We start from the raw sequence: 225,051 nt of genomic DNA, 5'->3' as shown, positions 1-225,051 counted from the left end.
CAGAAAAAAAACCAACAAACCAGCTTGCTTTAAACTGCTATTAATCATGCTTCGTGCTACTGTGTCAGGTACACTTTGTGCTAAAACCAAAAACCTGCAACATTCCCCACATGTCTCTCTGCTTCCCCAAACCCTGCCTCTGAGAGAGGAGACAAAGTAGAAGCATGGTGATGGCAGGACCTCATGACTTGCCTCCAATTGTAGGGGAGTCCTGATCTGAATGAACAGGAAAACACCCTGCCCCCCACTACACGCCCACATTCACACTCACTTTCTCAAATACTATCATTCAAATGCCAATTTCAGGTGCTGGTTCCTTCAGGGAACACAATACAAATATACAAAAATAGCCTCAATTAATTATTTTTTTCTTCAATTTATCCATTGTATTATTTTCATAGCTGATTCTTAAGGTCAATTCTGTGATGTGAAACCCAATACTTAGGTCCCCTGTCCTAAACCAAGGTACCCATACTCAGTATCTGTCAGCATCAATGAGTGCTCCAAGCACAAAGGGTGGGCAAGGAAGCAGTAGATAGTTTTTCAGATTGACCCACTATACTTTTGATGTGAGAAGGAAAACCCTGTCACAATCTAATTGCTCCATTTCTTGCAGAAATGTCACTTGTCACTTGTGCTCACAGTGAGATAAGACACACACATTTTGTGTTCAGAGTAACGCTGTTTGAGGCTTTGAGGAGGTGGTGTGCAGTCAAGATCTGTAAGTCCTCCTGAGGCGTTTTGCTTTACCTATGGCACATACTCTAAATGAAGTCAGGGGATTATCTCTGTAGGAGCTGGAGCACCCAGGCCTATATTCCTATATACATATATGAATATTTAGTGTATATGTGCACTAAAGAGAAAATAACATTCAAATTCTACTCTGGACATTTTGTAAAATTTCTCAAGGAAGGGCATCCCAATGTCTCTGCAAAATTCTAGTTTTGGAAAATGTGATTTAGCTTTTCTACATCACAGGTGAACAGAGTCCTTTGGTTTCAGGACTCAACCACTTTGCTTCAAGTGACATGGTTCAAGGGCAGAATGAAATATGTTGTTTACCTAATATGAAAAGAAGCAGTCTTTCATTTTTTCACTTGCACATCTGCCTGGTGAGGATTTGCATAGTCTGCGAATCAGCAGGCTGAGGTATGAAGACCACCCAGATCACACCATGGTTAATACCCTCTCTATGATCCAAGCCATATACCTTGTGGCTGAGGAGATGGCTCACTGGTCTCTGAGTGTCCTCAGCTCAAATATACCACATCTTTCCTTGGCAGGATAGTGGCATGAGATTGGTTTGTTCTTTGCTGAACTCCAAATCCAAATCTGCAGTCTTCATGGCAAGCCATGGTTTACTGAAGTGCAGTCTAACAAGGTCATATGCTTTTTTGGACATATAACAAAAAATATATAGTTGGAAAATCAAAGAAAATTATTAACAGCTCATTACACTCAAATATTCATCAAATACATGTGAGTCCTCCATAATACACAGTTAATAAAATAGGAGAGGGCAGGCAGAAACTCCAAGGAAATGTAAATCACAGGGAAAATACAGGGGAGGATGGCAAGACTCTGGAAGAGATTTCAAGAAGCCATCCACTCTTTTTCCTAGGACAAAATCACTATCTCTTTCATTCTCTACAAATGCTTTTTTTATTTCAGACAAGATAAGACAAACATCAAACACCAGTAGTGGGGATTCCTCAGCCTCTCCAGGCAATCTGTCCCAGCACTTCACTATCTCTGCTTCAATGCCTTGCCCAAGTCTTTCAACATTTACTTTGATTCTGTTCCTTCATGTCATAACCAACAGGGACAAGAAAATGAGTAGAAATCAATTTAGAGAAATTACACTGTGTTTTGAACAAGGGACAGCAAACGGTTTTCCTTTACAGGTTCATTGTAAGTAGTTCTGGTTTACAGCTATGATTTTTTCCCTTTTCTTTCTCTTTTAGGGCCAAATTCATTTCCATCTGCTGGCAAAATTATCTGCTTCAGAAAACCCATCAGTAACAGTGAATCTATATACAGATGTGAAGATGAGTACTGAAATCTTTCCTGAACCTATTTAATACTGTTCCTGTTAGAGGTCTGAATCAGTAAGACCCAGAGGCATGCCGGGGTCTTCAATGCCAAAACCTTTAAATGTGATTTCATATTCTTATCTGTAAGGATATATGCTGAAGTTTTTAGATGTATTCTGGTTTGGCCAGATAGTTCCTTTCAGGCAATAGGAGTTTTACCACTGATGTAACTTGAGAGCTTTTAAGAAAAAACTGGTAAGAGACAGAGTCTAAATGCGGGCTGTGGCATCATTGTATTGCATTGCCAAAAAGAAACCAGTTCCTATGCAGCACACAGTAACTTTGCAAAAGTTATGGTTTCGACAGTGGTGTTCTATTCCCATGGGAGGACATTAGTCACTATGGATGGCCACATCCAGCTTGTGCCACATTATCCATACAAAGACACATTTGCAGAAGCCAAAAAGTGGATCTGCTGCAGGGAATGAGCTGTCATAGCTTCACCAACATCCACTGGGCAGCAGTGAGTCCCATAACAAGAAATTTGTTCCTAAACATCTGCATGCTTCATTTCCTTCTCTGTATACAGAAATACCTCTACTAAATATGCAGGCTGGTGTCAGCTCTTTTTGTACATGTTCCTGAGAATCTTATGGCTGTTCAGCTTGGCATGATTATAAACATTTCATTACTGCTAGTAGGTACAGAACAGCCAGATCTTTAGCAACTGAATTAGAAAAAAAACCCTAAGCCTTACAGTCATGTTAGTTCTGCATTGAAAAGAATATATTTAAAGTGCAATTACTACAGTTTGTATGGAACAGTTACAGCAAGTAAACAGTGTGATGTAAGTTTTGGGTTTGATACTTTGAAGTGGGTAGAATATCTTCAGACTTTAATATATACATTACATACCCAATACGAATAATGCTTATAAAAATACTTGACATTTGTCTTTTATTGAGATCCTACCCAAAGATTTAAACTATGGCATAAAGGTAGGACTGCAAGATAAGACTGCCAGTCTGTGTGCAAACCTGAGCACTTCAAATTTTGTAGACCAAAATTCTGCATGCCACAAACACTCAGGTTGATGCTGCAAGGCTCAGAGCAGTTGGAGACTCGGCTTGCCAAAGCTTCCTGCCAGAAATTGTCTCACATCACCTAACTCTACTAACTTCATGAAAGTTTGATGGGGCAGAATACAATCTGCTACTAATCCCTGATCTATAGAAACATGGAAGTACATGTACAGCTTACCACTCATGATCAGATCATGTGCAATGTCAAGTCTGTTCTCTTACACAACCCAACCTGAGTCTGAGTTTTGTAAGAGCTGGCTTTTCATAATTTGATTTTGTAAATGCAACATATCCATTACCTGTATTGCACAATATTTCCCTGGACTTAGATAAAAAATACCAGACACTAAATAGGCCATTTTTCAGAAGCATATCCTTTCTCTTCTCCATGACTTAATGCTATTACTTTCCAAAAGTCTAGGGGAACATATCCAAAATACCACAGCCCTGAGAGACCCTTCTAAGCAAACTGCTCCACTTTATTGTTCTTCAGCATATTGTCTCTGCACAGCTGGAGCAGAATGTGGCCTTGAGTCTCTTACCTCCCATCTGTGTGTGTGATTCCTCATCACACACAGAGAACGCGTTGAAAGGTACAGTCAAGGCAGCTTTGATTTCTTTTTCATTCCCTGCCTGACACATTTACAATGGCAAAACCTCTAGATGCAAGATCAGTTTGACAAAAAGCCAATAATTGCCAACACGGTCAAAAGAAAATACTTTATACAAAAAAAAAACTTCACTGTTGTATTAAGCAGAGGCCCTAGAAGAGGTTTCATTTTTCTTTCGTTTCACTACAGAACCCCTGTTTGACCACTCAAAGCAGCCAGATGCTCACATACAACCTCCCAGCTCCATGGAGAATCCCTTGTGCCCATGCCCTACTGCATGTTGCAGTGGCATGGGACAGCACATACCCAGGAGGCCCTGCTCCCCCAGCCTGTGGTGCCAGAACCCAGTCTGGGCTTGGCAACTAAGGGAAGGAATGCCCCAAAAACCTCAGCGGAACTTCCCAGCATGTGTGAGCCCATGGGAAGTTCTGCCAGCCTCCCAGGCATTCATAGCAACAGGCAATAGAAAGCCAGATCTAACAGCTTATTTATTACATTAAAGTGCAAGGTTTAGTAAATGTGTTATAAGGAAGGAGATGCTGCAAAATAAAAGTATGAGTTTAGCTCAGTTTAGTTCGAGAGGGCTTCTCTTTAAATTCAGACAGTAGTTCCAAAACCAGACTAATCTTTAGGACGACTACCACAGCTCTGAGCAATATTAAAGACTTTCTTTATATTACTTTTTTTCTTTGGTAGTTTCACCAATTTGCCTGTTCACACATCCCTAAGATTTTCTGCAACTCCCACCTTCAATAACTAATTCAACCAAGGCATCAGTTTGTATCTATTTGCCTTATTAATGACATCCAATATGTCACTAGCTCAACCACTGGCAGGAAAATGGCTTTTGAAATACTTCTTCACAAAGGACAAGTGTAGAAGAGTGGCACATGTAGAAAGTCATAGAAACTTAGAGATCATGTAAGTTTATGTGCGTAACATATCTGAGAAAATCTAGTTATTTATAAATCCACAGACAGAATTAAGAAAGAACCTTATTAATACTGTGTAATTAAGTTTAGACATAGGGCAAGTAGCTAAGGTTTGAAGACTAGTATCATTGGAAAGGTGATTTCCAAACATAATTTGCTTAATAGGGAACAACAACTAGTAATAAGCAACGTTCTCTTTTATTCCCTGAAATCATCAGAAAACCAGAACAAGGCCATTTCTGACCCATGGATATTCTGCGCTGCTCCCTCTGCTCAGGTCTTAGTCTCTACTCTCACTCAAAAGGCAGCAAAACATGCAGTTGCCATGTAACCATAAACTTGAGTGGTCTTGTATTAAATTACCCATAATTTGCTATTGGGCTTTTCTTTTCTAGGTATAATCAGGACTCTCTTCTAAAGTAATTAAATTAATTAGGATTGCCAATAATGTGAGAAGTTTTCTAATTTACCTTCTCCACAGCAAAAACAAAACATCTTTCTCCTTCTGTCCCCATAATCCCTGCCCAAGAGGACTTAAGCAGCATCTTGAGCAGCTACACCTGGGGAGAGACACTGAGCCTTATTATAATTAATATTTTACAACACTTTAAATGGAGGTCTCTGACTAATGGCATTAACTGCCATGATGCCATGAGCTAAGTTTTATGGAGAGCTAGAGGAAAGCTACATTTTGTCCCAGGGAATATTGTTTACTTCTGCTGAGCAGCAGGGGGTATCCTGTTGCAGTTTGTTTGAGTTTTATGGTTACTGGACTGTTCTGTACTCCCTTGTTTTGTCTGAGTTCATGATTTTGTCCCAAAAGTTGCTTTCTCCACAGGAGCTGTCAGTTATACAGACCCCAGACCTTTCTCCTGGATGTTCTAAGTCAGTCTTTCACCGGATCAATCTCTGTTAAAACCTGTTTCAGGGTTCCCCTAATCCCCAACGCATCATTCACCTGTATAATTTGTTTTCCTTCCACTGGTTTCCTATTAGCTCCCAAAGTATGAGCCTCTCCCGTGTTCTCCTCCCACCCTCCTCCCTATTGGTCGAAAGTCGCTGCTTGCCCCTTGAATCCCCTCCGTTTATAACCTGCTGTGCCTGGCCCCTGGGTCTGTCTGTCACTGGCAATTTGGGGGAATAAATCTCTCTGGATCACAGACAGAAGACCTCCCTCTCGTACCTTGTTCCCAACCTGCACCAATCAAAAGACCTCCGAACCATAGAGCAGAGAGTTCCAAGCCTTGCTTCCCGTCACCTGCTTGGGAGGCACTTCCCACTCAAATCATTCTGCTGCAGTGGCTGAGCTAGCTCAAAGGTTCCGGCAGTGGTGATAATATCCCATGGGAATCCTTGCCTATAAGGAAGAGAAATCAGAAGAGCAGCCACACAACCTCTTGTCATTTCACCATTAACAAATCATACTTGGATGTTGTCCCTTAAGTCAGAAACAAATTAGAAATGTGCAAGACAGTTTGGGAAAAGGCAGCTGGGAGTGCATCTCTCCCTGTCCATCATCCTCTCTCCCAAGTGACACATTGCCCTTTTATGATCTCTCCTCTGGTTTGGAAATCTTTGCATCAATTCTCTTCAAGAAGGAGGGTCCAGAATGGGAAGGGAAGTACAGGCATATCACTTTTGCTGTGAAGGTGTTTCAAGACATAAAGGAACTGCTAGGCCTTGTCTCTTAGTTTTAAATCTGGGAGAGGTTAAGAGTCTGGCAAATGCCCAAGTGTGGCTGCTACACAGTTGCTCCAGGTACATCTGCCATGTACCAGCTTTATCCAGTCATTGGCACACAGATGCATGGATTCCAGTTAACATTTCCACACTTGGCAGTACAGGAAAAAAAAATTATTTTACTTCTTTCCTCATTGTTCTTCACATTCAGCTGGGTGTGTCTGTGGAATAGATTCCTTTCTAGTCCATTGCAGAAGACCCTGTCTACCTGAGTCCTGATAGAAAGAGCTGTAAGTCCAGTCATATCCCAGGTACCAACTCTCCTTCTATTGCAAGTAAAACTGACTTCAACACCATAACCCCATTAGGCTAAGTTTGCCCAAGCTTAAAGCATCTCCAATCTTTAAGCAGGGGCAACACCTGGAACCTTTGATCTAACAGCTGTGTAAATTCCCATGTTAACATGACAATGAAGGCAAGGGAGTTTTCTCCAACACAGGTATTCTACACAAGATTTCAATGCCATGAGTCATTAGCACTGTAAACTGTAACCGTAACTATGAAATAAATTCACCTGCTGAATTATTTTAAGAGCATGCTTCCCCCACACGGACCTTACATGTAAGGCCAAAGTAAACCAGCTTTTAAGAAATACTGTTAATACTTCACAGTAAAGAGAGGTACAATTTTTCAAGGAAGTAATGGCAGCTTTCCCTGTGGCCAAATGAAAAAATGATGTTACTTTTCTAGGGAGCAACCTTGAAAGAACCAGTGTCTTATATGCAAAGATGAAAAAATAGGGTGTAAGATGCAGCTGTTCATTCACAGCCTTGTAAAATTTAATGATATCATGTAGAATGTGGTTGCTAATAAAAACTATAAATAATTAATTGGAAGAAATTTATGTGAAAGGACCTTCCAAAAATCTCATGTGTTCTTTTCCCCCTAGTCAGTGACACTGACTTAGACCAGAACAGCTGAGCACAGGCTTGGGGTTTACTGGGCTGAGGAAGACAGGCCCAAAAGGAACACTGAGCTACAGATTTTCAGGAGTTTTAAGGATGGGGCTATTGGTACACTGCAATACCTCTCTGTGTCAGTAAGTCTATTTGATTTGGGGTTTTTTTCCACTTCTCTTCTAGTAGGGAGAAAAGTGCTGGAAGTCCTGCCAATTGGCCAGCTGCTTCATGCACACACACGCAGCAGTGTCATCTCCTATTTATCCACCCATTTGCCATGGCAGACAAAGCCAAGCCCTGGCCATGCTGGCAGCACTGATAGCCCCATGGCTTCACTGTGGTCACCATAGAGTTACTGCACTTTAGAATTCCTCCTTGCTCTTAATTACAAATAACTCTTTCTCTCACAAATCTTCAGTCTGTGGCTATACTTGCCCTCCATCACCATCAAAAGAAGCTGCATGCTGGTTTTAGTTCTCCTTCCTGCTGTGGTATTTGTTTGTAACTGATGGCAATAAATGCCCCTCTGGAGCACGCTTTATTCATATTTCTGTAGCTGTAAATACAACCCAGCATGCAGGCAGGGCAGCTCTCACCTCACCATTGCCTACAAACCTCTTACGGTTTACATTTTGTGGTCAGAGGAGAAACAGAACATGGGATTAGTTGTCTGTGCTACCATGGTTAGCCTAAACCTTTCTTGTGCTGACCATTAAAGCCCTGTTCCTAAAACTGGAGGTTTTAACAGGAAAAAGAGGCATATTTCAAACAGAGGTGGTTATTTTAACTTCCTCTCTCCTCCAGAGCAATACAGCCTTAAGACATACCTTCCCCCCACACCTCCCCCCCTCCCCCACCCCCCAGCTTCTTAACCAACAGAACAAGTACAGAGGAGAAGTCAGCATCCCAGTATTATTTATCTCTGGGACCATCTTTGCCTTGTGGGGAGACACCTCATTTTTCCTCTGTGCCTCAGCCTCCCCATAATGGCTGTTCAGGTTTCTCAAAGATTTCCTGAGAAAGTGCTCTCTGTGTGTTAAATATTATGGTAAAGGCTCTCCGTTCACATTCACTGGAGAGCAAGCTGAGCAACCTCATCTTGCAGATGGTGCTGTTGATCTGCCTTGACCTTGGACACCCTCCTTCAGCTTCAGTCCTAGGCCTTGAGTCCTTTTGTTTTCCCAAGAGGCTTCATTTCATATGCAGCCTTTATTTCTTCAGGGATGTCACAACCAAAGTCTCAAGCATACCAAGGTTAAAAATGACATTTTGAAAGCAAAAATAATTCTTTTCTTGCTACGGTTTAGCCCCAGTAGGCTACTAAGTACCACACTGCCACTCACCTACTGCATCCTAAACATCAGTGGGGGAGTGGAGGTGGGTTTACATAAGAACAGTTTAATAATTGAAATAAAATATAATACTTACATAAATATAACACTAACTGTATTTAAAAGGGAATCAACAGAAACAGAAAGAGAAATAAAACCCAAGAAAGACAAAGTATGTACAACTCAGTTGCTCGTCACCTGCTAACTGATGCCCAGCCTATGTCCCAGCAGAGATCAGCAGATCCCAGCCAACTCCCCCAGTTAACACTGGGCATGACATTCTACCAGTTCAGGCCAGCTATCCTTGACTTAGGGTTAGCAGTACTTAGCAACAACCAAAACATATGTGTATTATCAACATTAATATTGTAATGAATTCAAACCACAGCCACTAAGAAGAAAATTTACTGTATCCCAGGTGAAACCAAAACATTCACTCATCATTTTAAGCCTCCTGTCTGTGAATAATGCATAGATTTACATTTTTCTCCTTTCAAAAGGATAGCAAATGGATATTTCATCCATTTTCAACTGGTGAAACTTTATCACATAAACCTTAAAAGCCCCTTTTCACCCCAATCTAAGGTTCATCAATCAGATCTAATCTGACAATTTTGGCAGGTCCCAGATGTTCTCAAAAGGATGAACTGCCACATCCCACCTGCCCCTGAACTGACTTGTTCACATGATGAAAGTCTCTCCCTGAATTCCTCTCCTTCCTTCCATGTTACATCCTCCCCTGATGTTCTTCTCTGCCTCGGTCTGGAAAGTGGCTACTCAGATCCCTTGGGCTGTGGCCTCAGCCAGGATTTCCATCTGCCCAGGCAGTGCCTGCACCTCTGTAGTAAGAGCGCAGGAGGCAACTGTGGGGTAACCTAATTTACTTGACATATAGGGTCAATCAGGAACTGGGGAGAAATTTTAAAATTATGTTTATGTATATTTATATCTACTGAAAGCAACATAAGAAAGATTCTGGCTGGAGGATTAGGTATGTAGAAGCAGGATGGGAGCTGGCAGGAGGAAATAGAGGGAACCTATAGAGAGGCAGGAGAGTAAAGACTTTTCCATTCACTGTAATGAGCACCCTCAGTGCTTTTCTGTTTGTGTATGTCTTAATTTCTAAAGCTAAAATTTTGGAAGAAACAGTAATAAACTGTTAATGTTGGTTTACATGTAAGTGTTTAAACTTAATCTATGCAAGAGATATGTAAAAACAAGGTGTAAGTGTATAAATGTAATTTCATTTGATAAGACTTAAATCATCACATCATCCTCAAAATTTAACTATTTTTCACCTCAACAACACTGCTGAGCTACGTCACAGACTGAACACTTACACCAGCAAAATTTAATTCTTTTAATTAGTTAGGAAGCATATCAAGAGAGCTTCAACTACAAATTCCTGGCATCTCAGACTATGTGAAACCTTTATTCCCAAGGGGACCCAGAGAAAAAAAAAAAACCACAGTAATAATTTGAACTGATATTATCCTGCTATATTATAACTCTTGAACCTACTGCATGTGGTACTGACATTATGGGCAGAAAATGTCCAGTTCAAGCCTGGATGTTGCAGTCCTCACCACGTACCCTTTCTTTGATTTTCAGCAGTTTTAAAGGCCATAACTAAGCTTACATGAAGTGCTAAAGAAGCTCAGCGCAACAGATCAGATTACATTTTGCATTAAATTAACTACTGAACCCAATGGTGAGGAGAGGAAGAAAACAAAGAGCAGGAGAAGAAGGGACAGTTACAGCCTTTCAGACAATGAGTTTGCAAGGAGAAACAAATGCTCTCCATATGCCTGTTCAGAAAGCTGCCAGACTTCCTGCAACATGGCATTGATGTGAGGATGGTAAACAACAGCCAAGTACCAAGAAGGGATCTAGAATGGGGAGTCTGTCCTGGTGTATTGCTCATAAACCACCAGATACATCAGCCTTACTGGGGTTAGACAATACATTGGAGAACCAGTACCCAGCACTGCCCTTATTCTGTTCCCTCCGCACACCTGACAGTCTTTGCTCTAGTGTGGGGTTATTTCATTGCCAGCATGGCTATGTCCTGAAATGCTGGTGCTCACCAGGGCAGGAAGCCTGGTGCAGAATAGCAAAACTATTCTGGGAGGCAGAGGCGGCAGCAGAAATCAGAGCACCAGCTGACTGGTACAGCACCTATGAAAAAAAAGGTCTATTACAAGCTTAGACAAGGGAATAATTACAAAAGTGAAACAATTTAACATGCATAACTTAATGCTTAATTCATAACATTGGTGACTATGTTTAGAAATGCCAGTAAGAACTAAATATGTAGAAATAGGCTTGTAGTCACACAATAAAAAAAATCTTTCTGCATGGGCAGCCCAATTATTAACAATGTAACTGGGTCACTAGTTGTGATTTTAGTCCAATGGCCATTGACTGACACTCATTGCCGTGTAGGCTGAATGTCAGTTGCAGATAGCCATGCACCAAACTGTTGTAAAAAGCCCAAAGACTCTAGCAGACCCAGAAATAAAGGGAAAAGAGGACGTGCTTTTCACACAAATGCAGGGATCTTGTTTCCACTTTAGAAGGTCACCCTGTGTGCCTCCAGAATGAAGCCCAGCAGGGCTTCCCTTCCAGGAGACCATGCAGTGGAGGAGGAGGTGGATGTGGGGTTTGAGTTACTTGGCCATTAGCTGAACCCTTGCTGTCATATTGGCCACACAGAGTTCTGAGCTCCACGAGCTGCCTTTGATTTTAGTGCTGTTTCCAACCAGGTGTAATGCAGCACCTACAAAGCCTGAGTGAGGCCCAGTGCTGTCCTTACTCACAACCTTGCACTGCCCTTCTCCTTGCACTTCCATGAGCAATATAAGAAACATGAGCAACTTCCATGAGCAAAATGAGCAACATCTATGGGCATTGCATACAAACCTGCCTACAGCGCATGTGGAGACATTCACACTCCCCAGGCTGATTATCTACACTGTTTAAAAAACACACACACATATTCACAAAATCCTTATTTTTCCCAAGTACAGTATTCAAATTAAATATTCATCTCCCTTAAAAACCAATTAAATTTTAGTCTCTAGCAAATTGCAAATCTAAACAGCAAATGTAGAAAAATAATTAGCATAGTAAGAAATAAGTTATTTCTCTGATAAGCTCATAAACCCTTTTAATTAAAGTCGCAATATTTTTAATTGCTAAAGGGAATATTTTGTTTATAATAGCAAACATTTCTAAGTTTTAATTTATGTTTCAATCTAATGTTTTGATAACTGAGAAGTGGCCTCCAGGGGGCAACAGTATCCACCAAACAAAATAATGTGCATTTCAACTTTATCAAAGGATTTCCTTGCACGTAATTCTTGGGATACAGGAAAGTTAAGCTAGCCTTTGCAAACTCTGCCTAGCCTCCTGTGAGAAGACACTGATGAAAACAATCACTACTCCTTCAAAATTCTACTTATTTAAAAATACATTCTTAATACTACAAGAGCATACTTCCAGTAACTTTATGCATACAATCTAAAATTCATAATAAAATACATAAACAGGCATTATTTGTTTTTTAAGCTTTTAGACATGCAATTTTGAAGTTATCTGAAATATCTTGGAATTGCTGTATTATGTCACTTTCCCTGCTGACAGCAACTTATTGACGTGCAAAGGATTTACGAAACTTTGGGGCTGACAGAGCTGATGACCAGATAGAGGTCAGGGTGACACCACCCTGTGTGCCCCAGCACAGCCTGTTTGAGGCCAGGGCCAACCACACACGCAGGCTTGCTCAGCCCTCACACAAACATAAGTGCTGTAGGTAACCCTGTCTTGTTCCATTGCTGGCTAGTTGGGATGACTGTCCCTTAGTGAGAAATAAATCCCTATACACACACAGTATGGATTCTTCTGGCAGGTGGCTCCTGGAGCAGCCATGGGGAGCTGGAGCAAGGTCCCTCACAGAGTTCTTGGGGTTCTCCACTACTCCAGCAGCACACTGGCCTGCCCAGTCAGGCTGAGGAGTCACACATAATCACATAATTAATCACATAATCTAACAATGAGCTCATCCAAGTTGTACATGTTGGATGACAAGAAGCACGTGTGTCAGTGTTAGGCCACCAACATTCATCAGCCAGATGGAGGATTCTAAAAAATGGCACTGAGATTCGGCCAGGGGTACCTTTGAAACTGCCACTCCTGGGGAATTGATGACAAGGTGTGGCTATCAGGCCACTACTTACTGGCAACTTCCAGACAGTAACTTCATAAAATGTTGTCATCCTTATTTCAAGTAACAGTCACATTAAAGTCCAACTTTTCTATTACAGATATAAAATAAAAAAGCTGTTCATTATTCATTATTTACTGTGCTGTTATGTTTAAGCACCTAGTCAAGATCATGCTGCCCAGCTTTTTGGGAAAGGAATTATCCCAGAAAGTCCGTAGACTAAAACTTCAAGAACACACATAGGACTGAAAGTAAATGCAGGTGTCAGCTTGCAAAGCAGTATGAGCCATGAAGTTAGAAGCTGGGAAAAAAAGAAAGCCATCTAATGGAAGAAGAATATTGTGATATATCCAGATGCCATTTCTTTAAAAAGTTAAGAAAAATGTAATTAAACCAGAAGACTGAATATACAAGGAAATCAAAGTAATCAAAACCCTCACATTCAAGGAGGGAGAACTCCCATCTTCCTTCCAGACACTATCCACAGAGATCTGGACTAGAGGCACATGATAGGAGGAGAAGCAGAAAATACACTTTAGTCCAGGAATGTGGTCAAATACCGTCACTTTTTTTTGACTTTTCAAGATGCTTGAGCAATGATGAGATCCAAAGGTAACATTGCTTAGTCCACTTTTTGATCTGTCTTGCTCTGTTTGATTTTTCTCTTTAATGTCCACATGGCAGTCAGAACACAATCTTAAATTAACTTTGTCATGTTTAACTTGGCGGTTTTATTTTGGATCCGAGGTGCTGGTGGAATATTTTCTTTCATTTTGATCATAAAGAAGGAACTCTATTTTGAATCACATTTTAAATTCCATTCATCATGTTGCTTTTGTAGTTTACCATGTCCAGGCTTGACAAAGTGTTGATCAATCACCCATTGAGAACATGACTCAGATAGGAGAAAGCACAATGAAAGCTGTGTTTCTCTGACTGCAGATTTTAATAAAAGGAAATTGCTCTTTGAAGAATGCCAACTTTTTTCACCCTACAGCTGAAGGGACGTCCAATAAACCTTAGGAAAAAAAAAGTCTAAATAACTATCTTCCTCCATTAGAACCAGTATTTCAGAGTCCATTCCAAATGCCTTCACCGGAAATAACTCAAATGAAGTTGGATTAAGCACCTATTAGCATGGTGTTAGTAAAGCTGTCCTCAACAAAATAAAGAGTCTTATATTGTTGCTGTTAGCTAGAAACTGAAGTATTTTCATTGTTAAAAGAGGGAAATTCTGTGTCTTGTAATTATTTTAAATAATTTTTACATTTTAACATAATTCTGTGTAACAAAATACATACACTATTTGTCTTGGGGGAAAAAAAGGCTCTACAAAGACATCTAAGGGTATAATTGGATTAAGAGAAACACGGGAGAATAGAGTCACAAAATCAATATATTCCTATGTTATTTTATCAAATAAAACCTAAGGTAACCATAGTTTCTTCCAAGACCAAAAACATACTGGCCATTTCATTTTGAGAGGTATTCCATTGCCTTCTACTCTGGTAAACTGTGCCCAGTGATCTATACTTTGGCCATTTACTTGTTCACAGATAATGTTTTTTTCTAGCAAGTTTTGATGAGCACAAGATTTCACACTGAAAAAACAAAATTAGGACTTATTTGGCCATCAGCTATTCCTGAACTGTTTTGCATAATTTCTGACTTTTCGTAGCCAGATATTAAGATACATTAACATAGTCCTTCCTACATGCAATGAGAAAACCCACAGTTAGAAGACTAAGAATCAAAAGAAAACCAAGCCTCATCAGCCAGCTAAGCTCAGTAGAAACATGAAGAAATGTTAATAAGCAACACAGAAAACCAAACACCTGAAGCTGTGTGTATTAAGGAAGAACTTATCTGGTAATAGCTACAGCTGTGAGGTCATTCTCCTACAACTGTTGAAGAGCTGGAAAGTGGAAGCTGAGAACATCTTTTGCTATGGGTAAGTGGCTGGGAGTGTGGGACAGCCTCACAGGGCATGTCTGCACATATCACACATTAGCTGTCATGACAACACGAACTTTCCTTGTGTCAAAGTGCACCATTACTGTGGGTTTTCCACCTGATTCTCGCCAACACAACACGTCCAATCAACTGTGCAACTTGTTTAAGTGATTTTCCACAGAGGTTATTTAAGTAGAATGTTTATTATAAATTCAGATCCTGTGCAAATCTTTTCCTCTGGTGAGTGTCCTCATTCATGTTTATTAATTACACTGGCTCTCAAAGCTCTTATTTTCTTACTATGTTCTTATTTAGCAAACTAGCATTGTTGGAAAATAGAAGAATATCTATCTGATAGTTTCCTTTTGGAAGTCATTAGTCCAATTTAGCGGGTTTGTCCTTGTGTCCTTTTTTTTTTTTTTTTTTTTTTTCATAAATTCTGGAAGCATCTGGATTTGTTCCTTAGCAACACTTTTTAGTTTGCCATTTGCTTTTATTCAGCTCCCCAAAGAGTGCTTTTAAGGCTGTAGTAAGGTTGGCCATTTCAGGGAATATTTTATTTTTCCTCTTGAATGAATGGTGAGATCACGCCCAGATATCACTGCCTGACAGGAACATTCTCCAGTATATTAAAAACCATCCTTGAAACAATGAAATACTTTTAAACTGACATAATAGGTGAATGAATTACTGGCAAGAATACTGATAACTTTGTCTATTGTGCTTGGGAAGGGCACAAGGGGAAAAGGACAGCTAATTACTTAATGATCTGTATAGAAAGTTAATTTTGACCAAATGAAAGCGTAGAAATTTATCTCAGCTTCCAAAGATACTTCTCACCTTGTTCACATACATCTAGCACCTAGCTTTGCATAGCCACACACAGAGGACAGTCTAGTTATGCAGCATACCACAGAGGTGCTGAGATACTCCTGCACACTGTTAAATACCAAGTCAACAGCACAAATTTTGCATGAAGTGAGAGGAAATCACTTGAGAGTTGCCCCCTTTGGGCACGACAGGTACCACAAAATATACATCACCAATACAAATAGTGGAAGTCCTTCCAAATAATTCAAGGTCAGTATGTTGATGGCTGTCTCTGTATTTGCAGTTCCGCCCTTCACCACACAAAGAAGAGTTATACACTGTTTCAAAGGTGAGTTTTTTCACAGCACGCTCAGACAATGGTAAACCTGACTCTTCTAAGTTAATTTATAGTAAAATAGTAAAACAGAGCAGAACAAAGAGTGCTACAATGGAAAATTGTGCCAGCAGAAGTCTTTTCACCCATTAACTTCTGTGGAAGGGCCCTGAGATATCCAATGGGCTGCTGGTTAAACAGAGACTCGTGCCTGCTCACTTACTGCCCAGAGTCCCCAAAAGGTATAGTGCTCTCTTTGCTCCCTGGCACTCCTCCAGGTTTAATCAATACTACAGACTGATCAGTTTATCTATCAATTGATATATTTCAGGAAAAAAAAATGTTCCATTTCTGTATGCAGGCTTCAGCACATTTTGTGACCTAAACTATTTCTGTCCAAAATAAGTGCATTACCAAAACCCTGCAATAAACAGTCTCTTTGGCTAGACCCTTGTCCTACTCTACTCCCCTTCTGCTGTTTAACCAGAACAAAAGGCACTTCACATCTCTGAGGAGAGATAATAAGTTTGCTACCCACTACAACTCTTTGTGTAGCTGCTTTGGAAGTGGTTTCTGGCAGCAGTGTGGAAATTCAGGCAATGAACTCCAGCATGACAATGAGTAGCTATTATTGTGTGCAGTGTAAAATGGCTTTTTGGCATCACTCTTTTGCCCCAACATACAGCATAGAGAAATGCAACTGAAGTTTCAACACACTTGAGTACTTATTTCTTGAATCAAACTGCAATTCAGAAAGTTGTAAGACTGATATAAATCTTCGTTCTTTAGACACACTCGTGTGTATGAACAGAAAATCTAAAAATCTGTCAGGAACTTTTAATCTACAGGGAAGCCAGGATGAAACCCTTTTAGAGGACATTTGACAACACCTAGCTTGCTTCTTCTGTTGAATCTCTGATGTTCACACACATCTCAGCTTTGCCCCCAAGGCAGCTATTAATGTGGTCAGCACTGGTATTAATACTAGCAGAAGAAGGGCCAAAATGGAGTTGTTAACAGCCAGATCTGTAACATATCTTACCTGTTAGGAGGTCGTGTGACATGTACCAGCCCTGCTAAAGAGAGATAAGGTGTATCGTACAATTATCTGACACAGCACAGCACAGAGATAGCCCAGTGTCAAATCTGAGCACTCAGAAGATAAGCAAAACAGAACAGAGAGACAAACTGGATGGATACCCAGCATTATGTCTTTTTTTCTGCCCCACCACAGATATTCACCTTTATCAGCTTTTCAGAGTTTGCTCTTGCACTTCAGTGGAATAATAATTATACCTCCTCTCACTCTAACAGAATTCACTTCCTCTGAGATGTCTCACTTAAAATTACAGAACTTAACAGTGCAGTCTTGTTTTTGCTCCCATTCAAGGCTTTCATATTCTGCAGGAAGACACTTGGTGGCACTCATCCAACATCATTTTTACTTCCCATACCACAGATTCTCTGGGTTAACCTAAAAACATGGAAAAAAAATCCCCTTAGTAAGTGTATCCTATGAACTCTGTAACTAAGACCAACTTTTGCAGTCATTACTCACTTTTTGACTTAATCATTAATGATGTAAAGAAATACTTTAATTTTTGTTATAAAAAAACCACTAAAGATCACTTTGTGATAGTAAACTGATCACTAAATATGAGCGGAGATGTTTTTTGCCTACCAATTACTTTGCAGAACCTTCATGTTTCTGTACTGCTGGGTATGTAAAATTTACTCCCTGTGTAAAGTGCAAATTCTTTGCCCCTTAACATCACTGTTCACTGCAGATTGCATACAGCTCTTTGAAAACAAACAAGACAAACAAACTCTAACTGAACCATCTGGTAACCAGGATAGTTACTCAAAGACAACTGCAAAGGTGGTAGAGAGTTTCACTGGCAGTACCCTGTAGTCCTTCTAATTTACACTTCTGAGTGACAGCCATTTGCAATCCAGTATTCATACTGTGTTTTGAGAAAGACATAGGGGAACCAGCAGCACCCTGACCCATTTAAATGAACAAATACATACAATCCTATAAAATCCAGCTTTTCCAGGAACTACCCCAGTTCCTCATGGAGAGTACCCTAAAGTGCTGCCAAGGACCACAGCCTTATCACAGACACCTGGCAGTTATTCTTATCAAGGCTGCTGAAATATCTGACAGTCAGAAGGGGATTTATTTATTTATTACCCTTAACAGCAGGACAGTATGACATTAGCTAAGGATAATCTAACACTGTTAGATAGCCCGAAGCTTGACTGAAGATGCCTCCTTTGTGGAGGGAGAAGATCATGCCCAGATGTCCCTGCAACTCTCCACTTACCACACTCAAAATAAAACTTCTGCGAAACAGATTACAAATAGGTCAGTGGCCACTCAGTGGAAATGTGTTAAAGCAATGAAGCACAGCTAAGCACATTCTCAAAACACAGATAATGCTCTCACCAACAGTTTAAGTGGCCTTCCCCTAGAACAGAAACAAGGTTCATTGCCCATCCCCACCATCCTTCAACAACAGCCAAAAGAGTGACCCACAGCTGTTACTCCACGGTCACAGTGACCACAGAGCCTGATTACTCCATGGATATCCATTGGTCCTGAACCTATGAAATCCATGCTGCTAGGAAACTCCTTTCCCAGCAGTTTTACTTTTGTTCCAAGTTTTACTAGCTGCACCAGGGAAAATTTAACTTTTTTGGACAAAGTGACCATACCATTATCTTCATGTATTTGAAGGCAATTTGTTTGTATACTCAGTAGTGTTTACATCCTTGAGGAAATGCTTTGCTGACAAGTTCCATAGTTGTCTAATCATCTTAAAAACCTCAGGAGGCACTTTCCAATGCAAGCAAAGATTTTTGCATGTGAAAAGGTGTCCACCCAATGCAAATTTTTTATTTCAGAACATTTTACTTCTGGCTTTTCTAGAAAGAGTATTATATTTTAAAATGTGAGAGTATTATCTTCCCCCTTTCCAGACTTATGTGCAGCTATAGGGCTTTTCTTCTACTACTCTTCTAAAAAGAGCAAAAGACAATCCATTGTTTTAGCAAAAACACAGTGAGGCAAAGCATAATCCAAAAGTGAGTTACAATTAATCATCTGAATATAATACTGAGCACTATTTGACCACATTAAGCACATCAAATACAAAGCACTTACATGTGCTCTTCACACCAGTATTCAGCGTATGCTCTGTCAGACGTGTTTTGTCACCATAATCACACAGCCTTTTCCCACACCAGGTGCCAGAGCATGAGCCACAAAGGGCAGAGCCTCTCAAAACCGCTTTGATGACCTCTCCCTTGCAGGAAGGTGGGGCTGCATTGTACAGAAATACAAACAGCGCCATTTCTGTGAATTCTAGGTACTTCGTATTTCGTTACGCTTATTATTTGTTTTCCTGAAGGTTCGTTAATGGATGAAATAGGGGAAAATCACGGGGAGCCGAGTCGACACCGGTCCCGGGGAAGCTTAGGGCGATAGGAGAGCAGACAGAAGCGATGGTTCAGTCCGGTGCAGCCGGTCCGTGTCCGCACACTGCCCAGAGGGTGGTGCTGCGGGCACAGGTCGGTTGGAGACCGCATGCCACCGCATGCCCGCGTCCCCGGCACCCAGCCCCGGGGCCGGCCGGGATCGGGGAGCTGCGGCTGCGGCGCCTGCGCTCCCAAGGGTTAGAAGCCTTCGATCCCCATGCGTGGGAGGGGTCGGGGCAGTGTGGGGAGAAAGGCAGAAAAAGTAGGTCAGCTGCGCCCAGCGGCGCAGCGGGACGGGACGGACAGGGGGCTCTCACTTGTCGGGGGCTGCAGGCGCTCCCGCCCTGACTCCCAAGCTCCTGCAGACGATTTGCTCCCTGCCCATTAGCTGGTACTCACAGTATTTACAACCCGACAGCTCTGCCACTCGGTGCACATTTGTATTTTGGTAAATACACAGACACATTCAAGGAATTTCGAAGGGGGAAGGGGAAAAAGAGGGGGAGGGCGGGGGAGGAGGGGAAGGAACGGCGCTGGAAATTAAAAGTGAAGCACAATTTGAAACTCTGCCTACACCACAACTTTTATAATCAGCTTGTGACATGCTTGGCACTAAACACTGTTTACGTCCACAATTAATGCAGTTAATACTAGGTTCGTAACTGTGGCAGCCAGCCACGTGCATCGCCTGGCACATGGGTGCCTGCTCCCAGCCGAAGAGGCAGGCTTTGCTCTTCGGTGCACACAGCCAGGCCAGTTCAAGCACATCTGGAGCCAGTTTAACTGGGGCCTCCCTCCAATGCAGTACTCAGCACTGCCATTGTATTCTTTCACACAAAACGCTAAAAAAGGGGAGAAGGAATTAGCACAAAAATGGGAGTGAGAGGGGATTAAAAAGAAAAAACAAAACAAAACCCAAAACCCCACAAAAAAACCAAACACCCCCCCCCCAAAAAAAAAAAAAAACCGAAAAAAAAAAACCACCACCACAAAAACGGGACTGCAAGGCTCTTTCCAGTGGAAGACACCCTGTCACACCGAGCTTCATAGCCTGCCTGAGCAAGACCCAGCATGAGGGAGCCCCTAACGGGGCCTCCAGAACCAGTTTGACCAGTTCCTGTTATTCCTATCTCTCCATGCAGTTGGACATCTCAGCGAGCATTACACACCTGCAGCTGCTGCTAGGCATCTGGTGAGGGTAAGCGGCAAGGCTGTTCTTGATAATAGGTGGTTCACATAAGGTCTGTACACCTACCAATCATAAGTATGCAATCCCAAGTAAAGTCTTCCAAAAAAGTCTTTCTCAAGACAGTCACCATGTTGCAATGGGAAGATTTTATGAGCTGGTTGCAAAAATTCATTTGTACTTTTTGGGTGGGAGGTGAATTTTGAAACTGAATTTTTACAAAGCTCTAAAGCTCTAGCAAGACTCCTACATCAAGTTCAGGGCTTCCTCGGGAAATCCAGTAACTTCAAACATTCCATCTATGTCAAGGCATTCGCCTACGGACTAATACACCAGGCACAAAGTGTTACACCAGTAGGTAACATGACCTGTTTTTCTTATGTGGCCATTTACAACTCCAGTGAGGGCAGAATATACGTGCAAATCGGTCACACATTAAGTAACGTCACTATCACCTGTCACGTGTTTGTTCACTTACCTGTTCCCCAAGGAGAGGAGTGTTTGTTTTGAGATTTTACATGCCTCTAAACATTTATTCCAGTAATGTCAAGGTCAAAGAAAGGTGTTCTTCACTTGCAGTAGGAACTGGTGTAATCTGAGATAAGGTCCCAGAGGAAAGGAATCCTACTTCACAGTCACAACTTGGCCATCGAAAACAAATGCATTCTGCACAGACACACATCACCCTGTATCTGGAGGGCTACCTCATGCTAGAAGAACATCCCTGTCAATCCTCATGCTTTAACCCAGTTCTTCATATAGTCTGAAATGATCTGTCTTATCAATTCCTGTCTTCCTTGGCATGGTAGCATTAGAGGCAAACTCTGTATCTCATTTCTGTTCAAAACAAGTCCACAAGTACTAGAGTCATAGCTTCTTCAGTAATATTTTAATCAAAATTATTAGTATTCTCCTACTTTTTGCTGAGCAAAAGGGAAAATTCAGCTTGTTTCTTGTTTTGGTTTTGTTTGGTTTTGATTTTGGTGTTTTTGGGGGTTTTTTTGGGGTTTTGGGGGGTTTTTTGGGATTTTTTGGGGTTTTTTGTGTGGTTTGTTTGTTTTAATTAAGCTAAAAATTCACTAAAGGAAATTAATACTTCCCAGGATACAAAGGAATACAAAAACCACATGTGTTTGCTCTTACTGTTCTCCAGACTTCTTTTCTTTATTGCATTCTTCGTCACCATTACTGCTTTTTCACCTGCTGCAAGCTAAAACCAAGAGGGTGACAAATACATAGCAACACATGCTTTTAAGTATGCTATTCTCTCCTGCTTCAAGGTTTTAGAAGCAACTTTAATGCACATGCCTCCAAAATGCACCAAGAAACACAAAATAACTGTCTTCTTACCAGAAAAACCCCTCTGAAAATGATCTTCAGCTCAGACACTTTTCATCTAGCCATGCTTGAATATCACAGAATTAACACTGCATATAGACAACAAAAGGGTCACACACTCATCAGCAATTAAAAAAATAATCATCTAGCAATGCAAGAAATGCAAATGTATGAAAAAGGATTGTGTTCAAACGATGCAAGGATTATGAGGAAAGAAACTTCTATGCCCATTGAAGGGAAATGCCATCCTATGCAGTGTGCAATCATTGGGTATACTAGAGAGATATTCTATCTCCTAAATAATTAGGAAGGGGGATTAGCTGGAGTCCCTGTTTATTGCTGAGTAAAACTATTTTCACTATTTTTTCATCAATGCAAACTTGTATTTAGAAAGACAGGATAGTGTATGACAAATATTCCCTCTCCTTGCTGTTGAGCTTCTTACTATATCAGTTCAGGTGGGGAGACTTCCCCTGTTTAAAATGTCTTTTCTATCCATTTGTCTGCTGAGGATAATCAGTGTTTAATCATAGTGCATAACCCCCACTCCTAGGGACAAGGAGGGGCTGACCAAAGCCAATGGAGCTAACATTATTTTATGGATTTATAAGTAGAATTCCCTGGCCTCACTGCTACTCATTATATATTTTAAAACTTCAAAGATGGAAAAGCACAAAGCTGAGAATGGACATGGATTACACCTGGTCTTATCACTGAAATCATTGTGTGTCAATTACTGTGTCCATACTAATTAAGTTAGTCAGATACACTCTTCTACCTGCAGCTGGAGGGCACTGATTGCTGGTGTAGCTCTCTTGGATATCTCTTTGTCGGAAGAAATGTGTGGGAAGGCCTGGTTTCAATACAGTGGACTATGGAAGTCATTGCAATCAACTGGCAGAGAGGTAATTTTAATTTAGAGCAAAATCTAAGAGTAAGTCTGAAGCATTTATGTGCTCACAGGGAGTCAGTCTTTCTCTCTGCCCAATTGGCTGCAGCATGCTTTGTTTCTTAGTAGCATATTCAGGAAGAATCAAAGACTGGAAGAGTGAGCTGAAGGACACCTAGGCAATGGCCAGTGGAAGTGAAATGTAAATATGGAAGGCAAACAATGCCACCACTCACAGGCAGGTCTCAGACCCATGAACAGCTATCAGCCCTCAGAATAAACACTGCCTGTGGTAGTCAGTGCACAGTCAAACCACATTTCACCAGCTGAAAGAGGAAGAAAGGAGAATTTTACTCACTTTCTACTTCTTCATCCTGTTTCCTCAGATATGCAGGAGTTACAAGAGAAAGGGATCATTTTAAGATAGTCTTTGACCCACAATATAGATTAATTGCCGTGTTAGTTACAGTTGCAACTGGATTCTTCTGTACACTGTGTGGGGCAGAGCGGACTAAAATGTGTGCCTTCAGTCATTTGTTGACGAAGCCAGTCTCTGTGGCCAACTAATGCACGTTCCACTGCAAATGCTTTTGATAATGCTGCTATAAAGGCTTGTGAATGTCAGTGTAGGAGGGCAAAATATTTTGAGCTGCTCAGCTTCACTTTATACATATTTTTGGAAGCCACCAGTGTGAAATGCTCCATTCACATTCAGCACTGAAAAAAATAATGGCTTCTTCTAAAACAAAGACACATCTGTCAGTGCAGTAGAGTATATGAATTTACATAATCTGCAGCACAGAAAAAGTACTTTCTCAAACAAATTAAGTCAAAGCAGGCAGAGAAAGAACAGCATGAAGCTCTCTATGCAATGTCAACAATAATTAACAGAGTACTTTATAGTCTGCCAGTGCTTCCTGTGAATAAGGTACTCTCAGACATTTGGTATGAACAGGCTGCCCTCCTGTTTCTCTGCTGCAACCCAAAGCTGCAAGTCTTCACTTTTACTGGCTAGCCTATCATTAACTTTTAAATGTTGTATGCCACCCAATATTTCCCCTTAGAAGGACAAAGGACAGAGGGCATGAAGATTCTGTTGCAACTGCTGCAGGGATTCATGGGGTTTGCCTTGCCATGCCATACTGGGAAATTCAGGGAATGTGCTTCTTTCTCAGATGCATCAAACGAAAATTAAAAAACAAACAAACCCAAACATGTTGCACCATGCACAGAACATGTTAATCCCTTTATTCCTCAGTTTCCCTGTTGCAACTTTGGGAGAAGGCAGCTTTCTTATTTCCCTCACATACGCATAAAACATTTGGAAGTTTTGTTCAACTCCTATTGATTCTCCAGGGACACAGACTGCAGACATTTTGAATCGTGGTGTCTCTTCTCCTAGGGTGCCCGTGCACAAAATGCAGAACTGATGTGAGCCTGCTTTTGTGCCCAGAATAGTATTGTATTGCTCTTGTACCTCTGATTTAATCACACTGTCTTTGCATATACTTACAGATTAAATTTCCAGACTTGCCACAGAATGGGACACTCCTGACATCTTTCTCTCTTCATAAATGGTAAAACTGCAGCCTTGCCTAGAGCAAAGGATTTCCACAAGTTTTTTCCTTATAGACTAATTTTGACTGATTTCTTCCACGTGTAAGAGTGCTCAGAATGTTGTCAGGGAGAGAACTGTTGACACAGCTTTACCCTGATATTTGAAGGGCTTGGGCAGTTGAGTGCTTCTCAGCAGATTGTGCATTCATGCAGATGCAAGCACACTGGCAGACTACAGACCTGACTTTTTCATTTGCTGGTCTGAGCTCATGAGCAAGCACTACCTACAAACTACAGCTGTAAGAGGAGGCCAGCATACCTCAGCTAGTGTTATTTGAACTGGTCTGAACAACAGAAAAAACCTGGTGACCAAAAGTCAAGTGCAGTCAGTATGAGACACAGGACTTATTTGGAAGGTTGGCCTGCACTATGTACATGCTGCTAGTAGCTCAGCTGGTTGTTTAAACTCATCCAGACCAATATAAAACACTGCAATAATGCTTCTCTGATGCCAGCCTCCTTTGTAAAGTACAGCCCTGAGCCCAGAAATTCCCATCAGCCTGCAGTCCGTGTCATTGCCTCCAGCTCCTCTGTGGATCTCAGTGGTTTCTTCCTTTCCTTCCTGCAAGCTGTGACCAAAATTAAATCAAAAGCAGCCATCACATTCCCTGAATTGGTGTAAAGGTTGAAAACAAGTATAATAAACTTTGCACTGACTGTGGCTAATTAGCATACAGGCAATCATTTATGATTAAGCCATATAAAATGTTTGTTATTAGCACAAGTGCTGAACGCTACAGTACACAGCAAAGGTCCAGGGCACAGAGAAGTTAAGTGACTTGCTCAGTTTGATGCAGCAATTCACTGACAGAGGCAGAAATAGGCCACTCGTTTTTCTCTCTCAAAACAGGTCTAATCTCTTGATCATACTTTGATCTCCCTTTAGCAGCAGAAAATAAAACCCCTCTGTTCACAGTATAAGTCTTTACAGAAATTACTTTCAAGTTACAGACTCACCATTATCACATCACTGCAAGATCAAACAAAGAAAGGGGCAGTATGAGAGGAAAAGAAGGGTTACTTTGTGTCATTTATTTCTACAGTCTGCTCAACAAAGCTGAAGAGGAAAAACAATTTTTTTTTTCAGACAGATGTCTTTTACAGCACATCAAACACTTCACATGGGTGTGTGTCAGAAACATTTTACTACAAAGGCTTTGTCCTCTGCATTCACAGTAGCCCGGATGTTTATCAGGATTTTCCATTCCCTAAATTCAAGATCACACTGGGATCTGTGTTAAGATGGCAGCGGAAGTACATCAACAGACTCTAAAATACAAAATTCTTAGTAATAAGAAAGCACTAACACAACTTGTTCCTGCTCTAAGGCTGTGGTGGGGGAGTTCCTGTCATCTCTAAAGGAATGTCTGGAGAAGCAGCCTATTTTCAATGCACTGGCTTGGAGAAAGTCAGTATGAGGGAAAAATTGTGTTTCCTAATGGATTTACTTCTAGTAAATGTGAATTTAGTAAATTTAAAAATTCAGTAAATTAATCTAAATTTAGTAAACTAAAAAAATTCTAGTAAGTAGTCCTCCATGCAAAGCATGTGGCTGCAATATCATGAAGACAACATCCCATTATTTAATACATAACATCTCATGCATATATTGTGCTCTCAGTGTGCCTGCAGTAATCCTCTGATTTGTTTACTCATAAGGGCAGTTTGTAATTCTTTAAGTTATCTACCACAACAAAGAGCATTACACACAGAACAAACTAAATTTAACATTGCTACATACTCTTCCTTTCTTAGGCCAAGACTCAACAGCATAGTGCATTTCCTCTCGCCTCACCCCATGCGTAATCTCAGTCCACAAATTATTACAGGATCCTTCAAAAAACTCTTTCTTGGTGAGGTGTTCTTCTTTCTAGGAACAAACCAGGTCCCAGAGTGTTGCTCCAAGACAGTACTCTAAACCTCCCTGCCAGCAAAACAGCACGGTAGAGGATGGCCCATGCTCCCCCAGCAAGCTGATCTGCTACACTCCCCTGGGAATGGTCATACCTGAAGGTTTTCAAATCATCAAGAAACATCAGCAACAGTAGAAGCACCTGTCCCCAAACCCAATACTTCACTCTTTTCACTAAGGATGACACTGAGCTCCCACAAGAGCTGTTCCCTGGCACCACCATAGATTTAAATGCTTCACTTGAGAGGAAATTTCATTGTAAGCCAGAAGGACAGCATGCTCCAACACTTACTGCAGAAAAAGAGGATACGCAGAAATAGCAGAGATGTCTGAGATGTCCCTTCAGTTGCTTCTCTTTGGAATAGAAAAAGATCTCACAATTCTTCTCTATGCCAATTCTCTTGTAGGTTGAAGTAACTGTTTTCCTGTTTTAGTGATCCTAGTTTCTCAAGAAGGTAGGACATCAGGTAATCCTATACTTTAGTGTCTGCCTACCACCACTGCTACTGTGTAGTCTCACACAGCATTTGTTCATTGCCCTTGCATTCATCAGCATGAACAGATCCATCCATCAGGCTCCAGCAAATGTGTATCTGCAGACAAGGGAACTCATGTCTATTACTGGTAGCAGTAACTCCTTCCCCAGTGAGTCTGAACAGCCTCTCTCTCCAGGTTAAACCAAAAGGCTTTGGTTGTCTCCCAGAGATGTGAGTGAATGGATGTGCCACCCCAAAACTCCTACCTCTCAAATCATATACTTCTTATGTGAAAACAGTGGGTAAGCTTCTGGCAGCTCTTCCTGTTTAAAATGGGCTGGGGAAAATCAGCGTGTAATTTTCTGGCAGCAACACTGGAACAGTAAAACTAATGAGTCCCCACAGCTATCCCCACCTGTTCTTAGAGTAATATATATATTGGATATATACCCACCCATGAGTCTATCTGTGATGTTAACTCAAACCATAAAAAACACCCCAAAACCACCCAACCCAGACCCCAGACTTTCCTGCATAGGAAAAAAGATGTAAAAGAGCAGGTAGAAATTTCACCTGTTTTAACATCTCGCTTAAGTTGGGTCTAAACTCCTTCCATAGGAGGGAACAAAAGCAGGATAGATGTGTCAGCAGCAGCACCAACCCAAGGGTGTTACTGACCAGAGATACTGTAATACATGAATATGGAGCAATGTGAGGGTGAGTCAGCAGAAGATGTTTGCCTTCTATGCAGAGTCCTAAAATCTGGCTGTCTTTTACAGGAAATTACACTAATACTGAATCACAGTTCTGTACGCATCATCATCCTGTACAGATGTTTTCCATGGTGAGGAAGTTGTTGTTAGGTAAGTTTTAAAATTTTATGCAATAATTCCATTTCAAAATGTGCCCTAGAGCATCCAGTTTTCCTTGTGCATGAAAGTATCTGCAGTATTTATGATTTCTATTCTCTCCAGTAAAAACTCTGACCAAGCCACTCCAAGGATAGGTGCAACAACCCTTCCATATACTACTTAGAAAAGACAATTAGTTTGCCACTATTCTCTAGCAAAACACACAAGAGAGAAGATGAAAGAACTGAAAAGGATCAGTGGAACGTTCATAAAATGGAGATTTATTTCATGACAAATGTACTAGGATTGCCTGGGATTTTTCTGAGATATTTTTAATTTTTTCCATATATTTTATTTGTTAGTGAACGTAACTTCAGAAGGAATATACTAATTTGAAAATGCTTCCATTATGATTAGAATAGGCAAGCTTTCTGTGCTCCAGAAACTTTTTAAAAAGTCTTGAGAAATAACTCTTTTAAAAGTCCCAAAGATTCTAGAGGTTGACAGGGAGTTAATTCAACTTATCTCTAGCAAAACATGTTTAAAATTTATTTCTTTTAATAGCTGTTAAATGTTGACAGTGCAGTAAAGAGATATGCTGATAATAGAAAACTCATCCCTTTTGCAAATAATAACAGAAATGAGGCATTATTGCACAAGGGGAAAAAGAAGAAAAGCATTTCATCCTGGATAGTCTTTCCCCGCAGACAATACAGCCTTTGGCAAAACCGTGATGTTATCCAGGTCTTTAAATAGTGAAGTTTCCAAACAAAAGGTTGTGTAAAAAAAGATTTGAAGAAGATATATTTATAATTAATGATGGAACTTGGAAGAAGTCCAATAATTAAAGCAATCCTTGTTTTCTAACCTGGAGAACAAGCTTTCTATAAACACACAGAGTGAAGATTACCCCAGTGAAGAAGCAAAGTGATGAAGTAAAACAGGGTACACGTATAATACTTGAAAATGTTTCAGACTTTCAGATATTCTCAACCAAGATGCAAGCTATCTATCACAGATAGATTGGGGATGCAACATCAGTGGAAGTCTATGGAGACAACTTTGCTGCTACATCAATACAGCTCCAAATAATCTTGCTTCCTTTCATAGCTACTTCTGGGTAGAAACAGTTCTACTGTCTTTTCAGTCGCCCCTAAGTCAGCATTGCATAGAGTGAAGCAGCTGAACTGCAGTTGTTCTTTTAGTGTTTAGTGGGGTTTTCTTCTCCTGGTATGTGCTGGTTTTATAACTGCTAGTTCTCTGATTGAGGTTTTAGCCTAAATACAGCAGGGAAGGGGTGGTCTGGTCTTTGCAAAAGCCAAACCAAAGCTGTTTCAGTTCCAGGTCCCATTTTTTCTGAACCCTCAAAGTTAAAGCTGGGATGGATTGGAAAAGTGCTTCTAATTCTAGCATACCCCTATTTAAAACAAGAGGGAGGATGTGTTTCTAAAAAGCTAAAACTAGTATGGCCTGGAATGAAGTCTCTGAAGACATTTAGGGAGGATTCAGATAAACAATTCCATTCATCTCCCCACCCCTTATATCTCTCATTAATTCTTATCTTGTCCCTTCCTTGCTTTCTATCTCAGATATTGTTTGCTTCCCCTCAATTTCCAACGGAGCTTGAAATTAAGGTTTTTTTACCTCCTTGCTAGTGAACAAAGCTGTGAACCGCACATCCTGGTGAAAGTTATCTCCCAGACTGAGTCACTGAGTTATCTTCCACCTGTGTACCTGAACTGGATGAAACCACACAAAAGAAATTACAGTGTAGTCCTGTGTTCATCTCACACCATCATTATTTGATTGTTGGAAGGATAACTCTGAGTTTAGTTGGACAGAAATAGAACCATCCAATTGTAATGGTTTTAGTCTCCATTTATGACAGCAGAAATTGGGCCACACTGTTACTCAAGATAGAAACAGCACTCATTGTCACAATTTATAACTTCATCAGGAGTAAACTTGGGAGCTGCAGGTTGGCAGCAATAATTCACACATTGCTGCAAACTGTATTTTCATAATTTCTGTTGATACTGGCAAAGTGCTTGTTTTGGCTTTCTGCATGTTGCAGGCATTAGTATAATATAACATAGCCACTCAGATATATTTAGGGGAAGGTCATTTTTATACAAGTTATTATGTACTGGGAAGTTAAATAAACAACCAAGTTAAAGATATCAACAATCCCGCTCCTTGATCCATGCCAAAGTGAATTTTAAACACTAGTTGGTTCAGTTGGAGGAAAAGTGAAGCAGTGATTATGTCAGCTGGAAGAGAGAGAACATTACATTCCCTTTTATTTGAGGGCTCACCTGGAATGCTACTCCTTAAAAATGGCTAAATATATCTGTAAAGCTAGAGGTGTTCAAAGACAAGCTAGAACACACGTGGTCACTATACCATTAGCAAGATTACTCATCCTGTTCATAATAAGGAAAATTCCTACTGATACTTCACTAAGCAGAAAGTACAGTATCCTGACTATTTATTAACAGCTCTTTGGAATGCGTTTCCAAGGCACAAAAGGACACTGACCTTGAAAATAGTACTTGGGTGGAAGTAAAAGTCCAGGGTTTTCATTTTGCAAGTTTGTAACCATAAAAGTTACAAAACAAGTTACTTTGAGAAGTACCCATCTTTTACGCTCATTAGATTGCAATCCAGAGATGACTGAACATGATATTTAAACAGTAGTGTTTTTGCCAATGAGTTGCATGATCAACACGAACTGCTAATGTTTTCTATTCTAAACCTTCTCAAAATGTCAAGTGTTCTTGTCAGCTGAGTTTAAGTGGCATAAAAGTAACTTTTGAAGTTGTTGTTGATGAGATACCCTTGGGAAACTCAGTATATATACTAAAATTATATTCACAATATTCTCTAATCTCCCCTGCTGCAATGAATTAGGCTCCCAACTCACATTTCCATTGCTGGTAATGTAGCACAGTCTGGGTCTTCCTTGCAAAAAAGACACTGAGCATTCTTAAACAGCACAGGTCTGGTGTCCTGAATGTTTCTCAAAACGCAAGAAAATAAAAACCTAAACTAAAGAAATTTCTTTTGAAAACCTGGACCTGATAAATAACTCCATTACAACCTTTGTAACTGCAGAACTTTTAATTTTTAAACACTTTTTTTTACACAGCAGTTCACCAGCACAGCAGAAAAATTCACAGTTGTCTGAGTCACAGTGGCTATAGCAGATTCACAGATTTCTTCAGTCCCAGTTTCTTCTGTGCCTTGAAACATCAGAGAAAGGTAAGGAAACTGGTGCATTACCTAAGGTCCTTGCCAAGGATGTGGAAGCACTATTTCCAATAACAAACTGAGGCTGAGCTTTGATGTGCCTGCCCAGAGGTCTCGCAGCCTCAGTCAGGTGCCTCCAGAGCTATTCTGGCTCTTGCAGGACCTTCTTGATTTCACCCTTCTGCAGCAGAAACGACCAGATTTTTGGCCCAAACCAGTGCTGATGATGTTTGATACACCAGTTACAGCAAAAGCCATTAATTAATTTGTTTCTAAAGTTCCAATTAAGTCAAGATCATCACCGACACTGTATTTCCAGTGCCATGGGTTTCATGTGTTGCAGATGAGGTGTTTCTTGGAGTCCCCTTTTTGACTTCCAAACAAAACTTTTACTCAAGGTATTTCCCAAAAGTTTAGTTGGGCAGGTGGAACTTCATGGACTACTAGCACAGGGACTACACACTTGTGATCAGTGTTTGGGACTTTATCACACATCAGAGTCACAGAATGGGTCAGTTTGGAAGGGACCACAGTGGGTCATCTGGTCCAATTTCCCTGCTCAAGTAGGACCATCCTAGAGCAAGTGGCACAGGATTGTGTCCAGAAGGTTCTTGGATATATGAGATCTTTTCCTCAGAAGGTGCTGAAATCCCACAAAGTCTCTTTCCCTTGTTGAAAGGCAGAGTGGTATTTTACGTTGTTGTTCCATGCACAACTGTGTGATTGCAGCAATAAATAGTATTTTGGACAGGGAAACTCAGTTTTCAGTTTTAGCACACCACAACAACTACAGTGATGCAAAGCATAAGCATTTACAGAAGATGAGCTTTTGTAAATGGCACTTCATGGGTAAAGTGAAAATAAGCATAAAAATCTAAAAGCAGGGTAGAATTTTTTATGTATATTTATTATCTGATTTTGCATCTGCATTTTCCACTTGACCTGTAGCAAGCATTAGTTAGGATATCAGTTCCATTAAATAAACATTTCAGATTTTGAGTGCTTTCAAATTGCTAACTGCTCATTTGTGATCATTTAGTAACACTCAGTGATGATGTCTCTAAAACAAGTAATTCATGTCTAAACTGGCTTTTACACTGCTGAAATGTAAAAGTTCAAGCATGTTAGTAGAACAAGTTGGCCTCCTAAGAACATTTCAGGGTCATTTCACATGTTTGATCACATCTGGTCTTTAAACTATGTTATGACACTCCTGGATGTGAAAGCCTGTTTTCACCCAGGTAATATACAGTACTGCAGCCTCATTTGCATAGTATTCACAAACTTAGCAAGTGGATTGAAAAATGCACAGGGTTATTCAGCAGATAACTGCAGGATCAGCCGGTTAACCCACATCCAGAGATATCCAGAATGTGGGTTACGTACAGGTAGAAGAGGTAGAAGAGTACAGCTGCCACATCCAGGTCAATGAGATGCATCTGGGTTCTCAGCCCATCCTTGCCTCAGCTGGCTTCCTCTGTAAACAGGCAACTGGGCCAGTTGGCAATGCTGCTTAGCAGCTCACCCTGCAAGGAAGGCACTTTCACTATTAGCCCCAACTGCTCACACAGCCCTGACAGTCGTAAAGCCCAGCACTGTGCAATATCAACTCACTGCCACAAAGTAGGAAGTTAATCTTTAAAACATCACATAAGGTAGGAGCTTTCTTTATTACTAACAAGGATCACAAACTCCTCAGCAAAATACAGAACCATAAGTACAGCAAAAAAATGGCCTACCAGTATGAATTTTTAACTGAAACATCAGAAGCCAGGGGACTGATTAGAAGCAAGAGTATACTGGTTTTTGTGTAAAGTAATAGTAACTCCAATGCTTATAATTTTCAAGAGATTTGTTTAATCCTCACACATATCCACAATGAAGGACAACAAAACAATTCTGTCTGTGCTACATGGAGATGACAAGGCAGCAAGAACACAGACTCTGCCCAAGACCAGCATGAGGAGTCTGGAATGCCTGGCTGCCAGCCCAATTCTCAAAATACATTGTTTCTTTCTAGAGACAGCAGCTGTTTGTTCTCTGACACTTACAGAGCATCTAAGATTATTTCCACTGAAGTTAATAATCTGTGCGGTCCAGTGAGAACAAAAATGGGTCACAGATATTTAAACTGGCCCAATTTCACTGAAGACTCCTGGTAAACTCATGGTTACACACAACTCTGTAATTATCAGGTTCATTTTGGGAAGCTGAGTGGCACATGCGGAAGACTGGGGCAACAACACAAAGGCTGTTCACTCAGCTTTGTTCTGCCACAAGCATGGCCAGTCTTTTGGCCAGGGAAATTCCTGTAGCCTGAAATGATGCTGAGGGTTGTATGCATTCTGTGTATCCACTTATGCCACCTCTAGAGGTGTGTACCTTCGGCAAGGAAAATCCAAGCCTTTCCCCAGCCCGCGACCAATGCAGACACCAGAGACGTGAATGCACAATACCTTGGGCAAAAAAGGCTTCCTCTAGGATATATGAATATCCATCTGCATTTCAGTTGTGTGATGGGCTTTGTCCATCCCATGACAAAGGGGGGATTGTGGGGTTCTAGGGAAAGTGGCTAGTAAGGGTGTATAGACAAGAGAATTGTCCCGGCAAAGCATGATCCAGATTTATAACCCCAGACAGGATGTCCTTGTCATGCTCTAGTCTCCTTCTGTGACCTTGGGCAAAACATAAGCATTTAAACTTTTTTCCACAACAAAGCTGAGGATGTTAATTTTTTTTTTTTAATGCCATGTTCACCAAAATTTGATCATTTTAAAGCAGCAGAATTGCATTGAAGCTGGTGGACAATACCTTGTGACTGAAAGAAAGACCTCAGTGCTTCTGACTTCCATTAAGTTCCTGCACAAGGACACAGAAGCCACGAGCCATGACCCACTGACATTTGTATATCAGTAGCATTTAAATGGATGTCAATCTCACTGCTTATTACAAACTTTCTCCTGCTTTTTGTACCAGATTTGGCCCTTACTATATGTCCAGAGGGCATACTGAGACACTACAGGCATTTTACTGGGGCAATCCTGAGTTTGCATAGTACTTTGGACATCCTTACTATCACTGAAGAAATGCAGGTACCATGAAAGGATAATTAAGCCCACACCTAAGAATCCCAAAGTGTGTCAAGCAGCTAATACTGCGTCTTGTGTAATAACCTACAATTAGCATGTAATGCCCAAGGCATTTGTACATTGACAATATGGTTTAATCCAGCAATAAAGTAGGCTAAAATGATTATTATAGCTAATAGTATTTTTAACAGAAGTGAAACTACAGAAAAGAAGCTACAGAAACATATTGATTTCAGCTGTGCCTCTCTGACAAGTCTGTATATATTTTGTTATTTATGGTCCATTTTTTCAAAAAGGACCCAAGGCAAATGTAGAAATCCCTGGTTGTATGAAATGGATGGTTGTGCATCAAAAGAGAGATTTGCATGTTTAACTGCCCATATTTGTATCCTTCTATCCAGTTTACATATGCAAAGGCAAAGATTGTTTTATTTATCAGTGCATAAATGAAAGGAGAAGAGATAAATGACCTGGTTTGCAGAGGTGCTGAGCACATGCAGTTTCCATTTATTTCAGCTGGAGTGTGAAAAACGGCCTAAGTGACTGGCTCAAGCTCACACAATACATGATTGTCAGTGCCAGGAAGAAAACCCAGAAATCCTTCCAGTCTAATCCTCCCAGTCTAAATCCTCCCCAGTCTAAACGCTAGACACAGTCTCTCCAAGAAATAAATAATAAAAATAAAAAATAAATTAAAAAAAAAACCCTGTCCAATAGCCTGACCACACTCTTATTCCTATCATTATTTGCTACAAGAATTAAAAAAATGGGTCGTGAAAAACTCCTGCATAATCTTTAATGACTAGCAAATAATGCCAAGTAGGGCAAGTAAATATGTGTGAAGCATTGCTCACACACCCATCAACTTGCATGTGTGTCACAGATGGTTTTAGTGAGGAGCCAAAAAGAGAAGGAGAGAAAGGAAAAGGAAAACAAGTCCAGATAAAGAGTAAGCTAGAAAGAGAGACAAAGACATTCTCTGTTATTAAAAAAAAAAAAAAAAACAAAAACAACAAAAAAAAAACCCCAACAAGAAAAACCCCCCAAAACCCCTAAAACAAGCCCCCCCTTAAAATGCTACAAAAACTAATAAAAAAAGAGCACCATTCCCTTTCCTTGATAACGTGTAGGCTAATCTCTACATAAATAGAAATAACAGCCCTTTGAAATGGCAATGATTTGCTTGGAAAACATTCATTAAAAACGTCCTGCAATTATTGACTCTATCATTATTTCTTGGCAGCAGCTGAGTCTCACTACATCTTGTGTTGTTTTTCCAATGAAAAGCAGAGCATTGTTTGGGAAAAAAACCCTACAAAACCCGAAACAAACAAACAAAAAAATCAGACCAAAAAAACCCCCACAAGGACATTGTATTTGAAATATGCGCTTGGTGACATGGAGCTGATTGCCCAAAGGAATCAGGATACAGATATTTGTATTATTGTACACGTGAGTAGCTTGAATCATGTACTGCTCGCTCTCTTTGTTTGGATTATGCAGCTTGGCTGGGCAGCCATCCAAAAGATTCACATTAAATTCTAGCTATATTCAGCACAAAAGTCATCTAGCATCAGAGAATCAAAGTTACATCAACCAACAAGCACTAAGGAATTGATAAGCCACTAAAATTAGGTCGTCTCCTAGCAGCTGCTTTTGATGGATGAAGTAGAATTTAGCCTCAGGTTTTCTATTTAAAGATCTGTTACAGCATCTTTTCCTGCAGCTACAATGAGAACACAACAAAGTATAATGCTCCTGATTAAATGTTTAATCATTACTCTTTACTCTTCTGATTGTTTCTGCCATGGCACAGATTTACAGCGCATACTATTTGCAGCTTTCCTAGCCCTTTTTAAACTGACATTAAAACAGTCAGGATTTTTAATTCCTTATTTGAAAAACCTAATAAATTATTTTTTAAAAAATGGATAAAAATCTTTCAAAGCTTTTTACTTGCCACACTTAAAGAGACAGACTGTAATTTGCTAGAACTGAAAATGAGTATTTAAGCAATTATCCCACCACTGTGCCCTCTGGAAGAATCAGCAAATCACTAGGAACTGTATGAATATAAAAGTACATATATGTGCATCAGTACATGGGAGGGGGCTAAGGAAATTCTTACACTTTTATGATTTTATTTGTGGCTACTTTTTGGGAAATGATCTCATTAATCTAATTAACACATACTTTAAAAGTACTAGTTAGTGCACTAGGCTATCTTTGGTCATTAGCAACCGGCATTATAATTGCTAGCGTACAACATATGCCCTACCAAGACATGCTTGTGGTATCAGGGTAATACAAATACTGCCACCATCATCATCATTAGCATCAAAACCATGACACAGCTTTAGGAGAGAGTTCAAAAGGAAAAAAAAAAAAAAAGAAACAAACAAACAAACAAACCCAACAGAAAACCTGAATTACTTTCAAATGCATAAAACCTGCCCTTGACCTGCTCAGAAGGTTGGCTGGCTGCAACTGTTGTGTCATCATTTTATAAATGAAGTTAATTCAGGACTTCATTGTCAGGGTTTTCAATATGACATCTCTCATGTCTGTTAAAATCTTATTTAAATAACCTTGAGAAACAGGAAGGGAAATGAAACTACATCCATCCAATGGAAAAAAATGAAGTAAATTGTTGTCTGCCTTTTCAAGTAAAGAAATGATAGGGGAGGAAGACTGAAAAATATAGCACATGACAATGCCACATAAGACACATAACTTTCTACAAATCACAGACACATGCAGGCTGCTCTATAGCAGTCATTCTCTGTGTTCCCTTCTGCCAGCCTTGTAAGTGGGCTGTTGCTGGGTAAAAGTTGTAAGAGGTTGAAACTCACTGTCGTTTCCATTCCAAATTTGGTGTGCCCAGTCTTTATTACTTGCAAAAGCAACATTATGCACTGTAACTCAAAGTCTAAAATCTAGCTTTTTTCAGTTACATACCTCTTATTCAACAGCCTAAACTGGGGCGGGGGGGGAGGGAGGGAGGAATGTGTAATAATATGTCTGGAGTAGACAACACATCTGAAACTTTTTCTTTTCAAGGAAGACTCTTTACAGGAAGAATGTAAATGAATTTAATTTATCAGTTCTGCTTAGTACAGTATTCTGCTTGGATCTCAAGCTAAAGAGCTTTGTCTTTTGCTTGGGGCCTCAGAGAAAAAGCCAGCCAGGAAGCCAGCTTGTAGGTGCCTATCTGGCTCACGGAGTAGGACATCTGGTGAGATGAGGATGCTTTGATGCCACATAAATTTCTGACAACCTCAGCTGAAGGCTGTCTGTCATAACATCTGCTGTCTTACTGCGCTATGACCATGCTATGCATTGAGCATATCTGATACTACACTATGCAAATCTTGGGATTTCAGTTTTGACTGGCCTAGGTGGAGGTAGGACAAAAATGCTTCTTCTGTGCTCTAGCTAGCCTCCCTGACATATCTTAGCAGTAAAATCCTTTCTGTTCATTTTTTTTTACTAACAGTTTCCTCATCACCTAATAACTGTGTGCTTAAGGCAAAACTGGCCAAAGATGTCAGAAATCAAGAAGAGTTTGCTTACTTTGTGATATTGCATCTCTGCATCGATCTAAGGAAATAAACACAAGGTCCTCTATTGTTAAACAAAATACCTAACCATTTTTCCTGAATAAAACAATGTCTTTACTCTAGGTCCACAAAATTTGTTCAACTGAGGACAGAAAGGAAGAATAACATCTTCAGGAGAAACTTTATTCTCCTGGTAACTTTCTGGCAGTGGATCTCATTTAAAGTTAAGCCAATTACTGAATATTTCCTTCTTTCAAATTATTCTTATTCCTGACAGTGACAAACACACATAAATGACAGTGGGAATTTAGTTTACATAGCATACTGAGTCTGATACTTATCTCATGGCAATGTAACATTACTTAACCCATGACCATATACTAAAACTTGATTGTTCCAAAATGGACCTGAGACACTTGAAAAATTCAATGGACCAATTTATCATTTGACAGTTTGAAAAATTAGTGGTTTTATTATTGCTTAAAGAAAATCTTTCTTTTACCTGTTTCTTTTCCTAGGGTCGCTTGCTTCAACAAATCATGATGGTTAGAATTTGGGGATAATCTAAGAAGGAAGAACAGCTGCCCTTCTCTTTTGTGCCATTACCAGCTTAATCAACTGTCAATATCCTTGAAAGGATAAATGGAGATAGAAATAAAACACCAGAAAAAAAATTTAAAAAAGAAGTCAGTGCAGTGGTTTCTCATATTTAGGGCATTTGTTTGGTACACTACAGTTCCTAGTTTTGATAAAATGCTGTGTTTTTAAATATCAGATTTGTCATTGTGATTGTGAGAAACTGCACTTCGATAAAAATAATGTGAAGAATTGAAAAGAGATCAAATCACATTATTATGAGGTGTAGTTCTATTCACCAGGTATGACAGCTCTGATAGTTGTAGCTCTTCTTGCTTGCCCACACATGGTTGCTATGCATTATGTTCCAAAACACAAATGCACAAAGCTGCTGGCAAGAGTCAGTAAGAAGAGGAACATTGTGGTTATACATCTTAGATGAGACTACCTGCTTCTTTTAGGTCTCTTTGCCTCTGATTTTGTCAGAAAGAGTTGTGCCATCCTATCTGTGTCTTTTTGGAAGGGCAATATGTCCTATTTCCACTTAAAGGTTGAGGGTTTGGCAAGGAACGTTCTGATCTTCTAAGAGTGAACAAACATTGTGCAAGATCTCATTACAGAGATCCCAAGTTGCCAGCCTAAAATGCTTTACCAGGCAATCACTATTTCCTGGGTATGCTCATGAACCACAAGGAGTTTGATATTTATGCACTTTGCAGTATGCTGCACATATAAAAATCAGCTACAAGAGGGAAAAAGTGTTTATAGAGGAAAAGGCTGGTATACACTGACATATTTTGATGGGTCACTAATCTAAACAAGCCAAAGAAAAGATTAGGCTGACAGTATGAGGTTTGGTTTGTTGTCACGTGTACTGAGGAACCAGCTGTACCAGCTGTCTTTCAGAAAGTGTTCACGTTGTTTTCCATACCCATTAACTGCACTGGAGAAGAAAACTGTGAAAAGAATAATCAGACTCACAAAATCAAGCCCTTGAACCTGGGTAAATTAAGCAATAGAATTAAGGTTTTTCTCTGCCTCTTAATTGAGCGCCCCCACAATGCTCCCCAAGCTCAGTTCCCATGGCCAAGTTCAGTTACACGTTTCATACCTATAGACAAGTAAATAATATAAAACACGGTCAAATATTCTGCTGGAACCTTTCCTTCTTTCAGTTACTCAATACTTATGTTTATCCTACTCATTCAGCATGAGATATCAGGTGTCATTTGCTGCATCCTTTTCAAACCCTACAATCAAATGAGAAATTTTCTTTTTCTCAGAATTTTATCTGGCTTCCACATCATAATATGTTCACACTGTTTCCTGTTTTGGTTTTTGTTTTCCCTTTAAATAAACTTGAATACATTTACTAAAAGTGTGGTGTCATTACTAGCATTTTTAGATGCACAAAAAAGATGAGTTTCACTGAGAAAAAAGTTAAATTTGTCTATACTGTAAGCTGATTTGTGTGGCCAGTTTTTGTTGCAAGCTGCAATTTTTGGTACTCAAGAGCACTCTATATTTGCCGAATATCATTCTTACTGCCATCAGTTTCTGCTGTGAAGGTTTAGTATTTCTGCATATCAGATCAACACCTCTAAACATGGATATTCCTAAATCAAGAACCTACTGTTCTTCCCCAAGCACCTAGGTCCTTCTCTTCACCTGCTATTTCTCACTTTTTCACTGACTGTATTGCACCAAAGCAGCCATCTTCCCCTCTTACCAGGTCAGTAAGATTTGGATTGCAGCAATGGTAGCATCTTTAGTTCTGTGTCTAGTATTTAGCTCCAGATAACTGCTGGCAGCAGCAATTTCAAGGGAAATTTGCAATGAAAAGTCTCCTCTCATTTGTGTATGTACATGAGTGTGTAGCAGAGGTGACTGAAGTAGAAAATTATCATTTCCCCTTGTCTTTATCTAGTATCTTGTTTAAAAGCCTTTGATCCCATCTCTTTTTCTATCCTGCAGCTTGTTGCTGAAGGTATAGAATGCAGTTTGGGGTGCTCTACCCCTTTAACCTTTCCCCCATTGCTTCCACAGAGGTTTAGGCTGGGGTTGCTTATTTAGGGCCAAGACCCATAAATGTGAGTGGTTTAAAAGGTATAGTGAGAATAACATGAACAAAAACAAGAAAAAATCAAAAAAAAAAAGAAGAATGCTCACTAAATAAAAAGGAAAGAAAACCACACTCAGGAATTTATTTAAATCCAGACCAGGTTTCTAAGTGCAATGGTGGAAGATCCACATCTCAGAGATGTGAAATTAAGTGGACAAAACCCATTTTATGTGTGTTTGTAGGGGATAATTAGAACACACTGAACCAGACCTTCTCCAGCTAAGATTCCTAGAATTAAAGCTTACTCTCGTGATGCTGCCAGCAGCCCGTGTAAGCTTTGCCTAGCTGAAGTGGTCAAGAAAGGTACATTCACAGCTACATCAAGGCCTTTCCAGCTTACTTGCAATAGCAGTAATGAATGTACAAACTAGTTTACTTCCATTTTCCTTGCCATATATAGCAATTATTCTGTCATTCATCAAATGTACACAAATTTCTTTTCATATGTAAATAGACCATTTGCTTCACAGCTCTAGCCAAACAGTTGTGCCGTTCTTTGTTAAGAAGATAATATATTTAATGACGGAGTGTCTTGTTTCCATTGTATAGAACAGGTGTTGTTTAATGGCACAGGCATTGTAACATTATATTCATTTATTAATGTGAGTGTAAAGAATATATTGTAGAGACATGAATGTACTGGTCTCATGGTTAGGGTTAGTGGTTTCTTATGATGTGGTTAAGTGTAAGAGAGCAACTTAGATTCAGACTGCAGAGAAGCAGGAGTTCATTAATCCAAGTGATGTGGCTGGTTTTGGCCCTTGTTCACTTTTGAAAAGCAGAGAATACATGAAAGACTTCATTGAAAATGTGCAAATTATTAGTGTGGTTAATTCTACGTTGGCTTCACTCCCACCTTCTTTCAAGACTGTGTATGTGAACATGCTTTCTGAAACAGCAAAACCAATCTGCAATGCATTTATGTTGCTTTTAGATACATGCACAATCCCTAGTATCCAATTTCATGAAGTCTTCAAATATGAGGGAAGCCATGAAAGCCATGAAACAATGTTTGCTTGGATAGTGCAGCTACAGAAAGTTGGTCCTTTGCTCTTTTTCACACATGCCGCCACACTTTCTGCTCTGAGTGTCACTTACCTGGAATTGCTGTTCAGCCAACTGGCAAGGTAGCTACAGCTGCACAGGCAAATCAGGCGAATGAGTAAAGTAACTAAAGTATCTGAGTTTCCTTATTGTGTGAAATTACTCATTTAGTGTCTGTCAGAGGGTCAGAATTGACAAATGCAGGTAAATGCTGGCAGTGTCCATTTGCTGTATGGAGCTCAAATGCCCTCTTCAGTTTGTTTGGACAAATCTAATCTTTTTTCTTAAGTGCCTCATGCTAACTTTGATGCCCTATATCACCATTATTCAGTGTTTGTTTGTTTGGTTGGTTGGTTGGTTTTTTATCTTTTTTTTTTTTTTTTTAACCTACCATTTTGGAAACATTTCCTTTAAAAATCAAGATATGTAATGCAGTGATTCTGTTAGAGAAAAGTTAACAAATGTGACTAAATCCTCACCTCTCTACTCTACCTTCTAATATATGACATATCTTAGTTTTTGTTTCATCTGGCAATTTAATAATCATGTAAATCAGTATTTCACTTCCATCCATAATGCTAATGGGTCCTTTCAGAGCACTTTGTATACGTCAGCTACAACCACTTTCCTAGTAAAGCAAATGACAGCATCCCATGAATGATTTTCATTGCTACTTTCTGAACTCCATCAGTTCCCAAAGTTTTACTTTTAATGAAGGATCAACAAGAAAGCAAGGTAGCTATGAAATAAAGTGTTAATGTTATTCAAATATTTTCTTCACTCTTCTCTTGAATCTTCTTTACATTTCTAAGAGCAACTGAGCAAATGCCCCCATGAAGTTGCCCAGCTTTTCTTATTGCTTAAACTGAAAAACATATTTGCCTTAGTTTCTTCTCACTAACACAATTTTTGCAATATTCCATCTCCAGTTGCAGCTGAATTTCTTTTCATTTACAACTCAGTAAACAAGATGACAGATTCATTATCTGCTTTCAAATTTTTTCCCATGAGTCTTGGGATCAAGACATGGAGTGTTCAATTCCAGCAAGAGAGGAAATCACTTCTGTATTCATGGTCAGTCACAAACTGGGGAGAGTGAAAAGCCCCCATGCATGATAATCCCTAAGCCCTGGAAGCTCAGCCCAGATAACTGTGCTTGAGCTTGCCATGGGTATGTAGTACAGACAAAACATTTGGGAGCTTTATTTGAGCAACTTCACAGGTTTGCTGCCATATGTTGTCAGTTGGAAACATTGTGCCTTTGCTCTCAAACCAGGCTCTGCCCCACATTCCACATCTCATCATATTTCATCCTCTTAACTTGGGCAACAGCATCAATGTTCTTGTCCATCTAATTTCACTCTCTCTTCCCTGAAGACCCAGTTTCTTCTATGAAAACTGGTTTTACTGAGCCAACTCCCAAACCTACTGCACGTTACAGTGAGCAGAGGAGTCATCATCCAAGGGCACATTGGTTCATTTTGCACTGTAATAGTGACACATGATACAGATGCTCATACGCTATAGGGGTTCCTGTCTTGGCCATGGCCTATCTGGACATTGTAAAAGCACACCCTGAAATACAGCCTCTTCCCAAAGCAATTTGTGTGCCTAGCAAGCAGGACTGGCAATGGATTTGTATTGAATGGAGGCAAGGGCTATTTGTCTACTTGTTACAAAACACAACAGAAAAATGGGAGCAAAGGCATCTATTGGCTTCCTGACACAACACTGTATCTGACAAACCATGTCAGGCTGTTTTACTTAAATAGTTTTTAACTGAATTTATTATTAACCAGAATGAATTCTATAACAAGATGGGAATAGTAGCCAGCAGCCAGCTGTGACAGAATACACAGCTTTCCTAGAAGCCTGGCTGTTGCTCATTCCTCTGAGGACACAGACCACAGCACAGGATTGATCACACAGGTTGCATTATCAGCTCCTCTCTTTATTAATACCTGTTTTGTCACCTGCTGCCAGAGATGTCAGGACAGATTTTTTAAGTACACCTGTCACGTAAATCAGATTTTTAAAACATCACCCTCTCCAGGGTGAAACTGACAGCACAGCCAGGTTTACCTAACAAATCACCCTGCACCCAGAATTAAAAAGGAGAGGCAGCCGGGACAGTTAAATCCATATATGGCTATGAATGGACATTGCTCAGACACCTTTGCTACACAGACTTCAAGGCTACAATTTGACAGCTTTGTACCTGAACTGAAACCAGTGGGCAAAGTAGTTCTCCTATCTCTTCCATGGAAAAGATAGTGTAAAACTTTCAACAGCATCCTCTGAACTAGCTGTCCTGTGAAATACAAACATAAAGCATTACATGCCAGTTAGAGACACATGAGGTATCACACTCAATATTAATTTTTCACAGAGTATGCTTCTACTCACATCAGGAGATCACACTGTTATCTGCAGAGAGGGATTTTCTTAACTGATGGAAAAATAATCTGATGTTGGCCAAGAGAAACACTATTTCTCTACATAGGAAAATGAAAAGAATATGTTCTTAAATGGACAAAAAGAAATCTCTGATTGATAGAAAAAGGCAAACAAATTCTGTTCACAGTGATATTGGCCAACTTAGCCTGAATTGTCAGCAATGTAGTTAAGATCAAATTTTGACCAGTAACTATGTTGCATTTTTTCTTCCAATAAAAAGAATTACTAGCATGCAAAGTGATACCAAATCACAGCAGCATGAAAATAGCAAAGCAAGTGGGTAGGAAAGACAGGTGATACAAGGTTTTCCAGAAAAAAATGTCCCTGAACAATAGAGGTTCTCTGTGCAGAAGCTTTCTAGTGGGAAGATCAGTATCTTTCAACAATTTTTTTGAAAATACTATTCTTCCTTAATAGAATAAACCTATTAATAGTGCCCTGGAGCACTTAAGTGACAATAAAGGCATTACAGTATTTTAAGAAGAAATCCTCTGTCTCCAAATTTCTGTTTTTCATCCTAAATGGAATAATATTAGTAAAAATAATCAGTACAGACTTCCTTTTAGGAAACTTTTAATGCTTTTTCTTTAAATGCTTTCAAAGAGTAAAGAAGACTCAAGGATCTGCATAGTGAATCTAGAACCTATACAGCTGAGGGAGATGCAGTAATCAGTGACTATAATTCCCTCCTTCTAAAAACTTGTGCCTGAAGTGATGTGATATATATGGGTACAACGCAGCTGTTGTATGGCAGAGTGCAAGGGAGAGTCAAGTCATATGGGTGCTAATAAACATAGCTATCATTAAATTATTGTTAAAGTTTTAACACAGAAACATGATACTACTAGCCAACAGTTACCGGACAGACCAGCTGGGGTCTAGCAGACTAGCAGCATAATTCAGGATGTAGACATTCAAGACATTGCACACAAGTATTAAAATAAGCAAAAAGAGGGGTAGAATTCCAGAACTATTTTTAAAAACGATTTTGTAACAAACCAGTCCCCCATGCCAGCAATTCAATGCTTCAGGACAGTCCCTGGTAACTGCTGTGGTCTTCCTATCATGATCTCATCTTGAATTGTCATTACATAATAAGCTAAAAAAATAGTATTTTGTTATCAGTGCAGAAAACCGCCTTATATTCTAATCAGAAAATGCACTCACAATTTATAGATACTAGTTGCTGTGTTTTCTTCCATCAACTTCCTAAAAAACCTACTTGCTAGTGACCTCATGTGATTTAAATTTTCTTCTTTGCCTGTTCACAGCTCCTGGATGGCCTACAGGCTAGAATGGGCCAGAATGGAGCACGTGGCACAGCAAGAATTTCTACAGCAGCACCACACATGGCACATTTAGCAAGGAAACTCAGAGCAGAGGTTGTGCTGTGCCAGCATGTAGGATGAGCATTAGTAGGTGACATGACTCCAGAGCAGAAGTGTTTCCTTGCAACATCTACCATTACCTGGAGCTACTATGATGTTGTATTGTGAGAACACTACTTAAGAAATACTGCTTTTTTTTTTTTTTTTGCTTTTTTGCCTTTTTTTTTGTGATAATAATCATGTTTATACATTCTCACACTACAGACTTCTAGTTAATGAGCTAATATATTTCTCAAGTTATGCAATGTTCCCATAAGATTTTTCAGATTACAAAAGTTTTCTAGGCACCATCTTGCCATGTAGCCCAAAATTATCAACTGACCTGCATTAATTCAGAACTTCTGAAAAGTCATTATGCAACATAGCAACAGAGGTACAGGAGCAGAGGTTAGTCATTACCACGCCCCTAATTTAAGTGACAGCACTAAAACCACATTAGGGAAGAATTTCAAAAGGCTACACCTACAGTGTCTAAGTAAAGAACGCAAATGAAGTGTTAATTGAAAGTCAGACAAGTAGCAAGTTATGAAAATAAAATAGTAAGAGTTACAGTGGAGAGACTCTGCTGATTGAAGAGAAATTATTGAAAAGGACAACTGCTGTAATTTGTATAAAATTCCTCCAGGAGCAGACAATTTGATATTACCTTATTTATGTTGAATTGAACACCATGAGAAATAATTCCTGAAGATGCTAAATCCATACACCAGAGAACTCACCAGAGAAAACTGACCATGCCTGACATTTAGGATAAAATGCCATGAGGTTGTACTGTTCTTTTCATTTGCCCTCTGTACTCCTCCATTACTGCCTGCTGCTGATATGCTCAGAAGGAAACCTGAGCTGCCCTCTACAGTAATGAAGTGCCATTGTGTTGTAACAGCATGCTTAACTTACATGTTTCAATGTTATTTTTGACAGCCATGTGATAAAACCCAAAAATTCTGTGTGTGTGCGTGCACAAGTACATTAAATGTAATTCACATGAGCAGCAGGCATAGTTCTTTCCCAGAAATGAGTGTAGTATCAAGGCTTAAGTTTTCTAAAAGTGTTTTTCCTATCTGATGCTTATTTGGGCAAAGATAAATCTGCTTGTCCTACTGGGAGACACAGCAGCAATTCACAGTAGCACATCTGCCTTCCCTCCCACCTCAACCTTTAGCATTTTCTCAGTGCTGCTGCACTCCTATATGCAAACTAAACAAAATACTGGAAGCAAATTTCAGTCCTTGTCTCATGCCTCCTCTATCCCAGGACCCAGAACAGATTACGATGGATCACTGGGCTTCAACACAGAGCTTCAGGGGTGCAGCAGGTTTGAAGCAGAGCTCTGTACATAAGGGTAATGCCATTTCAATTGCAAATATAAGGTGTTTGCCAACCCACCTGCACCAATGCTGAGAAACCCAAGCTGCTGATAAGCTTTCATCCAGGCAGGGTAGCATCTGAAGAGAAAACATGGAGCATCTCCCAGTTACTCCTCCCCTTGGTCTCTGAGCATCCTTCAGATGGGTCACTAAAGAAGAGCAGTATGAAAAGCATTAACTATCACCTGCCGTATCTAAGGCAGGTGAACAGAGCAGGATAACATGGACAATCCCAAGTTAACTTCAAACAAAGCCAATCCAGATATCGGGCTGCTTTGGTCCATACCACCTGGAGCTCTCTGCAGGCTACTTTGCAATTCTTCTTCAGCAGCATGGCCTCATTTCTGGCAAAAATAAAACAACCAGTGGCATTTGGAAGAGATCTTCCTTGTCATGGCAACCCATACAACAGCCTTTGCGGATGGCAAGAGATTGCTGGACTTGAACAGGCAAGGCTCTCTTGCAATACTAACAGATAAAGATTTAAAGGCCCCAAAGAGCAACATAAAAAGAGGAATGGGGAGCAGTAATGAGCCCCAGGGCCTTAAGGAAGGAGAATATTTAGCATGGCTAGGACATATGGTGGGTGAAAGTCTGGGTAAGCTGCTGGCCACATTAGCCATGACCAGGGCAGAGATTATCCTCTTGTACTCAGCACTGATTGAGGCCACACCTTGAATCCTGTGTTCAGTTTTGGACCACTCACTACAAGAAGGACATTGAGATGCTGAAGATTGTCCAGAGAGGGCAATGGAGCTGGTGAAGGGTCTGGAGCACAAGTCCCATGAGGAGTGGCTGAGAGAGCTTGGTTGTTTAGCCTGGAGAAAAGGAGGCTCAGGGGAGAATTCATGCTGTCTACATCTGCCTAAAAGGAGGTTGTGGCAAGCTGGAGGTCAGCCTCTTTTACAGATTATAAGTAGCAGGATGATAGGAAATAGCTTTAAGTTGCACCTCAGTTTGGGGAGGGATTGGATATGCGAAAAAATGTCTCCAGCAAGAGGGCTACCAAAGTTGGAACTGGCTGTCCAGGAAGTGGTTAAATCACCACCATCCCTGGAGGTATTTAAAAGATGTGTAGATGTGCATAGGGGCATGATCTACTGATGGGCTTAGCAGTGTTAGGAGTATGTTTGGACTTGATGATCTTAAGGGTCTTTTCCAACCTAAATGATTAAACAATTCTAAGCTATCTAAACATCTTATGCTGTACCTGGTTGCTGCTGATTTATTTGGTGCCTTTGTGCAAGTCAAAACTCTGTGAATAAAGTGCCTCAGTTTCTTCCCTTTGAAAGCAGAATGTTTACTTAGCAGAGTAAACCTCAGAAACACCAAAAGACTGCCCTGTACTTTGAAGCTTACAAATACCATTTTACAACACAGAGTAAAATTTTCTCCTGCTGCTGTTTTCTATTTGAAAATGAAATTATTCCATGAACACTGAAATTTAACCTGGTTACTAATGGAGGTCAAACCTTTGTCTCTTCAGATTTCTTTCCCCAGTCACCTGTGCCCAAGCCTTCCTCATCAGTCCCCACTGCATTCCTTTACGCACAAAACTGTGTGTCCTGTTCCAAGGAGTCCCCTGTTGCCTGCCTTCCCCTCTGCAGAGGTACTGTGTCTGCCTCTCTTCTTCTAGACCGACAGCAGTTTCTACAAATCTAGTTGAAACATAATTATTGCAAAACACTCTTCAAATCCAGATGAAGACTGAAAAACTTCAGAAGCTGCTTTTGAGGGAAAATAGCAGACAGACAGACTAATCATAAAAAAAAGATTGCATAAGCATCACTTTCTTATGAAACCAAGCTACAGTAGAATTAGGAGATGCAACATGATGTTCCACAAGGACTGTAATTCATCCATCTTATACAATTTATTATACACGAACATTTTTCATTTCACAGAGCAACACAAAATATTACACAGGAAAAAGAAGAGCTGATCCCTCATTATAGTTGTTCTAGGGGTCATGAACCTCATTATGGGTTTTGCAAGCAAATATAAAAAATTAACTACTGCATTGAAGAATTGCATTTAGAGTTAATACCTACAGAAAGGTGAATAAACAGAATCGGGATTTGGGTTTATCATCAAATCACTATAAAGCTAAGTTACACTACTTTAACTAAAATATCAATGAATCACTGACATCTACAGGAATACTAGTTACTCTTCTAAATCTCAGTAGATACAGCATAGTTTTCCTCACAAACACTCACGTCTATATACCTAAATGTAGTTCCCACAGCTGAGCTCCATTCTGTGGCTGTTTTGCAGTGGTGTACGTGCTTTACATTTTGGTATTATGCACATTTCACTTTATAATGTGTGAGCTTTCTGTTTAATTTAGGTTCCTCATTCCATTTGTGGTTGCCATCTAAGTATTTAACCTTGTTTAAAACTCACAGAACTGAAGAGTTACCTCAACAATATTGAAGCTTATGCCTTCCTGATGACCTGCATCCAGCCATTTTAAATCAACAAACATGTCTTTTCCCTGACCCTTTTGAGCTTTTGTTCAAAAGTTTGAAGGCTGCTTACTGACAAGTGATTTGTTTCCATTAGAACATGCTTCATTCCAGCCATCCGTGACCATTTTGTACTTAGGGCTTTATAACCAGCACGTCTCAACATTCCTAAAATCCCAGAGTGGATCTGAAAATAGAATAAGAAATGAGCATTTAAATTAAAAGCAACAGCACTTGCATGAAGCTGCCAGGTTTTTATGGCAGATAGTGTCTTTTTGCCCACCCCCACTCTCTCTACTCCCCCTTTTCCTCAGGGTTGTAAGCCACGTTTTCCATAATATTTTGCAATGCCACCTTGGGTTACATTTACTCTATTTATAGGGGCCTGTTTCAAAGTGAAACAGGTGTCAGATTGAATGAGGCTGTTGTCAGCATACAAGTCCTTTTGGGGAGGTTACTACTTTCTGTACTTGGGAAATTCACAGTTTGATCGCTAATCTCTCTGCAGGGCTCAGTAGGAGGAGGAGGAAAGGCAGAAGAACAGTGGAAGGAAAGGTTAAATTGCTGCTGGAGCTATGTACTGCTGCCTCTCCCCCAGATCCATGCAACTAGACCTGATCTAAGTGTTTGTAAAAGGGGCCAGACAGACAGCCAGTCCTGAGGAATGAAATCCTTCCAACAGACATGAAACAGACAGAGCTCGACTGTGAATGGGACAACTGAAGACCCGTGTCCCACCTGTATCCCATCCATCCCTTTCTGTTGATTACACCAGGGACCAGTCCCAGGGAACAAAGATCAGCATAATGCTTCCATGCCTCTCCATCTCACGCCACCTTTGCAATTATTATATCCAGAATAGCAATCCATTAACATCACAATCAGGAACGCTGCAAGGACACAAGCTACAGAACACTGTGCTAATAGTGTGTAGCTGTAAATACCAGCATAAAGAGTCCCTAGCAAATTGAGCTGAGAGTCAGCCCAAGAGAGCAATGAATATGTGAATATATGAAGGGGGTGGCATGGGAAGATGAGATAACAGTTAAAAAATAGTTTAGAGAAAAGAAGTCACAGCTCATTGCTCACCTTCACTTGGTTTGCACGATGACCATGCTTATTGCCTAGGTAGTGATTTGTAAGACTTAAACAGACACTAAGACAGCCAACACGGACCAGTAGCATTTCATGAATTGTTGCAACTATTAATCACTACCTATATCAAAACTAAGACTCCAGAACATGCCAGACATGCTACAGTGGTAAGGAAAAGAGTTGCTACTTATTCAGGAACACATCCAAACTGCAGAAGTCAACTTGACACACAGAGGGAGGACAAAGGTAACATGATGAAAGTCAGACAGCTGACATGAGGAAGGAGAATGGAACAAGAGAAAGCATGACTGACTTTTCTTGCTGAGAACATTTAATGCAGAAATGAGTGCCTTTTTGGCACAGTATAGAAAGCAGGTCTTTGGAAGCACAGGAATGAGAACCTCACAAATGGCATCAGTGTGTAGGGAGAACCCAAGAGATGTGAAGCATCAGTGCCAGAGGCATGATGTGCACCATGAAGACTGGAAGCAGAGCTGTCAGGGTGAAGATTGTGTGGAAAGACAACAACAGAGACCATTTGATAGGTAAGATGACACTGGTGACAATGATTTAGAGATATCTTGGATTTATCTGGCATCACTAGCATACCAGTCTGGCCATATGATGTACATTTTTTTTAGTATTCACAGGTATTCATCAGGAATTGGAACAACTTCCGTAATACCAGAAACTGAGAGGATCTTCAAATAATCCTCTCCTCCAGATTGTTCTTGAATGTGGGTTAAGCCACCATACTGATTTCCATTGCAAGAAAGTCATCTGTAGTTCTTGGAAAGATGTAAGTCACATAAAACTGCCATATTCATCCAAGGAACAAGGCATTAAGGCAAATGGATTTACATGTGCAAAAATTCCAGTTCAGCATGTGTTTGTGGATTTACTGTGATTCATCACTCATTCATGTTAATTGGCTACACAAATAACAACGTACATTTTAAATTTAGTATTTGCACTTGGAGTTATCACTACTGTATAACTCATCATGGTATTTGTGGTTTCTTTTGTGTACTTATTTATGAACACTTGGGGTTTAAACATAATGAAAATCATAAAAATATGAACAAATAATCACAAAAATATGAAAATCCCATTGCACAGAACTATTTAGTTTTGTTTATTAAGCAAGGAAACAAACTCCGAAAATAACAACGATGAAATATCCCATAACTTCATGGAAAATGGGATTGGGAGAAAGCACACAAATATTTAAGTACAAAAGGTTACATTTTCAGAAGAGCTCACCAGCTTGCATTCCTGAAAATGAACACCAGACTCACTGGATGCTGAGTGCTGACAAAAATCTAACCACTTCACTCAAGAGTCTAACTGGGAGCTGAACTGTCTTTGTAATCTGATCCCATTTGGGAGATGTGGCATAGCAAATTCTTTGGAAAGACCTATATCTTATCACTGCCATTCCTGAATTAATAGAACACAGTTGATAGAGCACTTTGTGCAATATAAAAAGTTTTAATAACAGATTTGCATACAGCAAAAACAAGCAAACAAACCTCTGAAGAATCTAAGGGGTTTTAGCAAGTTGTTCTTACATTTGCTAGGGAACTTCGAAACAGACAGCTGGATAAATCCCCATGTGCTCAGAAGACCCTGGGCACAACTTCACTGCACTTTGCCCTTCCCTAACCTCCAGGGCTTCTATTTTGTCTTATGCACAGGAGCAGAGGGAGAGTGCTGGAGACTATTAAAACCACCAGGGCTGTCTTGCCTGCTGCACTGTCTTCCAAAGGATGGTGCAACCCTCTCTTCCATTCCACCATCCCTGAAGCAGTTGTGCCTAACTCCTCCCTCAGAGCAGGATTCAGGTGTGCAGCATGTCCATACACATATATGTTTATTTATATATGCATATGAAAATACAAAAACTGAGACATTGCAGACAGGTTATCCAGAGGGGATTATAAAGCCATTGCTTCCACTCCCCAAAAGTGTTTGGGTCTTGAATTCAACTATAACAATGGAAATGCTTTTTAGGCAAGGTGTGCTTCCAGTCTCCTGCATCCCTTCAGCTTTTGTCAGACCTCATACTTCTAAGGAAATGTTAATACCTTGAATTACAAGAAATAGAGATGACAATCACTGTAGATTTTGTCATTCTTAGGTCCTTATCCCTAATATTCTTGGCAACTAATCACTTCAAAATGATCACTATCTCTATCAATCTCAGTAAATCTGCTACCTGCTAGCTGTAGCTCTTTGTTTTGCTCTACTCTCCAACAGACTCAGTTAATTTTGTATTCTTTTCTCAGATCACAGTTCTTTCAATTATTTCTGCAAAACGTCCTTCCTGTCTACAGCATCACACAATTCTGCATAATATTCTCATTGTGTGACAGGCCCTCATTCTTGAGGGTCACCAAATCTGCATTTGAAAATTCCTTGATGGCTAGAGCAGAAGCTTGTACACGCTCCTTGTGCTGTACAAGTAACAAAATAATAAAAGCATCACTGTGCAGCAGGAACATCACATTCACCTTTCAAAGGGTTTGCCACCCTTATGGAGTTAATTTACATTAACATAAATATTCCATTAGTAGAAATGTTTATAACATACTTCTCTCTCAAGAGGCATTCTGCAACAAGGTTCTTCAACCACTTATGTTTAACTAATATGTATCACATTTGAATAATATAAAAAGACAACTGAGTTAAGTGATTCAATGCCTGCAGAAAACCAGTGTTAATTTCCACTAAAAGCAAAGCACATTCCCTTCATTTTGCCACTTAATTACTACAGTATTTGGCCCACAAATAAAAAAAAATGGTTCAAGAAGTCTCCAATAATAGGTTGCTGAAGCTTATTTTTGCCTTCCCACATACCTCTAAAAAGGATTTTTCCATATTCATTATTTCAAGCCTATTCCTTCCGGTGACCCAGAGCAAGGCTGGTAAGGTTGAATAGCTGCTTTCCAATATGTTGCTGATGTAATCTGATAACCTTGCAGGAGCTTGGCATGGGGTGCCTTCTGCATCCCAGGCCACATTAGTGCCAGAAATCCACCCAAAGAACACAGAAAACATGGAATGTTCTTCTCCTCAATTCTGACAGGATATTCTCCATGGTTCTCTGGAAGTTTTCCAAATAAGCTTTATAAGTAAACTTGGGCAATGAACTGATCCCCATGCTATTCTGCTACAACTTGTTGGCCATGAACTTTTAAAAACAGTAGCAATGACTTGCTCAAGGTAGTTAGTTAAGATGAAAGATATACTGTTTCATTTAAATTTTAATTCACTTATATCCAAAATAAGTTGAGTTAGTTTTCCAGCCATATAAAAGGCAATCTTAAAAAAATTCCATTAAAACGAACAGAAGGCAATGGCAAGTCAGTAAGTACAGAATGTATTAAAAAGCTTAACCAGCCTTCTAGTTTATGCAGAGAAAACATACCACTGACAAAGTTCAGACAAGCTCAGAACAAACTCAGGGCCATGAGCAGGATTACTCCTTTGACTTCGGTAGGATGAGGGCAATTTACTTTATCTGGAATAAAGCAGTGTACAGATGTCTTACATCTTTGCTCAGATTTCTATTCCAGGCATCTGGAAACTTACCATAAGAGTCACTTACAGTGTAATTATTCCTACTTTATCATGGTTGTAGAAAGTTAACTTGTTTTGTATGAATTTCTGTGAAATTTCTAAAACCCAGTTGCTAAAACTTTAGTTCTAGAGATTGGTTTTCAAGCAGTCAGATGAGCATGCAAGAGAAAAACCAAGAAAGATTAATTTGAGCCTTGTAAAGCTTTAATTCTTTCCTTTAATGCTCTGGCTGTTAATTATTTCTTTCTATAAGTAATAAAATCTTTGATTCTTCACTAAAGTATGTGAAAAAATCTGCAAAATGGCATTAGCAGGAAGCAAGTGTTTAATTTCAACTCAAGGTTCAATGACTTTTAGGAAAGAGGGTATATTTGTCTGAAGAGACCATACGATCTCCTCTGTGCTCAGCCCACCTCAATTCTCTAGTCTTATCTTTGTGTATAGAGTGCACACAAGTGCACTTTACTGAGAGTCTTACAGGACCACACTTTAATGCAAGTGGACATTCATCTTCTGGCAAGAGGGAGAGGGGGAGGGGGAGGGGGAGGGGAAGGCCAGGCCAGGCCAGGCCAGGCCAGGCAAGGCAAGGCAAGGCCTTACAGCAGCCTTCAAGTACCTAAAGGGGAACTACAGCAAGGCTGGAGAGGGACTTTTCACAAAGGCATTTAGTAAAAGGACAAGGGGGAATTATAGTCTTAGGGTGAAGGAGGGTAGGCTGAGATTAGATATTAGAAGAAATTCTTTACTATGAAAGTGGCGAGGCACTGGAACAGGTTACCCAGAGAAGCTGAGGGTTATCCACCCCTAGAAATATTAAACATCTGGCTGGATTGGGATCTGAGCAATCTAGTCTAGTGGAGGGGGTCCCTACCCATGGAAGGGGGAATTGGAACTAGATTATCTTATCATCCCTTCCAACTCTAACCATTCTATGATTCTAATTAAATTTTTATTCTCATGTATAATGTTCATTTTACACTACCATAGACAATTCAAAACAGCGCCCTCCTGTTTCACAGCGCTTTTGTGGACCCCAAATACTTATCTGCTAGCTAGGTAGTAGAAGAATATTTATTTTGCAACTGCCTTATTTCGCAGCTGCAAACATCTCTGTATTGGACAGCAAAAACAGTTTTTCTGTTTTAGCGATTACCGGAGCCATTAAAATGTTGCCATAAGAAAGAACAATGCTGCTTTCATCAAATGTAGGATAGCACTGAAATCAAATAAAAACTATGATGTGTGTCAATGGAAATAAAAATTGGTTTATAAAAGAAAGAAGTCCTCAATCTGATTTGGTAAAACACAGGGCAGTAGAACAGAATGGAGGCATTTCTGAGTGCGCATGGAGGTAATCAGCATGAAGCTGCTGTGGAGAACTTCTGATGCCAGTGGGGATTTCATGGACAGAGAGGATGCACATCAGATGAGGAAACATGATGGTACAGCAGAGACCTGAGGAGAAATGTGGCAAGGCTCAGAAGAGCCATAGGGCAAAAAGACCTATGCACCCACCTCTGCACCATGAACCATATTCCTTCTTTCTGGGAAAACTAACAGTGAGTTCCATGCCACAGTCACAGCATCATCCATCAGACATCAAAGAAAAACACAACTGAAACATAAAACCACAAAACAAATAAAATAACGATTCTAGCACTTAAAGAATACTGACACTTAATACTTGTAACTGCATTCCAAACAATACACTCTCTGCAGCCAGATGTTCATGGTACATTTGATCATAAAGACCAGAGAAGCAGTGTCAAAAAAGACGAAGCCTTCCAGCTTATTTGTAAGCAAGCCTGTTGAAGGATGCCTGTCTGATAGCTATGTGAGGGATTTAAGCCTCAAATTTATTTCAGCAATACAAAGAAGCATACTGCTCTGGAAGCTCCACTCTTCCCTAGATGGTAGGAAGCAGAAGCTGCAGTTGCTGAAAGGACTATGCACTCTTGAAACTCACTTTTATATATATATATATATATATATGTATGTATGTATGTATGTATGTATGTATGTATGTATGTGTATATATATATGTATATATGTATGTATGTATGTGTGTATATATATGTATATATGTATGTATGTATGTGTATATATATATGTATGTATGTATGTATATGTATCTCCCTCTCTCTCCATATATATATATGTATCTCTCTCTACATATATATCTGTATATCTATGTACACACACATACATACATACATACATACATGTAAAACCACCATTATCATGGGGAGTTATTCACAGCTCTGCTCACAAAAAGGGAAGCATAGAGCTATCTGCCCTTCTCTTTATGCATCATAAACTTTGCCACTGGAGAACCACAGCCTTAGGAAGAATCACCGAAGTGCCCTCCTGGAGAAAAGTATCTATGAGGAGACATCACCAAGATGCAGCTCCCTTCCGAACAGGCATATTTCTTTTTTTATTTTATAGGAGAAATATATTCTTAGCATTCACAGTAGTACTTTCTTAAAGACAGGTTATATAAAGCAATACAACACACACACACAGAAGCACACAAAAATAAAATATGAATGACTCACTGCACTTATGCAAACTAAGTTGCGTAAGCCTGTTTTTCTCAACTCTTAAAAAACTCCAAAACAGCACACACACAACCCTACAAAATGAGCTGAAATGCTCAGTTATGAAAGCCAAAATTGTTGAATAAAAGCAGAACTCCCTCAGCTTCTCAGGGTCCTTCACACCCACATCTGGTATAGTGTTTACTAATGGATAAAAATAGAAAGTTGAAACTTAACAGACCCTAACATTTATCACAGTATTTAAGAATCAAAACAGAAAACATCTGAGAAGTGGCATTCACTTCTCAGGGAAAAGAAACCTAAAGAGGGAAAGATCAACAGCTGCATTTTGAAAGGAATCTAGTTAACTCTCACTGAAATACTACCCTCTAGGTATTTAGCAAGGACAAACTAGAAAGGAAATAATCAACTGTACTTCTTCATTTCAAGAGGTAGGTAATTTTAATGTAACCTGAAAAGAATTTAATATTTTTAAAAAATCTTGCAGAATTTCCTCTAAGCCATTACATTCAACCCATTGTTGGCAGATGATATCAGAAGAGTTGATTTCTTTAGATATTTACAAAATGCATTTTTTTTGCAAAGGAGAAGGTTATCTTCTTATCTGCCAGAACCAGCAGATGACAGCATGAATGGTGGAGGTGGGACATGAGCACATAGGTCACTGTTCAGGGGCTCACTAAGCATTATCTGTCCCATGTGCTAGGTATCCGTGATCAGCCCATAAAGCAATAGCAGTTCAATTCCAGATTTGGAAAAGTCTGGCACAACAACTTTGAGAGCTGCCAAATCATGCTTTTGAACTGATAGGCCACAACATTTAGATAAAAAAAGCCATGAATTAAGGAAGGTATAGCATGAAATAAACCTCCTAATGTATTCTCAGAAGTGTGATTCAAAATAATCTAAGAGAGCTTTTGCAAATAATCCTTTTAATTGCAGTAGTAGCATTACTTTGGTGAATTATTCAAATCTACTGCTGCTGAGAAGATGTCAGGCTAGAAAATTGTATGACTCAGCTAACTCACTCACAGGATTCTGTTCTCCGTCTCCCTTACACAGTACACAGATACATAGCACACAGGTAGGGCATGCCATTGATTAGCCATTGTCTCCTATGAGCACCTGAATGTCACAGAATCACCGAATGGTTTGGGTTGGAAGGGACCTTAAAGAACATCTAGTTCCAGCCTCTCTGACATGAGCAGGGATGCCTCTTATTAGACTAGGTTCCTCAGAGTCTTGTCCAGCCTGGTTGTGAACACTTCCAGGGATGGGGCATCCACAGCTTCTCTAGACAGCCTGTTCTAGAGTCTCACAACACTCACAGTAAAGAATTTCTTCCTAATATCTAATCTAAACCCACTATCCTTCAGTTAGAAGCCACTCCCCCTTGTCCTGTCACTAGAGTTCCTGAAGAAGGGTCCCTCTTTGGCTTCCCTGTAGGCCCTCTTCAGGTACTGGAATGTTGCTATGAGGTCTCCATATAACCTTCTCTTCTCCAAGGTCCCAACAGTCCCAGCCTGTCTTCATAAGGAAGGTGCCATTATCAACTTTGTGGCCTCCCCTAGACTTGCTCCAGCAGTTCCATGTCCTTCTTATCCTGGTGGCACCAGAACTGCACCGGAACAGTGTTCCAGGTGGGGTGTCACCAGGGCAGAATCCCTGGGGAGAATCACCTCACTTCACCTGCTGGTCACACTTCTTTTGATACAGTCCAGGATGTAGCTGGTTTCATCAATCAACACTCCCAAGTCCTCTCCAGGCTGCTCCCAATCACTTCACTCAACTGTACCTGTGTCTGGGACAGCCACTACCCAAGCATAGGCACTTTGCTTTGTTAAACTTCTGAGGTTCATGCAGACCCAGTTCTTAAGCATGTCCAGGTCCCTGTGGATGACATTTCTTCCCTCCCATGTGACTGCATCACACAGCTTGGTGTCCAACTAGCAAACTTGCTGAGGGAGCACCCAATGGCAAGTCTGTGTGACTGCTCATAGGCTGAAGCTCTGCTCAGAGAAAGGGACCTGGCAGACCTGAGCGTACCGGTGTCCGTGCCAACGCTCAGCAGAGCTGTAGTGCCAGGACAGGCAGACTGGGAGGACCCTGGACATGATGGGAGAGAATGCTGCACTGGTAAAGAACAGCAAAGAAGGGAACAGAGAAGGGAGACTGCAGGATGGCTCAGGAGGAACCTGAGTCAGGGCAACAAGGAATTTTAAAGGTGAGGCTGCTTTACAGAGGATACTGAGCAGGCACAACATAGTACATATTATATGTAGGAAGAAAGCTCTTGACACACCTTGTGTTGGAAGTTGCAGCTCTATCTCAAGTTCCAGCACCTCCATTCCAGCTCTGTGACTGCTGAAAAAGCCCCTGATAGCATCCTAGTCTCAAAACTGAAAGAGCTGCCTGTTTTGTTTCACATCATGCATGGGACACAAGTCCTGGTTCTGTGCCTATTGCCTGTTACTTATTCAACATGACAGACACATGTCAGAACAGAGTATATTTAGAGGAAATAAAAGCCTAGACTTTAAGGCCACAAGCCACAGCTCAATGGTTTTGTAAGATATCTTTAGAAAAATACCATTTTCTTTGTTGTGGTAAATTAAGAGTTTCTATTTGAAGAAAATATTGATTTTTTTGAACTAGAGTCGGAAATAAAAAGAAAAATCTTACTCTCTGTCACAACAGCAATCAAAGCAATCCTGATTTTCAGAGAGCTTATGGATGACCAGACTTCAATTTTAAACTGTTGCCACTACATCATCTTTGACATACAGGTTTCCAGCACACTGGTAACCCAAAAATCTGCCTGCACTACTGCCTCAGCCACAGAGACAAACAGCATTCAGGAACCAGTTCTGTCTGCTCTGAAAGACAGCCTAAGGCAGAATCAGCAATTCCCCTGCCTTCAAGTTAATCTCACTTAACAGTAGGAAGACGAAGAACTACATTCATGGACTCCATTGTTTCCAAAAAGCTTCTGGTGCAAGAGTAAAATCTCCTTCAAAACTGAAAACTAGCCTAGGTTTGGTTTCAGAGTAGACTCCCAGGTATCACACAGGGTCAGCTGCTGCATGACTCTGCCTTCCACTTCAAGAAACTTTGGGTCACTGCAGGATCAGGTTGAGCCAGAGGCAATACACCATGCTAGGCAGCAGCAACACCAAGACTGTGTCTTGCCAAAGATCTATCAGTAAAACTCTGATGAACCATATGTCAATAGCAAAACCACTGCAAAATATTTCATTCTGGGGAACCAGATGAAGGCCAGCTTGTACTGCTAACTGCTTTAACATGCTTGAAGCAAGCTGTTACAGGTATCGGAAACTTCTAGCACTGCAACATGGAGTTTTGCACGGGTCGTTTATGACACACAGTGCCACATAGACCAGGTCCAGAAATTATATCATCTTGTCAACAAACAAACAAAAAAATCTTTCTATTAATGGAACTTAAGTGCGTAATCACAGAAAAATCCAGCCTGACTGATATGAACAATACTATGGTTGAGAAAGACACAAGGAGGAGCTGAAAGAAATAAGGTGACAAATCTAAGACCGATCCTCTAATCTTACCTCTACCCATTTTGTCCTGTCAGAAGTCATATATATTAACTTTCAGATCTTAAGATGCTTTTTAATTCTGGGGAATAAAACAAAGCAGAAGAAAGTTCCAGTCCTACCAGGTGGGTGGTTAACTTTATTTCCACAGTTTGTCAAGTCACATAAAGTCAACTCATGCTTAAGTTTTTGCATAATGCAAATTTTTCAGTGTTAGCCTTTTCAGAGAAGGAAACATTTTGAATAACTAACATAAACCAGAGTACTGTGCATGTATAATTAATACTATTTCAGTACATTTGGATTTCCATTCAACTTTTGTCTTTCAGTAGTGTCACAAAAAAACCCCAACAGTTTATTTCCTGCTTTCTGTCTTTCAAACAACATGATAGAGGACAAAGACAAAATGCCCTGTCAGATGGCAAAATTCAGTTTTACAAGAATCTATTTTACTGAAATCTGCTAAAAATATCCACTTGTCAGGGTTTCATAGCTTCACCCTGACCAATGACAAGGAGTTCTGAATTCCACTGGAGACAGAGAAGATTACATGCTGGTACTACATAGTGCTTACACTGATAAATTAACTTCATTTTTAGGAAATACAGACTCTACTTTCAGAAAGTACCACCACTACTACATCCAGGCTCTATTTTTAGGGACAGGCAAGAATCTACAAATTCAAACCAGATAGTTATGGCACTGATTCAAGTCAAAGGTAGGGATTTTTTCCTGTGTTCTTCAACAGTTCTTCCCAACTTCCTGATCATCCTTCCTTCTGAGCAGGAGGAGAAAGAACAGTAGTATCATTTTATTCATTGTGAGATTATGTGAGTGCAAAGAAGCAATGATGACTGAAAAAGTAAAATGACAACAACTGAGAAATTTTGTATTCTGTATTTACATGGACAAAAGGATGCTTTCTCTGAAAATGACAGTTCAGCTTCTAGATTATACACTGAGGTTTTGCTGAGGCTGTAATTTGAGTAAAAATGAGCTGACATCATGATTACAAATGCTAAATGTTAAGCAATTGGCCCAAGTCAGAAGACAGACACCCTAGCCCTGAGAAATGTCAGTCCAAGTGAAGCCTGATAGCTGGAACTTAGTAACACATACACACAAAGTCTCTGCTGTTCCAATCCAGTCAAATTAGGTAAATCAGTCCCTGACTGAAATGCATCACTGCTGGGCACCCTTCTCAAGCAGACAAGCCCAAAAGGACAACGATAGAAATTAAATCGTTCCTCCAGCCCCAGAAGCAGGGCTGTGCCACACTGGCAGAGCTGCTCTTCAAAGCCAGAATGACTGCTATTGGCAGACTTGGTGTTGATGGAAGATATTTGCCTCAGCAATTACACTAGACAGGTCACACATAATGTCCAAATTTTCTTCCTGGTCCTAATGAGATAGCTGAAAAGTCTGACACAGAGGCTATCTTCTTTTCATAAAAAACATTTAAAGTATACTCCATACATGAGGGCATGATAAGCACACACGTATATATGTGACTACATAAATTACGTATTAATGTCTATATGTTATAAAGAAATTCTAAACATACATAAATGTAGTAGGTTTTGCACATGTATTTCGCTATACATCACTTCTTTCTATAATCATCACGTCAGTACACACTCAGTGCTCACCCAAAGAATGCTTGTGCCCATTCTTTTGAAAATTTTGGTGCTAAATTTAAGGTATCTAAGGTACCTCATTTTTAATGGTAATTAAGCGATTCCAGATATTAAAGCTAAAACTATTGAACACTATGTCCCACAGGGCATTTATACTGTTTAAACAGACCCTTTATCTAAGAAGAGGTATAAATGAGACCCATGTACCCAAGTACCAAAGTGCACTGCACAGGATACTCTTCAGAGTACTGCTGGCAGTTTAAGCAATGCCACACAGCCTAGAGCTGCTTGTTGCATTGATGAGTTGTGCAGAGACGCTGTGACCGAGGAACAATGACAACAGAGAACCCATCTATAGTTTAATAAAATCTTTCTGTGAAACAGTGTTTTCTTAGCATATAAGCACAGATGGGTCTACCTAACGCAGTTGTGCTACCCTAAGCGAGCAATAGGAGCCTAGTAACATACAGGTACAAACTGGCACAAGAACTATTTTCACCCTTTTTATAATCTGGGGAGTAAACTTTAGCTGTGAGTTCATCATAATTCCAATATAAAAGGACTTGGATAACAAAAGAACAGCAACGGTTGGTGCAAATTCTGATTTTACAGCTATTAAATCGACAAAGGTATTGCCCCATATTATTTTCTTATTTTCAAGGATGAAAACTCTGATAATATAAACAATTGTATGAAAAGGTGTCATCTATTTGATTATTGAAACAGTTGACAAGTGCAGCCCTACAAGTCAGTTCAAAGAATACTGTAAGGGAAGCCTACTCAGAGGAATGGTAAGGAAGTAGGTAGATGCTGGCATATCACATGTGCTATAGAAGCAAGACCCCTCTCAGCTGCTGCATCTCTAGCTTCCTTCAATCACTCACAAATTAAGTCCTGCTGACTACCAGCTGCAGTTGCAATTGCAAGTTCTTTATAAAGACTTCTTTGTTATTAACTCTGGGTAACTTGACCAGCCTTCTCTCGGATTTGTGCTCTCTTCTATCTGCAGAGGTATGTCTGTGTTTAGGGTAAGTGAAGAAAGAAAGATGTGACACACCAGGCTTGAAAGACAAACAGGTTACATGGTACACCAAGTTACAACTTTGATCCACCTCTATCAAGTGAAAATATGTCCTGCATGGTCAGACAGACGGAAACATCCTGTCTTCTGAGTGGACAGTCAGTCAAATATTGTCTTGCAGGTAGCTGAGATATGGGGGCACCTAGAAGAAGCTTTGGGAGGAAGGGTATATGGGAACCCACAAGGTAGCAATGGTTGTAGGATATAGATTAGAGGTGGGGGAAATATTTGGATGGTACTAGCTGCCAGAAAATCATGCAGAACTTTCAGTCGTGCACTTCTATAGTAACATCTTCTGATGTTTTTCACAAGAAGCCTGTGTTATGCAGAAACAGGTAAATGTGCATAAGCACAAACTATTTCCCAGCACAGCCCTGCTAAAGCAGTACTCACTACTTTTCCTTGAATTAGAAAGCCTCAAGACGGCACACAGGAATTAAGTCTTGTCATCATGGGGTGAAGTATTAGTCTTTTTTGCATATGCAATGCAACAGAAAGCTCACAAACATGTTGGGTATTCTGATTGCTAGTGTCACTTGTTAAGCTCTAGGCTGAATCTACATACCATAAAGGCCCTTCTCAACACACAGTTTAGCTGGAGGAGAAAGATGGCAGCAGAGCACACATTTGCTCCCAAGTCGCCTTGTAACACCTGACCAAGAAGGGACTTCCTGACCAGTGAGGGGAATTTCTCTGACTAACAGTGAAGTTTCCATTCCATCAAGCTAAGTCCCTCGTTCCAGCTCAGCAGGTGAGAATCTAAGGCAGTGGAACCATGAAAAGAAAATTGCAGACAGTGTCCTCTTGGCTGTCATCTGGAGCCTGGTTTGCCCCCTGAGAACACTCCCTTGTGCTGCTGTTTCATGAAAGGGATAGAAGGTCCCAAGAATGGCAGAGGATAAAGGGTCCCAAGAAGGATAGATGGATAGAAGATCCCAAGTATCATCTGTCGGGGTTTCTTTGTTGGTTTGGTTTTTGGGGGTTTATTTTTTAGTTTCACTGTATTAATGTAGAATTCTGGAGAGAAGAATAAAAGGTCCTAAAAGGCACTTTGAAAAATTATTTTTCAGACCAGATGGATGTTTTGACTTAAAAATCTTGAGGGTCCCTTGGCACAATGTGCTAGATCTCCCACCGGTACACCAGCCATCACTGCCATCTTTTAGCAGAGTTCCTTGCACTTTAAAGATAGTCTTTTGTATCTCATATTTCATGGCATTAGGAACATAGAATCACAAAATATGCTGAGTTGGAAGGGACCCATCAGGATCATTGGGTCCAAATCGTAGCCCTGTGTAGGACACCCCAAGAATAAATCACAACATGTACCTGAAAGCGTTGTCCAAAAACCTTTTGAACTCAGACAGACTTGATGCTGTGACCACTTCTCTACAGAGCCAGGATATGAGGAATAAGCCCTATTCTATAAAAGAATAAGGCCAAAGTGTGTATAAAACCCAGTATTTTGCAAATCCTATTTGTTCACGCAAATTCTGATTCTCAATGACAACAAAAGAACTATGTATCCATGTTACAATCTTCAGAACCAAAAACCCCAAAATGTTCAGCCCTTGTCTGTCCATGAAAACACCAGAACCCTTACAGGATTGTGCTGGATTCTGCACTCCAGAATGACAATTAAAACCATCTTGATCAAGCTGATTAAAACACCTCAGTCATGTCCAAGCCTTTATCTTAAAACATAGAAGTCAGGTGTTCTTCCTATCAACCCTGAAGAGATTGAGTCCGACACATGTCAGCGTACATCTGACATGTGTCGCGCATTGGGTCAGGCTGATATAAATAAATAATGCCACCACTTTCTTCACTTTATTTTTCAGCACAGCTGCAAGTGATATGCGTTTTACCCTGGATATGGGATAATCCTAAGTCATTACCTCTTTTCCTGAAGTGCTACAGGTCTTTATTTCACAGGAAAGCATCCTGAGTGGTGCCTCGGCCTAGAGGGCTGAATTTTCAAAACCACTGAAATTGCACTAGTGACCAGCGAATCACTGGTGTGGGTGTGGGACATGCATGGACACCTGTGGGAAAAAAATGAGCTTACATGGGTAGGAATCTGGGACACTCACCTGAAAGGTGGCGAGTTCTCCATTTTAGTCACTAAATGAAGTATGGAAGCAATCATATGAGCAGGAACAAGAACAGGTCTTCTCACCTGTCATGAAAAAAAAAAAAACTCACCAAAGTTTTATACACTGAAAAAATGACCAACAAAAAAAGGCATAGGCAGTAGCCAAGTAATTGTACTATTGCCTTACAACAAGAAACAAATATGGATTTGAACAGAGGAGACAGGTAACCGAATTAATTTGTATCAGAAGCCAGGAACCCACCTGCAGTCTAGAGAATGCAGGTTTAACACCAGTGTCTGGATTCCATTGTAGTCCTCTGACTACAACTATGACAATCTTTCACGCAGTTGCTTTCCCCTCAATCTAAATGTTCAACATAAGACCAATAAGCCCATTATAATCAACCATGCTGGTACTTCCTGCATAGCTTCTGACATTCTTGTCTGTTGAAACTCCACTGACCTTGGGGCTGTATCCCATGGATCCTGCTTTAATCCACCCCTACGTTTTTCCACAATAAGGTTCATATACCCCCAGAAACAAATAAAAGCACAAATACAGACAATGTTTTAAATAATTAATAGCTTTCCCTTAAGGATAAAAATGTTCTGTAATAGTATTTATTTTTGTTATGAAATAATGTAAATGATCTTGGTGTGGTTATATTTTGTAATATGTCTGTGTTATGCAATTAAAGCTGTAGGATTCAGATGACTTACATACACCTGGAGATACTGACAGATAGAGGAGACTTGGAGCTGTTGAAAAGCACTTACATATCCTTGTGCTTATACAGATACACACAGATAAACACACAAAACAACATACCCATCATCAATCTACATCCTTTTACTAAAAATACTAGATGCAATAAGGTCCGTGTAGTTTAATTTCTGCTCATTTCCTGTTCTCTTCAAATGATGACCCCTTTGTAAACCTTAAAACCCAATATTTGTGCCTCTTTTTTAGGGAGGTAGATTTCCTGCCTTCTTTTCTGCTAACATAGGTAAATCTTTTTGACTTCAGCTAGGCTAGGGCAACTCAAGATCCTCAACTTTGATTCTGATTCTTTTCCTCAGCTTTCATATCAGCTTTCATAAAAAAATGTAGAAACTTGCCAAATACTCATGTTTGCAAAGCAAATGGTATTACCAAGAACATAACTGTTTGTTTAGTGACTTCTTTCCTTTTTCTAAGATCATCATTGGGTTAAGGTGATCTGAATGACAATATTCACATGAAAAGCAATTTCACAATTCATCTTCCTCTTTTCACTAATTCCAGCAAAGACAGTGGCTGACTGCATAACCAAAAGTTTATCTCAAAATCATCACAGACCATGTGGTTGTGCCTAGGGAAGTTAACCCTCAGTGGAGTTAAGCACCAGTCTGCCTGTTGCCTCAGGACAACCATCACAGTTAATCACATGCCTGTCATGGCAGCATCAGGCATTTTTTCACACTTGCCATCATCCCACGATCCTCTCATCTCAGGATTGTGAGATAGCAAATCTGTGTAGGAAAGGTAGGCTTTCAATACTCATGAAAGAGTTGGTGTGAGAAAGGAATTAATTTGTTACTGCAGGGAAAGACAACAGAAATATCAGTGTTTGGAGGACAAGGAAGGTCCAGATCAGTCTTCGAATAATACTGAGACAATGATAATTGTGGTCAAAAAGTGTCAAGTGTGTGCAAGATTAAAAGGAAGAGAAGGGTTTTTTTAGAACAAAATTTTACTAGTTCACCACTCTAAAAAGAAATTAGTCTGTTTCCATATGTATGTGGCACCAACTCTCACACAGTTAAAAATCTGAAACACAGAGCAACAAACTGATACCAGGGTTTCTATATATATGTACCTTATCAGATATGACCATTCCTTGAAATGGCCTCTGATCTACAGCACTTCCACGACCCTAGCCCACTTTGCTGATGTCATGCACGTCCAACCTACCTGTCCTTGTAGCAAGCAGCATCAGGCTCCTGTGGGTAGGACCTCATACTGCACTGTACACTCAGCCCCGGGCATTGTGAGATGTATCTGAAAGTAGAAGCCATAGGTCACGGCAGAGTTCAGGGTCTTCAGCACAGCACCTACACAGGAGGTAAGTGTACTCTTCAGTGCACTATAACAGAACCTGTATAGAGGCTCTTCTTCCACCTTTCCTTTATGTGACAGCCTGCATGCTCCAGAGCTTCTCTCCAGGAGTACTTCCATCAGGAATACTGCCAACATTTCTGATAATATACCTACAGAGAGAGTTTTTCCAACTGAACATTGCAAGTGAAGTTCAGGGGTCTTGAAGAAAGGAGCATATGCTGAACTCTGACAAGAAGTACCACACTGCATGGTAACCATACTGCAAGCATGTAAGTTACTTGTGAATGAGGACCAAACTACGGGGCCTCCTCAGGAGCCAGTGGAAAGGAGTTGATGCCTTCAGCAGTGATAATGCATAATTATATCTATCTGAGCACCTCCAGATATGAAGTGAGCACTCACAGCACACAATTAGTAAGATAAAGTATTGATCTGGGGAATTATTAATATTGATAATCTCCAAAAGATAATAAGAATTCTTACTACTTCACTGGATTTGACTCTAAGGAGCTATACCTCAGATACAGATGCTGCCAGTCAAAACATTTTGCACTGAGATCATTAAAATTAAATACCTACCTTAGAGAGCTGGTTTTGGTTTTCTACATCCATCCTTTTAGAATACATTCATGTGACATAGAGGTAACACCTACCACGTTCTTTTACCTGAACCCTTATATTTAGTCCTTATGGTAAGAGTTATGCCAAAACCATCTAATACTGAAAACACTTCCGAAAATAGTGTACAGTCAGTCTTTTGTTAGGTCAAACACCTGTACGTGCACAGGGAATACAAAAGTCTTATTCCTTTCCCATTCAGTAACTTTGTCAAACCACACTTATAGTGCAAGAGATGTATTAAATTGTAAGGCAAACATAAGAGACATATTTGACTCAGATGCATTACCAGTGCTTTTTTTTTTTTCCTGCAAGAATAACTGTCACTCTCATTTTCATTTTGGTAATTACAGAAAATGGGCTGATTTTAAATGCCTGTTCCAGCAGACCTGAAGATGTTGATTTCAGACTGATTCAGACTTTAAAGTCTAATTCATGCAGTTGATCCAGAACATTAACTGGAGTGTAGGTTTCATCAATTTGGTAGAGTGTCTTTTATAACAACAGATGGTAATTTTTTGATATGTAAAGCATTAAATCGACTCTGTCACAAAACCACTTAAAATGCCTTCTTTTAAAAAAAACCCCACCAATCAACCAAACCAAAACCCACCAAAAAACGACAAAAATTTCTCCCCTCACAGTGTTCAGATACTTTAACCCAAAGAAATTGCTGACAGATTTGTTTTCAGCACAGCAGAGTAAAGAGCTGACAACGTTTTTTTTTTTTTTTGCTGGATATGATAACTTAGGTCTATTTTTAGGTCTTCTTTTCTTTTTTTAAAGTACACCAAAATAGCAGTGGGCTTAAAAATCACCATCTGCTTCTAGAAATTAAATAATTCTCTGAAGAATAGATAATAGGCAAAAAAAAGCCTACTCCCAACTCTCAAATCTTTCACAGCAAGACTGAAAGTCACATGTTACTTGTAAATATTTTTTATTTCATGAAACAATACTGCAGGCTCACAATGCCCCTGTAGGTGTTCAATACACTTATTTATCAGTTATCACCTGCATAAACTGCTAACATTCTAGTCATCAATGACTGACTAGCAAGTGTTATTGCTATTGCTTTCATGACTTAGAAAAAAACTGCTGGTATTTACAGCACAATAAAGACTCTCCCCATTTCTTTCTTTAACTTTGATTTAGTTAAGGTGGAAAAGATTCTAATAGGTAGGGACTTTTTTTCTTTTCTTTTTTTTTTTTTTTTTAATGCCCATTAGAGTTATTCTGCAATTAGCATGTTAGCATTATTTGCAAATGTATGTAAAGAAATCTGAGCTCTTTTGCATCCAGCTAGTTTGGATCCTGCTAACAGTGAATCACTATGTCAATTCAAGATGGCCCAGAACCTGGACACTTGCTCGCTGGGTGAGGCCTGTCAGAGTTTCCCCATCCTCAGCATTTGTGCCTCTGACAGTTCAGATGACTGCTCAACAAGACAAAACCTGGCCCATACCTCCTATGCTCTACTCATTCATCAGTAGCCTTAGAGAATAACATGGTTATCAGCCAGTCCTCACCCTTGTATCTTTTGAACCTTACACAAAGTAAACTGAGCTTGAAAAAGGTGGAAAAGGAGGATCCATTAGTTCTCCATGAGAAGTGGTTTGATGAAAGAAAAAGGCTCACATTAAAGTCCCTGCTCCACTTCCTTTCTGAATTAAAACTCCCACAACTTGGTCATCACACTTTCTGTGAGAACTCCAGACACAAACAGCACATATCCAAGATTGGATGGCACATATCCACTCTCCTCAGCAGGGAATATAGGGGAAGTGGGAGTAGGATTGTATAAAAGAAGGGTCAGAAGGTGGCAAAGGCCAAAGAGAGAAGAAAACTAGTTTCACTAATATGTGTGCTGGTGGGATGGTGTTCCCTAGTTTCGTGGTTTCAGTAAAGATAACAAATTCTCAATTGCAGTAATTTCAGTTTAAAACATTTCCATGTTTTGAACCACAGGAGGGCATTTATCTTTTTAGTATCATTTTCAAGAAAGGTAGTTTGGTTTGGTCTTTTTTCCTATGACAAAACAATGTCTTTTTCAGAGAATAAGACTAAATCTTCTAAAATAGAAAATGAGATAAGACATTGCAAGATAATTTAAATGATACATAGGATGAGTTATAAACAAACAAGTTTACAAAATGAAGACATTTTGTAAGTAGTAGTATTTAACAAGTACCATTTTTAACAGGTTTGTCTTATTCTAGTTATTTAAAATTTAAGTTCACAACCACAACAGTTCAAAAAAGAAGTTGTCCATTATTCATATTTATACTTGGTGAATTAGAATTTTTGTGAAATGAGTTGTCTAACATTTAAAAGGCCTGCTAGTGACCACTGTAGCAATAGTGTTTAGGCTAACATTTTGACAAAAAGAGCAGAAAAATCAGGGAGCAACATTTGCTTTGTTGGTATATCCTGCTCTGGCAGAGACAGGAATTCTTCAAAGTAATGTGCAAGAATCATCCATTTCTAGCAAACAATTAAGAAATATTTTGTGAGAGAAATTGGTTCTTATTTTTTTCTGAGCCAGTAGTCAGTAACTAAAGAAAGGTACTTTTCCAAGAGAGAGAAGAAAAAAATAATTAAGGCAAGCAGCGGGTTTGAAAACTTTAGTGTTCCTTGGAGAGTTTCAAAGGGGACCCTCTATACTGAAGAACAGTTGCAGAAAAAAAGAAAGGAAAAGAGTTATGAATAGCCAAGATTCCTAGTGATCTCACTGGGAATTACACATTTATTTGGAAAGCATTAAAGGAATAAGATTACAGAAGCAAGACATGATCCAAATTCCATTATCTAAATGAAAAATTTTGTAGTCTTAAAAGGAAACTGAATTTAGCCTGTAGTTCCAAGTTAATGAGATACTAGTAAATGTTGAGAATTGCAGGGGAAGTGATAAAGGAGAGATGCCATTTTGGGTTGGGTTAGTTTTTTTCATATTAAATACTTATGAAGGTTAAGATTTACTCAAGGTTTATCATAAGACAACGGTTTATCATAAGACAACTCTTCCACCTACTGACTACATCTACCTAAAGTGCCATTCATACAATGGAAATGGGGTATACCACAGATTCTGAATGTTTCATTACAATCTATGGGTGAGCAGAGAAAGCTATTTAACCTGCACAGGATCCATTGCTTATTCCAGACAATTTATTCCTTTCTTCAACAGCATACACTTATTGCTGGTTCTAATGGTGTGTCTTGGTTTAGATAGACAGGTATCTGCCAGGGAGGGTTGGAGTTTCCCTTAAAATGTAAGCCCCTCCCCCCCCTTTTCCAAATTATCATAAATTTGCAATTAAAAGGCTGTCAGGCAAAGATTTTGGGAATAAGTATAGCAGTTCTTTACTAGGGATATAAAAATACAGATGTTGTAGTACAGAAGAATAAGCGGACAAATAAACAAACAAGAAATCCTAGAAAACCCTGACAGAGTCAGAAATACAACCTGACACCCTGTTAGTCAGGGTGTTGGAAGTAGTCCAAAGTAAGCCCTCCTGGAGTGGCAGATGTGGTTCTGTTGGAGTAGAGATGGTCCCGTTGAAGAAAAAAGGGTCTAGTAATGGTGAGATGGGTCCGGTCTTCCTCCAGGGATCCGGTGGAAAAACTGGATCCCTAGTGGGACTGTGGCTCCTTTTTATCTAGGGTAAGATGGTTTGGCTCCTCTTCCCTGTGTGGAGCAGCTTACAATAGTGCAGTGTAATGTGTAATGTCATTGATGAGCTCTTAATGGTCCATTAGCAGAAGACATTCCCATGGAAGTAGTGAAACAATGAAGTGAGATAAGTAGCACTTCACCATCTGATAAGGGACACTGACCCATTTGAGCAAAGATAAGCAATTCTGCTGCACCCAGATGGAATAGAATAATATGCTCTTTACAAAACCCATGACATTATCCACCCCTTATTCTATTACCATCTGCATCATACCTAACACAATGAACCTTTACACTCAATTCTCACTTAGGATTAGGTTTCCTTGTGGTACACAACTGGTTTCTCCATTTTTTTGCATTACCCACCAAGTGTAACCAGGTCCCTGAGCAAAAACAATCCCACGAATGGGTTCACCTTTGCCTGAGGTAGGGTTAATCCAAACAGTCCTTCTTAAAATACCTTTCATGTGTACCACAGGGACTTTATCTCCATCCACTGTGTGCAAGGGTTCAGACGAGGCAGGACCAGCTTGATTGACAGATCCTCGATTACTGACCATCCATGTCGCCTTTGCTAAGTTCATTTCTCAATTTTTGAAGGTTCCCCCACCAAGTGCTTTCAGGGCAGTCTTTAGTAGTCCATTGCACCGTTCAACTTTCGCGGCAGCTGGTGCATGATAAGGAATGTGATATATCCATTCAATGCCATGCTCTCTAGCCCAGGTGTTGATAAGGCTGTTCTTGAAATGGGTCTCATTGTCCAACTCGATTTTCTCAGGAGTGCCATGTCTCCACAGGACTTGTTTTTCCAGGCTCAGGATGGTGTTCCGGGCAGTAGCATGAGGCACAGGGTAGGTCTCCAACCATCCAGTGGTGGCTTCCACTATGGTTAGCACATAGAGCTTGCCCTGGCGGGTTTGGGGAAGGGTGATGTAGTCAATCTGTCAGGCTTCCCCATACTTGTATTTGGACCACCGCCCACCATACCATAAGGGTTTCACCCGTTTGGCTTGCTTGATTGCAGCACACATCTCACAGTCATGAATGACCTGAGAAACACTATCCATGGTTAAATCCACCCCTCGGTCTTGTGCCCGTGGCATCTCTGCCCTGATGACTTGAGGCATCATGGGCCCATCAGGCTAGGAACAACTCTCTCTCGTGTTGCCAATCTAAATTTATCTTTGACACCTCTATCTTTGCAGCCTGATCTACCTGCTCATTGTTTTGGTGCTCTTCATTAGCTCGATTCTTGGGGACATGGGCATCTACATGGCGGACTTTCACAGGCAGCTTCTTTACCCGAGTGGCAATGTCTTTCTATTCAGCAGCAGCTCAGATTGGTTTTCCCCTATGCTGCCAGTTGGCCTTTTTCCACCTTTCTAGCCAGCCCCACAGAGCATTGGCTACCATCCACAAATCAGTGTAGAGGTAGAGCTTTGGCTACTTTTCTCTTTCAGCAATGTCCAAGGCCAATTGAACAGCTTTGAGTTCAGCAAGTTGACTTGATCCCCCTTCTCCTTCAGTGGCTTCTGCAACCTGTCGTGTGGGGCTCCATACGGCTGCTTTCCACTTGCGGTTCATCTTTACGATGTGACAGGAACCATCAGTGAAAAGAGCATAGCGTGTTTCTTCTGCTGGCAGTTGATTGTACGGAGGAGCTTCTTCAGCTCTTGTCACTTGTTCTTGCTCTTCTACTGTGAGACCAAAGCTTTCACCTTCTGGCCAGTTGGTAATTACTTCCAAAATCCCAAGGCGATTTGGGTTTCCAATGCGGGCGCGCTGTGTGATAAGGGCAATCTATTTGCTCCATGTGGCGTCAGTGGCATGGTGGGTAGAGGGAGACTTTCCTTTAAACATCCACCCCAGCACTGGTAGTTGGGGTGCCAGGAGGAGTTGTGCTTCCGTGCTAATTACCTCTGATGCAGCTTGAACGCTTTCATAGGCAGCCAAGATTTCCTTCTTTGTGGGAGTGTAGTTGGCTTTGGACTCTCTGTAACTTCTGCTCCAGAATCCCAGTGGTCAGCCTCAGGCTCTAGGACAATCTGTTGTTTCTGGCTGCGGAGTAAAGCACATTCTTCACTTCTGGTCCCGTCCTGACTGGGCCAAGGGCTACTGCATGAGCAATCTTCTGCTTGATCTGAACAAAAGCTTGTTGTTGTTCAGGGCCTCAGTGGAAATCGTTCTTCTTGCGGGTAACCAGGTAGAGAGGGCTCACAATATGGCTGTACTCTGGAATGTGCATTCTCCAAAAGCCTATGGCACTTAGGAAAGCTTGTGTTTCCTTCTTGTTGGTCGGTGGAGACATTGATGTGATCTTGTTGATGACCTCAGTGGGAATCTGCCGCCGTCCATTTTGCCACTTTATTCCCAGGAACTGGATCTCTCGAGCAGGTCCCTTGACTTTGCTTTTCTTGATGGCAAAACCGGCTTCCAGGAGAATCTGGATGATCTTTTTTCTTTTCTCAAACACTTCAGCTGCAGTCTTCCCCCACACAATGATGTCATCAATGTACTGTAGATGTTCTGGAGCCTCACCCTTCTCCAGTGCAGCCTGGATCAGCCCATGGCAGATGGTGGGGCTGTGTTTCCACCCCTGGGGCAGTCGGTTCCAGGTGTACTGCACACCCCTCCAGGTGCAAGCAAACTGAGGCCTGCATTCTGCAGCCAGAGGAATGGAGAAAAATGCATTGGCAATGTCAATAGTGGCATACCACCTTGCTGCCTTGGACTCCAGCTCGTACTGAAGTTCCAGCATGTCTGGCACAGCAGCGCTCAGCAGTGGAGTCACTTCATTCAATGCACAATAGTCCACAGTCAGTCTCCATTCTCTGTCAGACTTGCGCACAGGCCAGATGGGGCTGTTGAAGGGTGAGTGGGTTTTGCTGACCACTCTTTGGCTCTCCAGCTCACGGATCATCTTGTGGATGGGGATCATGGCATCTCGATTTGTCTGATACTGCCGACGGTGCACCGTCTAGGTGGCAACAGGTACTTGTTGTTCTTCTACCTTCAGGAGTCCCACTGCAGACGGGTTCTCTGATAGTCCCGGCAAGGTGTTCAACTGCTTAATGTTTTCTGTCCCCACAGCAGCTATTCCAAAAGCCCATCTGAGTCCTTTAGGGTCTTTATAATAGCCATTCCTGAGGAAGTCTATGCCCAGAATACACGGAGCCTCTGGGCCGGTCACAATTGGAAGTTTCTGCCACTCCTTCCCAGTCAGGCTCACCTCAGCTTCAACCAGAGTCAATTCCAGTGATCCCCCCATCACCCTGGCAATGGAAATCGGTTCTGCCCCTACATGTCCCGATGGCATTAGAGTACACTGCGACCCAGTATTTACCAAAGCTTCATATTTTTGTGGCTCTGATGTGCCAGGCCATCGAATCTACACAGTCCAAAAAACCCGATTTTCCCGTGCCTCTTCCTGGCCAGAGGCAGGGCCCCTCTAGCACTGGTTATTATTCCCTTCTTGGACATACGTGGTAGAGGTTCCTTCGAGGGAATCTGACACAGCATTCCCACCTCCGTAATACTTGGCAGTTTGCTCATGGAAGGCTGAGGCTACATTCATTCTAGTGGAACTCTTTCTGTTAGTGTTTCTCTCCTTGAGCTTACGTACCCGTGCTGCCAGGACAGAACTGGGTTTCCCATGCCACACTCCCATGTCCTCCCCATGGTCACACAGATAAAACCACAGGTCAGCTCAAGGGGTGTACCCTCTCTCTCTTGCTGGAGGATGTTGGGCTCTGATTCTGGGGCCTGTGACTTGCACCAGGGCTACATGGGAACTGTTCTTTCTCATCTCCTCTCTCATTTCCCTCATCTCCTCTTTGAGTTCCTTCACCACCACAGAGACATGAGCCTGCATTGGGCCACTGATCATACTTTAATAATTTTTGAGCTTGGTGGCAACAGAACCCACTGTCTCTCGGTTATCCTCGGCATTAATTGTTGCGATGAATGTGGCGTACTGAGATGGTCCATGAGTTGACAGGTTCCACAACATGTGCCCTGTGCATCTAACTTTGTCAGGGTCACTATCATGCTGTCCGGTCCTCCCAAAAAGTACTTCCAATACTGCCACTTCTCTCAACTGTTGGATTCCTTCCTCAAGGGTCTTCCATCGCATTCTATTGTTGTGCTCTTGCATTCTGTCTCTGTGGACAAATCTCACTCTCACACTCATTAGAAGTCGTTCCCAAAGGGAAAGGGGCCTTTGCTTTCTTACAAATACCTGATTTATACCTGAGTCCTGGGTCAAGGGTCCCAAATTCCTTGCTTCAGCACTATTCAGTTGGATGCTTGTACCCATAAGGTCCCAGACTCGAAGTAGCCAGGCTGTATAAGCCTCACGTCCTCGTCGTGCAATATCTTTTTGCAGATTACGTAGACTTTCATACGACAAGGGCTCAGTGATGATCTCAACCTGTGGCTCTTCTGTGGATTGTGAGGGCCCTCCTTTCTTATCTATAATACCAGGATCTGACGATTTCACTTTAGACTTCCTTGTTTCCACAGGGGCGACTGCTGCTGGCTGTGGCTGCCCTTGTGGTTCAGCTGGAACCTGGACAGTTGTAACATCTGTGGGTTCCACTGCTGCACCATCAGTCTCTGCCTTCTCGGGGCAGGGGGAGAGTTTTTCATGAGCTGGGGAAATGTACTCCCTCAGCATCTGGCCCATCTCTTTTACCAGAACCTCAACCTAATCCGGGTGGGTCCTTTCTGAGGCAGGCTGTGGGGCAGAGTCAGGCTCTGGGGTATCATTCCTGTTCTGTGGGGTAGGTATCAGGGTGGTTAACCAGGTCAATCTTCCCTTATCTCTGAATGCTAAATAGAATACGCCTATTAGCAGCACCAGCCATTGTATGATATCATTAGCATTCAGAGAGGATTTAAACCCTTCAAAAACTGGTGGGGCAGACCCAAAGAGATGGGTAAAGGGTTGGAAAAAAACTCCCCCGGTGTCATTTCTTCACAGTATGTACCATCGTTAAAGTAACTCCAAAAACACACAGTTAGTGTACGATAGCCCTGAATCTATGTGCCTGCCTTCCAGAGGAAATTAAAAATCCATGAGTTCTTCACCTTATTAAGCCATAAAATAAACTGGATGACGGTCACAGTAGCTTTAGTTATGGGGCCCATATTTAGATAAGGGTTTGCAAATGGCAGAAATATAGCCACAACCACGTGCCACCCAAACCAGGGAAAACTGGACCACACGATGCTGTCCAACAAGGCTTCTATACACAAGAACCTGGGTCACCAAAGAACTGCTATTCCTTTTTCCTCTCAATGCCCTCTAGCCTCACGTTGGGTGCCAAAATCTGTCTTGGTTTAGATAGACAGGTATCTGCCAGGGAGGGTTGGAGTTTCCCTTAAAATGTAAGCCCCTCCCCCCCCTTTTCCAAATTATCATAAATTTGCAATTAAAAGGCTGTCAGGCAAATATTTTGGGAATAGATATAGCAGTTCTTTACTAGGGATATAAAAACACAGATGTTGTAGTACAGAAGAATAAGCAGACAAATAAACAAACAAGAAATCCTAGAAAAACCCTGACAGAGTCAGAAATACAACCTGACACCCTGTTGGTCAGGGTGTTGGAAGTAGTCCAAAGTAAGTCCTCCTGGAGTGGCAGATGTGGTTCTGTTGGAGTAGAGATGGTCCCATTGAAGAAAAAAGGGTCTAGTAATGGTGAGATGGGTCCGGTCTTCCTCCAGGGATCCGGTGGAAAAACTGGATCCCTAGTGGGACTGTGGCTCCTTTTTATCTAGGTTAAGATGGTTTGGCTCCTCCTCCCTGTGTGGAGCAGCTTACAATAGTACAGTGTAATGTGTAATGTCATTGATGAGCTCTTAATGGTCCATTAGCAGAAGACATTCCCATGGAAGTAGTGAAACAATGAAGTGAGATAAGTAGCACTTCACCATCTGATAAGGGACACTGACCCATTTGAGCAAAGATAAGCAATTCTGCTCCACCCAGATAGAATAGAATATTATGCTCTTTACAAAACCCACGACAGGTGTTACCTGGTTTGAAACAAACATTTCACAGATTCCTTTTTTCTTTTACAGTTGGGAAAATTTGTGATTTATTCGATTCCACTAGAGTTGCTTTTGTAACTGCATGGAATCACCTAACTACATGCCAAGGTTGCAAGACAATTTCACAAACAGGTTCTCCCACCACTGCTATGTAACACTTAGGCAAACTGGACTTGTACTCTGCACACGTGTTCTAGGATCTGAATCCAACTCCACAATAAAGAACTAACTTTCTGTGCTGCAAGATTCTCAAAACTCCTGGCTTTTACTGGACCCAGAGGAGGCACTCAGCAACGGAGTCTGTACAGCAGGACTGTTCTAGCAGCATATCACAGGCACGAGACTTTGTTTCTCCTCTGAAGTTATAGGTACACATAGGGGACTACAAATTATGTGAATTTCAAGAGAGAAACAGATCCATTTTGATCCATTTTTCTTTAAAATTAATAAACTCAGGCCACGTATAAACTATGCAGCCATATCCTGTAAAAGTTTAAACAGTGAAACCACAAGGGAAAATAAACTAACATCTCTTCCCTTTTTATCTTAAAAGTGTCTGAAATGAATTGGTTGCTAAAGAAACCTGATATAATTGTGACAGAGTGTTTTGAAACCCTTAGTGGAGTTCATCTGAAACCTCAGCATAACAAGTGGCCTCTTATCTGCGTACTATTCCAGGAAGAAATGCATGGCATTTCGTCATCACAGCTGAAAGAGTAGCTGGCTCTGCACGTAGGCAAGGCGAGAATAAGAGCCCTCAGCTATAATGAGGGCATGCTGGTAGCTAATGCTTAGTCAGAGGCCATTTCCTTTACCCTTTGCTACTGCTTGCAGGAGTTGGAATGCAGGAAAAGGCAAAAACTGAAGTGAACATACTGAAGGTCAATGTTTACTTTCTGTACCTTTTCTCAATGAAGATTAATTCTGAAGACATGGCCCATATGCATTAATATGGTAACACCCTAAACCATTCCCCCTGTTACAAGGACTTTTAAGTAGCTTTATTTAATGTGGCAGTTCATGAGCAGAATTACTTAAAAGAAGAGAGAATCATAAAAAAGCAGATGTCTCTTCTTTTTTTAGTCTGACATTTAAAGGCAAATTACTAAGTAGGAGTTTAATACAGATATTTCCTTGTGAACACTGATCTTGAATTTTCAAGCAGGCAAACCGACTTTCTCCTTGATAAAGCTGTTGAAACATAAATAACTTGTAGTAATTACTTCAAAACCAGGGATGAATCTTCATATGTGAGGGAATATGGTAAGGAACATTTCTTTTTATAGGCTTTTCCTCATCTATACATCCTGAACATGATGAGTGATGTACTGTCATGATGATTTTTAACACAGGAACCTGCATAATTTGAAAATGGAATGATTAATCAATAGAATATGAAAATGTTAAATATGAGTATGTAGCAATGTTCAAGCTGTAAGTTTACAAGACACTTCATTTGGGACTACATTTTGCTTTCTTATTCTGCCTGCAGAAACATAGGCAATTATTGTGAATTTAATGAGGTATTACTATGCTGATTTAAGCATACAACTGTACATACTGTACTACTGAACACACTGGACTGAGTCATTTTACACACATGCAGTTGCTGGTCTAAGTAAGGGCTAGATTCGACTTGTTCTGTTTAACTCACTGACTGAACTGAAAATAGTTGGCACGGATTTTTCTCAGGAAGTTCAAACTTACACAAGCAGAGGAAAAACATTGCAAATGAGATGCTGCTGTGTGCAAAAATTCATCTTGGGTAAAACTTTAAACCCTAGAAATCTTGTTTTCAGTTCTCACAAATAGGCTTTTCTATTCAACTCTGAAGGTTTAAAGCAGTTGTTAACCAAATACTGTACACACTACTAAGCAGGAATGTGTTCAGTTATTTCTGAAACACGTTATTTTGAGGTTATGTTTGAATCTTCCATATTTATGTGATGAGAGTTATGTCACAAAGTTAATCATTCCCAGGATGCTAGCATTTGGGGTAATGAAAAACTTCTTGTGCAAGCAGTCATTAATCAGTGAGTCTAACATTGCATAATGCTTTCTGAAGCATGTGTTATGTGATCAGAGTACAAGGCTGCATAATACAGCAAAGTGTTTATGCCATATGCTGACCTTTTCTAAAGCAGAAACGGAGCCATGTGATGTGCCGCTCCTGCCAGCATTTGCTTATTGCCAATAATTAAGTTTGATGATATGAAGAAACACAAACTTGTATTGCTTTAGAGTTCTAAGAGGAAGAAGCTTTGAAGTTTTTGGCACTGTAAAGCACAAAGATAGCCAACTTGGCTTGGATACACTACCGTTGTCCATTATAGGCACCGCCCATCAAAACTGGAATCAAGTGCCCTGCTCAAGTGGTTACTGGCATTTGTGTAAAGGAAAACATGTGCATCGTTACACGACTGGTGTATTAACCAGAAGAGCATAAAGGTCATAGGAGCAAAGCAGCCAAAAGCATGCTTGGTACCTCAAATCTCAGAACATTATTATTACATTTGATGTTCTTGTGCAATAGTGCTAGTAAGCAGCTATTACTTAATCTCCTACCAGTATTACACAAAACTATACTTGCGAAATACTTCAGATAAATATGCTGTAATTATATGAAATATCAAAACATGTATAGGGCAAAATGTTTTTGTAACTCTAAACACACATACCTGTGGGGATGTGGTTTGAGTGAACTATTTTAAAAATTGAATCAATGCTTTAAAACCTTCTATGAATAACCTCAAAACTATGTGCTGAAAGAAGAGTGGACACATGGACATATATAATTTATATACTCTGCATACACATACACACACAGAGTGTGATCAAAAGCTCTGTCCTGTACACAGCTGCTTTTTGTCTGTTGGTAGAATCAGGCTACTGAACTGTAATAACCAGCTTCACACAACTTTTTCAGCACAGCCAACTGTAGCTGCGGCACTGTTGCTGCAACCTCACTTCTCCTCACACTTGCCAGTGTTTTCTTCTCTCTCTGACTGTCTTTTCTTCTTTGGAGGGCTGGTACAGACAGGGGTAGCCAATATCTCTGAGTATTATCACCTGTCATCAGTAACTCAATTCCATCATGTGATCTATGATATGAATAGATCATATCATAGATATGATAACATGACCAATGTTTGAAAAGTGATTTCTGATATCCCTTGCTTACACTGAGAAAGTATTTTTAAGTTTAACTAAGAATCCTAAAGAGTAAAGCAGACTAAAAGCACAATCACAAAACTAAGACATCTCTATACAGAGACACAGGTGTCCAACTCCAAAATTCAGATTCTCAAAACTCCCGCTGAGATTTTGCATCAGGAAGTGATGATATTAGGCAACTGTACTTAGTTGCCTAAGGTACGTATAATGCTGTATCCAAGGCCTTTTGGGATTAATGAATTAAACCTTCCACATCTAAGGAGCCTGACTCATTAAGGATCTTCATGTTTAGCAGACAGAAGTCTGTACAAAGAAGATGCTGGGAACAAGAGGAAAGTGAGCAAGACTCCCATCTTTGTTACAGCATCTATTATAAAACCAGAGCGATACTTGCTGCATGAGGAAACTGCGAGACAGGCCTTACCTCTACAAACTATTCAGTGGATGTCATTATCTCTACACCCCAATAAATTAACTTGTAGAATAACTAATTAAAGTAGAGAAATTTCATCATGCATAACTTCAAAGAATCCAGTGAACAGGTCACTATGGTAGGAAAGTTTGGTTCAGGTCAATTAAGTGAAAGGAGAGAGCAGAAACTGAGTTGCTTTGGTATTTCACAAGAGTTTCAACTACTGAGCAGTTATACAGATGGAAGGGCCATAGCATATCCCCTTCACTTTTTCAAAAAAGGACTGATGTCAGATAAGATTTGTAAAATCCAAAATGGAGACAGGAATTTGATTCCACCCAAAGTGGAGAAAACTCATGTCTGTGTGTTCATTTATGAACTAGTAACTTAGACAGAACCCTTCCTTCTTGTTATGCCATTTTTGTGGCTCCCGCCTCCTTTCATCTGTTATACAGACACTCCAGGAATCCTGTTTGGAGGTTACAGTCTCTACTAGTTTTTTGGGTACAGAACTCAGATGCTGTAACCAACCAATACAGAAAGATCTTCACCTTTGGCATTGCTCATGAAGATACTACAAATGACTGTGTTGAAGTTAACTATGACCTAAGAATGCAGCCCGAACCCACCCTACAAAACCTCTTTCATAAACACTCTTCCAAGAAACACTGCTTCTTAAAAGCATGCTCCCTGGCTCTCTTCTTCACATCTACTTGGATGGAGTGGCCAAAGATGGTAACTACAGGACAACATGAACCACTCACCCTGACAGGCCACTGGCTGGGGATACTCACATGCATTTATAAAAATACTGAAGCTTTGAAGACAACAGTTCCAGCAGTAAAGCCTTATTACACGAAAGATGGAGAGTAAAACTCTTTTCACACAAGCCTACAGATGTATTATTAACATTTATATGTCATGAAAACACAAACTTCACAACTCATCCTCACAATTATATTTTTTAACTTTGTCTTTCTAAGATGCATGGAAGGGACACATTTAAAAAAAAATTGTACAACTGGCATCAGAATTTTTAACATACTAAAAAGAATTGAGCCAAAGATGATATCACAAAGTCCCTTATGCTTAAGGGAAAATGTTAAATCAATTAGCAGTTGCCAGAAAAAAGAAGCAACAATTTGATGTATAAATTCCTTACAAAAATACCAAACTTTTCATGTTCTTCTGAAAGTGGTTATATTATGCAACAAGAAAACTTCACCATATTCTCAGCTCTTGAATGTTACAAAAGTTTTATTAGCATACGCTTCAGAAACTATAATCAAAGGATAGTAATCACTAGCCAGAACTTTGAAGAGTTTATAAACATACTTGTACAGACTATGCCTTAGAGGGTTAATGTACTATTTTGAACTTGAGTATTGCAAATAGGAGTTAGCTTTGACACAGAATGTTCACACCCTCTGTAATAAATTCTTTTAACATACTTCATATTTCTTTCCATGTGAATGACTGTCCTTGGAAGAATTATCTACTAGATAAAAGCTGAAGATGAAATCTAAGTCTAGACTTATTTAAAGAGGATAGACACTGATCTTATAATCTGTGATAGTGGCTGATTAATGAGCTGCTTATGATTGCTGCAGGCCTCTCCAAACTGCAGGAACAAATTATATTATAGGACTGGAAGGAATGTGCTATCTGGATGCCACACCTTTGTTGAAACTTAAGAACTCACTTTGACTCCTACTACATTTATTCTAGCCTCGAACTACCATATGTACACAACCAGATACATGGTACACACGTGCATACCCTCACTAGTCACCTGATGCTTCTGCAGCAGAATTTCTGTGTTGCAGAACACAGGGTAAGTATGCCCACATGGAACAGTCATGGTACGTGCTGTGTAGGGTCCACTGTTTTGTTGGTTTTGCTCTTGCACAAACAAATTCAGAACTTCCTGAAGCAGAATAGTTGTATGACATCCTGAGGGGCTGATCTTGCCCCCCAGTCTGGATAATTTTATTTACATGTACACACATACATACACACATACACATGCATGCCTATGACATGCTAGTAAACACAAACATATATTATAAAGCATAATGAACACATTGTGTAAACACAGCACATTCTGCATAACTACAGAAACTTCTATTCAACTCTATTCCAAGGTTGAAAAAGAGCAAGATTTAAATCTATAATAAAAAAGGCATAATACCTAACCTTTAGTGATAACAAAGTAATTTCTGATTACATCTTTCAAAAACCTTTCAGGAAATTTTTTTTAAACTCTACTAATTTTGCTTATAAAATACCAATGTTCTTAAAGTGAAAACAACCCACACAAATTTTTAAAAGTGTTCCCTACACATTTTTATGTCCAAGAATTAAAGGAAAGAAAAGCCAGCAGGAAAAAAAAAAGGAATGAATAGAAAAAAAAGTTACTGTAATCCCACAAAGTAGAAAAAAGAAATTTTATTACCTTCAGCTGAAAACAATTCTTCTTTTGGTTTATCTGCCTGCCATTTTTCTTTTTCTCATTTTTGGAGATATTTCTCTTTCTAAAAGTGTGCAGAAAAAGTACATCTTAACCACATAATCATGAACTTTATCACACCCTAAGTACACAGACTGTATCAGCTTCAGTAGAAAATGAAGCCCTATAGCTTTTCAGCAGTGTCATTAGGTTCAAGAACAAGTCCAAAATTCCAAAAATGAGACATGAACACACATCTTGTTCAACACACACCACTGAAATGAACAATGATTTTTTAAGTACATTTCTTTAAAACTGTAAATAAATCCCCTCTCTAATCGCAGCAGACATATTTTCAGGGATTTTCTTGCATGAAAAAGGTGTAAGTAAAGACTACACAGTGATAGATTATAATTTCAACTATTTTTTTCACTTTGCATCTATGAGTTAGGTTTGGTATATGAAGTGACACTAGTAGGAAAACCCCTTACTTTACTCCCTAAGTCTCCCAAAACCAGATTCCAAGTAGCATGATAATTCTGCTCTCTCCTGTGGTGATCTCTTCAACAACTATGACTATGATTAAATGCATCAAAGAGCAATGACTGAGTAAAATACGAAGTTGAGAATGATCCTGATGTTTACTATTCTAAATGCAGCTGGTGAAAAGCAGTTCTAGAAATCAGTGGCATGAATCTTGATAAAGGACTAATTTCACACAGACTGACAGAATTTCAAAAATAACTGGCACCAATGACTGCAAATGTCATAAAAAGGTTCCATAGAAAATATCTCCAAAAGCACTTAACTGTATTGTTACATAATCTTAGAATAAATAAAACACACCTTTTTTTTCATTTCAGGTGATCTACCCAAAAGCACTTAACTGACTAGAGCCATACAGACAATCATGACTTCATCCAGAAACTTAGTAAAACTAAGAATGTGTGTTACTTCAGTAATGTTGAAAATATTAACAGTTTGCCACATTAAAGGCTAAAATTATATGAGTTATATAAAGTTACGCATTAATTTCTGCAAGAAACTGAGAATTTCTAAGCAATTCAGTAAGTTGAACTTACAAATGTTGAGAATTTATCAGCTGATAACTAATAATGGGAAATGAACCTACCTGTATTATAACTTTTCACTATCCAACTCAGTGAAGTGCAGAAGAATTCACTATCCACTTGAGCTCAGCATAAGCAGGAGAAATGCTTATGTCTAGGGACCATGAGATAACCTTTCAGAAAACCAGCAGAGACCAGGGCTCACTCATCCTTGAGGTATTGTGGAGAAAAGCAGAGCGTTACCAGGAACTGAAAGAGTTGAGCCTAAGTGTTTGAAGGAGGACTTGCCAGATCATACCTTTCATAAGGAAAAGTCAATCTTTATAGGAGCATTTTTGTTACAAATAACCGTCACATGGAAGCAGAGTTCTAATACTACTATTAAGTATGAACACTGCAGCCATCAAAACATGTCACTTAATAAATCAGACAGTAAGTGATCAACACATCTTTTGCTAAAATATTCTTCCTCCAGAAAACTTCAACATCACTCCAAAGAACCTTTAAAAACTGTCCTCCTGATACTCACTTTGTATCAATATATCAATAATATTCAAACTTGTTGACTTCAAAGAAGGAACTTAAATTGCTATGATATTACACTAACTTCTCCTGAGAAAAGGAATGCAGAGACCATCGTGACAGCAAAATTATTTTCTGAGATCAAAACTACTAGTTAAAGGCATAAATCTACACAGTCACATGCCACAGTATTTAAAGTTACTAGACTTTTTAAACAGACATTCACAGAATCGACTTAATCAGTGCTTGGTAGAAACAGAGGCAGCTCAATAACCAGACTATATCAAAGTTATGCAACAGAAACCCATCAGCATAAGCTTAATATTTTTTTTCCTATTAACATAATTACTTTGCAGTCAGTAAGAAGGAAAATGACAAGTTAGCATTTCAAAAACATGAGAAAATGACCCTCTAGGCTTTATTTAACTATCAAAACAAGTACCAGGACTTTATTTGCAAATTATTGTGCAAGAAATGATCGACTCACCAAGTTTACCAGTCAACAAAGTGTGAGCTCTACCAGTTATAATCAATTTACATGTAATGATATGTCTAAATATAAATTTAAATGAGTTCTTGTCATTTCATGCTGATGAGCTGCTTTATCATCATAGATATGGACAGTGACCATAGCTACTGTTGCAGAAACAGCAAAGCATGCACAAGTTTCATGAGCCAGTGGTAACCCAGGAAGAATAAACTTGTTTTCATATAAAAAGACAGCCTTGGACTGCAAAGCCATGTTTATTTTCCAGTCAAATTAACAAAAAATACTTTCTATGAGGTTATTTCCAGACATTTGCTGTATATGCTGCATCCACTGCAAATACACAGGATGAATCACAAGTTTTCTTACCTTGAGACCTACTGCATTTCTCTTGCAATGTATGAAAAGAACTCTGAGGCCACCACAAAATAAAGAACCTTTCAACATCATCCCTGTTGTATATAAATATACATTCATAAAACTTGCAAAAGGAATATTCTGGAGATTAAGATAATTCTAGGTTCTATTACAGCACATCAGTCATATCCCCGTACAACCATCTTTAATACAATCATCAAAAATTTAAAATAACTGGGTTATTTGGTGAATATAAATACTGTTCCATTACAGTGCTGATCAGATGATATGTTGGAAAAATGCAAGACAAAAACAGGTCTAACATACAAGAATGTACAATTAAAGGTTGGCCTCAAAAATGTCTTCATTTAATACAATTAAGTGAATATAATGGCAACAACTTTATCAAAAAGACATCATTAAGTGCTAAAGTGAATTTCATTTTGCTTAGGATAGAGTAAGATAAACAAAGCTTCACATTTTCTGAATTATAATCTTTTTCATTTCCCATAGCTTGATTAATAATACAGATACTCTGATAGAATACTCAAATATAATTTTTACTAATATACAGAATCATTTAAATGCATATTTGGTACAATTTCTTTTTTTTGGTGTTTAGTAGTTGCTTTTGTTTTGATAAAATTATACAGCAGATTTACGCTTAACATCACAGATACATTTTGTCTATGTAAAGAATTACAGAGCTTTTTCAATTGTGGTATGGTATGTTTCATACATGTGAAATTTTAAAAATGCTGCATGAACCTGTGACTTTGCCAATACACAGATCAACCATCAGGAACTGTAATGAGCATGAGCTGACACACATTTATACCTCAGCTTCGTACAAGTATGGACACATTCAAAATGTTGTAACATCTGTATGATTTGCTGTTACTTTGGTGACTGTGATATTCCAGGTATGGATGCAAAGTGCACCTTAAATAGTCCTCATAGAAGTACTTTTATCCCCCTGTATTTTAAAGGCATCAGATTCTTTTATTCTCCCTTGTAGCGAGGAGGTCTCTTTTCCTTAAATGCAAGAAGGCCTTCAATTCTATCTTTAGTTGGGATAGTCTGCAATGAGCAGAAAAACAATTCATTATTGACACCAAAAAAAATACCAAGAAAGATATTTTCATACAAATCCTAGTTCTTCAATGTATCCAAGGCACATCAGAAAAGCTTTAATGCAGCAGAAAAAATGGAACTGCCTAGTCAGACATAGGAATGTATCAGACACTTCAAGGGCATGACAAAACACTGATAAACTATTTGGGTGGGGAAGAAGTACCTTATCTCCAAACAGATGAATTTAAAAAATTCTCGAGGGTTTGAGGTTTGTTTGTTTGTTTTGTTTATTTGGCGGGGTAGGGGAAAGCAGGGTTTGAGTTTTTTGGGGTTTTTTTTGGCTGGGTTCATTTTGGGTTTTTGGGATGGGGAAAGAAGGTTATTAATCTGATTACCACATCTTAAATAAGCACATAATGCCAATACTTCTATTTCCATCATAAAAACTTGTCTCAAAGTCCAAGAACATATAATTTCAAATACATGATTCCCGTGTTACACTGGCAAAGAGGTTTGTCTCAAATTTTTATTGGTTAGCACATATGCCAGTAGTGGCACATGTTAGTGAAGTGTCCTTTGTATTATTTCATGTTAAACCAAAACAAAGCAAAAGCAAGGCAGTCTTTGGACTGGCATGGTAGTTTATGATTGGCTAGGTGTCTGGCAGGTACTGCTGCACTACCTTCACCCTAACAGTACTGGTACAGATGTGTTACTGTACTGTACTACACCTCCTCTCTCAAATTCCTTACAAAATCAGATGAAGTATGTGGAAGTTAAAATAAAATTCCAAAAATTTGCAGAAAAAAATCACAGAGCAATTTCCAATAGATTTCTGAATGTTTCGTAACAGGCATCAACAAAGCCTGTTTTCTGTGTTTTTTTCATGTAATCATATTTACATACCTGAGCATAACAAGCTTCTTCAATTGCTAAACCTGTTACTAAGTCGACCTGAGGAAAAGAATACAGTGGGTTTAAAAATATTTCTTTTATTTATTATATATTATTTTCTCACAGCTAACATAAATATTGTGCCACATACTAAAATACTTTTGCAAAGTTCCTCTACACTATTTTAACATAGAAATGCTACACTGACATGTGGTAAGACTGGTTAGTATTTCTGTAACAGACTCCTGATTTGGCAATACCACTAGCATGCAATACACTCAAAAAATGTCTGCTCTTTACTATGAGCCATCTGGTTAGGTAAAAACCATTAGCTACCTGCACATTTATAGTAATTTCTTTTAGCACAAGGGAAAAGATGCACTGCATGATTGTTTAATTTTTTTTCTGAAACAATGTATCTTCAAAATGTCATATAAGAACAGAAAGCATGCCACAAACACAGATTCAAGTTCAAAAGGATTTAAAACAGAAAAATAAAGAGGCCCATGTCTGTCCTGCATCATCATCATCTATTTTTAATACATTTAGTTTCTTTGTGAGCTGTCCTGAACAGTTGAAAAGGCTGAATTTTGGCCTCATTATTTCTCCATCTGTCTTAAGCACCAGATGCTGCAGAACTCACTAGCTCTCCACTTGACCACTGGAAGGACTACTGGCACCACAAGCAGTTTTCAAGGGGAGATAAGTTACAGGATAAATTATCAAAGGAAGCCATGAAATCTGTGCCGTGGTAGTTTTGTTGGAACAGCTTGAACAAACCTTTTGGCTTGATTGGTTTTGATACAATAGATCTTGTCTTGGGCCTCAAGACTGAACTAGAGACAATCATTCAGAGTCCATCTAAGCCTATAATCCCTGATAATATAAACTTCATTATTTTGACCTTTCTATCCACTATATCAGGTAGTCAGATAACTTATCTTGTAGCATTTTGAGCCTTGGGTATTGAAATAAATCTCAGATTCCACCATAACTTGCTGTGGTAACCTAACATACTCTCGTGCAATAGCATCTGAGTTGGGTTCTCAGGCTACCACTTACTGGTGTTACACTTTGCTGAACTCACTGGTTGCTTTTGTGACTTCTAAGAAAAAAGGACAAATTCATCTTCTTGGATTCAGGTGCTGCACACGGTATGATCCTCTTTCCCTTGTACCAGACTGAGCTACAAGGTGTCTGGTGAATAGCCTAACTTTAAATATGAGCAGACCTGCTGAACCCAGCATTAGGATATGTACACCTAAAGTAAAACATATGTCCCGATGGGATTTTAAATGAGCTTTAGGGGTCAATAGTGTGGCAATCAAGTGGCAATCAGAATCACACATGAAATCAGGCTCCAGGTACAATTTTAACACTAACTGCTATTAAACTATTATAAATAAATACTATGCCCTTCAGCCTTTAACTTTATTAGTTACTAAACACTGAGAGCTTGACAGACTTGACAGAGTATGACTTCAGTAATTTTTCCCACCTGAGATATGAAACACAGTTTGTTCATAGTAGTTTATGTTTACTTTCTACTATTAAAAATTAGCAGAGTACAGTATGCTTGAGATTATTAAGCCTTGTTACAGAAAACAGCATCTCAGGAATCTGAGATACAAAAAAATACATTTCATTCTTTAGAAAGTTTTGGTCAAATAGACCTAGAAAGACTACACAATGAGAAAATAAAAACAGCTCTATAAAAAGAATTTCACCATAGTGAAACTCACCAACAGTACAACTGTTGCCAACCTGACTTCCAGCCTACTCTCATGGAAAGTACAGATCCTTACCTCCATTCCCTGATTGATAGCCAGTTTTGCAACTCTCATTGCTACTGGTCCCTAAAATGAGAGAAAAAGTTTATTTACATGTCATCAAAACCTGCAAGATTTGTAACTGAAGAGTCTGCACATCAATATTCTTATATTAGGACCATCTAGACTTTGGACCTCTGTTAAATTTGCAGTATGTAAGTCATATATCCTAGATTTTATCATTATAGCGGACACTTGCTTCTAAACTGATGGTTTGAATATTGAAAAAAAGTAAATGTATACTATTTTCAAAAGAAGCTACTTAATGTGTTTGGTTTATGTTTCAAAGGTGCTAAGTGTGTCCACATTTGTCAAGTTTCAAACCTACAGTATTCTATAGCAAAGCCTGCTCTGGTCAAGTGATGACACCCTCCTGTGAGTGAGATCCCCACTGAGCAGAGGGATTCCCACACTCGCCTCCAATATGCTGCAGAACTGCAAGACATCTTTGGGAATCATCTCAGTCCTGTGCCTATCCATAAGCATCAGCTTCTGGATGTTCAGGCCCACTGACTTGGGAAAAGCCAAATGCTTATGAGGCAGTTCTAACAAGAAGTTGTAACCGTCATTTCCAGAACCACTGTATGTTAAAATTTTTACTGCACTTTTAATTTTTGTCTTCTTATCAAGGTGTTCAAGACACAAATAAACCACCATTAAATGCCACACCTAAGCATTTTACATAAACATTTTACATTTCCAATGAAAAATTTTAGCTGTTACACTTGTGATCCAATAAAGTGGTTGACTAATTATTTTCTTTTTCTGCCTCCTATTGATGCCTTGGGAAGGCTGTCTGGGAACAGAGACAGAGCTAAGAGAATAAAGCAGGTATTTATTATAAGGCCTTAAAGGATGCACCTACAAGAGCCTGGCCAGGGCTACACCCAAGGAGTAAAAACTGGTCACAAAATGGACAACCGGTCACAAGGTCTTACACTTTTATAAGTTTTAGTCCACTTGCATATTGGGATTTAAATGTCCAATTACAGCTTCAAGTTATGAAGTCTCATCTTTCTTTTTTTTCCCTTCAGTCCACCGTTGTTTATGCTTTTGGGCCTGAAAACTTGTAACAGTTGTCTTTGATCTCCATCTGGGAAAGGATTTGTTTTGTCTACCTACTCTGTGAAGAGAGCTTACTGGCACTTAATTTGAGGCTCAGAACTACACAACTAGGCAGCACAGAATCTGAAAAACAAGAAAGCTAAAACTTAAGGCATCATTATGAATTTTCCACCTAGGACCTTTTGCTTCTCTTCTGAGAAGTTCAACAGCAACAAAGTAATCTATTAAAATAATTGCTATACTAAAAAATAAAACCTATATAACATTTTTTTCTTGTTTAAAAGTTGAAGGCCAGAACACGTAATAAAAACACAGACCAAATCATGGCAAGATGAGGATTGATGGAGTTTTTTTTTTCACTATGAAATAATTACCAAATAAGACTATGCAATTTAAGAGAGGAAACTTCTGATTACTTGTCACATAACTAGCGCAGTTTTTTGATACATAATTTTGTGACAGTTCTCTTTAATAAAGCTGTTTCAGTTTCAGTCTCATTATTTGGTAAAAACTAAAAACCAAAATCAAAATAATTTGTTATACCTGAGGCAAGAATTCTCTCGCCAGAGCTAATGCTCTTCTGTATGCAGCATCCCCTGCTTCATTCTGTTCTACCACATGGCTAATCAATCCTATTGATTTTGCTTCCTCACCATCTACAATGCGCGCAGAGAAGATTAGTTCTTTTGCCAATGACACTCCAATTGTGCGAGGTAATCTTTGGGTCCCCCCTAGAGTTTGTAAAAAGAGAAGATGCTGCTATTAGTTTCCCATGTATCTATACCACAAATGTAGATACCTTGTTCATTTTAAGTATTTTCATTTTAAATTCTATAAACAATTACATAAGCATACAGAAATTCAATTAGTACAAAGGCATTATTAAGTACCTTCTTCAGTTTTTCAGACATCTAAATTGAAACCAATTGCCCTGTTTCTTAGAAAGACATGTAAATAACAGAAAAGAGGTACTATTAATAGAGATTCTGCTCTATTACAGACAAGTTACCTTACTCGTCCCTGCCAAAAGCCGAACAAAAACTACTTGACAGTAATTAACATATCCAAACAAACTCTGTTTCTTTTTAACACTACATATTTTCATGATATAGATCACCACTTCCAAAGAACTATACTTAATAAAAAAACATACCTTTAACAGATCCATTCTAAAATTTGCACCTTAGGGACAATATTTACATGTAAACTAAACTAAAGCCACTACTAGACAAGGTCTCTAAGAAGCCATGGTTTTGCCTCCTCTTACTCCTGTATTATTATTCCAACCTTAAAGTGTGATTACGAAAACTAGGGAAGAACAATAACAGGTGCAGACCAGTGGAGAAAGGCATCTAACTTTACAACACTTAGCTGTTTTTACACATTAAAAACTTCTTTGACTTATCAGCATTTTCAGAAGGTCAATAAGCGGTAACTACATTAACCAGACATGAAGACAGCTTAGCTGGACTAAAAATTAACTTTTGAGAACTAATGAACAATGAGAATGTGGGAATAATCATTATCAAAATGGAAGATGTAGATTCAAATCACTGAAGCACATGTTTATGAATTAAAACAGTGGAAATGGCTTTTATCCAGGAGAAAGGAGTTTGAAAATCACAAGGTCTAACATTTTGACACGGATCTGAAACACTCAACTTATAGAAAGAGTCTGTAACCGAAAATTTCTTTCCAAATAATTATTTCTGCAAGACCACGCTAATATATTCAAATGTAATATATGTATGTATGCAAGAGGAATATTTATAGGAGCTGTTCAAAGCAAGGTGGTATTAACACTGTGCTGGTTTTACAAACACTGTGCAAACAGGTGTTCAACTAGCAAAATATATTAATTTCTACTACATAATGTGGACTAAACCACCAGTATTTTATTGAAGCCATTCAGTTCTCCTACTGATGTTTCCTGAAAATACTTTCAATACATTATGAGATAAATAAACTGGCTGGAAAAAAACTAAGAATTTTTGTGATTCAATGATTCAGCTTTCGACTACTATTTTTTTTCTGAACCAAAAGCCTCAGTACGACTGTACTCCTTTCCATATAAAGAGATCTGCATTTGAACACCTTATATAATACAAAAGTGTAGACAGTTTGGAGGATTTCTGCCTTATGTCTTTCTAGAATATCAGGAGATGATGACCTACAACAAAAACTGAGATAATTTCCCAGGAAAAAAACAGAGGAATGAAGAAAATTATTACAATGATTAAAATAAAATGTGTAGAACAAAAGCATTATTAAATACAAATAATGTGATATTCTCTATGATCCTGCAGTGCTTGAGAGTCTTTTAGCAAATCTGTCCTAATGGCCAAGGGCAACAGCAATTCAATAAATTCTGCTAATTCTGTTAATTTCTAAAGCTAAGCCAGTAATAGTGCTAGGTGTAAAATTTTGCTACCAGCACGATTTAGATACATCTTTAAGATAGGGACAAGGGATGAACATACATTAAACTAACCCCATATTGGATCCCAACATACACTACAAACCCTGAAGCATAAGCCTTCCCCTCAGCCTTGGCTTGCCTCACTGGTAACATTCAAGGAGAATGACTAAAGCTGTATCTATCAAACTTATACCAGACCTACACGCCAGAAAAATGTGAGCTGTGTTTTCAAGAAACTCACTGCTTCTGATAGTGAGCTGTACCACCATCAACACCCCCACAAAACATTTATTTGGTTTTTTATTTAAATATTGAACACCTTTTAATTTCTCACCCAAATAAGCTGTCACACTTATCAACATGTATTCTTATGCATATTTTAAGCACACATTGGAACACAGCAAAATGTCTACCTTACTCTCCTTAAAAATATTTTGGTCACAAATTATTCCTTTTACTGCAGCCATGGAATTTAGAAAAGAATCAAGTTTGGCTTTTGATTAAGGAAAACTGTTTGTCCAAATCATAAGATCTGAAACCATATGAGGCTGAATTTACTGAGTCTGCATGTTCTGCTTCTTTCTTGCACGTATTCCTAGTATTTTTCTTTACTTAATTATCTGACCCTTCCTTTACTGTTTTATCTCTTCTATTACTGTTTTACCAGGAAATGCTGAAAACAAAGTTCCATTGAGCAACAATATTTCATAACTTTGACTGAACAATGGATTTGTTGAAGCATGAAATAGTGTTTATAGATTAAAAAAAACCCTGTTCTTGCCAGTGTCTTACACAATAATGATTAAAGAGCAAAAAAAAAAAAAAGCAGACTATAGTTGTTTGGCTGCCGCCTACACTGAAAAGCCATTAAGCAGAGGAGCATACTCTTTGATTAATATTTACAGAACAGAAGCCAACAGTTCACTGCATCAATCATATATACTCAGTAGTAGGGGTAAGAAATTTGCACACACAAAAGCTGTAAGACCAAATTAATCAAATGCAAACAACACCCTAAAATACATCCAACAACCCAAAGTTACATCCATTTATGAAGAAAAGACTGAGTATGCCACAGATAGATGTTCTGTTTTGGTAATGTACAAAGAACACATAATGTCTGCCAACTATAATCAGAGCTAAAGGAAGTAACAACCAGTCTTCAAAGATGTTACTTAAACAAGGCATTTCATCTAAATGTAGTGCAAAATTTGATGGGAGAATAGTTATTTCTTCTTCACAAATTTAATGACATGTTATTTCAAGGACTAGTGATCTGGTATTACTCACTGTGTTGATTTAAGTATTTAACATACAGTTGCAATGTAAATGTGTTCTTACCTGAAATGGCATAGAGTCAATATTGTAATAATTGTAAATTGCATTTTTAGATACACTAGTTCATATTCAAAGTTTGCTTACTGTGAAAAGACACAGTAAAAAAAAGACTGCTAATTTTGGTACCAAAACTGTTAAACAGTATTTTTTAAAATTTAACAAATAGTTGATTTTGTATGAATATTTATTTACTGTGAGGAATTCATCAATTACAAAATATGTACACAACTGGTTTGAATTAAGGGAATTACGTGATAAATGCCCAAGAGTATATTCAACAAGATGAAGCAACTAGCTTACTGGAAGTAGATTCATCATTCTGGCAGAGAATATCTACAGTCAGTAGTTTCTCATAGCTGATGGCACTGTCAAAACATACTGGAAAAAATCATGTTCTGACAAAAAAAAAAATCCAAAATTTAATTCAGTAATAATCTTGTTTATTAAATCAAGCAAAAACCAGTCTATCCTGTCCTGTCCTGTCCTGTTCTTTGTTTGATTCACAGCAGATTAATTTAACTAATAGATTTTTAGCTTTCTTCTTTTAAGAGTACTGTGCACATCTTACATTTTATTAATAATCAGTGGTGAAACCAAAGCCAGTCATCCACAAACCTTCTAATTAGAAGTAAAATGCAATTAGAAGTAAAATGCAATTTTTTTTGCAGAAAACTCTTAAGTAGATTTTTCACTCTTCCATCGAAACTCATAAAAATATGGAATGCAGAAAGCTGCTGTTTATAATAATGAATCCTCAACAACCTAATATGGATAAAATTACTATTTTAGTGTAACACTTTTCAGTCATGTTATGTCCTATTTTAAAAGTCTCCGTAACATAGCTTTCGCTTCTAAAGTACCTGCCATCTGTTGCTAAGTTAAGCAATTCTCAAAATACAAAACATGCTAAAGGTCTAAAGACTGTACCCAGGTAAAATTTAACACCAAATTTCCAATAGACTATTTCCAAGATTAGGTCTTGAACCTGAGAAGTTGTATATGTTTTATTAAACTTAAATCCAGGTGTAAATCTTGATAGGCTCAGGCATCCCAAATTCTGTCTCAGACGAAAACATGAAGAGCCCTTCCCCGGCACAAACCAGAGAACCAGCTAACAACCAAAACCAGTTTAGACTGGGAAAGACACCCATAACGATGCAAAAAGATGACAGAGTGAAAACGTGATGGAGAAGAAAAAATACTATTTCTGTAAGAGGAAAGAAAGCACTGAGATGACAAAGAGCAGGCGGTAGGTAAGGCCACTCTTATATACAGTCATCTAAGTCACGGAGATCTGGGAAGAGACTGAGGCTGGCTGAGAGGTTGCTCCAGGGTCTGTAATGACTGAGAAAATAAGTTTTTTTGAGAAAAATTTCATAGTAGGTTGCCCAAAGAGCTCATAGAGGTCTGGTTTGTCAGTCAAGCCAAAGAAAGTCCCACAGGCACACCACACACAATCTCCCCAGCTGAGGTCCAAGAGGCGGGACAACTTGCTATCAGTGCCAGTCTGGCTGTGGCAAACCCCATCTCCAAAACAGCCCACCTAATTTGCAAATCAGTTCTTAACTTTCACAATCCGTTCTATTCATCTGCATCTCTGGATCGGTTTATTTAAAAACCTATCTGAAAAATGCCTACACCAAACCACCATGCGTGGGTGGCTTGAAGATGACAGCTTGAATCAGAAGAATGCAGTACTTGGCTTGAAGATGTACGAATACTTAAGATGCATGGGAGGAAGTGTAAATACACTTTAAGAATTCACTAGCAGTTAAATAATTACAGCTTTTGTACTGAAAGATGAAATGGTCATGTAATTTAGAAAAACGAATTTATTTTGAAAATAAGTAATTGTCTTGTAGATTGAGAAAACAGAAGATGGTTTCCTAGCAGATGGCTGCATACGTGAAGTGGATGGAACCAAAGACATGCATCTGGAATCCGAAGTTTATAAAATTGACCCCACTTCAAAAGGGATTCTGCACCTGGCATAAGGAACTCACTCCACATTTCACTCACAAACATGGAACAAACTCCACTGACAGACAAAACACTGATTGAGCAGCAGGGATCTGAGTTACTCCCCATGGACTCCCAGGACTTGCGACTCCCAGTACTGCTAGTGCACACACTGACAGTATGTCTTATTTGGTTTTAAAAAATTATTTGAGAAAAAAACCCAGAAATGCCAAAGACTGTTCATCTACTTATTAACTTTTACTTAAGTGTACACAAGCACAACAAGCATGAGCACACAGAGATACTCAGTAAGACCACCTGCCTTCCTGTTACTCCATATTAGGAGCTTGGTATTTTGTTTGACAATGCAGTAAGTCACCTTAAACGAAATTCAGAAGTCAATACACATTAAAACATAAGTCTTCTTGCTGCAGATAGACATTAATGACCCACAAGAAGGCATTTTCCAGTTTCAAAATTACACCCACACATTTATGAAGTCATTACTCAGCTGTAACACGTAGGAGTTTTACACCAGTGCTGCTCTCTGTGATCATACTTCATAAATCATGTGGGATTTATGTGCAATATTAAGTAAGAACTTTTATTTAACTTGTATTTTAAACAAATAGTTTTACTAGTCCATATTCTCATACTTTTCAACTATGACAGCTAAACTTCATTTAATATGAAAATCAAGACAAGAAAAAAACAGGCATGAGAAAAACTTTTGTCATTACCTAGGGCAAATTAAAGAGAAAAATTAATTACCATGGTAGTATCCTATTTTTACTTATATTTTTAATGAGATCACAGTTGAAATTGGGTCAATTAATAAAGTTTTCAGTGGACAAAACTGAAATTAACAAACAACAAGCAAAGCAAAAACCAGACTAATAAATCTGAAGTCTCCACTGCTTAAAAGCAAGTGACTTAAATGTCTTGCTCACTTCAGTGCTCTTCTTACAGAAATCTAACATTTTATTCTTCCACACAGCAAAGAAATCTGCTAAACCCTACCAAACCAATTCCTATTCCTTATCCCTATTCTCTCTCCCATTCTGACTACTATCAAATTAATCTGCTTTCAACTCTTCCAGAGTAATAGGTTTTTAAGAATTTATGTCTGAAATTATTCAACCCTGAAATTCTGTGACTTGATCAGCATTAAAGAAAGGAGAATTGGTGGCTAATATGATGGAAGGTCAGGGAAAACAGCAAAGTCAATGAGACAGCAGAAGGACACAATCTCACCTGGTTCAGCTACCAAATCCCAAGAAGGCAGTGCACTCTCTCTACTGATAAATATACGCATAATAGACTTGTACATTTGAAGCATATTTTTCATCATAAGTAAAATGTCCTCCTAGCAGAGAAAGCATACACTACAGCTACACTGCAGCTAACCTAGTACTTAGGCTGTAACATAATGTCCACAACAATTTGGGGGTGGCTTTTAAAACATAGATTCTACAAAAAAACTGGCCAAATCCTTCAATACTGGCATGCATTAATATAGCAATATGCAATGCAAAAAGGAAACCCTTACATAAACTGGAACTTGAGATGCATTAGTATCAACATTTCAGTTTAAAGCCAGTTCCTGAACAACTCTGGGCCTACCACAATATGCACAAACCAGTATTTTAACACTTTATTCTCTGGAACTACTGAAACAATTTTCCTTAACTACATCATTTCCATAGCCTTCTTGACATTTTTTAGTTCTTGAAAAAAAAACCCAAACAAACCCAGAAATCAATATGTGAGAGGAAATCAACAAAGAAAGAGACTAAATAAGTGATTATTCCCAGTCTTCTGCTGTCAAATGATTACACCACTACGGAAATTAAGTGCATTAAGAAAATACCTTTTATGTTCCTCTTGCCTGCTGCTGTGACATAGCAATGCAGGACAGAAGTCACTGTTTTTAGCATGTAACGCAACATGGCTGTATGCAATGGCAAGTCTTTCCCCATTGATGTAGAAACTAGTGCTAATTATATTCTTCTGTCACCTAATCAAGCACACATGAGTTGGATTTCATGGACCTTTACAGTTTTAAGGATCAAAGGAATTAGATACGAGTTCTGTTTTCCTTACATCCTACATGGAAATTCCAGGAAGAAAGACATTAAGGGCTATATAGGTGTGAGATAATGAAGAAATGAACCCATACCAATAGCAAGAGACAGAATAGATGCCCTGCATCTATGGGACCCTGCACTGCACTTATTAAAAACCTTAAAATATATTTTAATTAACACAAATCATTAAGAATAGTTTGTATAACAAACACAAAGGTTCAACAAGTTAGGGAACACCACTCACTTCTGACTAGCTGCCTTCATCCTGCTTTTCAGGCAGGACTCTTCTGAAGTGAGCAGGGCCTACCACTGAACACTTTGTGCTTCTGCTTGAGGCTACAGCCTGGTTGCTGCTCCTGGTTTCTGGATCTCTTAGGGCAATCCTGCATGTAGATCCTTTGACCCTCCTCTGGCAGCAATCCATCTGCTTGACTAAAGATTCAGTGCTAGAGTTCTCCCAAATCCTCAGCAGGTTAGGAACATTTTACTGGAGCCTGGAGACATCAAAAGCTCTATTACTGCATAGGTCCTTCAGAGAACGCATGGCATTTGAGCAAGAAGCTAAAAAAAAATTCTTTAAATAAAGAACACTTTTCTCTTGAAATCAGAAGAAAATCATGGTCTCTTTAAGGAAAAAAAGGTTAAGTGACAAGCTTTGTAAGAGTCCATTAGCCTGAAAGGTCAGAAATTTGATGAGCAAGCATGAACCCACATCACCTTTCTTGGCCTCGGTCTCTTTTCCCTTTCTTTCTCAGGTAAAATGGTATTTTTTAACAGACTTACTACTTCTGTTTCATTTTAAGCCAGGGATGTGTTTCACCCTAGTTACTGCCAGCCTTCTTCCCTATCCAGACTCAGTTGTAACATTTACTCTTCTTGGAAGTAGACCACTGAAACAGCTCTGAAATTAAAAGTATTTATCACATCTCCAGTTTTAATCATAGTCAAACAGGTTGTATCTTACCATGCACATGTAATTGAAGGTCACACAGAGTTGTAGATGTTCAGTGGGGCTATCTGGTGGAATATCAAAAGCAAGATAAGCTTGCAAGGTGTTAGCACAGCCCTTATGCCTTTTTATGTTACAAAATATAAATACAATTTGAGACAGCCTACTTTTATCTCTCAGTCTCTCTCATCTATTTCCTAGTCATACATCTCTATGTCTTTAGGGTTTTTTAAGATTCTAAAACAACATTTCCGGTGAAGCAAAAAAAAATTAATCTGAAACAAAACATTACAGTTTTACAACTTGTTTTTGGTTGATCATTAAGTGCAGCCATTGAACTGAACCCTCAAAATTTTAGAAGTCCTACCTACACTTGAAAAAGATTTATTAAAGCAAATTCATCCCCCTCTTCTAGCCAGTAGCTTGTACTCAAGCCACATGCTAATTCATATCAGTGAGAACTTGTGTGACAGAAAACCCTGGTGGTTTGAACAGACAAAACCAAAATATAATCAATAAAAATGAGACCATTAATGTGACAGTGATCTTACATGGTACTCACAATGAATGTGTGGAGTATGCTTGAACAGAAGAAATTTTAATTTTTTTGCATTAATAATTCCCCAGCCCTGGTAATAAGTACATCCCCTCCTTATTGGTTCAGAACAGAACAGAGGGCTAGGTGCAGTGGTGAGCTCGAGCCGCCAGGTTTGAATCCCACAGAAAATCTCACCCTCCTGATTTGACTAAACACAGTCATGGTCCCCCACAATACTCCAGCTTAGGTCTCTAAATATTAGAGAAACGGTGTTTTCTTGCAAACATGCTGAATGGGAAAAAAACAACTACTTCCCTCTCAAAAATTAAGAAATGTTTTCTGCTAATATAAACTACATACATATTCTGCTAATATGAACTACTACTACATATCTAGCTAATGTAAACTACATACATGATGCTCAAGGCACACAGAAAGGAAGGCAGGCTATGGGGAGAAAGACATTTTTAAAGAAAAAAACATTGGGAAATTGAGGGTAGGGAGTAAACCTGAAATTGCAGGGAGTTAGAAGAGATGACTGTAATTGGAAGCAAAGTTTCCAGTGGCCCTGTGCAAAGCTTCCAAATGTCTCCTTTTTGTACAAGATCATCACTCTATTTCCTAGAAACTGAGCAAATAAGGGCTTTCTTTAGCTTGGCTGTTTTCTAGAAATGTCTAGAAAAAATTCTTAGGACCATCCAAATTCTCTCTGGCCAATAAATATGTCTCATCCTTCTGCATAATCAAGGCAGCCAAGAAGTTATGAGACCACATAGGGCCCAAGATAAGAGGAGAATTTCACTCCATTCAAAATGAACCAAGAAACTCCTTCTGTCAGGTATTCTTCATATTAGCATATTAAACTAAAAGGTCAAAATTAAACTGCATGCCTTTAGTTTGAATAAATCAAGTTTCAGTGTAGTTATTCATATTTCTTGATGCCCAGATGCAAAATAATGTTAAAATATGCATCAGGGTAGGCTTCTGAGAGACTGAAATACTCATGTCTATGTCAAGTACATTGCACTCTGTTCCAGTTTTCTTTACAGTTTCACAAAACTGCCAGAGCAACAATTAGCTTAGAATTACTGAAGAGAAAACTTAGATTAACTCAGTCATCTGATTAACACTGTCTTCCCAGAATTCAATTTCTTATTAAAATATAAGGAACGTTAACACAGAGTTGTTAGCAGAAAGTTACGAAGGATTAACAGCCTTTGTTTTCATGATGAAAAATGGAGGAAAAGAAAGAAAGACAGGAATCTACTATTTCTGGAATTCAGAGATTCGCAATAGTTGACTCAAACAAATCTCCAGAGCCAGAAAGGTTCTGTGAAATAATTAAGGAAACAGTACTCCATAAATCATTTTGTTCAGCTTGTTCTGCGGTGAACTAACTTGTGCAGCTGTTCTTCTGATGCAGACTACACAATTGCCATTTCATTTGCTGAATTTTCTGGATGCTGAAGAAAAATGCCAGACATTGAATTCATTAGGAGTTTGAAAACTGTTTTTCTTTCTCATATAATACAGTCATAAATCAATATGAAATGGAAATAATTAGATTCTGTACTCTTTTTCAGTAATGACAGATCTCCAAATAAGTAAACTACTCAGCTAAAACAGAACTACACTATTCATGATGATATAAAAGATATATTTTTATTTTCCTTCAAATTTAACCATGTAATTTAATTTTGACCATAAGTAGAACAAATTCAGCGTTTTGTCTTATGTTGGCCTGACACATTGATGCAACTTACTTCACAGTCGTCAACCCTGTGGCAGCTGAAAATGGGGCCAAAACAAACTAGAAAGCTGTGCTTCAGTATCAGAGATGTCAGATGTTTCATTCTATCTTTACATTATCCTAACTGAAAGATCAGGAGATGGCTTAGTTGTTTTCCAAGTACCCTCCAGTGTTCTATAATGCCATGATGGCAACCACACAATATAATTCAAATATTTTTGAACAATTCCATTTTATCTGTTACAGGATAAATGATGCATTGTAGCAATGTATCTGTATGACAGGCCATTCTGATGCACCAGCCAAACTGGTTGCAGATAAGAAGCTACCTGCAGTTTTGTTGTTAGAGCTCTCATGAATTCATCAAAGTTATTGAGAAAAAAACAGGATCAAAAATAAGAAGAGAGCCTGAGAAATTGTCTGCAAAAAATGTAAACCCTAGATAGGGGAAACACAATGTGAGGATGGATACTTGACCAATTGGACGTCCTGAAGATGTGTGCCTGCTTCATGAAGAAGCAGCTCAGCCAACCCAGAGATGCGTGCCCATGTAGACAGTAAACATAGAATCCATACCTGCCATGTAATGTAAACAATAAACAGCTTCTGTTGGAATCATATTGATTCTGTATTCAGTTGCCCATTTCCCCCCTGCAATGCATAACTGTATTTTGTATGAGTCTCCTAAATTCAGTTACTGTACCTATGAAACAAGTAAGTTTGATTATCTTTTAAGCTTAATCAGATGGTTTTGTTAATTCTTTTAAGTAATAACAAAAGATTATCACTTTTAATCTTCTGTTCCTCAAAACTCTTGTGTACTTTATAATGTGGTGAAAACAAGAGTTTAACCTAATATTTTCTATCTTGTATGCCTCAAAGCTCTTTAGTAGTAATGCACTTTTAGTGCCTGCTAACATGCATGCACTAAGGTAGTAATGCTACTCTTTAGTAGTACAGCTCTTAAACAGAGAAAATGTCCACTTGAAATATTCATAAATGAGCAGTTGGGAGGGTTGCTATTTTAATGTACTTTTTGACACAAAAAAGTGCTAAAACTTTTATGCTCTAACAAAAGCTTTTGCCTCCCTGTTTCCTCCCCCTTAGTAACAGTTCATACTCTTACAGCTCCCTACATGCAAAGACATGGATTTCTTTTGATGGAATGCTAAAGTTTTTGAATTCAAACCAACTGTTCTAGTAGTATAAAAGCAGAGGGGTGGAAACAGGGATGATATGTTACAGCAGATGTGGAAGTTTAAAGTTTACAAATCTGATTACACCTGTTAAAATTTACAAACTACACAGAAAAATACCCCAGTGTATCGCAAATGGACTAATGGACTAATGTGAGTTTATTTAGAAAAGCAGAGGTTAATATTTTTGTTGCCCACTTAACATTTTGTCTAAAACGTCAGGACAATTAGGGGATGAAAGAAGCTGTTGTTTACTTGATTTTCACCTTGTTAACAAAACACGGCTGTTTATACTCCTTCACTCCACAGGAGTTTTGGAAAAAGCAAACTTCTTATCATCACCACAACAGAGTTTCCTCATAGATACTGAAATCTATTTCCTTAACATTCCTGTAAGACAAAGCATTATCACCTTCATGTACTTTTACATGGAGAAATTAATAATTGTGTTCCCATAACTAGGCTAAAAAATGTAAAGGCAAGAAGGAATGATGCTAATTTTACATCAGTGGGAAACAACATATACAAAACATTAGGTATTAGATGATCAAAGGAGAACCATCTATTTTACGAAAGAGGGGGCCAGGGAAAAAATATGTTTCATAATGCTTATGCACAAAGGAGATAATTTTAGTCAAAAGGCATTATAGTGACAGTTGAACTTCTTACAGTTTCTCTAACAATCATCAAAAAAGGTGAATTCCCCCATTGAGTGGAGCATTCAGACATATTTTTCTTTGAGCAGAACAGAGGTAGGTTTCTGTCAAAGCAGCTCTGCTTCCTGTTGGTTAATGTATGTAACTCATTTAAGTTCACCAGACCCTTCACTCTGAGAAAGCTTAGCCAAGATGACTGTCCAGTCCCACACTGAAGGACTGACAAGATTATAGCTCTGCAGTGGACTGACCAAAATAAATATTAGGTTAGTTAGGTTTAAGAAAAAAAGAAATACTAAGCTACCTGGATAGTTGGCCGAAGTACACCAAGCTCTGGCCAAAGTGAATGCCCAAGGCCATTAGCCAAAGGAGAAAGCTGGCCAAGAAGCCTGGCAGCTCTTCAAGGTTCTCCCAGTAGAGGCCCCAGGATCAATGGCTGCTACATCAGCAGCTCCAAGTCCCCATTTAAGATAGTTCTCAGGCTTTGGATGTGGCATGGAAAACCTATGTATGAGGCAAAAAGGTTGCATAAACTAGCCAAAAGTCTAAAAAACCACAGACTTCATACAATTAATTTCTTACCCTTTTATTTCATTTGCATCTTACTAATTCCTGCCTTATCTTTGTGTCAAAAAATTTCCTACTTCCTTCTGCCATACCAGCTGCCATTCTTAGGCTCTTCAGTTGTCTTTATCATTCACCACTGATACAGATGTAGATCACATAGATCTACATCTATATCAGTGCATCATACACAGTTTTGTTTCTCTCCTGGAATTATTGTCCATTTTGTCACACCAATCTGATCTCATTATGAGATTAAGTTTCCCCTGTAAGTTTAGCAGGTTGAAGTTGAAGGTTAATAACTCTCCTGAGTTCTGCCGATTGGTAAGAAATGGGCTGAGGCAGCATTTCACAACCCACTGCTCAAACTCTGGAAGTGAATATGAAACCTGTATATGGGGATCAGAAAACCATAAAAGAGTCTGCAGATGAGTAGATGTTAATTATCTCTGGCAGGAGGAGAACTAGCTAAATGCTACTTGGTTCAATTTTCTAGTACCCCCTGCAGGTTAATATAAAGGAGCAGCATTTCGCTTCAAAGTGAATGGCATATATATCCTGCCTAATTAAAATGAAAATAAGACGAAAGGTCTTTTATGTTGTCATTAATATTTAATAAAATATTTCTAGGCTTCTGTGTGAAGAGAATACCAAAGGGAGTTCTGACTGTGTTTCACCCATCTCCTCAATTTCAGGAAATGATAGTATCTTTTGCACAATACCAGAGTACATACATAGGCAGTGCTCGCATTATCACCTTTATTATTATCATATAAAATTTTCCAATACAAAATGTTATTTTTATTTGAGCATAATCTCTCAAGTTTTTTTAAATCTCTTCCCTTTGTAAGTATTATAAACAGCCCAGCATTCAGTTCATATTGCTAGACTGGTCACAGGTTATTCTTTTCCTAATTCAGCTAAAAAAGTTCAGCTGTACATAAGAATGAAACCCATAGTAAAATGTAACTTGCTCAAAAAAAAAAGAAAAAAGGAGAGAAAATAAAAGGAAAGGAAAAGAGAAGAGAGGGGGAAGGGAGGGGAGGAAAAAGAAAGCCTGGTTTTGAGTCACTGTAACATTTTTACATTAGAATACAGAGTTAAATTTGGCATGACTTGGGTAGCAGTGTCATTTGCAATTGACTCTATTTATCAGGGCAACTTTCAGTCTTCAAAAAATTCTCATTATGAACTGCACCAGTATATACGCCCATGAAATAAAAGCATATACAGAATAAAGCATGAAGAGCTGGCTTAAAATTGTACAAGCTATATTCTACAGTTTTGTGCAAAATTGCATCTAAGTAGCTCATTTTTGGATACTTCAATTTTCAGTCAGTCTTTGCCAAAATACATTTTACATGGTCTCTATAATCTTCAAAGTGTTGCCCCTGTTTCTGTTTTCTTCAGGATATGTATGAGGAACCGTATAAGGTAGACTTTTTGAGGAACCATATAAGGCATATTATCTTCCGCTGCAAGGTCCTGGATTTCTCTGCTGCTAAAAGAGAACATTAATATTTTCCTACAGCAACACTGAATGCCATGTAGAGCACAGTACATACTGCAGTCGGGTCTCTTGATGACAGGAGAGTAATATAACTTGCAGGATGACTGTATGGGAGCATTCAAAAATAACAGACTGATTTATATTGAAGTAAGGAAATTCAAAGTTAATTAAATAAAGCAAGTTAAGTCCATTCTAACTGAGAATCATTTGTGTCCTCTCCACACAAAAGCTTAAAGCTTAAGTAATACTTTAAACAAATAAATTTTGAAGTGAGTCCCCTCTTCCAGCATACGTAAGTCTTTAAAAAACACCAGCTCCATTCCCAGCTCCATGAGGGACTGTGTTTTAGCAGACACAATCATCTATGATATGTTCCCATCCAAATGTTTTTGATGTACCATCTGTCCATCTGGACACTCTGTGCCCTGCCCTTTTCCCCATTTGCTTGCTGAGTTATCAGCCCCAGTCCCCTCCTCAGTGTTACAGCTCTTTAACAGGCTTTTCTTTCCCTCAGCTGCTAGTTCCTTAAAACCTTGTCTTTAAGTTCCAGGGCCACCTACCAATTTTCTCCACCTAAAAAAGCTAATGCAACACCTCCCAAAACCCCATTGCTTCTCCAATTTTGCTTCCAGTTGAAGTACAGTTTCCTGTTAAGGAAGTCCTGAGCTGCATCTTCCTTCCATACAGTCCCTATGAGTTGTGAATATCCACTGGGATACTCTGCATCCATCCGTACACTGTATTATGGTGGGCATTGTAAAAAGGTAACCAAGAGCATAGGAAAAGCCTAAGATTTCTGCCCTGGCAGCTGACTTCATCCTCTCAATACAAGGAAAACAATGCTCAGGCCTCGAGTGAAACAAGTAAGTGTCATTGGATAGTGGCAGACAAATAAATAGTATGTGAAGACTCAATTTTTTTGTTTCAGTCTTCAGTGGTAGCCTCTCCTCCCACCCCTCTGAAGTAGACAGACCACAAGAAAGGGACTGGGGGCCCAAAGTTCCTCCACTGTAAGAGGTTGGGTTCATGAGCACCTGGGGAACCCAAACATGCATGTAAGTCTGTGGGACCTTATGAAATGCATTACAGAGTCCTGAGGCAATTGGCTTATGAGACCCTGAGATGAGATCAGTTGGTTAGAGTCTGCTACTAGTAACACCAAGATTGTGGGTTCAATCCTCATATGGGCCATTCACTTAAGAGTTGGTCTTGATAATCCTAGTGGGTCCCTTCCAACTCAGAATATTCTGTAATTCTCTAATTCTGTAATTGCCAAACCACTCTCCGGGATATTCAAAAAGTCATGTCATTCAGGTGAAGTCCCAGGTGGATGGGAAAGGAGAACCAGTGTATCTACCTGGGAATTACTGACCCAAGACTCACTTCTATGCCTGGAAAGGTCATGGAAGGGATCCTTCTAAGAGCTCTGAAGAACATGTGGGACAGGGAGGTGATTCAAGACAGCCAGTACAGCTTCATCAAAGGCGAGTCTTGCCCAACCAACCCATTGGCCTTGAATGATGGAATTACTCCATCAGTGGAAAAAGAAGGCTATCATTTATCTGGACTTCTGTAAAGAATTTGACACATTCTCCCTTAACATCCTTCTCTCTAAACCAAAGAGGTAGACTTGATGGGTGGAGTGGTCAGTGGTTGAGGAATTGGTTGGACAGTCACATCTTGAGGACACTGGTTAACAGTTAAATGTCCAGACAGACATCAGTGACAAGTGATGACCCTCAGGTGTTCTGTATTGACACCAGTGCTGTTTATTATCTTCAGCAATGACACAGACACCAGGATCAAGTGCAACTTCAGCAGATGATACCGAGCTGAGTGGTGTAGTTGACACACCTGAAGGACAGGATGCCATCCAGAGGGACCTGCACAAGCTCAAGAACTGGACCCATGGGAATCTCAGGACGTTTACAAGACTGTCATGGGTTTTCCAAAGAGCATATTATTCTATTCCATCTGAGTGGAGCAGAATTGCTTATCTTTGCCCAAATGGGTCAGTGTCTCTTATCAGATGGTGAAGTGCTACTTATCTCTCTTCATTGTTTCACTACTTCCATGGGAATGTCTTCTGCTAATGGACCATTAAGAGCTCATCAATGACATTACACATTACACTGCACTATTGTAAGCTGCTCCATACAGGGAGGAGGAGCCAAACCATCTTAACCTAGATAAAAAGGAGCCACAGTCCCACTAAGGATCCAGTTTTTCCACCGGATCCCTGGAGGAAGACCGGACCCATCTCACCATTACTGGACCCTTTTTCTTCAACGGGACCATCTCTACTCCAACAGAACCACATCTGCCACTCCAGGAGGGCTTACTTTGGACTGCTTCCAACACCCTGACCAACAGGGTGTCAGGTTGTATTGCTGACTCTGTCAGGGTTTTCTAGGATTTCTTGTTTGTTTACTTGTCTGCTTATTCTTCTGTACTACAACATCTGTGTTTTTATATCCCTAGTAAAGAACTGCTATACTTATTCCCAAAATCTTTGCCTGACAGCCTTTTAATTGCAAATTTATGATAATTTGGAAAAGGGGGGGAGGGGCTTACATTTTAAGGGAGACTCCAACCCTCCCTGGCAGATAGCTGTCTATCTAAACCAGGACAAAGACTAAGGACAAGGTTCTGCAACTGGACTCTGGAGACCCCTGGTACCAGCACAGGCTGGGGGATGAGCAGATGGAGAATAGCCCTGGGGAGAAGGACTTGGGGGTGCTGGACGGTGAGAGGCTGGACATGATCCAGCCATGGGCACTCCCAGCCCAGAAAGCCAAACGTGTCCTGGGCTGCATCCAAAGCAGCGTGGGCAGCAGCGGAGGGAGGGGATTCTGCCCCTCTACTGTGCTCTGATGAGACCCCAGCTGGAGCCCTGCATCCAGCTCTGGGGCCCCAGCATAGGAAGGACACGGAACTGTTGGAGTGAGTCCAGAGGAAGGACACAGGAATGATCCATGGGCTGCAGTACCCCTCTTATGAGGAAAGGCTGAGAGAGTTGGGGTTGGAAGGCTCCAGGGTGATTTTATTGTGGCCTTTCAATACTTCAAGAGGGCTTGTAAGGAAGAGAGATTTAATAGGGCCTGTTGCAACAGAACAAGAGTTAATGGCTTTAAACAAAAGGAGAGTTGATTTATACCAGCTATAAGGAAGAATTTTTTTTTTTTTTTTTTTTTTTTTTTTTTTTTTTTTTTTTTTTTTTTTTTTTTTTTTACAGTGAGGATGATGAGGTACTGAAACAGGTTGCCCAGGGAAGTTGTCACTACCCTACCACTGAAAGTGTCCAGAGCCAGGCTGGATGAAGCTTTGAATCCTCTGTTTTAGTGGAAGGTGTGATTGCAAGCTTTCCATGGAATCTCATGTCCTCCTCTGAATACCTTAAAGCATTCAGGGAGAGTTAACATCCATGCAAATTTTTCTTTGTGTTTTTTTCTTCCTTTTAGAGTAGTTCTTTATCACACATCCAGTGTTGTTTCTTGGAATAATCTGACTTCTTTAGAGAAGAAACTGAACCACACAGCAATCTCTCTTCATCACACACAGCACTGCAACTGGAATCAGTGTCACAGACATTATTCTGTCAAACAACTCAACTCATATATATGTACTTATTTCATCACACCATTTTAACAGTTTCAGATAGAAAAAGTTATTACAGAGTGAATTATAAGTATCTTTAATTTATTACATTTAAACAACTAGTCAACTTGTACTTATTGAAACCAATTTTGAAACACCAGTGCAACTGAAACATTAGAAAATCTACTTTGTTTTCTAATTGCATATGTCTGTCTTTCCAAATTCAGAAAATCACAACTTCAACCAATACATAATACATACACATTATGTATATACACATATTTGAGTCACTTTGAGAAAGCATTACTGATTAGGTTTGAACAGAGTTCTTTCTGGCTTTCTGAAACTCTTTGTGCCAAGAGAAAATCATAATTTTTATTGACATTCATAAAAAACCAATGGCTTATGTTTAAAGCAAATTAGTGAACCCTACACAGAGAAATGTAACATCATATTTGCACTAGTTAAGAGCTATTACCCTTTGCATTTGCAAAGTACATCAGTGTTTGATATGAGATGTGGAGATGCATAGATCTACATCTCCAGGAAATCAATTGGTACCTTATATTCAAAACAATCATTTGCCTTAGCAATATGTCGAATCAAAGCTTCACAACTTTTCACTCTCAACAGCACCACGGTGAAACTGATGAACTGCTTCAAAATGTGAACTTTTTAGACCACAAAAAAGAAAAGTTCTCAAATGCAAAATGAGGAAATTCCAACTGGAAAACTAAATATATGGACACAAATCCTGAATATAATGAGCAATTCCTTTTCTCTCCTGAGCAGTCCCTCAGAACTTCTTAAAAACCTAAATTAAGAAAGGTTCACTCTTCACCATGTAGAGATTTGTGTCCATCAAAGTGTTTCACTTTCATTTCTGAAGCTGAGATATAGCAATATGCTCCAAAGTTTTGCTCTCTCAGTCAAGACAAAAATAACACATGCTAACGTCATACTTAAATATATCATGTCCCTAGTACAATCTTGACATATATTTATGTAAAAAACCCATGTACCTACTGGTATGATAACCTTTCATGCTTGCATTCTGTATGTGTCACAGAATTTGTCAGCACTGGGGGCTTTCCAGTTATTTTATTATTAAAGCAAATGGAAACGGAAACTTAAAAGGGTAAGCTCAACATAACTGTGGGCATAGTGATGCATACGTTAACAGGAGATACTAAATATCTTCCAGAACAAGCTCTACAAAGTGTATTTTCCTATTCAGTACAATCTGCAACAATACTGTTTCATGATAAAATGTCATCCATCTGCATGCTTCTCTAAATGCTCCAATACCCTCCTGCACGTCAAACACTTTCTCTTCAAACTTTTGGCTTCTGTTGACACTTCATTGGGGAACATTTTGAAAATCCCCTTGACTTGAAATATATGCATTTTGGAACACAAAGAATCTGGAAGGCTTTTAGCAATTCTCTCTTGGTTTTGGATATGAAGTTTATCTTGCATCTTTTAACTCTAGCTTTTGTACAGTCGAATAACAGAAAAGCCCTCAAACAGCAATTCAACGAGCACTCTAGAGCCTTCCTAGTCTCTTTGCAATTCATATATTGATGACAGGACTGAACTAAGGACTTTAAGGCCTCCAAAATCCATTCTTCTGCAAAGCCTTGACATACGATTTTTAGCAAACTCCCTGATGCAGAGCTAAGAAATCTTACAGACTCCACTATGAATTTAAAAAGCATATAGACTTTAGCAGGAAAATATCTTAGTCAAGCAGACAAGACACCTAAACATATAATGGTGGGTATTAGCTCTCACCAGAAAAGAAAAAGAAAAAAAAAAAAAAAAAAGAAAAAAAAAAATAAATTAAAAATAAGTAAAAAAAAACAAAAAAAAGAAAATCTGTCAACCAGCATCTTTGATGGTCTGTTACGTTTCAATCCAATTCTGATTAGGATTTCATTATTTTTACTTGCATCATTCTTGGATGTCATTGCTCATCTCAGAGCTCAGTGAAGTTGTACAGGAATACTCCCCTAGCAGCACAGTGTAGGTCAGGATGCTCATGCTACACAACTGTTTGCACTGATGTTCAGGCCAGGAATCGTGAGAATCCAGAAGTCACAGTTGTGTTAAGAAAATTTAAATATAAAATTTTGATGCATCTGGTCCAAGTACCAGTTTTCAATTCTCTGATAAACTTTGCTGCAGTTTTTTCCAATGCCACAGATAATTTCTGAAATTTTAATTCTGACACACTTTCCCCACAATCATTTAAGATTTTTAACAGATACATGGTACATATTCATCTACTGCTTCCATAAAAGTAATTCCTATAGAAAATCAATAACTGAAAGGATATTTTAGATAGCTGTATATTATTTGCATTTTCCATCCGTCCATTTTTCTTCCTGTCATTACTATCCTTGCTGAAGTGTATTTTATGTGTCTGAATACAATTTCTAAAACTATTCATACAACTCACAGATGAAACTGAAATGAAAAATGATAACTTTTATCAAGTGACAGGACTAAAACTATTCAAACATCAACTGGAATTCCATAGTGGTAGACGTCAGTATTTTATAATTCAGTTACCTCCTAATTCAGAAGTTCCTGACCAGGTGACTGAACAGTAATATTTTGGTCGTCAGTTTCTTTCTCATTTCATCTCTAAAATTAACTTTCCTAAATGAGATTTTTGTGGTACTTAAAAAAACCCACAAACTAATAGAAGAGGCCTTTTTTTGACCGGCATACAAGTTATTACATCTTAGGTTCAATCAGAAGCTGAAGAATGAACCAGCATAGTAAAATTCTTCCTTTGCTCTTGTTACATGTCAAATGCAATTTTCTACAATAGTTACACTGTGTCTATATTTTGTTCCTTTATCACTGAAAGATCAGGAAGGGATTTCAATAATAAATCTAACACATGTGAGCTTTAAGTAGATTACAGAAACAATATGCAATTGAAAATCACTGGAATATAATATATCTGCTTCTTTATTAAAAATATATAATATTTTTCAATTTGGGTTGATTATGAGGGTAAGGTTAACCATTAAAACACTAATTATTTGAACTGGAAACACAGTACAAAAGCTGTTTTGCTTATTCCTACAGACTTCCCAACAAGTAGCAGCATTCAACAGGTTACTAAAACCATCAAAACCACAAGTGAGTCATCATACACAGTCCATCCCTGAGGACCAAAGCTAAAATTTTACTTTGTACAACATGAAATCATCAGAGTTTAAAACTCATTTTAATTCACCCCATAAAGATTGCAACTGTCACTGAACATCCTACATGTCTGTAAACTATTAAATCAAACCATTTGAAAACTACGATCTATGCCTTCTTAACTGCTTTATACTAACAGAGCAATTTGCCTTTTCAGGTAAGTAATCATCTCATAACACAATATCACGGAAAGTGTTCTTTTTAGGAAGAGCATGATTAAATGGCTTTGGATGCAGTTAAACTCCTAATTTAAAAACCACTGAAGTTGCCCAGTTAAAGACATTGAAAAAAAAAATCTTTTTAATTCTTCATACATCATACAAAATGTAAATACACAATTATTGTACATGATAAGTGCTGCAAACACAATAACATTTTGAGAAAATTGTGATCGGCCCATTAACTGGTTAGTGAGCCCTGAAGTGTGTTAAACACATATCCATTACATCTACAGATTGCAGTAATTAGGCTTCCTGTATTTTACTGCCATGAGATAACTCTTTGTGAACAGCACAACATTATATAAACTTCTTACAGTGTATAAAATTAAATATATATTTGCTAATAAAGCCACTATAAATAAGGACATTAACAGCTATCTTTCTAATTCTCTGAACTGCTGTTAAAAACAAATTTACTCATCACAGAATGACTGAATGATTCTTAAAAAAAAAAAAAAGCTACGAAACAGGTATTCTGAGCTGTCTGTTCTTTAATGGAATGTCTCAAATACTGAAAGAAGAAAAGAGAAGGAAAACTGCTTAAATACATGCTTGAAACACCTGAATGCCACTCTGAAGGTTTGAACAAGAAGACTTAACTTACAATTGCCTTTGTCCATTTTATGAACAGACTAAACAGAAACAACCACTCTAAAAATCAGAAAAAGGTTAATCTGGTTTTACAATACACTCTTCTATATAAATTGATAACTATTGTACAGTTTTGGACTGCATCCTAGCTCTCATATTTCAGAACATACTTCTAATATCACACTCCCACATGAGTTGGCAGGAGCTGCAATTCAATTATGGAACACAGTCAATTACTCATTAGAAGAGACTTCAGGTTATTGAACTATTTGTTCAAAGGTAAGTATTTCTCCAACTGAATACAATGAAATTTCAGCAGCAGACACCAAGTAAAAAAACTGGGCATGCAAAAAGTCTCATGATAAATTCCCTCTGCAAATATAAATGCAGCAAATACAACATCTCAAAGGAAAATGAGGAAAAACCCCAGAATGTCAGAAAGTGTATGTAAAGTGGAAGTGGGAACAGTACAGATATACCAACCACATGAACACAAGTGGAAGTAAGAGCTGGAGTCAGAGAGGAACAAGAAGACCTTCTCTAAGTATGTTAGCACCTTAAAAAATTAACCAAGTACATGCATGGGTCTCTTGTGAACAGGGCATGAGACCAAGCAACAATTGACAGGGAAAAGGCACAGCTAAGGTCACAGAAAGGCTTCAGTATTATTCAGTGCTTACTTTGCCTTGTTTTTCATTGACCTGCTTCCTGGCCCATCAGAGTTTCTCCTGAGCATCACAGTTGTGTTTGTGAGACTGAAGTACTGCACACAGTAGTGGATGACTGGATCAGGGACCAGAGGAGCAGAACTGGACATTTCCAGTCTTCAGGGATAAGATGGGATGCACCAAAGGGTGCTACGGAAATTGACTAATGTCACTGTAATAAATCTCTTCATCCAAAGGTCACAGCAGCAAAGTATCCTGCAAGTCATTTGTATTCACAGGACAGGAAGTGCCTGACCAACCTGACAGTGAGATGGTTGGCTCAAAAGATGAGGGGAGAGCAAAGACTGTAATTTACCACAAATTTTGGGAATTTTTGGCAGTCAGCCACAGTGTCCTCATTATTATCCACAACCAGCTAAATGACAAGTTATAGAAAAACAGAGACCAACTCATCTCAGAGCTGGTCACATCACACAGCAAAAGCCACAGACAGAAAAAGCACAAGTTGCAGCAAATTAAATTCTAATAAAATAGAAGGAAAAAGGTCTTCACAAGGAGTGAGACCAAACCATAGAACTGGTTGGTCAGAGAGGCTGAAAAATTACCTGTCTTTACAATATATCAAATGGCAACACAAGGGCCTGATTAACCTGATATAACTTCAACAGGGAACTGAAGTATACGTCCTCAAAGTGCCTGCCCAACCTAAGTTACTCTATCATTCTAGAATACACAAGAGAAGTTCATCGAACATGGCATCAACCTTAATCAACCTGACAGGTCCAGATGTTCCAATAAAAGAGGTTATTGCTTCTCTAAATGCCCATGAGGTTGCTTCTGATCCCTGGACTCAGAATCAGCTTCTCCAAGTCTTTTGTAGTCAAAATTAGCCTGGACATCTTAAACTCTTTTGTAGACCTTTTACTGTAATAAAGAAGAATTTGAACAGGCTGCTCTACAAATAGCTCTAAATGGGTGATGACTTCAGGCAGGAGGGCAAGACATGCAGCTGAGGGTATGACAGTAAGCAGTAATCTCTTGACACAGCTGCTCGTAATATGCTGACACCCTTCCATGTAACTACCAAAATTGTTTAACCAACCACATCAGGGAAAAGTGCATCATGACTAGGTCATTCAACAAAGCAACTGTTCTTTGTCAGGTAACACAGAGACTCAAATAAGGTAGTGTGAGTGAGGTAAGGAGCAAGGACCAAGGGAGCAGAAAATCAAAAAAATGCATGAGTTTTGTCAGCACTTCCCTTACTGCTCAGAGAATCCACAGTTGCAGGCACTGGCAATGATGTAATGGTCTTTAAAAAACGTGGTTCTTAGATCATTCAACCACTTAACTATCAGGTCACTGTTACACTAGAATCTACAGATCCCTCTGTGCAAAATCAGCTCAGTGGTACAAGTTCAGAACAAAGCTTGTAACAAAGCAGGGGCTTAAGGGGAGAACAGATCAGACAAATTCACGGAAGCAAAATCCCACAAGAGTAATTAAAAATACATAAACCTCATCCAGCTCACAAAACCCTGAATCAAAAAAACAGAGAGTGGGAAAGTAATAAAGTGAAGTTTCATTTATAGATGCTTGCCCTGTGGGAGACAAGACATGAGACTAGTCACACCTTTGGGGTATGCAATACAAGTTCTTTAGTTTCTAAAGTCTCACTTGCTCAAATAAGCCCCATCCATAAGCTGGAGAATCATATGTGGAAAACTATAGCCTCTATTCATCCTTGTACTTCGAAGTTGAAATCTCAGCTTATAGACTTCAACCAGTTCTTAAACTTCTCTGTGGACCAATCAACCGTTGCAGAATGTTAGACTGTGTGTACATCAGGAGACAAAAATAATTAACTCAAAAACATTTAGTCTATTGAAGTTTCATTAGGAATGCATTTTAAATTTTGTTTTTCTATTTTATTCTTGTTTCAATATATACAGAAAACAAGACAAGTGTACAAGATTGTAAATATGTGTCAGAAACAAAAGTTCTATTAACATCTTCATCTATGCCCTAAGGGATTCATTTGGGGATCAGACAGAAAAAGAAGGCCATTAAATGGTTTGCACAATCACCTCAACCAGTGGAGATTCATAGCTCGAGCTGTATTTACTCAATCAAATGTACTCTGATTTCCTTTACTGGTTTCCTGCAAGTCCTTTGCCAGTTCAAAACCTCTTTTCCATACTTCCACTGACCTTCATTTGCAGCATCAAAAAACTATTTTCCAGGTCAAAAAGGTTTGTCATAAAGATCATAAGTAACGTATTGAGAGAGTATTGAAAACAGTTCATTTTTTCTCCACCTAGAATATCTTGGGAGTGTCAGAGGCATTCTTTCCTAGTCCTTATGAATGAAACAATCAGTTTAGATTACAGTATTTAAAATTATGTTCAACACCTCTGCTGATCAATGTATGAGGGTGAAACTTCAGCAAATTCTTCATTCTCTAAATGTCAAAGACAGTGTCTCTGATCTGTTTCTGACATTCCTCTTTGCATTTCTTGTTGACCCTACACTGCTTCTATGCTACACAATGTAATGATACCTAGGTTTTTGTTTTATCTGTCCATGAAGTCTCATCCTGTGTTGTAATTCTCTGGGGAATGGTTTTTCCCCCCAAGATCCCTAATGCCTGTAACCATATGGTTTGACCTTTCCTTCCTTTCTTGACCTAATTGGCTGAGTGCCAGCCATCCTCCCAGAGTGGGAGACTAGATAAGGCCCCTGTACTTCCTTGTTCTCTCTCTTAGCCCCTGGATCCCTTCAAGAATAAACACCTTTGAATAATCCTGGGGTAAGAGCCCCTTTTAGAATCTTTTGTCCTGTCCCTCTGAGATATCCCTCCAAAGCCTCTCAAGAGCTAGTCCCAGGGTGGGGCTGCGGGGGAATATTTCAATCTGTACGGTGAGGTTTAATCTGCTCATTGAACTATAGGAGTAATTCCACCCTCCACCATTCCCTTCTCATACAGTGAAACAAGCACCTTTGTGCCTTCTTCCTTCACACATCTCATGCTGGAGAGTAGTCTTGTGAACACAGTAACTATCCTCTTCAACTCAGGCCTTAAATTTTCTTTATTCTGATGTCTATAGAAAACTGAAGACAGAAGAGACTCAAAACATTACCCATCACACCTATTACAGTCTCATGGTTTCCTTATATTTTGAAACAATATATTGCATCTTTTCTACATTTATACTTACATTTATATTGTAAATACTTCCCATCAGGAGCAATCACCTTCCTCCACTTTGCACCTTGCCTTAAAATACAGGCTTCTCATCTTTAACCAGGGTATTATTGTGCTACAACAGTAAAAATTAATGATACCAAGTAATTCTAAAAGTATTCTTTGATATTACAGATTTTAGAAAATATTTTAAATTACTTAGTTCCATTCTTAGTGTGTTAGATTTACAGTTATCAGAAGAAAACCTATCTTTTTTTAATATAAAAGCAATTGGAAAGTTCATTTAAATCTCTCACCTAAATACCACAGAGATAAAGTAGGACATGTAAATTATTTAGGCTTGGGTAGGGCTGATTATTTTTTTTTAAATCGTATTCAAAATTGAAATGATTTAATGAACTTTAAAGTAAATGGCAGATTAACAGACTGCTGCCATTAGGACATTGCAGAACAATTGTCCAGGTTCAAGTACATAATATTTTTCCAACATGTAACACAGCAGCCTAACTCTACTGCACTGGCTTCACAGTATGAATAATATAATATCCAAACACTGATTCATATGACTATGAAATAAGGGGCTGATGTGGATCACAGTTCAATGAGCTTTTATTCCACGGAGACAAAGTGATTCATATAATAGACATTTTTTAAACTTCTGAGAAACTATGCCACGTTAACTCTTCCAAAAAAAAAAAAAAAAAAAAAAAGGATTTAAGTATGATACAAAGCCTTAACCGTCCAGAAGGCTTGATATACAGACGTTCGCTAGGGTCAAAGTGCTCTAACACAAAAGGTGTTTAGTAAATTCTAAACACTTTATCTCTTCTTGTTCTGCCAGTCATAAATAGACCTTTTTTTTTCTCCTTTCTTTTTCCTTTCTTTTGAATGTGAAGATAAAAAGAAACTTGGATTGCCATAAGAGTTATTTGGGTTACACCGTCACATTGGCTATGTTTCACAGATGGCCATATCACTGACAATGTTTCACTTTTCATAAGTTTTACAGAAGTTTTTCAGCTCCTCCATTTCAATATACAAAGTTTCATCTACATGGTCTTCTGAAATATGAGAAAACACTTTCTGTTGTTTATGAGACTATATAAATCCCTTTGAGTTTCTTCCTTGATGGTCTTCAAAAACTCGTATTTTATCTTTTGAGTGTTATAACTACTGTATTGTAAGGTAACTGGTGCTCCCTGTTGAGACTAGGCAATTGTTCCCTCTTCATACCATCAAACATTGAATAAAATGTTTCAATCCCGCAGCTAGTGCAAAAATGTAACATCACTGGCTTAGAGTCATCAGTAGCATGAACATGTATTACAGCTCAAATGAAAATGAACAAGCTGCACTTTGTAATAATGGAAATACCACTACTAACATCCTATACTACTAACATGCAATAAAAACAAATACTTCTACAATGATTAGTAGTCTAAAAAAGTAGAAAAAAAGAAAAAGAACAATGTGTAATGAACATCACTATCACTTTCACACCTATTTTAGGTTTGAAATTTACAAAGGTAAACACTTAAAGAAATACAAATATCACACAGCACTAGAAAAAAATGACACTTTGCTAACCTTTTTGAATGTTTAATTGTCAAGAATTGAACAAAGTCATTATTTATACTTCTTCAATGTCAATAGAAGCTGATAATAGTCACTACAAGCCTCTGTTGCGTAAATCTGTTTTTCTTCCTAGTGAACAGATACTTTGGTAGCTTACTATTTTCCAAAGTACTTAATAAGAATTTTGGAATCATTGTCATTTAGATTCTTCAAAAAGCTGGAATTACATTAAATTAATCTACAAAAATAAAAGTTAAAAAAAAAAAAGAAAATTGCAGTTAGTGAATTAACTATTCACTTTCACTTAAAAACATGATTGTATGGATGCATGCGTGGGTATACAAAACTCTTCGCAAGGTGAAAACAGAAGTTATTTTAAACTGTTAATTCTTACATTTACAATTACTTAAAATGTTCTGTGTATAGCAGCAATCCCTTCAACTTCATCCTTTTTCCACATTTACAGTATTAGTCGAGCTGTTGCAGAATGTGAAGTGCAAGGGAATAGCAAGACATAACTTTATTCAGAGGCATTACAAATTTAAACTTCCATATATCAAAGAAAAATATTTACAATTTTTTATACACTCTGTCCTTCAAAGTGAATACTATTTCTAACTAAATCAATATATTACATTTTCTTTTCTGCACATACAACCTCTATATGTCTTTACTACAATAAATCAGTCAAGTAAATAACCACTAGACTTAATCTTAAAGATCTTTTCCAACCTGAAGGATTCTGTATTCTAGCATTCACTAAGTATTCACTGAACTACTTTTCATCACTTCTACTTAAAGTAATTCAAAAGAACAAGTACAACAAGCAATAGTCTGTAAAATGAGCTGGGCATCCTACAGCATGACCATAAATCAGCCAACAGTTGAAATTAGAGTAAACATAAGTATTCAGTGACTAAAATTACTTAGATACAGTGTAACATTATGTACATATCTTCTTTACTAAGTTATTTTGTAAATCTACATTTAGTTAGACTCATGAAAATACTACAACTATGGTATCAGCTTCTGTAAATTTAACCTTGGTTCAACAGCTAATTAGAACCTCAGTTCCAGGTAAATGATAGAGTCCTTAGTTGTGTGAAATTCCATTCTAATTATTTGGAATCATTTGTATTTGCCTAGAATCACAAGGCAAGGTCAGTGATACCAAGCACAAATAAACAGTATGGACTTCTTAGTAGAAATATATATTCTTGTTTATCTTACCTGCAAAGCTCTATTGAAAAGTTTTAATGAAGCTTCGGGTGTCTGGTTTCTAAGCAGACTGGAAGTAGAAGATTAAAAGTATCTGTTTTTAACGTTGTAAACAGAAACTGGAGCTAGAATAATTAAATAAGTAGATGACTTCTAGCAAGCTTCTCCATTTTCTGCAAGTTGTAGGATTTTCAAACTGATGAACTATTTCATTGCTTACTTTCTGCTTCTGCACTCTTAAACTACATTTGTGACAGCAAAGCATTATGAAGCAGTCTTTGCAACAATGAAACATTACCTACTGTATGAAGCCAGATTACCACTAGTTTCATATTCAATATCATATTTCTTCCCCAGAAAGACAAAAAAAGAAGTGTGGCACATTATTGAATCAATCTGGATTTTCCTTAATCACATACTGTAAAAATTGACTTAGTTAAATATAGAGGTTTGTAACTTATTTCTAAGTATTTAGGAGTCTACAATACAACAAATAAGTATTTTTTTTAATAACCTTCCTAACATCTTAAGAAAATTATTTTAAAATAGTAAGTACCTTGCTTAATTCTGATTGTGTTTAGAAGTGGTAGATTTTAAGATTTTGACTTGATTATGAGACTAAGAAATGTGCAAAGCAGCCCTTTTTACCAACCATTCAAAGAACTTAGTAAATCATAGTGAAAGATGACAGAGAAAACTGCAGGACTGACCATAAAAGTAACAAATAAACAGGTGCTGAAAATATTTGACACATTATATGATGGCAATGAAAATCAGAATAAGTTTGGGTTTTTGGGGGGTTGTTTTGTTTTGTTTTGTTTTGTTTTTAGTGTAAAGAAACAAAAAACTTAGCAGACCAATATTCAAGAGATGGAATGAAAAGTACCTTCTCACAAATAATGTCAATGATTTCTAGAAATGAAAATATCAGTCATATGGTGGTGAGTGCTATTTAGATTAAATGATATTCAAATGCATTTAATTCTTGGGGGAAAATTTCCTCCTGCACACATTTTTAAAGCTGACTTTTTCATTGTGGAAATGATTACTATTATTGCACCACTTCCATATTTCTACATTGCCATCTCATTCAAAAATCAATGAGATACACTATGAACAGTTCATGTTCCAATATCCCACTTCTGTGGCAGTGCAGGTTAGTCTGGAGTTATTTTACATTTCCAAGAATAGGCATAAAAATTCCTACTCATACTTTACTTCACACATATCTGAAGATCAAAAATGAATCAGTAACATTTTTAATGAAAAAAATTTTCCATGTTATTTAAAAGTATTCACAATAACATTTTTCATAACCTATGATTATTTAAAACAAAATAACTATGTCATTACACTTTGTTAAAGCTGACCTGTCATGGCTTAAGTTCTTTAAAGATATCATGTTCACCTGCTTAAATCACTATACAGAAGGGAAGGACCAGGAAGAAAAATCAATATCACTTCAACTTTTCCCCAGAAAATACTTCTATTTTAGTGGACATCACTGTTTTGCAGAGGAAAGGGACAGTATAGACCATGCACACAGCTGCAGAAACTGCCAGACCTGTCTCAGTAAATGTCAAAAGTCATGTTTGGTCACACAGAGTTTTGGCCAACCAAACTCCACATTTGGTCTGTGCTTATGATTCTATTATCAAGTCTACAAAATGTATCATTAGTGTAACCTTACAATCTATTCAGCTGTACACTAAAGATTCACTGTAAAATATTATCTACACTGATCCTTTCAGAAACCTGTGATCTGATAATAATGTTACAGGAATAACAGAAATATTCATTATATTATTAAGCATTCATTTCTCTCTGTGACAAAAAAATCTACATCACCCACAGAAATGACAGATCTATGGCTTTGAAAACACACCTCCCCTAAGCTAAGTGCTTATTGAGCTGTTCGTGTAAATGTCTAACAGTAACACTATCCCTAACAGAATTAGACGATATTTATATAAACAAGAGATCATTTCTTTAAGCAAAGAAAATCTGACACTTGCATTAGTTATGGGTTTTTTCATATCTGTTTACTTTGGCATTCTTGATGGATTTCAATCACAGTTCTTCAGGCAACGCAGAATCTTACCTCTATCAATGGCTACTGCAGAGAATGATGAAAACTGCAACAGCTAAACTACATCCTTGATAAGAATAAACAAATAAAAGAAAAAAAAAATCTAATTTTTCTCCTGAATATCAAAACAAAGCAATTATCTCAATATTATCTTCAAAAGAAAACCTTTTAGTTAAGGTCATTCCATACATTCTTGGCATCTGCAGAAGCACTAGACATATGCTGAAAGAAAGATTCCTACTTGGTGTTTGGTCCAAACACCAAGTTTGGAAAAAATCCCAGAACAACCAACCCAACGTGACCCAGCAAAGTCTGGAACAAACAAACTAAGGCAACTCAGTCAGTAATGTCAGACACGCTAGAGTATAGAAATGTTAAGTTCAGATAAACACTTCTTCAGCCATATAAAAGACCTATTACTCTAGAAACTCACCACCTATCTTAGAGTCCTTAGTTGTCTCTCTACAGTCTGATTATACACTTTGAAATTAACTACTACAATTTGATCTTCACATCTATATCCTCAAACACACTCAAATCAGAATTGGATAAGGTCCTGTACCAGGGTGTCTGCCCATTCCTTTTTATATTTTCTGTCCTTCCATCCACTGGGTCAAGAATCACTGGACCTTGTGGATCTCTTTTTCCTTAATTGTCACTGTTCACAAAATTAATATTTTCAATAAGTACACTTTTAAGATAATCTCAGAACATATTTTACTTTTAGAGCAGGAAAAGATCTTCAACTAAACAGCCAAATTTATCCCAATCTTAGCTGTAAAAGTACTATTACTTCACTAATCTGCATTTGCTTGTAAGGATAACCTAATTTTCCTTCCTGTTACTCAGGCTGGCTTCCTGATGTGACAAGCTCAAGTCAAACTCCCTTTGGCAGCAACTCAGTAACTACACACATCTTACATACCTTATCCTTGGTTACACTGGAGTACACTAAAGATCTGCAGCAAGGCTATTAATCAATTGAAGAACATGAAAGTTTACTGTCCACACCACATGGAGTAAGAAGAAAGAAGGCAGAAATCACAAAATACCCGTGTTTAAAAGACTAAAACTCCTTTTTTTTAAAGACTAAATCATTACACGAATCATACATGTAATGAAACCTTAGGAGTAGGGGTTTTATAAGTGTTTATAGGAAGTTCTATTACATCAGGAATCAACAGAATGAAAAGAAACCCACCAAATCAGAAAAAATAGCATAAGACTGAAATAATATTTTGTTCTTTGAATGGTGTTTTCAGGAAATTTCCATTGACATGTCATACTTCACCACTGTGAAGCACTACTTCCCTTTTCTATGCAAGGGGCAGGGGGAAGGAAAAAAAAAACCCAACCAGATTTAGACTCACATACACATTTAACATGTTTCTTTATGTTGTGCTGAAAAGATGTTGATTCTGAGAAATAAAAAATGAAAACCCAAAAGGACGTGTTTTTCACTGTATTTTGATACTTCATTGAACCTCTAAAATCACAGAATCACTGAATGCTAAGTAAGAAGGAACCTCTGGTGATCACCTTGTCCAATATCCATGAAAAGTCACCTAGAAAAAGTTCAGGACCATGTCCAGATAAAGGAATTATGAAGACCTAATTTTTCTAATGGAGTAACAAGCTCCTGGATGACAGGATGAGCTAACAGACATCTACACAAAACTGCTAAAATATATGGCACCTGAAAAGCTGGAAACATGTACTAGTCTAACAAATGTTTTATTTGGCCCACTAGAATGAGAAATGCAAAACATAGCTTTCACTGATTTTTTGTCCTTGTTTTTTTAAATAAAGACTGATTTTCCTGGAGGAATAAACTTTGGGGGCTTGGGGGGCTTTTTTTTCAGGGGTGTTAGGGCGAGTACCACAGGAAACAATAGAGAAATTTTTTCACTATCATTGGTTCCATTATATACAATCACCTCTTCTTTAGGAATAGAAAAGCATGTGTTTTTGCAGACATTCAACCATACCAAACTAAATTCAGGTTTAAAAAAAAAAAATTTAAAAAAATAAAAAAAGGTATTGTAAAGATAAACTCTTAGGTAAAGGCCAAAGCAGAGTAGACTTTTGATCTGGAAAAAAAGTCTTGTCCAGAGACATTACATATATACTGCAAGGAATTCCAGAGTACCAGAAAATCTGTACCTACAATACAATCTGTAGTTACATTCCATACTCTAATTTAGGACACCTCTTTTACAGAAAAATGGAAACAATTTACTTGGCGTTTAACCCATTTTAAAACAGAGAAGCATCAGAACTGACAACATATCAGCCTTTTCTGCTATTTGGACCTTTGACATTTCCAAGGCTAGCTTAAATCCTTCTTAATTCACAGAGGCTTTTTTTTTTCCATACGAACAATGAGTAAAGACAACAATAGCTGCTTCCTATGCTGCGTGTACTATTATTTTTGTAGTCCCCGTGTTTCTTTCTTCCTCAGTATTTCTCACTTCAAGACTGATGAAAAGAAAGCTTTTTCATGGCAACAGTGTTATGCTCTGGGTGACCTCCTATTCTGTTGAAGAGATGGATATCCAGATATCTGGCACTCCTAAAGTGTTCAGCATGAAGACTTTTGATCATCTCGAGTAGTTATGAAGCCGGCTAGGCATAACATCCTTTTGAGCAACTTAACTATCAAAATTCAGACACTCATTTCTGCCTCTAATCTTAGAGAAGCAGTAAGAAATCCTTCACTGATATGGGTTCAGTCCTGTAGGAAGTGATAACTCAACATAACTGGGTTAAAACTGTCTATTAGTTTCCTCAGGTGAAAGAACTTTAAAGTACATGCTATATATTGTCTTGCTCAAACTTATGGCAATTAGTACACGAACATAGCATCAAACTTAGGAATTTCAATAAAAGATCAATAGCTACCAGCTAATTTTCAGGCAGAATTATTATAGCAGAGAGCATCTGGTCTTCAAATGATCACATTTCTCTTTCATATCTCTCTTCTTCCATACTGGAAGCAGTCAATTCTGTATCAACTCCTTTTTTTCTGACATTTTTAAAATTTTATGTAAAATGAAGACTGAAATGGAAAACAAAATAATAAAAATATGAACATTTACTCTATTTTTCTGACTCATTACTTACAAAAGAGTTGCTACAATCTTTTATGTGAGCTTTAAATATCAAAATTCAAAAGAAATTACTGGCAATGGCCATGCAACATACACTTACTAAATATTTATTCTGATGCACACCTTTTCCTCTTGGATTTTATTTGGCACATTTAAAATGCCTATGTGAAGACTTACTGTATACCTCTGTACCTGCATGAGTTTGTTATCAGAGCAAATCATATACACATAATTGCATATTGCACGTCCCTTTTAAGTAATAGAAAGAAATTAAAAAGAAAAAAAAATACAAACCCACACACATCCATTTGAAAGAACATAAAACCAATTTGCTCTTACGTTCTTTATGTCACAAGAAACTTCCCTTCAAGCCTTCTGAGCTTGAAACCTCGTAACACTGAGATTATTCATGGGATTCAACTTACTACACCTAAGTTTGAAAAGTGCTTTTGGATGTCACAGTATCTTGTACAGCTCCTGCACTGACAGCAAGATCACAGAAGTAATCAGAGCCCCAACCAGACACTCCAAGGCATAAGGACACCATGTTCAGGGAACTGAGCTCCATATCTTCTCTTCTGCTGGCAAGTAGAGCCTTTTAGGAACTCCCTGAAGGGAGAAGTTGGCTTCTACTTCAAGGCATGAAAACTCAGACACACTTACGTCCTTTTGATACTGTGTGCCTTTGACGTGACAATTCAGATTAACCTAGTTACTGGATGTCTGAATTGAGAATTGTCCAACCAGGTAGCATGATACACAGAGAGAAACTTTAACTTTGGCTTGCCTATGTTTGACTCCAGGTGTGGTAGCACTGTAAGATTAATCTAGAAAAAGAAAATTATACAGAAAAGACTAGCTTTCCAATCAAAATAGCTATCCTTCTCTGATCATTTCTAAGAGGACAACTTCTCCCATGTCTATTGCTACACTAAAACAGACTTCCACTACAAAAATATGGTAGGGAAGTCTGTGATCTATGATGAATTTACCAAATTTTTTTTTCTAATTCCACTAATATCCACCTAGCATCTCACTCATTCATACAAACTAGAAGAAGTGAGTTTAAAGATGTTTTAATTTTTCCTTATGTTTAGAAAACATGTGAATTCACTGAAATTATAGATGTAATTGGGATTAAGACACGTGAGAATGGCTTGATGATTTTGAAGGCAGAGTTAAAACAATAAAGTCTTACAGTGTACAGTGAAAATTCAACACATAAAATGTTCAAACCTATAAAGGCTTCCAATATTTTTAATTTAATCTAATTCATCTGCTTTCTGCAAGACCAACTTTTCTTCCAGCTCTACTGGGAGAAGTATCACCTGCTGACTCTACAAGAAAACAGAGTTAAGAGTGATATTTTCCAAAGAACTTTCCCCAGTAAAAACAGATGAAAAAAGTGACCTCATGACAGAAGAGGAAAACTGCACTTAGTTTATGCTCTTGGTAAATGCAAACATTTGGCAAAAGTGTCATAGAAACACATTTGAAACAGTCAATAAAGGAGATGTTAAGCTCAGCAAAATGAAAAAAATTCTGTCGCAGTACTGACAAAAAAACCCAACCAACTCTTAGCATATTGATATTTCCAAGAACAAAATTCATACACATGGTTAGATTATTAAACTGCTCTATTTTACGTATCTTACAATACAGGTGAACTAGTGATTCAGGTTGAAGGATCTTCCAGCCATGCCAGTTTCAACATGCCAAAACAACTGCAAGTTTAGAAAGCCATCAAACGTTACTATATTCCTCTACTTCTTGCTGAAACATAAAAAAAACCCCAACCATGTGAATCATGACCACACCATGTAATAATAATGTAATAGCATGACAACACTAAAAACTACCAAAATAATTTTCCTAAAATAATTTTAAAAATAATACAACCAAAAATATTTCAATGGTATGTTTCTAAAAAGAACACAGGTCTCAAACACAGGAAGACACACCCAAATCACTTTCATTTGATCTACTTAGCATGAAAAACCAAGTATGTCCTGCATCTACATGATTTACTAGATCAGAACGTTCTTTCACATCATTCACCTCCAGTTTTTGTTTTATGTTTTATCACATTAGAAAATGAATCACTAATAATTTACTTTGTTTTTACTCTTTTTTTTTACAAAGACTTTGGGGAGCAGTCAGCAGATACAGAGAATAGCTTAATTCACTGTCACTTGAAAGAATCTGAAAACAAAGGAGACATCAAAAGATGTATTGGACCAAGTCATCAAAATTTGCTAGCATTCCATATACTAAATGACTGAATATTATGCAAAGCAGCCAGACCTTTCTTTCTTCCATGCAAGGAAATCATATAGTTAGCAGTCTGATAAGATAAATATCACAAAACAGAAGAGTATGCAGTAGCCCTTTATATAAGACTCCATTGAAAATACTGGTTTTAAGAAGAGTCAATGAGAAAGCTGCTATTTTTTGCCCCATTTTGCCATTTCTTTAATTAAGAAAATGCATTTCCTATTCAATTCCAGAAAAACAACTAGCCTTCAAATCGGATTTCATAAATTCTCTTCCAGCACTACAGAGGTGTAGGATAATACTTCAGTGGATAAAACAACAAGATGTTTGGCCTCTCTGCAGAGTTCAGGTATACCATATAAAGTTGGAAAATGAATCTTTTCAAAGATTCATTTTCATTTGAACATAAAAGTTACTGTTAAAAAAGATCTCTAGTGCTTTTCCATCCCCAAATGCCATTAAGACATTTAAGCAAGATTCGGAGAAAATCAGATTAGAAATAAAAATAGCTATTCACTTACACCACCTTTCCAGGGCACTATGAAGAAAGGACATGTTTTCAACTACCATTACTCAGCCATGGACGTTCAGGCAACAAGTTTCATCTGAAAAGCAGAACTCAAAAAACCCCATTACTGATTATGAAACCTGAGAACAAAAAATTGGCAACTCTTTCCATGCTTGCAATGGCAATGAGTGCAGATCAGCCCTATGCCCTGCTGTAAGTTCCATCACAACTTTAACATCTCAAATATCACAAATTTAACACCTCAAAATCCCTCAAAACCACAACCCTCCCATTATAAAAACAAAGCAAAGAAACAAAAAATCAAAAAAAGCCCATAAAAACTTTCATTATTAAGCTTTAATCTGTGCCCAAAGACTGGTTTTGCACAAGTCTAGAAAAGCCTGTACTCACATATAACCAGCTTTACGGTTTACTACTTGCAGTGATGATGCCTGATATTTTAATCAGAACTATCTTACTGCTATAGGCAAAATTTAATTTTTCAAGATGGTGGATTAAGGGCCAGGATGTTGTGCTGCCTGTACCAATGGGAACAGTAAATGAGGAACAGGAGAAATATTCAGATCTAAAGTAAGGTTAAAGGCTCAGAGCTGGGACACACACAGAGAGGGAAGGAATCTCTGTAGAGCTAGATTTGACCCTTCTCTACAGCAGAAACAGAAAAATTGAAGATAGCAGCAGCACTGCTAGGAATTGCTAGCCAGCTGTGTCACTGTCAGTGAGAATGATTTTCTGACCATTGAATCCTTTCCTCCCAATGGCAGCATCAAGCTTGTCTCTCCAGGGCTCTGGCTCATGTGAGGTAGAGAAGGGCTAACAGCTATTTTGCACTGCAGAGCAACCCACTGCCAAAAGTGACTGTCTGCCGTGCCCGTGGCAAAAGACAATCCTGATTTCAACAAAAACATTGTAGAGCTGAGGATGAGAACAATTCTGAAACACCAGCAAATTCAAATGACTAAGCTTCTTTTTACTTGACAACACTATAATAATGTGCTTTTCTAAAGAATTATATATCATCTACAGATGCTGAATTTCTGTACTTTTTTAAAGGTAACCAGAATAGTTCTCAGATACACTGTAATTTAATGTGGGGTAAAACCACCACTTCAATCAGTTCTCTCCCCAGTATTTACTAATTACATGTATTTTCCTTTTGATTAAGTTGCTGGTTTGTTTTTATTAACAGTGAGACTCTTCTGCATGATCAAAACTAAAAATGTTACACTGAACAGCAGTCCTGTAACTGATCACCTGGTAAGGTGACCATGACTATATCCAGACACTTCCCCAGCCTCTGTTAAGCCAGTGATAGATTGCAGTTATTAACAGGTCAGTGAATAAATTAATTCCAGGGCACTGAAAATTATGTTCATGAAATGAAAAGTGGCCTTGCTGACATTGCATCACTATTTCTAGACAGTGTGTTTGAACACCAAATAAATCTCACGACTTGGATGAGTGCCAAAAACTAGTGACCTAGTTTCATTAGTGTGGGAAAAGACTAGCAATTGGTCCTAAGAGAACAGATTACCAAAATATGTTTCACACAGAAACATTCCATAAAGAATTTTCTTTAAATCAGACATATTCCAATCTAACAAGTCACTGAAAATCCTTTCTCCCTCGAAATGTCAGTCTGAGATCCATTAAATTCTAAAGTTAAAATGCATTTGTATTACTCATGCTGACATTCCTATACAACATTTCGATTAAACAGAATATTATCTTCTTTCCATCTCATCATCTCTTTCCATCTCATTCATAATAATTTAATACTGTTTTAAATCAAAACAGCTTTTGCATTTTCAGTGAAAAATGTAACACTTCAGGCTTAAACAAAAAGTTTTACTAATAAAAGTAAGTCTATTTTTAAGCACACAGTAATCTGCTCAGTAATCTTCCTTGATTAAAAATTCCTTGGCTTCTCTTCAAAAAACACACTGAGTATAGATGAGCTCAACAGCTGTCAACATAATTTTTAGGAACTTAGCAAGTATTGTTGCGTCTATACTAGCTCCCATTTATACACTCCAGCTGGTCCACCAGAGCCCACTCCCAATCCTTCGCCTCCAGTAACATCTATATTGAGATGAAGACATTTTGAAGAGGGGAATCTTAACAACAACACAAAGTAAAAAGATACTTCATCTTCTTTTCATCTTTCCAAGTCTGTTGCTTTCTGTAAATTGCTTTCCATTCACTAATCCAGAAAAGTGCAGAAGGTAAACAGAAATACTGTAAGAAAACTATTACAGCACTGGTAAAAGTCCCAGAACATTCTTTCACAAGTCAGACTTGAACATGACATAAGTAATGCAATGCAATTAATTTCACCCAGCAATTCCTGCTCACAAGTCCTTACTAACACATGCCAATGACAAAACCACAACTGTTCTGTGTGTGCTAGGTGCAGTGAGGGTCACTTGCGCAGTGACTTACACAAGAGGTCTAGAATTTAAAAGGTTGAAAAAATCCCTGATCATTTAATGTCCTCAAAATGTTGGGTTTTCTTTTATCCTCTGGATTCCCTCTGGATTCATGGCTACTGAAAGAATCCTAGAGGAAGATCATAGCTTTTGCAAGCTTTACTGCGGCAAACACTTGTGTCAATGGAAATTTTGAGTAAAAAATGTAATGAATACTGATTACTAAGTTTTGGAAGGACATACCCATCACTTAAATTTCAAAAATGCTGTGAGAGTATCTGGGAAAAAAATAAACAGAATGAAAACCCATACTAAATACTTTCTTCATAATAAACCATTCATGTAGGAGTATCAATAGGAAAGTTTTTTACATCTTGTTTCTTCCTCCTCAGTTATTAAAAATTTTTGAAGTCCTCATGTTTGTATCTCCAACCCAATTTGTTTATCTGTCAAGCAACCTGTGATTAGTGTGCATATTTTTTACTCTTTTTTCCCTCCTACACCTTCTGTCTCTGTACCTATGCACAATGTCTTTGTAGACTAGCATCCCAACTACGCATACAGGCCGTGGCAGTATCGTAACTAGATACTGTCAACTTTAGACTTAAGAATAATAAAGGGCAGGCATGCAGACAGAAGGATGCACCTCAGAAGCTGAGTCACTTTAAGCCACGCACATTTGGCCACCACTTTTACCAGACTAATGAAAATGACCAAGTGATATGTACTAGGATCAGCTACATAGGTTTGCATCCAATGTCCCATCTTCACCATCTTGTACTAAATTGTGTCTATCATGGTGCAGATTAACAAGCTTAACACTACAAAGAGTATTTTCATCACCCTTTTTACACATCTCATTTAGTAACAAACCAAGAACTAAAATAAGAAGTCTATGTTTCTAGGACTGTTAATGCAGAGAGACAGGATAGGCACTAAGTCTTCCAAAATTACCTAGATGAATAATCCTCTTTAGTTCTTTTATTTTGCTGTATTCCATTGCCCTGGTATGTTTTTCGTGCATATATTCTGGTAATTTTGTACTAATATACTTCTGCTTGATTCTATACTAAAAGATAAAATTAGACTTTTCCCTCACCACTTCAAGTGTTAGAAAATAAATTCCAAACCCAGACTGAGTTGCTTATGCATTTCATCTTCATTCTTCACTGATTCTTTAAGATTAATAATTTTCTGTACTTTACATGCCCATTTTCTCCTCCTTTCTTAAAAATCCTATGGAGTTCTTTCTCCTTACCACTTTTACTACTGTAGAGATAGGAAGAATAGAGAAGAAGCTGCTGTAGTTTGTCAAATAAAGTTAGTAAGTGAAGCTGCAGGAAGAAAGGACACTATTGAGACAATATTTAATGTCTGACAAGAGCTGAAGTAGCATTAAGACTCTTTACAGATGAACTTGGAAAGGTAGTCAGAAAAGCTAAAGAACCTTAAAATTCAGAAATGCTGACTATGGAAGAGGCTGAGCCTAGAAATTTAAGCAAAAGATTTTTGTTTTAGCCTCTAGGCTACCAGAACGAGTCAAATCCTTAATTTTTCCAATATTTATTCCAAAATGCTTTTTTTTTCATTTAAAAAGAGACTAAAACAACCAAACCACAAATTTTAATAGAAAATATAATGCAATTCTGTTTTCCATATCCAGCAAATTTTTACTTTTCTCATGCCCCATTTTTCCCCAGAAACACCAGCTATTATTACTTGGTCTTCCTCTTGTTTTTGCATAAGCTTAGAAATAAGATACTGAGAGAAAATAATAAAAAAAAACTTCACATGAATGGGTGTCATACGAAGTTTCTATTATGATTTTCAGTGGACAAGAGAGTTTGAGAAAGACACCAGGTTCTGGTTGTAGGCTTCATAGAACTTTTAAATTCAGTCCAACCTTTATGCAAGGGGAAAATTATTTCATCAAAGGCATTCATGAACTCTGATAGATCCATATGAGTCAAAATAAAACTCATTTAACTGATTATGTGCAAGTCTGTACACAGGTAATCTTTCTATTTTAACTGGCTTTGAAAAAATACGAAGTTCCTTACCTAGCAGCATCTTAGATCATTCTTTTCTCTATTTACTTTACTCTTTCTATGTTCTCTTCACTTGAACACCCCGAGTGAATATAACCTACTTTGCACCTATGGTATGAAACCTACTGTGAATTTCATTCATATTGTTACAGTTGGCCTAGACCATAATTTCTATTCAGTGTCATACTATCCTAAATATGTGGTGAGAAAAGCAAAGCTGCAAAAGCAAAGTTTGGGTCTGCTTTCTTTTCAAAGCTTCACTGTGTAGCTCCCCGCAGTACGGAGATGGTCTGGAAAAGATACAAATGTGATAGTACAACCCATGCTCAGTGAAAAGGTACCTCAATGAGGCTTAAGTCTACATTATTTACGGAAGATGGAAGAAAACAAGTAACTCGTTGCATTTTCTTTCATTTTTCTGGCTATCATTCAAAAAGGAGCAATCCATGAATCTCACAAAACTATTTTCCAAATCATGAAAGCTTTCTTATATACCCACGATAACTGGGAAAGTAATTGGTAACATTGCTAAGGTTGTAACAACAAATTTTAGTAGAAAAAGTACTCCAAAATTCAATCTTGATATAAAGAACAACAGTTTTATTCTCCCAAGACATGACAAAAATCTAAAGAACATTCAATCAGTGTTTGCTGGTAAAGTTTGATTTCTCCATTGATATACCACACCAATCTCAAACTTTCATGCTCTGCTTTCCACGATCAAGAAAATTCCCTGTCTCTGCTCTGGCACTTCCACTAATGTTCAGCTTGGCTTCTGGGGCTTTTGTCCTTGTTTTACTTCCTTCTTCCTCTGCAGCATCAGAGGAAAAACCTTAACTAAACACAGTATGTTGCACATGCAGTGCTGTAACTTAAGATACTGAAATTTCTCAAATGCCTGACTGTTAATTATGCTTTGTAAACATGACATCTCCAATGTTAGGTCAGGAAGAAATGTTCTGCAATCTCTGCTAGCAAAACAAAGCAGAATGTCAGAAGTGGTCAATCTCTTACACTGAACTTGACATTTCAAATACTATTCTTTGCAATTACAGTCGTCTGGGACACACAAGAGACTTGGATACCTCCTCTTTCTGTAGGAAGTACTAGCTGAGTTTTTAATACAGATTTGGAAAGTATTCTATGCCTAGCAGGCAAGGGGAAAAGGTTGCTCTGAGGATCCCTTTGCAAAGTTAAGTACTGGAGATACCTGCTTCATGAAGGTACAGGGGAGAGTTTGGATGACAGAATTCTATCATCTCTTTTGCTGTATGCAAAACAGTATTGGGAAGTATTCAATTTATAAAAATGAAGAAAATTTGTATATATAATTTGTGAAACATTAGTTTCATGTATGGGGCTTTTGCAGTATTAGTATTGCAAGGCATTTTGCAGTTTTGCCTCAACATCACACTTACAACTGATCAAAAAGCAAGGGAAAAATCAGTCACTTGATGACAATCAGCTTACTTTTACTTAAGAAAAGGAAACTGTAAGAACCATAATTCTCTTTAACTTACAGAAGCAGAGCAAATTTACCCCCCATCCAGAAACATTCTATATATTGTGTTTAATTACTTTGAGAAAAGCATGGATGTTAAGACATCTATGCTACTGGCAGTTTCTTGTTTCAGGCCATTTGTTAAATACAACTCATGAAACATTAAAAATATTAAGATGTAACTAGAGGTATTGAGGATTCAGACAACCGAAGAAAAATAGATAGATGTTGTTAGAGTAACTAATTTAGGGTTTTTTACTCTATCAAATCATAATAAAATTGTTAAATGCTCAACAGTCACTATTAGTCCACTGTAAAAAAATTTAAATCTTTTCTTAATTGTAAGTCAAGAAGAAGAAAATGCATTTTCTAGGTTGTTCCACCGAAAATAAAATTTTAAGCACAGAATTGATGAAATGCTGAAGATGTCTATTCACGAGCATATTTTAAACTGTCTTCTACTAGTATTTAATTTGTGTACTCCACAGTATTAAAACTCTGACACAGGATGGAGATAAAGAAACAGCAGAAGTAATAGAAGTCACAAAAGACATTATAGACAAACTGAAAAAAAACCTCCAGACTCACAGCTAACTCTTCACTTTGGGTTTTTTTTTCCCCCATCAGTCAGTCAATTGTCACAGGACTATGAGCTGAACTTTAGAAATTTAAAAAGACTCTTATACAGGTTTCTTATGTAATGAAAAAAAAAGAAGTGTATGTAAAAACTTGGGACACTACATGAAAAAAATCAAAGGAGAAGAAAAGAATAGGCTAAAGAGGGTAGGAATAAAGATGAACAAGAAAAGTACAGTATCACCTAGGTAAGATGTAAAAAGTTATACAAATTAATCAGATCTTTCATTTTAAATTTGTGATAATGTACCATCAAGAAGCACCTATACGCACAAAAATGACATTAAACGTGCAGATGCTTTCAAGTCCTACCTCAGACATTACCACAAATAGCAACACTTCAATTTTTTCAGCATTTATCAAATGCTATTCCTATTACCCAAGAAACTGAAATATAGAAATCTAAAAAATATCCTAGCAGTCCACTGTAATGTGCATTGGATTTCAACTTGAAATGTCTGACATTCAATTTAACCTTTACACTTGGCTGAATTGGACAACTACTGCTGTTAGCAAGAACATATTCTGTGTGAGTTTTTCACATCCAGAAATTCCCTTGACATGTTTCTCATCCAAAATAGAAAATGTTTTTCAGCTTTAAAGTAGGTACTGCAACAGAGACCATAAGGATGATTTTAAAAGCAAAGAATTAATATTTTCATAGATAAGGAAAATGTACTATGATTACCTAAACTTACTTTTCAGTCTTACACTGGTTTTCTTCCTAAGCAAAAAATCCTAGTATTTCAGTGTTCCTATCTCTTACTTTATAGTCTTCGAATCTGCAAGCACTATAATTTCTCCAAATACAATTTAAAGTCTAGAAAAACAGTCAAAACAATATTGTTACCAAAGTAAGGGGAGAACACAGAAATGCTGTAATTTAATCTCTCCCTTGTTCTATATTTTAAAAACAAAACCAGTCCAGTCTCCTACAGCTTGAAGCTTCAGTTTCACCTTTTGAAAACAGGGTTCAAAGCAACTTTTAGATGTAGAAAGAATATATAGCTTATTTACAAAGACTTTCTTAGAGAGTTAAAAGAGTTTCTTTTTGTTTCCTTCCTTTTTAAAAAAAAGAAACAATTCTTCTTAATAAAATATGCTTTTCAACTGAATGCTTTGCTCAAGGAAAGCCCGATCCCAGGGCTATGTGCTATTTTAATATTAACCAGTGGAGGACACTTTGATAATGAAGTAGTGGGATTTCTGGGAGGATCATAGAAGAATAAAGGCAAAATTATGATGAAATGAACAAAGCTTTACTAATTAAAATGCCTTTATAAGCACAACAAACAAAAAAAAAAGAGTGACAGCTGTAAGTATGTAGGCCAATAGCCAGTTTTTTATCTAGCAAGGTCAAATTACCTGCTTACACAAGTGTATTAATTTCAGTGAAGGTCCTTTTTTTTTTTTTTTTTGTGGAAATATAATTGTTAACGTATTCCAATACCTCTAGCTTACACCTAAATCTTTTGTGAAAATAAATTGCATAAAGAAAACGCAAATTATTTTTTATACATATGCCAGTCTTTTCTACTTCCTGCTATCACAGAATACTTGTGAAACTAATATATCTCATTCTATTAACAGAGTAGGAAGCTTGCATATGTTCTTTACAAGCACTTTTATCTTCTCATAACAGATCTAATACTGAGTGGTGTATAAATACAATACTAACAACTAAAAGCAGAACTACCTGAAAGGCATCATCTATCAGTTGCAGGTTTAGTATGATATCCACTGTGAGAATCTAGAGATAAACAACCAAATTACATCACAATTTGAGACAGTTTTAAAAAGTTACAAAGCAAAAAAACCAAAGGGCTCCAACAAAAAAGTGCTCCAAAAGACAGTTTTTGGCTGAGAAGAAAGCTGTCCCTGAAGAACACTTCATTTGCAAGATGAGAGACATGAAAAACAACATTCAATTAATGACAGATATTTGCATTTTTTTTTAATGTCAGTTTGGGAAACAAAACAAAGAGAATGAACACAAATTTCTTATGTAAAAAGATTCTGCCCACTCTATTTTAAGTTCTGTACAAGCACAGGTTTACACAGAAAATAAGTTGTTTAAACAGCTTTTTAACTAAGAGATCAAAAAATGGTAACTCCTTTTAGCAATGAATAGCTTTGAGAATTTACTCTGACCTGATAACAAGCATCTCCTTAAAAAGTCTGGTTTCTCATGAAATCCTGTCTCATACAAACTCATTGCTGTCTACTGTGATGAGTATCCTGAACTGAAACATTATCCACAGCTAAGACATACACAACAACTTCCTCCTGTGCCCTTTCTTTCGTGCTGAAGAACAGGTTAGTTCGTCCTGAAACCTTTTCATCTGAGGCAAATAAAATTTTCCCTTCATCTGGCTACCTACTTTTAATAAAATTCTAGGGACTGTTTGTTTTTGCAACATCTACCCTGCAAACCACAAATTATACCACAACAGGCTATCAGACACTGAGTTTACAGTGAAGAAATCTGAGGAAGAGAGGGGATAAACAGATCCATACACACACTGAAGTACAACACAGCATAGAAGAAACAGTCTAAGAGACTCCTGGACTACGTGGAAGATCATTTCCTGACCTAATTGGTGAGTGAGCCAAGAGACCAGGTGCCCTATTGCTATTTACGAACAGAGAAGAATGATGTGCTGCTCGGAGGCCATCTAGGGTACAGGCAACCATGAAATGATAGTTTTCAGTTCTCAGAGAAGTAAGGAAGGGGGTCAACAGAACTGCCACCTCAGACTTCCAGAGGACAGACTTTTGCTTGTTTATGAGACTAGTTGATAGAGTCTCTTGGGAAGCAGTCCAGAAGGGCTAAGGCTTTCAGGAAGGCTGGACATTCTTCAAGAAGAAAATCCTAAAGGCAGACCATTCCTGTGTGGCAGAAGAAGAGTCAATGGGAAAGAAGACCAGTCTGACTGAACGGAAGGTTTTGCTGGAATTCCATAGAAAAAGAAAAGACACTTGGGAGACAACCCCTTGCAATGCTTCAGCCTTGAAGGAGAGTGGCTGGAAAGCTGCCTGACAGGAAAGGACATAGGCTGCTGGTTGACAGCCCTGTAGATGAGCCAGCTGTGCCCAGTTGGCCAAGAAGGCCAATGGCATCCTGGCCTGCATCAGCAACAGTGTGGCCAGCAGGACTAGGGCAGTGATTGCCCCCCTGAACTTGGCACTGGTGAGGCCACACCTTGAATCATGTGTCCTGTTCTGGATCCCTACAGAAAAAACATTAAGGTGCTGGAGCATGTCAAGAGAAGGACAATAGAGCCAATGAAGGGAGCACAAGTCTTGTGAGGAACTGCTGAGGATTGTTAAGCCTGGAGAAAATGAGGCTCAAGGGAGACCTTATCACTCCCTACAATGACCTGAAAGGAGGTCGGGGTCAATCTCTTTTACCAAGTAACAAAAGCATCAAGTTGTACCAAGGGAGGTTTACACTGGATATCAGGAAAAATTTCTTCACTGAAGGGTTGTCAAGCACTGGAACAGGCTGTTCAGGGAAGTGGTTGAGTAACTTGAGTGGTGTAGATGTGGCAATTAGCAACATGGTTTAGTGGTGAACTTGGCAGTGCTTATTTGACAGTTGGACCTCATGAGCTAAAAGGTCTTTTCCAACCCAAATGATTCTATAACACATGTTTTTGTATTGGCATAAGATCACTTGTGCAATGATGTTTGGCAGACTCTCCTTAGAAAACGAAAATCATCAATATTCATTCTCAGGTAACTTTCCCATCACCGAGTTGCCAAGCTTTCTCTGCTACACTTTTCCACTAGTTCTTTGAATCTTGCCTTCCTTATTAGAAAGTGGGATGTACTTAAGAGGAAAAACAGGAAGTTTTTCTACTTTTCCTAGTTCAAGCTTTCCTAGTTTAAGCTTTTTCCACAGTGTGGAAAACTGGGTTTAGCTTTCCAAATGTAGAAGAATAATCTTGCTCCCTCACAACACAAACAGCAGGTCTGTGAACATAGCTATTGTATAAAAGCAGACACTGCTGTTATCCCACTTCATCTTGCTATTTTGTCTGCTGTGGATAAATTTTCTGAGGAGATTCAACCTGCAACAATACAGCATACTCTATAAATGCCTACATGGTCAGGATCCTCAGCAGACTTAGAAAGAACAATTCATTGTGGTTTGCTGCTCAAACTTTAGAAAGTTGCAGTACATCTGTGTATATTCAAAAGAAAAATTTCTTGCACCTGGGAAATCTGTGTTAAAACTGGTTGGTCAACAGACAGTACCCCAATGTGTCTTTTGATAACCACATTTCATTAAGAATGGAATAAATTGTAATATACAACAAGGTCCAAAACACAACAGCCGATATGCTCTAGATCTGTATTTTAATGCTACTAAATTCTAGTAACAATCTTCAAACACAGCTCTTTGATTATAAATTTCAGGTATTTTAAAAAAAGCAAATCCTCACAGTATGAATATGTTTCCTATATAGACTCAAACACCCACATTAATTATCACCCAAGTTAAAATTTTATGTCTATCACATACTCCTGGTAGATAACAGAGCAGAATAAAAACAGTAGCTTGCCATGGTACAGGGACATAGTTTAAAGAAGCCACTCAGTTTGCCAGCAGACTTCAGGTGTACTAGACGGCAGCAGAAATCGATGTAGACCTCTTAAGAGCAACAGCTCACTTTTCAGCTCCACTCAGCAGTTCTGTTTTGGCTCAGTGCAGCTTGAAATAAACCATCTTGGAAAATATTTCATTAATCCATGGAGCCTATGGTTCAAGTGTGTAGATCTGGCTTCTCTGCCTAAATGACATATGCAAAATTCTTTCACTCACTCTTCACTTTCTGATGACAAAAGGCACAGTCAGCTACTATTTGGATGACAAGAAGCAAAAAGGGCTGAAACACTGTCATTGCTCAACAGAACTGGTGCAAACGAAGTCTGATCAGGAAAAAGTTGTGATTAGCTCAAATATGTTCAACAAAAATAGTTGTCAGAAAGGCTGATATGAATAGGGAAAAGAATTCATCACTGAACATATCCCCAAATGTTGTAAGCTGAAAACTCAATGTAACAACATTAAATCTGTCACATTTCCAAGGAGCTAAAGACATACACCTGAATCAGTATTTCAGGATAAGGAGGAAAAAAAAACTAAAAAAAAAATTTCTAACCTCAGTCTTTGAGTAGCAGGAAAATATTCTGAATGAAACTTATAATGAGTCAGTTAACTAGCATTTTAAGGCAAGAGCACATAAATTTGAAACATCTGTAATTAACTGAAGACAAGGAAATGAGACAACCTAAAACAGTTGAATACAGAGAATATATATGGAGAATTTGAGCTGAATTTATTGAACTGCAGAGTATGTTTCCAGTACAGTCCTACAGAATTACTTAGGAAAGGAGGAAGTGGGAGGACAATGAACAAAAACTGACAATGAAGATCAACAACAAGAATTTCTGTCTTTTTCTTCACTGGGACTTACTGCCAAGGCATATTATTTCATGGCAACACCACTACCAGTAAATACATCTTTAAAATCATCTGCATTATTTTCCTTATCCATCACTAAAAAGAAACCAGACATTAATCATAACTGCTTTCCTTATGTAAAATGTAATTCTGACCACAGGAAGTGTTGATTGAAATCACATCTCAACAATAATCAAAATAATATAGCAATTGAAATTGTACAATAATTGTCCAGATTAGTCATAGGATGGGACATTTTTATACACAAATTTCACACCACTACGCCCATTATGGTTGTTTTTACTGTTTTTTTATGTGACCTGCAATGATATCCATTAGAACCGGATGAAGTGCTTTCAGAAAAGGTTCCACCCATTAGAAAGAAAACTGGAACAAAGAAACACTATAGTTTCCAAGAACTCCCAAAAATTAAGGCCAGAAATCACAGGGACACACTTTTTTCCCAGTCATTGCCCTTTTCCCAGAGCAGCAAACATCTTAATTCAAGTAGCAATGATTTATACAAAAAATGAAAACAAAAGGTTTGTAACAACTCCTTGAAAATTATTTATTATGTAACTTTCATTCACCTTTAGTGAATGAAAAAAAAAACCAGGTCAACTGGCCTTCCAAATACAAAAGAAGTTTCTGACTCAAAAAATCTTGGCAAGGTAACAGATTTATCCACAGCTATACTTTCAGTTCTTCAGCTCTTTACAACCAATACACAAGCAGCTTGAAAACAGACTTTGAATCCTAAAGTACCAAATGTTATGTAGAAGTGGATCTTAATTCAAATAATTATTTTTTTACACTGACAGATAATCCTTCTTCCTTGCTTGACCCTTAGCAAAATTATTCAGCCTTCAGATCAACATATTAAATGTCATTTACAGAATCATTTAATGATGACTTAGTTAATGAAGACTTTGTTTAAAAACATAATATACAAGTGACCATCGCTGAAAATAAGAAAAACACTTTTAAATTACTTTTGGTAAATAATACAAGTAATATGCTGTAACACATGCTATAGTACTTAACAGAAATATAAAAATAAGCAGTAATCCATAAACAATTCAAAATCTAATACTAAGTACATATGTTATTTAGTTATCTGTGAGAACAAAAGCAAAACATATATACCTGCACCTGGAATGATCGCCAACTTTGTTTCAACAAGGCCCATTTTAGCAGAAGATGCTAAAAAATAGAATGTAAAGGAGTTCTTAGTATAATGTAGAGGGGAAAAAATCTACCAAAAAATACGTACTGATGACCTAAAATTTGATAATACATTACATTTTCTTCAAAAAGAACAATAAATCACTTTTTAAAGCATTTGTTTATTAAAAAAGCTTCAAATAGATTCAACGGATCTGCTTTTAGTGAAAGATCCAACTACTTCCATCAAGGCAAATACAGTACTTTATTAATTTTCACATAGCAACTAAGCAATTACAGTGAGTAACAGAGACTTGCTTCCAAATGGAAAGTAATAAAAGAAAACTGCTGTTATTGCTTAACATCTTAGAATGGAGTAGAACTCTGTATCTGATTATTTGAATTCTTTAGGTGACAGAATATTCTCTAAGGTAAAATAACTTTATAAATCCTAAGTTACTGGTAATTGCTCAGGACCAAGTTTCCATTTACTTTCCATCAATTTGCTTTACAGTTCTGATAGCTCATTAGGTCAAGGTTCCCATTCTCAAGAATTGTCGTCACTTTTATAATTTAATTTCTTATGCAATAATACACTCACTAGCAACTTTTTTTCTTTCCGTGCACCCTGTTTAGATAAAATCGTATCTCCATCTGGAGCACTTCAAATGCACAAGAATCAAAAAAAATAATTAAAAAAAAAATAAAATTTAAAAAAAAAATAGTTGTATGAACCTTCTGGCAAAACTGATAAAATTACAGTCAGAAGAATTAAATAAACATTTAATAAAACCAGTCAAGCTAACAAGGTTGTTTTAAATGCAACATTAGCAAGTACTTACACAGGTTTCTGCTGAAGTCCTTTGAAATAACAGGTTATAAACAATGCCAAATACAAAGTAAGTTCTCTAAGATTCTCACCGACAGATGGATTAGTCAAGCCAGTTATAACACTAATATCTGCCATATTCCATGGCAGCATTCAGACCTACCTGCCACCCGTATATCACAGGCTAATGCAAGTTCTAGGCCACCACCTAAGGCAGTTCCATCTATTGCAGCAATAGTAGGTACAGGCAGATTAGCTGAAAAAGAAAGTATCAATTAACACCAACCTCATAAAAAACACTCTGGAATGTGATTTCATTACATTTTGCTCATCTTACAGTCATAGTATGGGAAAAAAGTTTCATAAAATACAGTGTGACTAAAAATTGATCAGCAACACGTTGGCCAAAAAAAATTACTCTCCCTGTTCCTCTGTGCCTGAATAGGTTTCCATGTCTTTCTCTGGCTTCTGCTCACTTTTGACAAAAAATCTGAAAAGTAAACTTCTAGAACACGGATAGCAGAGCTAGACAAAGCAGTTATACAAACAGTCCCCGGTGAAATAGAGGTGTATGTATGCATGACATGCCTGTGATGCTTTCACAGCTAGAAGCTCTCTGTCGTGACATTCCCAGACCACCACTGGTAATAGTGGCCACCATTATTCCCCCTTTTCTCCTGTAAAGCAGCAGCTAACAGCTTAACAGAGGTGGGAAAGTCTTAAGTTTGACAAACAGATGCACATACTGCCAGCATACAAGACAGGTAGCAGGGCTCCAGAGGCCTGTGCAACCATGCCATGGTTTGTAAGTAATTTATCATCAGTGTCAGTGCTCTGACACAGGAAATTCATTTAAACAATCAGCTTAAAATACTGCTTTTCACCTTCTGCAAATTCGAATTCTCTTCATCCCTCCTCATCACTCAAAGTTTAATGAAAAATGCATTTTCATTTTAGAAATAAACTTGTATATTACAGCTTTAATTATAGTTAGCGTAAGAGTTACCACAACCTATGTATTTTAAAATATACTCAAACAGTAGTCCAGTAATACATTGTCATTATTAAAGTTTCAAAGATAGCCAGAAGTAATTCATTAGCTGGACACTTGGGTGTATAGCTTGTTGAAATGCTAAACCAGCTCTTAACAGCAACAGCTGTTTCTGCAGATGTTAAAAAAAAATATTTTCTTTGTTTTAATATTTCAGCTAATTGAATTCAGTGACCAGTTAATTCAGTCTTAGCCAGAAACAGAAGTGAAAAAACTCTTCTGTCAACATATAAATGAAAATGATGCATGAAAGACTTAAAAATACTTGTTTCCTTTTCAAATCTAGAAGGGTAATATGACAAAAAAAATTATTTTAATGTATTAATTATAATTCCTCCTAGTGAACTAGCTAGTTCTAAATTTAGAAATTGTGCTACCTAGCTTACCTTTTTCCTGTCTGCCAAATAAACTTCAGATAACTTCATTTAACAAAAGAATCAATTAAATATTGGTATACATCAGCATGACAATTATCATAGAAGCCTGTAGTGTCTCACTGCGTAACAAACAAATACATAATTAAACAAAGGTTATTTTTGCTGCAAATTGACCTGCTTTTATGATTAACAACTAATAAAAATCCAATCGTCTTTAAAAAAAGGACAAAAACTTAGCAATGCTTGTCAAGATTCTAACAGATGCTTTAAAACAAAGGTCCTGGGTTGCTGGTTTAGATCATGATTAATAGTGATTATCTGAATTAATTTCAGTGCCAAAAGAGGCTACTGATTGCTATTTGCAAGAGCTCTTTCAGTGACTTAAAAGAGCTCAAGGTATCCATTATACCTGCCATTTGCCACAGAAGGCATAGGAGACAGAATAACAGTAGAAAAATCTGCTCTTTCCATATTTATTTCTTCTTCTTAGTTTTGTGAAAAGGCAACTCTCATTTCCAGCAGGGCCCGGTTGCTGACAGAAACTTATAACCCTGTCAACACAACCAATTTGCCAGTCTTGCAATTTTGCTAGCTGACACAGCTAGCCTTTCTCTTCAAGAAATATGCCTTTGCCAGGGGTAAATAAAAAATAGTTTGCCTGAACATGAAGGCAGGATCATTGTCAACTGCAGTTTCCAGCAGTTACTGCCTGTATGAATGTTCCATTTATCAGAGACTAGCAAACAGTATCTTGAGCACTGTTTCCATGGCTTTTGCAGTACTCCAAGGCAGAATACTTTCCTAAGATAAGCAACTTCTGGAATTAGCTATGGTGCAATTCAAGTAGACGATTACACATGGAAATGGAAGTTACAAAAAAAGTATTATAAAACAGTTTGGTTTCAAGAATTACAGCCAGCACTCCTATCATGAAATAATCAAAAAAATCATAATTTAAGGGAATAAAAAGCAGTTTGATAGTGTATATTAGAATCATCACTTCCCAAGGATATTAATTTGAAAGGATCACCTGACATAGGAGTTGACAGTGAATGAAAGGCAAAAGACAAATTCCCTGTAATAGCCTGGTGTGTATCTATTAAACGAATTTAAGAAATTATTCCTTTTAACATGTTCTTGTGAAGCATCAGAAAAACTAGCACAGAAGAAAGCTAGTAATCACTTGTAATCACTCAGTAAACTGAGTTTCTAGGCTACTAGAACTTGTTAACAAGGGTAAAGCTTCTTGGAGAATTAGTATTTTGTAGCATAAGAAACACCTGATCACATTTATCTGCATGATTTTAATGTACAACTGCCAAAACTGTTGAGCTCATAACAAAAACAGAGACGATGTTTGACAAATTATGCCCTGTAGGCTTGATTGAGTAGTATGTACTCAAATTTTAGGAACAAAAAATTACACATATAGACAGGTCAATCTCCACAATGATTCTACATGACAAGGTTCATTTGCTGTGAGTGATAAAAAAAATATTTAAAGCTTTGTCAAGAGGCCTAATGGTTTTATACATTAACATTCCACATTTTTGTTACAGTTCAAATAACAAGATATAAATTTCAGGCAATTGTTGTGCAACTACTCATTAATTCTAAATTCTAGATGGGATACAGGTTTACCAGGGTGCAATTGTGAGCTGCGGATTTGAAATAAAAACCGAGTTTATATATTAAAGAAATAGATTAGCCAAACGAAATGAGAGAGTACAACACAGAGATGAGTAGATCATGTACATATAAATATTAATGTTGTAAGAAAGGGTTAAAAAAGACTAAGTAATGAGCAGCATTAAACTTTAGTTAGAGAATTTCACTGGTACACCATAGTACACCAAAGTGTGGAATATGAAGGACACTAAATAATAAGGTACTTCACACAATTAATTCAGAAAGGATTACTTCACACATCTATTCTAATGTCAAACATGCTGCTTATTCTGTAAATACAGTTCTATTCTGTACATAAAACACATCCCAAGTAAATGCCAGTAGTCATATCCTAATGTAACATCAATGTTTAATTATATTACAGAAAAGTAAGGTTCTAAGTAAGGTTCTAAGTAAAGAAATAGAAGGGTCCAATTCAGTTTATGTTATGTCACCAACAGAGCCAGACATAAGAAAAAAAACATGTCCCTATACTCAAGACCACAGGAGCAGTGACTTCTAGCTGAAGAGAAGAATTGTGAACAAGCACACCAAAATAAATGTTATGTATTAAGTTGCTTGAGGAAGAATCTATTAGCACAGAACCTGTAAAAAAGGATGTTTACTGGCCACTCAAGACATGATACAGGTGGAGTCACCAACAGGTAAACTGAATAACTTCAATAAGGGAAAATAAACTTAGTAACATTAGTTAGCTAAACTAAACCCATAAACAGCTCAAACAAAATAGAAAATACATCATATAGCAATATAAAAAGATGGACCTGTGCCCTACTCTGCAGTAACTGTGAACCTTCAGCTCAACTTCAGGAATACATCCCTGATAAACAGACATGTCACATGTAGTTTTAGATTAGGCCGACTGGCAGCATCTTGTAGTCTTGGGATACCTCCTACTTTCCTGTGACTCTTCATTACTGAAAGATGTGCTGAAAGAATAGAGAAAGTAAACTCCACTCCCGTAATTTCGCCATGACTACAGAATGTCACAGGGAGAGCACTTTGCAACAAAGCACATAAAAACACATGTAATGTGTTGGAAGTAATTTCAAAGGATCACAACTGTTCTGAGGCAGGTAATTGTTATTTCATCTTCAAGTGACTTTCCACATGATGTCTAGTGCTGGTGACTAACATGGGATTTCCTTTCTGCTTAGAGACCACGATATGACAAACAGCAGGCCAGCATATGAATATAGGCACCTATTCTGGAGGACTTGACCACTAAATATTTTCTCAGATGTGTGCCATAACGCCCACACGGCTGATTCATACTATTGTGGATACTGACATTCCCCAAATAGAAAGCAGAAACTGCCTGGATTCTACTGACCTGAATCATAAATGACCATTTAGTCTTCTGACTAATTTATTATGAAAGCTCTTATAAAATTACAGATACATAAGATAATAGCTGGGAGGATTATATGTGACACTTTCTTAGTCACTCCCAAGCAACCTTTTTTTATTCCTGCACAACCTCAGTTTCTCATTATTGACAAAAAATAAATGGCCTGATCAACAAGGAAAAACCTACTATTCACTGTTAGTAAGGAAGAAGGAAATATGAAGACTGGTAAAACGAAAACAGCAACAATTTACACATAAAAGTAGCCTTGCTTTTATAAAACATTATATATACTAGATTTCACATAACAGGCAAAAAACCACTTTCTTCAGCTGGTGTCAAATTACTCAAAGGACAACCTATTACTAATGCTGATTCCTTACTATGAGCTCCTGAAACAGGCAGAGGAAGAATAATACGGTTATCCAGAATTCCAGACTTTGTGATCTGTGTTCCTAGTCAACCTGCATGAACTTGTCCAAACTGATTAACCTAAAATATTTAACACTCAAGAAAAAGAATTACAAATTCAGAATATATGAAATTCAGTAAGACCAACCTCCCTGGAGTGTTCTCCTTGCTTGCTAAACAAATATATACATGTAAGATTTTCTGTAAGCAACTGTACCACATACTCACATAAATGGAAAAACAACATTTCTGAGCTAGATACGAGATTTTGAGATTTAGACTATTCAAGTACCAATGAAGCGTATGAGAATCACCCGTTTGTAGCTTGGCAGCTGTCACAATCAACCTGAAGAACACCTGCAGTACTCCCTTCCTTTAGCTTCCTTTAGATGAAGGAGTCATCATTAAAGAACTAAAATCCAACAGACATAGAATTCAGTTTCTCTAAAAGCAAAAGGTCTTCATTGTTACTGCAGTAACACTTCATGATTCCCATGAATTAGAAAATTCCATGAAAGTCCACTCAAGCCCTAACAATGCAAAAATCCTATACAGACCCTTAGATATAATTAACTTCTATTTTTAAAGGACTTTCTACAGATCAGAGCAAATAGTTGCAATTCAACTAATTATAGCAGAATTTGGTATCTACAAACATTCAAATGAAGCCTCAGTTTAAAGCCTGCCTTTTTATGCATTTGATACAAAACATTAAAATGAAAGATAGTCACCTTAACTTCCCTTGCCATTCCTGTGTTGTCCTATACCTGGGCAATGTTCAAAAATGGTCCTTATTGTTCCTTTCTCATCTTAATTCAGTGACCTTTGGCAACCAACCTTCAGAAAGAACAGCTTTTCAGATATAAACCAGAAGCTTGTCACTACTTCTAGTACCTACCAGATACAAAACCCTGACTTGTCTTTAATTACGAACAGAAGAATTCTTTTTTCCCAGAATGAAACTGAAAAGGAAGTAGTGAGCATATCCTACTTGACTCAAAAACTGTGTGCACCCATCTAAGACAGGATTAGCTATAGAATTCAGTTCTAAATAACAGCACAACAGAATTGCCACAGAACAAAGATTCTCCAAGCTATTTATTCCACACGTGCATTTCTGATTATTTGACAAATAAAGTTGATTAGTGAACAGTTTACTAGGACAAGCAACTTCAGGGGACATTTCCAGCAAGTCGTTTTTCCTTTTGAATAACGGATTTCATAAAACATAAAGCCAGGAGGCTGAATTGTATAAAAATATCCTGCATACTGTCAGTATTACAGGGATTACTAGGGGAAAGTATGCTATAAATTGCAAAAGAGATTACCAGTTCCACAATTTGTTATTTAATTCTAGCAAATTAAGAAAAGCATGGCAAATATCTGCCTACGTATGTCTGCAGCACGTGGGAAACCCTTAAATCACAGAATGGTTGAGGCTGAAAGAGACCTCTGGGGTTCACCTAGTCCAGCTTGTCTGCTCAACCAGCATCACCTTGAATAGGTTGCTCAAGCTCATGTCCTGGTGGCTTTTGACAATCTCTAAGGAGGGAGACTCCACAACCTCCTGGGTAACCTGTATCAATGCTCAGTCGCCTTCACAGTGAATAAGGACTCCGAGATGCTCAGGAAGAATCTCTTCTGTTCCAGTTTGTGCCCATTACTTTTGGTCCTGTCACTAGAGACCACCAGAGATAGCCTAGCTTTGTCTTCTAACACCCTCATATATTGCTGAGATCACCTCGTGAGCCTTCTCTTCTCTAGTCCTAGCTTGCTCAACATTTTCTCACCAAAGAGATGCTCTGGAGCATTCATCACCTTCAGGGCCTTTCACTGGAGTTTCCAGTAGCTCTGTCTTTTACCGAAGAGCCTAGAACTGGCCATCATACTCCAGCAGTGGCCTCACCCGTGCTGATGAGAGCAAAAGGATCACCTCCCTCAACTCCTGGCAACACTCATCCTAATGCAGCCTAGGATACCACTGTCCTTCCTTGCCACAAGGGCACAGTGCTATCTCACATTCAACTTGCTGACCCACCCAGACCTGCAGGGCTTTTTTGTGCTGCTGCTTTTCCTATTAGTACCCTCATTAGGTACCTGGTGCATGAGGTTGTTAGCATTTTCCTTTGTAGAACTTACTGAGGTTCTACAAAGGTTAGTCTATTTCTCCAGCTTGCTGAGTTCCCTCTGAATGGTAGCACAGCCCATACCTTATGATTTTACATAATCATCAAACTTGTTGAGACTACACTCTATCCCATCATCCAGACCATTAAAGACGTTGAACAGGACCGAACTCGGTGCTGCCCCTGGGATACACACTGGCTAGGGGCCTTCATGCTGCTGATGCACAGCATGCTGATGAGTCTGGACTCATTCATATAGACAATTTTCAAACCATTTCACTGCTGTTTCATCCAGTCCATACTCACCAGTTACTCTACAAAAATTTTACAACTGTCAGTTGGTACTGTCAAAAGCCTTAGTGAAGTCAGGGTAGACAATATCCACGGCCTGTTTTCTATCTAACAAACTACTCTTTTCATCATTGATTGTCAGACTGGTTAAGCAACATTTCCCTCCTCTGACTACACTTTATGACTACACCTTATGACTCTTATGTCCCTTGTGTGCCCAGTAGTAGTTCAGTTTTCACTTTTGTTCCAGAACCTCTCCAGAGGACAAATTTTAATCTACAGATAAGAAAGCTCCCTCCCCATTTCTTAGTACATTTATTTAAATGTAGTAACAAGGGAGACTTCAAATTAATAAAAAGAATCGTCACATGCCCCCAAAATGTTTAAATACCACTAAGTGCAAATGTGTAGATAGATTCCATGATTCAAGGTCACCCATTAGGAAAGCAAGAAACAGGAAAAAAAGAGTCATATCTTAAGAGTGAGAATGTCAAATAAAGAATTACAAATTTCAGTCCTGGTATTACAAAGCAATGCACTTGTTTACATGCCATTTATCTTCAGTGCATATTTCAACGAAAAATAGCTTAAACCCATATAATACTGCAAGTCTCTGGGCTGATTCCTACAACGGCATTGAAAGGTTTGAGATCTGTTACTTTACAGAGTTTCTTTAAGAACCCAAAATGTCGAAGTTGTCTGGTTACAAGTTATAGAAGAATTTTCAAAAGGTCACAGACATAAATAGGAATTTCAAATCAGCAGTAATGATTATTTGAAACTATAATAACTCGAAATGGATTTTTACTTTGTTTTTAAAATAATTAAGTTTATACCTAAATATTCTTATTTTGTAGCTCAGAATAAATTTCTCTTCCACACCTTCATTACTCAGATTCCTGATGTCTCTTGGTGATGTGGCTCTTGATTATAAAAACTAAGACCTTTTAACTTAAAAAAAGGGTGGGGTATAAAGGGCATAAGCTATGCCCGTTGAGTGGCAGGTAGAGGCAGTCCACGCGAAGTTCTGATAACTGGAATTATACTAGGAGCATTATGATCACAAAATTACACTTAAATTTCATTTAAATTACAAATGTTAAATTACATTTAACATTTATGTCACAGGAAATCAGAAAAATTATTACAACATGGCACTGTATCTTGATTTCATTTTTGGGGACCTTTTCCTGAAGAACAACATTGTGATGGCATATAACCTTGGCAATGACTTTGTAACACTAAGAAAACCAACGAGCGTATGCAGCAACATTTGAAAGCGGCTGAGAGAGACTTTCAAATCTTCCTACATGAACTTCAGGGTAAAGAAGACTGGTAAAACCATTTTTGCACAAGGCATGTAATTAAATGTTACAAAGCTTTACCTCTCATAAATGAAAAAATAATGATAAAGTAATTATTCAATTAATTTCTATATCTCCATATGTTTCAAAAATATATTCATCTGCAAAAACGACCACATTTTAAAGTCTGAATAAAGAATTCTGTGCCATACATTTGCTAGTTATAACTGTGAAAGGCTTTTGGGTACCCTCTAATTCCTGTGTTTAGATAAAAAGCTTAACAGAGTAAAAATGTTGATAGACTTGAACATTACAGTCTTTGCTTTAATACCTTCAAAGTTCAGGAAGACAATCAATAACAGTAAAGAATTCCATAAAAATATATATTTTTAGTATTTGTAGAGAAATTTTGCTTTTTAATGAAAATGGTTACTGCACATTACAGCTGATAATTAAGCAAAAGGTATGAATAAAGTTTTTCTTCCATTTATTTTGACAGAGGCTAAAGCACCTCACTCAAGCCTATTAATTTCCCAATTTCTTCCATTAATCTTTCACTCTTATACATAACATAGAAACAATGAATTTTTGAATTGAAAAAAAAAGTTCCAACTTTAATAAAAGAATATTATATTCTTTATTTTAAAATTTTCTATTTGGTACTTTATTATGGACAAGCAAGAGAGACAGTGTGTTCTACATTGTTGATAATAGAAACAGGAACTGGGAAACTAATGGGAATGAAAGAGGTGGTTTAATTAAACCCTTCAGCTACTGTTTTCTGTATCCAACTCTTCCATGATTTTCTTGTACTACAGGAAATCATTTGGCTATTTCAATCATCTCTCAGTCTGATAAACAGATTCTTCAGTTTCTTCCTATCTACTAATGTTCCGTCTTGCAGTCTTATTCTGCCCTCAGTAAGACAATAATGAAGTAAAACTAGATGACAGATTCCCCTTTCTGTGCAAATGAATGAAAGCTTTGGATGAAAGAAAATGAAAATTACTTCTTGTATTTTTTACTCTTACTAAGTACATTTAAGAACTTATTACTCACACAAAAACAGCACAGCACATAATCAAGCAGTGAATTTATGAAACACAAAGGAGTTAAATGAATTCAGTTACATTTTTTACATTCTATTTCTATGCAAGTTTTTTCCCCTCTCTTAAAGAGCACACAAAATTCAAACTATAGGCTCTATATAATATGCACAAACAACTATAGTATCTAATATAATTTCTGGTTGTTAGGAGAATCAAATTAGATATGGTTTTCATTTTTTTTATTTTCTACTTGTCTGATTTACAGTATGAAGGTAACACATACTCTATTATTACTAACACTCTTGTTTGACACAATACATTCTCCAGTCTAGTGCTAAAATATTTTAATTCTAAATTAGCATTATTTACCAAGTAATAGTTTCACCCAGTTCATTCACAGAACACTACAAAAGAAACACTCCCTAACATTTCACAATAAGCTTTTTTTTTAACACTAGCTTAGTAATATCATCAAGCCAGTGCCTACCTAGGCAAAAGGTGCATTCACTACAAGACTTGACAATCCTGAAGTCAAAGCTCCGTGCTTGGCCCAATCAGTGATATTAGGACTTCTTCAATAGAGGAGGAACTTCATGCTTTCAGTACCATATAAGGAATTGCTACCCTTTGAATACCAATTTGTTCAAGGAACAGAGCCAGAGACCTAGACAGGCAAAGCAAAGGGCTAGCAAAATTTCTTTCCCATTCAGCAATTGAAACATGCAATTTCAAACCTGAACAGAGTGAGGAAAGGATGATGTTAGCAACACATCAAACATGTGGCTCCCTGGAGAGGGAATGGAATCCCTGGACAGCAAGTGATACTGGAGGCCTGTTTTAACACAGTGCAAACTGGCTATGCTGATCTCAATAAACCATCTGAGTGAGTAGCATCCTACTTCTGGTACAGTTACCTTTGTGGAAGGAAACTTAAAGAGCCATGTCCAGAGCATAGCCTCTTGTCCTCCAGAACAACATTAGGAATAACTACCAAAAGAAAAACTAAACTACTGCTGTGGTTATGTTGATTTTTGTCACAGCTGTACAGCAGCACCAGGATCAGACAACACTTAGTCAAAGGCTATCTTAAATTAATTCAATATCAAGATAAGAAATAAATCTACCATTGGAAAACAACCAAGATCCTAGCAAAACACTCAGAATGCTGGCACTCAGGGACTGTATTAGTTAGGCTGTACACTTAGTCAAACAGGCAACATCACAAGACAGCAAGTGAAATACTGTGCTAAAATCTACATTTCACAGTGTCAGCAACACAGAAAGACCATGATGCCTGAGGCAGGATGTTAAGCATGACTCCGCTCTATAATTTGTCCTTTTTCAAATTCTATAACTATCTGAAATTTCTTTCTGCTTCCCAGTAAATGCAACTCATAGCCTGTATCACTCTCCCCTAAGAGAGAAATCCACAGTTCTTATCAAAGGATTTGCAAACTAGAGTACTCCATTTTTGATGGCCAGATCTATTTGCTGCAAACAGAGATGGATTTGGTAAATTTGGCAAATCTTGAGTGTCCACAACTAAACCAGGGTTTAAAATGCTAACCAAAGCTCCACAGAAGCCTCAGAGATTTGAACAGTAAAACAAGGCACAGCACCAACCTCATCAATGGTAATTCTTGCTTATTTAAAAGCCTTCACAATGGGAAGGTGGGGTAGCAGTTAGCAGACCAGCAGTCAACTGAAATTTTTTATAATCTTGATACCATTCTTGGGACCTCTGAAAACACTTTTTGACAGATTTCACCCAAAATGAAACCATAGCATATAACGCAGCACAAAAAAATGCATTTATGCGCAATCTTCAATAGTCAAACTAGATACTTTTTTGAAAAGAAGATGTTTGTCTGAAGATTAACAAGTGTGCCCTTTTCGGCAAATTTTGGTGATCACTGAAAGCCAGAAGGACAGAAAAAAATACCAAAGAACAAAAAAAAAAGTTGTAAATATAGAACTGTATCTGCTCTGAATAAAATAAAAAAACACGAATGCAAGCAACTGACCACAAGGTGCTTTTATTCTGGATGATCTCATTCAAAATGGAGTATGTTAAAACTAACCATATATGATAGAATTATGTATAAACTAAATATCAGCACCTATTAAAGTTGTATCACAGCTTATGCACGAAAATTAATCAAATGTTTTCAACAAAGACCTGCAAGTTTTGTTATAATGCAACAAGACCAACAGAAAACAAGTACTCTTAGTATTTTATTTTAAAAATTCACTCTTAATTTAGTCCAGATCTAAGTTCCATCAGGCCATGACTAAGGTGTTTTATCTCCAAATGTGAAATAAAAAAACACATACTGACCATACGTTAATTTTAAGAAGTAACCAAGAAAGTTCAGTCTCCAATTTTTATTCCCTGTTTATAGGATTTGGGCACTTACGCCTACATTCTTTGGAAAAGCTTTGTTAATCAGTGGTATTCCTCACTTAATAGAGGTTGGGGCCAAATGTCAATTTGAGTAATTACATGTATTTGCTGAATTGAAATTCTTTCTACAGCTTCAGCTTTTATTTTTATTAAATATGGTGTTTTTACTGAGGAGTGTGATTGTTGCATTCAGCTCCACACATAGCCTCAGTCTGTTTTGCAACTGAAGTCCCAAAAGGTAACATAAACACACTATCAAAGCCCTGACCCCACAGCCAGTATAAAGAACAACATGGATTTAATAGGAGGCATACTATAAAATATATATTGAAGATCTGATGCACAATGATGGGGTTTTCCCCCCCCCCCCCCCCCCCCTCAAATCCTCAAAAAAAAAAAGGCTTCTGGAAATCACTGTCATTTTACTCAATTTAGTCAGGCCTGTCTTGCTGTGCATAGTTACAAGAGATCTATTAAGGCTTTTCTCTCCCAATTTCCTGAGGGTAAAGACAGCCTTACATCAGGAACAAAGTGCTTCAAGGCAGAATATAGTAATGGACAAGTAGCCCTATAATTCCTACTATTAAAAAAAAAAAAAAAAAAAAAAAAAAAAAAAAAAAAGAAAAAAGTACTAAAACCCTAGACACACAAACTCAAACCCCAAACAAACCTCCACAATTCTGGTATAATTTTAGCAAAAGCAACTCCTGCTAAAAATAGAGGTTGTTTTCCTTTCCCACTCCCCAGCTTAAAGCTCTAAGTGGCTCTGTTCAATTTTTTCAGCTCTTTTTTTAAGCATTTATTTATACACAAAGTCATATTTACTGCAGTCTTACTTCTTCACCCAAATTTAGCAAGCAAGTTATAAATTATTCCCATATAAATAAATGCAGTATGCTTTTAATTTCCAGAAAAATCCCTTCTGCAGCTGTATTCCAAAATGATACTACAGCTTTTTACAAAACAAGCAGTGTAAGGATTTTAAATTTAATGACATTGACAGAAACTAAAGAAAACCAAAGCATGTAAATTCTGAAAAGCCAAGTTTATCTAGTTGTTCAAGACATAATTTACCTTTACTGTATTTCATCTGCAAAGGTAACTTAATGGTTTTCTTTGTTAAAATATAGTTTAAAAGACCTAACTCTTTACTAGGTCACACAACTGAATACAAATGCAACTATCAAAACATGATATGACCTAGTTCTGAAAAGCAAGAAGTAGAATACATTTTAAATGAGATTATAATATTAAACTCGGATAGAAAAAAGAACAAAATAGGAGATTGGAAATATTGTTCCCTAGCTACATAACATTCTGCAGTGGTAAATATTAATTTGAAAATTGTTTCCCCTGTTAACTATCTCACAGCCCACTTGTTGCTGGGCAAGAAAAAGACCATTGTTATTTTCAATTTACAGATTAATTGCAACGACCAAATGCAAATACAATGTCCCTATACTTCTACATAGATTACATTTTGTAGTGACAGATCACCTCTTTAGAAGAATAAAAACAAAAACCTAAGAACCTCTGACTTGCTGTAGAATTAATATTCACTTCCATTCATTAGGGCATCACACAATGGGACATCTTATGCACCCAACTAATCTAACCTCCTATATATACATTTTTGATACTGTCTACCATTTCCTTATGTAGAGAGTGGCACAATGAGACCCCCACCTGGGGTAATGCATTCAGCTCTAGGGTCCGCATCACAGGATGGACACTGGCCTGCTGGTGCGAGTGTGCTCTACAGTAAGCCCAGAGGAGGGACACCGGTGTTATGAATAAGGTGTGGTGATTGGCTCATGCAAATGAGGAGTTGTTGAGTGGGGGGGGGGGGGGAGGAGAAGTTCTGCTGGGATTTACAGTTCTTTTGACATGTACCTTTGTTGTTCCAGTGTACCTTTGTTGTTCCAGTATAGTTTTGAACCCTTTTCTGTTCTCTCTTCAATGCTCCCCTCCCCTTTTGTGGTTACTGCCTGGCAACTCTGGCTGACAGAGCTGTAAAAACCTATTAAGGAGGGAGAATATTTGCCCCTTGTAAAAGGCGGCAGGGAGTGGGGGACTTGTTGCTAGGAGGCCCGGCAAGGTAGCATGGCGCCACCACTCAGGATACGAGAAGGGCTCCACCCATGAAATGCAGGGAAGGACGGACTGACAGGCATTGGGAGGAACTAAGTGTACATACATGGGCAAAGCTACAGACTGGGGGAGGTGCCGAAGGACAAATAAGAACTACTCATGAATATTAATGATGTCAATACAATCTCAGTGTATAAAAGACAGAAATGCCGTTTTGTGAGCGGAGCCTCAGGCGGGCAGAAGGAGTCCCATCACACTCCCAGTGCTGTTCCCCCCTGTGTTTTGTAATTTTAATGGGTTCTAAGTGAATTTTATTCACTCATTCACACCCAGGTTTTGAGTTGTTTATAATACCAAGTTGATCAGAGGTATGGAGCACCTCTCCTGTGACGAAAGGGTGACAGAATTGGGATTGCCCAGCCTGGGAAAGAGAAGGCTTTGGAGCGACAGAATTGCAGCCTTCCAGTACCTGAAGAGTGCCTAGAAGAAAGATGGAGAGGGACTTTTTATAAGAGTCTGTAGCAACAGGACAAGATGAATGGATTTGAACTGAAGAGAGTAGGTTTTAGGAAGAAATTCTTTACTGTAAGGCTGGTGAGGCACTGGAACAGGTTTCCCAGAGAAGCTGTGGATGCCCCATTCCTGGAAGCATTCAAGGCCAGGCTGGATTGGGCTCTGAGAATGGTCTAGTAAAACTGACTGAGGCAAGTAATTCACTGTAAGTCCTTTAGATAACACTGAAAATTTGCTCACATATTCAGTAGTTACATATTCTCACAAAAACCTTAATAAAGATGAAAGCAATCAAACATTTTTCCCAAAGTTTTTTTTTTTCAACCCTGAGGGAAAACAAAGCATCAAGTAACTGAACATTTTCCAGTCATTCAGAGAAGAATGCTAAATCCGAATATTTCTTCAGATTTTAGAAATTTTCTCACTTAAAAATTTGAAAATAATTGATTAAATAAAACTATTTACTAATCATGGGAAAATCTTGAAACCAGCTGCTCATATTTAAACACTAATAGCAGCTAGTATTTCCAGTAACTTCAAGCCAAGGAAGGCTCAAAAAATTATTACTTAATAGTAAGAAAGCCTCCCAAAATTCTTACGAAGAAAATGAATGGAACAACTTGTTGCCACTTGCTTGGCATTCCAATAAAAGGACAATTACTAGCATGACATACAGTATCAGCTGCAGGAAATTAATGATCTATTCACTTCTAGGTATTTTTCAGATTTCACTTACTTAAACAGCCATGAGTGTCTATTTCACTTCAAAGACATGACAATCATTTCAGGAAATAAGTATCTCCATGAATTACCTAATCAAAGTTTCATTCTTCAGCAGGTTGTCATTTACCTAAAAAAAAGCCCGGCTATCCATTCATAACATTCCAAGCCAAAATGTGACATAGTTTTTAAGGAAATGCATCTGAATAAATTTTCCAAGTAATTATTTATTCTCAGAGTTGTATGCCAAATATCAAGTGACAGAATATGTTCTATATAGAACTTAAATGTAGAAAATTAATTCCTTAAAACTTGGAACACTACACTTCTCTTTTCAGCAGACTGTATTGGCAACAACCTGTTGAAAAGCAATTATATTTAAACTGATCAGAAGAGATGTAGAAATATAGTTACTTGATGGTGAATTCCTAAAGTAAAATGTACAGAGAAATTACTATCGTTAAAAATTGGTACAAGTTGATTAAAATCCAAAACTATTAACAGCTTTTACTACACTAAAATATATTAAACAAATTTTAAAAGACCTCAGTAGCTAAATTTCAATTAGCAGCTGATGTTTAACATGTTTCTAAAATGTGTTAGACTGCACTAATTGTACAAATCACAAGAATGCAATAGTAAAAACTGAATTCTAAAGCACTTTGATGTTATCAATCCATCTTTTATGAAAACAGTTGGGCAAATCACCTCTATTTCAGTTGAGATATAGCTTTTCTAGCATTCTTTTTAAAAGTCCAGCTCAATTTGAAGAATTTTAAAAGAATAAATGTACCATGATTCATATTTATCAATATACTCAATAACCCTTCACGTTCTTTCAAACTCAATATCTGTGATATGATACTACACAGTTACAGATACTCTACTACCTGTCAAGAATTAACTATGCATGTTTATGCCACTCTTCTGATCTAACATTCTCAGGTGAAAGCCACAATAACATTTTTCAAGGGAGAAGTTACTTACCCAATTCATTAATAGTTGCTCTTGCTCTGGAGACAAAAGAACTAACTTCACTTGAGTGCATTTTTGCCCTTTCCTTAAGGTCAGCACCTGTAAGTGACATTTCATATATATATATATGTTAGCAAACTGTAAACAGTAATTTAGTTACATTTTCAAAAGTAAAATATTTCATCATTTATAAAAAATTTAAGTCTACTTCTAAACAAGGAGTTTAAATTGCTAATATAAATTTTCCACAGATTTCAAGGAAAACATGAACTATTTATCAAGGAAAGACAAAAACAAAACCAAAAAGCCCAAAACAAACAAAAAAGAAATTATCCATAACTAGATTTTCACTGAGTATATTCTTCCCAGTGACATTTCTTTTTCTCTTAGTTAAAATAGTTTATGAACAGTAGCATTTAAATAGTTTATGAACAGTAGCATTTATGCTGATAGTTCATCTGTCATACTATTTTATTTTCCAACTGTGTCACAAAGTCTGATAAACATGCGTTTTTCATACTTTACTCTTATTATTCTTTTACTGGTAGATTATATAGAACATACGTTGTTGCATGGTTTTACATTAGCAGACTATATTTATCTAAAGAAAAATACTACAGTGGACAAATTTTTCAACTCACTTTCCACTCATTTACCTAAGTTTATTTTGAAATAAGTTACATATACCAACATTTTTGTTTTTCAAAAAAAAAACCCACATCTTGAAAATGTTTACCTATTTCTTCATGACCATATGAAAGTAAGTTTGTTTAATAAGCATACTGTAGCTAGACATGGACACAAATGTATTTTTAAAAACTCTCTTATAGGAAAAGCTGACATTTTCATTCATGATTGTGTTTAAAAAAAAGAAAAATAACAATAATAATAATAATAATAATTATTATTATTATTATTATTATTATTATTATTATTATTATTATTATTATTATAGCTAAATATAACAGCCTATCTTTCTTATAGATGAAAAATACATTAAAAAGGCAAAACCTGCACAGACACATTTGCTCTCTAAAGAAGTGAAACAGTCACAAGGCAACTTAGTGTGTGTTTGTTCCATTTGGTAAAAATGAACCTATTGAGCTAGTCTCTTTGCATGGCTGAAAAGGCTAAAGACAAAAAGAGAAAAATGAAAAAAAAGAAAGAAGGGTTGATATTTCCCTACCTGAGAACACTAGCTATTCAGGAAAACGCACTGAACCCAGATTAAGTGAAGACTGTAGCTCAGAATTTTAAATTATGCAGTCATAGGTTTCATTTCATCGTTTAACTCTCTGGACTTAACTCATGGTAGGCCATCCTGACCCTCTTCATCAAACATAGTTTTAGAAATACTTTTGTTGTCAACATTAGTTGTAATGCTAAACTAGGCTAGCTCTGTGAAAATCAGTATCTCAATCTGATGTTTTCTGATGGACAATCGCTTACTGCTTTAAACGACCATGCCTAATAATGCAGCTCTACATCTTTCCTTCTACTTCTGCCATAGCAAAGCTCCTCATTTAACTGTGACTTCTGTTCTCCTTCTTTCTATGTCAATATAAAAACAATGAAGCATCAGTCTGGGCTGCATTTGCATATTTCCTGCTAAGTAATATTAAGCCTAATTTACAGTATGAGGCACTTTGCCAGAAACTTCCAAACAGCCTTCTAGAATGTGCCCCAACTGAGACAGTAGGACAGGCCAGGTGACCAAACAGTACAGAACAGGAATTATTACAGTCAAGCCTGCACTGCAGGAAAATTGCAACTTCTACCTTAGTAATTCACAATCAGTGCATAAAGTAATCTTGCCAGGAACCCAAAAAGCAAACAAAATTTGCATCCGTAAATCTGGATAGAATGCCAAATCATATAAAAGTGCAAGCAACTTTCACAAATCCATTTACATATAGAGTTCTGGAGCTAAAAGGAGCTTTTGAAATGTCATGTTTAAGAAGCCAAATGGTAAATTGCTTTAGAAGTGACATCAGCAAGCTTGAGAATGAAAAAATATCATTTACTTGATATCAGTTAAAGTCTGGATTTAGGTTCTTCAACTCTGTTCAAATCACCGCCTATGTAAGAAACTGCATGCTTTATGAACAAAACCCTCTTTGGCTGGGCAATCTGACTCAAAACTTCCACACACTGAAATCCTGTTCACTGGGCATCCCCTTGAAAAGCATTATAAAAAAAAAAAAACCTAGCAGTACTGTGAAGAAAATCCTATGTCAGTATAAGATTAAAGCAATTTTCAGGGTTTGATTTATTCAGACTAGAACACATGCATAGAAAAATGGACTCAACCAAAAGAAACCTCAACTCTTCTAAAATAAAAAATACACTGCAGACTTCCTCCTTCAGTTAGAATATACATGTCCTTGAAGATATTTAAATAAATTGATTAAATATTTAACAAAATCCTTGTTTAGGGATGGATTGAAATGTAGCTTCTAATTTAAAATTAATAATACTGACTACTGTAAAGAAATTTCAAGTACATAGCTGATCTTAGTGCCTTAACCAACTTCTGTAAACTAACATTTCTTTTTTTAAGTGTTTCTCCCTCGTAAATGTCAAGGAAATGGAAAGAGCCTTTTTGGTAGCCCTTTTTCTATTTTAGCTGTCCAAAGAATAATAATAGTAACTGAAGCTTTCTCAGAGGGAGAATTTTAGTCAGAAGCCATTCACTGCACTCCAAAAGAACATATGCTTTGGCATCCTCTGGGTCACAGGAGATGGAACTGCCACCAACTCAACACTTTTGCTCCTGTTATAAGATTTGACTACTGCTCAAAGAGTTATTGATGAATTCTGACCCACATAGCAAAGAACTGTTTATATATTTCTTTAAAATCTGTTCTTAAGTCAGAAGTAGAAAAGGTTACGTTTCTGAAGCTAGCCATGAAGGAGATGGCAGGATGAACGAGAGAGTTCTGCTCTCTCAGCTGCTAAAACCAAAGACCCGTCCTTCACCCCAGGTTTTCTACTTCAAAGTAGCTGGAAATAGTTTTTGCTTAACTGCTGAGAGCAACAAAGTAGCTAAAGTTTTCAAACAACAAAAAGTCTGACACAACAAAACTCTACAATTTTTCTATGGGCCACAGCTGAAATCTGTGGACAGTTTGACCTATCTGCTTCCCCACATCCACCCCCAACAGACTCCAGGGGCTCTACTGTGGGTCCATTCCTTCCCACCACACTAAACACAGAACTCTCTAAGCCCTCCTACCCGAGAAGGGCAAACCCAAGCAACCAGGGAGCTGCAGCTTTGATGGTACACTGTAATTATGTACATCCCCACATCCATCCAGTTTGTACTGAAGCATGAATTGTTGTTTTCTCCATATTAAGCTTCCTGGCATCTCAATTCTTTGTCCCACTAATTGATTTTCATCCACTTGGAACAATAACAGAAGCTGTGATTTTAGGAGTTATGCTCCCCAATTCTCACCTCCCTGGCTCCCAGCATTTTATGAACTACATTTTAAAGACTGTGAAATGCCATTTTCAAATTACTAGCTGCTACCACAGAACAAAAGAGAAGTGCCACAGTGAAAGACTACATAGACAGTACCATCAACGACTTTGTCGTGCAGCTATACTAGCACTTGGTCAGGTACTCTCCACTTGTGAATAAACTCTTCTTGAACCAACCTAATTCACAGAAGTATCACTTCAAAATTTAGACAGCAAACAGGTAGGAGAGAACTTTCCTGACAACTTCCAGTGAAAAGATATGTTTGAAAAATACCAGTATAAACAGCAGTCTTTTAGTGGTCAGCTGTGATCTGGTCTTTCCAGATCAAGTCTTGAAACTGATGTAAGGAAGACACATGCTGTTTCAAATACTACCTACACTTGTACTGAGGTTGGTCAATCCAAAAGAAAATCTCTGTTTGATTTTGATCCATCACTTTCTCATTTCCCTCCTCCAATACTGCAAGAAAATAGGAAGGTTAGTTGGTTTGCCTTTTTTACCTTACTTCCCCTGAATACAAAGATGCTGTCGTAATAACTCTCTTTCACATGGTTTCAAACATTTGGCTATTTAATGGTTGGCAGCAATACACTGTCAGTTGAGAGAATTACTGCAGCATGTGCCTGACTTCCACTTTACAATGATGGCACAGAAAATGTTTATTTGAGAAAGCCAAGGGCAGCCCAGCAAGACAGGGATATTGCTGTTACTCACCAGAGGTTTTCCACCTACACCTAGGTATGACAAGGATGGCTTTTAACAGAGAACACACCAAAGGAAAACAACTTTTATAGTGATTATTCTGATGCCATGCCTCCTGCCTTATTTGGGCATTTTCACAAACTTGCTAAACCCTATCAGAATTTATATACCACTGAAAAGCTGTATGTTGTGTTTGTAAAATACGTTTGAACTATAAGCCTCTGTCCTGGTTTAGGGCAAACTTGGGAGAAAACAGCCTCACTTTCCAAATAATATAAATGCCTAGAAATCTTCTTGTACAGACTGTTCTATGTGAGTTCCATAACACATGCCAAAATCTCTAAATGAAAAAGGCATAATGTAATGGTTTATATATGATACTTATAAATTAAACTTTATCCAATAAATACTTTGTATTAAAAAGTAGGTCTTTTAGAAAGCTGGCACACCAAAATTAAACAGTGAAGTTATTCTATCAAGTCTATAAAAGGTGCTTGAATTGTCTTTTGTCTAAGAAGAGGAAAGGAAGTGACACATGCACAGGCATTTGCGGTAGAATAAAGCATTAAATTCTCAGTTCAGCAGCAGTGTTATTGTGAGCTTGCCCTTTGATCTTACCAAACACAGATCAACCAGTTCTCTCAACACGCCAAAATTTCAGTAAGGAGGTGACACTGGGGAGTAGCAGAAGATACTGTCTTGCATACTACATCCAATTCTTTTGTATCTTGTCAGCAAGAATTAATACTGCAAACAGCAAAACACAAAGGCACCACCAATCCGCTCAAACAGGTTAATGAATTAATGAAGAAAACTTACAGTGCTTTCAGCTAGAAGTACAAAACACACACTACCTCACCGCTTAAAATGTTAAGAATTCCTATGAATCCACATCTTATTCCCATACAATGCATTTAAGCAGACTATGGATTAATATTCGTCTCTCTCCACACATACTGAACTAAATAAAATACTGAGGGCAATGGGCCAACTTTGACATACATTTTAGATTAACTTATAACCACTAAAAAAAATCCATTAAGGTACATGGAAATATCTTTACTTATAAGCAGATGTGTGCAACTTCTAGAGAAGCCATTCCAAGAAATCCAAGAAATCATTAACAGAACACAAGTAAACTTCTACAAGGTTAAGAACACCCCAAGAAGAAGCAGTACATGCATATGACAAAACTATGGTCAACTTACATTCAAAACCAGAAAGATTCATCCACATTTCTTTTTCTCCAAATTTCAAAGAACTTCAGAAATAAAGCTCTGGCATCCTGAAATCTCTTTAGGACAACTTAGCTCCCAATTTTAAAACTACAATACCTTATGAAATAAATAAATTTGTTTAAAGGCAGTATCAAGCCTAACACAAGTAGAACTTTGTTAACACAGTAGTAAGTCATAAGTAATATTCTATTGATATATACTTACAATTTATATCCTTAAAATCCAAAAAAGCATAATTTAAATTTGATCATAATAATGTTGCAATGTAGATTAATGATTTTTACTTTGGTTTCAACTAACATTTGTCTGCACGCAAAGCTACATGCTTGACAAATTACAGCACTAAACAGTGTCAGTCACTACTGAAATCTCTTGCCCATTTTATGCTTTGCAGAAAATATATGCATCCATACCAGTAATAATTCCATTGCACCTCCAGCTCAGCCAGACCTGGGATCCTCAGATCATCAATCTCTAACCATTAGAGCTATTACTGACTGTAATCCTGAACACAAATGAGTTCAGGCTGCTCAATCAAAAACAGGCAGAAAGTGTCATAACTATTGACACTCTGGAACACATTCCACAAAGTAACAAAAAAAATACCACCTACTTGATAGAATAATAGACAAGTCTAGCCTGGAGATTTTATTTTTATCTTTTCATATAAAAACCTCTAGAGGTGGCCTGGTCCAAACTTCTATCAAAAGCACAGCCCTAGATTAGGTTGTCTGGGGTCCTTCCAAGTCTTTAATACTGTTGGTAAGGGAGATTCTATTTCTCTGGGAAAGCTATTCCTATGATTAATTCTTAATTAATCTTCTCACACTGTTTTTTTTTGTTTGTTTATTTTGTTTATTTTGTTTTTTTGGTTTTTGTTTTTTTTTTTTTTTTTTAATTTGGATGGTGTTCCTCTAGAGCAACCTGTGCACATTGCCTTTTCTGTCACCGTATATACCCTTGTAAATAGAGTATTTTTCTCTAAATCTACCTGGCACAAGAAGATCAGTTATCTCTCCCCTCTCAGCAACTCCCAACCCTCTAATCACATTACGCTGGCCTATGAAGTGCTGAGCAGAGTAAGCACATGCTTTGATCCACTGATGACTCTCTTCCTGATGCAGTCCACGACACTGCTTGCTTTCTTTACACTGTATTTTACTACTAGCTCATGTTAAGTTTGCTGTCCCCTAGAATGCACAACTGCTTTGCAGCAGAGCTGTACCTCAGTCAGTGTGTTCCCAGCCTGTTCTGCCACTTAAGTTTATTCCATTCCAGATGCAGCTCCTATTTATCTTTGTTAAAACTCACACAATTCTTGTTGGTCCAATTTTTCAGCCTCTCAGACATCTCCCCCTCCTTCCACTTTGAAGTCACCTGCAAACTCAGGTTCAGTCCTATCATTTAAATATTTACAAATATATTGAATAGCACTATAAGACCCAGCATCAACTTTCAAGGAATTCCACTCTAAGGACCAGTAACAGTTAGACTTAGACCCACTAACATAACATTGCTCTTTGATCTTTAGAGATGAAACACTTTACACAGTCTGTATGTCTAAATTGTATATTACCAATTTCTCTACAGGATACCAGGGTGAACATGTCAAGTGCCTTGTTTAAGTCAAGGTACAGAGAATCTGTAACTCTTCTTTCATCCACTACACATCTTTCATCACAGAAAACATCATGTTGGTAAAGTGCAACTTAACCTTGGTAAATCTGAGCTGGGGTTTCCCAGCCATTTTATTTCTTGTCTTTCACATTCTTGGAAAAAAACTTCCACAAACACTTGTTCCACAACTTCCCCCAAAAATATAGTGAGACTGACAGCTCTACAGTTTCCCGAATTTTCATTTCTCTAGGTGAGTATAAAATTTGACCTTTTCCAGTCACTTAGGCCTTCAATGACCTTCCAAATAAGATAGATGGTGGACCAATTCAGATGCATCCCACCAAATCCTATTCATGTGTATGTATGTGTCCAACTACTACAGTTGCATCTTAACTCAGTCCTACTCTGTCATTGTTTTGCCGTTAACTTTGGTGTTGCTTCTTGGCATAGAGACTTTGGAGCTGACTTTTCCCAAGCACAGAGAAAATGGGATACTTCTACCTTTACTGTGTTGTCCATAATTAAGCTGTCAGACCCATGCAGTGGAAGACCTACATTTTCCTTGACCTTACATTTGGTACTAACATACCTACAGGAGTTTTTCTTGTTACTCTTGACACCTGGCACTTCAAACCCCAGTTGAGTTTCTTCTATCCTAGAGATACTTCTGCATAACTGAGCACTTTGGAAGTCTGTCCCATTTTCCAAGGGTGAATAGACAACTCACCCAAAAATATAAAAAGGATATTCAAGAGATTAAAAGACAGGAATTTTTAAATTTTTTTGTCATAATAGAAATGGATATTCAAATCTAAATATTTAAAAGGTAAAGAATACACAAAATAAACTTAGAATATACTGAGTATGCTAATATATTGCATTCCTAAATATTTTCAAGATTTTAGATTCAAACTGACTCTGCCAATACTTCTAAATTAGTCACTAACTCAGAACATTAAGAAATGAAACATCATTTCCGAGAGAGAGAGATCTGAAAGTTAAGGGTAAAAAGTGAAAAAGCATACCAAAATATCTACTTGCTTCTGCGGATCAGTTTCTTTCAGCTTCTTTCAGGAGTCCTACTGAAAAGGAAGATCTGACAAAGCAGTACAACTTATTCTACATTTTCTGTGCTCTGAGATTTTATATTTAGATTTGAAATGAAATGTGCATGTAACAGGTAAAATTTATATCAAAAGATAATTTCCTCAGAGAATAATCTGTAAAAAATTAATGTTAAAACATGGCTTTGCATAACTCTTTGTTTTGTTTGTTTTATTTATTTGTTTGGTTTTTTGCTTTGTTTTCTAACTCCTTAAGGTTTGATAAAAAAACTAAGATTCACATTGGCTTTGCCCATGCTTAAGAGTACCTTGAAACTTTTCAATGAGGAACGAATCCCACAGCATTTATTTTAAGCTTCTTCAAACTCTCACGTGTTCTCGTACTTAATTTTTCCTTTATATTTATTTCTTAACTTGAAGTTAAACAGACGTGACCACCAGTTCTATGTGGCAAACATGACTTGGCTTACTACATTTTAGTACATTTCTGTTGTGGTTTAACCCAAACTGGCACCTAAGAGCACCACACAGCCACTTATTCACTCCACCTCCCTTACCAGTGGAATAGGAATGAGAATCAGGAAGAGTTAAGGACAATTTAATTATGAGAGTAAAATAAGAATAATTATCTTCATAATGGCAACAACAATAGCAACTGATGTAACAAAAAAGAGAGAGAGAAACAAAGACCAAGGAGAAAAACCACATGATGTACAATGGCTCACCACTTGCCTGTCCCCCAACAGCAATCAGCAGCTCCCAGCCAAATGCCCCCAGTTTATAAACTGGGCATGACATTCCATGGCAGGAAATATCCCTTTGGCTAGTTTGGGTCAGCTGTCCTGGCTGTGATCCCTCTCAGCTTCTTGTGCACCTGCAAAGCCTTTGGCTTAGGGTAAGCACTACTTAGCAACAACCAAAATATCAGTGTGTTGTCAACATTATTCTCACACTGAATCCAAACAACAGCACTGTAACAGCTACTAGGAAGAAAATTAACTCTGTCCCACCCAAAAAAACCCCATGTAATGATTTCATTAAGGTAGGAAAAAACCCCACAATGGTAAAGAAATCAGTAATATACCACAAAATACTAAGCAACTGCTTAAATGAAATGGAATAGAGAACTTCAAAAGTTACATAAAAGTATTTGGAACTCAATTTTCCAGATGCACAAAATTCTTAGAAAGCCAGCAACTGCAAAGATCCAAAATTATTTGAAATTAATGTAAGTAAGGGTACATATGTTCATGGGTATTAGGAAGATATTTGAATACACAACATGTAAGGAACCAAAAAAGCAAAACCAGAGCACTATCACGAGATTCAGCTTTAACAGTGAATTAATATACTAAGATCAGGATCTGAAGTGCAAAGAGCTATAAACAAACAGTCACTGGCTGAAAACACAGACTTTGGCCCTATGCCTATCTAATTAGGTTATCTCTCAGCCTTTGGTACTGTTACACAAACATACTAAAGAGATTATGACATATTTTTCATAATTTCCTGTTAAATACCACTTTATCTAGGAAATTAGTTCACAATATATCGTTAAAGCACCTTTCATAACTTAGGAGAAAGCACCTTTCTTAACTAAAGAGTAACTATCTACTTCCAGTTGTAGCCATTTGCTGTACTAAATACCAACCATCAATCCTGTTGCAAACCTATACAGGCACAAATCTTTGTAAACACCACCTTAACTGAGTACAAAAGAAAATGCATTTACAAATGACAATTATAAAAAGCAAGCCGTATTCTAAAGCTCAAAACAAAATCAGAAAGATGCTTACTGCAGTCATTTTAGTTGACAGAAAAAACAGTTTAGCATGAAGGCTGTCATGTATATTTCCTACATAAGAAAGTAATTTAAATTAATAAAACCATTTTTTTCATGGATACTGTATATTCCTGAAGTTACCTAAATGTGGATATACGATTTTTAAGCCAAAATGGATATTGATATTCTTCCATGTAACATTGGCTATAATAATTTGCTAGCATGACTTGATATCTGCAGTTTTTGCACATAAGCCCTCTGTGTCAGAGAAACATTCCTGAGAACCATCCAGCTGTGAAAAACAAACAAAATGTCTGCAATTCCTATATATTTAAGCCTGTGGCAAGATGCCAGTCCTAAACATTCTCAGTGATAAAATGGCAGCATTATAGTTCCACTGTAAGTTATCTTACATATCTTGCAATAATTCACACGCAGATCAGCATATTTTAAAGCACTATCTGCTATGTCAGTTCTCCCAAATAGGATATTTCAGAAGGTACAACTTCAGGGATAGAGGGGGGAGGGTTGCCTATTTTTTTTCCTTTAAGCTTTTAAATTTCGAGACTTTCTGAATGGCCCAGGCGCTATTTCACACAGATTTCCACTGTGTGAAAAAAAAATCCAGGCATCCTGAATATAAACAACTAACTTCATATTTAAAGGGTCTACAATCTTCTTCCAATGCTTATGCAAATTCAGATCAGGTACAGATTAAAGTCAGCTGGCTCTTTTTTCCACCCTGTGTGTCCACCTCTAAATTTAGACACAAACAACAATATTCTTCCTGCTAACCTCTTCAGCAACAAAAAAAAAAAAAAACAACCAAAACAAGTTTACACCTCACACGTGTTTCCTGAATTCATCTTCAACTGCAGAAGCAGGGAAAAAAAGAATCATTATAAAGATACAAACTTCATCTCTTAAAAATAAAGTCAATTTTTTCCCCAAACACTAACCAGCTTTCTTTGTGAAACTGCCATCATCCAGTCTCTTCCCAACCCCTATTCTCTTACAGCTCCTATTACAACAGGACTTCCTGAAGTTTCCTCCATGAAAGACGAAATAAACCAGTTATGGCTGGTCTCAGCTGGGGTAGAGTTGATTTTTTTTCTTTTTGGCTGTAATGGGGCAGTGCTTTGGATTTGTGTTGCACATTAAGTCAATAATATAGAGAAGCTCTTGTTATTGCTGAGCAGGGTTTACACAGAGTCATGGCCTTTTCTGCTTTTTGTACTGTCATGCTGGTGAGGAGAGCAGGGGTGCATCAGAGGTTGGGATGGAACACAAACAGGACAGCTGACCAGGGGGATATTCCAGACCATGTGCCATCATGCTCAGGACAATGGTGGAAGATCATATACAGTGTGGTGGAAGAAGGCGGAAAGGAAGGACATTAGGAGTGATTTTTCTTTCCAAGTCACCGTCACACTTGATGTGGCCCTGCTTGCCTGTCAAAGGCTGAATGCCTGCCTGTCCATGGGAATTGGTGAATGAATGCCTTGCTTCACTTTTCTTGTGTCTGCAGCCTTTCATTTCCCACTTAAACTGTCTTTATCTCAGTTCATAGGTTTTATACCTTTTACTCTTAAAATTCACTCTCTAATTCCACAGGTGAGGGTGTGAGCAAGCAGCTGCGTGTGCTTAGTTCCCAGCTGGGAAAAGTATGAGGATAGGACAGTTACGTGTTTCCAAATAGTAAATTAGGGCCTTATTTTTGATTCTGCGTTATGTTGCAGTTCTACTGATTTCTGTCAGGCTAACAAATCAGGACAACCAGAAGACCAGCACAAAGGCTGCATTATTTTTGATTCTCAGATGGGTAACAGAATCAATGGAGAAGATCCAGAAAGAGAAAATGGTGGTGGTAGAAGTGAAGGTCAGCTGATAGGTTGCTAGAACCCACAATCATGGGCCTTTAAAACAATCAAATTGTGACAGATTTGTGTGCTCCAAGCTTACAATAATATCTTATAAAGTATCCCCGCTACAGGGCAAGATAATGAGCTTACAACTCACATCATGGTAAAGATAAATATCAGCATTTAATAAAAAACAATGTATGTTGCAATCATTATTCAACACAGAGCATTTTCTTAAAAAAATAAAAAAGTAAAGCTTTTTCCTATAACACTTGTATTTCTGTGTTATTTCCACAACAAGCATTACAGAAGTACTTAGTATGTCTTTAGTCACTATGGTAGTCTGAAAACTCAACTTCAACTTCCCCAAACAACTTTTCATTTTCAAATCTAACCTTCACTAGGAGAACTTCTACATTAAACATAACTGACTTCTTATACAGAATAGCAAAGTTCAAGTTAGACAACAACAACAGCTGGTTTTTTACCCTACTATTTAGCTCCAAACTAATGGTGCAATTACTACTTGTGATTTCTATTAATTCTGCATCTTTCAAAACCAAAATCCTCTGAAGAGATCAGCACCAAAGTTATTTTTCAAACAAAAAATTAAAACTAATTTACTTAATAGAATAATCATATATGGCTATTCTAACAACATCACCATTAAAAAAAATAGCATTAATGTAGTACCACATCTCATTTTTATCAATTGCAACATCTTTGCAGTGAAGTCTGTTAACATCTAATCCCTATAATAACAATTCACACACAGTTTTCTATCTTCTGATTCACAAGAAAGCATTCCTAAAACTTGTTAGTGGTGAGACTCTTCATCTTTCTTCTCAAACCTTAAATGAGTATTCAGACCAAATATTCTTAGTAAATACTACTAAGCCTTCCAACTCAAAAAAATATGAACTCACCCAAAATTCTCAGCAACCTGTTTGTTCCACTTTGGTTTCTATTAAATTCAGTAATCAAAAAAAAAAAAAAAGAAGACATTTCAAAGCACTATCACAGATGTCTGACTCAAATATTTTGCATATACTGTACATCTGAGCATGGCAGATATGCAGTTTTAATATTAAAAGGAATTGATACTGATGGGTTAATCTTTTTTTTGATTAGCAATAAGCAGAAAAATAGTTTACTAGCAGCACACCCAGTTTTATGAGCTGTAAACAGAAAAGAAGGAAGTGTGCTGTGCGGTAAAGAAGAGAAAGCCAGGATTTTTTCTAAAGAAGTCCTTAAGTCAGTATTCTAGCATAAATGCTATTTAGGAAAGGAGGAGTTTTTCCTAAGAAAAAACATGGTTTGAACTGCTAGATCAGCTGAATGCAGACAAAGACATGGGTTAAATTCTTTTTATTTTTCACTATTTTTCATTCCTTCCCTTGATTTTGCAGGCATCACCCTGTATCTTTATTGTGGTTTAGGTTTGCTTTCAACCCATGACAATCTCTTCTGGTTTTTGGGTTTTTTTTCTCTTCCAATGATCTGTATTAGTCATGATGGTGTGTTAGCTATAAACCATTAGCTATAAACTTCCCAGAGGTCATGATTCAACAACACTGAATTCTGTGCTGCTAGGCAGCAAGCGATACTTTCAGTGGAACATTTAAAGAAGCTGGTAAATAATAAAGTACATGAAAATAGAGACAACCTTGTAAAGAATGTCTGCAACACCAATCACATTCTGTTGCCCCCAAACTACAAAATGACCATTCTCTGCATACATCAGACTGTGAACAATTTGAAGAAAGACTTGAAGTAATGGCCTTAGAAAGACTGTATGAGGAGAAAACTGAGTTTGACCAGAAACCTTTTCAAGCTAAACTAGGTAAGAAGAATATGGATTTTTGTGAGAAAATCCAAATGGGAGAAGCAGCACTTTCTGGGTTAAAGATACAGAGCTCAGCTTTGGCTACTCTAAGTCTTGGACTTAAATCTTGGACTAAAACTTAAATCTTGGACTTAAAAAAAAAAAAAAAAAAAAAAAAAAAAAACAGAAAACAAAACCCAAACAAACAAACAAAAACCACACCACTATTAAAACAGCTGGCATTCCTGCACAAATATCTCTGATCAAATTAACACTGGGGCAACATTCAAGGACAGTAGTCTTCCCATTCTACACAGTAGAATGCGTTCTTCTGTGTGAAACTAAGGACAAGTAAGTATTTGAACCATGAACAGGAACATCTCTTAATTATCCTTTGTTCACACAAAACTCAAACATGAAAACAGCAGCTGCAATTCTATTTGTCAGTACACCAAGTTAAGCAGTTCACATGCAGTACTTCCCCTTACTCCCAGTGTCCCTAAAGGCTTTAAATGACTCAGAAAAATAAATCAAAGAGCTTGCAAATAGCAAAATTTCCTATCCATTGAATATATTTTCACCACTAATATATAATATATTGCAACCTGAATTCTGTTTTCTAAGGACTTGTTATTTTAAAATACTTCAGAGATATTTGATATCTCCTATTTTTAAAAGACTTGTCAGCAAATTACTTTAGAGAAAGAAAGGAAAGGAAAAGGAGATCCGACACAGGAGTATTACCTGCCATCTGGAGGGGTTTAACAAATTATACAGATCAGTGATATTTGCACCCAGAGCTCAATTGCTTAAAAACCATGTCCATCCATATGCATTCAGTAAGTTCCAGCTAGTGACCAGAACGTCACAAGGAAATCTTAAAATACAAAAAAAATATCATTTTAGATCTTAATTTCTTACATCCTACAAAACTCTGATGCTTCACTATTAATATGAACTGCATACATTCGATTGGAAGATGGGAAAATTGTAGACAACTAATTATCTACCTGCCAACAGACAGCAGAGAATAGAAATTTTCAGTTCCTTAAAGTTGCAAAATAAAGCTTGAATTCTAACTAGGAAGTTAGATTAAAGAAGGTAAAACTAGACATACAGGATGCTAAACTAGCAGCTGGAACTAGCAGATAAACAGATAATGAGGAACATAAGTGATTTTTTGGCAAAGTTATGTAACAAGAAACAACAGCACACAACCTAAGTGAAGTTCAAGGCAAAGTCACTACAACATTGGGGGCACCCAGTGAATACAACGACCAGAGATCCCAAAGGAGGACCCTCTAGGATCATAATAGGACTTCCAGTAGGAAGCAGATGCATGCAGATTAGTTCTAGGAAAAGTGATGTTTATGCATTACCTAAGACGTGTGCTGTAATGAATATGTATGATCATAATGGAATAAATACCCTGTTGTAAAGTTTCATGACACACATTCAATTAGAAGAAAAATCTTCTGAATCTGTGCAGACCCGCAATAAAGAATGCCTGCTTTCTAATACCTCAAATTGTGTTAGAAGTTCATTCTTAGCCAACTTCAGTATCAATGTAGCTTTTTATCATTAAGTAAGTTTGGGGGAACTGCACTTTGTTACAACAGGCAGGATCTGACCAGAAATCACAGCATTTCTTTCACATATCTCATAAATTTTGTGCAAGACAACAAAACATGATATGTATAAACAGAAGCACCCATATATTCTATTTATTAAATCACAAACATGGAATCAGTGCTTAACTAGGAAAAACAGTAAAAATTTTACAAGGAGAAAATCAAAATAGAAATTACAGAATTTCTTTGTTTTCATACTACCTATATTACTTTTAAATAAATTTTTCATGTTTTAATACATTTTAAATGTTCAAAACAGATGTCAAAACACATTGTACACTGAAAAAATCTAAAAAAATTAAAACCATTTTCACTATGGACAGGTTTCTACATTTTCCTGTATCACTTCATGAACATATTATAAAGGTCGTGTTACACATGCATAGAAGCAACTCCATGCTACATTTATATAAATTCAGTTACTTTTTTCTTTCAGCTTTTAAGAGCTGCATATTCAATACAGATGCTACCAAAAAAAAAAAATCTTTTACTGCAGTAAATATACAACAAAAGTATTCTTAAAGTAAACCAGTGTCAGCGGCAGGCCAAGATAAGAGAGTAAAAAATTATAATTATTGGAAGTTTTTCTTCATATTTGTGGTAATTAACATATATATAAATTAACATTAACAATTAACATATATACAGCTGCCTTATGTCCAATTCTATGCCATTCATAAAAGCAGATGTGAAACTGACTGTTGCAAATTGTCTTAAGATGAAAATGTTATAGATACAGATATATCTAAGTACCTCTGCTACATGCCTTTTTGATTCACTCTTTTCAAAAGCAAATGGGAAAGAATTCTTTTCCATGTAACAACTATTTTTGCCATGTGTTGCGTACATGTATTCTATTTCCAGCACACTACCACCAAGCACATGAGATCAGATTTTTTTTGCCAGCAGGTTTTCTCTGCCAAGGATATAAATGGCTAAGTAGGCTCAGTTCCCTCACCAGTAAAGAAATCAGGTGCCACAGGCACTTAGTACTCCAGAGAAAAGCATTACTTAACCCGTACAGTGCACTGTGACAATCTGCCTCATAAAACTGCAAAGAAAATTAGCACCTTTTTTTCATAGATCAACACAACAAATATCCACAGATGTTAAATGAACAATTCAAGTGGAAGTGACTACCCAATTTGACTTAATATTTATGCAAGAGATCTGCACCTTAGACACTGCAGTGGAAAGTCAAATGTCCAGAGGTATATAAAAGAAACTAAGAAGAATTAAATTCCTCGTGTAAAGAACAAATGCAATTAACAGAGCCTTGCCAAATTTATCTTATCAATTTAGTAAGATCAGGGCTAATCAATAATCTGTAACTTCCTGTTAAAGTGATCTTCACATGGTTTTAGCCCCTTTAAAACCACAAAGTTTTAAACCATTTTATATGGATCACAGATGAGCGAGTTCAAGTTCTGAAAAAAAACCCTGATCCACATGCATGCTACTGCTCTCTTTTTAACTAAGATTTGAACAGTGAGAATTACATTAACTAAAATAGCTAGCCTCCACCATATTCATGTCAAAATGGCTCATATACCATAAAATCAGAGCATTGTTTAGGCTAAAAAAACCTTCAACATCATTGAGTCCAATCATTTACCTTGCCCATCTCCCTAAGTCCATATCTACACATCTTTTAAATACCTTCAGGGACCTTGCTGGACTCAATCAATTTGCTCAACACCTCTACTAACCTGTTACAATTGCCAGACCATGAACAACATGCTATTACAATAACACAGAATTCTACCTAACATAGTCCTCTGTGTTCTCCAGTCAATTATATAAAACGCTATTTCAAAATATGCAAACTTGTCTTGGAAATCTAAAAATTTATTTATTACAGAGAGTGCAAGTAATTTGAAAAGATAAAGTTCCTGGATTGCCTTAATGCCAGTTATGATACTAACCCAGCTCTCAAGAGATCTGAAAAAAAGGGAAAAAATAAATGTTTTTATTCTTAAATATAGACAACTTTTTCTCCATTCCAAGATTTGAAATTAAAGACTTAAAGAAAAACCACATTGCTGATGAAGGTCTATATAAAGAAAGACAGTCAAACAATATTTTGTAATTCAGGAATACTTCTCAAATTCATAATCTAATACCTAATATCCTAAGGTGCTGCAATTCCAGACTCCAAGAAAAAAATGCAACATGTGAGGTGGTGAGAATAATACCCACAAATCATCTCTCAGAGTTTCTCTAACTGCTAGCCATGAAGGGGCTAGAAGTACAGAAAGAATCTTTTTCCAAAACCTGGGTTTCTACTGAAAGAGTGCTAATGGTACTTTTAGACGAAAAATGGTTAAGGAGCACCTCTCTAAATACTAAGTTCTTAATTAAGAATTCACCACTGTATCCTGAAAATAGAATGGGGAAAAAGAATAACCATCTAGGACTGTAACACCTGTCAGAACAGGCTTAAAGTGACTTCAAGCATCCTTCTAGCAAAGCTAAAAAGGAGTACAGTAGCATTATAGCAATACTGGTATTCATTACCATACAGGACATTTTTGGAACTAATCCAGCTAATTACTACAGATTTCATGTTTCATGTCATACAAAGCCACAGTTTCGTACCGCTTGACTCTGGATAGTAAGTAAGCCCCCACTCACTTGCTTTCTCACTGCACTTCAGGATGGAGAAATTAAAAGAACCACAAAAGCCGTGGGGAGGGAGAGGGGGACGCACCTTGCAGGTTGAGATAAAGGCAGTTTAGTAAGTTCAAGCAGAAAAAAGGAGAAAACAAATGATGCAAAAGCAGTCATTCCACACCAGCCAACCAATGTCTCTCTCCAGTCTGGGCAAGGTCTTCTCTGGAAAAACAAACACGCAGTTTTACTGCTGAGTATGATGTCATATGTTACAGAATATTCCTCTGCTCAATTCATATCAGCTGTGCCAGCTGTGCCCTACCCCAGCCTCTTGCTGACCCCCAGTTGACTGACTGGCACAGTGAGAAGCATACTGGACCTTCATGTTGTGCAGGCATTATTCAGTGACAACTATAAAACACTGTCTTTTCAACACTGTTCTGGTCATCAGTCTATAACACAGCACCATATGGGCTGCTACATGAGAAATGAACTCTAAACCAGACATGCCCAGTACAAGTTTTAAAGTAAGACCACTAGTAATAAATACATTTGTTAGCACACACATTGGCCACAGAGGAAAAAACTCAAATACTTGAAAATAGCTACAGAGAGGTACAGAAATCTGAAAGTTTATATAAATAAGGATATCAGAGGACTCATCTGAACTGCCCTGTGACTTCAAAGAGCTTAAAGATACCAACAATGACTACACAGTTATTCCTGCAGGTTTAGATATTAAATTAACAGTTTTCTAGCTTTAATACACCTGCAGGACACAGACTATAGCTTGCTTAAAATGACAAATTATACCACACTAAAAAATTTTCTGAACAGGACGATCTCAAGACTTTACTCATTCCCATGGAAACAAAACTGTTCAGATACAACATCCTGTCTACTAGTCTACCCTACAAAATCAAAGATTCCAGCAGCACTGATTTCCTCAGTCCTCTCACTTAGACCCACACAAACATCAGAAGCGGTGTGGTGATGGTTATGCAGGTTTCCAGTTAAGTCTTTCTTTACAACAGTCAGGTTCATCTACACATCTCTGACATGCAAGCAATTACAAGAATTTGTTACATGGTGCCATGTATGCCAATAGCCTTCTAATTACATGCTTCAATGACACAAGATAAAAAAGGAGGGGGGGAAAAAGTGTGATGCATGTGAGTACCTATATACGAAATTCAATGCAACTCCCAAGCAGTCCTAAGCAGTGCCACAAGGACTATACTCCAAAAGTCAAACCCAACTGTAACAAGTATGTGAAATACAGGAATTCATCTACTCATGCAACCTAGAAAATACAGGCTTGGATAAACCTGATACAAATAGTATAGAACAACTTTTTTAATCAAAAATTAAAGGCATTGCACTTGCAGCATATACACAGCCATTAAAGATACATTCCCAAGCAGCAAAAACTGCAACAAGCCAGTGACATCACCAAAGATATCTGAGGAGCAAGCCCTTGAGAAGCATATTAAAAAAAGACAAACAAATGGAGGCGAAAACAATTTTTGATTATTCTCTAAATATTTACATAAAATATTTTAAGTATTTTTATATACAGAAAGCACAGCCTCTTTATAAGAGCAAATGGGAAAACAAGTTGTCCAACTAGGGACATCCATTGCAGAACACAGTTTTCTCAATATAAAAGGTTCTGCATCATCTGGTATCTTTTCGATTTTAATTTAGTCTGTTCTGGTATATATTCACTTCAGGAAAAATTTCACTGTTTGAAAACTCATCATGACATTATAAATAAGGTCTGTATGTGTGTTTTCCTGTTCTAGGTAGTCAGCTGAGGTACCCCAGTGAGGTACTCTTCATGGCTTCATCATCATCTAGATATCACTTTTATTTAAATTCTGGGAAATGCTGAAGTTGTTGCATATCCCAGATATTCACCATTCCTGCCTGTGTCAAGTTTGGACAACAACTCACAACAAATGTCACTATTATGGAGATTTCCATAGCATTTCTGTAACAATCCAAAAGATCTAGAGCATTGCAACCATTTCAAACATCTCAAGAAACTTTGGAAGTTGTCCAGCTGTTTCAGATCGTACTTGATCTACTTATTTGTAAGCTATATGGTTATACTTATTTTCATTCATTAAACGACTTTCAGTCATTTGGTTATAAAAGTCTTAGCTCTAAAGTTAGACTCCAATCCTCTATTTACCATTATTAAAAGCAAGCTGCACCTCCAAAATTTCTACTTGACATACTATAAACAAGATGTAGGAAGGGAACTCAAAAACAGCCAATTGTTTTTTTCAGACATTTGTCTCCCCAGGTTTTCCGTACAGCAACTCAGAGAATACCCTGAGCATGACTCTGACTGCCATACACAGAATCCAAACAAATAAATTTCTCTTATCACCAGTATATTTATTTGTAATTACTTCTCCAGACAAATTACTTGGTACCTAATATTTCAATTTAACATTTTTAGGCATTCAATTTGATTACTTTTACCCATGCTTTTATAATTTTTAATGGGTTTGGGAAAGTCATTCCCTTTCTTGTTACCCTCCTCTGGATAAAGAACTAACCAAATACCACTATCTCAGAAATATATCTTTTACCTAGAATTTATTATTTTTAATATTTTAGGTGGCTTTCAGTGGAAAAAATATTTCCAGAAAATACCACATTAATTGTGTGCATTTGTTGTAATGGACTAAAATCCTAGGACAATCTGTTAAACTACTAAAACAGAAGATAATTTAAAATATAATTTTTAATCAGCAGGTAAAACAGTACACTCACTATGCTCTCCAACAGCCAAAGATACATTTTAATCCTACTTGTATACTTCCCAGAACACAGCCAGCAGAATGGCACCAAATATAGCACAGCCTTCTGTTACTCAAAATGAGTTCTAAAGACAGATACAAAATAATCCCACATTTCCAGTAACTGATGTAGGTGCTGTATTTCCACATAACTGTATTAGAGTCCAGCCTTTGGTAAATATTATACTAGTAAAGCACTAGCTTGATCAATCAAATTAGGTTACTGCCTAGAAAATGTTGACCCAGTTTGGCAAAGCTCACCACACAACTAGAAAACCAACTCAGACAGATTTGAATCTTTTTAGTCAACTTTAAGTAACAGCATGGATCTCAAGTTCAAGATTGCTTCAGTTCTATTGAGGAAGGAGAAAGACGAATGCTTGCGTCACTGGAATAAATAAGCCTTTACATTTCCATTTTTTATCAGATGGTACTGAACATATAAGAGAAAGAACGGCCAGAAGTTCTGTTTCATCAGCTTGAAAAAGGAAATTTCAAAATTGCATCAACCAAGAAAAAACACTGCTAAAAAGATGACTCTCTAGCTGGAGCTGATAATTTATCATTCACTAATGGCCTGATCTTGTATTTTTTTTTTTTTTTTATTTTGTACGCACGGATTACAGTAAGCTTTGGTTTACAGCTCATTCAAGACCAAAAAAGGAAGAAAAATGGCATGGAAATGTCCACAACTAGCATTACAGCTGAATACCTCCAATTACCAGAAACTTTTTAATTTTATGCTATGGTAATATTAACTATGAATTAAGTTGTCTCTACTTCTACTACACCCTTAAAAATCTTTGACGTGGAGACAAGTACATGCTGGTTGAAAGCACTTTCAATTCAAACTGACTGTATTCAGTGAAATAATGGAATCCCTCTTAGACAGAAATATAATATTTTTATAAACTGCTCCTGATACTAAAGGAGTAACTACACTGAAGTTGTCGTCAGAGAACTTCAAAACTAGAGAAGGACACACAGCGTTTCATATACAAATCTTCAGAGCACACAATGTAGGAAGAGTGAGTCATCTAAACAGATGCCATACACAAGCCTTAAGAAAAAAATCCTGTACCACAATTAAGGGATGGAAAAAAGAACCAAGTAGCTACAGATTTACTCTTTTCTGTTGAAGTTATTCCACTTAAACTTCTGTACCATACTTATTACACAGCTCTGGTCACTACTCACTCAACTGGATGGAAATCTTCCTGACTACTTTTATCTTAGACCATTTTTTACACAAGTTCCTCTGAGACTTTATGTAACCAAACCACCCTCAATTCAAAGCTCTTCAAGAATAAAGGTCTTGCCTCATCTTACTTTGAAAAATCCATAATAACTGGATGTAGTAGGTTAACTTGGGCTCTCTGCCAGCTCCCCTCCTCAGTAAGATAGGGAAGAAAATACAATTAAGAGCTCATGGATCAAGATAAAGACAGGGAGATCACCCACTTGCTACCATCATGTGCAAAACAGACTGGATTTAGGAAAGATAAATTTAATTTATTGCCAATAAAAGGTAGCAAGAAACAAAAACCAAAATAAATCCATCATCCCCCCGCCATTCCTTCTTACTTCTTTCCTGGCTTAACTTTATTATTAACTCCCTCACCTCTCCCTACTGCTGTGCAGAGCAAATGGGAGGGGGAATGGGGCTTGCAATGCAGCCACAACACTTCATCCCTGACACTTTTTCCACCTCACTCTTTTTCTCTGCTCCAGTATAGAATCCCTCCCACACAATACAGTCTTTTGCAAGACCTCCCACAGGAGACACAGTTCTTCGAGAACTGCTTCAGCATGGTCCTTTCCACAGGGCACTGTCCTTTAGAATTAGACTTCTCCAGCATGGGTCCCCAGTGGGTCACAACTGCCAGAACATCTGGCCCCGTATAAGCTGCTCTCCACAGGTCACAACTCTGCCAGGAACCTGCTCCTGTCTGGGCTCTTCATGGGCTACATTTTCCATCAGGGTGTGTCCACCTGCTTCAGTATGGGGTTCCTCATGGCCTGCAGTGTGGATATCTGCTCCAGATTGGTCCTCCATGAGCTCCAGGGTGACAACCTGGTTTGACATGGACTTGTCTTTGGGCTGTAAGGGAATCTCTCCTTTGGCACTTGGAGCACCTCCTGCCCTTCCTTGCTACTGATTTGGGGGTCTGGAGGGCTGCTCCGCTTGCATTTTTTTCTCACTCCTCTCTCATGGCTGTTGCATATGGTTCTTTACAATTTCTAATATATATGTTATCACAGAGGTGCCACCAGAATCTCCTAAACACTCAGCATTGGGCAGTCATGGGACTGTTTTGGAACTAGCTGCAGCTTGCTCTGTCAAGTACTCGAACAGCTCCTGGTCTCTTCTCAGAGAGGCCCATGTGAACTGAACACATACATTTAAAACAGAGTTCAAAAGCTCTATTCACTACTAGAGAGAATAACTTTCAGAAAGCTGAACAAATGAAAACCAAATTTTATCATTTTCTCAAATAAGGCATTGCACCAACCAATGAGAAGACAGACAAGTGATTCCTAGCTTAAAATTTCCTAGTTGATTTTAGATGTGGATTTGAAGACTGCACCGTTGAGTACAGTCCCACCCAATATCCCACCATATTATTTGCGCCTACTTCCTCATCAGAAATGGATCAGTCTTTTGAAAATTAAAAAAATGAACACCATTAGATTTTCATATTCTTACTGAAAAACCTCCTGGAAAACGCCTTTTTGCATTTTAAAGCTCTAAAAAATCCACTGTCATTCCAATTTCTTCTTAAATTTAGTATGTGTCGTCAGGGTAGAAGGTAGAGGAGCATTTGGAGTCAAATGACTAAGGTATTTCCAAAAGAAAGGTACTGAAACCAGTTCTTCTTACTGGGATTTTTTTCTGTATGTAGACTAGAGGATCAAACCACAATCCTAGCTGCACTCTTTATTGCCTCAGTTGTTCAACATGTGCTCTAGAAAGCCATAACAGGAATTAGTCATTCCAGAAACAACATCAAAATTAAGAAGCAAAATCATCTATGTCGGACAAATGCAAGCTGTGGAATCCACACATAACAGATTGAGTGTCCACACAATCACAAGACAGAGCTGCCAAGTGGCTGACCAACCTAACATATTTCATGTCACTGATGTTGCCCTAGGGGGAATGAAACTGTTGTTGAGATTAATAGTATACAAGCAGCTAACAGCACTTGGAGTCTGAACACAGGTGGAAGCTTGGAATGAGAAAGAGGGAAGAACCTAGCTACAGTCAACATCATAAGGCATTTACTTGAGGGAATGAAAGGTACATGCAGCAAAGAAGTACTCAGAAGACACTACAACATTTTCATGTGTGATCTGAATGCTCAAGAGGGAAGAGTGGAGTAATATACAAAACCTCTTCTCAGTTTCTCGTGCAGGAGCTGAAATCTGGAGAACCAAATATGGTCTGTGAAAGTATGCACTCCTCCTTGCCTGCTTAACAGAGACTGTAAGAAAAAAAGGAGACTACACCCACAGAAATACCTCCCTACTACTCCTGCTAGTTCTATAAAAATAAGAGTAGGCCAAGTATTTGAGCTATTATGAAACTCCTCTACTCCTCCATATCAAAACCTCATAAACAAAGAAGTCTTCAAGGATCTGTTCTACCAGGCTTGTCTGCTTCATAAACTTCTGCCAGAAAACTGCACCAGCTGGAAGTGCCAGCTGGGAATTAGACTCCAAATAGCCAATTCAACCCTACTGGAAAAAAAAATCTGATGCAGACAAATTATGCCAACAGGAGAAGCATTTGGGTTGGCTTTACTCACACCACAGATTCAAATGGTGATTTTTTCTGGCACAGAGATTTCTTCTGCTTTTCCAAGAAGGGACTTTACTGGCCAAGCTGCTATAACTTTTAGGTCAAAGTGGTTTAAAGAGCTCAAATACCAAAATTTTTCTAACTGACTTGAAAGCCTGTCAAAGCAACAACAGCAAAAAAGATAACTGTCTATATTCTGCTATGTCTCAAAGATTTTTGAAACAAGGTCTCCGAAGAACATTTTTCAAATATGTCACGTAAAAATTGTTTTAAAGCTTGCTCTCTTTGTATGCACACATAAAACACAAATAACCCATCAACCTCACAACCTCTATTTCATACAGTCCAGCTCCCTTTGAAAAAACAATACTGAAGAGAGATTGCTCTGAACACTTAAACTCTAAACACAGTCACCACAAAAACCTCAAAAAGTTGAAAGTTCCAACAGAAAGCTCTCCTTACTCTCCCAGGCAAATCAAAATCCAGAAGCAGTGTGTTCCTGTAGTTCTTATCTCCTTTATGAAATAGTAGGATTTTTTTCTGCAAATCAACAGAGGAGGGATGGATGCAGGGAAACTGACAACAAATCCCATGTGGATTTTTAAGAGAAATTATCTCTGACTCAACTTGGACAGTAAGAGTTAAGCAACTGTCCTGGCTGTTCAGATACCAGAGGTGCTACTCTGAATGGTAAAACAGTAGCAAGGGGTTTTAGTTACTAGCATGAGCTGTAAACTGAACCAATGGACTGTGGGCCAGTAAGTTATTACCTGAGACAAATGCATAAAGAACATGTTTTTTTAATGCCTTCTTGACAGAACATGAAAAGAAGGTTGGAGGAACATGACAGTAGCAAGAAAAACAATACAAGGAACAGCAAGCATAAAGGTAGAAGGAAAAGAATATAATCCAAATCCATTCCTTTAATCACTATAACCATCAACACACAAAACTTTAAAAAGGAAAGGCTATTACCTGATCCCATAGTTTTCAATTGCAAAATTTAGTATAATCCCTATTTCATGTCATCAAACACACTGACAAGAGTGGGTGAGATGGGAAAAAACAGAAGAAAGCAGGAGGCTTAGAACCAGGCAGCAGTCTTCAGCATCAGCCAAAACATATCCAAGGTAAAATTGTATAATAACTAGAAGTTCTATAAATATTATCTTATCTTTTATTCAAAACCTTAGAAAATTGAACAACAAAAGCTTTAAGGTGCAATATTAGCTTGTTTAATTCTTCAGACCAAAGCGATTCTCAGACACTCTCTGAAAACCAGAAAAAGTATTCTTAAAAAATGTATTTTATTTGTACCCTTTTTTTGACAGTTAAAATCAGAAGAAGCTTTAAGACTGTCATCAGAATGACCCTGATTGAGCAGTGAGGTTGGACCAGATGACCTCACTGAAGTCTCTTCCAACCTTATCCATTCTGCCAACATGCTGACACAAAATCAGGTCTTGCAACAACTTGTGGATACTGCCTCCTCTCTTCCTCACAGTACTGTATCACCCAACACTATTAAGCATACTTACTTCTAGAAATATTTTGAAGATTAAAAAAGCCTAAAAATCTGCTCACAAAAAGTGCCTCAGCAATATCTAATATGCATATGTTAAATATGCATACTTTACCCATGGGACGGACACCTGCCTTATTCCATACATAAGCCTATGCCTTCCTCAAGAATGGAACATTGTCAGGAAGTAAAAAGACCCCTGTACAGACTCACCTGCTTTGGCTGCAAAATGGTGAAGTACACAGCCACAAGCTACATCGGCCAGGACTGGTCATACATGTTCACTCCAGAAAGGCCAATTACTTATTTGCTTTCAGATGTAGAAAGAAAAGAGCCAAGAAGTGACTCAGTGCCAGAGCATTTCCAAAGGAAGCACAAGAAGTCCTCATAGACATAATTACTCATAGACACAGTTTATGCATAATCACAGACATCCTTAACCCCAGACATGCAAGGCTTTGACTTCTGGGTGTCCCTTTTGAACAGTGCTAGAGCATTAATGAGGAACCCTCTGCACCCACAGATGTATGAAGCATTAAAAAGGAGACACAAAGAAAAGAGCAGGTAAAGACTCAGAGTGAATTTTTATGCAGAAATTAAAGGATATGACTTCTGGCACATCTCTACATTCTTTAATACAGTTCTTTGACCCATTTTTGTCCCTCTCCAATTTCACCATGTGAAAATACCGTAATTTGAAATCATACCCAAATCTACATCAATCATCAACAGAGTTTAAATATTTTAATCACCTACACTGCTACTTTGAGAAAAATGGTTGCATGTTCTGTTTTGTGGACTAGGCCTTAGAAGGAAACAAGACACTTCGCTTGTAGCTTTCACAGATATTTGTTGATAGCTAAGGAATGGCAGGCTTTAGTGATCTTGGAATTCATTCCACCCATAAAAGGGAACTACATTCTAGGACAAAGTTTCCCAATATGTGGTCTGTAAAACATCAGATGGTGGTCCAAAAAAATAATCATACAAGTGTATTTTTAAAAACATACATTTCCACACATGTTAGGAAGAAAACATTATTGAGGAAATACAAAAAAGTAAAAACATTCCACGTTTAGCCTAATTAAATAGAACTATAATGCATAAGAAAATGTGACATTTCACAAGATGATCCTTACATTTTTAAGGAAATTAAATGTTCTTGAAGCAACATACTATCCGTTAACATTTAAGTTTGAAAACACTTTCTTCTGTTCTACTGAATTACCTGAGTCCCCTCCAGAAACTGCCTTCTTACATCCAGTATGTTCCTCTCTTCATCTTACTTCCCTAAGGTAACCTGTTTCTTTCAGATCTCACTATGCTTCCTCTATTATCATTCTCTTTAGAGACACTCATTAAAGTCACCTACTGAAGCAATCCATCCATCTATCCATCCATCCACTGTGCAATTTTTGCCTATTTTCTTTAAAAATTCTGCCTCGGGTATTCTGTTTCACTCTACATTTCAGTTACCACTGTTGGAACATCCTTTATTTCACTTGTTCAGCTACAGGAATCTCCTTTCTCAGGATGTTTGTTTTATCCATCACTTTTTTAAACTTACAGACACCGAGTTCACAGCCTATCTCTACTCCCTAGGTTAAGATCCAGACATAGCTAGACAGCCCTTGTCTTTTACAATCTTATTTTCAGGACTAATTTTCCTTCCTAATGTCCTTGTATCTTCTGTACAGTTAGGTGTTAAAACACACTCTGAATTGCTTGGTTTTCTAAGCCAGACAAACAAGCAGCAATGACTATGTGAAATCTTTATACCAAAATAGCTCAGAAGAGACAGCTGACTAAGAATACTGGAGATGCACTTGGAGCTCCTAAGTACAATAATAGCAGCATACCTGAGATACTCTCCCTCAAAATCAGTATTTCTACTCTCCTATTTCCAATATACCACTACTACAAAATTCAAGAATGTCAAATAAAAAACATTGTTACAAAAACCCAACAGCCATCTTTTTATTTCAAGTACATAGCATTTAACTTGAAACACCATTTGCATGTGTTGCTCTGATGCTTCATTCTTCATTAGTTTAAAAACTACATGATTTTTCAGAGATGACTAAAGGTTAAAACTTATTGATTTAAAACAAGATACAACCTTTAAATTAAATATGCTGATTAATACATACACATTTAACCAGTCTGTATGTATTACTAAGTACTGAACTGACTATTCCCTTTTTTTCAAGACAATTATTTTCATAAGTCTTGTAAGCAACAAACTGTATCTACATGAGAACAGGCTTACTAAAAGCAACAAAAAGAATTTTAAATTCAAATAAAACTGCTTAGGTATGTTACATATTAAAAAACTGGAAAAACTATTTTGCATTTAAAACTAAACTAATTATGTTATTTGGGGCTATCAAGAATAACAACCGCATAAACAATCAGAAAAGTAAAATTTCAGAACTGACCTCTTTCTGGACAGTTCTATTAATGTATTAGAAAGAACAAATTGTTTTACTTCTGTTTTCCATTTCAAATGGATGTAAATTAAATTTGAATAAAGTAAGACCTGGATGAAACATTTTTAAATAAGAAGGCTATTCACTTGATATTCTTAAAAGGTATTTCTGTATGAATTGATCTTGACATGTTAGCAAATTCTGTTTCCCAGCATCTGGTAGTTGAGAGCTTTTACTTTTCTGAGCACTTTGACAAGATGCATGGATATGTGGGCTGGGGTGTGTGCTTTTTGTTTTGATTTGTTTTTAATTTGAGAATACATTCAGTCCGCAGTAATATGCATATTCATAATGAAATTTTAAATTTACATATGTTTCTTTAATTAAAAGTTCAAGTTAACACATTTAAAACAGAGGTTTGATACAGCTTTCTACAAAGCCTCTTTACATGGCTTTTAAAATTATTTGCACCTTATTCTGACATACTTGCAAGAGTTTCTACATCAATTAAATGACTTTTCACCACCATGGTTAAATTATTACGTATTTTGAAATACTTTATGACACAGAAAGAATAAACCCAATATTTGATGCATGTTAGCAACTGAAGTAAATAATTCAAAAATGTTTTGTTATTGAGATGAATACATGAAAAATACATGTTTCCTTGGAATCTGGGACTCTGTTTTATTAGTGCTGTAAGAGAATACAGATTTCCAGCTTCTCAGGAAAATTAAGATTGCATACCAGCACAGAATATCCCCGGGACTTCACTCCGGAATACAACAGTTCGTACTTTCTTATCAGATTTCAAAGCATCCAGAGCTTTTGACATCTACAGAGAAAAGGAGGAAGGGGAATAACCAAACACTTTTTAAAGTGCTTCATTCCAATACTTCACCTTTATAATAAAAACTATTCTTTTCACTTACCATTTTTACAAGATTTTTGCTAAGTGCATTCTTGGCATGTGATCTGTTTAATCCAAGCACCACAATTCCTGAGGGGAAGAAAGATCACATCATTGTTACAATTCAGTCAAATATGTATCATCTATGTAGATTATTACTATTATTTTGAACTTATACAAAAGGCATTGAGGACTGAAAAAAAATGCTAGTGTAATCACTATGGCATATCTGAAAGAAAACACTCTTTTTAATACTCAACACAAATCACACTTCCTTTAAGAACGAAAATATGGCCCTAACATCTTCATGTGGAAACAGTGCTTACAAAGATTGAATGTAGAATTACACAACTGCATGTACAAATTTCATGTTTGCACATCAAGTGCTGAGGGATCATCATCCTGAGGCATCAGGAAAGATGCTTAATTGTGAAGCACATATTTCCACATTTAGAGTTCAGAGACTTCTTAAAGCGTGAAGTGCCATAGAGCAAAGACCAGCAACTCCAACACAGGTAAAAGGATGTTATAAACATGGAAAGAATGCCACCAATGGGAAATGTGTACTTTTGTTTAAAAAGGAAAAAAAAATAAATTCTCCCCTGAAACACAAAAATCAAGCTCAATGCTGGGAACATGGCTCCAAAGACACATTCACAGCTCCCCTAGTCCAGTCACAGATCAATTGACTGACTGACTGCACTGACTAAATAACTAACCTGTGCATTGGTTTCAATGTTGCAGCATGCAACAAAAATTGTCTTTATTTTGCCCCCCCCACCTTAACAGGCATGATTACCAAAGAGGAAAGCTCTGTAAAGTCTATTTTGGTAACGCCTAAGTTTACCACAACTATAGCAATCTTTTAGACATTTACTCCCTGAACCCAACACAACCACTTGCCTAAATTCAAAACACCAGCACAGAGTCCTAATCCTGCTCTGGTAACATTTTATCAATCAGGACCTTTCATGCAGAGAATACAAGGATAAAGGAAAAAAAGGGACTAGGGCGGGAGGAGGAATGACAGGCAGAAAGTGAGCTCTGTGTCAAACAGAAATGCCCACAGTACTGCCATCAACCTACAATATGAAAAAACAAAATTGCAGAAACTCAGTGCTTACCCAGGTGATTACTACTTCACCACTCAGCTTTGAATGTACAATCTACACATAATCTTGCCATTGTATCCTTCCTTGTCATCTCAGTGCATACTGCTTCTTCTATTTCCAGAAAACCTGTCCTCCCGTAGGACTGACCCTTAAGTGTTTCAGCTCCCTTCCTCTCCTTCCCCCTGCAAGTATGTTGCACACATATACACAAAACAAGATTTAGAAGAGCTCACGCCCCTTCTGCAGTTACCAATTTGAAGACAAAGTCTTCCATTTGCCAGCTACCACTCACAAGTCTCAACTAAAAATAGTGCCAAATGCAAGTAATAAAGCACACACGCCTTTCCTGCTCTTAAGGTACAGTCAATTGCTAAGTATAGATACCTCCTAAAAGGGGAATAGAGCCAGGTCAACCCAAATGACCTTCATTACTTTGTTCTACAAGCCTGAATTCCCACATTTATCCCTATGGCTGGAGACGTTCTTACAGGACTGCCTGCAAAGGTCAAAACTCAGCACATACATAGGAATCTGTTTACATTCTGTTAAGCAAAAAGGAGTGGTGCTGTAGTACTTTTCCTCAGCTGTTACAACTTCTTCTCCAGGAGGAAGATCACTCCAAATTCAAATACTCCATATGTTCAACACAAGTAGATTAGGCAAAAGCATCATCGCACATTAAAGCAACAAAAAGACCCTTTACCCTGACTTCACTTTGATTTTCAGGCACTATAAATCCCATGCTTGAATAAACTAGAGATGCTATTATCCCAAACCATATTTCAGTCAGGAAATAAAAGTACTTTACAGAAGCATGTTATACTTAATGGCAACGACACTTAATGACACTTGAATTCTTCTTCCCACTGAAGCCCAAAGACTGCTACTCCACCAACACCACCAATATATTCAGAAAGAAGCTCCAGTTAACATTAAAACACTAAAAGATTTTTTTCCAGCAAAGGAATGATCCTTGAAGACAAATCATACAAGTCAATTTTTGCTTAGCAGTGTCATAGAAAGTCATAAAACTACCACTTCTGCTTCCTTCTACAGAAGTAAAAGATAAAGACGGCATCCACCTAGTTGTTTTCATCTAAGTATAAAAAAAATATGAAGCAAGAATTGCAAGAGGAGAAATATAAAAGGTTTGCAAGGGATACCTACATATTGCAGTGATATATATATACAAACATTCCTTACAGTCACATTTGAATCATTTTTGTTCTAATACGCCATTACTACAAGATCTGAGCATCCTGAGGATGGAAAGGACCTTGAAGATCATCTAGTTCCAAGCCCCCTGTAGGGACACCTTGTACTAGACCAGGTTGTCCAGAGGCCTGTCCGACCTGGCCTTGACCATCACCAGGGACGAGGTATCCACAGCATCTCTGGGGAATCAGTTGCAGTCCCTAAGAGCAAAGAATTTCTTCCTAATATCTAAACTAAACCTGCTCTCTTTGAGTTTAAAGACCCTCTCCACGTTTCTTACAGGATCCCTTCAGAAACTGGAATGTCACAGTAGGCCACCCCAAAGCCGAACCTTCAGAATGAACAATCCCAATTTCCTCAGGTTTTTTTCACAGGAAAGGTACTTCATCCCTCTAATCATATTCATGGCTCATCTGGACTTACTTCAACAGTTCCATGTCCTTCCTGTGCTGGTACCTCAGAGCTAGATGCAGGGTTCCAGCTGGGGTCTCACCAGAGCACAGCAGAGGGGCAGAATCCCCTCCCTCCCCTGCTGCCCACACTGCTTTGGATGCAGCCCAGGACACGTTTGGCTTTCTGGGCTGGGAGTGCCCATGGCTGGGTCATGTCCAGCCTCTCACCCACCAGCACCCCCAAGCCCTTCTCTCCAGGCCTGCTCTCCATCTGTTCATGCCACAGATAGTGCTGATACCAGGGGTTGCTCTGATCCAGGTTTCAGCACCTTGAACTTGGTCTTGTTAAACCTCACAAGGTTCCCATGGGCCCACCCCCCAGGCTTGTCCAGGTCCCTTTGGATGGCATCCCAACCTTCAGGTGTGTCAACGGCACCACTCAGCTTGGTGCCACCTAAAAATTTGTTGAGGTGAACTCAATCCCTTCATCTATGTCGTCAATGAAGATGACACTAAATCACAGTGGTCCCAGTAGAGACTCCTGAGGCACACCACTTGTCACTGACATCCATCAGGAACCTAAGCCATTGACCACTACATTCTGGATGCTACCATTCAACCAACTTCTCATCCACATTCCAACAGTCCATCCATCAAACCCATCTCTCTCCACTTTAGAAAGAAGGATGTTGTGGGGAATTCTGCAAAAGGCTTTCCAGAAATCCAGGTAAATGACATCTGTAGCCATTTCCCTAACCATGATGGAATGAACTCCATCATTCAAGGCCACTGGGTTGGTCAGGCAGGACTTGCCCTTGGTGAAGGTGTGCTTGCTTGTCTTGAAGCACCTCCCTGTCCCCCATGTGCCTTAGCACAGCTTCCAAGAGGATCTGTTCCATGACTCTTCCAGGCACAGAGGTGAGGCTCATGGGTCAGTAGTTCCCAGCCTCCAGCTTTCTACCTCTTTTAAAGACGGGTACAATGTTTCCCCTTTTCCAGTCATGGGGGACTTGACCTGACTGCTGTGATTTTTCAGTAATACCTGTTACATTGTCATCTGAAGAATTTAATCACGGTTCATTCTTCCTAAAGCACACAAATATATAAATGTGCTTTCCAAAATCCTTTAAAGTAAACTGCTTGAAAAATCCACTTGTGAAAGAAAAGATACGAAAAACTAATCATTAATACATATAAGTAGAAATTAGTAGTAGTACTAGTAATAGCAGCAGTATTAGCTTTGTTGGTGTATCTGTATGGTATCAAAAATGTGACAGATCTACTAAGAAGAATAAGCATTCATATAATGCTAAACCCAATATTAATATCATAGCTTTTCCTGGGAGTCATCCTCACATTATTTCTGGGGCACACTTCAGCACATAATGTGCATCTATTAAAAATATATCTTCATACTGAAAACTAACTTATCTGAACTGGCTAGACTCTCCAAGAGACGATGATTCCCAGTGTTGTCTAATATAAGCAGCAATATTCCTATATACTAGTTTCCTAGCCAATCATAAGAGGCAAAGCAAAGGTAAATATACAATATGTTCTCCACTTAAAAGTTGACCCTGTCAAAAGAGAAAGCTGCCTATGGTATAGTTCTCAGTGTTTAAAAGAAAAAAAATGAAAGCTATATTATGAAAGTTGTATTACAAAAATGGAAGTTATAAAATGAAAGCATAGCAAAAACAAAAAATGCTTTTTACTGAAATAAGGATACATATGTATCTGGAAGATAGCTTCAAAATATCTGTAAATTCCCAGAAACATCCTGATTTCATGGCATCCACTAAATTTAATACTTGAATAAAGTGAAGAGATTAGATATTGGTTTAACTACTGTTTGTATCAGCACACAGAAAAATTTACTTCTAATAAGGGTCTTTATCTCTTTTATCTTGCACTTCTTAGAGATCAAAACATTCATCCTCAAGATCTGATAGAAACATATTTAAATGGTTACTTAAAAATTAATCTTGTCTTTAAACCAATATTAATCGTTTTGTCAGAGTTCAAAAGATTCACCACATCTGCATATATAGTACTTGCAGACTTTTTATATTTGTACTTATTTTATTATTTATTTGCTTTAAATACACACACACATGTAGTTTTCCATAATTTAAAAATATTTTAAGATGTCTGAATTATGCTTGAAAAATTGAAGGAGGATCAAAGCAAGTTATTTTTAAGCTTGTCTCACTTAACTACTCAGATAAACTAAGGCAGACAAGTGGATTTAGATGTTTATTATTCTAAAGTAGTTTCTTAAGCAAAACAGGAACATACGGTGAATATACCATGCACAGTTCTGGTGGCTTTCATTAATCAAGAAGTATTTAGGTGAAAAATTACACAGAATGTATTAACCAGCACTTTTTACAAGCACCAAAACACTCCTCAAAATCCCCTATCTGAGCCTGTTTTATCTCTAAATTCTCATTTAACTCTTTTCTGCACCTCTTAAATTAGTAGATCTCACCTGCTCAGCCCTGTTTTAAACACAGCAAAAGAACGGGAAGTTTTTCCAATTTATCAGCTAGTTATCAGTTTCCAACCTCTGAGCAAACAACTTCAGCCAAGACTGTATTTGTTTTGCCCATTCCATGTACATTAAAGTTCTAACTGATGAAGACCAAAAGCTGTCTTACTCTAAACTCTGAACCAAAGCCAGGAGGGAAATTTGACCATAAGGAGTCATTCTAGTGTAAAATCTAAATTTTATAAATATTTATATCACATTACAGCAAGTGACACTCCAACACTGAGGTCAAGACTAAAAATATTTCTCCCAATTGCACCTATAACTTAAAAAATCCAAAGTACTAGGTTCATTTAAATTTGTATAGGGATCACTAATGCAATTTGGCTAAGTTCTGAAACATCAATAGCTGTAATACATTTCAGCCCTAGTGATGATCAAATAGAATCTCAAATAAAGTAAAAAATATATACTTAATTAATAAAACTAACACAGTAACAGTCATCTTTACCCACAGAAAACAGAACTAAGAGCTTCACAAGTTGCAACACAGGCAGAATATACATGTATTTTTCAATCACACTCTTCAAAAATCTCTTACCTTTTGTATTCTAGTTCAGGTCAAATTTGGAAGCTGGAAAGCCCTGAGTTAAAATTTATATAACTAGCCTCTGCAAATATAGTCTCATTTTAGCTCATGTTTAACAATCTCCCAAGACCTGGGGTATGCAAATGACACGGAAGTGAAATTAAGCAGAACAGTTTGCTACTTTGCCTACAGGCAAAGATTTCTGTAGTGCAACAAGACGGGCCGGTACATGAGGCAGGCACAGCCAGTCTTCCTTCCTCCCCGGTATTCACAATACATCCTTCCCTGAGCAACACAGAAACACTAGGCATGTGCAAGAACACAACCACAGCATCAAGAAGTATGTGTGTGCCTTAAAAGGTAGTCAGAGAACAGGGTCTGACCCTGCGTGGAGTCAAGAAGAATGTAATGGGATGGTGTGATGCGGCCACGGGGGCACCCGAGTACCATGCTGGAAAGTCTAGAACATGAAATGGTAGATCAAGAAATGGCAGGGTAGAAAAGAGCAAGAAAGACCACAGGGGTGTTTATAGACTTGGTTCGGCAAAGATATTAAATGCTGTAAGCAGATAAGTATAGATGAACTTGGCATATCTGGTGAGGAGGAGGGTGTGTGGTAGCACTACAGGGAGGAAGCAGAGCCATTTTTCTTTTGCAGAAATGTTGCCTGCTCTTTGTGCTTTTGAAGACAGTATATGAAGTTTATGTCTCCTTCTAGCCTATTTCTACATCCTTGTTCTCATGTTTTTGTAACAGGGTTGATTTCTACGTCCTTCTGAAAATCAATACCAAAGAAAATTCCTTCTGCTTAAGAGAATTCATTAATTAAAAATACAGTGATTGAATCCTTCCTTGTGATACTGACAGGTGGTTTAACATTACAAATGCTATCTCCACATTTTGGGGCATTAGGCTACATACTCAGTATGAAACACCTTCATAACATTACAAAAACAATGATTCCTTCAACAGCTGGAACACACTGCCTAATTCTATGTTTGTTCTGTAATAGAAATAAAAGTTGAGTACTATGTAAGATCATGATATTTTCTACCACCTCTTGATAAAGCACAAAATAAACAAGGAAAAACACTCTTCTAATATTTAAGAAACTCTTCTTTGCTCCTGTGTTGTCTCCTCCTTAACTTAAAATAAACCCAAAAAAATCAGAATAGATGTTTCAAACTAATTCCAAGTTCCACAGCTGGCTGGAAAAACAGAACTAAAGTAGTACATTTTAAGGGAAGTGGAAAGACTTGGGAACAGAACTACAAGTTTGATGATTTCAGGTTCAGATTACATCATCTTTACTATCAATCCTAAATAATGACAAAAACCTGCCCTCAGGTGAAAGCACATCAGTTTTCACTTGAAAAAGAAGAATAATCTTCCAAGTCTCATACTAAAATTCAAAGTTTTAAAGTTACCTCTCCGTATATGTATACAAATCTAAGTACAGGCATACTCAACTCACAGACATTTGCATGAATTGGCAGCAGGTCTGAAATAGCTGAGTTAATGTGCTAAAAGATGCAAACTAAACTGTGCATCTCAACACATGATGGTTCCAAGACATATTCACCATATAAAGATATTCATGTGCTGCAGATAATCAAAACCCCATACTATGGCCCTCTCCATAAAAGCAGGTATAACATCACAGCTATAAAAATAAATCCTAAGGAACAGAGTTTGCACTTACTACTTCTCTACCATTCTCCACCCTGCTGCACCCACAGGGGAAGGAAGTGACAAACAGCGAAGGAAGTGGAACACCTCCAAAATCCAGTGAGCACCATATCAGAAGAGGAAGTACAAAATGTCTGTGCTATGATGCACTGGCTGTAGGTCCCTAAGGAGCACAAATTTTCTTCCCTTTTTAAGCAGGTGAGTTAACATAAGACTCTTGGTATAGCTGAGTAGAACAAGATGAGTAGGTTTTAGTTGACAACACTAAAAGCAAGGAGGAGGATGAGATGGTTATTAGGAAAGTGGCATGAGATCAGGGAATACTAAAGCCAGAAATCATGGATCTATGCCCTTCTCAGCCCCCTGCACACAAGCACAAAACTCATGGCTGAAGCAGCATGAGTAGAAGTTTGCTGCTTCATTTTCTCACAATTAGAGCAGCAAACAGATGCCAGCTCAGAGAGATCTACCTCACAAGCACAGTATATATGCTGCAGTATTCTGGAACAGTGATGCTGTTGACACACCCCAAGGACAGGATGCCATTCACAGCAATCTAGACAAGCTGATGAAATGGGCCCATGGGAACCTTGTGAGGTTTAACAAGACCAAGCGCAACATGCTTCACCTGGGTCAGGACAACCCTCAGTATCAGCACTGTCTGGGGCATGAACAGATGGAGAACAACCCTGGGAAGAAGGACTTGGGGGTGCTGGTAGGTGAGAGGCTGGACATGATCCAGCCATGGGCACTCCCAGCCCAGAAAGCCAAATGTGTCCTGGGCTGCATCCAAAGCAGCGTGAGCAGCAGGGGAGGGAGGGGATTCTGCTGCTCTGCTCTGCTGTGCTCTGGTGAGACCCCAGCTGGAACCCTGCATCCAGCTCTGGGGTCCCAGCACAGGAAGGACATGGAACTGCTTGAGTGAGTCCAGAGGAGGCCACCAGGATGATGAGAAGAATGGGACATCTCTCCCATAAAGAAAGGTAAATAGAATTGGAACTGTTCAGTGTAGAAATGAGAAGGCTTTGAAGTGACCTAATTGAAGCCTTCCAGTACCTGAAGGGAACCTACCTGAAAGATGAGGCAAGACTATTTGGAAGGGCATGTTGCAACAGGACAAGGTGGAATGGGTTCAAATTGAAAGAGAATAGGTCTAGATTGGATAATAGAAGGAAAATCTTTACTGTGAGGGTGGTGAGGCACTGGAACAGGTTGCCTAGAGAAGCTGCAGATGTGGATTCCCAGAGCTGTTGAAGGCCAAGCTGGATGAGGCTCTAAGCAAATCTGGTCTAGTACGAGGTGTCTCTGCCCATGGCGGAGGAGTTAAAACCAGATAGTATTCAAGGTATTTTCTAACCTAAACCGTTCTACGATGCTGTGAAGAGCCAAGAGGGATCAAGCTAACCCAGTTCTGCCACGGACATGCCAGCAGCTCCCAGCACCCTGCGACGCAACCCCGGCTGCGGTGACAACGAGGAGGAGGAGCCGCCGCTGTCTTCCCGCCCCTCGCCGCCGGGCAGCTCCCCCAGGGCCGCCCTCTCCCTGCCCGCTGGGGTTACTCCGGCCAGGCCGGGACAGCGAGTGCAGCGCTGCCTTCCCCTCCGTTACCTTTGTGCTCATCATCCAGGTACCGGACGCGCAGCTCCTCCTCTTCCTTCGCCTGGGAGCCGTAGCTCCTCCCGGCCGAGGGGAGAGCGGCGACGGCGACGCCTCCCTGCAGCGGGGACGTGCGGTGGCCGGTTTGGCAAAGGGCGGCGGAGGTCGCGGCGGCTGCGGCTGCGAGCCTGAGCCGGGCGCGCAGGAGGCCGAGCCCGCCCAGCGCCGCCGCCGCCGCCATCGCTGCTGCCGGCGCCGCCTCAGCCTCTCGCGGCCCCGGCCCCGGTGCCGCCGCCCACGTGACCGGCTGCGGCACGCACGGGGCGCCGCTCCCCCCTCCCTCCCCGTGCCGCCGCCGGCGCCCAGGCTCTTGCGCCGGCCCCATCCCGTCTGGCACTCGTGGCAGGAAAAGGTTCGTCGGCCAGTGGGGATCTGAGACTTGACAGAAAACCAGCCCCATCCTGGGCAGCGTCAAAAGCAGTGTGGGCAGCGCGGCGAGGGAGGGGATTCTGCCCCTCTGCTCCGCTCTGGTGAGACCCCAGCTGGAACACTGCGTCCAGGTCTGGGGTCCCCAACAGAAGAAAGACATGAAACTGGTGAAGGAAGTCCAGAGGAGGCCATGAAGATGATAAGGGGGCTGGAGCATCTCCCCTACAAAGACGGGCGGAGAGAGCTGTGGGTGGTGGGGAGCTGGAGAACGTTGTTCTCTATGGGAGACCCCATAGCAACCTTCCAGTGTAGGAAGGAAAGTTCATCAGGATCTGTAGTGGTAAGACAAGCAGTAATGGTGTGAATTAAGAGAGCGAATTTAGGTGAGATTTTGGGGAGAAATCCTTCACTGTGACGGTGGATGAGACGCTGGAATAGGTTGCCCAGAGAAGCTGTGAGTGTCCCAGCCCTCACAGCGTTGAAGTTGAATAAGGCCTTGAGCAAACCTGGTCTATTGGGAGATGTCTCTCCCTGTGGCGTGGAACAGGGGGTGGGACTGAATGATCTTTAAGGTCCATTCCTACCTCTGGACATTCTGTGATTCTCACAAACAGCTTGAAATATGCAGGTGCGTGAACAAATTTCTCATCAGTAAATGCAGATGTTTGGTTTCATCAGGGCCTCATGATACTTCTGCAACTTGTGCAGCACATTTATTTGCAGTGAACTTGAGAACATCCCACCTTAAAGGCAATGTGCTCAGGCTCAGTTGGGCTGTGTGTGTGGCACCAGAAGGAGCACTCATGAATTCTGCAGCACTTGCATCTTCCCCCACATCGGCCATGGCCAGGCCTGAGTTGTGGTATCACCACTGGACAAAGAAAGGAGCTATGGTCAACAACAGAAACCAGGTAGCACATGGTTCTGTACACTGCAATAAAAGACTGCTTGGATTGGCCATCCTCCTGTTTTGGGGCTTTCAGAATTACCATTGTGTTGCAAAACTAAGGATCAAATTAATATGCCTTGGTGTTTAGAGTTGGGTTTAGGTCTCTAGGCAACACTGCCATGGTGCCTGCTCACCCTCCATGCACACCAACAGACATACCAGCATGAAACAAGTCAAACAATAAAAGTAACAATGGAGGTAGGAGGTAATTGCTATGTTTTGTTGTAAATTCACATGATTCAAGACTGCTGTCACCTGTTTCAAAATGGTTGAAATTTCAACAATCCAAATGTCCATACCATAACAATTTAGTTGAGCCAGAATATGCATTAGATGTAAAAGAAGTTGACTTGTTTCCTTACACAGGATCTGGCAAAGGTTATAACTGCAGTGAATGCAGGCCAATAATGAGGCTCTTAAAAGCTGTGAAGTTTGTCTTCTTCAAGTTTATTTCCTTCAAGTTAGGCCTTGAGAACTGATGAAAACATGCCTTTGAGCCACCCCCTGCCATTTTCATAATTCAGCATTACTTAATCAGGGGAGTAGAGCTGTACTGCTTCTGAGCAGAGGCTCAGATGGAACCATTTTGGTGGTTGTTTTGGAAAACTAGCTAACTGTGTTCCTTCATGCGGTTGCTCAGCAGCTCCTCCATACCTTCCTTCTGGAGAAATGAAAGTCTAAAAATAATGTCCTATTTGTTCTTGTGGAGCACCATGAAGGCTAAATGTGCATGTGGGGGGAGGAATAGGCAGACTATCGCCTTGTGTTTATTATGTTTTACTATTTAAACAGGGTGATAGATTGTGATTCACAACCCTTTCCAGTAGAGCCCGCAGTATGCCAAAGACTTCCAGTAGAAAGAAAGAAAGAAATTTTGTTTGCAGTTGAAGAATATTTTCATTTATGAGAAGGAATTTTGAAACATCATGTCCAACTACATCAAGAGAAACAGAGAGATAGCACTATTCTAAAAGATAGAGAAGATTAAAAGGCATTAAAAGCAGAACTAAATTCACTGCCGCATCGTAACGCTGCCTTGAAGCTGAAGGCAGATATTTAGTCATATGCAGTGGTTCCCAGACTGAAGAACTAGTGAATACGTTTCTGAGCAGAGGTCAGTAAGGGCAGTCAAGTCAACAGATTTATCTCTGTTGTAGAAACCCCCAGTCATTTTTAAAAAGAAAAATTTTAGAAATGCAATTTTCTTTTATATGCCACTGTCTGATTTTACTTTCTTTGTGTATGAGTTGAAAAGATTTAATTCCTATTTATTTTTTCTCTATTAATGTGTAAAACTGCATGATATGATATGCATATATATGTGTTTTATTGCAGTCATTTAATACAACACTACATTTTGTAATACTGTATATTCAATTCCTCCCATTCCCTGACATGCAAGCATAATTCAGGACTCAGATGAAAGCAAAGTTTTCCGTATTTACTTGTTCCCTGCTTTTTTCACTGTAGTTTACTTCTAAAACACAGCTTTGGGGTCTTAGTAGTACATGGAAAGGTAAAGTATGTTGATACGGGGATTATTATTTAAAGATATATCCTAATTTTAAAAAAAGGAGCAGCTGGAAGACAATTGTGACTACCTACCTAAATAACACCACACTGCTTGGTAGCCTGATTGCTTCTACACACAGAAATCCAAATATTGATACTTGGTGATGGGTAAAATAAATTGATTACAATAAATCTTGACTCAGCCTCCCTTATGTCCACAGAAGCAGTGAATTAAAATAGAACAAGTGTAGATGGAGACTGACTTACCAAATTCTCTGTATTCAGCTGTAACTTTTAGTACAGTCCCTCAGCCATCATCTAATCCAAGGGCAAAAACTTGAAGGTCCTTCACCCTAATTAATGTTACATTTGGAGTTGCTTTGGAAAGCCCATTTACATCAGATTACTGGTTCTCACAGTGTACAGGACTGAAACTGACAGATGAAATGTGCAGCCCCTTTTGTGGCCTGAATATGTCTTTTATTTGATAATATAATCTGAAGCAGGGCTGTTGGGGCTTGGGGTCAGGACAGTACTGTTGCAATTTACACAGCAGAAGTGCAGAGGTGCAGAAATTGGGAGACTGTTTATGTGGTTTGTGGCGAGAGGTTTCTTCATAATGCTATTCTGTATGCGTTGGTGCAGGGCACCTGCCATGGTTCATTTTCTAGAGGAGCAGTCTCACTGTTAATTAGGTATAACAGAAGCATGTGGTCTCTAAACTTTAGATCTAAATTAAGTACCTAAAACCAAAGAGTGTGAAACTACTTGTGGATGTTCAGTTAGGGATCTAGTGCTATTAAAAATGCTAGTAAATCATTTGAAATGAGATGGAAAAATAATTGCATGTGTATTTATATAGTATGCGGTTTTACTGTGAACAATGAAAGGGTTCAGACAGTATATACAATGAAACAGGAACATGGGCAAAGAATCTCACCTAGTTCTAAGATGCTTTAATTTTCTTACATTGATGCATGTAGATGAAGTGTAACAGTTTCATTTTCTCTGGATGAGCATATCAGTGTCAATAGGTAAAGAGAAAAGGGAACATGTTTTAGAGGAAAAATGTAGCACCCAATTTTAGCCTTTCAAACTAAGTCCTTTGTCTTGCAAATTGAAAAGTATTCGTCTCTGTAAAGGGACTGTGATATTTGAGGGTGAAATCCATCCGCTGTCCGTCCTCTAAAGCTGTTTTGCAAATGTTGTTTCAGGTTCACACCACCCACCAGAAGCGTTTGTCTCTTCTAGTATTCATGTATTTCCTTTTTATCAACAGCAGGATTTTTCTGATTATTGTGTTACGCAGTTAGTACACTTGCCTTTCCAATCTTGATTTTTAACTTTTTGTGAAACCTTTTTATCTTTTAAGACTGATAGTGATAAAGACATAACCCTTGTTATGTATTTATTGTTAGTAAATGTGTAACACACACAGCATGTTCCCTTTTTGGCACTGTGCCTATTCAATATATTTTGCAGGCAGATGTTTCCTTAAATTGTCTATTTTCTTTCTTCTCAGTGCAGCTTTAAGACTGTAATCCAAGACATAAGATGTTTTTATAACTTACTTTTTCTTTTCAAGAATTACTCTTACTAAACTTAGTCTACTTAGGTATGCTAACAAGCTTGCTTACTTGACACTTGTTACCAGGCTCCAGCACATGTTATTGAGAACTGTACCTATGTGTCACTCATGTCTTGGAGTGCAGAGCAGATTTTGGCTTTGAATTAATGTCAGCCCCATTTACTTGTGCATATACTCCTTCATCTTGAAAATAGAGACAACTGCATTGGATTAATACAGTGGAAAAGTGCATGGCATATGTGAGCCAATTACAGAGATTTCTTAAAATCCTACTTCCCAAAATTGTCTGCCCATTCTCTTCAGATCACAAACAAGACATAATGCTAAAACAATTACAGGAACACAAACATGCTGAGCAAGGCGTCTTCCACGAGTAAATTGGCACCAGCAGCCACAGGGCTACAGCTCTGTAATAGTGGAAGATCAGAGCCGGGAGGGGGTGGGGGGGGGGGGCCTTAGGTACTTAAAACTGGAATTGAGCAGATAAAATGTATAGAATACTTTGTTTAGAGGCAGGGCACACAATTTATCCCTAAAGAACTAAAACAAAAGGTATTTATTTTTATGAATTTAGACATAAACACAAATACTGAAAACAGAGAATTTACAGACAGTGAAGATTCTTAAAAATTGATGTATTTGTATGTAGTTATAACGCCCAAATATGTGCATGCTGATATGTCTTCTTTCGCCAAAACTTTTGAAAAGCTTTCTTATGTTTTTGAAGTGGTTCAACACATCAGACATTTACTGAGCCAGCTAAATAACTATGCATTCGGGCAAACTGCAAACCAACTCTAACATCATTGGATACTTTTCTACAGTGAATGTGCAGGGGTAAAATGGGCCACTGAATAACAGAACCAATATGATTCCAACAGAAGCCGTTTATTGTTTACATTACATGGCAGATATGAATTCTAGGTCTACTGTCCATGTGGGCACGCATCTCCAGGTTGGCTGAGCTGCTTCTTCATGAGGCAGGCACACATCCTTCAGGACATCTTAACTGGTCAAGCATCCATCCTCACCTTGTGCTTCCCCCATCTAGGGTTTACACTTTTTGTAGACAATTTCTCAGGCTCTCTTGTTATTTTTGATCTTGTTGCTTTCTCAGTAACCTTGATAAATTTCTGAGAGCTCTAATAACAAAACTGCAGGTGGTTTGATAATATTAAAACAAGTTTGGCTGGTGCATCAGAATGGCCTGTTATATAGATGCATTGCTACATGAATGTACCCCATTCTATTAAGATTGTTAAAATCATTTATTTTCTTCATGATCAGGCAAACCTTTGTCTGAAGCAATACTCCCCTTCCTTATCCTCTTCCTTATCTTCCTTATCTCTATCCTTCTGAAGAACTCAAGCCAATACTGATGTTAACTGCCTGAGAGAATTTTTGCTTTGTCAACAGGCAGGGCAAGTATAGATGTGTAGTAATAGCTGTAGTATAGCTGTAGTATAGATGGGCCAGTGAAAGCTGCAGAAGCACAGAAACCAGGGAGAGCATGACTAATGTAATTAGCATTTGATGTAAGGTATTAGGCATGAATTTCTAGTAGAAAAATGGATTTCCCAGTTTTACCTGGGTATTCTTAGATGTGGTGAAAGGCTATCAGGGCTGCTGCTAAGGGGACAGTAAAACAATATTGTCAAATCTGTGATATCAAGAAGGATGAAATAGAACTAGATATAAGCCCACAGAAGGAAGCATTTTGCAAGAAACAAATACTATCTTCATCAAAACAATATCAAAATGCAGAGGGTGAAGTTTTCAACTACAGAAACATTTGCTAAAATGAAAAGGGAAATTCATCTGAATAACATTTTATTAAAAGTTTTTTGATTAAAGTAATAAAGGACATTTCAATAGAACTCTCAATGAAACAAATTAAAAATTTGTCACCATTACAATCAGGAGAGAAAAAATATTGTAATACTACTGACCTCATGTGATGTGATTTCTAGTGAAAAGAAGTTACCAAGAACCTTTGCTTTATTTGAGGGCAATACTTATGTCTTGAAGGCCAGCTCACTATGAGGAACTAAGAGAAACTGTTCTTTTATCCTCAAGTAATGAAAAAAAAAGGTAACAGAAAAATGAAAAACACTACATAGCCCGTTTGTTAGTTGTAGTTCTTTACTACTCTCCATGAGCAAGCCAAGAGCTAAGATGTGTGTTACATTTCTGAATAGCATGATTACATTTCCTTTCTGTTTAGCAATTCTTCTTTTTTTTGGGGGAAGGGGATTTTGTAAACACACAGCTTATAGTCAATGTACTGTAGATAATACATGAAGTTTAAAGTATTGTTCAACTTTTTGCTAAAAACTGCCACATTTTTTAAGAAGATAATTGTATAGTTACTGCATTATGCACAAATCACTCAAACAATGTAAGCTTACACTTTATGATATAGAATTAATTTTTAGTCTTTTATGATTAACAGTATGTTGGGCAGAGTTTTACTGAATATATTGCATTCTTTCTAAGAAATATCTCACATTGATTTTCACACCGTATTGGGAAAACATTAGAATATTTTATGGTCTTCTCTTCAATTTCATTAGACTAGGTTACCTTTTACATTTTAGCCTTAACTATGTTTTCCTGCACTCTTTACATACTGTTGCAATTAAGATACTCTGAAAGCCTATTCAGTCCTATATAGAATTCTTCTCATATCACAAAGAATCTGCATGACCTTATAACCCAAATTTTCAGGACAGAGCAAAGGTTAAATAATCACAGTCTTCACATCTCACATGGATTCAAGAATAGATTGAATTGAGAAACTTTGTAAGCTAAGGACTCTGTTTTCTCAAAATGGATTCATCATAACCTTACTTCTATTTAATCACCCCAGTGTAAGTCACCTGTCTGTGTAAGAAAGCAAGATCCTTAAGATGAAGAACAATGAACCTATCAATTGTTATATTAAAAAAAAAAAGAAAAATATCTACTAAGTGGCTAGCATGCACTTAAGTGCCTGGTCACAGACTCAATACACAGTTATTCACCAATGCCAGTGAACAGCCACTTCCAACACAGCATTTTTCAGATTTCTAATTTCTTAGCATTCTGTTTCATATATGTAAAGCTTTATAAAATAAGGGCCTTGTTACCCTTGTAAGATCATGGCTCAGACCTGCTACTCAGGCTAAGTAGAAGGGAACTATGGGAGAGTGACTCAGCTGGGATGGGATAGAGAGATGTGAGAGATGTGTGACTGCCGGATATCCTCATCAGGGTGTATGGTGGTTGGTTGACTTGGGCTTGTTGTGCCTTAGAACTCTGTAAACTGATAACCAGCTAACTGCTTTAAAAGGCCTGTTTTTTGCAATAAAGCTGCTCTCCTTTGCACCTGTCTGGGGATTCTGTGTTGTTTGGCTTCATGCAGCATTCCATAAGGAATTTGTTTTTGTAGATCTGTAAAACATAGGATCTCATCTAGGAATTAATTTTGGCAATTCTTTAAAATTAAACATCAGTTAAAGAAAACATATCTACAAAAAAAACCTAAAAACCCACCTATTTGCAAAGTTATAGTTAACATTTTCTTCTAGATAGTATATCTTTTTGAGTATATCTTTTTATGTCTGGAATGTGAAATTATAATCCTGTTCCCTTATGCGTGGTGTAGTATGTTTTACCTGCTAAGCAGAGCAAAATGTCTAAGACTTAAAAGAATGTAAACCAAATTTCCAAGACTGGGCCAGTATGTTAAACTAAAATTGCCCACAGCCTTCTGCTTCAAAAATGGCCCGTAACGCTCAGAAACTGCGGCATATGTGCTGTTTCAGCAGTGTACCTGAAAAAAAAGTTAAGATTATGGTTTTCCTCTTCATTGAAGTCTTTCAGGCATGCCATTATTCTGTGGAAGATGTGATCTACCAGTAGGTGAAAGAAGTAAAAGTATTAAAAGGAATGGGGCATTTCCATATTCTGAAACAGTATTTTAAAACTATTTAGTGAAAAGAGTTGCCAAGATGTTCAGAAGAGCTAGTAAACCATGAAAGCTGAAATACATATTTAATACAATTGGTTATATTGGGACAATTCTATGTATTATTCTTAATCCATGTATTGACCAGGCTCTAATTACGACAATATTGATTTTTTTTTTTTTTTTTTTTTTTTGCAATGGAGGTATTGAATATCCTTGGCATCTTTTACTATCTCATCTGGGCACCTTCTGCCAGTGAAGCTCACAAGGAGAATGCTGTACTTCTCTGAATTCATGCATCTTGAGCAAAACAGGATTAGATGATCCTTCCAGTAGCCACTGCACAGAAACTTAGAGTATCATAACTTCACCACAGAATAAAACTTTTGTAGTTTTCCTTATCATTTTGTTACAACCACAACTTCTGTTTCATCAGTGTTACTATGAGCCTTGTCAATATAGCTTCAGTTGTATGCACTGTAGGATGAAGTTGGAACAAGATGGAACCACTGAAGTCTCCTTTGACCCTAGAATGAGATTTGTAGTAAAATTTCTTATGCAATTAGTAGCTCTTTAGTCTGGAAAAAAAGAGTAGGAGTTTGACCCAGCAGAAATTTACATTCATGTGTACATCCGCACTATACTCAAGGTGCTTCATAATAACAGAATTCAGTTACAGGGACTGCCACTTACAGAAGACACACCTTTTTTTTTTTTCATTACATAAAGTGGACTGTGCTGGACTAAAAAGATTTTTTGAAATAAGTGGTTTTTTCACTCATTTTGTTAAACGTGTAGGATTTCTTAACATAAGTTTACTAAGACAAATTAATCTACAGTCATATTTCCAGACAGTTGGCTGTGTTCCAGTTTTTCAAAGTTAAGCCTGAAATATTCCCAGCATGATTTTTCAGAGGTGATGAGAGCTGACTACCTCTACTGAGCCTATGTAGCATTGTGACAAGTCATGAAAACTCACGATATTTTGAGTTAAGTACACACAAATAACACTGATAAACATGTCTGAAATTTTTGGCAATGTCTGAGTTCCAGAGGTTACATCAAATATTGTAAACATCTGAAATAAATAATCGCAGTGTATGGACCATCACACAGAATTGTAATGTTAAAATGTGGAAGTGAATTCAGCATTTATATTCCTTTCTCCCCTTTTTCAACAGAACACCACTGAGTCTAATGAAACCTTACTTGCTCACAGTCTTGTTTCCCTTTTACTCAGTCCTGTACTGGATTCATCATAATCCTGTGTTTAAAGTGGGAGTCTGTTGTCATGGAAGTGATTGATGTCACAAATTCAGTTAGAACTTCATGAGGTGATCAAATATTTTTTGAAAAATGGACTAGAGAAGAAGAAAATTATTGTTCAAATAGCAAAGTTTAGATAACAAACTAAAAGGAAAAAGTGCACAGGGATATACAAAGAGAGTTAAGTGTTTCATTACTGAAGTCTACTGGAGGAAATTTCTCTTTCAAATACAGTGTTGTTTTTAGAGTTGTATGTAAAATACATGTACAAGTGTATCATAAAACCAACCTTGAACTATTACATACACTAATCCAGAAGTACACAAAATAGACGCAACAGTGAACAAGAAGTGAAGATGATAGGTGGGATTTTTAATGTTAACAATTGGAAAATAAATACATTTTAATTAAGAGTTGGTACTTCTACTCTTTATTCATTACTGGAAAAGTTAATTGAAGTACCATTTAAAGATTTATTCAAATTAATGTTGGTATGTTCATGAAATGACATTTCTCTGAGATAAGATTTTGCATGTCTTTTTAGTCATGTTTACTGTATCCAAGTCTTCAACTAACATGTGTTGGCTGAAACTTCTTACTAGCTCTTTATGTGGTCTGTCAGACTTGTCAGATACAGTATGTCTTTGAGTAAAAATGCACTTGCAAGATGCTCAGTGGCAACAAGTGAGCTACATTCCCATTCCTACCATAGGATGTAACCAGCCGTTATGCTTTTACTAATAGAACACTAGCAACAAAGGTAATAAAACAGAAAATTGCAACAATTTGAAGACAGCAATTTTGAAAGAAAAAAAAAATTAAGGTGTTGCTGCAGCCTTCAGAATACATTTGTTCAAATCCCAGTAAGTGGCAAAGCAATTTGTTTCTTCATGATAGGACTGAACAGCTTTGTGGATAGAATAAAATTTTTAAAATAATTTTTTTCCTCAGTATTTCCGTGTTGGCTAGCTTAGATTGTTTGCTGCTTACGTTGTTTTTTTGGCAATCTCAGTCTTAAAATGTCCACCTTTCCTCATGGAGGTTCCAAGAGCCCAGCAGTGCACCTAGTTTTCCTAAAAATAGGGTGTTGAAATATTCTCTATCATGATACCAGGCTCACTTTTAGAAAAAATTAGCCGTAAAGTTCACTTTGCATCTAAGATAACTGATGAACGTAATATTTGTACAGAGGCCAAAGTGCTTACATTACAGATGTGTCATACAGGCAGGCCTCAAAAACAGTGCAGAATGTAGACTCTTTTTGTTCTGTACCTTTTTCTAATAGAGGTACAAATGCCCAGGTCTTGCATAATCTTGGAGATAGAAGACAGCTGGAATGTGAACTTTGATGTGAATAGATGGAGAACCACAGGCTACATATGACCTGGGAGATCTAGGAAAAAGGACTAGATATCCTCTTTTCTGCTGTTTTACCTCCAGGTTAGAGTTTTGTACAAGATGGATTGATAAATCACTTCTTGTACCCATTTTGGTGGTATATGAATACTTATCCTGTATTAGCAAAGCTACACGTCTAAGACACCAATTCAAACCTCACTGGAATTCATGGAGGGTCACTCTGAAAAAAATATTGGCAATGTTATAGAGTTGGGAGGTCAGAGGTCGCTGATAGCTAACATAATCCATCTTCATAATAACAAGGAGTTTATGCTGCCTAAGCTTATCTTATTAGTATTTAATTGGAAGCCAGGCATAAACTTCTTTCAGTTAGCAGTTCATTAAATTTACAAGCATTCCCACACACACTTGTGTGTGGGATGCAGAGTAGATGAGAGACATTTGACTATTTGGAGGCTGACTTTGGAACAGAGATATTCATCCAGATGCACTGTTTCTTTTCTGTATTTGAAGAGCAAAAGCAGAAAACTATTTCATGCTATACACCAGTGCTGTCTACATTTGTCCACCTGTCCACACTATGAAACAGTTTACACTTGTAATAAATGTAGCCATTCAGACTAAGATTTGGCATGGTGATTACCTGTCTCAGGCTTTGTCTAAGTTTAAACCCAAATGGCCCAGTCATTCCTAAGAGAAGAAATGAAGTGTCTTGAAAGATATGCCAGCTAGCCCTTTATCATCTCCATGTCTTGTTACAGAGTACTACACTTTGTCAGTGACATCACTGGAGTGCCAAGGATTTGCCTTTTGCTGACTTTTCATCCTTCTGTCAAAAGTCATGCAAACAGGCTATGTTGCAGTATTTCCATCTTGAAGGACCTAAATTTTAGAAATAAGCCATGTTAAAACACAAATGTGTCTTAAAGACAAGTGTTACCATATGGTAATATTGAGGCAGTATCATGGAAGTAATTAAATCCGTGCAAATATCTGCTAAAGAGGTTTGAAACCACTTTTAAAGCTATCTTTTCTATATATTGACTATAGGGACCGAAACAAAGTGCAAACTGTACACATTTATGCTTTTTTTCCCCCTTGGTAGAAAAATTAACTGCTCTAAAGTTATTAATTCAAAAAACCTTTTGTTTCAAGGTGGCATAGCCACCTATGTGAATGACATCGAGGATGGAGGAAAAATTATTAGCAAACTCACTCAGACTCTCAGTTTCTGTCATCCAAACCCGCCCATAAAAGTTTTCAAGCAATATGGTGTAAGATCAGTTAATTGTCTGGGGCACTGGGCTTCTCAGTCCTAAAGGACCTGTAAAATTTCTCATGCAATATGTAGGTGACCTTGAATTTCTGCTTTATTCTGCCTAAGAACACCTTGTATGCAGGAATCACACAGTAACAGGGTTTCCATGAGGCCAAATCGAAAGTAACTGCAGTCTTGATCTCAACAACTCCCAGAACTGCTGCAAAACTCTTACTACAGAGGGAGAGAAACATTCTCACCCTTTCCCTGGAAAATGCCAAAACTGACTGTAAAACCTGCAATTTTCCCTCCTAATAAGCACTAAAGATACAGGAACAGCTTTTCATAAAATTGAACTTTCACCTCTGACCTATTTGTTTTTCTCTTCTAAATGAGAAATTACACAAGCAAAATTTTGTGCATTTGCTAATGCTTTTTTCCCCTAAATGGTTTCATACTGTGCTCAGATTCAATTCCCCAGTTATGCCCTAACATTGCTGGTTGTAACTTTTGTTATGCTATAATGCTACTGAATTATTTTCTTTTATACAGGTAGGCGTTTCCAAAGATTTCCAAAGAAAGTAATTCCTTTCACAAGACTTGGCAGACTAACAACAATACACTATTGGAAGAGAAGGGGGGAAAAAAGAGAGAGAGAGAGAGAACTATCTTTTAACTGACTAAACAGAAATAATATATATTCCATTTTTATGTACATTGGAAACTTTTTACTACAAAACACTTTAAATTTTTGTAAATTCATTCACCTCTCTGAAAAAAAAAAAAAAAACGCTAGGAAACCTCCCCAATGTTTTCAGGTGAAATTAAAAGTATTGAATATGTTTCAAGTATTAAGACAGTAAAAATCCTGGTACCACTGAACTGAATGGTTATATCCTTTATGACTACATTAGGGGCGGGATTTTACTTTATTTTACCCTGGAAAAAAGTTTGCTCAATTTTTTTGTGTATCATTTTTATCTGAATTATAAATATTTATTCTGCCTCCCCTCCCTTTAAGTTAATTTAGATGTATTTTCTCATTAACCATGTTACTAAAAAGACAATGCAATTCCAATTGCCTGTATTTGGAAGTGACTGGATTTTAACTGCTTTAATCTGAGTACATTTAAGTTCTTAATTTTAGAAATTTTCAGTTCCTCACTCTGAGAAACCCATGCTCCTTAAAAAAATAAGGTAACTGAGAAGGAGTGCCTCATAAAATCAAGGAAAGGTGCTGAGTCTAGGGCAGATCTGTATTTACAGTGGTACATGGTACAGTCAGAAAAAGAAAACTTGTGTATAAATTGTATTAGGAGAAATCAGATTCATGTCAATGGAAACAAGTAAAGAATTTCTGCAATATGAACAATCCAACAATTTGACAATTTTTAGATTATCCCGGAAAAATAGTAAAGAGTATGTTCTTTTGCGTTGATGGTAGATATGACTTAACTGTTTTTTCCAACTTTGGTGTCTGTGATTCTGTCCTGGTTTAGGACAAATATAGAAGAAAACCTCCAAATAGGGCCCCTTTGGGAAGCAAACTGAAATGGCCCTTCCCCCAACCGGTCCAGGAGAAAATCTCCTCAGAGAAAAGTGGAAAAAACTATTTATTTAACAAACAAAGTGATCACAAGCATTCAAAAAGAGTAATATGAAACAATAAAACCTCTTGCCGCTCTGAAGAGAGATGGCAAATTGAGAAAGTCCTTGACATGGGTGTATCCCAGCTCTCCCAGTCTCTTATCAGTCCCTCTGGCACTGGAAAATGCTGTCCTGGACCCCAGTGGGCCACAGGTGTGACGTCCCGGTGCTCTTCTGGGTTTTCAGTCCAGAGCAGGTTTGAGCAACTCCAAGAAAAAGGAAAAACAAACCAACCAAAACAAAAAAACAAACAAACAAACAAACAAAACAAAAAAAAAACCTTTCCGGGAAGCTTCTCTTCCTCAGCTAGCTCAAAACTAACTAAAAAGCCAAGGAGAGCTCCCTCCATACTGTCCGTGCTGCAGACAACACAGTCCAGGAGCAGAATGCAGAGGAGTGAGTGCAGTTTCTGAGAACAAACTGCACACTTCTTCTTTCCCCATCTTTGCTCGCAGAACCAGTCTTAAAGGTACAGAACACAATATCCAACATAAACAGAACAGGCAACTGGGGATACAAGCATCACAAAGTCACCCTAGGACAGATTCATTATCTGAAATCAAAGTAAGGAAAAGGGTCAGAAATAAAAAAATTAATGTCTAGTCAAAGGTATTACAAATGCCTTGGCTTGAGAATTGTATTTTCCAAAGTAATTCCTATGTATTTGTACTACTGCAGTCTAACTAATGTTTCAAAAACATCTTCATTGGACTGTGCAGATTTTTCACTTTATAAATATGAACCTTCACAGCTTTCTGTTTATCTGTATTTTTTAAGTAAATCAAGTTCCTTCTTAGATCTTAGGCAAACTTTCATCCAATGAGCTAAAGATTTTTTAAAGAGATTGGGTTTTCTTACCAATATAATTCTGATTGTTATGTAATAAAAAATAATAGCAATGATTTGACATTTCAAAAAGGAATTGATGAGGTGAGATAAGTGTTTAATTAAGTAAGAGTCAGATATGATGTAATAGCAAGTCTAAATATAATGAAAATAATTTATAAATCAGATACTTCAAAAAGTATAATTATATAAAACATGTATTTCAAGAGTAGAACCACAAATCAAAAACATTCAGGGGACAGAGATAGCTGAATTAATGTCTGACATCTTCTTGTATTGTAAGGGAACAGTAAATCTTCAGTAGGGGCTGAAGTCAGACCTAGAGCAAATCATAATGGTTCTATATGTATTTTTAAATGCTATAAAGAAATAAACTGCTATCCAATGATATTAAATTTCAGTCTGCAAGCTTTTACTTGTAACAGTAGTGATAAGCTGCAAAAAAAAAAAAAAAAAAAAAAAAAAGAAATATTATATGAACAGGAGGTGGGGATAAAAGTAAAATACTAATATCTAGTGAAAGACAGTCAACAATACAATCATTTTGCCCCTCTTAGTAAGGACTGGGAATATTCCTTTTTCTACATACCACTGACTTCTGTGGCATCTCCACTACTACATATAATTTGATCATGTTTATGCAATTCTGTGGTGAACAGGGAGTTGTACTCCATGATCCTTTTATGTCTCTTCCAGCTTGAGGTGTTCAGTGATTCTGTGAGTCTGTGACATTGCTGGCAGTGGTAAATCCATGTACAACTGAGCCTGTTTACCCAGGTAGGGGGTGCACATAGTTTGTATAGCTGTAAATAACTGCATGAGTTCCTTGAAAACTATATAAACATTGATTCTTTTAGTGTATTCATATAACAGCAATCTGATTAGCAGTATTCCCAAGTACATTGCAAATACTGGGTTTTATACATTCATTCTGAGGCAGAGAAGGTTTGTTGAGATAAGCAACTAGGGCAAAGACAGATTACAGAACTGCACAAAGGTTGGTCTAAAGGAACTTCAGGAAATAGACTATTTATCCCCTTTCCCAAAAAGCAAACATCCTGACAGATCCTTATATAAGGTGCCTTTAAATATATCCAGTGAAGTAGACTTCATAGCCTTCACAAATTATCTGGTCCAGCACTTTCCAACACATTCCTAATGTGAGTTGTTCTTATTGAGCATCTGTAACTTTTCTTGTTTTTGTTGAAGCCCATTGCCGCCCATCTTATAGCCATTGAATAGACACTGATTATCCTAATCTCTGCATTTTATGTACATGAAGATTCTTGTCTGTATTAGTCCTTAGCCTTTTTTTTTTTTTTCCAGGTTAATTGACCTTAATTTCCCAGCTTTTCTTGTAGGTTCTGCATTTGGTGAGCTTTTCATGGCCTTATTCTGGGTTCTCTGTTATTGTTTTTATTTTGCTTTGTGTTTTTCTTGAAAGTACTGTCAAAAACTGAAAAAACCCAAAGCCATAATAATGCAGAATTTTTATCTACATCTTTTAAACTGTTCCTCTGTTCGTATGCCCCAATACGCTTTTCTTCCAACATCATGGTCTTACTAACTCATGATCAACTGGTAAGCCAAGTCACAGTCACACCCGTGGAGGCTTGTTGTGAGGCAGTCGATGCTCATCACGTAATTGTGCAATTGAACATTCTTGTTTGAATAAAGTGTCTTGTGTTCACTGTTGAGTATCATCCATTCACTTGCATATCCTTTTTAAAATTTTGCCAACACCATTTTCAGTCTTAAACCTCTTTCATGTTATCTGTGAATTTATTAAGCACATTATTAGAGTTTTCTAATTTTACTGAAAATATTTAACATAGGAAACTAGGTGCAGGCTACTGAAAAATACCATCTGCTCCAGCTTTGTTTAGATTAAACAACTGATAACTCACCACAAGGTATTTTCATGTAAGTGCTTTTGCCATCTCCATCTTAGCAATTTTATCTTGAGCACACATCTCTGGCCTAGTATGAATCTGTCATGCAGAGAGAGAAAAAAGACAATAGTCAAGATATATACCATCTATATATTCCTCTCTTCTCCGTAGCCATCAGGGGCTGTGGTAGAGTAAGATAGATTAATGTGTTCATGACGAACTCCTGTGTATTTTCACTCATTTCCTCACTAACTTTCTCAGTGGTGTTGGCAAGTAAATAATTTTTCAGTTTGCCTCCCATTTTTAAAAGAAGCAATCTATTTCTTTTTTTCTTCCCTAGAGCTTCACTCCATTGCTCAAGAGTAGCTACTGCAAATTCTGAGATATCTTCAGATGGTTTTTTGAGCACGAATCTCATCAATAATTAGTTTAAAGTTGTATTAATCCACAGGTGAAATACTTTGGTGACTGCCAATTTGGAAACATCAAGTTCACTGAATTGTTCTCATGCAGTCCTGTACAGATATTGTCTTGACATCATGCTTGTCTTAATGTTGTTAAAGAATACTAACCAAAAATTATGAAACCTTTGAATTTTGTGCATTATCTATCATTACTTCCTCCTCTTTTGCTTGCAACAGAGCAGCAATTCTCTTCTCAGCCTTGTAGTCTGATGTTTCTGGTGATGTATCTCACTAATTTTCTACCTCAGATCTCCATATGGGTTTACATACCTGAACCTAGTTTCCACCTTCTGTTTTGCTTATGTTTGGTGCCAGTGAAATCCATCATTAAGCAAATTGCTCCCTTCCTACATATCCCTACTTTGTGTCCTTAGTATCATTCTTTACCAGCTCTACGAAAACTTCTACTTCTTTCATTTGATGTCCTGATTTCTGCGTCTTTTTTTGTTTTCTTCCAGCTTGCTGATTTCATGCTACATTGCACCATCTTTTTTTTTAAAGTAAGTCAGCCCTCATGTCATGGTTAAGTTGCTTTACTTTGCACTCTCAACATTCTCAAACTCCTTGGTAAGAATGAAACTTTAAAGCTCTTTCACTACTGCATACTTCGCTGTCTGCACCAAAACATTATTACTAATGCATTCCAAGAACTTGCTGAGCAGTCTGCATACTGTTCTGTAACTTCCCCAAAGTCACAAAGTCAAATTTCTGCAGAATTTAGCTGAAGTTACCTCTGTTAACCACAGAACATCTTTGTCCTGTGAAAACCCAAATAAAGAAAACCATGCATTCCTTGGTCTAGTATGTACCACACACACGTACATCACCAGATCCACCCACCCCTCCCCAGGGCTGGGAGAGGTACAAGCAAAACCATTCTTCATGAGTTTGGAATTATTTCTGCTTCTTCCATTCTATCATCCCTTCAATAGGAAAGGTAAGTCACTGTAAGTAAGAAAGCTTTTGTCAAGCATAAAAAGCACAGAGGATTTTTGGGCTCACTTCCTTCCTGATACATTTTGAATACAAAAAGGAGAGTACAGTGCAGAGTTTAGAAGACAAAACTCTTAGCTCTACATCCATATCATATCTTTGGTAACAGCAATATGAGACAGAATATAGTGTTCATAGGTTTGATCCACATATTGTAATGATGACATAGGAAATTAGACCAGTTGATTTTTTCTTACAGCTGGAATGTGCCTTACTTTGTAATTTTTACAATGAAAATAATGAGATGAGAGACCCTATGATTATTTTCTTAACTATACATCTCATTTAATTCAGTAAGACAAGACTTTAACCTGCGGTCTGAAGGATTATTAAGTGGGCAAAACCCTCTAGTTAAAATGTACTCTTACTTATAAAGTACTCTTAATGTTCCCGAAGTCTTTAGTTGATGACTGAAATGCTTTTTGGACAATAATTTATTCTATTTTATCTAGTTTAGGGTATTTTTGTCTATAAACATCTGTGAAACAGAAGGGATGAGACTTTCTCTTAAAAATTGTGGGAACACATAAAATATACAGTACACTTCCTGTTATAGAAGGCTATTTATTAGTCTAAATACTTGTGCAATATTTGGCAAATGATCAAAACTAGTTTCCCCTAGTGTGTTTACAATGTTCTAAATTAAAAGCAAAGCCCATTTTCAAGTGGTATTTGTCATAGCAACTGAAATGTTTCTCTCATGCTGCATCTAGTTGTACTTTCTACTTGACAGGATAAGCTCCAAATGTTGAGCACAAAGATTGCAGCAAAGTTTGTAACAAAGTTCTTGAGAGAATTAGACTTGCCATCTAGAAATTCTTTTTATAAGAAGAACCAAAGGAGTCTTTTCCCCAGTGTAGGATCTTTTTTTTTCTATGACTGTATGTTTACTTAACTTTCTGCCTGATGCTGTACTTAATCAGCTACACTGAGGGAAATTCTTTTGATTTCATTGCAAATTCAGTTGCTCTTTATCCCATTTTAATGTTCTTTCCCATAACCTTTGAGTGGTAAAATGGTCACAGACAAGAACATAAGAGCTCCCATTTCTCTAGTGAATGCCTCAGAAATGTACTAAGACATAAATTTAGCAGAAGTTTTTAACAGACATTGCTCCTGCATCAAACTCTGAAAAAATAGCTTGGAGAGCTACAGAAATGCACTTTCAGTGAAACAAATATTATTCCCCACCATTCTCTTTTCAACTCAGGTTCAAAACCTGATGGAACAAAAACTGGTTTATTAATTATCATTATTGTTACTAAATTTTTGTCAAGTTTGAGACAAAACTGGATCAGTTCATAATAGCACCTTTTCACCATTACCTAAGTATTCTAAAGCCGTACAACACTTAATAAAATGTTGCACAGAAAAAATGTGCTTGGGTCATGTTTCATGTTATAAATAGACAGATAGGCAAATACATACACTGTACCATTTCCAAGAAAAACACCTCCTATTCCAGTAACCTGTCTCTCTTTTCATATCTCAGATTCAGTAATCTTTTTCCTGAATTGCAGACTGCCCTTGGACTTTCAGTCATCCTTGAACTTAAATAAAAACTATTGGCATCTGTAGTTTAATTTCTTTTTTTCTTTACCAAAGTACTTTAATAACCATGAATAGTCCTGACTGAAATTCCGATGAGACACTATACTGCACTTCAGGAAAACCACCATTTGCCATATGCAGTCAACTGGTCTATGGATATTTTAGGACTGTGGCTTTAGCTTAATCAGGGATTCTTGAAAAGAGAAAGAGTAAAAAAATATATGTATGCAGCCTTCTAAAAACAAATCTGCTTTTTGTCCAAACACGTGAGTACATTTCTAAGGAGTACCTGCCTCTCAAAAGAGCGTATTTTGCTTCATGATCTAAAGGATTCAATTGGGGTTTTTCCTGTGAAATAACTATGACATAATTAACAATTTTTGGAGCTGAGCATTTTCAAAGATGTTGCAGAAAATATTTCTATCAAACTTGAGGCAGACAATCCCAGAAAACTGAAATCTAATTGTTACACCACATTGTGTAATGGAAGACTTGCATAATAAATAATAAATATGGTCCAAGTTGTCAAATCACAAATGATGAATACACTGTTGTTGCTTTGCTTTTAACATTCTCCTCATCGCCTGCATCCCTATTACATCACACAGAAAGATTCCACCAAAAAAAATGAGATTCTTATTGAAGGCTATATCTCTTTTCTTTTATCTTGTGTAAATACAGTGCAGCCAGAAAATTTATGCCAAATTAAAGCAATAGTAAGGTAGTAGAGAATTCAGATTTCCTAATTCCACAGGAATCAGAAGAAGATATAGATGGAAAGCATACCCTGTAACACGCCATAATACTCAGCTTGATATTGAGAGATACAGTCTGTAGAACAGGAATAAACAAGGAGGATCAACTTTAGGATCAACTCTTAGTATTTTAATTTTTACATTTAACTAGGATTACTCATTTATGCTTAGAACTTGTGAATGATTTTTGAAGAGAAGCTGATAAGGACCATAAAGATAGCTGAAGAAAGAAACATTTCAAACTAAGCAAGGATCCTGAAATCAAGACAATAGGCTTTGGCTAAACTGAGATTTTAATCAGCAGTTCCTTGTGGGACTGAACTAATGACTGAGATTTCCTTATTTCAGGAGATATCTTCAGCAACCTATAGAAAATTTGAGCATCTAACTAACTACAATAGATGGGAAAGCTTCAAGCAGTTCATTACTGGTATAGACAGAAACTTTCTGAGATCTGCCCATGGGAATATACAGGAGAGAAAAACCTCTTAGCCAGCAATTGTGGGACATATGGAAATCACTCTGGAGCAGAAGCAGTGTGTCTAAGTCCATTGTTACCCAGATAGATTCCAATGCTCTTTTAAGAAAAAAGGCCACTTCCAGTCAATTTTTTGAAGACAATATATACAAGTGAAAAAGAGAGAGGAGACTGGCATGTAGTCTCTGAGGTGTTTCTGTAATCTCTTGAGGCTGCACTTAATCAGAAAGAGAATATTTTCCTTAAGAAGCATTATCACATGGATTTAAGGTGAGCAGGATTATCAAAAGAAAAATAAAATTAACACAAGCATGAAGCAACCTTGTGAGTGAAAGCATCAGATTCACAAATGTCACATCAACAGATTGAAACAGATAGTGATAACATGGAACCAGGAGGCTCTCAGGCTTTTCTTACTATTCAGGTTCATTATATGGCATCATACTTACAATCTTCTGAGAGCAACCTGACGTTTTGTCTGATCTGTCCTGGTACTTAAATGTTTATTCACTTCAATCATAACACATGAAAGTGAGAAGTTTGTAGCATATTAACAAGGGCAGTTTCCTTCTCAACCTGCACTTGTTAAGAAGATGAGAGACATTAAAAAAAGAGTGGTTTCTAAAGAATTCAGGCTGTAGAAGTGGTTTTTCCTCCCTCTGAATGTCATCTACAGGCCACACTTTGGGGTTTTTTATATGTAGAGAGACCAGTGCAGAGATATTACATGAATCATATATGAGTATAGATCACATCATATTCTCAGTATAGAAAGAGAAAAATCCCTAATGGACTCTCAGATGCAAGCCATTCTTTTTGATTTCCATGAATATATCATTGCATTGCTAGGATTTACAGTGAAATGTATTGTTGAAAAAAAAAATTATGTGGATTAATGTATAAACCAAAAGACAGTACCTCCCTTCCATACCATTTTTACACTAGCACTGATGAGTTATTCTATCAGCAATTAAGGGAAATCTTTGGATTTCCTTGTCCTTGTTGGAGACTTCAAGTTCACAGACATTTACTGGAAATACCATACTGATGTTACAAGCAAGTCTGGGCAATTCCTGGAGCTGATTGAAGAAAATTTCTTACTACAAATCCTCCAACTAGAAAAGATGCCTTCATATACATGTTATATGTTTATAGAGAAGTTCTCATGCATGTGATGGTAGGTGTTTGTCTTGGCCACAGTGATGATGAAATGGTTGAGTTTAAAATTCTTAATGTAATGAGAAGAAAGTTCAACTGTGTTTCTACTGTGTGTGTTTCAGGAGAGGAAATTCTCAGCTACACAAGTAGCTAATTTGCAGAATCCCCTAGGAATATGCTTTTGAGTCCTCCCTGAGTGCTGGTCAGTCTTAAAGAATCCCTGCTGAAAAGTGTGGAAGCAAGTCATTCTATTGTGTCACAAGTCAAGCAAGAGGGACAGAAGATTGACTTGACTTAACAGGGAACTCCTCTTGGAACTTGGGAAGAAAAAGAGATTGGATGATATATAGAAGTAAGATCAGAACTTGCAGGAAGATGATATACGTTTACAAACATGGGAGGAGATGACATGCAAGGCCAACGCTCAATAAAAGTTGAAAATGGCCAATATTGTGCTCAACAACAAAAAAGGACTTGTAAACATGTTGATAGCAAGGGAAGGCTCAAGAAAAACACTGGACCAATTCTTGTTGAAGATGGTCCCCTGGCAAATAGAAATACAGAAAACCTGGAGGTAGTCAGTGTTTTTTTTCTCCCCTCTGCCCTTAATAATACTGGTAAGACCTCAGATTTGAAGGGCCACAACTGCAGAACAGTGACTCTCCATTTGTGCACAGAAATTGCAAAGGGCCAGCTGTATCACCTGGCTGTTCAGTGGATCATGAGACCTGGTGAGATTCATCCCAGAGTACCGCAGGAGCTGTTGGATGTGACAGCAGGACCCACTCAAAAGTCATGGGTGTCTGGGGAGATCTTTGCTGACTGGAAGTTGGCCAGTCATTATAATTTAGAAAGGTGTGAGGGAAGACACAGGAAACTACAGATCTGTAAGTCTAACCTCAGAACCTGGAAAAATTATGGAGAATATACTACTGGTTGTGAAAGGCATTTCAAGGAAACACAAGCATCAGGCCCAGCAGGGTTCACAAAAGGAAGCCCTGTCTGACTAATCGGAGACACTGCTACAATTAGGTCACCTGTCTAGTGGGTAAAGAGATGGAGGTGGATGTGGTTTTCCTGGGTTTTCATAAGGCTTTTGATACTGTCTCTTAGAGCATCCTTTTTGACAAGTTGTCCAGCTGTGAGATGAGCAGGTGCACACTATGCTGGCTGAAGAACTGGCCTGTTGACATTTAAAAGCATTTCCTTACTTAGAAGGTGGTTGCACACAGGAAAAGGCTCCTGAAAAAGATGATTGATATCTTGTGCCTGGTGGCTCCTTAAAAGGAGGCATTTGGACAATGCCCTCAATAATGGTCTTTAACTGTAGGAGTGTTGTATGCCCTTGCCAACTGGAACTATTCTATTCTCTCCTAATTAAAAAAGCTGCTGAATCAAATGCAACCAGGAAGTGTAAACCTTCTCAAAGCTGTTGCTCCTTTGGGGACCTTTGCCATGTTTCCTACTGTCTATGCTTTCTGCTCCAGGATTCAGCCAGCATCCGTTCATGGACTGTTGTGCTCTGGCTTATGGCCACTCGGGATTTGAAGACCTGAGCAACTTCAGTGCTTCGTGATTCTTACAGCAATTTTGGTGTTATTCCTTATCTCCAGTTTGAAACTCTATGGTTTCAGGAGATGCCACCATCTCTCACCCTCCCATGAATCTGTTCCCACCCTTTTGACAGGGGATGTCCCCATCCTTAGAAACACCGGTCTGTACTGTGAGATGTCCCAACACCTTATCTGTTCCATATTGAACCAGCCCCAGCTTCACAGAGCATTCTTGCTTTAAAGGATGGAGCCTCTCTTATTTGTCAATCTGACTCCAGGACCCCAAAGAGGACAGAGGGCCTGGATGAAGTCTGATGCATGCTAGGCAGAGGGAATCACCCTAGTTCCTTCTAACTAGAGAACAAAGATAGGAGAATACATGCCAGAACAAGCCAAGTGCTGCGTGTGACAAATCGTGGGAGAAAGCAGAAGAGCCCAAAGTGCTGGCCAGCAGGGTGGAGTGTGTGGAGAGCATGTGGGACTTTGTCCTGCAGCCTCCCAAGGAGGCACAGGTTGTTGCTGAATGATCCCTCATGCTTCATGTGCATGGAGATGTCCATCATGGCCAGACCAAACTGGTAGGACTCTGGAAAGACACAGCCAAGGCCTCAGTGACTGTCTTGTAACATCAATGTGAGTATAAGATTACAAGATGGGGAATGGAGTTGGCATTGGTGTAGAAGTAACCCCAGATGCACGTACCCACTGAGATGGTGTACCATGGGTGTTGATGGCCCATTGTGATATCACCTAGAGATGGATTGTGATGCCCTTGAGGAATGGATTGTGACCCAGTATCTCTCACTGCTTACAGCTGAACACCAAGTTTCACGTAGCCAGCTCACACCCAGACACATCTGAAGGACAGGATGCCATCCAGAGCAACCTACACAGGCTCCTGAAGTGGACCCATGGTAACCTCATGAGGTTTAACAAGACCAAGTGCAATGTGCTTCACCTGGGTCAGGACAGCCTCTGGTATCAGCACAAGCTGGGGCATGAACAGATGGAGAGCAGCCCTGGGAAGAAGGACTTGGGGGTGCTGGTAGGTGAGAGGCTGGACGTGACCCAGCCATGGGCACTCCCAGCCCAGAAAGCCAAACGTGTCCTGGGCTACATCCAAAGCAGCGTGGGCAGCGGGGGAGGGAGGGGATTCTGCCCCTCTGCTCTGCTCTGCTCTGGTGAGACCACCAGCTGGAACCCTGCATCCAGCTCTGGGGTCCCAGTACAGGAAGGACATGGAACTGCTTGAGTGAGTCCAGAGGAGGCCACAAAGACGATGAGAAGAATGGGACATCTCTCCTATAAAGAAAGGCAGATAGAATTGGAACTGTTCAGTGTAGAAATGAGAAGGCTTTGAAGTGACCTAATTGAAGCCTTCCAGTACCTGAAGGGAACCTACCTGAAAGATGAGGCAAGACTATTTGGAAGGGCATGTTGCAACAGGACAAGGTGGAATGGGTTCAAATTGAAAGAGAGTAGGTTTAGATTAGATATTAGGAAGGAATTATTTACTGTTAGAGTGGTGAGGCACTGGAACAGGTTGCCCAGTAAAGTTGTGAATGCTGTTGATGTTGTCCCTGGAACTGTTCGAGACCAAGCTGGATGGGGCTCTGGGTAACCTGTTCTAGTTGAAGGCGCCCCTGACCATGTCTGGAGGGTTGGAACCAGATGATCATGAAGGTGCCTGTCCAACCCAAATCATTCTATGAATCTGTGACTCCTACTGAGCAAGATTTTGAGTGCTGAGTGAGGCCTTGATGTTGTCATTGTGCAAAGAGAGTTGTTTGTTGCAGCTCTCTGTGTTCAACTCCAGAGCCATTGAAGGATTTTCCCCCTCCCTGCCAGGTTCAGGCATCCAGGACACCCAGGAGGTGCACTTGCAGCAGCAAAGGTGAGCTGGGAGGTGAAACCCACTGCGGAGCTGAGTTGGTTTCCTTCCTGAGGGACCAGGGCATTTCAGTTACCCCTTCTGGGTCCAGGAAATGGCCATTGTGCTTCTTCTCCTTCTAGAGTAAAACCCACTGCTGCAATGCTGGTGAACAGGAGCAACTCATAACCCCAACAACTCATAACCCCAGCCTGAGGGGTCAGGCCTCTGCAGAGAACAGCATGGCCACAGAGATTGACAGCTGCTGTCCCATCTGCCTGGACATTTGGAAGGAGATTAGCTACATATTGCCTTGCCTGCACCAGTTCTGTTACACCTGCATCCTGCAGTGGGCAGAGAACACACCCAGGTGCCCCCTCTGCAAGAGGAGGATTCTATCCATCTTATACTCAGTGGGGACAGAAAATGACTACATGGAGCATGTCATTGGACTACCTGAGACACCATCCATCGTTGCCCACCAGGCGAGAGGAGACCCCAGACACCTTGACCTCCATTTCTCTCGAGCATCCCAAGCATGGGCTGCAGAAGGAGTGCCCAGGCATCCTGTGGGCAGCCTCCAGCCTTGGGAATGGGTGGTACTTTTCCAGGACCACCCATGCCTCCTAGATACCCTGATGCTCTGGGTCCGACCAAGGCTGAGGCAGATCTTCAGGAACAACTGGATGGAGGCAGACCTAGTGGAGGACACTGTCATGGACATCCTGACCAACCATGGAATCGATGAAGACCAGCTGATCCAGATGCTGGGGGTCTCCCTCCAAAACCACGCGGCAACATTTGTGCAACGGCTTTTCCGTGTTGCTGTGCGATGGTGCAACAGAGAGGCCTGTTGTCTGCTGGCTCACCAGCCCTATCTCCCAGCCCAGGTCCCAGCCCTTCTGACAGCCCTGCAAGATGCACCATGGATGAGGTGCCCAACACCTCCTCCGTTGCCATGGATGGAGATTCCAGAAGCTACCCCTCTGTACCCATTACCATCACTGTTGGAGCAAGAAGAGCGCCAGGAGGAGCCAGACGAGCCTTTTCCTGGATCTTCCACTTCCAGAGGGGGCAGTGAACACTCTCCTGAGGGACCATGGTGACCCCTGAAGAGGCAGGCAAGTGGCCCTGGGGCCTCTTCATCCACCCCTGCATCCATGACTTTGGAGGATTCCTCAGGGGTTAGCCAGACTGGGACTGGGCCACCAGCTGGGGCATGCACCAACCCTCTAGGGCTCTCAGTCCCTCATGTCCAGCTATCCAAATAAAACGCATGCATGGAAACTCAAAAATGTCTTAGTATTACAAACAGGACAGGTCAGCTCCAGGCCCATTCCTGTAGCCAGGCCCAGGGCAGATATTTCCAGCATGGGGGGTTTCCAGGTCCAGTTTGTGCCCCACAGCTCATCATCACCCCAGGCCACTCATGAGCTCTTCAATGCCAGTCTCTGCCCCCACATGCCGGTTCTCTGCTCTCCTACCAGCCTGTGCTGCAGCCTCACTATGGCCAAGACCAATTCCCTCCCCCTGCCTGGAGTCACAGCTTGGTGCTGCTCTCTGTGTCACCCGGCCGTTCAACCCTGCCAAGGCAGGAGCCCCTGGAAGCTCACCAAGGACAAGTGCAAAGTCCTGCCCCTGGGAAGGGACAATGTCATACTGGCACCTGTGTCAGGCTGCACAGCTGGTAGGCAGCCAGGAAAAGGCAACCATACTGCCCTTAAGCATAGATTTCCTCCCGCTGGTCCAGATCCAGCCTTGGTGCTGGTATTTCTGCTCTGCTTAGAGAGGGCCTATCTGTGCCAGATGGATGCCAAGCAGCTGAAAGCTTTGTGCTAATCCAGTTTGGAGAGAAAGAGGCTGAGGAGTGACTTCACTGCTCTCTACAGCTTCCTGAGGAGGGAAACTGGAGATGGGTAGGCTGATCTCTTCTCCCTGGGATCCAGTGACAGGACACATGGGAATAGTTCAAAGCTGCATCAGGGGAGGTTCGGACTGGCCATAAGAAAATATTTCCTTACTGGGAGTATGGTCAGACAGTGAAACAGGCTCCCTGTCTGTCAGTGCCTTAAAAGGAGTCATTTAGACAATGCCCTACATGATGGGCTTTAACTCCAGGTCAGCCCTGAAGTGATGAGGCTGTGGGACTAGATGATCATTGTCAGGTCCCTGACAACTGGAAATACCCCATTCTAATACCTGTCAATACCATCAAATAAATGCTGTTTGCCCTCCTCCTGTTTATTTTCAGTGACATAAATGTTATTTAATGAAAGAAGCTAAAATTTGCATTTTTTGTGTAATCCCATTACAGAAAATGAGAGAATGTGAACAATTCCTTCTAGTCTCATGCAATACTGATAGTTCATATATGTTGTCTGTTATTGTCACTTGTCCAAGTTAGTTTTGCTTACACAAATATTTTTGATGTTTGCTTGCTCACATTTTTAACCATGAGGCTTTTATAGAACATAGACCACCAAGACTTTTATTGAGAATGAAAACTTTGGGTACATGTATTGTCTATTTATGTGTATAGTGTCAAGAACACAGAGAAAGGAAAACAGTGTTCTGCTACAATGGCCCTCATAGCATTTTATCATCTTTTCAGGTCTTTGGTGTGATGAAATATTATGCTTTGAGGTTTTCTGATTTTTATATAAAGCATTAATGTCTCAGCTTTCAGGGTTTCATAAGAGAACTGCCACGGAAATGAATGCATTATGTTCTCAGTATACTTACATACCAAATTTAAAGAGAATTTTTGGAGGTCCAAATTGTTAGAAACTTGTTTAGCATCATGCCTCAGAATTTAGACATAATGGATACCAACACTGATACGTACAGATACCTGGGTAGCCTGATTGTTTTACAAGTGTAAGTTATTAAATGAAATGCCCCTTTGCACATCTAAGAATCTGATAACATGAAAAAGTCAACAACTGGCTAATGATTTGAGTTGTGCATTGACTTGTCAGGGGAGTGAGGGCCGGTGGTGGAAAAATTGACCTTGTTATCTGAATGTTGGTAGTATTCAACAG

At 38.2% G+C, this 225,051-nt stretch overlaps 1 protein-coding gene across 2 annotated transcripts; it reads right to left on the bottom strand.

Annotated features, from left to right (window-relative positions):
- Positions 1 to 85,442: 85,442 nt before the first annotated feature.
- AUH (AU RNA binding methylglutaconyl-CoA hydratase) lies at positions 85,443 to 196,773 on the bottom strand. Of its 2 annotated transcripts, none has more exons than XM_066181640.1 (10): positions 196,506 to 196,773; positions 187,432 to 187,499; positions 187,247 to 187,334; positions 158,127 to 158,213; positions 141,929 to 142,021; positions 140,919 to 140,975; positions 90,967 to 91,154; positions 89,335 to 89,385; positions 87,542 to 87,589; positions 85,443 to 86,641 (listed from the first exon to the last, which is right to left on the bottom strand). In XM_066181640.1, exons 1-10 carry the CDS (start codon positions 196,732 to 196,734, stop codon positions 86,564 to 86,566), a joined length of 987 nt encoding a protein of 328 aa, XP_066037737.1. In that variant the 5' UTR covers positions 196,735 to 196,773; the 3' UTR covers positions 85,443 to 86,563. The 2 variants fall into 2 exon arrangements, with proteins under 2 accessions (XP_066037737.1, XP_066037738.1); XM_066181641.1 differs by having other exon boundaries at positions 86,556 to 86,641; positions 91,077 to 91,154.
- Positions 196,774 to 225,051: the final 28,278 nt, after the last annotated feature.

Source organism: Chamaea fasciata, unplaced genomic scaffold (genome assembly GCF_029207755.1).
Source record: "Chamaea fasciata isolate MVZ Bird 193981 ecotype frontalis unplaced genomic scaffold, bChaFas1.0.hap1 SCAF_4, whole genome shotgun sequence".
Classification (NCBI taxonomy): Eukaryota; Metazoa; Chordata; class Aves; order Passeriformes; family Sylviidae; genus Chamaea; species Chamaea fasciata.
This window is presented reverse-complemented; position numbering and strand designations above follow the sequence as displayed.

What these genes read in the sequence shown, in the direction of transcription:
- AUH (XM_066181640.1), bottom strand. Translation starts at nt 196,734, where the DNA reads ATGGCGGCGGCGGCGGCGCTGGGCGGGCTCGGCCTCCTGCGCGCCCGG. An exon ending in CTGTGATATACGGGTGGCAG is followed by an intron (nt 140,976 to 141,928) that starts GTAGGTCTGAAT and finishes TCTATTTTTTAG; the next exon opens with CATCTTCTGCTAAAATGGGC. An exon ending in GGCGATCATTCCAGGTGCAG is followed by an intron (nt 91,155 to 140,918) that starts GTATATATGTTT and finishes TACAAACTCTAG; the next exon opens with GGGGGACCCAAAGATTACCT.